General features: G+C 36.5%; 1 protein-coding gene and 3 pseudogenes across 6 annotated transcripts; 3 read left to right on the top strand and 1 right to left on the bottom strand.

Moving 5' to 3' along the window:
- Positions 1 to 11,348: 11,348 nt before the first annotated feature.
- On the bottom strand, positions 11,349 to 218,845 carry UBR3 (ubiquitin protein ligase E3 component n-recognin 3). Of its 6 annotated transcripts, none has more exons than XM_037044489.1 (40): positions 218,250 to 218,845; positions 180,300 to 180,439; positions 176,459 to 176,614; positions 171,805 to 171,948; positions 170,930 to 170,979; positions 160,963 to 161,029; positions 155,649 to 155,779; positions 154,292 to 154,520; positions 147,137 to 147,316; positions 146,430 to 146,563; positions 139,444 to 139,530; positions 137,525 to 137,590; positions 137,354 to 137,443; positions 135,519 to 135,647; positions 134,811 to 134,863; positions 134,579 to 134,712; positions 134,131 to 134,216; positions 132,058 to 132,199; positions 126,198 to 126,294; positions 121,082 to 121,223; positions 117,588 to 117,692; positions 116,350 to 116,523; positions 116,127 to 116,159; positions 113,221 to 113,684; positions 105,008 to 105,096; positions 91,332 to 91,481; positions 87,616 to 87,749; positions 78,750 to 78,860; positions 73,343 to 73,555; positions 71,999 to 72,135; positions 66,419 to 66,504; positions 56,403 to 56,505; positions 52,546 to 52,649; positions 39,453 to 39,577; positions 35,947 to 36,054; positions 35,688 to 35,813; positions 19,846 to 20,025; positions 14,729 to 14,938; positions 14,006 to 14,145; positions 11,349 to 13,727 (listed from the first exon to the last, which is right to left on the bottom strand). In XM_037044489.1, the coding sequence occupies exons 1-40, from the start codon at positions 218,792 to 218,794 to the stop codon at positions 13,610 to 13,612; spliced, it is 5,712 nt and encodes a 1,903-aa protein (XP_036900384.1). In that variant the 5' UTR covers positions 218,795 to 218,845; the 3' UTR covers positions 11,349 to 13,609. The 6 variants fall into 6 exon arrangements, with proteins under 6 accessions (XP_036900384.1, XP_036900383.1, XP_036900385.1 ...); XM_037044488.1 differs by having other exon boundaries at positions 176,459 to 176,617; XM_037044490.1 differs by having other exon boundaries at positions 73,355 to 73,555; positions 176,459 to 176,617; positions 218,250 to 218,844.
- LOC118985834 (10 kDa heat shock protein, mitochondrial-like) lies at positions 85,355 to 85,655 on the top strand (annotated as a pseudogene).
- Positions 107,166 to 112,629, top strand: LOC118985835 (carbonic anhydrase 5B, mitochondrial-like; annotated as a pseudogene).
- A 3,499-nt stretch (positions 218,846 to 222,344) lies between the features above and the next one.
- Positions 222,345 to 222,701, top strand: LOC118985161 (60S ribosomal protein L34-like; annotated as a pseudogene).
- The last annotated feature ends 13,883 nt before the right edge of the window (positions 222,702 to 236,584 follow it).

Genomic DNA, 236,584 nt, shown 5'->3' on the forward strand with positions numbered 1-236,584 from the left:
AGCACCCTAAGACCTATAGGTCATTAAAGGTCAACTCCTAGTCGGAGAAAGAAAGCCTCATTTGTCAATGACCAGGACTCTCAAACTGTGTTTTGCGCACAGACTGCTTTGTGAACTCGTTAAAATTCATATATGGGGGCCCTTCTTCCACATTCAGTAGGTCTGGGGTAGAACTCAGGAAACCGCATGTTTTCCTAAGTGACCCTGATTCAGGTAGAAAGAAGACACGTCGAAAGCCTGTTTTGGGGCTACAGCAACATAGCGCCAGTTTGAAAGAACCAGTACCGACTCCTAACAGCAGCAAAGGCTCATTTCCCTCCAGTTTTCCAGACGGAAATGGAGTCATTGCCAGGATCAGGGCCCTCAAGGGTTCCCCTGGTTCAGCCCTCGGCAATGAGACGGCTCCCTGTGGGTCTGTTTCCCGCAACAGCTTCTGACTCTTTTAGAAGATCACGAGGGAGCAAGATTCTACAGCCTCTCGAGCAGAGCCATTCCAGTGTTCATTCACCCTTCAGTTAAGTCCCCCCTCACATTTAATCAATTCTCTCATTGCAAGACTCATCAACTCTTGCTCTACTCTCTGTAGAGATGGAAAAACAACCAGTTAGTGTGCAGTTTCTAATCCTGCATTGAATCGCAGAGCGTTGGAACCAGGGATCGCAGATATTATCAGGTACTACCCCTGCACTCTGCCTATGGCGATGTTTGTCCAAAGACACTATATATCCGGTGGGTTTCCGTTTACAGGGCCTGTAAAACGTCTGAAGAAAGCTGTCTGCACCCAAGTACTGTACATTTTCAATAACACGGTGTTGCTTTGATTTGGGGGTGGGGCGGGGAGCAACCCCTCAGCCTTCTGTTTCAGAATACACACATGACCTCCTCCATCATTCCTCCAAAAGACGTGTTTTCCATTACTGCAATCATTTTAACTGCTTGTCTTCAGATTTTCCTTTGCTCCAAATAGGGTTGCCAGATATGGCAAATAGAAATTCAAGACTCCAAGTTAAACAGCTGATAAGTTTAGTAAATATTTCCCATGTAATATTTGGTACATGCTACCACTTTTTAAAAAATTGTTGTTCATCTGAAATTCAAATTTAACTGGGAATTCTGCATTTAATCTGGCAACTCTCATCCCAAACATTCTAGAAGTATATCAGTTAAAACTAGACAAAGAGTCTTCACATCTTGGGCAACTCTTCGTACTCACTGAGGATGCTCCCACCTCATGGTCTTTACACTTGAAACGCCCTCTGCTAGAATGTTCTTCCCCAGAATATGCGTGGCTTGGTCCTTCCTCATTTCAGGTCACTATTCAAATTTCTACTTGTCAAAGCAACATTCCCTGGCCGTCATATAAAAACTCCACCATCACTTTTTGGCTTTCTTACTCTGATTTATTTTTCTCTCAGCACATATCACCAGCTGACAAAGTATTTATTTAGCTATTTATATAGTTTATACCCACTCCCTAAAGTAGAATATAAACTCAGTAGGCACTTGGCTTTAGTCATCACTGTCTTTCTAACATGTAGTATAATGCCTAGCACACAACAGGCCTCTCTACTAGTTACTTAATCCTGCATTAAAGACACCCCAAAATTTAGTGGATAAAATAATCATTTATCATCTCATTGTTTCTGTGGTCATGAACTCAGGGGCTGCTTGGCTGGGCGGTTCTGGCCAAGGGCCTCTCATGAGTTTGCAATCAGAGGTCAGCAAGAGCCAGAGGCACCTGAGGCTTCTTTGGGGCTGGACGAGCCGCTTGCCAGGTGGCTCCCTCGTATGACTAAGAAGACGGTGCTGGCTGTTGGGAGAAGGGTCTAGTTCCTTTCCATGCTGCCTCTTCACAGGGTTGGTGTGATGCCTGAGTGAGGTTATCCTCAAAGTCACACTCTGTCACTCCATTTGTACTCTCGGGTCACATAGGCCAACACCGATTCATTGTGAGAAGAGACCTGTATTAATTTTCTATTGCTGCATAACAAATTGCCATGAAATTAGCAGCTTAAATCATATGAATTTGTCATCTCACAGTTCTGAAAGTAGGAAACTAGGCAGGGTTCTAGAGGCTTCCTGCTCAGGACCTCACAAGGCTAAAAACAAATACTGAAATTCTAGACCAAACTTTTAATATATAAATAAACATACGAAAAGATGCTCAACATCACTAGCCATCAGAGAGATGCAAATTAAACCCAGTGAAATACCATCTCACACTAGCCAAAATGGTTGTCATTAATAAATCCACAAACAACAAGTGCTGGCGAGGATGTGGAGAAAAGGGAACCCTCGTGCACTGTTGGTGGGAATGAAGACTGGTGCAGCCACTGTGGAAAACAATATGGAATTTCTTCAAAAAATTAAAAATGGAACTGCCTTATGACTCAGTGGTTCCACTGCTGGGAATATACCCTAAGAATCCCAAAACAGCAATTCAAAAAAATCATGCACCCCTGTGTTCACAGCAGTGCTATTTATAATAGTCAAGATTTGCAAACAGCGTAAGTGCCCATTACCAAATGAGTGGATCAACTCTGTGGTACATTCACACGATGGAATACTACACAACAGAAAAAATGAATTCCTGCCTTTTGCAACATCATGGATGGAACTGGATACTATTATGCTGAGTGAAATAAGCCAGTCAGTGAAAAACAAATATCAGATGATCTCACTTATGAGAGGAATCTAATGAACAAAATAAACCAGTGAGCAAAATAGACCCAGAGGCATGAAAACATGGAACAGACTGATAGCTATAAGGGGTGAAAGGCAAAGTCAGGACCGACTGAAAGGAGGTGAGGGGATTAGTCAAAAAAGTACATGAAGGACCCATGGACATGTACAACGTTGTGAGGATTAACTATGGAAGTGGGGGGCGAGCTGGGTGGAGGAGGGCAAAAGGGGAAAAATGGGGCATCGTAACAGCATAAATAAAATAAAGCAATTAAAAATGAATAAATATTAAACAGTATTAGCACAATTGNTTGCAACATCATGGATGGAACTGGATACTATTATGCTGAGTGAAATAAGCCAGTCAGTGAAAAACAAATATCAGATGATCTCACTTATGAGAGGAATCTAATGAACAAAATAAACCAGTGAGCAAAATAGACCCAGAGGCATGAAAACATGGAACAGACTGATAGCTGTAAGGGGTGAAAGGCAAAGTCAGGACTGACTGAAAGGAGGTGAGGGGATTAGTCAAAGAAAGCACATGAAGGACCCATGGACATGTACAACGTTGTGAGGATTAACTATGGAAGTGGGGGGCGAGCTGGGTGGAGGAGGGCAAAAGGGGAAAAATGGGGCATTGTAACAGCATAAATAAAAAAAGCAATTAAAAATGAATAAATATTAAACAGTATTAGCACAATTGTTTCAGATGTGTCTCATGCAAACAGAAGGCAGAAGAAAAATAAGCCCTGGTGTACTGTTGAATTTTAGTAAGAAATGAAAAAAATTATGGTAAATAGTAAGTATAGCTAAAGAGCCATTCACTTCATGAAATGACTATGCTAATGAGTTACATGTATTTTAAGCGTTTGACAACAATAGGACAAAACCTCTGTTGGTTTTCTGTTTAATCTATGCTGACGACCCTTCTCTTAACTAGGAGTTCAGGCCATTTGCATTTAATGCAATTACTGGAAGTGTGAATTTAAATTACCACCTTTTTTTGTAATTTTATTTCTCTCCACTGGCTACATTTTATTCCTTCCTCATTCTACTTTTTAGTATTCCGTTCTCCACTACCACATTTGTTTGGAAGTTTTACCCTCTTTCTATTCTATTTGAAAGATTACCCTATAAATTTACATTCCTGGATATAACAGTAATCTTTTTTTATTTACCAAATATGTATTGAGCATCTCCATATATCAGCTGAAGTGAAAAAGGGGATGAGTAGCACAGTCTCTCTGAGGAGAGACTGGTCAATTACTTGATTGACCGACTGATTGATGGATTTAAGTGTTATTATTTTATAATCTTACTGTAGAGATGGTCAGCAGTCTATCACATCAGTATGTTTCACATACTGATTTTTGGGAGGGGGGGCTTTGGTTCATTTCACAGGATCCAGCTGCTCTGGATCTTCACAAACACCTTTCCACACCGTGTGTCTTAAAGTGAAGTTTTATCTCCAGTTACAGAGATGAGAAACCTGACTTCCGTGAGACTGAGTGATTTTTCCAGGATTACATGGCTACTGAACCCAGATACGCCTGTCTCTCTAATGCTTGTATTTTTTCTGCCATATTACCTGGCTTGAGAAATGTAGGCCAGAGAAATTGTAGTGTGTATTAATACTTTAAGAGTACATGATTTGCACTTGATTTTTTTGAAATGCAATTCATATCCATAAAATTCACTTTTTTAAAGTGTACAATTCATCAGTTTTAATTCAAGAATATTCCCATCTCCCCTTTCCCCCTCAAAAGCCCTTATTTCTATCAGGAATTCTCAATTCCCTCTCTCCCAAGCCCTTGCCAACTACTTATCTATGTTCTGTTTCTATGGATTTGCCTATCGTGGATATCCTGGTCTTTTGTGTAGCTTTTGCATCTGGTGTCTTCCACTTAGCATAATGCCCTGGGGGTTCATCTGTACTGTAACATGTATCAGTGCTTCTCTCCTTTATGGCTGAGTAATAGTGCATTACATAGGATATACCACATTTTGCTTATCCACTCATTGGCTGACGGACATTTTTGGTTACTAGAGATAATGCTGCTGTAAATATTTGTGTGTAAGTTTTTGTATGAACACATATTTTTCATACTGTAAGGTATATACTTAGGAGTGTAGTTGCTGAGTAATGTGGTAATTCTATGTTTAACTTTCAAGGAACTTTTTGAGGAACAAACACCACGACAGCATCGTTTTACATTCCCACCAGCAAAGTATGAGGGTTCTAGTCTTTCCACGTTCTCAACACGTATTATTGTTCTTTCTTTTTATTACAGCCATCCTGGTGGGCATAAAGTAGTATCACACTGTTGTTTGTATTTGCATTTCTCTAGTGACCAGTGGTGTTGAGCATCTTTTTATGTTTATTTGCTATTTGTATATCTTCTTTGGAGAAAGGTTATGCAAGTCCTTCATCCATTTTGCAATGAGTTGTTCTTATTGTTGAATTCTGGGAGTCCTTTACATAGTCTGCATAGGAAGCCCCACCATACGTATACTTCACAAATATTTTCTCCCATTCTGAGATGTCTTTTCACTCTCGTGATAGTGATAGTGTCCTTTGAAGGGCATGTTTTTAATTCTGATGAAGTGCAGTTATCTTTTCTGAGGGGTGAAACGTTGCTTGGGCTTTAGATGTCATAGCAAAGAAATGATTGCCTAATCCAAAGTCCCAAATATTTACAACTATGTTTTCTTCCAAGTGAATACTACCTTTACCCTCTTGTGAAACAATGCAGGAACTTGGGAATATTTTATTTATCCCTGTAGCTTATATTCTATTGTTGTCAAACACTTAAAATACATGTAACTCATTAGCATAGTCATTTCATGAAGTGAATGGCTCTTTAGCTATACTTACTATTTACCATACTTTTTTTCATTTCTTACTAAAATTCAACAGTACACCAGGGCTTATTTTTCTTCTGCCTGTAGAAATGTTTTGGATTTTCCTTCCTCAGGGAGGACCTGCTGCTGCTGTTAAAGTCTCCCAATTTTTTAAATCTTTGTTTTGCTCTTATTCTTAAAGAATATTTCTGTTGCATAGAGGGATCCTTGGTTGAGAGGTATTTTCTTTCAACACTTTGAAGATATTTTTTTCTATTGTCTTGTTTCTGAGAAACAAGAAGTCTTTTGAGGATAATTCATTCTTTTTCCCTGAGCTTTTAAGATTTTCCTCTGTCTTTTTTTAATGTTCAGTTTCACCGTGATGCGTCTAGATATGGATTCCTTTCTATTTATCCTATTTGGGATCTATTGTGTTTAAATATATGGCTCAGTGTCTTTCACCTCTTATGGAAAATTCTCAGCTATTATCTCTTTTAATATTGCCTCTGCCACATTCTCTCTCCCCTGTCTTTCTCGACTCTAATTACAAGTGTCTGACATTCTCACAACGTCCTCTAGGCCTTTTATCTCTTGTACTCATTTTCCATCTGTTAAGTCTGTTTTAGTTTGTGATCCAGTTTCCTAAGTCTTTCTTTAGCCATAGCTCATCTGGCATTAAACAGCTCATTGAGTTCTTAATTTTGCTTTTTTTTCAGTACTAAGATTTCTAATTGTTTTTTTCAAATTAAAAATAATCCACAATTTTCATATCTGGCATCCCTGTGGACTATTTCTATTATTTTTCTATTGATTGTTATTTAATTGTGTATTGCTTCTTTATGTTCCTTTACTTTATTTTTAAAATTTTCAAAATTAATTTGAGAATTTGGATGATCATCCCCCAGAGAGGTATTTCTTTTTTTCTTCCAGGCACTGGAAAGCATTAGGAGTCCATAGCCAAGACCTGAGTGTTTCCCCAGAGCTGGAGCACAATTACCAGACTACCTCCATCCCACCGGTCTTTTTGCTGGTTTCCCCAGTCAACTTGTGGTTGGATGCAGTCACACTTTCAGTAGATTTTCTCAAGAAGAGCTCACATTTGCATGCTTAAAACTGTTTTTCTATGGTCCAAAACAAAATCATTGGGTTATCTTTTTCTTGAGGTTCCTCAAAGTTCTGCTTTGCACACTGCCTTGCTTTGCGAAGGGTCTAACACAATCTAATTCCCATCCCCTTTTTGGTTATTTGATCTTTTTTTTCCTGTTTACTCTGAGAACTTTTACCTTTATGGTCTAATATTGTTTCTAGCGTATGTCTTGGAGGTGATTATTGAGAGTTTGTTTTTCTGCTAAGTCTTCTTTTATTTAAGAAAAGTTTTCTTAGATTATGTCTTCTTTGAAACTTTTCATTTTGAACAAGTTTTAGAGATACAGGAGACTTGCATGAATAGTTCAAAGTTCCTATTTATTTTTCACTGTACTTCCTATTGACAACTTATAAAGACATAGTAAAATTATCAAAATTAAAAATTAACATTAATTTACTACTATCAAAACTCCACATCTTACTTGAATTTCACCAGTTTTCTCACTGCTGTTCATGTTTAGTGTCAAGAACTTGTCCAAGATTTCAAGTTGCATTATTTTTCTCTGGGCTCTTCCAGTCTGGCAATTCTTCAGTTATTCCTAATTTTTTACTTCGACACTTTTAGAGAGTGTTGATATTTTGTAGAATACCCTTCAGTTGGCCTTGTCTGAGATTTTCCTGTGATTGAAATAAAGTAATATACTTTTTGCAGTCTTATTATAGAAGTAATGTACATTTCTCAGTAAATTATATTAAGGGGTTCATGGAGTCAGTATGTTTTATTGTTGGTGATATTTTTATCAATTGGTTAAAGTAGTATCTTCCAGTTTTCTCTATTGTAAAGTTACTATCTTTCCTTTTGTAGTCAATAAATACCTTAGGGCACATATTTTGAGACTATGCAAATATTCTTATTCCTCAACTTTTGGCCACTATTTTAAGTTTTCTTCAGTAAGATGGGCCCCAAATGATCGCCACCTCCTGGTACACTCATGCAAACCCCTCCCACATTGAGTAAGGGTTGGTACATGTGGCGGGTGTGACTATTCTGGCGAAATCAGTTGCTGTGTCGCTAGCAGCCCTGTGGAGAGGCCCGTATGGCAAGAAACTAAAGTTTCCAGCCAATAGGCACACGAGTGAATCTGAGAGCAGATCCTACAGTCCCAGTCAAGCCTCAGATGAGTGCGGCCCTGGCTGAGACTTTCATTGCAGCCTGTATGACTCTGAGGCAGAATCACTCAGGAAAGTTACTCCTGGAGTCCTGGTCCACAGACTGTACTGTAATGAATGTTGCTTTATTGCATTAATTTTGGGATAATTTATTACACAGGAGTAGATAATTAATACATCTGAATCTCTTAACTTGCCAATACCATTAGCCATATATGTCTGTGGCTACTTTTGCGCTGCAATGGCAGAGTTAAATAGTTGTGACAAAAACCATCAGGCCCTTTATAGGAAATGTTTGCTGACCCTTGCTCTGAACTGAGGCAATAATGGTCATTTTAATATTGCAATCTGATCATTCACTGCCCTACTTATAATGACGCCCTATTATAATGACGTCCTTCTCTCTTATGACGTCCTATTGCCTTTAGGATAAAGATCAAAATCCATAGCATGGCTCAAGAGACCACATGTGACCTGATTCATGCCTGTCTTTCCGGCACCATACCTGGCCACACACCCCACTCCTGTCTGCTTTCAATGCAGTACTTCTGCTTTCAACTGTGCAGTACTTCTTTCCGTTTCTTCTCAAATTGTTTACTGGGGCAACACTGGTTAACATTACATGATTTTCAGGTGTGCAGCAGTCTAATTTGACATCTGTGTACTCTACCACATGCTCCCCACATGAAGTCATTTCCTTCTCTTACCACATATTTGACCCCCTTCACCCACTTCACCTTCCTACCGCTTCCCCCGTGTTAACTACCAACCTGTTGTCTGTAAGTTTGTTCTTGTTGGCTCCTTTTTTTTTACATTACACACAAGTGAAATCATGTTTGTCCTTTTCCATCTGACTTACTTCACTTAGCATGATATTCTCGAGATCCATTCAGTTTCTGGAGTGTACCCTGCTTATTTCAGGACCTGTATGCTATATGCACTGCTTAGAATGCCCTCCCTCTAGTCCCAAATTCAGTCTCAGTTTTAACATCACTTCCTCCATGTAGCGTTCTGTGAACTCCCCAAACTAAATCAATCTGCTGGTACCCAGGGACCTCTGCCTAACTTGCTAATACCATTCATCTACTTGTCATCACAGTGTTTTCTTCCCCACTAGATTGTAGAAAGACACTAGTCCTGTCTTGTTCCGTGTGGTATCCTCAGCATTTAGCTTAGTATCTGGCACACAGAGGGCATTTAATAAATATTCCTTGCTCTTCCTTACCCTACTGAACTCTGTCAACTCTCTTCTGATAGTGTTCACTTCTGTCTTCACAACTCCCCTACGTGAGTCAAGTATTATGACGTGTCTGGATCCTTTCAACAGACACATGGGGACGTCTTCCTACTCTGGATTCTTCTCAGTGCAACTGGACTGACTTTTCTAAGATGCAAATCTGATGGCTTCCCACTGCTCTCTAAACAAAGTCTAAAGCCCTGAGAAGGTTGACAAAACCCTCTGTAATTTAGATTTTATCTATTTCTCCAAAGCACATGTTAAAGTCAAAATGATTCCCTTTCAGGTCTGTAACTACGAGTTCTCTCCCAACTCTGAATCTCTGCAAATTACTCTCTTCACTGCCTGAAACAGCATCCCCCCGCCTCCTGTCACCCAGGTATATCCTACACAGTATTTGGGGATCCTCTTAGATATCTCTACCCCTTGGAAGCTTTCTCACTCCCCAAGTCCGGCTTAGAGGCCCCTCCTGTAGTACCCTATAGCCCACTTCCCACAACACCCTCACCCCCCTCCACATACACACACACCATTTGTAGCATTAATCACACAAAAAGCTCTGAGAAAGAAGGGACTGTCTGGCTTCTTTTCCATTGTATTTCCAGTATTTACAGTGCTTGGGGCACAGAATGAGCCCCCCAAATATTTACTAAATAAGTTTATTTTAATGCTTTGACACTAAAGCAATTTCTCACAATTTTACAAGAAAACTTTAAAAGCTCACATTAAATCTTGTGACTTCTGATACTATACCCTTCAATTTATCCAACATGGACCCCATACTCATTTCAACCAGCACCTCTAAATCTCCTACTTCCCAACATTATACCCATCTTTCAAGTCCCCAGAACATGAATTAATTTAGCAGCCCATGCTTCAAGCCCATGCTTCTAGACTACTGGGCTCAGGGGCTTCATAAAGTCACAGAACCTTTCTACTTGGCTCCATCAAAATGTTAGGGCTTCTAACCCAACTGGGCCCTCACTGTGACTTCTGCTGTGCTTCTCCTTATTTCTGGCCTACTCTCTTCTAGCATACGTCTAAATGCTCACCACTTACCTCCAGCCCCAGACGATCCTACACCGCCTCACTCTCAGCAGGGGATCCTGCTCCTCTGTCACCGAGATAAGAGGGAAACAGACTTTCCTCGATTTAAACCTTCTTCCCTTTCTCTTGTCCCTATCCCTTTCCCTCACACAGAAGCATTTACCTGTACTCTTGAACCCCCTTCTGCTGGCCTGCTCCTGGGCTCTGCCACCTCAATTCTGGCATTGTCACATTTCATAACGAGACTCTCTTAAGGTCTCATTGAGCTTTTTCACTGTGTGGCACCAGCCGGAGTCCTTCACTCCACTGCTGGTAGATCACTGTACACTAAGACGGTATAGCTCTTCAGTGCTTGATGCTTCATGGCCAAGGGAGCCGGAAGTCCGTAAATAGAGAAGGGGTGACGTTGCCATCCTTCTGCCCACTCCCACTCATCCTGGATGAACTAAGCAGTGCTGGATGTCATCAGCCAGATCATATGTGCTGTGAACAGACTGAGTGTAACAAGTCTTCTGCTCTCCCACTAACTATCAAGCGTCAGGCATAACCATCAGTGAATAAATGTATGTTGTCTTGGTGATTTGATTCTAGTAGATAAAACCACGTTGCATTGTTTTGGGTTTTGTTGCTATTCAACATGACCTCAAATACAATCCAACAATAGGAACCTGAGAATTAGCCATTATAATCCTGGAGATGATAGAGATTCTTGGGCCACATCGGTTCTCACACCGTTGTTACCTCCAAGCTTTCAGTGCTTTTTCTCAGCATCTTTTCCGAGTCACAGACATCAATAAATATCAAAATGCATGAAGCAGAGAGAAAGGTTTGTGAACACAAATGGATTCCTAACTGGCTGGTGAGCTACAGGATGGAAGAGGGGAGTGAAAACTGCCCATTCAAACACCACCACAAACCACTCAAGAAGACCGTATCATAAAGCATGTTGGCTTTCTGAAGGGTAGCTGGGGATTTCCAGAAAGCCAGGACCACGGAGTGCCCCTCAGATCCGCACTCCCATTTTTTCTCCCCTCTCCCTTCCCCAAACACAGACACTTAGCAAAGGCTTTGCATTAACTTTGAGACAAGGATAGAATAAAAAGGAACTAACTCTCAAGATAAAGAGGGAAAGGAAAAGCAAACCCTTTATACTTAACTTCCCCTTAAAGCAGCTAGGAGTTACGCTAAGCTTTCATCTCGTCAGCTGTGCTCACGTACGTTATTGTCAGTATCTTTGGAAAAAACACGTAAGCATTAAACATTTTAAGGACCTTTCACAAACCAAATGACAGTAGGTTTTTATTAACATATCTTACAATGTTGATTATTCCTAGTTTTATAATTTTTGCTTAATTATAAAGATCAATTTAGCTTCCACAGTAATGTACTGTATTTTAATGATCATTCATACAAGGTATCACGCCAGTACATTTTTTGAATAATATACACACACCACTCTAACTTGGACCTGTTATTTTTAAAAGTGGATTTATAAATGGGACTTAAAAAAGTTATGGGGGAAAAATTAAAGTTCTAGTTTAGCAGCATGCATGTATGTATTCAAGTACAATTTTCAACCAAGTGCTTTTTAAAAATTTACTGGTGACTAATTCACCAATATCAAAATAAACACTAAGAAACCCAAATTTTAATGTTAAGGCTAATATTTTCACTTCACATCCATATGCACAACCATAAAACATTCCATTTTAAATATGTAGTAATCAAAGTCTGAATACATTATACCATGTATATATAGCATCAGAGTTTCAAACTGTAGAATTATTCAAGTTCATGAATCCTGAAACGGTTTTTACTAGAGATGTAAATTAGCATTTTGCTCTTCAACCACACTTACAAATGGTCTGGTATTCATAACGACTGAAGCAAAAAATATGACAGGCTGAAGTTATGATACATTATTTTATAAAGTAGCAATGAGTTGGAAAGGACGGCTATTTAGTTAAACAGAATCATTCTAGTCTTTCAGAAAGTTATCTTAATATTTTGGAAATATATATAAAAATAGCAAGCTATTACCATGTAATTCATTGTAGAGCTATAGGTAATTTTCTGACTTTTTTAACACATTTGAGTATGTATTGTTCTGCTCTTTCTATTTTAATTCATGACCATCATTTAATGTCCACTTGAATATTCTGTAATGGCATGTCATTCATGATTTTTATAAGCTAGATCTGACTTTATTTTTATATTTTATCATTAGATATTGTTAGTTTATTTTTCCATGTAAAAATGTAATTTCATATTACAAGCCATGTGAGTCCAAAATACCAGGAACTGCTTGACAGCACTATGTATGAAATAATCATCAACTTAATTATTTGAAAGAAAAATTCTGGCAGCAATATAGAACATGCTTTTCTGTATCTTCCTTCTCCACTAACAGAGTGGGCATTAGCTCAGCCACTCCCATTCTGACTGACCAGAAACCCTGCACACACACTGCTTTTCACAGCAGCATCAAAGAATGCAGACGCATGGCTCATTCACGAGGGTCACCAGCACTGAGCTTCCCCCAACCCTTTAGGAAACCACGCAGTAACAGCAGTGATTACAATGAACAAGTACCTTATAGATGAACCTCTTCAGCTAAAAGGAAAAGTTCCAAAACTCTGCTTCCTTTGTCGGGAAGTCTGAGCATTTCCAATCTGGTCATTTAAACAAAACTGTGATTGGTAATAAAAGGTGGGCACGCACAGACTCAAAATCTGCCCTGTGTATGCTCCTACCACTGTTGATTTTATAGTCAAATGTACTGGTTACTACCTCCAGTAATTCATCCAATTGAAATGGAAAATTTTGATTTTTAAGGGCTCCTTTCCCCACCCACACGTGTATCTCCCAAAATGTACTGTATTATATTAACAGCATCTATCTACTTATTTTACAACTATTTCAATTATTTACCTGGGGAGAATATTTATGAAATTCCTGAGAATGAATTAAGTTTTCAGCAAAGCCTTAAACTTTTAACAGATTCCTCACAATAAGAAAAAAATTTTAAAGTTCTACTGTTAGACCAACTTTTACTATACAATATTTCACATAAATCATGTTTTACATTTTTCCTAATTACATACAGCAAAAATCTCAAATCAACACAAGAATGGCAGAGGGGAAAGATGCATTAAAATATGCAGATGCAAATTAAAACACACAGATATAAGAAGCAGTAAAACTTTAAATAAATCCCACCCTAAATATCAATGAGTAGCTGATGTGCATTGCTGGGAGAATTAGCTTTAAATAATTTTGTCAAGTTGTGCTTCTTATTAATTGTAGATTTTCTGAAAATGACCACTAAAGAATGATTTCACTTGTAACTTATGTTCTCCAGATATTTAAAAAAATTATTATACCATTAATGTGATTACCAAGCACCTAATTTTGGAAAGGCTTTATGACATATGTGTTCTTTTTATCCCTCAGCAAAAGCATTAATCTCCCAAAGTAAGTTAAAGCTTATTGTTGATAAATCCTCGATGAACATGATGACAGAATGCAGTGCCAGGTGGTGAGTCACAGTCCGTTGTAATGTGGACCCCATCTCTTATTGATGTGATCGAAAGTGTGGGAAATCCACTGTTGTTCAAGAACTTTGTATCTTTCCTTACAAATGTAGAGAGGCTTGCCTCGCCTAGAATAAAAAGAGGGCAAAAGGTATTAAAAGTAATAAAATACAATGAGGATTTTACACACATTTTTTAAAATAGATTTTTGTGACAAAAATTTCACGCAATAATTTATTTCGTTTCCTTAGCATGTTGATGAGGAAAATATCTCAAAAAGTAGACATGGCTCTACATTAACGGCAGTCAAAATTTAATATAAAAACTATTAGCATTACGAAGCCAGAAAGGGCACAGCGCGCTCCCGACCCGCCTGCGGCGCAGCACCGCGGCTCGCACGTCTGACCTCAGGTCGCGGTCCTCCTCGCCGTGGGCGTCCAGGTACACCGAGCCCCACAGGCAGAAGCGGTGGCCGCGGATGATGATGATCACCGAGGCGTTGATCAGAAGGAAAATCCCCGTCCCTGCCCCACAGTTCTGCGAGTGCTAGAAAATTCAAAGGGTATCCGTCAGCTTCCTAATCGAGTGGATTTTTCTAAGAAAACCAAGACTCTCCTAGGTAAATTTCTTCTAAATAAAACAAGTTTTTAAAATTTGAGTAAGATTTCACTTATGTTACATTTATAATCTCATGCGTAACACTTTATTAACAATGCATTGGGAGGAATTCTTGTAAGGATCATCTAGAAAAGTACTTAAAACCCAGGCTGAGCCCGACGCAGAGGCCAGCGTCTGCGACAGCACGCATGGCTCCCGTCCTGCTGTGTGCCACTCACAGGCCCCGGGCAAGGGCGGCCGGGGCAGGAGAAGGAAGAGAAGTGTACTTAAGAAAGGGTTTACTCAAAACCTCAGGTGTTTTGTTTTGGTTTCTTTCTTTTTCACTCCTCTACTGGATTGAAAAGAACAGAAACAAAAGAACAAAAACGAAGAACAAAATCTTTATACACATTGCTCATTTTTTTCAAGGAGGAGTTGAACTTTCCGAGCTGTCCTGACCGTCTGTGCCACACTTTGGTGTGATGGGAGCTTCTGAGTTTCCATGAGTTTTACATTATTTACTAATGCTCACCAGTACGCATTCACAGTAACTCTGTTGCTTGCAGCAAAGTCCTTTCAGGCATACAAAAGTGCCACAAACCAGACAAACGGCAGGGTCTTTAGGAACCTTGGTGCACACGCTGCAGGTTTTCCTGTGGTAGTACTGGAAAATGGTATTGTAATTCTCAGGCAACTGGAGGAGGTGTGGCAATTTCCATCGTGATTCTTGGATAAGCAAGGCCTAAAACATTATCCAAAAATATTCATTAGTCCTATGTATTTAAATTCCTAACACAAAATATTTATTTTTTAAAAGGACTTTTTTTTTAAGAATGGAAACTCGGTCTCCAAAAACTAGACTCATTTTCTTTATTGACACTCTTCTTTCTCATTTCCATTATACACATGACTAAAATAGTACTTCAAAAATTACCACTCTATTTTAATGTTTCTACTTAAAATATTATACAAGATTTAGATTAAGCACCTGCAACTCTTAAATAATTTATCACCTCAAAAGAAAAATATTAAATATAACTAAGCATGCATGGCAAATGTGTCTGGATATACTTGTTTTTTAAATGTGCTTTTAAACAGTTATACTTTTTTTTTAAAGCCAAGTTTTGATCTTTCTCAGTTAAACAAATAATTCATTGGCTTTTCTTTAGGGAAGGTCATACTTCTAACTCATTATTTCTATTTCAGCACTGATGTAAAACCTTCCTCCACCTCAAGCTAACATCTTTTGTATCCATAAGCACTGGGGCTATAACTCTTCATAAATTTGCTGCTTAAGTATTTTTAAAAATGCCAAGTTAATTCCATTTCCATACAGGGTGTACTTTATTGATTATTTGCAGGTGTATAAAAATATCAGCAGGTAATAGCACTAATTTCTTCCCAGATGCTGCTCCCTCAACACTTAAGTAAAATGTAGTATCAACCCCTCATCCCAAGAAACTAGAGATGGCAGGCACCTCGTGATGACCATCTCATGTCCTGCAGCCACGATCCAGCCCAATCAGTGACGTAACTACGGAGCTGGCTTGGTGCTGATCAGTGATTTCATGGATAAAGCAGCCAGGACACAAGGACATGGACCATACATGGGCATCCAGTGTGCTATTTGCCAGTACTCAGTACACAGACAGTTTGCCAGCAACTCAATGCTCAGTTTCGGAACCCTCCAAACTGCATATTCTGTAAAGGGCTTATCATATTGGAATCCTTCCCTCAGTGAAAGGAATAGCAGTTTGTTCTCACTGAACTTGATGCTTTTCTAGATTAGGTTGTAAACTGTCCAGAAGCCCATACCACATGGTTTCTAATCGAAGAATTTTCTTCATAAAGGGAGATGTAAGGCAGTAAGTGGGTATCTATGGAATTAACTGATCTTAACATATACTCAATCACCTGAAAAAATTACTGATCTTTTAAATAATAAACTCCTATGCTGATCAATTTTTTGGTGGCACCAGTGGGAAGAAGACACCTAGAGACTGAGGTATTCACTCCTACAGAACGCAGTGTGTGGTCTTAACAAGCAGCGCACACCCATTCTCTCACAGCTGGAACTGCACAGGTTCGGAAACCACGGGGAGAAGAACGGTTGTGCTCTCTCTCACGATTTCACTGAAGAATTCAGTCTTTAACTTCTGTTTCCCTGCTATTTTGGATTCTGCTGGGTTTTAGTACCATCCTAAGGAAGGTGTGTACCACCCTCCATCCGGTTCCACTGAGTTAGAAACTACATGTCATCTAACCATTCTAGGTTCCCCCACACCACTAGGAGAAGAAAAGGAATCGCTTACCACACTGTTTGGAGGGTGAACCCTGGCTACTAAGAGTAATAGAAATACTGCTATACAATTGGTAATGGTATGTTTGGAACTTAGAGACCCCTTACTTTCACAGCACCCCCACCATGTCCCAAGCTTGAAAGATAAACATTTAACACAAAACTATTATGTATTACATAAGCAAGAGAGGACCCATCCCCTGGGGCCCGGACCTCTCAGAACCAAGTGTGAGCTACATCCTTGGTCAAACCAATCCAACCAGTTGAGGTGCTGGTCAGAGGAGGCGAAAGAGAAAGTCATATATTTGACTATATATCATTACAGATTTATGACTGGTTGTAAATGTTCTTGCTATCTGTGGCATATATTTTTCATTCCTTTTGCGTTTTTCTTACTATTGAATTCAGAGCAGGTGCTAATTAGAATTCTCTAGACCACTGGGGGTGTGAGAACCACACATCACAAAGGGAATGGACATCTCCCAGAGCCTCTAGACTCAGGAAGGCCGGATGACAGAGCTGTTGCATGTGACTTCAGGCTGCATGTTTGGAAAACGGTAGCTGCATCTGTGGTTGTACCGGTGATGTGATGGTTACTTCACTTTGAACAGAGGAAGAAGTAAAACTCTGTAAATGGATGTCTACATGCCGGGCGGGTAAGACATGGAGGTGGTCGGCTACCAGTGTTTCTTCTTTTGCATTTGTCTGACTTCCTTATCTGCATTCTTATATCAATAGGATTGCAAGGTCTTTTGGAACGAACAAAAATAACCTCTTCTCCTGCTCCATACAAGACCCTACCCCACCACAGGGATGAACATATGATTCAAATCCATCAGATTCTCTCTCCCAGGAATCTGAATCTCCAGCACACACACGCAGGGAAGAACAGTGGTGGAGGCCGAGTCACCCAGTAGTAGGGCTTCAGGGAAACAGACCACAGGCCCACACCAAACCGTCCGTCTGTGGCCAAAGGCTCTCAGCCGATGCACCACACTGGCAACACTAATTAATACTATCTTCAACTCATTCACCGCTCATCTTGCGAAGTCCCTCTACTCAAAGGTAAAATTCCTGGTAAAGAGAATCTGGTGTCTCGGGTCCCAGTCAGTGTCAGACACAGGACAGAGAAAGACACAGATGGCGGTGCATCCAAATAACTGGTAAAAATCCTGCACACACAGGCACACATCAGTAAATGTCTGCTATTCTGACTCTAAAACAATTATCTCTCAATTTTACAAAAAGATAAAATATTTTAAATGATAAATCCTTAATCTCCATCAATATCCACACCAATAGTCATTCATATAAAATGCACACCTGCGCTTATGTTATCCAATAAGTTCATTTTTATCTATTGCTTACCCATGGCTCATATGAAGACAAAAAATTCTAAGTATGCTCATCACTTTTTCTCCTGTCCTGGCTCTACAATTATACCCATCTCTTACTCCAAGTCATTCCTCATAGATATTCAAACATCAAAATACAACTTCAGATCATAGCTACAATCTGTGAATAAAGAAATTACTAGACAGGAAAAAGATTTTTACATATAACATACAAGGTTCAATTAGCTTCTTGAATTTCCCTTTTCCTTTAAAAGGGGGTGTAAAATGAAAAATTATCTCTTTAAGGATTTCAACAAAAACCAGAAATGAACAAAAGAGACATTCATTATTTATGCTTACCTTGCCTCTATCATTCACTTCAATATTTTGAAAATGGAGTCTAGTCTAGTCTAGTCTAGTCTGACACCTCCATCTGAGATACTACTTTTATTTTTTCCCTTTGGTGTTGAAATTAAAATTCTCATTTCCCCTGAAACTTGGCTCCCCTTTCATCAATTCTATTTCTGACCATGATGTCCTCCCACCACTAATTGTTCCACAAATATGTATTAGGTCACTAGTCTATATCGGGCACTTTATAGGAACTAGGGATTAAAAATAAATAACTTCTGTTTTGTGGAGCCACACTTCAGATGAAATAAACACAGTGATAAATATGGCAACTGTCAGAGGCAGTAGTGGCAAAGTACTGCTTTTAGCAGTACAGAGGGAGGGGATTAGGACTTCAAAGGAAGATGGATTATAAGATAAGGTCTTTGAGAAGGGTAACATTTATCTTTGCAAAACCTTGAAAGGTGATTAACTCAACTGGAGAAGGTTAGGAAGGCTGCTTTAGATAAAAGAGCAGTGAGCTGTTTTGAGCAAGGTTGTGGGCAGGTAGTGGCAGAGAACGAGGTCTGAAAGGCAAGCAAGAACCTGAATGCTAGGCAAGGAGCACAGATCTTCATCCAATGTCAATGGGGCATCACCAGTGGTGTTTAAGCAGGAGCAGGTTCCTATCAGAGCTATGTATGTTACCATTCTTCTAGCAATTTGGGTTCAAGATCTTAAAGTCTTGTATGTCTGTTCAGCAAGACCTATATATTTTTCTCAAATGTCTCTTGTGTTGGTTACATTCTAATTCTTACTAACAGAACAACAGTACAGATTTTCTTCACCACCTCAATAATAATCTCTGGTTTCCCTCTCTGCTTACTTCAATTTACTTGCTAAAAAGCCACCAGATTACTTCCATAAAAGACTACTTTCATTCTGGCTGCTGTGGCTCAGTGGATTGAGCACAAGCCTATGAACCAATGATCACTGGTTCAATTCCCAGTCTGGGCACATGCCTGGGTTGCAGGCCAGGTCCCCAGTAGAGGGTGCACGAGAAGCAACCACACATTGATGTCTCTCTCCCTTTCTCCTTCCCTTCCCCTCCCTCTAAAAATAAATAAATAAAACATTTTTTAAAGACTACTTTCATCATATTATGCCATTTCTCAAGAACTGCAGGTCCAGCTATAGAAAAAACCTGAGCACCAAACCACAGCATTAGACTGCCCACTGCTGCCCTCACTCTCCAACACAACACCTGTCACCCACTTAGCAGGCGGCCCTGGTCCAGCACATTTAAAAGTTAAAGATGTGACCTTTTAGATCTCCTCGTCCCAGTCTTTGATTTTTATATGACAGTTCTCTTCCCAATAAGCTTACAAGTTCCTTATCTATCCCAGGATTCCTTTGTTCCAAGACTAATGTTGTGATTATTTAAGGATTTAATAAAAACCTGCAACCTAAACCTAAAAGTGACATAGTGACACCTTAGCTTTGTTGACTGAAATGTTTCTGCTTTTACACTCATAAGCAGATATTATGCGAGTAAATCATTTTCAATATAATTAGTTTCATAAATGCTTCTAAGAACAGATGACCCGAAGTTTTAAATTCTTCATTATCCTCTTACCTATCAGCACACCTGCACTATGGCAAGTGAGTACTGTTCCTTTTACATACCTTCCCTTGTTCTGCGTGTCTTTCAGTAAACGCGTTTATCTCAGAGCACCACTGAGATATGATATCGAGTGCTGGAACTGGCCACTCCAGGCAGGACGCAGTGATGAAGGGATGGTCGGTTTGGTAAAATGTTGGCAGAAGTCCCAGGCAGCTGGAAAGAACGGAAAATTCTTCTTCTTCCTTTAAGACATGAAATAGAAAATTCTCAAGACATTTTCATCAAGAAAATTTCCCCTTTTTGACATTTTAAGCGTCATTCTCATCAATTCTTTTTGGATAGTAAGAAAGCTTTCTTAACTGAGTCAACTAAGGAACACTAAAGGGAGCAGGAGGAGCAGCGAAGAGAGACACATGTTCCCAGCTGTTACATCCAAATATCCCCATATTTCTTTGAAACTTAACTTCTAAGTGCCATGGCATCTGCTTCTTTTCTACATTTATTTTTTAAATAGTGTTGCCACATATCTGATGGGTACAGTCAACAGAACCCAGTTACTCTTTGCAAGTAAATGTTAATTTGGGGCCAGGGAAAAAGAGACTTTGGGTTTAAAAGTTACAGCTATTGGGGTGGATGAAGAGCAAGAGTCAAGTCATGGAATTCACTAAAGGCAGTGCTAAATAATTTGCCTAGATCCCGAATAAGTGTGAAACAAAGTCAGTTTTCACAGGTGGAGGAAGTTTTTTAAAATCTTAGAGATCTAAGTGCCAGGCAATCTGAAGCGCTACTCAGTAATAACAGAACCAAAGTAATCAGCCATCCAACGACTCCCATTTTGAAAGGTCATTTTTAAGGAGTTTTTAGTCTTATAAACACCAAAATACTCCCCCCAATTACTTATTTAATTGAAAACCCATTCCTGAAAGTATGTGTACTGTCCCCTGTCCCCGGGATCAGTTCCTACCATTCTTCAAATTCCAGCTCCCCAGGGAAGACTCCCCTGGCCCGCTTAAGAAACATTAGATGACCATTCAGATAAAATCAACCCTTCCACACCTCATAAACGACATTTCTGTTCTTGGATGTTTTCTATTAGTTACTTTAAAAATACACAGGCTTTCCTTTGAGGCTGTGGGAGTGGAAACTGGGAATAGGAGCTCTGTCCTCCCAGGGCTTGGCATACGGGAGCTATCCACCCAACCTCTCTTGGCAAAACTGAACTAATTGTGTAGATTACATACAAAGTTCTGAAGTGTTACAAAGATGAAATAAAGATGAAAAAGCAAATTAATATGACAGCAAAAAAGATGTTAATTTTTAAAATCTCTACAAATGAGGCCACGGATCCCCCATTCATATAGCTACATAAAGGCATTTTAAAAAACAAATTTATTAAGGTACAATTTACCTAACCATAAAATGTAGTACCAACCTTAAGTGTAGTCTGATAAATTTTGGTAAAAGTATAGTCATATGACCACTGCTACAGTAAAATTTTAGAACAATTCCTCTCCCCCAAAATAATTCCTTTGGGCCCCTATGCAATCAATTCCAGTCCCTTCCGGCTCAAGCAACAACTGATATACTTTCTGTCCTTATAATTTTGGATCTTTAAAAAATTTCCTACAAGTGAAACCATATAGTATGCAGTCTTATGTGCCTGGCTTCTTTCACTTAGCATAATATTTTAAATCATGGTTCATGCAACTTGTGTTGTATGTAACCTTTTATTTTTTATTATTATTTTTATTATTTTATTTATTTATTTATTTAGATTTTATTTATCTTTAGAAGGGAAGGGAAAGAGAGAGGGAAAGAAATATCAATGTATGGTTGCTTCTTGTGCAGCCCCTGCTGGGAACTGGCCTGCAACCCAGGCATGTGTCCTGACTTGCAATCGAACCACGATTCTTTGTTTTGCAGGCCCGTGCTCAATCCACTGAGCTACACCAGCCAGGTTCACTTAGCATAATATTTTGAGATTTGTTCATTTTACAATGTGTATCAGTAGCCCATTCCTTTTTATTACGGAGTAGTAGTCTACTATATGCAGAGACCACATTTTGTTCATGCATTTACTTGTTGAAAGACTTCTGTGCTGTTCCCAGTTTGTTTGTTTTTTTAAAGATTTTATTTATTTATTTAAGACAGAGGGCAAGGGATGGAGAAAGAGAGAGAAAGAAACATCAATGTATGGTTGCCTGTTGTGTGCCCTCCTACTGGGACCTGGCTTGCAACCGAGGCATGTACTCTCACCGGGAATCGAACCAGTGACCCTTGGATCACAGACCAGTGCTCAATCCACTGAGCCACGCCACCCAGGGCTGTTTCTAATTTCTGACTACTACAGATTAGGCTGCTATGACCATTTAAAAGTATTTATGTGAACATAAGCTTTCATGTCTTTTGGTATAGAATTATTGTGTTGCACAGTGAGTGTATACTTAATTTTTTTAAGATACTGCTAAAGTTTTTCCAAATCTGACTATACTTTTTGTATCCCCACCAGCAAAGAATGAGAGTTCTAGGTAACTCAAACTCCTCAGGAACACTTGTGATGTTAATTTGTATTCCTCTAATCAACAGTGATATTGAACACTTTTTCATGTATTTATTGGTCACTGATATATTCTTATAAGAAGTGCTTGTTCAAATATTTTTGGTCCACTTTGTGTTAAATTTTTTGTTTTTTTTATTGAGTTATAAGAGTTCTGATATATATTCCGGATATAAGTCCTTTCTCAATATATTTTTTAAAAACTGAGATATACTTCATATACCATAACAATCACCCTTTTAAAGTATACAGTTTAGTGGAGTTTGGTATATTTACAAAATTGTGTGACTGCTACCACTATCTAACATCAGAATATTTTCAACAACCTACTGTAAATAACATTATTTTCTTGACTGCATTCCCGCATTGCTCACTAGGAAGCACATCCCGTCATTTTACACATTTGTCACGCACTCTGCAGCCTTGCCGAATGGGTTTACTAAAGATTCCTTATGACTTTTCACATACAAAATCATCTAATTTGTAAACAAAGATTATTTTACCTTTCCCTTTCCAATCTTGATGCCTTTTATTTCTCTTTTTTGCCTGCTTTATATTAAACCTCCAATCCAATGCTGAAAATAAATTATGAGGACAGACATCTTTGCCTTGTTCCTGATCTACCGGGTCAAGGTTTGTATCTTTCACTATAATGACGTTAATATGGGGTTTTCGTGGATGCCCTTTACCAGGTTAAGGAAATTCCCTTCTACTCTTTGCTTTTTAATGTTTTTATTGTGAAAAGGTGTTAGATTTTGTCAAATGTATTTTGACTGAGATGATCATATGCTTTAAAAAATTTACTCAATATGTAGAATTAATTGATTATTTTTGTTGTTGAACCAACTGTGCATTCCTAGGACAAACCCATTTAGTGGTGGAGTATTTCCTTTCTATTGCTAATATTTTATAGAGGCTTATGCTGCCATGTTCATGACAGTGTTTGTAGTTTTACCCTGGTTTGGGTATCAGGGTAAAATTGGACACATAAAATGGTTTTGCACCCTGGTGGTGTAGCTCAGTGGATTGAGCGTGGGCCTGCAAGCCAAAGAATTGCGGTTCGATCCCCAGTCAGGGCACATGCCTGGGTTGCAGGCCAGTTCCTGGCAGGGGACCCACGAGAGGCAACCATACATTGATATTTCTCTCCCTCTCTCCTTCCCTTTCCCTCTAAAGATAAACAAATAAAATCTTTAAAAAAAAAGATTTAAAAGATGGGTTTGCAGTGTTCCTTATTCCTGTTTTCTGAAAGAATCTGGATAGTACTAACACAACTTCTTCCTTAAATATTTCATAGAATCCACTACAACCTTATCTTCATTGTTATGAAGTTGACTTCTCTGTCTTTGGCAAAAACAACTACAGAATTTTAATAACTAAAATCAATTTTCTCACTTGATATAGACCTACTAAAAATTTCTATTTATTTTCTGAGTCAGTTTTAGTAATTTGTATCTTTCAAGGAATTTCTCCATTTCATCTACATTTTCAAATCTGTTAGCAAATGTTATAATATTCTATTATGCTTCTATAGGGATGTTTCCTCCTTCACTGGTACTGGTAATCTGTACCTTCTCTCTTTGTTGTCTAATTAATCCAGTAAAAAGTCCAACTCCTGGTGTGATTTTTCAAGCCTAACTTAGGCAGTTACGAAGGTGTTACTCTACAGGCCTTATGAGTAAAAGCTGCCCTCCCTACACCACACCTAGTGCACAGCCAATGATGGTCTTGCAGTCAAGGTCTCAGACGCCCCTGGCCAGTCAAGCTCTCACCTGTTTACAGTCCTAGCCCTGGTGCCTTTATTCCTAGGCCTCTTTATCTGAGGACTTGGGCAGGAGTCTTTCTGGTGCCTCTGTTGAAGCCACCTTTTAGAAAGAAGAGGAAACCTTAAAGGCACTTTTCCATATTTTGACTCAGTACCCAGTACTTTCCCGCTCCTATCTCTCCCATCTCACCCCCTCTCCACCGTGGAGTCCACAAACTGCCAGAGCTTTTTGTTTGGGGCCCTCTCAATAGATCCCCACATCTTGGCAGATCCATATGATCTCCAACTGGTGTGCCACTTCCATGAATGGAATGGGGGCGGAGGGAGACTGGTGTTTTCTCTGGGTTTAGTCACTTGCTTATAGCATCACAGTAGGTGGTTAAAGGTTTAACTCTTTTATTTTGGCTTGTTGCTTTAATCAGCTGCTCCAACACTTAGCAGCTCAGTTCTCTCTCCCAGTTCAGCTGAGTTCTTGACGTTTAGGTTTATTTATTTTATTGATCTCTTACAAACCAGATTTTAGACTCAATGATTTTTTTTGTTTCTCCTACTTTTTGACTTCTATTCTGATTTTTGTAATTTCCTTTCTTATATTTGTTCTGAGTGTAATTTGCTTTATTTCTAGCCTTGTAAAGTAGAAATTTAGATAATTTTAGACCTTTCTTATTTTTAAATGTAACCATTCAAAGATATCTCACTCCAAGAACTACTTTAGCTACATCCCATAATTTTGCTATGTTGTTTTCATTTTTGCTCACTTAAGTATTTTCTAATTCCCTTGTAATTTCTTCTCTGACATGCAAGTTATTTAGAAGTGTGTTGCTTAATTCCCATACATTTAGAGATTTCCATATTTCTGTTACTGACTTCTAATTTAATTCCATATTATTGTCAGAATATATCATATAATTTCCATTCTTTAAGTTTATGGATATTTGTTTTATGGTTTGGCATATGGCATATCCTAGTGAATGTTCCATGTGCCCTTGTGAAAAATATGCATCCTGCTATTACTTGGTGAAGTATTCTATAGATGTCAATTATATCAAGTTGATTGCCAGTATTTTTCAGGTCCCATTTTTCCTAGTTGATTTTCTGTCTACTTGTTATTGACTACTAAGAAAGAACATTGAAATCCTCAGCTATAATCATGGATTTATCTATTTTTCAATTTTGTCACTTTCTGCCTTATGTAATTTGGGGTTTTGTTGTTTAGTGCATGTACATTTACAACTACTATATTGTCTTGTTCTGTTTAGAGAGGGTATGTACTTTCTAACGTAGGGCATAAAAACAACAAGACAACAGAAACCAGCAATGGTAGAAAAACAGCAATATTTTTTCATCTTCTTAATGATGGAAAATCCAACAATGGATAAAAATTAACAAAGATCTACATAAATGCATTTTCCCTGGGATTCACAGGCTACTTCAAGATTGTTTGGCCTCTCTTATGAAGCACACGTTGAGTCCAAATGTGGGTCACTAAAATGACAGAAACCCAACTGAGAAAAAACTTATGAAAGAAAAAAAATTTCCCATTCCTCTACCACTTGACTTGGACACAACAGATGAGAGTGGCAGGTTATTCTAAGCAAAGGAAAACTCATGAGACACTTATTTAAGATTAGATAAATTGTTTTCCTGATTGTCTTCATTTTCTAATTTTTTTAAAAGCATTATGAAACAAGTAGGTCACAGTAAAGAAAATATAATGACTCCTAAATAGAGAAAATGCTCAGCCTTAAAAGAAATGCAAAGTAAAACTACACTGAGCCCGGGCTGGGTAGCTCAATTTGTTGGGGTGTCATCCTGTGCACCAAAAGGCAGCGGTTCAAGCCCCAGTCAGGGCACATACAGGAGGCAACTGGGAGGCAGCACGTCAATGTTTTTTCACGTCAATGTTTCTCTCTCTCCCTCCCTCTCTCTGAAAAATCAATAAACACATTCTCAGGTGAGAATTTTAAAAAAACTACACTGAGACATAGTTTACCTAGTAAAAACATCTAAAAGTGAAGATACATAAAGTAGTTTGATGACACTCTAAGGAGACACAAGTATAGGGAATCTCACACATTACTGGCGTTAAACCTAACTGGTACAACTTCAGTGGAGGGCAGTTTGGTGACAGCCATCAAAACCACAAATGTGTATGAGTGCTGACACAGCAAATCGCTTCTACAAATCTATCCTACAAATACAATCAAATCGTGCAAAGTAATTCACATGTACTATTATTCACTGTGGTATCATTTATGAATAAGCAAAGAACTAAAATAACCCAAACGTTTATTAACAGAGAACTGATTAAATACATCCTGGTACATCAGAAACTGAAATATTCTGAACCTGTAAACTGAAATAGAAAGACCTACATGTATTGAATATGAAATGAAATCTCCAAGATACACTCTAAAGTGGAAAAAATGCAAGCTGTTAAAAAATGTGGTGGAGAGGGGCTAAAGCAATACATGGCTACACACTTCTTTCTTCTAGGTTAACACAGAGAAAACTGATAGCACTTCACAGCTTTTGAGTGGCTAAGAAAAGGGATAAAACAGATTTTTTTCATAAAATATTCTTTGAATTTTGAAAAATGTGAATACATTAACTATTTTAAAAACAAATACATTTTCTCTTCTGTGAAATCATTACAGTAATATATTTATACTATTTAAAAACCAGAAAGTACAAAAAATATTGTTTCAAAAGAAGTCTCTCAACCATCCTATTCCCCTTCTATACAGATCTCAAACTTACTACTTACTCCAACTCCTAGGTAAGAACTGACCAAAACTGTTAATGTATTTTTTCAAAGTATTTTATTTATCAACAAGTAAATATGAATGCCATTATTCCTCCCCATCATCATTTAATATAAGCACAGCTTGCCTGTGTTGCTTAATATATTTTCAGATGTTCCACATTAGCAGATAAAAAACTTTCTACGCTTTCTTTTTTGCAGAAAATTCTATTGTATGAACAAACAAACCCCAGTTTATTCATACCAGTTTCCCATTGATGGCTGCTTGATGTTTTCAATTTTTTGCTCTTCTAGTATGTTTAGTAAGCTATCAATAAATCAGTCACTTATTACAGTATAAGGAATATCTATAGGTGGATTATTCATAGTTACATTGAGATTGAAGAGTACGATATGCAATATTACAGTGGTTTCACAGACTCAGTACTAGAAGAACATTACTGGCACTCCTCAAAACCTGTGTGCAGCCAGCACGGCTCAGATGTTAATAGTGCACATTTGCATCCTGACTAAATGTGTTTAAATCTTGGTTGCTTTCCTTAATAGCTGTGAACCTTGAGCAAGTTAATTCATCTCTCTGTATCTGTTTCCTTGTCTGTAAACCGAGGCTTATAACAGCTACCTCACAGTTGTTGTGAAGCTTAAATGAATTTAAATGAAAAACACTCACAACAGTGCTTACCATATAGTCAGCATACAAGAAATGCTAACTATCATTGCTATTTGTAGGGCAACTATTTTTGACAGATGACAGAAAAAGAAGTAAAGGAGATATACTAGAGCAGCGGTTTTCTACTTTGGAGGGGGAAAGGTGGATGACATGTTCCCATGTAAGAATCTTACAACTATTTTCTTCCAAGAAAAATACAATACACAGATATTTTATAAACAATGCTATGGAATTTAAAAGTTACCTGTTAGTCCCTCTGTTAAGAATTCCAGAGTTAGAGGATACATAAGACAGAAGGTATTTAAGTAGGAGAAAACTAAGAGAACCATACAGGTTACTATAATTAGCCCTAATATAATAGTAGAATAGCAGAAATACCATTAGACTAAAACATTTAACTAAATTGCAGGCTTTCTGTTGTCAGAACACATACTAGGTACCATCTTCAATGATTTCCCAGGCTTAACAAAATGTTTAATTAAAAAATGTATTGTTATAAAGGAAAGAATAACAAATGGGATCTCATCAAAATTAAAAGCTTTTGCATGGCTAAAGAAAACAGTATTAAAATGAAAAGAGAACCAACTGTATGGGAAAACATATTTGCCAATGATACCTCATACAGGGTTTAATCTCCAAAATACACAAAGAACTTATACAACTCCACTCCAAGAAGACAAGCAACCCAATTAAAAAGTAGGCAAAGGACTTGAACAGACATTTCTCCAAGGAGGACATACAGAAGGTCCAGAGACACATGAAAAGATGCTCAATATCACTAGCCATCACAGAGATGCAAATTAAAACCACAATGAGATACCACTTTACACCGGACAGAATGGCCATCATAAACAAAGCAACAAACAAGTGTTGGAGAGGTTGTGAAGAAGAGGGGACCCTAATTCATTGTTGGTGGGATTGCAGACTGGTACAACCACTGTGGAAAACAGTACAGAATTTTCTCAGAAAACTAAAAATGGACCTGCCTTTTGACCCAGCAATTCCACTGCTGGGATTGTATCCTAAGAACCCTAAAACACCAATCCAAAAGAACCTATGCACCCCAATGTTGGTAGCAGCACAATTTACAAAAGCCAAAAGCTGGAAGCAACCTAGGTGCCCATCAGTAAATGAATGGATCAAAAAATTATGGTACAGCCCTGGCTGGTGTAGCTTAGTGGATTGAGTGCAGGCCTGCGAACCAGACAATCGCAGTTTAATTCCCAGTCAGGGCACATGCCTGGGTTGCGGGCCGGTTCCCAGCAGGGGACCCGCGAGATGCAACCATACATTGATATTTCTCTCCCTCTCTCCTTCCCTTCGCCTCTAAAGATAAATAAATAAAATCTTTAAAAATATATATTTAAAAAAATTATGGTACATATACACAATGGAATTCCATGCAGCAGAAAGAAAGGAGCTCCTACCCTTTGCAACAGCATGGATGGAGCTGGAAAGCATTATGCTGAGTGAAATAAGCCAGGAGTTGAAAGACAAATACCATATGATCTCACCTTTAACAGGAAGCTAAACAACAAAGCAAACAAGCAAGCAAAATAAAAACAAAGACACTGAAATAGAGAACAGGGGGACAGTGACCAGAAGGGAGAGGGGAGGGAATTTCAGGGGGAAAAGGGAAAGGATTTACAAGAACTAGTATAAAGGACACATGGACAACAACTGGGGGGTGGGTGGACATGGGAGGGAGGTGGGGAGCCCTGGAGGGGTGGGCTGGGATGGGAGTAAAAGACAGAAAACTATACTTGAACAATAATTAATTTTTTATAAGGATTTTAAAAAATATTTTAGTTATTTATCTTTATAGAGAGGAAGGGAAGGAGAGAAGGAGAGAAATATCACTGTATGGTTGCCTCTCATGAGCCCCCTGCTGGGAACTGGCCTGCAACCCAGGCATGTGCCCTGACTGGGAATCGAACCACGATCTTGTGGTTCGTAGGCCCGCGCTCAATCCACTGAGCTACACCATCCAGGGCCTAATTTTTTAAAATGCATTGTTAAACTCTAGAGTCTCCTAGCTATTAGAAATAATCACTGAATTTATTAGCAAGCTTGCTAAATATAGAAGAATAGTGTTTAAAAATTCCAATTCAATTTCTATATTTGGCAACATAGTAGAAAATATTTTTAAATGATTCCATTCACAATAAAAACAAATAAAAAACATGCACAGAAAAGCATTCTCTTTGGGGTAGGCACCACAAAAGGATGCTAACACTCCCACTGCTCAAAATAACACTGGACATGCACTAAGACAACAACAGAGTAATAAAGATTTTGGGAGCATTGGGGGTGTGAGCTAGGATGGGAGTAAAACACAGAAAACTGTACTTGAACAACAATTAAAATAAATACACTTAAAAATGAGATAAATAAAATAAAATAAAAAGATTTTAAGAGAAGGAACAATTTGTCATTTTCAAATGATATAATCATAATTCACAGGCAACTTAAGAATCGATAGGCAAATTATTACAATGAGAGAGTTAAGCAAGTGGCCAGTCATGAGCATACACAAAAAGCAACAGTATTATTCTACACCAGCACAAAGCAAACAGAGGATGTTATAGAAAATAAGATATCATTTAAAGAGAAACTAGAACTATAAAGCCTCTAGAATTACCTTTATACAGGATGCTCCAGACTTTAAGATGACAATTTAAAAATTCTATGAAAAGCATTAAAAGAAGACCTAAATAAATGGGCATATAAACTATGCTCAATGTCTTAAACCTATAAATCCAAAGCAAGTACAATCTATTATCTTGTAGAATTTGGGAAGAAAATTTACAAATTGATTATAAAATGTATATATAAGAATACCACATATAGCTAACAAAAAATAATAATAATTTAGCAAAAATAATAAGTTAGAAGGAAAAAAAGGAGAAAAAAAGAAGGGGTACCTACCCTACCAGATATGTCTACAATAAAACCACAGTAATTAAAATAGCCTGTTACCAGTATTGAAGCAAAGGCTTCATAGTATACAATAAAGAATCCAGAAACATAAAAACCTGTTAGTATCAAAAATCAGCGAGAAAAAGTTAGATTACTTTATAAATACATTATTTTGTAAATAGTGAAAATGATACTGTCTCTTCTCAAATGGGAGAAAAAATTAAACCACTTCATACCTTACTGTAAATTTCAGATTGAAAAAAATCTACAAATAAAACTATAAAAATAATAGAAGAAAATACAAAAAAACTCTATAATCTCAGATGGGAGAAGACTTTTTTTAGGTAAGACTCCAAAGGCCTAAATCATACAGAGAAAAGTGGTAAGTCTGGCAACATTAAAATGAAATACGTTGTCCGACAAAGCGCAGTATAACCAAGCAAATGTCTATGAAAAGATACCTGCAATGAGTAAAACTAACAGAACAGCAGCAAGATAATGACAGCAAACCCAATTTTTAAAAATGATCAAAGAATAGGAATGGGAAATATACAAAGGAAATTTTAAATGGCTATAAGCCATATAAACAGATAAGCAATTGCATTTATAATTAGATAAATGCATATTTAATTAACCATAGCACCCATACACTTTGCACCCATGTGACTGGCAATTATTAGTGCACTGGATAATAAGAGTTGCTGTAAAGCACAGGACGGAAAACAAGAATTGTCATACACTGCAAACAAAAATGTGAACCTTGCACAACCACTTTAGAAAGCGAACAGGCAGGATGCGTCATGTGGAACCAGCAATCCCATAACTAAGCACAGAAAGAACCTAGAGAAAGATTCAAGTACACGAGACTTTAGGTTCATTATGGCAGTTTACTTTTTCTGTGAAGCAAAGATCTAGATGTTCGCCCACGAGGAGTAAGTAAAATGTGCAATGTACGTACACCGGAATACCACTCTGCAGCAATAAGAAAATCATCTAGAGCTACATCGTTAGATCTAAATGGTATAATATTTAGTGGAAAAAAGTAAGAGAGATGCAAGATTTATCGCATGACAGTTATGCAAATTAAAAAACACAAAACAACACATATGCAGTTTATACTGACACACACATTACTTCTGAGAAGTAATGGATAAGGTACCACGCAGGGAACAGAGGCGTGATAATAATTCCAGAGGCACTATGCATGGTATGCTGTGAGCTGAGGAGTATGATCAACTAAACTCCATGAAGATACACCTCCATCCCCCACCCTTCCTCTCAAAAATGAAAAGATAATTTCAGGCAAAGAAATGAACAATGGGGACAATATAAATAATCTCAGATGAATGAGGTAAATTCTACCTTTAACTGATTAGCTTAGATATACCTTTGTCCTTCAATCTCCTCACTGTAAAATGAGAACCTATTTTATGTCTGGTTAATAAACAGCTGGTCATTATTAACTGCTTTTTAAGTATGTTTGAGCAAATACAAACTTTGGGAACCTTGGTTCTCAAACTTAACTCATACCAGAAAATTATTCAAGAAGTGATTTGTCTGTGGGGTGGGCTGAGATGGGAGTAAAAGACAGAAACTATACTTGAAAAATAATTAACTTTTTTAAAAAAGAAGTGATTTGTTCAAAAACACAATCCCCTTTGTTTTTTTCCTGAGAGACGCATGACTGATCATACAGGAATAAGCATGAAAGGGTCACTGGGTAGAAATTGAGACCCAAAATTTTGTTAGACAACTGAGACTTTTTTTCCCATGAACAACTCGGTTAAGAACTGAACTGTTTGAGAACCAAGGTTTGACTGTAAATGTTTAGTCCTTTCTCCCCCAAATGAAACAAAGGTGGATAAATGAATGATTCTTGAGTTCACTTTAAGAAATACAAAAAAACACTTAAGACAGGTGGGGCCATATCAGCCTCGTGGTTGCCTTCAAAGGGCCTGATGTAATTTTAGGACTGTGTAAATGCAACTGCTCCTTAACAGTTAAGTGAGAGCAGGGCGCTGCCACCGGGTAGAAACAAGGTGCCAGCCGGACAAAATAAGGTGGAGGGCCGGATTCGGCCTGCGGGCCTTGTGTTTGCCACCCGTGACTTAATGGAAAACTGATGCATAAAGTTGCAAGTAGGATCAAAGAGGGAAATGGAATAAATTTTAATAAAACATTTTTTGGATAAAAGTATGAGATGAACAGGTGAAATGAAATACTCTAAATGAAAAAGTGACAAAAAGAAAAAAATCAAATCCACAAAAGTTATAGTATGTTTAACAGTCACTTATATATATCATACTGTGATTAACAGAAACAAAAAGCCAAAGTAAGTACAGTGTAAGAGCAAGCAAATATCTGTATATATTTATATAGTACATATATTTATATATTTTAATGACACACACATATATATACATAGTATATATGTATTTAAAAGCAAAAAAGATCACCCAGATGAAAGAAATATAAACAAAAAGGGAGCAAACTTCTTTCTAAAGTTGTAATCTTACTTTTCTCACTTCAGTTGAATGTATCCATTTAAATGGTCTAACCAATCCCTCACCTTGAATATATGCAAAATACTTTCACTCAATAACCCCACAAACCTGTTCCCTATCCCCTCCTTCTATTAACTGTACCACAAAGGTTCAAGTCTCCCAGGCAAAAAACCCAAGTACAGTACAACTCTTCTACCTTGACCCTCGAATGTTCAACTAGCTGTCAAATCCTATTCCATCTCAGAAATCTCTAATCATTCCTTATCCTCTTCTATTTCTAGTACAGTCAAACATCAGTTCTCAAATGTCTCCCATCTCAAACAATTTGGTTCTGAACAGCCCCTTCTGTTCCCAGTCCTTCCAATTCCTCACACCCCACAATCTATTTTATATCAGAATGAAGTTGTATCTGAAATAAAATTTGAATTATGTCACATTCTTGTCCAAAATCTTTCAATGCTCCAATTCTCTTATGTGAAGTTCAAAACCCACTACCACTTCACTGTAATCTGTCTTTCTGACACTGCCTTGCACTACTTCCTTTCACGCGCCCTTGTTGACACATTTCTTCCTTGGTCTAAGCCCGCCTAGGGTTCTACCACGGGTAACACTGTGCACCCAAACCCCAGGCCAAATTTCAGTGCTCCGTCCAAGAGCTTCTGCCTCCACGTGTTTTGTAACCTTTGGTAGAAGAATACCTTCCAATAAAAACACATGAAAAAATAAACCATAAGGCAAAAAGCGCACAAGAAACAACAATCTATGACTTAAAACGTGAGGAAAGAAAAAGTGATGAAGTAGTGATGACTTTGATCTCCATGCTTGAGGACGTTCCTATGCCTCTTCATATGAAAAGAAATACACTTTTCTTTTAAGTTAAAATTTAAAACTACATAATTATAAAAGAAAATAACTAATAGGTTATTTTTTTATAAGGAGGTAGAGGTAAGAGGGATAAAAAATATTTAATGAAATAATGGCCAAATTTTTCCCAGGTTGATAAAAACTACAAACCCACAGATCAACCAGCTCAGTTACTGTAAATCAGAGGAAACAGACCCATCACTGGAATTCTCAATAATGTTAACGTGCTAACATTATAATATTACAGCATCAGTTCTTCAGTTACGATGTCAGTTTTAAATTAATATTTATAGTTGATGCAGTTCCCCCCCAAAAGAGAAAGAAACATCCCAATGGGTTTTGTTTTTTGGTAGAAATTTCCAAGCTGATTTAAAAAATTATGGAAATGCAATGAATAGCCAAAACTACTTAGAAGACAAATTTTGAGGACTTACATTGTATGATTTCAAGTCTTACTACAGAGGTCTGGTAATTACTTGAGTTCTGGGCAAGATCTCATTTGAAAGAAAGGTTCTGCTGCTAAAGCATGTTTGAAAGCTCCAGAGGCAGTACCCTGGGCCCCAGGGGACGGGAGAGATTAAAGGAAGGAGTGATGAGGCACACCCAACTGTGCTGCAACCAGAAGGTGGTATTGGTGGGAAAATAACACAGATTTTGTGGGGTTCAGGAGTGAGTGGAAAGTAAATGTAGGCAGCTGGTAGAGACAAGTAGAAATAGAAAGAAAGGGCATAGAGAAATGGCCTGGCTGGGCAGCCCCTTTCTCTCGCCCACGCTCACTATCACTAATCCTAGGGACGACTTCTTAAGTTAAAGGTACTTTGATTAAAGCTGCAGTCTCCCAGCGAGTTACTTGATTTGACACCACCTAGACCCCACAGGTCTCTCACCTGTGTCCATCCTTCTAGTGACTACAGAACAGCTTACAGACAACCCTTGATGTATAGCTGGTTAAGTCACTGTTATCTATTTTAGAATATTTATATTTTTTGAATCACTTTGGCATTCCAGTACCTGAATTACTGTTAAAAAAGAAAACCCACACTGCCTAATTTAATCCCTACTTTCTTTTTAAGGAGCTATTTCCAGGATATTGGTGCAATACAGTGACATGAAGAACTTTTGAATATTTAATTTGTTCAATATTTTATAAATCTAAATATAAAATTTTGGGGACAAGTGTGCAGAATTTATCTCAAGTCACTTCATAAAAACCAAAGAATCCAAACTATTTGATGTGATGGGAGGGAAAAAAACAATCGACTTCTTAACTGTGATATACTTCAGGCTTCAAAGACCGTGACTGTGATAAACATCTTAACTGCCACGTCAAACTCACTGGAAATGAACCGCAGATAACACCAGAAATATAATCCAATAAGCAGTGTTTGCTTTACTCACCTGCTGCTTTCCTCCCTGTCACTTTCTTGCCAACTCACACTGACCAACAGTTTTAAGAAATAAATTAAACCAGTGATAATTCACTCACCCAAGCTTTAATATAACCAGCCACAAATTAAAATTTTACTGTTCTCAAATTATAGAAATGCCATCATATCTTCAAATAGCCAGCTTTCAAACCAATGTAACTTTTAAAAGGATATTAAAAGCAGATAATTAGTAATAAATATATCAATAGAGATACTGAAAAATGATACCAATATGAACACAATAATCCTGTGAAAGGATCGGGCATTTATTATCACTGACCTAATCCAAAACTGCTCAAATATCAAATGTAATATACAGTATAAAAATGAGTGGATACTAACAAATATAAAATATAATAATAGAAAATATTCTAAATATTTATTCCTTTGAGTTAGACTAAACAAGGCTCGCTAATCTCTACCCCAAATTCTACCTGGCAGCTGGGTAAATCTTCCCCAAAAAGGTGATGCTGAAGAAGGCTGGCGACTCGGAGGAAGGGTAAGCAGAAGTCCTGTAAGTATTTTTCCATGGATTCAGGAGACCAAGAAATAGGGCCAACCTAAAGTTACAAAAAGAAAAGTTGAACAATTCATTCTATAAGAGACATGGACTCAAAAATTGTATTCATAATGGCAACAAAGTCTAAGTTTTTAACTAAATAACCGCCACATCTGATCTTAGAAAGAGCATACCATTGTACACTCCTGAGTTCCTTCTTCATGGTACAACTTTCCTTTACATAGCTCACTTATCACAAAGCTCAGTAATACTTTATAAGACTTTTCAGCATCACACGTATTCTAGGAAAAAATAAAAATATTAGTTTTTTGGTCACTGAATTTACAAAAAATCAACACTGAAAAGAGTACTTTTTAATGAGTATAGTATATTTACAATTACATTTTTCAAGTAATTTCTCAAAACCTGTATACAACAATATATCTGTGAATTCACAATAGAATTGGGTAATTAAATTCTTCTTTAAAAGAGAGCATATGAATTATGTAATGTATGAATAAATAAACATGTAAATCATAGATTTTTGTCCAATAATTCTCACTCCTGGAAATTCCTCCTAAAAAATAATCAAAAATTTAAAAATACCTATATGACTTAAACAGTCAGTACACCACTAACAAGAATTGAGTACATGCTGTGGAATATAACTTGACCCTGAATTTTTAAGGCACTGGTAGCCTAGACGACAGAGTTAGTTACTTGATGATATTCAGTCTTTCCTATAGTCCCTCATGTTATTGTGCTCTTCAACTAGAGCATGAATTCCAAATTGTTGGGGACTGTGCTTTGTATTTTGCATGTACCCCTTTCCATAATAAAAACCTGAGCAATAAATACCTAATTGATGAAATTTATTTTCAGTCTTAGAATTTCCCTTGATGTATCTCTTTTGATAATCAATTCTGTGCATTATCTTGAAATCACTCCTCTATCCTTTCTGCTGTGTCCACTCAGCCATACAATGTTTTTGTGCCCTGATTTTTAACTGTAAAAACATCTACAGTATTGTATGTCAATTGTGCTTTAATTAAAAATCAAGTCCCTTGGCTAAACTCTTCTCAAATTAGAAACAAAGAATGTTAGGTAAGACAATTTTGCATATAAGAAAGCCTTAGTAAAGCATATTTTATATACATAATATTTGAATAAGCCTAAGGGTAGGCTCATAAAGCTTAAGAAGAAGATTCCCGAGACCATGGATGAAAGGCCTGGAATCTGGATGGGAAGAACTCTGTGAGAGGTGAAAAAGGCATGTGGGCTAAACAAAGGCCAGAATCAAGGGTTGAAAGATGCAACAAACGCTGCGTTGGGCAGATGCTTGGTCTGAATTGTAGTGCTTCTTTATTTAGCATTTTGTGGTAACAGACCCCTCGAGAACATGCTATGGTCCTACTCCCCAGCCAAACAGAACAAAGGAATAGGACCCCAGATTAAGAAATTCTGATATAAAGTCTCTTTTAACAGCTACTCCCAATAACTAAAAAACCCACAATTAATACTAACTGTAATGATTTTTCCAACACAGCTCAACCTCATTATCAAATTAACTCTGCTATCCTTTTGGAAAATACATATTTCTATTGCCCTAGGGTAGATTAGGCCTGGTAAAAACATGTTTTCACTGAAATTATCATACCTGAGAATAGAATCATAGGGATAGAATAAAGGAGACTCAAGGAAAAAAGAAAAGAAGAAAAGGGATGAGAAGAAGCAAAGGAAATGAGTCAAAGGAGAAATGAATGCTATAGAAATCTAAACAGTTACAGAAGTCACAATGATATACTTCATTACTCATAAATAGAGTTGTAGGTAATATTTACAATATGCTACATATCTAAATGTTTAGATCGACTGCAGAAAAGCTAATAACATAGCAAAACAACCTACAGAATATTATAATTTTTGTTTTATCCACTAAAATTTATGTGGCTATAAACTTCTAATTTAAGTTCTGATAAGAATTTTATTCATATTAAATATTTTATTATTTTTTAAATAGCTAACATTTATCTAATCAAGAAAGAAAATTAATAGAAGTTACCTAAATAAGTTCAAGTTCCTTCCATCACAGATTTACAATTGCCCTTTTTTCTCTCTTAAGGTCTCATTTTTGCAGTTTGATGAATAGTTTAGAACCAAATTATATCAGTAAATGTTTTACATGTGAAATTTTTCACTGAGACAGTTTACTAAGAATACATAAACACTGACACAGCATAGAAACCTAATATGTTTGATTTGAATACTAACAATACAAATATCAGATTTAAGTGTGTTCAGAGAATTGAAAGGATGTTTAGAAAAAAAGAAAGATAACTGCAGAATAAAAAATTATCTAAGAATCGACTAGGAACATAGAAAATCATTGCAGGAAGAGACAAAATTCCACTTTGAGAACTTAAAATAACAGAATTTTAGAAAGAGGGGCACTCATATAAATCATATATTCCAAATTCTCATTTACCTTTGAGAAAGCTGAAGTTCAGAAAGTTTTTATGTCTTGACTAAAAAAGTAATATCTCCATTTAGTGGTAGGAGCTTGGCCTAGTACTCAGGTTCAATGGCCAACCACCCATGTCCCTAATTAAGACATAATGAACTTTATGATGATATCACATAATCATGATTTGAGAGTACACTGGTGATTAAAGTGAAGGATATGTTGAATACATTTCATGTATTTATAATTAGTTTTCTATCCATTAATATAAGTAGATATGATTTTAACAAACTTTTCAATGAGGTATAAAACCTCTTTAACACTTCATAAGCCAATCAAAAAGTTTATTTTATACTACACCTGTAATTTTTCCTAACTTCCCCAAATAAGTATTAAAGTAATTTTCTTATTTTAAATTATCTCTAAGCCAAACCACTCAGTCAGTTAGTTCTTTGATTCTATAGTATCCCATTTGTTCTCAAGCCACTGAAAATATTCAACATTTAACTAGACCTATATAATTTTTCTAAATTGTTTACATAATTTTAACTGAACAGAACTCCTTTAAATTTGCTAAGAACTTACATCTATTCTAACGTGGGGAAAAAAGCAGAAAAAGGCACAATTAAGAAAAGGTTAAAGTTTTTGTTTTTAGGTTTAGTATATTTTATTTTTAAGCCTATAAAATACCTGACAGGCAAACTTGCAATCCCAATAGTAAACAAAATCTAATACATTAAACTTATAAGTACAGTAATCAAGTTATCTCAAACATATCAGTAGTATTTACACACAATAAATTTCCGATGCGTCTTTCACCTTGGGATCTTTAAATTTAACACTGATGAGTGAAAAGCCATCGTAGGACTGTGACTGGGAATATGGACAAGAAGACAAAAAGACGACAGATAAGTAAAATAGGAAAGTCTGCAGGCATTTTTACTTCCTCATATGTGAGTACAATATTTGTAACTTCTCTGAGTTTAAGTCTTATAGCAAAAACAAAACAAAGCTTTCCAAATATAACAGGATAATGGCCAAGGTTTAGATATGGATGCAGAAGACATCATTCTAGAAGAGAAACATTTTTAACTTTTTTAACCTGAAGGTGTTCCATTTCTAATTAAAATACTATTAATAACTCATTTTGTCTTTCAAACACCTAATGTCATTCACTTACACATAAATTTAAACGAGTTTGCCCGAGTACTAACTGGCAAACTCGGACGAGACACTGACCTTTTTGAGAGCCCCTGTGTGTTTCCAGGCCGACCTGTCTTCCTCACTGCACTTCACTGAAAGGGCCGCGAGGGCTTGTGTGTACAGCAGAGTAAAGAGCACCTTTACAATGCAGGTGAAGTGGTCTACAACAAAAGAGAGGATTATTATTTTTTGGAACCTAGACATTTTATACTCAAGATAATTTCACAAAATACCTGCCTTTCCTTGCATGTGTGATTGATTTTTGTTGAATTAGTCAATAGAATCAGGTTGTAATATGATGATGTATTTTCTACTCAATAGATCTGAAATTATGAAAGCAAAGTTCCTTTACTCATCCACGGAACACGTAAATGAGAGGCATTTAGCACAGTGGAAGCTGTGCTGCGTTTTGGAAGACCAGAGGGCTAAAGCCAGTCGACCTCGGGATAGCTGTGCAACCTTGGCAAATCCCCTTTCAGGACATCACGTGCTCACCGTCTGGGAGTCTGAGTGCTTAAAACCAATTCTTCATCTACTTCTAACAGGATGTACATCCTATAAATAATATGGTAACATAATGTAATACAACATAGTACAATACCATACAGCACTTCTAAAATAAAATTTAAAAAAAGAAATCCCAGTATTTTAGGTACTCTGAGTTTTAAAACTCAATGAAAACTGCATCAGTGCAAAAACAGTAATAACAAAAATGTAAAATGTAAAATGTAATGCCTAATATATTAGGCATTAATAAGTAGTGGCTTAATCATAATTAATATTTATAAATGCCTAATAACAGAAAATTTCCTCAAATATCTCATTCAATCCTCACAACAGTATCAATTGGAAAACTAAGTTTCAAAAGGATGTGCCAGTAGTAACAAAGCAAGTAAGTACCCAGGTATTGGAATCCATACACATCACTCAGATTCAGAATGCCTTCTATTTCTGCTGTTCCCCTGTAAATGGGTATACCATTTAATTAGAAACCATTAAGTTCAGAAACTTGTAGATATTCTTGATACTTTCCTGTTTCTTTCTCCCCACATTAAAACAACCTCCAAATCCTGCCAATTCTACTTTAAAAATATTTCACAAGTCAGTGCCAACACGGTGGACCAAGCTTCAACCCTTCCCTGCCTGGACCTCAAATCTCAGCCTAAGTAGTTGTGTTGGGGTCCCCAAGGCCACTTCCAGGTTTGACGATTCACTAGGACTCAAACGACTCAGTATATAGTCCTATGATTTATTACAGCAAAAGGGTACAAAGTAAAACCCTCAAAGGGAAACTTTCAGAGTCCTCTCCCAGTAGGCCACACAGGATACGCGTAATTCCCCAGCCAGTAGTTGTGACAGCCTGTGTGAAGCATCTCCCATGAAAGCTCATAAAGAGACTTCGCGTCCAACACTTTCATTGGGAGCCGGTCACAGAGGCAACCTCTGCCTAGTACCCGCCAAATTTCTCCACTCCCCAAAGGAAAGCAGGAATGCTCAGCATAAATGTCTGTCTGTACAGTTTAGTGGCACAGTGGGCCGCTCTTTTCAGTTCTAGGGAGGTGGAAATCCTCCCCAAATCAAAGTTCCCCGATGCTAGTCGAGCACCAACCTCACACACAGGCCTCCTATGGTAAATCGTTTCTGCACAGTGGTTTACCCTCATCACCTCCCAGACCCCTGCCATCTACTTTTTAAATTAAACAGACTGATCTTTTTAAAAGAAATATTTGGCACTTTCCACTGGGTCTCAGTATAGGCTAAAGCTCTTTCCACCCTCATAGCCCTGGCTAACTCTCAAATTAGTCAGGTGACATCTTAAAAGTCACTACCTAAGGAAAGATTTCTTTGATTTTAAATTGTGTGTGTTTGTGTGTACTCACTGCCTCTCACCCATGTTGATGTGGTAGGGTAGAAACTTGACACAAACTGAGCCAATCAGAACACCTGAGATTTTTCTAACTGAAGGCAAAGGGAAGGTATACAAGTAAAAATGAGTCTGGAGGTACCAGAGGTCATGTTCCTGGTCTATAGCAGAGATGTCTAAAGCAAGATTGAATGAAGCAGGTCCAAGAGCCCCAAGAGGGCAAGAACCCTACCAGCCCCTGAAGCTCTAGTTCTGGTCATCCCTAAGACTACCCCCAATTCCTACAGTTTGGTTACCTGAGCCTATCAGTGCTCTTCCTTTGTCCTTATAAGCTACCTCTAGGTAGATTCTAAAGAGCCTAAATAGTAGATTCCACCAGGACACAGACAATGCAGACTTACAGTCTGAATAGAGAAAGACAGACAGACGGCTGCAAGCATGTTCATGGGGTAATGGGAGCAAATGAGAGGAAGAACTAACACAGGCAAAAGGCAGGGCACAGAAAAAAGATAAAAGCTCCTGCCCCAAGAGTTAGTCTTGAATGATGAAGAGAAATAAGCCATAATAAGAAAGGGGAGAGAAAGAGAAGGGGCAGAGGGAGCCAGTTGTAAAAGGATCACAAAAAAAGCCTAAGACTTACAAGAACAGAAAACTGTCCAGGGCAACTAGACTAAAGGGGTGATTTGTGAGAGATGAAGCTAGAAAAGCACCATTGACACTGACCACCAAAGGTTGCAAACCAGAAGCTACTTGTCTGAATACAGCATGCAGAAATGTTTGGTTTGCCTTTAGCCTGCCTGGTTTGGTTACTTTTAGAAGAAGTATCCCATTGTGTTACTTTTACAAGAAAGAGGCTATTTCTCACTAAAGTCCAGAATCTCACGCACTCTTGAAAAACAGGAAGATCTGGCACAGGCATATCAAGAACAGGCTGACAGCTGTAGGGGGTAGGGAGTTGGGTGGGGGTTGGGGGGCACTGAGAGATTGAACAGGAAAGAAAAAAACTCAGGGGCACAGACAAGAGTGTGGTGATTGCTGGGGAAAGCGTTGTGAAGGAAGGTGCAAGAGGGTACAGGTGGGATAAATGGTGATGGATGGAGACTTGACTGGGGTGGTGAACACCCAATACAGTGTACAGGTGATGTGTTGTTAAAAAAAAAAAAGAAAGAAAGAAAGATTGACAATACTGGGCCCATGTTATTTTATGTCAGCAATCACCTGGAGCGGAGTAGTAACTGTCTCTTTGGCCAAACATACATTCTCTAACTTGTCACAGCTCCCCACTACCCCGCTCCCATCACATTGGATCAAAGACTATTTCAAATAGTGTATCATTCATTTCAGACTGGATCTTCTTTTTGCTGTTGAGGTCCTCACTAAGCTCCTTGAACATCCCTAATAACCAGTGTTTTGAACTCTGCACCTGATAGATTGCTTATCTCCATTTTGTTTAGTTCTTTTTCTAGAGTTTTGATCTGTTCATTTGGACCATGTTTCTTTGCCTCCTCATTTTGGCAGCCCTCCTGTGTTTGTTTCTATGTTGTAAGTAGAGTCGCTTTGACTCCATGTCTTGGTAGCGTGGCCTAATGTAGTAGGTGTTGTAGGGTCCAGTGGCACAGACTGGACCCAAGGTGAGTACTTAAGGTGTGCCCTTCATGTGGGCTGAGTACACCCTCCTCTTGTAATTGAGCGTTGACTGCGGATGGGAGGCATTTACCCAGGCCAGTCAGCTGCAAGGACTGGCTGTGACCACTCACACCCCAACCTGTACCCTCTGTGGAGGATCAGCTGTGCAGGTACAGGGTGGCAGTACTCCAACATGGTCTGTAGCTGTCCACAGGGTGGTACAGGGTGGTACAGGCTGTCCACAAGGTCAGCCCCCACCTATGCACTGCCTGAGGCCCCCCTGCATGAGCTATAAAGCAATCTGCAGTTAGCTACTACTTGTGCTGGGTTTGGAGATTCCCAGGCAAAGCAAAGCTGTGAACCTAGGCTGGCTGCTAGTACCAGGCCTAGGGCCACTTAGCAGGAGGTCTGGGGGCTAGGGGCTCACTGAGGCTGTCTGTTGCTTGTTTGAAAGGATTAAGGAAGTTGTGCAGCATGAGCCAAGACCAGCTATTCATAGAGAAAAGCAGCTTGGGTGGGCCTGTAAGTTGGGTAGGATGGAGTCTCTGGGGATCTCCAAGGCAGGGCAAACAGTGTTAGCCAGGTTGATGGAGTCTCAGATATGGCACCCACCTGCTTGTGCTGTGGCTCTGTGGGAGGAGGGTTCAGACAGGGACAATGGCCTCCACCTGCTTTGTTTGTCTGGGAGAAAGCTGTCCCCCAGCTCTCACCTTGATGCCAGACACTTTAGTTCCTCTATACACCACTGGTGCCTTTCAGGCTGCTACCCTGGTGCTGGAGCTCAGAAGGAATGAGTCTGCATGAGACCATTCTTTATAGCCTGAAGTTATAGGAACTTATCTTCTTGGGCTGTGGTTCTGATGTGGGGCTGGGGCTCCTCACCCCTGAGATATCCCAAATTTCTATTATCCTCGTGTGGATGTGAGACCAACCTGTCCCCTGTTTCTACCCCTCCTACCAGTCTGGATGATGTGGTTTCTTTAATAGCATTCCATTCAACTTGATTTCTGACAGTTCTAAATGACGGCTGTTCTATAGCTTGGTTGTAATTTTGACGTGGCCGTGCGAGGAGGTGACCCATGTTTACCTCTACCTCCATCTGGACTGGAAGCCTCCAAATTATTTTTTAATTCAAAAGAAACAAGGCATTTAAAGAAACGACAGCTACTATAAGCATAATTTTACCTTTTTTTGGTTGTAGGTAACTAATTTCTGTTTTTAATCATATTGTCTGCCTTGATTATCATCATTTTTAACATATTTAAACTGGCAGTTTGAAGTTACAGCTTAAGCTTAAGTTCTTGCTTTCACTCATTCATTTAGCAAACATTTATATATTGAATGTTATTGAACATATATGTATACCATGTATAAAATCATGTATAAAATCAATGTCTTTTAGGGACTTAGAAAAAAATAAGAAATCACTTAGATGAGATGTTAACAGGTTGCCATCTTCCAAGGTTGCCACAGAGAGCAAAGACCTTCAAATACAATTATTAAAATTTAAAAAGGAGAAAAACAATTGTACATCTATGTATTAAAAAAATTCTGCTATCAAAACACCTGAGGGTGAACAAAGGAAGATCAATGCTTGTTTGAAATGCCTTAGAAGCAAAAAGACTTTAAACAATAACACAGACTTTAAGTTTTATAGTGCTACTGCGTGATAGGAAAAACAAAAGGGGTGGGGCAGGGAAACACGATATTTAAAATTGAAAATTTCTGTGAGAATTAAACTAATACAGAGGTGCCACATCCTCCTCCATTACACTATTTCAGATAAAGTCATCATTTTTATTCACAATTCACTATTTTTATGGACTTGAAATATTATAACTCATGAAATTAAAATAACTTTTTAAACAGTTATCATTTGTAAATCTTTGTCTATATATCTGATTTTTCTTCACAGAATAACATTTTTAAAAAGGAATAGTTCAAAAGATATTGACATGAACTGAGACAACAGCCTGACTCTGGAATGATACCAACAACATCTACGTAAACCATATATTCTTCTGTGGCTAAACATAAAAACACAATGAGAAATTTTCAAGAATCAGACAAACATTTAGTGAATATAATCTATGCAATGGTATTTGTACTAGACTTTGTTTTTTTTTTAATTTTTTTATTTAATTATTTTTCAAGTACAGTTTTCTGTCTATTACTCCCATGTACTAGATTTTGCAAGAGTGATCCAAGGATTGATAAACAAGAAGGCAAATAAGATTCAGTTGTTCGCATACATTCCTTTCCCATAAACTGTTTTAGTTAATACAAAATGCTTCAAGTTTATTTTAGGAAAGGTAGAGTGTATATAAAATATATAAATCCCTAAAGGGAAAAATCATACAAATAAATAGGACATAAATTGAAGACAGTATCCGACATTTTATTCTCCCAAAATTACCATAAAAATTTTTTATTATAGGTGGAAACACTGCACCTTCTCCCACAACCAAGTTTGAACACAACAAAGGTTTGGAGAACTAGGACACACCCAAAGACCAGAAAACGGAATTATACGGAAGTCTGACAACTACGCACGGTTCAACGGGGACAGTAAGAGAGGCGGAGCCTGCAGCGGAGCTGGGTCGGGCAGGGCAGATCCCCCGACCTAGGCGCGCAGGCAGCCCGGAACCAGTCGGGGTGTGGGGCAGACTGACCGTGGTCCCACATTCGCGTACAGTGAGACGGACCACACAGGCCCCAGGGGGCGAACCGAATGGTGCAGGGATGACGGCGGTGTGGCGGTGGCACACTCTCGTGCAGTGGAACGAAACGTGTGGGCCTGGTGACAGTGGTGGCTGCGGCGCCGGGGCCACGGCGGCAGGCGGCAGACGGGAAGCCATTGTCCCTCTTTGATCCCGCCCCCACATACAACGTCACAACCCAGCGACTTAGTTGCCCTGCTCTAGTGAACACTTTAGGGCTCTGATCCTGCTACAGAACAGGCACGAACAGCCCAAAAGATGGCACAAGAAGAACTCAAAGTCCCAGAGCCAATAACTCTAAGCGACCAAGAAATTGCCAGCCTCTCAGAAGCACAATTCAAGACACTATTTATCAGGATGCTCACAGAACTGGTAGATTATAGTCACAAATTAGAGGAACATAGTCACAAATTAGAGGAACATATGAAGGCTAAACTAATTGAAATGAAGGGAGATGTCCAGGAAACCAATAGTGATGGAAAGGAAACTGGGACTCAAATCAATGGAATGGACCAGAAGGAAGAACAAAACATCCCACCAGAAAGGAATGAAGAAATGAGAATTCAAAAAAATGAGGAGAGGCTTAGGAACCTCCAGGACATCTTTAAACGTTCCAACATCCGGATTATAGGGGTACCAGAAGGGGGAAAGAAACAGCCACGAGTGGAAAACTTATTTGAACAAATAATAAAGGAGAACTTCCCCAGTCTGGCAAAGGAAATAGACTTCCAGGAAATCCAGGAAGCTCAGAGAGTGCCAAAGAAGTTGGACCCAAGAAGGAACACACCAAGGCACATCATAATTACATTAGCCAAGACCAAAATGAAGGAGAGAATCCTAGAAGCAGCAAGGGATAAGGGGACAGTCACCTACAAAGGAGTACCCATCAGACTGTCAGCGGATTTCTCAAAAGAGACCTTACAGGCAAGAAGGGGCTGGAAAGAAGTATTCCAAGTCATGAAATCCAAAGACCTACAGCCAAGATTGCTTTATCCAGCAAAACTTTCATTTAGAATGGAAGGACAGATAAAGTGCTTCTCAGATAAGGTCAAGTTCAAGGAGTTCATCATCACCAAGCCCTTATTATATGAAATGCTAAAGGGACTTATATAAGAAAAAGAAGATGAAAAATATGAACAGTGAAAGGACAGCAAACACACAGTTATTAACAACCACACCTAAAACAAAAGCAAACCAAGAGGACAGCTAGATCAGGAGTGGAACCATAGAAATGAAGAACACATGGAGGGTTAGAAATAGGGGGATGGGAGGGGGAGAAGGCAAAGAAAATAGCATAGATGGTAGGTAGAAAATAGATAGGGGGAGGGGGAGAATAGTGGGGGAAATATAGAATCTAAAGAACTTGAGACACATGGTTATAAACTAAGGGGGGGAGAATGGTGGGGGAGGGAGTGTGTGGGTGGAGGGGAATGAAGGGAGGGAATAGAACAACTGTAATGGTATAATCAATAAAATACATTAAAAAAATTTTTTTTATTAAAACATGCCATTCCAGCCGTGGCCAGGTGGCTCAGCTGGTTGGAATGTCATCCCATACACCAAAAGGTTGTGGGTTCAATTCCGAGTCAGGGCACATACCTATTAGGATCGTGGGTTTGATTCTCAGTTGGGGCACGTGTGGGAGGCAACCTACCAATGGTTCTTTCCCACATCAATCTTCCTTCCTTTCCTCCTTTCCTTCCTTCCTTCCCTCCTTCCTTCCTTCCTTCCTTCCTTCCTTCCTTCCTTCCTTCCTTCCTTCCTTCCTTCCTTCCTTCCTCCCTCCCTCCCTCCCTCCCTCCCTCCCTCCCTCCCTCCCTCCCTCCCTCCCTCCCTCTCTCCTTCCCTCCCTCTCCCTCCCTTTCCCTCCCTCTCTCTCTCTTTCCCACTTTCTGTCTCGAGTCAATAAACATATCCTCAGGTGAGGATTAAAAAAAATACTATCCCATTGCTTTCACCAAGTACTGTGCACATATCCATGTAAACTCTTCTAAATCTTCCCCTTTATGATCTGAGTTATTAACTACATGTCCTCCTCAAAAAGCTCGGTCTACAACAAAAGTCAATTTGTGATATGCTTTTTGTGTGTAAGTTTGGGTCTATTTTTTTCTTTGGTAAGTGAAGATCTCAGTTTAGTAAGACTTTCTTTGCCTTAATCAACATAGAACTGAGAAAAGATTCCAAGTCCATGTAACAACTAAGGTAATCAATGCTGCCCCCTTGAGTATAAATCAGGGCACTTGAGGTTTGGGCCTAATAAAGTGCCAACAATCTCAATGAATATTATTGAAGTGATTATAATGTAAAATATAAATATTCAAGTAAAGTAAAAACTTTAATTTCAAAATAGAAAACAAGCAATTTACCAGAAAATAAGTCAATGTGACAGTTAACACATCCAATCCACAAACATTTACTGAGCCTATTATGTACCAGGTAGGCATTACAGATACGCATAAGATGGTACTTGTCCTAAAGGAACAGATAGATAGTCTAAACAAAGAGATATTTTTAAAAAATCTACTATATGACAATTAGTGCCAAAATAGAACTATGGATGACATACTATTGGAAAGGGAGAGGGGACATCCAAGGGAAAGGCTTCATAGAGGGTGACACATAAAAGCCACACCTAAAGTTATTAAGTGAATAGTGGATAAAGAGCAAACACTTAAACATGTTCAAAGCTCTATCTTAAAATATTTTTTAAAATATTTTATTTATTTATCTTTAGAGGGGAAGGGAAGGAGAGAAGGAGAGAAATATCAATGTATGGTTGCTTCTTGTGAGTCCCCTCCTGGGAACTGGCCTGCAACCCAGGCATGTGCCCTGACTGGGAATTGAACCGCGATCGTGTGGTTCGCAGGCCTGTGCTCAATCCACTGAGCTACACCAGCCAGGGCTCAAAACTCTATCTTAAAAAACAAACAAAAAATAACCTCTTGAATTATATCCCCATAAAGCTTCTGTTCCCTTCCCACATTCATTCTTACTAATTCTGTTTACTATTTCTGCTCTCTCATCCCCTTCTCATTTCCCATCCCACTATAATCTGCTTCTGGCTCTATGATGACTCAAAAGCAATGTCCTTATCGTTATGCCTTATTGTATATTTATTTGTCCATCAATTGAAAAACAAATAAACAAAATGTGGTACGTTCATAAAAATGGAATATTATTCAGCCATAAATAGGAATGATATGCACCGCCCCTGGAACCATGGACTAGTACAGGTCTGTGGCCTGTTAGAAACCACAAGGGGAGGGAAGATCCCCTGAGCTCCACCTCCTGTCAACCCCTCTTCCACAGACCACAGCAGGAGGTGAGTAGTGGGGCGCAAGTGAGATGCCTGAGACCCACATCCTGACCCACCCACGCCTAATCTCCACCTCCTGTTCCCTTGTCCTCACCCAACCCTGCCAGTCCATGGTCCCTACTGCCAAAAAGGTTGGGGACCACTGATACACATACAACTTGTACTACAATGGATGAACCTTGAAAACATTATGCTAAGTGAAAGAAGACAGATACAAAAAAGCCATGCATTGTATAATTTCATTAATATTAAATATCCAGTATCAGCAAATCCACAGAGACAGAAAGTAGATTAGTGGCTACTAGGAATTAGGGAAAGAAGGAGATGTGCAATGACTGTTTCATGGGTACAAAATTTCCTTTGGGACTGATGAAAATGTTCTGGAACAAGATAATGGTGATGGTTATACAATATAGTTAGTATATGTACTGAATTGTACACGTTCAAATAATTAAAATGGCAAATATTATAATTAAAATAATCCCAAACTTATAGTGCCAGTATAAATAAAATGTCAAGCTTGTTTATTAATAACATTTAAATCTTTATAGAGTATTGTAATTTGTATGAAACCTGAACTAGCCTATATTTAAAATAAATAACCACTTCATATACTTAGGTAAAAAGTTTTATCAAAAGATCAAATTGAAGACAAAGAATATTTCCTCCAGTAACAAGGCCTTTATATACCCACAGATCCTCTTTCCTTTTTTTAACAAAATTTACTGGGGTGACATAGGTTAATAAAACCACATAGGTTTCAAGCGTACAACAAAACAAAACAGCACCTGCATACTGCACTGTACCCACACCAAAGTCAAGTCTCTTTCCCTTCCCATCTATCCCACTTTTGCCCACTTTCAAGGCTCCACATCCCCATTTCCTTCTGGCTGTTACCATACCATACTGTTCTCGTTCATGTCTATGTTACATATATATATCAAGGTCTGTCTGGAAAAGGTCCAGCCATTGTCAATATAACAAGAACCGTTTACACCACATTGATGTAACCTGGCACCAAGGAGAGTGGACTGAGATGAGCATGTGTCAATAATGGTGACTTCACTGTATTAGTCAGTGGGTATGGTAAACATGTGCACTGTGTGGCTGTCACATTCAACATGACTGAGCAAGTAGAGCAACAAATCTGCATCAAATTTTGTGTTAAGCTTGAATATTCCTTTGTGGAAACTATTTGTATGATTCAGAAGGCCAAAGCTATGGGCAACTGGTGATTGGCAGCTTCATCATAACAACATGTTCGCTCATGTATCATTGCTCATGCAGAGTATTTGGGCAAAACCTCAAATCACCCCAGTGACTGAGACCCTCTAAAGCTCAGACTTAGTGTCCTGTGACTTATGGCTTTTCCCCAAATTGAAATCACCATTAAAAGGGAAGAGATTTCAGACTGTCAATGAGATTCAGGAAAATATGACAGAGCAGCTGGTGGCAACAAGAAAAACTGTGTGAGGTCCCAAGGTGCCTACTTTGAAGGGGACTGAGGCATCATTGCCCTATGTATAATGTTTCTTGTATCTTCTTCAATAAACACCTCTATTTTTCATAGGACATGACTGGATACTTTCTGAACAGACCTCAACATGTGTGTGTTTCTTTTTTGTTTAATCCCCTCACCTTTTTCTACCCAACCAACTCCCCTCCCTTCTGACCCCTCAGTCTGTTTTCTGCATCTATGCTTTATGCTTCTATTTCTACTCTGTTTGTTAAATTACTTTGTTAATTATATTCCACATATAAATGAGATCATATGGTATTTGTCTTTCTCTGACTGGCATATTTCACTTAGCATAACAATTTCCAGGTCCATCCATACTGTCACAAAAGGTTAGATTTTTTTTCTTTCCTACAGCCAAGTAGAATTCCATTATCTACAAATCACTGCTTTATCCACTCATCTACAGATGGGAACTTGAGCTGTTCCCAGATCCTGGCTATTGTAAATAATGCTGCAATGAACACAGGGGTGCAAATATTCCTTCCAATTCGTGTTTTGGGTTTCTTCAGATATATTCCAAGAAGTGGGATCACTGGATCAAAAGATAATTCCACTTTTAATTTTTTTAAGAAACTCCAAAAAAAAAAAAAAAAGAAACTCCATACTGTTTTCCACAGTGGCTGCACCCATCTGCATTCCCACCAACCGTGCACAAGGGTTCCCTTTTCTCCACATCCTTGCCAGTACTTGTTTTTGGATTTATTGATGCTAGCCATTCTGACAGGTGATACCTGACTGATGTTTTAATTTGCATTTCTGTGACAAATAGTGATGTTGAGCATTGTTTTCATATGTCTATTAGCCATTTGTACGTCCTCTTTGGTGAAATGCGTATTCAGATCCTTTTCTTATTTTTAAATTGGGTTATTTGTCTCTTGGTATTGATTTATATAAATTATATATTTTGGAAGTTAATCCCTTATCAGGTATATCATTGGCAAATATGTTCTCCCACACAGTGGGTTCCCTTTTCACTTTGCTGAGAGTTTCTTTTCTGTTCACTTCCCTTGCCCAAGAAGATAAATTGGCAAAAATATTACCAAGAAAGATGTCTGAGATTTTACTGCTTATGTTTTCTTTGAGAATTTTGTGGCTTTGTGACTTACATTAAGTCTTTTATCCATTTTGAGTTTTTTCTTATGTATGGTGTAAGTTGGTGGTGTAGTTTCATTTTTTTTGCACATACCTGTCCATTGTTCCCAACACTATTTACAAAGAGACTTTCTTTACTCCAGTGTAAGTTCTTACTTCCTTTGTCAAGTATTAATTGACCATAAAGGTGGGGGTTTATTTCTGGGCTCTGTTCTGTTCCACTGATCTATATGACTGTTCTTATGCCAGTACCAGGCTGTTTGATTACTGTGGACTCGGAGTACAGTTTGGTATCAGGTAGTGTGACCCCTCCCACTTGGTTCTTCTTTCTCAAGATTGCTGAGGCTCTTCAGCACTTTTTGTTGTTCCATATAATTTTTGGAATAGTTGTTCTAGATCCCACAGATGTTCTTTTCAGTGTAACTTAGAACAAAAACAAAAGCAAAATCCTTGTGTCCCACAAAGGAGAATAGTTAAATTATTTGACAGAATATTTTAAATGTGTTCAAATGGAAACTGTAGACTATGGAGTAGCAATTAAAACATTACTAGTATAATATTAATGCTCTTAATATCATAATATTTATGACATTAACACTAACTAAGAAGATAAAACATCATACTGAATAACATCATACTATTATATCAAAATATACATTCATGTAAATAGGATGAAGACAATAAGGCTGACAGTTTGCTCTATTTTTCACATTTTTGTACTATACCTTTATTTTTTTAAACAAGTTCTCAGAGTGATTTCACATGTCTTTACCTCATTATTGACTAAAAACCTAGAAAGAATAGAGCCATAAAAGAAAAAATATTTTATCGTCTTCTTTGTACGTATATGATTACTATAACTAAAATTTTTAAATGTTATTTACCTCTAAACAACTCCATCAGACTAAGTGCTATATTTGTCTCCATAATTTTTATTAGAATATTCATTATATATACTACATAATCTAAGAATCTAAATTATAAAGACATACCTTTGCGTAAGGGTTGTGGCATCATTAAAATCTGAACAAGTAGAAGAGATGTAACATCATGATAAAGAATTGGAACCTCAAGCTGTTGTTCTTCATTTCCCAGCCTAAGAGAAAATGCATAATCACTTTAGACAGTATTATATATCTTTTCTTTCTAATTCATTTTATATTTCACATATATGCCTACAAAACAGAAATCAAACTTTCATAAGCAACTGAGAAATCTCAAAAAAAAAAGCTAGGGGTCATATTTCTTGACAAAAATATAATCTTATAGACATATTATTTCCTTGACTTTGCCTTATATAAAAAAAATTACACAGAAATTTTATTAGGTCTTACTAAAGTAAACAATTAGCATACAATAATTTAAATAAGGCAATGCAATTCCTATCAAGATTCTAATGACATACTTCACAGAGCTAGAAAAAAGAGTTCAAAAATTTATATGGAATCACGAAAGGCCCTGCATAGCAATAGCAATCCTGAGAGAGAAGAACCAATTTGGAGGACTCACACTACCTAATATCAAACTATACTACAAGGCCATAGGAACCAAAACAACATGGCACTGGCATAAAAACAGACACATATATCAACTCGATAAAATAAAGAGCCCATAAATAAACCCACACTTTTATAGCCAATTAATATTGGACAGAGGAAGTAAGTACATGCATGGGCTAACAGTAGTTTATTCAATAAAATGATACTGGGACATTGGACAGATACATGCAGAAAAATGAAACTACAGCACCCACAAGGACAAATTCAAAATGGATCAAAGACTTAAATTTTAGTCCTGAAACCATAAAAACCCTAGAAGAAAATATAGGCAGTAAAATCTCAAATATTGTTTCTAGCAATATTTATCTGATATATCTCTTTCAGGAGAACAAAATAAAAAAATAAACAAATGGGACTACATCAAACTAAAAAGTTTTTGCACAGCAAAGGAAACCATTAACAACAACAAAAAAGACAATTCATGAAATGGAAGAATATATATGTCAACACATCTGATAAGGAATTAACATCCAGAATTTATGAAGAACTTACAAAGTGCAACACCAAAAAACTAAACAACGCAATTAAAAAATGGGCAAAGAACTTGAATAGACACTTCTCCAAAGAAGACATACACATAGCCAATAAACACATGAAAAGATGCTAACCATCATTAATCATCAGAGAAATGCAAATTAAAACCACAATGAGGTATCACCTGTCAGAATGGCTATCATCAATAAATCAACAAACAAGTGCAGTCAAGGATGTGGAGAAAGGGGAATGCTTTTGCACTGTTGATGGGAATGGAGATTGTTATAGCCACTGTGGAAAGCAGTATGTAGATACCTCAAAAAAGTAAAAATGGATTTTCCTTTTGACCCAGAAATCCCACTTCTGGGAATATATCCAAAGAAACCCAAAACACTACTTTGAAAGGACATAAGCACTCCTATGTTCATTGCAGTGTTACTTACAACCACCATGATATGGAAGCAGCCCAAGTGTCCAGCAGTAGATAAGTAGATAAAACAAACATGGGACATTTACAGAATGGATTTCTACTTGACCGTAAAAAAGAGGACAATTTTACCCTTTGCAACAGTATAGACGGATCTGGAGAACATTATAGTAAGTGAAACAAATACCATGATTTCACTCATATGTGGACTCTCATAAATGAACTGAACTAACAAGCAAAATAGAGACAGACTCATAGACAGAGAGCAGGATGGCAGCAAGGGGGGGTGGGGAATTGAAGGGGAGGGATCAAGCAAAAAAAATGGACTCATGGACATGGACAATAATGCAGGTAGTGTGGTGACTGCAGGAGGAAGGTATATAAGGGGGATAAATGGTGATAGAAAAATACAGTAAAAATAAAATAAATTAAAAACAAAGACATCCATATCATTAGTCATAGAATTTTGTGTTGAAAAACTATTTAAAGTGAGAAAATGAGAAAAGATACCTCAATTTTTAAAAATCCAATATATAGATAAGAAATACAGATGACATTATAATCAACTGTAGAGACAAATTAGTGAACTAATAAAGCATTAAAAAAAGAGTAAATACAGTGGAGGGGGACGGGCGGTGGAATCAAACAGCTTTTTCCAAAAATTCCCTAGATCTCTTAGTACTAGGAAAGGAAGCATGGAGTAATAGTTAAGAACTTAGGCTCTGAAATCAGAAAGATTTGAAATCAAATGCCAGCTATATTCCTTAACAGCTGTGTATCCCCAAAGAATATTTTAATTAACTTTTCTAAGCCTCAGGTTTCTGATATGTATGCAATAAAAACTGGGATAACAATGGTATCTACGGTTTAGAGTCATGTGATGATTAAGTGAGATTATATACACAAAGCACAAAAATGCCTGGCATGAAATAAGAACTAGAGAAGTGCTCACAGCATTTACTACTATCCTAATGGATATTAAATCGTGGGGCTTAAAAAGAACAAAACTCAGCAATGAGTATTATGAAAAGCATGGTACCTACATCTCTTTTTTTAAACTCTTAATTCAACAATTCTATACTTAAAAAATCTTTTGTTTACTGAACATCTTTATTCTCAAGAGTTAGGCTTTCTAACACTTTATTTGCACACCATCCTGTCATTGAGTATGCAGGTCTAGTTAGGAAAAAAATTACTAGCTCGTACAAACAAAAGTGATTTTCCTTAGCCACAACATAAAAAATAAATTAGTTTGCTCATTTTGTCTATAAACACCCCAAAACACAAAAATTTTTACTTTATTTTGTTTTTGAGAAGTAGCAGTAACCTCAAAGTATCTCCCACAAGATACTAACTACAAGGGATGAAATAATAACTGTACAGTGAAAAAAACTGGCAGATAACACATTAGCCAAATGATGACAGTTATTATCATCAATAACAAGACAAATCCATAGCACGTGCCTCCTGATAAAACACAGAAAAAAAACCACATTCCTTCCATGGTATTTCTGCCAAAAGTTTATAGCCTGAATCTAACCACAAGGAAATACTAGATGAAAATAGATTGGTGAATTCTACAAAATAATTAGCCTGAGCTCTTTTTTAAAAAAAGAAAGCATCATAAAATACAAAACAAAAGTGAGGAGCAATTTCAGATTAAAGGAAATTAAAGAGACATGACAACTAAACAGATGTATGATCTTAAATTTTCTTTGCATTGCATTTGCATTTCCCAGGGTATTACTGAAAGAACTAGCAAAATCTGAATAAGTTTTGTATGAGGTAGGGGTCAATATTAACTGTTTCTGATATAAATGGACAACTAAACCAACACCATTCACTATAAAGACCACGCTCCCCTCACTGCTCCTTAGTGCCATCTATACTAAAAATCCAGTATCTAGTATGTCAGAAGAATGGTTTGTGTGTATGTGTTTTAGAAAGGTATTTTGTTTTGTTTCGTTTTAATCACCATTGTGCAGCACCTAATGAGATACTAGATTTAGGAAAGAATCATCAAGGATTGTAAAAATCCTTAGAAGAAAGGCTGACGGGGAACTTTACAATGGAGGGATCAGATTTAGACTACCTGAACCCACTGATCAATTCTGATATTAAAAGAGGAACAACCAGCCATTTTGTACCCCCATTAGACTATTTTATCTGCATAAAAACTAATGGGATTCTTTAACATTTTTCTCAGTGAGTAGGAATTTTTATGCAATTTTTACAGAAAATATAATTGTAAGCTTTTCCATTTTTATTATATATTTCTATATTTTATGAGGAAAATTCACATATTCATAAAGAATTCTAGTCTTATTTTTATACTTAACCATTTTAAAAAAACAGTTTTAACTGACTTTAATCTCTCAATAATACTTACTGTGAATTCACCTCTTCTAACTGTGTAAGCTTTCTCCAGGGATTATACTCAGAATCAATGCTATAAAGCCGCATGTGCAAGGCTAATACATGGAACAGTTGATCTAAATAAATTGAAGAAAATGTAATTAGAAAGTTTACAAAATTCTTCCAGAACAAAATTCAGATAAAATTCCTAAATAATTCATAAATGTTTCCTATCCTTATAATTACAGTTCACCAACTTTAAGTACCAACTACTCCAGGCTCTCTTTTAAGCCAAACTGAAATACATCTAAATTTCAATGGGAATGTGGACTGTCCTAATAGTCAGCCTTAACTGGAATGGTTTTGTTTTTTCCTCATCTCTCACAGACTGCTATTCCTTGGCTTTATGCTACAGCCTTACAATATGTATTTCTCATTATTGTGGTCTCCTCCTAACCAAATGTACTGTATCTTCAACACCCTACCCTGAGTAATATAGACAATAACAACTATATAAATCAGTTAGGTGAAGTTTTTTCTTTATCTAGTATTTTCCCCTAAGTCTTCTTTAGGTTGAATTTTGACTTTATCATTTTTTGATTCAACATGAAGAGAAAAATAACTGAAATACAAATATTACTTAGGAAGACCAATCCAGCTATTTTCTTGTCTTTAAGCCATAATAATAATTTATCAGTCTTGCCTTTCAACAAAATTCTACTCATGACATTTATAAGAAAAAGTTTTACTTAAAATTTTGTAATTATCCAGAAAAAATCCTAAAGTTTTCTTTGGTATTACATGTCCCTTTTTTGTATAAATAATAAGGATTGGTTTAAATTATTCTGTCACAAATACAAAGATTTGTGTATCAAATGTCATTTTCTAGAAAGTCAGGTAATACATCTTGCCATATGACCTTAATTAATCCTTAAAACCAGAAAGGAGGAAATTAGCCACTATCTTATTGTCACATTCTCTAAATTAAAATAATCAAAAGTAAACAAGATTTTGTTTCTCTAAGCAACTGACTTGAAAACCAACTACATTTTATTTGTTTTGTTTTTTATTTTTTATTTTTATTTAATTCTTGTTCAAGTACAGTTTTCTGTCTTACATTCCCAGCCCTGCCCATTTTAGACTGAGGTCCACCAATGTGGTTTCTGCGTGGGTCAGAGGTGTAGCAGCAGTCGCGGTCATATTTAGTAGTAGCAGTGACAGTAGCAGTTGTTTTGGGAAGCTATCGTAAAACATAGAACTGTAAGATTAACAAGATAAATGCTCCACTCTGTGGGCAAGGAAGGTAGGTAGGGACTTAACCCTCACACTGTGCACACATTTCTCCATCTGGTCTTTCTATAACAAACAGAAGAATCTAAATACCTTACCCTGCTTCAACCTCTGTCTGTAAGTCAATGTACAGTATAAATACTCTCTTAAAATTTCTTCATGCTATAAATGGCTAACACTAGGTGAGTATTTATTATGTGTCAAGCACTACCTAATAATTTACCTTATATAAATTATCTCAATTTTCACAAAAATTCGGCCAAGTAGGTAATATTGTTATCCCCAATCTTGAAACCAGTAAGTTTCTCAAATTTCCTGTCTTCCCACTACCCTGGTTCCACTGAAAACACTGAGAAGAAGGGACATTTTTAGCAGAGAAGTAACATAATAAAAAATATATTGGTTTTTATTTTAATCCATTACACATAAGAGATTGTTTTTACCAAGTATATACTTGGTAAAATACTTTAAAATTTTTAAAAGTATTTAGAACTAAAAGTATTATAAAACTAAATTGCTCTATCAGAAAAATATAAAGATTAAATCAAGTTGCAGGGTGGGAAGTGTTGCATTCTTTTTACACAGGTGTTAACTGACTCTTACAGCTCTTTTTAACTTATCCTTCCAAGATGAAAGTCAGTTAACTTAAAGTTTATGATTTAATCAAAAGCATAGAAGTGGTAATTTTATTAACCTGTTCTGCATTGAAGGCATAGCCAGCACAGAAATAATGTTGTAATCTATATTTCCAGCCTCTACCACAATTAAAGAAATAAGATGGCAGGGGAAACATTTTCATCTTCTTCTATTCCCTCACTCTGCAGATGAGGAAGAAGGACGTACCTCATCAGATGACACAAATATTTACTGGAAAGACTACTGAGTAGAATTTAAGATTCACTATTTCCTAGTTATTTCCATCACTCTAGTTCTCCTTGAGGTTTTAGTGATTAAAAAATAGTACAAAATTCCTTTTTAAAAAAATCCTCACCAGAGGATATGTTTATTGACTTGAGTGTGAGAGAGAGAGAGAGAGAAACACCGATCAGTCTGCCTTCCGTGCACACCCCGGTCAGGGATCAGACACACCAGCTGCACCACCTGGCCAAGGCCCAAACCCCCTTTTTAACACACACACACACCCCTTTCCATTCCTATGAAAAACTGAGATTGTAACCCCAAGGCATCTTCTAATATTATCAATACAATATATAACAAGAGTCCTTGGTATTGGCTTTTACCAGAACAAAAGAATAATAACGTAACTAATGATGTACTTTTACCTTTCAAAACCAATTCTAGAAACTGCAGGTCACTTCAGTGGGAAACAGAGAACTGGCTAGATAACAATCAGTATTTTTAACTATGTTTGTATGATTCGCTGTGTTTTCAAAATTTAGTCTGAGGCCTGTCAGTAGGAATGAACTCTAACACTCCTTTTGCAGCAAGACTGTCTCATACTAAACAAATACTGACAGCAGTAGATACAGGATAAGGAAAACCTAAATCATAATCAGAAAGTTAAAAACTAAAAAAAGTGAAAAAATGTATTAAACACCAAGTGTGTGCATGATATTTAAAAAATTGAAAAACAATTATATCAAGAAAGCATACTAAGCCCTGGATAGTGTGGCTCAGTAGACTGAGTGCTGGCCTGCAAACCAAAGGGTCACGGTTGGATTCCCAATCAGGGCACACGCCTGGGTTGCAGGTCAGGTCCCCAGTAGGGGGTGTGCAAGAGGCAAACACACACACTGATGTTTCTCTCCCTCTCTCCCTCCCTTCCCCTCTCTAAAAATGCATAAATAAAATGTTTTTAATTAAAAAAAATGAAAGTATATTAAAATTCTGTATAACAGTAGTAAAAAGAATAGATAACTTCTTTTCTGGAAAGACACATTTTAAAGTTCTAAAGTTAGAGCTACATTTATAAAAGAGTTTGGAAATGAGAAACATTAAATTAAGTTACAGGTGTGCTACGTAATTTCAACATATGTATAGCAGATACCACTGTCTACTAGGAGCTTAGGAGTCCTAGATTTGAATCCAAGCTCTGTATCGGCCGTGTGTCCTTGGACAAATTATCTCAGTTTTATTATCTGTAAAAAAGGGGATAATACCACCTTTCTGGGCTTTTATACAGTAATAGAAGTCACAGTAATAGGTGTGTAGATGGGTATTCTTACATATATGTATGGACATATATGGTTCCTAAGAATAAATTCTAAACAATAAATTTAATATTTTTGAACTTGAGATATTATACTTAAAATTGGAGATTATGACTCCAATTAATATTAGAAACATCAGACCTCCATATAAAATTAATACTCTACAAAAATATTAACATATATTTTTAACCCTCTTCTCTCTCCTCCCCTGAACTTTTGGTATCACTCCCCCCTGTTCTCCCCCAGTTCTTTCTCAATTACTTTGTACATGCTCATCTTGCTCTACTGAACCTAACAGGTGTTATTCTTCCTGAGAAAGGAAAAGGGATCCCTTCGTAGCCCTCTTTCCCTCTTTCTACATACACTACTTCACCTAAGCTAGACTTCCACCTCTACCTATAATTTTACCATTGACAAATTTCTCTAGCACTTCAGATGTTCAACAGGTACCATAAAAATAAATATATATCCAAAGCTAAACAGATAATATAGCCCCACCCAGCTCCAATGTTCATTTACTCTTACAATCCCTATCTGAGTAAATGACATCAATGCCCACACAAACATCCAAGGAAAAACTTGAGAGTCATCTCCTATACCCTTGCCCTCCATGGCTAATTAATTATCAGTCCTATTGATTCTGCCTCCTATGATCTGCCCTCTTCTGCTCTACCCCACCACTACATCATTTTCAATTGGATTATTCAAAAGAGTACGCATTCAGCTTTAAATTGGTTGCGTCACCCTCTTCCAATACCTGTAAACAATAAATCTATTCATATTATCTCACCGTTGGCTCACGAACCACTGAAGTAACAGGCATGGAATAAATACCCTTCATGAGCTAATCCCTATCTTCTTTTTCAGGTTTCTTTTTTTAAAAAAGACTTTATTTATTTATAGACAGAGGGGAAAAGAAGAAGAAAGAGATGGACAGAAACATTATTATGTGGTTGCCTCTCATGTGCCCTCCACTGGGGACCTGGCCCAAAACCCAGGCATTTGCCCTGACTGGGAATCGAACCAGTCACCCCTTGGTTCACAGGCCCACACTCAGGCCACTGAGCTACACCAGCCAGGGCCGAAAGGTTTATTTCTTAACCTGTTTTCCTCCCTTTCCCTTCCCAAGTAATTCCACAATGTGCCATGTTATCTCATTTGTTATGTTTTTGCAAACTGTTCTTTCAGCCTAGACTAGTACCTTCTTGTCTTCGAAGAAAATTTAATTCATCTCCAGCTCAAGCACTCTTCTGTAAAGTTTTCTCTAATCTCATACCTGAGACAGATATGACCAGCCCTTGCTTTTATGCATTCTCTATACCTTGAGTTAACTGTCTTAGCACTTTTTATACAGCCCTGTAAGTATCTCTTCCTTACATTCCTCTCCTATTAGATGGTGAGTTCTCCCTGAAAAACACAACTGTGTCTTTCCCTCTTTGTAATTCCTAGGTTAGCACAGTGTTTAACATATAATGAGATTTTTAAAGAATGATGAATATTATATGAATAAGTCATCAATCCTGTAAAAATCATAGTAAGTAAGCATAAAATTTATGAAGAATTTATACTCATCCTTTTCTCTCCTAATAACACACTGGGTCACTAACCAAAAATAGGCCAATTAATGAGCCTTAATTCCACTGCTCCCAAAGAGATGGACCTGCCCACACCACCGGAGCAGTGCTGGACCAGACTGCTCCTGCCTTCCTCCCCACGCTGGCAGCTGTAACAGCGCATGTGGGTCAAAGAACTCTATTTTTCTGAAATACCTTATCAAATGCATTCCTTACAACTGTGAGAAATCTAAGGCATTATCATGTGCTTAATTACAACACAGACATACCATTACTAAAACAGAAAACATCACTAAAAGACTGATCTGTCTTTAAAAAAAAAAACAAACCTAAGATTTCATTAAAAGAAGTCTCAGCTGGAACAAACAAGTAAGGGTTAACAATCCCATCCATCTTTATCAACTTTAAAGTAAGACTATTTTACATAAACACAGGAGAATCTTTAAAGTACATAAAAACAACTCCAACTTTACTGTAAAAGTAATAGATTTACATGTATGACTATGAATACCACACATGCACATGAAACACCATTTTGGCAATTTTTAAAAAGATTTTATTTATCTATTTGTAGAGAAAAGGGAAGGGAAGGAAAAAGAGAGGGAGAGAAACATTAATATGTGGTTGCTTCTCATGTGCCCCCTACTGGGGACCTGGCCTGCAACCCAGGCATGTGCCCTGACTGGGAATAGAACTGGCGACCCTTTGCTTCACAGGCCTGTGCTCAATCCACTGAGCTACATCAGGCAGGGCTGCTTTTTTTTTTTTCATTATGGCAATTTTTATGTCTCCAGGAATATCTACTTAAGGAAACTGAACCCAAAGTTGTTATGTGTGAAAATCTTTTTAAAATGCTTTTGAGCAGATGTTCACTGAGCTTAGAAATTCTGTGTCTCTGTCAGTTGTTTCATGATATGTAAGAAATTGAAAACTGGTATATTATTTCTTCATATGACTCATATTAGTCATTAAGACAGAAATACATATGAAAGAGAGAATTATCCTAAAGACTTTTATAAATTTGTTCTACCTTAAATTTTATCACTGTTAAAATTTCCCTAAAGTAAACTTAACTTGGTCTGCATTTCCACCTTAAGATTTTAATCTTGTAAATGTAATTATCAGTGAGTAAATTACTGTCAAAGAAAAACAATCTCTGAATTAGCACAGGGAGAAAAATCTCAATTCCTCTGGAGGGAAACAGACAAGATAACAGGAAGGTTAATGAGCCTGTAAGGCTCCCAGGGCAACAATGTGTGGTAGGATGTCCTTGACTAAGCCCATGGGTGCAAGCTCTTAAAGGCTCTGCATCCTCTGGGACACTTAAGGCCAAGGGATACGTCATACATAACTGAACTCAGTCAGAAGAGCTGGGTTCAAGTGCAAATTCTGACATTTGCCAGCTGTATGACTTGGTAAAGTAATCACCATGAACTTTAGTTCCTTTCTATGAAAAAGAGATAAATGATTTATGTGAAAGTACTTTACAAACTTTAAAACTAGAGATGTAAGGTATTAATAAAATACCAGAGTATACTGCTATGTGATTTTTGCTCATACTTCACTGTGAAAAACTTCCCAGACACATATTTAAGAGTGAATTCTTATTTTGACTGCATACCTGTCATTTAACTTCAATACTTTAAATTTCAGCTCGAATACACGAGCACTACAATTTTATTTGATTTTCAGTACGCATGTGCCAGCAGCATGTTCTGGTCCCACTGTCAGAGGAAGAACAATCTCCTCCCTGCCCCGACTTCCCACTCCGCCCCCAACTTGCGCCTGCACGGCCATAGCTGCCTACCAGGCATCACTCAAGCTGTTCAGACAAAATTCATTAAATCATTAAATTAAATTAAATTCATTAAATTCATTCATTAACTTCATTCATTCATTAGTTTCTTGACAAAACTAATCTTCAATTTCATCAAAAAGTTGTAAGAAACATTATTTCAAAAGTGAAATTTCCCTTATCATTTGCTTAATTGGTGGAGCATTTTCTCACTCTCTTACCTCAAAATATTATGGAAAAAAGAGACATTTCACATAATGAAATATACAAGTGATGTATCACAGAATTGTACACTGGAAAATCTATATAATTTTATTAACCAATATTTAATTAAATATGAAAAATTAAATTTAAAAATTTTTAATGAGATATTTAGGAAGCAATNATTTAAGAGTGAATTCTTATTTTGACTGCATACCTGTCATTTAACTTCAATACTTTAAATTTCAGCTCGAATACACGAGCACTACAATTTTATTTGATTTTCAGTACGCATGTGCCAGCAGCATGTTCTGGTCCCACTGTCAGAGGAAGAACAATCTCCTCCCTGCCCCGACTTCCCACTCCGCCCCCGACTTGTGCCTGCACGGCCATAGCTGCCTACCAGGCATCACTCAAGCTGTTCAAACAAAATTCATTAAATCCTTCTTGACAAAACTAATCTTCAATTTCATCAAAAAGTTGTAAGAAACATTATTTCAAAAGTGAAATTTCCCTTATCATTTGCTTAATTAGTGGAGCATTTTCTCACTCTCTTACCTCAAAATATTATGGAAAAAAGAGACACTTCACATAATGAAATATACAAGTGATGTATCACAGAATTGTACACTGGAAAATCTATATAATTTTATTAATGAATATTTAATTAAATATGAAAAATTAAATTTAAAAAATTTTAATGAGATATTTAGGAAGCAATGGAGAGCCAAAGAATGGGAAAAGGAAAATACTGACTTATAAGGAGTCTCTAGAAAAAGACAAAATTTTTGTTTAATAGTACCATTAAAGTTCTATTCGAAGATGAAAAAAATGAGATATTTGATCTAAGAGCTTATGAGACACCATCAATTTAAATTATGGTGTTAAACCTAAATCAGGTGTGAGTTACACTTCAACAAAGAACAAATACAGTAAGTTTATACACTTAAAAATGGTGGGATTTCATATGACATACAATATATTCTACATATGTGACTTAATAGAGCTGCTTTTATAAATAGCATAAATAATGCATAAACAATTGAACAATAACAAATCATATGAAAATTGAAATCTAAATATTGTGTTATATATCATAAATATCTATTACTTTTATATCAACCATATAAAACCATATGTGAATCAACCATATAAATCAACCACTATCAACCATATTTCAATAAATCTGAAAGAAAATGAACATAATTGATTAAAAAATAAATAAAACTCAAAACAGTATTAACTTATATTTAGGATGTGCTTTATCATGACCTTTTCTACAATGGCATAATATATTCTCTTATTTGCTAAAGGGGGAATTAAAAGGACCTGAAAGTTTGGAAGCAACTATCAATTTAATAATTTAAATAAAAATTGAGTGTAATAACTGAAATGGTTACTGCTATAATTTTACTACTAATTTTAAGATTCTGAATAAATTCATCATTTATAAACCTCTGAATAAATTTAAATACCTAAGAGGAAAAAAATAGAGTTCTGAACATAAAACTAAAATTCCTTTATTAAACCCTTACTAATATAACAGTTTTTGGAATATTACCAGCCAATGCCAAATAGCAATTATGAATAAGTTAAGAAAAAATAATTTATATTAATAAAATTATAGTTTCTGCTAATTGAAACAGACTAGACACTAAAACTCCTGTGTACCAAAAACTTCCCCATTAAGCATAATACCAAATCACTGTGTATAAGTAGGGTTTAACTGCATACATCAACGGGGACAATAAACACTAAATACTCTTTCAAAAATAACTTTCAAAACACTAAAGTTCTAGGAATCAAGTGATGACCCAAAGTATCAAAATCTAATATAACTAGTAAGAATTTTAAAACTCAGTTGAAATTTCATGTTTGTATATTGATGTTGGAAATTTCAAGTTACTTTTGATTAGTCTTTTGCTTTGAAAGCATTCCAAAACCATATACACGTTTTTATCTTTTTAAAAGGTTTTATTTGTTTATTTTTAGAGAGAGGGTAAGGAAGGGAGAAAGATAGGGAAAGAACCATCAATGTGTGGTTGCCTCTCAAGTAGCCCTACTGGGGACCTGGGCTGCAACCCAGACATGTGCCCTGACTGGGAATTGAACCGGTGACCCTTTGGTTCATAGGCCAGAATTCAGTCCATAGAGCCAAACCAGCCAGGGCATATATCTTTTTAAAATAATGTGCATATATGTTTGAAAACCAGTATATACTGATAATTTTCATAATTACTAATATTTTAGGGCTTAAGGAAAGACTTATTTTTCAAAAGATTGTAGGTATATTAAACAATTTTTATTTCCTGTTCTAATCACATTAAGGAATATGTTAACTCCAGTAATTTGGAACCAATAGTTAGCTACACATGACATTAGACAATATTATTTCCAGAATTCACACTGATTCTCTAAACAATGACTAAATATAGCATCAAAATCATGTTCATAAAAAATCTACCTTACTTTCAAATGACACTTCTCTCACTACACCCTTACAAAGAGTATTAAAAAATCATGCCATTTTACAATATAAAGTATATTTATAAATAAAAGCAAATATATACAACTTTAATGCACTTTAACATGCATACTAAAATACAGTAAAAATGCCTTTTTTTGTTAACAGAAGCTATATACAGGACTCTATGGGCAATACAAATTGTCATTAGAAAAGATTTTCTTAAATCTAGACAATGTGAAAATTCTTCAAAGGAATTCAAGTTCAAAGATAATTTTTTATATCTGGGAATAGTATATTGTTTTAGAACCAATGTGAATCTGATCAATCAGTATGGCATTTATTTACTAAGTAATCACAGTACAGAAAGAGCAGAATATTCATGATTCTCCTAAGTACAAGATTAGCTATTTAAGACAGGTAATTGTTATTAAAACAGATTATATTTAACCTAAAGAGAATCTGAAAATACAACAAAAGATCACTTTGTCTGTTTATGCTTTCAATATGCCATAAATATAATTTTTTAAAATTTTAACCCAGTTTAATACTTACTTAAACAAGACCTTTTGCCAGCTGTGCTCGCACCACCTGAACACAAATTGCCTCCTCGATGAATTAATTCAAGTTCCAAATTGGTTCTGTAAGTAAAGCATTATAGTGTATCTCAGTCATTACAATACTTTTGAAGCAATACTTTTTGATTTGTCTTACTGATATGGCTGAATCAACCTAAATAATAAAGCTCTTCAACTTCTTCAACTTTATTATTTGCATAAGTATAATTTATGCATTATCAGTACAATTTTATTTCTGGTACTTAGAAATAAAAAAAGAGACAGTTTATCTATCCTTACTTAATACGTTCATATTTCCACCTGCAAAACAGCACACACATCATGATGTAACTTCGAAATTCCAAATGCTGGCAAACACTAAAAACTAGGCCATAAGGAAAATAACCACATAAACCTGCAAATGAATCTGAAGAATTTGTACCCTGTTAGCCACATCGGTGGAGTTTAGAGGGCATCTAGAAATCAATACTAAGAAGCAAAATCACTAACATCCAAGTGGCTAGCAACAACACATAATTAACAGTAGTCTTTTTAATGGATTTTTAAAATTACAGTTTTATTAAAATACAATGTCTAACTAATGACACTGCTAAGCATCAATAGTACTGTTCATATAGATCTGAAATTATGAAATATTTAGCAATTAACTTACAGAATAGCAATACTTAGTAAACTGACATTTCAAAAATCAAACAGATACAGAATCTAAAGATTTACTCCAAAACAGTAACAGCAATATAGCCATTTTTGCCAAAATAGTAAAAGTGAAAATTCAGAATGACAAATTGTGTATATTTTAACTTCAACAGTATTAATAAACTTAAATATACCTTTACTTGCCACAACTAAAATTGAACAAACGTGTTTATACCCAAAATATGCATCTGACACTACTAGTCAGCCGTATTCCCCTCTTTTAAAAAATCAGGCAGCCAAGTTTCAAACTTACTCTTTACAAGTGAACTCAAGAATGAATATTATGCTATTTTATTTAAAACAAAACATTTTGAACTGGTTGTGATTGTATTTTGAACAAGAATGTTTCGAATGTTCTTTTCATATATTTACTTATAAACGCAAACTGTTCAAAATACTAAATATTCCTAAATCTGACATCTGCCTCCCACTTCTAAAGGAATGCTTTAATCCTGTCTAGTTGTTGGAGCTGGGGGTGGGCAGTGAGTCAGGAGGGGGAAGAAAAGCAATTTAACACTGATAATGTTTCTGCTCAGAGCTCCATCTGGCTGTTGCTGATAAGGGCATCTGTGTGACAAGGAAATTTTCCACCCTTCAGGCAATTTGCATTGCTCACTGAACTTCTAAAAACCTACCAGCAAGGAAGCAGGGACAAGGATTTCATATTAGTGGACAGAAAGCGAGCGGAGACCAGCATGTGTTCCTTCATCAGGGGAATATAAATGAGATCAATATATTTTGTTTTCACAAATCTTCTGTTGCCTAATCTGTAGGAAAAAATTAATGGCTATATTCTCTTATAAAAACTAAGGTTTCCTGGACAGTACTTTTAAAAGAGCTAACCAGACACATGATTCTTACAATCAAATGTCAGAACTGGAATGTCAACATTTATTTCAGCATAATTTGCAAAAAAATCATTAAAATATAAAAACAAGAACAATTCTGTTTATTCAATCATCAAATAAGATACTTTAAAGGATGACAAACATGTTACTAGGAGTTTTATTTTAAAGAATTCTTGGGAAAAACTACTAAATATAGTTAATTACTTCATATTACGGTAGGACAACCTCCTACACAACATCCTTTCTTAATTAAAAAAAAAAATACTATCTATCCAAAAGGTTAGTATCATTCAATGTTATCTAAAACTTTAAAAATCAATGTCAGAGGCCCTAACCATCAGCCTTTCCCATTTCACTTACAACAAAATTGGCCTTCTAATTTGACACCACTGAAAAAAGAAAACACAAATGTATCTTGTAGACCATGCCTGACCTTCCTTCACTGCTGAAAATCACAACACAATAGTTTTTCCTGTCCTCCTAAACAGATGATGTTAAAATAAAGATGTTCTGGAAGCAGGAGTTTTCTGAGCATTCAAACAATTTCTTCTTTACTGCCCTCAGAAAATCTTCTAAGGCTTCACCATACAAATAAAATTAAAAACAAAGATATACTCATTGTCCTAAAAAAACCAGCTCTGTTTTAGCTCTATTAAAGGAAATAATTTTACAGGCTAGTTACCCACTAGCCATATTTTGTTTCTAAACATCAAAAAATTTGAGCTCACCAAAGAGCAAACAAAATTACTTATTCAGCAGGAAGAAATTCAGCTCCAGGAAACTAGGGTTGCAGTCCTTGAATTACTAAGGTTAAATAAATAAACTTGTACATTCTAATCAACTGCATATTTAAGAATCATGACATTTAATTAAAAAGTTAAGTAATTCCAGTTAAGTTTATTTCTAAATATTTTATTTAAATACCTAAGCACTTCTGATATTAATATTTTAATGCCTACCTTTTAGGCAAAAATATCATATCTATAATCATAAATACTTATGAAATAAGGTTATATGCTAGGCATAAGATAATTATAAAGAATCTATTTTCCTAACTTGAGAAAATTACATCCCATTCAAATAATATACCAAATACTTTTCTTCCTTCAATTTCTGCTTTTGTTTTCTGAGTCAATCTGGTTTTTGTTTTCTTTTAAACGACTAGATAAAACTTAGAGAAGGCACACGATCTCACTGTGAAAACTTTGCAATGCCCTTGATAATTTTAACCAAAGAAAAATGAGGTTTCTAAATATTATACACCTTCTCATTCAGAATCATTATTTTACTGCTTTAGACTTTATCATTAAGGATCTGAGGAGTATGAGAGGAGAGAGTACATGTTCTCTATATATACACCTTTAGTAAATAACATTTGACATTTGTCTCTGCTTTTTTCTATAAAAGAGAAAAACTGAAATATGTTAATTTGAAAAGTCTCTTGCATTATCACAGCAAGCTTTATTATATAAGTTCAAACCAACAAAAAAGAATCTAAAAACTTCCACTAAACTAAATTTAAATCAAATTATTGGATTTATCATTCTACAGCAAAATGCCATATACAGATCATTCCCATTCAACCATGACTTTATTATAAGGTCAATCCTAATAAAATCAAAGGCATAAATATATACTCAACATAAGTGTGCATGTGTGCAGTCATGCATTGCATAGCAACACGTCAGGCAACAATGAACCCCATATACTATAGTAACCCCATAAGATGAGATGGAACTGAAAAACTCCTGTCCCCTAGCGGCGTCATAACTATCCTAACACCACAGCATATACAGTCCTCGAATGTCTATGGTGATCCTGGTGTGAACAAACCTACTGTGCTGCCAGTCATATAAAGTATAGCACATACAACTGTGGATAGTACATAGTACTTGATAATAATAAGCAACCATGTTACTGGTTTATGCATTTACTATACCACACTTTTTGTCATTATTTTAGAGTGCATTATTTTTAGTCATAAAAAAAGGTTTGCTATAAAACAGCACACCATGTTACACTGGCAGCCACCTTATATATTTCATGTTTACTGCATCTGTTTATTTTATTTTTTTTTCCTGTGCTTGATTTAATCTTGTATTTATTTGTATAGTAATATGTTATATAGGCTTGTAGCCTGGGAGCACCAGCCTATATCATACAGCCTAGGTGTGTGGGCTACGCCATCTAAGTTTGTGAAAGTACATTTTATGATGTTCACATGACAACAAAATCCCATATGGACACATTCCTCAGAACAGATCCCACTGTTCAGTAGTAGAGGACTGCCTGTTCTTGCGCACACACACAAATCATAACTGAGTTGACTGACATTCATCCCAATCTTCTACAGCATTATTACAACAACAGAGTACAAAAGTCTTATAGAACCTTGAAACCTTGGGCAATTAACTTATATTCAATTAAGAAATAAGTTATATTCAATTTAGATTATTCATAAACTGTATTTTACTGCAAGTATGCAATTGGTAACTGTCCAGAGACAAAATGTTAATTTAAACAGTTAAATTAACTGTTATATCTTCCCCCAAAGCATTCTGGATAAATAAACAACAACAATAGTCAGGAACATGCAAACTACAAAGTTACTTCCCAATTCATAAGATCCTTTTATATCAATCTATGTCCAGCATCTGCATTCTTAAGTCAAAGATTAGTGTTTCCTTATCTTGAGTCCTAACTTGCTTGCTGCAATTCTCCTGAATCTGGTTCCATAATTTTCCTGGGTTCTAAAGACCACACATAACTTTTTTACCCTTTGTTATCCTCTGTTCCAGGAATGAGCAAAAAGAATGGTCATGATGAAACTGTACTCATTTATGACCTATCAAAGCTAGATAGGAGAGGAAGAAAGAGGCTAAGAACTGAACACTAGAGCTGACTCAGGAGATCTCTAGTCCACCTCTGCCACTAATCTGCTCTGTGACCTCCAGTCACATTATCCCTCTAAATCTTGCCTACAACGACCCTGCTTGGACAAATATGAAGCACGCTTCTAGAGAGATCCAGGGGCCAAGAATATCAGTTCTGGCAGAACATGTTTACAAATTTCTAATTGTGCCTGTTTCTTCCCTATTTACTTCTTTTACGGTTTTCCATTTTCATTCAATTAAGTTTTCTAAAATTCCTATTTGGAACTATTTCTTAGATATTGAACGCCTACTCAGTCAATTAGACTAATCCTACCTAGTCTGAAAGTTGCAAGTTATTTACCGGTGCTTTCTTGAGCCTCCGGCTAACTACTAATAGAGGCTTAGGATATGCCTAATCTTATGCTTCCTCTCCTTTATTTAACCAACTATAGTCTTCAAGCACTGTATTAGATCTTTGATTAGGTTAAAACAAAATAAGTTCTTCTTACTGTTATTTTTTAATAAATAAATAGTGTTTAACATAGTACAATGTTTTAGTTCTCAATATTATCACTTGTTGACAGAACTCAAATAATGATTTCTCTTTTTTAAATAAAGATTTTATTCATCTACATTTAGAGAGAAGGGAAAGGAGGGAAAAAGAGAGGGAGAAAAATATGTATCGATTGTTTCTCTCACACCCCCAACCAGGGACTTGGCCTGCAACCCAGGCATGTGCCCTGCTGGGGAACTGAACTGGCGGCCTCTTTGTCTGCAGGACAACACTCAGCCCACTGAGCCACACCAGTCAGGGCTGAAGAGTGATTTCCTACCACTCTTCATATACAGTATCTACATGCTTTGAGGTAGATATCTGTCTCAAAACATTAATAACATACTTTTCCTACATATTACATAATGCTTAATAACACTTAACTCAGTAGTTCATTAAAATAAACTCTTGAGAAAAATGAAGAAAAACTATACTTTTACAGTCCTTCTAGGAGGTTCTAAAATTAGCCATAATTTCAACTAACATTAATAATATACTTTCTTCAAACAAATATGAATGACAATGAATAAAACAATGAACGTGACTAATACTGAGTAAATATAAGAATATATACTATACACACCTACCTAGCAACAGAGTACATGAAGAGAAAATCATTGTCTGGGGAACCTGGGGTCTTGCTATAGTCTCTGTACTTCTTCTGTGTTGTATTTTTTATATCTTTCATTACAGATTCCATTTCTTTACTTAAGTTGGTTTCAGACTGTTAAAAATATGAACAAAAATAAGAAGTTTAGTTATATTCCGTTTCCTCTAACAGAAGTCTAACACTATACTGTTTATCACATGAACATACTAGAAAACTAAATTTAAAAAGTGCATTAGCTATCTGCTATATATATATTTAGTGCAGAAAGATAAAACAGATCAAAGAATATTTTCTTTTATGTTTGATACTGGTAACACCATATAATCCAACCATGAACTAACCATACAAACTAAACAAATATTCTAAACAAATGAGTGGATGTTTAGAATATTTAAAATATTCTAAATGAATGAGTGGATGTCATTAAAATAATATTTTTGAATAATTCTCATGTTTATAAAAAACCTGCTTTTCATTTTTCAAAGACTGATATCAATGTCCCTTACTTTAAGCATATTTTAAACATGTAAAAATTCAGAATTACCAAAAAACAAAGCACACAGACTCTAAAATTAGTCTTCAACTGAGAAAAGGGACAGTTAGGAGATGATTCTGAGTAGCTTTCAAAATGAATGTTTCAAAAGTCAAACATTCAAAATTTTCATAAATTTATTGCATAAACGAGGCATAGCTGTCACGTCTCTCAAGAAATACATCATAAATATATCATAAAGGTGAAATACTTGAATTTAAATCAAATAAATCCTACTGGATGGGATAAAAGATGGGTTCACTCATATCAAATCACACAGTAAAATAGACAAACTTATGATTAATGATTCAATCAAGTATATACAATATTTATCCAAAACACACACAAATATGTGTGTTTATCTATAGTCATACATACATAAAATGTATGTGTGCATATGTATAAATAAATCATCTTAATCCTAATATACCTAATGGACATATTTTAAATGATTAGGCTATGCTTTATATTGCATGATACATAGATATAGTTTGTTTGGCTTTGTTTTTAAACATTTCAACATCTTTAAAAAGTTTAACCATATCTAAGCTTATGGGATTTCATGATCTGAGAAATATATATTAAAACTATAACAATTTAGATTAAGGAAAAATACAGCCTCTGGTAATGATTTGTTCTATTACTTTTATTTTTAATAACCACAAATAAAGAATAAAACCTCTAAAAGCAATTTCTACTAAATGTATAAAGGCCCAGAGTAATTTAAGAACAGAATGAAAATAAAAGCTAAAAAGCAGAGCTCAGTGAACCAGGTTTTTTCTGCCTTACAATGATGCTTACTGGGAAAGCTCCCGGCTGTCCCTGCAGCTCCTCCACTTCCTTTATGAGATCTTGCATGCTTTTGTTACTAGGACGTTGCCAAAGGTTATTTTCCACATTGCTTCCAGGATAACAAGGAAGAACACTGTTCGCAAACTGCCTACAGAGAGGACACGTGAATTCTCCTTTGTCCACTGAGAACCCCTGAAGAACCTGGTCATTCTAAAAGATGAAAGAAACATAAAAGACGTATGATGCACACCTTAACATAGAATAAAACTTATACCACTACATTTATAGTAAATAAATGAACCATACAAAAAAAGACATCTCTAATAGATGTCATAATAACATAAATGAAATCTCTCATTTAACTGTTGAAGCTTATAAAATCACTTCTTACATCATGGCAATCAAGCAATAGTTGCCATCACCAATGAACAGCTTAAGCACCCTACTCTTTTCTCAGTACTGAAACATTCAAGTAATGATGCAATCAATCTGAAGTGTGGATTTAAAATAAAGAGTAACTAAAAAGTAGGCCACATTAAAGTGGATCACCTTTCTCTCACCCCCTGCCCCTGTTTTCATAGTCTATCAGTGATTACTAGGGAGATTCTCCGAGTGCCCATGTAGGGAGGATAGACAGCTTTTGAGCATAAATTAGGCCAAATAAAATGTGATGTGTACTTCTGAATGTACTTCTAAGACACCTTAGAAGTAAGGTGTCTTAACTGCTGAACAGAACTGACTAGACTTTACGTAGTACATCTGTCTGGGTCTAACAGATAGAGGGAAGATTCAGAGTACTCAGAACATAAGTGTAATAGAAGGGGAATGAACACCTTCCTTCACATATTTCTAATAGAAAGAGGAGGGAAAAGAATTTTTCAAAAAGAAACACATAATACACATGAGCTCTTGCTCATGAGAGACTGTAATGCGTGCTAACTAAGCAGAGGACCTCAGACAAGCCTCCAGGCTGATACACCTGGTACGTCCTTTTGCCTGGCGCCATCCCCACACCTGTTGCGCCCCTTTGGGCCGTTGCTGTGTGCAGCCCTGTCACACCTCTTTCCCAGCAGTCTCTCTTATTCCGTTACTAACCTAACGCTTTGTCGCAAAATGTGTTTTTAATCCATTATGTATATGTGTGAATACGACCATATGACCATTATTACTAACAAGACAAAAATAATGAGAAAGTAAGATACAAAGAAATTAAATTTATTTGCCTATGGTTTAAAAAGGTAGTTAATGACAATGTCAGAGTGAACTTAGGTTTTCCAACTCTTAATTTAGTGCTCATTTCACTGTATCTTGGATCTCAAATACTTTGACCAATAGAACTGAGTTATACTTTTTTCACTTGTGACACTTAGTCTTTCAAGTTCTTAAAAATGTTACACCTTGTCTTCTTAAATCCAATTCCTTACACACTAATTAAACTATCACGGGTCAAGTGATGGCATAAAGAGTTATGATGTATCTGACTTGAGGCATCAACAATTGAAAAGCAGACAGAAACAACTACATTATAACAATAATAATGTAATAAATGCAACAAAGAAGGCTTCCCTGGGGAGGAGATCTGTGAGCTAAGTTTTAAAGACCCAAAGGAAGACTGTATTAGAAGGCAGGGGCAGTGGTCCTGGTCCCTGAAGGACGTTCTGTGAGAAGCTTCCCTACGGCCTTCATTTGACAGAATACTGTGTCCTCCTCCTCACCTTGTTTGAAACTCAGTTCTTTCCTGAGGCCTCCCCAGAAACCCTCTCAACCAACATCACTCGTTCCCCTTCATCCTCACATCTCAGCAGGCTTCTCATCTCCGATGATGGCTCAAGATCATTAATCTTGCATTCTCCTCTCTGTGCGGCTTGTGTCATCTGACAATACCACCCTTTTCCTTCCATTTTACTGGTCTTCATTGCCTTCAATCACATGAAGACTTTAGTACCAGATCAGTTCTCCTCATCATTCCAAGTCCTACCACCCTCCTATGAAACTTCAGTGTATGTCAACAACGCATCTTGCATCTGAATCCTTAACTCCTTGACCTAATCAGCTCCTATGAGCACCTGTTCTCCCAGGACCACACTCTTGTCTTGTGGTGACCCAAAATTATCCATGTCTGAAAATACTAATTTCACACATCTTACATTCTGACTGCCAACTCCCGTCTCCTTTAGTCCCTTACTTTTTGTCCCAGTTTATCAGGTCATTCCTGTTGTGCCTATACATCATGATCTACCTCTTCAAAAACTCTCAGGTCAATACTTCTCATTCCCCTCCACGTGTCCTTCCATCATACATACCTAACAAAACTTTCATACAAAATTAATCCAATGTATGACTTCTCCAATTCTACAAATCAAATGCTGTTAGGAAAAACAGAAATAACTTCTTCCACAAACTATTTCCAACCTCAGAAGCCCTGAATACTGCATGGTAATCTTGCTCTAACACCCTATGAAGCACTCTCTCACCCAAGTCCAAAGTGGTTTTTCAAAACCACCTCCTCACTTGTGAGCCCCTTGGCCTGCCCCAGCCTTTCCCTCTTTACTCGAGGAGAAAAAAAACTATAACTCCTGCCTTAGAAAGAAGAGGGTCAAGTCAGCTGCCTCGGCTTCCCGACTTCTCCCACCCCAAACATCCAGTTAATAAATCCTCAGTCCTCCCACGCACTTTCTTCCTCTGCCCCTCTGCTGATGTCTCCTAACCAGTCTCCCAACCACAGCGCTGCCAGTATGACTTACCTAATGAGAGGTAAATCTTATTACAAGTCAAAATCTTTCAGTGATCACCATCACCTTTCACCTTGATTCCTTCCTGTCTCTTATGCTGCACATACAATCTCTCACAAGACTCTTTATACATATATATGTATATATTCATATTCTATATATATTTCAAATATCCAGCCTCTTCTCCATCTCCACTGCCATGACCAAGCCCAGTCACCATCATCTCTTGCCTTCTCAATGATATCACCACATTCTTTCTTACTCTCCTGCAATCTCACAACAATCCCCCGCAATCTACACAACTACCACAATAAACTTCCGGAGCATGTCATATCTCTGCTTAAGAGTATTTAATGGCTTTAACGTATCTCTGGAAGGAATCTGTCTAAAGTCCAAATTCCTTACATGGAACACAAAGCCCTTTACAATATGACTCCTAATTACTTATCCAGTCTTATCTCCCATTACTCAAGCACCTCACTTCATGAAATGTTCTAGCACTTGGCAGATGTTCCGATAAGACCCTGTATACCAGGGGTGTCAAACTCATTTTCACCAGGGGCCACATGAGCCTTGCAGTTGCCTTCAAAGGGCTGACATATACTGCAACTGTTCATTTCTGTCTCCCTCAGTGCATAACAAACTCCTTAAGAGAAACTGTGTCCTGTTCACTACTGCATCCCAAAAATCTATCACAGCATCTAGAACACTATAGGAACTGCATAAATATTTGTTGAATAAATAACTGAATAAAGAGGTATGAAAAAGGAATGATGTGCTTATGGAGCTATTAGTTAACTCAATGCTGAAATGATGGAAGATAAAGCTAAAGCAACAGGCAAGCCCAGACCATGGAGGGCCCTGAATGCCATTCAAAGAAGAATAAACTTTATTCCACCAGGACTAAGTCAGTAAAGAATCTTTAAGACACAAGTCATCAGATTTACATTTTACAAAGATCAATGTAGTGATTAAACTAGACTTGGAATAAGGAAACTGATAAGAAAGCAAATGCAACAGTGAAGAGATAAAGGTATACACAAATATTCCCAGCAGAAGTGGGAATAATAAAGGCATAACATAGTCTAGTGAGAGTTAAGAGACAGAATCAGTAGAATTTGGTAAGTGACTGAATGTGAGAGGTAAAGAACAGAAAAAAAAGAGAGAAATCCACTGCTTCTGAGTTAGGAATATGAAAATAGAGTAGACCATGCTTTTAAGAAGTTGAGCTGAGAGAAAGATAAAGTCTGCAGTTAGAGGAGAATCCAAGGTCAAGCGAAGGAATTTTAAATGGCAGACGTTGGTGTCTTTATGAACTGAAAAGGGACAGACCAGACAGAAAAACTGAAGATGCAGAGAAAACAAATTTACTTACAGATAAATAAAAGCCCCTGTGGTAGTGGGGAGAATGGAATACTATGGTATAAACAGAAAGATGATTCCTCTGAAGAAGGAATACTATCTCAAAGACTAGAAAAGAAAGGATTGGTTGGGTGCAATCATTTACCAAGGAATTGAAAAGTAAAGTAGGAAGCCAAAGCAGTATGCGAAAGAGAACCACTGTTTTCTTGGTGATGGAGGAAGAGACAGCATCTGATAAGAGGGAAGGGATCTTGGGATGTAGCCGAAGAGTGGGATATGGGAGGCAAAGGTTTGGAATAGCTGCTAAGGAAACTAGAAGAGAAACCTGATCAAAGACAGGTATATGAATTGATAAGTAGTGTCTACAGTCTGTGATTCTAGTCTAGCAATTTCCAACCTTCTTCATATCATGGCACACAAATTCTACTTACTTAAATTTTGCAATATGCTAAAAATATATATATTGGGTTCAACAGAACCAACTCCTGCTTGAGTGTGATTGGTAGGGAATTCTATGACTATAATAATTTATGGTTTTAATTTGAACATTGTACCTAAACGTCATATGGTATGCTTCAGTGTGATATTGTTTGTTATGTTACAGAATTACATGCTTATGATTTTGTAATAAAAAGGGGGCATTATTTGTGCTGGCCCCTGTATTTTGCCAATCTGACAAAAGCAAAATGAAAATATTGATTTTTTTTATCAATTTTGATCAAAATTTTGATTCATCACACTGACTAAATAGTAAGGTGTTGCATGTTTTAGAAATTCTTCCAGCACACCGATGTGCTGTGGCACACTGGTTGAAAATTGCTGCTCTCATCTGAAACATTATTATAGAAAACCAGGAGTTTATGGAGGTGCTAGTCTACTTAGTTTTATGATTTTTTCTAGCAGGGCTAGCTGCCCAGGTCCATGACCAAAGGAGGTGGATTAAATGACTGGTATTACCAGTAGGATGGACAATGGGCAGGTGAGTGAGGCCAGGCAAGAGCTAATGCACTAGGGGAACAGGATCAAAGGACTAGAGATCTTGATGCCAGAAGCAAAACATATTTATAAGAGTGAAAATAAAAGAACTTATAAAAAATCGAATAATACAGTAGCAGAGTGAAGCTTAATATTTCAGAACTAGAATAGCAAAGAGTGAAATTACAGCCACGGAAGTCAGTTGCCAAAGTAGAGTGAAAACATGAAAGCTCTGAAGTCGAAGAGGTGAAGGAACTATAGTCTGGATAGTTCAAATGATACACATAATATCAAGAAAGATATATACACCTTTAAAAATGATTCAGTTAACTTACCCGTAAGGATTCCATGTAAGATTTATGACAATCTATATGTAATGTGTGGCCACAGGTTTGTACGTAAACACCTCCTTCCCAGCCAATCGATACTGCCAAGAGACAAGAACTCTTGAAAAAAAAAAGACAAAATCAATTAATTTTAAAGAAGTATAAACATGTTCAAATACACCCACATAAACCTCTGAATGATTTCGTATCATTACACTAATGTGAACTTTGTACTTTTGTGATATAAACTAATATCTGACTTGACAGCCTTAAGGCAACAGCTTTGAACTAGAATACCATAAAATTTTAGCTTCTAAAACTCTATGCTCATCATGAAAAATAATTATGAATTAGCTTTTCTCCACCTCATAAAATATAAGCTTTATATTTATATAAATATAAGCTCTCAATATTATACTTTAGTTCAGTGTAAACTATGCTGCTCTTGACCTTACCTGTCCTCTATGATACTTCATAACTCTGTCATTGACATTAACAATGTCCTTCTTGAAACGTCCACTTCCCTTTGGCTTCCATAATGAGACTCTCTTTTGGTTTTCCTCCCATCTCTTTAACCATTCGATTTAGGCCTCCTTTTAAGACTTTTCTGTCTTCCCCTTCCCTTTCAATGTTTATATTCCTCAAGGATTCTATTCTTAGTGTTACTCTTTCCTCATTAAAACTATTCTCCCTAAGTGATTTAATCAGTAAATTCAACTCCCTCCGAGCTGGGTGTCTTGCATGACTGACAGATACAAATATTTAGCTGCCAACCAGAAATCTCCAGTTTGACATACATCAGATAACATAAAATTAATGTGTCAAAAACTTGTCATTTTTTCCATTAATCTTTCCTTTCCTCCTGGTTTAAAAACTGTATAATCTATTTGGTCACCATATCAGAAAGCTAAGAGTCATTCTACATAATACCCTTTCCTTTGCACCACAGTCTTAGTTCCCAATCTGTACGTAATCTATTGAATAATACATGATGTTAGCCTGTCCTTTTCTCTACAGCATTCGAGTCTGTATCATTTGTTGTATGGGAGTGGGGGAGGAGGGGACTCATATCAAATTTATTTTCTTTCTTTTTAAAAAAATTTATTTAATTATTGTTCAAGTAGTTTTCTGTCTTTTACTCCCATCCCAGCCCACCTCCTGCTCCCCTAAAATTTCTTAACTGGTCCTCTTGGCTCTGATTTTATTTCTCCATGATGCATCGTCCTCCACATGGCTAATAACCCCCCAAAAGTGCCTTAACATTTACAAGGGTTTAATATAATACACAATTATATTAAAGGGAAGGGAAGGGAAACATTATATAAGCTAACTACATACTCATTTGAAATTGGTTTTGAAAGTTAATTGCTTCTATCTCCTCTTTCTCTTATATCTTCAAGTTCTTCTCTAATTCCTTCCCTTCAACCTATAAACAGGATTAAACATTCGCTTCCAAAATAACTTTGAGTTTTCATTTGGCGTCTATCAAATAGCACTTGGTCCTGAACTTGAGTTACCCTCTAGAGTCTGCAGTAAATGATGGCCAAGCAAGAGCAATATGAGGCATAAGGTCTAATATGAGTGACAGCTATGATGAAATATTTGAGAGCCACAAAAATTGAGTAAAACTTTACATTTTATTTCTATATTAGAAAGAAATTTATACATTATAAAAATGACCAGATCATCTTTAAACAATAGTAAACAAAGTTCCAATATTAAATCAAGACTCTTCATGAGCATCTGAAAGTTTAAAATAGTCCAGTGCAAAATGCTTCCCTGGCAGATTTAAATATGTGTGCAGCAACATAAATCAAACACTCACAGCAGGTGAACTAGCTCCTGCTGTTACAAATCAGAAAAACAACAGGAGACCTGCTCATCTCTGTTTTAGGACTTGGAGCTAGTTGAAGTAGAAGCAGATTGTGGCATTAGATCATTTTAGAATGGTTGGTAGTCTGTTAATAAACAAGCTGCTCTCTTTGACAATATATTATGAAGATGTAATTAATCTTCCTTTTAAAAGAGTATTTATTTAGACAAAGGGGAAGGGAGGAAGAGACATCAATGTGAGAGAGAAACATCAATCAGTTGCCTCTTGCACACACCTCAACCAGGGAGGAACCTACAACCTAGGCATGTGCTCTGATCAGGAATCAAACCAGTGACCTTTCACTATGTGGGATGATACCCAACTAACTGAGCCACACCAGCTATGGCTAATCTTTCTTTTTAATAAAAGCATTTAAGTTAAAATGGTAAGTCACTTGGTAATATAACTCTTAGATGTCTTATTTTAATCTGTTAAACTCAAAAAAAAGCATTTACTAATATGAGACTAATATTTCAGGAACACTTCGATGATGTGCCCAGCACTGTGCTTAAGTACTTACCATTGAATCTTCACAAACTCAATATTTATTAAAACATTACACAGTAAGGGGTATTATCTGTTTTACAAAAAAGGAATAAAGGCTTGCCAATTTCACTCAGTTATAAATAGTAGAGCACAAGTTCGAACCCAAGTCTATCTGACTCCAATGCTATGGTTCTTCCCCTACTGTGTTATAGCTCTCATATATAACTCCTCCGGGTTCAATAGTAACTGTACTGTCTGACATGACTAAAATTCTGCATGCATTTGACCAGAAGAGAGCAGAATCTACACAGTTTAATTCTATAATCAAAATCAGTGTCCACTGATAGTGAATCTTCTCTATACAGTCTATCATCTGACTACCAAACTTTGGTACTCTTTGCTAGAATAATTAAGAAATCCTATAAGCATCCACAACACACATAGCATATGCTAGCCCCTCAGGAACTATATAATTAAAGAAAAGGCTCTAGACCTTCAGAGGCACAGTTTAGGGATCATACCATATACAAGGCCCATCAGGAAAAAGTCCAGCCATTGTTAATATAATGAGAACAGTTTGTGTGACATCTATGTAACCTAGCAGCTAAATCCAGTAGACTGGAATGTGCATGTGTGAACAATGACAACTTCACTGTAGTAGTCACTGAAGGTGGCAGATGCTGTTGAGTGAGCATGTGTACTGTGTGGCTGTCGCATTCTGACTGAGTGAGTAGAGCAAAGAATCTGCATCAACTTTTGTGTTAACCTGGCTGGCGTAGCTCAGTGGATTGAGCGTGGGCTGCAAACCAAAGGGTCTGTGGTTTAATTCCCAGTCAGGGCACATGCCCTGGTTGCAGGCCAGGTCTTCAGTGGGGGCCACTTGAGAGTCAGCCACACATTGATGTTTCTTTACCTCTCTTTGTCCCTCCCCTCCCCTCTCTCTAAAAATCAATAAATAAAATCTTTTTAAAAATTTTGTGTTAAACTTGTACATTCCTCTGCAAAAACTATTCAGACAATTCAGAAGGTCACCCTATGGCCAACTAGTGATGGGCAGCTTCATTACAACAACACACCCACTCACGCATCATGTCTCATGCAGATTTTTCTGGCAAAACATCAAATCACCTGGGTTACTCCGCTCCCCTATAGCCCAGATTTGGTGCCCTGCAACTTCTGGTTTTCCCAAAACTAAAATCGCCTTTGAAAGGGAAGAGATTTCAGACCACTGATGAAATTCAGGTAAATATGATAGGGCAGCTAATGGCAAATGGAAAACTATATGCAGTCTGAAGGTGCCTACATTGAATGGCACCAAGGTATCATTGTCCTGTGTGCAATGCTTCTTGTATCTTACATCTTCTTCAATAAATGTTTCTTATTTTTTTATTACATAGCTAGATACCTTATGGACAGACCTTGTATACATAAAGCAACCATTATATTAAATGCACAAAAGTATAAATATAAAGTCTTACGATCACTAACAGATACATAATAAATATTCAGATTTCAGAATCTATTTTTAAAAAAGATCTTTTTCTAGAAATAATTAAGGATTCTGGCTCCAAGAAAGAGACACTCTACTTTTTCTCTCCTTTATTAGCTCTCCCCTTCCCTGAAAATTACTTCGCTCTGAGGTCTGGATTATATTTTGATTAAACCAAGTCATTTTTCTATTTGGCTTCAGGATTTACCTTCAACCATTTACTCTAAAGTTATTCGGACTTCTAGTCAGGATGGTGGCATAGGTAAACACACTTTGCCTCCTTGCACAACTACAGAAAAAAATTACAACCAGATCTCAAAACCAAACACCTAGAACCGTAAGAAAATAAACATGTATGGAAGTCTAAGAACCAAGGATTTAAAGAAGCCATATTTCTCCAGATGGGTAGGAGGGGCAGAGACGTGGAGATGGACAGAGGTGCAATGACCTGGTGTGGCAAGGGAGGTGGTAGAATGGGTGGTCCCGCGTTCATATGTGGTGGACAAAAACTGAAGGGATACCTCAGGAGCAAAGGATGACTGCCACAGGCCAGACCACACAGCCCAGGGTTAAAGCACCAGGAAGATAAATCTCCGTAACTACTGGCTGCAAAAACCAGTGCAGCTTGGGGCAGTAGAAGAAACTGCTGGATTTTCAGGAGACTCCACTTAATGGCCTGCGCAGACTTAGAATTTATGTAGGTTTACCCTCCTCTCGGATGCAGCACCACAGCAACAGCTGAAAGGGCACCAGGTGCACATAGAGAGTATGTGTGTGACCACAAACAGGACCAGTGCCAGGAAAACCTCCCGAGGCCAGGCAGAGGCATTTTCCCCTTCCCAAACCTACACAGAGTCACAAAATGGTGAAATGGGGTGCCCCTGCCCTGGAGATTACCTAAGGCTCTGTCCCACACAACTTACATGGCCTTTTCTACAATAGGCCATGCTACTAAAACCAGGAGTCAAAGAAACTCTTCCTAATGCACAGAAACAAACACAGGGAAGCTGCCAAATTGAGGAGACAAAGAAATACAACACAAACGAAAGAAAAGAGCAAAAACCCAGAAAAAGAATTAAATGAAATGAAGATAAGCAATTTATCAGATACAGAGTTCAGAGCACTAGTTATCAGGATGCTCAAAGAACTCAATGAATACAGCAAAAACATAAGGGAAGAAATGAAGGTTACACCAAGTAAAATAAAAAGAAAACTTACAGGGAACCCACAGTGGAGAGGATGAAGCCAAGCTTCAAATCAACAATTTGGCACATAAGGAAGAAATAAGCATTCAACCAGAACAGCAAGAAGATACAAGAATTTTTTTAAAAATGAGGATAGTATAAGGAGCCTCTGGGACATCTCCAAACATACCAACATCCAAATCATAGAGATGTCAGAAGGAGAAGAGGAGGAGCAAGAAACTGAAAACTTATTTGAAAAAATAATGAAAAAAAACTTTCCCAATTTGGTGAAGGAAATATACAAGCCCAGAAAGCACAGAGAGTCCCAAACAAGTTGTACCCAAATAGGACCACACCAAGACACACCATAATCAAAATGCCAAAGGTAAGATAAAGAGAGAATTTTAAAAGCAGCAAGAGAAAGGCAGATAGTCACCTACAAAGGAGTTCCCATAACACTGTCAGCTGATTTCTCAAAAGAAACTTTGCAGGCTACAAGGGACTGACAGGAAGTATTCAAAGTGACAAAAAAAACTAGGACCTACAACCTGGATTACTCTATCCAGCAACGCTATCATTTACAATGGGAGGGCAGATAAAGTACTTTCCAGACAAGGAAGAGCTAAAGGAGTTCATCATCACCAAGCCATTATTACATGAAATCTTAAAGGGACTTATTTAAGAGAAAGAAGATCAAAACTATGAACATAAAATGGCAACAAATTCACAACTATCAACAACTGAATCTAAAAAACAAACTAAGCAGACAACCAGAGCAGAACAAAATCAGAGATGGGAAGGTCATTTGGAGGGTTATCAGTTGGGAGGGAGAAGAGAAGAAAGAGTTGGGGGAAAGGCTTAGGGATTAAGAAGCATAATTGGTAGGTACAGAATAGACAGGGGTATGTTGAGAATAGTATAGAACAGAGGTATCAAATTCGTTTTCACCAGGGGCCACATCAGCCTCACTGTTGACTTCAAAGGGCCAAATGTAATGTTAGGACTGTATAAATGTAACTCCTCCTTAACTAGGGGCAAGGAGCTTGGTGCTGCCAGGCCGGTAACAAGGTGCCAGGCCGGATGAAACAAGGTGGAGGGCCAGATTCAGCCTGAGGGCCTAGTGCCTGCCACCTGTGGTACAGAAAATGGAGAAGCCAAAGAACTTACATGCATGAACTATGGACATGAACTAATAGGGAAACTGCTGGAAGCAATGGGGTAGTGGGCAGGGGAAGGCAAAGTGGGGAAATTTGGCACAACTGTAATAGCATAATTAAGAAAATATATTTTTAAAAATAAAAAAATGTAAGTGATTCAAAATAATAAAATTAAAATCAAGATTATTTGAGGAAACTAATCTAAATAAAGGTGTTAAACAATTTATATAAGCAAAACTCAGCACAGTTTCATTATTTTCTTCAAAACAAAGATATTTATCCATCTCTGACTAATAAAGTAATATATATGAGGACTCAAAAACCCTGGAATTTGGGGCCTTTTCCCAAGTTCACGTGTCCCACAGGCCCAATTGCTGGTGTCTCCATGGCACAAGAGCGGAGTACAAACTGTGGCGGCTGGAGCCATGGCAGGACAGGCATTTAGAACGTTTCTTCCCCTCCCTGAGTGTGGTTGAAAGGTTTGCTGCAGAAACTGTAACCAAAGGAGGCATTATGCTTCCAGAAAAATCTCAAGGAAAAGTATTGCAACAACCATAGTAGCTGTTGGATCAGGCTCCAAAGGAAACGGTGGAGAGATTCAACCAGTTAGCGTGAAACCTGGAGATAACGTTCTTCCAGAATACGGGGGCACCAAACTAGTTCTAGATGGCAGGTGTTAATTTCTTATTTAGAGATGGTGACATTCGTGGAAAGTGCCCAGCCTGAAATAAATCACTACTGAAATGGCATCACATGATGCAGTCCATTCCACAGAAGTACTGAAATCTTTCATCATGTAAATAATTTCTATGTCTCTTCCATAATAAACTCTGTTTTTTTTTTAAAAACAGAGTTCATATAAAACATTGTGTATGTACTCTTTCACATTTAATCTTCAGTCACCTTCAAAGTACTCTCCATCTGATGTAATACACCTATCGAGATTTCTCTCCACTGCGCAAAACAGTTTTTGAACTCATCAATTTTGATACCCTTTAGTGCTTCTTTTTTTGTTTCTCCTCTTCTACATCAGCAAACATTTCCCTTTGAGGATTTTTTTCATCCAGGGAAAACAAAAAAACTTGCCTGGGGCAAGATCCAGTGAACAGGGAGGGTGCAGTGTGGGGGTCATGCTGTTTTAGGTCTAAAAGCTGAACATTCAGTGTAGTGTGGGCAGATGTGCTTATAAGTCCACCCGTCATGAATTGGGCAAATGCAACAGCATAACCAATAGAATATATTTAAAAAGAAAGGGGCAAATGCATTGAAAGTGTCTTCAAAAAAAATTCCATGAAACTAAATGAAACCTCTCACAACAACGCCACCTGGGGCACTGATAGAGATGGGTTCCCAGAAGACTCACCTAGCAGGGAAAGCCTGTCCTACAAGGGGCCCACCCTCCAGAAGATAATTCTGTTTGGGGGGGTCCCTCCCTCATATACACTGTAAGACATTCAAAGAATAAACAAAAAAGTATGAAAGTTTGTGTGTATAAATTTAAAAAAAAAAAGAAAGTTTGTGTGTTTATATCTTTTTCCAAATAATAATAATTTCATTTTAAAGCCTCAAAATATATGGAAGCAGGATGCCCCTGAACTACCTAATAAAGCCTAATACCCGAGCCTTCCTAAATTGCTGCATGAAAGATCATTACAAGCCTTATCAAACTGATGAAGAAATTGAGTGTTTGTTTGTCTGAGTTCACATTATTAAGAAATGGCAGAATCAAGACCAAACTAGTGTTTCTGATCTGGACTCTTTCTACACTACAGGACGCCTCCACAATTAGAACCCTCCTCTCCTCCAAATTTCCCCATAAACCTCCTCAGTCCAAACCGCTGAACCACACTCCATCTCCTACCATCACCAGGTCAGTTACTGTTTATTCTCATTAAGCATTCTGTCTTTTACCTATCCTTTTAGTTTCTTCCATACATTCCAGTGTATTATGAGCAAAAATTATATATATATATATATATATATATATATATATATATATTTGGAAATCTATCAAGATTATGATCTCAAACAGTTAAATAAAAATAATGCTTCACTTTACAATTTAAGCAATTTATTGTAATCTGTTTACTTAAGATACAAAATCCAAAAAACTACAGGTGAAAAAACCCCATTTGATAATCCAGTCAGGAAACATTAAAAATGTACAGAAAGTTTATAAAGAAATTAAAGCTGCTGCAACTAAATAAATAAAATTGGTCTTCCAAGACATATGACAACTGAGCACTAAATTCACTAGGTACAAAAGCTGGACAAAAATCCACCAAGTTCACAAGAAATCATAGAAGCCATGTATTAAATCTGACCCTACATTATATTTAAACAGCATGAGATTTTACTGTCTATCTTATATGAAAGTAAAATAAGGAGGTAAAAATCTTCATAAAATATCCATTCCATATCTAAAAGTTTTTATAGAGTTAATACTTATTATTCCATTATACTGAATTTGTACACCTCCCATTAAACAAACTTAAAACACAGGTATAACATTTATAACCTGAAATGTTTACTTATTCACAGATTTGCATTTTACTATTCACAAATTAATTTTTTCTAATAAACTTTCAGATTCCGAATTAGAGTGACATTTATTAGAAGAAAAAATACAAAACTCTTGCCATGCATTTTGCAAACAAAAATACTCACTGATAAAAATGGTACTCACGTCCTTAAAATAACGCTGTAATAATGAGAGCCTCACGTCGTGAACTGCTGCACACGTGTCCCAAGGGTAAATCTGCTCCTCTTCAGTGATGGGCAGCATTTTGGGCTCAATGTTGTCACGGCACTGCCCCAAAACTACATTAACGTCAGAGATAAGAGCTCATTAAATGACCAGCATACAGACCTGGTTCACCATAAAAGCTGCTATTTACCCCCAGCTACACTAATTTTTGCACTATTTGAATATTTATAAAGATCCCAAAAAGGTGGTATTCTAGCTCTAACTTCAAATATGCCAATATTTAATCTTTTAAATAACATGAAATGTGAATATGAACTTTAGATGAATGGATGATGGAGGATAGTTTCCCAAGTCTGTCCACTGAAAAGGTCTAGAAGTTATGACACTCCAGTATCAATACACTTCATTTATAAATACACTATTTCTCATGAAAAGGAAAGAGATTCTTAAAGGAAAACCTGAATCCAGGGTTGGGGATGAGTTCAAGATGAATCTGGAATTTTGGGTAATAAAGATCAAGGGTAATTGTAACCCTGAGGGAGCAGGTCATGAGGACATAAAGGAGTTCTGACTGGTCAAATCTGAGAAATTTTCAGTACTGAAAAGAATAATAATGGTAACAGATAATATATTCATTGATTCAGATGAGGAACATTAATTAAAAGGATAAAGGATAAATTGTTAGCATCTCAATGTATCATCATCCTATAGATCACCTACCACCTTAGGCAAGTGACCAAACCTCGCTGGCCTCATCAACAACAGGACAAGCTGTCACTGTGAACCTCATGCTACAAAGAACTGACTTAGACTCTTCAAACATTTTTAAAGGGCTGGAGAAACTGTCTTAGAGTAAAGGAGACTAATGAGAAAGGGTAACTAAACACAATGCATAATCTTTCCTTGGCTCTTGGATCAAGAAACAAAGGCTTTGCTATAAAAAATATTGGGATGATTGAGAGAAGATGAACATGCAGTATTAGATGTTATTAATATCAAATGTCTCAGGTATAATAATGATACTTGGTTATATAAAAATATCATTGTCTTAAGAGATACAGTCTAAAGTATTTAGAAATAGAATGTCATGATGTCTGCCATCATTTACTGAAGAGGAAAGGAAAAGAAAAATAAATATGACAATATATTAACTATTGGTGATTATAAGTAAAAAGTATTCAACTTCTCTGTAGATAAAAAACTTCCCAAATGAAAAACTAGAAAAAGAGGCGTATGGCAAAAGGAGAAAAACACATACTACGATTTTATTGTAAAACATCAAAGCACAAAAAAGGGAGTGGAGATAAGGAGAGAAAAGAAAAATAAATATGACAATATATTAACCATTGGTAATTGTAAGTAAAAGGTACTCAACTTCTCTGTAGATAAAAAAACTTCCCAAATGAAAAACTGAGAAAAGAGGTGTATGGCAAAAGGAGAAAAACACATACTACGATTTTATTGTAAAACATCAAAACACAAAAAAAGGGAGTGGGGATACAAACATAGGGTGGTATACATTATTATAAGACTCATCAGCATGGGACGAGCCATTATTAGGAAAGGGAATATCAGGTGTACCCTTGTGGGCCAGGCCCCAAGTTTTGAAGAGATTTACAGTAGCAGCAGAAAGAAGAGAAGCAAATAAATCCTAGCAACTACAAAACAATTAATTATCCATGATGTATAATTCTAATACACTTCTGAATTGGTTTGTTAGTATTTCACCATATCTTTATGTGGATTTTGTACCAGGGTAATGCTGGGCTCATAGGATAAGTTAGGAAGTGTTTCTTCCTTTTTTTTTTTGACAAGCCCGAGAAGAACTGTTGTTCATTATTTAAATGATTGTTAGAAAACCAGGGAAGTTATCTGGTCTTCGGCTTTATTTATTCAGATGTTTTTAATTATTGACTCAGTTTCTTTACTTATTTAAGATCTGTTCAAATTCGCTATTTCTTCTTGAATCAGTTTTGGTAGTTTGTTTTCAAAACTTATCCATTTCATCTAGTACACCAAATTTGTTGACATAAAATTATTCATAATATTCTCTTAAAGTCCTTTTTATTTCTGTAAGATCTGCAGTAATGTCCTCATTTTTGCTTCTAATTTTTTAAAAGATTGTATTTATTTATCTTTAGAGGGGAAGGGAAGGAGAGAAATATCAATGTATGGTCACCTCTCATTGAGTCCCCTGCTGGGAACTGGCCTGAAACCCAGGCATGTGCCCTGACTGGGAATCAAACCACAAGCCCAAGCTCAATTCACTGAGCTATATCAGCCAGGGCTGCTTCTGATTTTTTTAAAACTATTTGTGTGTTCTCTCTTTTTTCCTTGGTCACTCTAGCTAAAAATTTTGTCAATTTTGATATTGATTTTCTGACTCTCTCTAGTGTTTTCCTATTCTCTATTTCATTTATCTTCCTTATAGTCTTTATTTCTTTCCATCTGCTAGCTTTGGGGTTAGCTTGTTCTTATTTTTCTAGTTCCTAAAAGTATAAAATTAGGCTATTGATTTGAGATCTTTTGCAATTTAAGCATTTACAGCTACAAATTTCCCTCTGTGCAATGTTTTCACCCCACCACCAAGTTTTGGTATGTTGTATTTCAATTTCCATTTGTTTCAAAGTACCTTCTAATTTCATTTGCAATTTCTTCTTTGACCTACTGGTTGTTTAAGAATGTGTTATGTAATTTCCACATATTTGTAATTTTCCAATTTTCCTGCTGTTACCGATTTCTAGTTTCATTCTTTGTGGTCAGAGCAGATCCTCTGGCTGGTTTCAGTCTTTTTAAATGTACTGAGACTTGTTCCACGGCCTAACACACGGTCTACTGTGGAGAACATTCCATGCCCCATCGAGGAAACTATATTCTATGATTGTTAGATTGTAGGTTCTGCACAAGTTTTTTAGATTTAATTCTTTCATAGTGTTGCTAAAGTGGTTTACTTCTTGTTTTTAGTCTTCTGTCCAGCTGTTCTATCCAATATTGAAAGTGGGACATTAAAGTCTCCAACTATCGCTGTAAAACTGTTTCTCCCTCCAATTCTATTTTTGCTTCATATTTTGGGCCTCTGCTGTTTGGTGTGTACATGTTGATGATTCTTATATCTTCTAACACTAACCCTACCGCAAAATACTTCAGTGTGGGTGGGAAAAAATGAAGAGTATTCAGAAAAAATCCTCCACATTAAAAAAAAAAATTTTGTCAACTATGGATGGGCAAACTTATCAATTTGCTGTTATACTATTTCAAGAATGACGGCTTCTACAACAGCAGCTCAAGATATAAGGGCAAAGCTATCTGAATATGCCTTATGCAATTAAAATGTTTAAACCGACAAAATTTCTGGGATTAAAACACTTCCAGATTTTAGAAAAATTAAATTGCTGAACGCTGACCTCAGTTATTGGCCACCTAGCCTTGGTAATACACCACATCATTTGAAGGAAAGACTGCAACATATAAAGAAATCTCTTTGTTAAAAAGTTCTTCCAACACTCATGTCTAGGAAGGTGAGATAAAACCAGATTAAGAATCTTTATTATACAAATATAAATCGATCCTTGCTATGTAGATCTATAGTTATATCTAGACAAAGATACAAGTTCCATTCAATGCATGCATATATTCATCTGTTACATACACTTTGTCCCTAAAATGTTTCCACTGGAAAATTACTTAAATTTTACCTGAGGATGCTTGTAACAGGACCACCAGTCCTGTAGGTCTGTCTTCAGAGGAGGGGCCACTCTGTCCACAAATAACACAATCATACACTGCCTCAGAGACCTGTGGTTCTGCTGTGGTGATCTCCATAGGAATATCGTTCTCAGGAGAATCTGAGAAGAGAAATCTCTCTTTAATTAAAATGTGAAAAATTAAGTTCAAATAATTTCGTGCTTCCATACCCATAAAGTTAAAAAATAATAAAATTCTGGAAATAATACCTTGTTAAAATAAAATATTTACTCAGAAAAAGACAATAAAATGCAAAGAGTTGATATAATGAAAGACCTTAAATAATATATGATTAAACACTGCTAACATTATATCATTCACATACAAAATTGAAATGAAAAACAAAGAGGCAAAGACATTTTTATCCAAAAAAATCTTTAAAATATTGTAATTTAAGGAAATTGTTTTAATTTTCTTTCAGGCACCTCAGAAGCAAACTTTATAACATCGCAGCTCTTGTGGGGAGAGAGGAGAATGGCGATATGTACTTGGAGGTAAAAAAGGAATAAACTATTTCTCCTTCACTTTCAATTCTAGTGACTGTATCTTAGCAATAATAATTATCAATATATTTATTTATACAGAGAAATCATTTAAATATGACCATATATATTAATAAAGCAGAACTGCTATAGAAAGTAAAGCAATCCTCTGGTGATATGATATTGATAACAGCAAGAAATAAAATATTTAGTCAATAATGATCTTCAGATAAAGACTCTTAAATTCACAAAGATAAGAGCCATATTCCACAGTTACAAAGAAATGAGTAGAAGGGGTTGGGAAGACCAGAAGAGCAGAAGTGATTTATGACTTGTTTAAAGATGAAGACATATCTAAATAAATATGCAAAAATACATGACAGAAATAGAGAAAGAAAGACATCAAGTTCAGATATGTTTAATAAGAATTCATGCAGATAAAGATATATACACTGAAAGTAACTGAGAGGAAAAATGAAAGAAACCTAAAATAAAACTTTGGATAATATCCTGTATTAATGGAAATAGAAAATAAGCCAATAAAGAAATCAGAGAAAAATCAATAATATATAAATAGAATCAGAACAAGAAATCTCAATGTCTATGAAAATAAGATTAATGAATCAAAATGAAAAGATTTCAAAAGAAAGTACCAAAGGCCATGAAGCCTCGATATGTGGTTACTGTTTTTTTAGAAAAAAAATTTTAGTACAGAAAAGAAAGGATGTGTCTGGCTGCTGTCAGGTTCAAAGGAGAATAAACACCTGACTTAAAGTGGCATGAAATAATTCAGGCTAACAGTAAGTGCCAAAGAAATCAAATTTTATTAACTCTGTCTCACTCACAAAGATAATGTTCCTTTTTTTTAATATTGTAGTATAATCAACTTGAAAATTTCAAGGAAATCCTAATACTAAAGTGCAGTACTAAAGAAGCTGCTAAGTCTCATTTTCTAAAGTTTTAAAATGTAAAGCCTGACAGTGCAAAAGAGATAAACATAAAACAGAGGACCTCTTTTGATGACCAGTAATATTTCATTTGAATCCTGACTTTAATAATTAGATAGTAATGTCCATCTTTAATTTTCTTGAAAAAAATAAAAAGATCATGGTTTATTTCTTCTTAAAAAAGGAAAACCACTGCTTCTATATATTACATAATATGTTAAAATATGTTATTGGTAACTTATGATTGATTCTATCATTCTAGTACATTTAAAATAGAGTTAGATTCTCTTCTCACATTCTGTGTTCCATCCTGGGACCTCCAACCTCCTAAATGACTTTTAAAATTTGCATACATTAAGATTCACTCTGTTGTGAAGTTCTGTGGGTTTTGACAAATATATTGGGTTATGTATCCAACTTTATAGCATCATTCAGAATAATTTCACTGCTCTAAAAAAAAATCCTCTGTGCTTTACCTATTTAGCTTCTCACCACTTTCAACCCTGGCAACCAATGATTTGCTTACTGTCTCTATAGTTTTGCATGTTCCAAAGTGTCACACAACTGGAAACATAAAGTATGTGGCCTTTTCAAACTGCCTACTTTCACCAAGCAATATGTATTGAAGATTCATCCACATCTTGCATGATTTGATAGTTCATTCCTTTTTATTGCTGAACAGTATTCCATTGCATGAATGTACCACAGTTTGTTTATTCAGCTACTGAAGGGTAGGTATCTTGGCTACTTCCAGTTTTGAGCAATTATGAATAAAGCTTCTATAATCAATTGTGTAGATTTTTGTGTGAACATACATTTTTTTAAAGAGTGAATATTTTTAATTTATTTTTTAAGATTTTATTTGTTTATTTTTAGAGAAAGGGAGGAAGAAAGAGAGGGAGAGAAACATCAATATGTGGAACATCACATATGGAACCCCTAACTGGGAACCTGGCCCGCAACCCAGGGATGTGCCCTGACTAGGAATCAAGTCGGTGGGTGACCCTTTAGTTCACAGGCCAGAACTCAGTCCACTGAGCCACACCAGCCAGGGTCTGGACACAAATTTTTACATTAGTAGGATAAACACAAAAAAGCATAATGACTGGATCATATCATTTAACTTGACTATTTAGCTTTGTAGGAAAATGTCAAATTCTTAAACCAGAAAATTTTATGAAGGACTCTTTGTACTTTTAACTGGCAACACATGGGAAAAAAATCTGAGTTAATATTAGAGTTATATCCCTGTAAATTGATCTTTTAAATATATTAATAGGCATTTAAACTATAGAAATACTTATCTTCATCAAGTAACTATGAAAGAGTAGGTATACAGAGTGGGGCAAAAGTAGGTTTACAGTGGTTCGTATGGAAAATAATGCAATAATAAATAATAATACAAGAATAAGTTTCCACATACTCACAACTGTAAACCTACTTTTGCGCCATCGTGTATGTAGTGATACACCAATTTCAGAAACTTAGATTGGCTGTTTACTTAAGTACTGCTAGTTATAGCAGAATAAAAAGCAATGAACAGCCTGAAAATAAAGCAAATATCCAATAATAGAGACATGGCTGAGCAAATTACTTCCTTTTGGACTATTAGGAACTTTCCCCCACTTTCCGCAAATAAAGAAACACTGAATTACCGCAGTGGTTCTCAACTTTGGCCACACAGTAGAATCAGCTGGGAGCTTCCAAAAGATTCTTTTGCCTGAGCCGTATTCCCAGATATTCTTCTTTCACTAGTCTACAGTGGAGCCTGGGCACAGATAATACTCTAAGGGGACGACGACGATTGAGTGCTGCCAAAGCTGATAATCACTCAATCAGAACTACTGGAGAAGACTTGGAGATATGACTAAGGTAGAGAGCACGGAAGGGTCACCTCATTTGGTAAAGCAAACAATGACCAGAAAGAAGGAAGGCAGGAAGGCAGGAAGGCAGGAAGGAAGGAAGGAAGGAAGGAAAGGGAAGGAGGGAGAACTTCATAAAAACAAAAAATTGTAGTACATTTGTATATGAGTGTATGAATATAGAGAAAAGCACAAGAGTACACAAAATTGTAGTCATGAGTCACAGAAGAAAATAACACAAACCAAAAGCATTTGTTAATCCCATGTATGTAACACTGCATGCATGTGCATGTACATATGTGCATAACAAAATATGGAGGAAAAAAATCTGTGTACACTATTTGCAGGGACATTAACAATATGTAAAAAGGAAAAGCAAACTGCTCATTATGTAAAACATAATTTTATTTATAAAAAAACAAACATGACTTCTGGCCAAGATGGACCTGTAGGTGGAAACACTGTGCCTCCTCACACAACCAAGTTTAAAGACAACAAAGTTTTAGTAACAAAAACACAACCAAAAGAGAAAATTGAACTGTACCGAAGTCCGACAACAAACCATTCAGCCAGACCAGTAAGAGGGGCAGAGTCAGCGGGTGGCAGAGCAGGGTCACACAGAAAAAAGTGGCCAGACTGACCCAGGCACACAGATGGTGGTTGGCAGATCACAGGTGTGGGGTGGCAATGGGCAGACCTAGTGAGGGCACAAGGCGGCTGGCTGACCATGGTCACACGTTCACGTGCAGATAAACGAGGCAAAAAAATGAGCAGTGAGACAGACCACACAAACCACGGCCCCAGCACCAGGAATTAAAGCCTAAAACCACCGTTTGGAAAAACTTTTGGGGGTCTAGGTGCTGGGAGAGGCTTCCAGGCTCACAGAGAGTTCATTGGAGAGATGCACAGGGTCCTGAAGGGTGCACAAGCCCACACATCTGGGAACCAGCACCACAAGGGCCCAATTTGCTTCTGGGAAGCAGCAAAGGGGACCAACATCTGAGAGTGTGGAACAAGCGCCATTGCCCCTCTCTGACTCCAACCCCACATACAGCGTCACAACCCAGCAACTGGGTCGCCCCGCCCTGGTGAACACCTAAAGCTCTGCCCTTCATACATAACAGGTAGGAACAAACCAAAACATTATGGCTCAAGAAGAAGAACAGCTCAAAGACCCAGAGCCAATACTTCTAAGCAACCAAGAGATAGCCAGCCTATCAGATGCACAGTTCGAAATACTGGTGATGGGGATGCTCACAGAACTGCTTGATTTTAGTCACAAATTAGAGGAACAAATGAAGGCTAAACTAATTGAAAGAAAGGGAAATGCACAGGAAACCAATAGTGATGGAAAGGAAACTGGGACTCAAATCAAGGGAGTGGACCAAAAGGAAGAAAAAAATGACCAAACAGAAAAGAAGAAACAAGAATTCAAAAAAATGAGGAGAGGCTTAGGAACCTCCAGGACATCTTTAAATGTTCCAACATCCAAATTATAGGGCTACCAGAAAAGGAAGAGGAAGAGCAATAAGTGGAAAACTTTTTGGACAAATAATAAAGGAGACCTTTCCCAATCTGGCAAAGGCAACAGACTTCCAGGAAGTCCAGGAAGCTCAGAGAGTCCCAAAGAAGGTGGACCCAAGGAGGAACACACCAAGGCACATCATAATTACATTAGCCAAAATTAAAATGAAGGAGAGAATCCTAGAAGCAGCAAGAGATAAGGGGACAGTCACCTACAAAGGAGTTCCCATCAGACTGTCAGCGGATTTCTCAAAAGTGACCTTACAGGCAAGAAGGGGCTGGAAAGAAGTATTCCAAGTCATGAAATCCAAAGACCTACAGCCAAGATTGCTCTATCCGGCAAAGCTTTCATTTAGAATGGAAGGGCAGATAAAGTGCTTCTCAGATAAGGTCAAATTCAAGGAGTTCATCATCACCAACCCCTTATTATATGAAATGTTAAAGGAACTTATCTAAGAAAAAGAAGATAAAAAATATGAACAGTGAAAGGGCAGCAAACAGTTATTAACAACCACACCTAAAACAATAGCCAAAATATACCTTTTACTTATGGGCTGTATTTTTTAAATGCACATCACAGTCACTGACTTAAAATGACAGACATAGACTACCCCTCAAAATTGAACAAATTCATATTCAGAGCAATCAATGTAAAAAGTATTCTATCCATGAGATCTGCATTCTAATTTCGGTGAAAAGCAATACATGTAGTTTCTATTTAGCTGAGAGAATAAGAACTTCACAAGTTTACACAGCAATCAAAACTATAATAATTTAAACTACATCTTTTACAACATAGAACCAATAGCCATAGCTACATGGGACTACTTATGTACCATGTGCATCCCAAGGCCACAGATAGATTGGTGATGCCTGAATGATGGCAAGGTCCACAACTTTGCCTGATTCCAAGAAAATTTAAAAACATAAAAAGGAGGCTAAATACCCAGAACTTTCCTAAAGCAGCAAAAAATGTGTCATGAAACAAGAAGTAGTTCAAGATGTAAAAATCATCTTTTTTTATAATAATAGCAATGCTAAGTAAAAGTAGACCATGATACCATTTCTTTCACTTATTAGATTAGCAAAAACATTAAAGTTTGACAACATATTCTAATGACAAAGATGTAATTAATACTGTGACATACTATTGATAGGAATACAAAACATTACAACCTCTACAAAAACATTTGGCAATATCCAGCAAAATTACATGTGCATTTACCTTTGACCTAGCAATTTCACTTCTAAAAATCTATCTTATAGCTATATTATCAAAATACAAAGAAATACATGCACAAGGATTTTCCTAGTACATGCATTAGTATGATCTGCATAGCAAAAGAGTGAAAAGAAACTAACTGTCCAATAATAAGAATCCACTTCAATAAACTATGGAAAAAAAAATCTACAAAATGGAATACTATACAGCTAAAAAAAGGAATAAAGAATATCTATACACCACATGGTAGACTTGCCAGGCTAAAATGTTAAGTGAAAAAAAACAAGGTAGAAAAGGTGTCCATAGTATATTATTATTTACCTAAGAAGAGGTAAACCTTTTATATCCCTATATTTTTATATATTTAAACATTCTATTTATTTATTTTTAAAAAGAGGGGAAGGGAAAGAGAAAAAGAGGGAGAGAAACATCCATGTGTGAGAGATACATTGGCTGATTGCCTCTTGCAGACCCCCAACTGGGAATGTGGCCTGCAACCCAGGCATGTGCCCTGACTGGGAACCGAACCAACAACCTTGTAGTTTGCAGGATGGCACTCAATCCACTGAGCCACACCAGCCAGGGCTATATTTTTACAAACGTAAACATATATTTTTGTATTTATATGCCCACTGCCCTTCTTACATAAATGGTAGCAGATACATAGTATATTGTACACTGTTAAAAAATAAAAGGATAAACCTCAAATAACAAAATAAGCAGCTCTCTCCAAAACTAACAATAATGATTTCCTGATCAATGTCAGCTGTTGCTTGGACTATGCCACTTTTCGAATGAAATCTTAAAGGATGGGTACTGTGGGCAGATGCTATTTCTATCGACCTACTATCTATTGCCCCTTCTGCTAACAGCTGGCCTCAATTTTTCTTTAGGAGAATCACCCCCTAACCACTCACTTTCAATTCACATGATTTGGGCGGAGCTGATCCAGTAATCAGTGTAAACTAATAGTATAACATCAAGGATCTTTTAAACTATATTTTATTGACTATGCTATTACACTTGTCCCATTTTTTTTCCTCCCCTGTGCCCTCTTCCGCCTGAATCAATCAATCAATCAATCAATCATCCGGTCTCTTAATTCTCACTGTGCAACTATTCTCATATCTGTTCCTTTCTATCCCCAGGCTACCAACTTGGCCTGAAGGGAAGCTCAACTCTGCTTAGTATTTTTTTTTTTAAGATTTTATTTGTCTTTAGAGGGGAAGGGAAGGAGAGAGGGATAGAAATATCAATGTATGGTTGCCTCTTGTGCGTCCCCTGCTGGGAACTGGCCTGCAACCCAGGCATGTGCCCTGACTGGGAATCGAACCGCAATCGTGTGGTTTGCAGGTCCGCGCTCAATCCACTGAGCTACACCAGCCAGGGCTGCTCAGTATTTTTCAAATATGAATAAAGTACAAAGAGCAGGTAAAGTGTACTGATCAATAGCCCAGACTCCACTATTTACTACTGTGTAACCTCTGACCCATTACTGAATATAAGTTTAGGCATCTGTATCTGAAATAATGTCATCTATTTCATGGGTGTATCAAGAAAAATAAATTGATAGAATGTCCTTAGCATAGTGCTGGATAGACAGCTAAGATACAAAAATATCTATCATCATTATCCTCCCAAAATAATGCCTCTCTCCTTCTCTATCTCCCTCCCTTATTTTAGATAATAAACCTATTTATTATCTCTCTAAATAATAAATCTGTAAAAAAGTAAATTACAGAATAAAAATAATAGTAATAGCCATAAACTTATTATGTGCCAAGCACTCTGTTCTGCTTTAAATGTACTAGTACAGTCAGTCTTCACAACAACCCTATGAGGTAGGCAGTACAGTAGGTCCTCATTTATTTACCTTTTAATTTAATTTCATTTTAATTGTTGTTCAAGTACAGTTTTCTGTCTTTTACTCCTACCCCAGCCTACCCCCTCCAGTCCTCCCCCCTCCCTCCCATTTCCACCCCTCCCCTAGTTTTTGTCCCTGTGTCCTTTATACTTGTTCCTGCAAATCCTTCCCCTTTTCCCCTGAAATTCCCTCCCCTCTCCCCTCTGGTCACTATCAGCCTGTTCTCTATTACAGTGTCTTTGGTTATATTTTGCTTGTTTGTTTTGTAAGGTAGGTCCTCATTTATTGTCCTTAATAGAATATGTGACTTTAAATGAAATGACACATAAGGATTTTACCATAGGCCAATTGATATAAACAAGAGTTAAGTTCCTATATAATGACCTTGAATGAAAGGATGTTCTCTGAGGACCTGCTGGACAATAATCCTTTTTAACTGTGCAGAAACCAATGCAAAGAGAAGTTAAGTGAATCACTGCAGACAATGGAGTAGCTGAGATATGAACCTAGGCCACAAGCTCCGGAGTCCATCCATGCTCATAACCATTACCCCATGCTATCTCTAATGAGGTACAGCTTTTAAAAATTACAGTTGCTAGGAGTTTTAATAATAATACCATGGGGTATTTTTATGCTACGATATTGAATAAAGAGGCATGATACAAAATTGTTACTATACAGTATCATCAGTAATACAGTACATTTTTTGATGGTAAGATTAGGGATAAAGTTTGTCCCTTCCTTATCTTTTCTGTACTGTATTTTTCTAAAATTAAAACAAAGTACCAAATTTTTCAGACTGTAAGACGCACCGGACCATAAGATGCACCTAGGATTTAGAGGCAGAAAATAGAAAAAAAATTTTTTAAGCAAAAAATGTGGTAAAATATTTAATAACATAAATAACATAGGCCACCGCCTCTTCCCCACAGTGAGCCAGGTAAGCTACATTCGGACTATAAGACGCACCTCCATTTCCCCCAAATTGGGGGGGGTGCGTCTTATAGTCCAAAAGATACAGTATGTCTAATATCAGAAAATAATTTCCAAAATAAATTCTTTAAATTAAGGATTTTAACTCTCACTTGACACTCAATTCTACTGCATTTCAGTCATCTTTATCTGATTAACTTTAATGGATCAAGGTTATAATTTAACATCTTGACTCCTACACCTTGATAGCTAGTCAAAATAAATAACAGGGATTAGTGGTCCAGAGAAAAAATATGAAGGAAATACAGAGGCGAGTCTCCCTGTATGGAAAACTTTGTAACCTCAGAAAGGCAGCGAACAACAAACTGGTTAAGAATGCTGTCACACAGCAGAAATCTGTTGCATTCAGAGAGAAAAGCTTTTGTTCTTACATTTTTAACTAATAAAATTATTTAACTAGAGGATTTGAAAAGTACTGTGTGTTATAAATTTGAAATACTCTGCATGTTGTGTTATTAGACTAATAGGAGAACATCCCTCAAACAAAGATAAAGGCAAAATCAGAAAGCAGCAACCACAGAATGTTTACATTCCTGCAGCACTGATAGGAAATAAGGCGAGAAGATAAGAAATCTGACAAATGAAGCAGAGGATGGAACTGAGATTAAACTGTATCTGTACTACTGCCTGGCAGTACTTCAGGTATAGGCCCAGCTTCATGTGTTAACAACATTAAAATACACACTATCCAGTGCAAGTGAAGCAAATAGTCACTGGAGGTGAGAGAGATGTGACTGCAATTTTCATCTTGGGCCATGGATGAAAACAGAGCCTCAGAAGGGGTTTCGGGTCAAACAGATCTCCATGAAAAGGAATTGAGTTATAAAGAAAAGGAACAGATAAATCTGAATGGTCCAGCATCCCACTGGCATGGCCATGAATAACCTAAATAAACCAAGTACTGGTGAACCTTTGTTACCTCACCTGTCGCCACTGCAGCATGCAAGAACCGGGGCTGGGGCCATTATCCTGATGGCTTCTGTGAATTGCCTTTGTTTGCTAGCAAGCATGTCTGCCTGATCCCTCAATTGTTCTTCCTGTGCCCTGGCTACTGCCAAAAAAAGGCCATACCTTTCAAAAAGTAGTAAGATTTAGAAGAGGGAGTCAATAACTTGCAAGCTAATAACAATTCAAATTTATGATCTTGAATATAGCTGGTCCCTAAGCATTGTCTATCAATCTTTACACTTAGCCTTGGTGAGCAGTATTTCCCACTCTCCTCAGCGACTATTCCAAAACTCCAGTTGCATTCTTTTCACTCAGCAGAATTCACAATTTACTTAACCCTGAAAACTAAAGCAACCAAGTGATCACCTAAGCTTCCCACTTCCCTTAACCCCAGTGAAACTTACCTCTATCTCCATCCACTCTCTCTTCCTTCCCTCCAATCTGCTCAGGAAATGAGGTGGCTACTCTTCTATTCCAGAGAACACTACCTAACCTCCTCTAGGTGCTTTTCTTAATCAATTCCTCAGAAAACTATTTCATTTTATCTCACTTGGGACTGGGAAGCAGCAGATAACAACAATTTCTAAAATTATTATTAATATTCCTTAGTTCCTAAAGTTGCAAACAAATAAACCAAACTGCACGTAAAACTGATTACATTACCTCCCAAAAACAGGACCGCTCTCCAGTGACTTCAGAACACAGAACTTTGACTCTCTATACCCTTAGCAGGATGTAGTGAAGGACAAAATGATATATAAATAAATCTTATTGTTTTAACTTAATTCAAATAATTTCATTGTTTAACATAATATCATGGTTAATAGTTTGAAGTTATTTTCTTTATAGAAAAAAAGTAATTTTCTTACATATAATATATTACGGTTGAGTAGGAGAACATTCTCAATCCTAGGACATGCATGCTGTAACTTTTAGGAATAAAGTAATATGATGTCTGTAACTTACTTCTAGAGAGAGAAAACAAGGAAGTGCAAGAATAAAGAAAAATGCTACTAAAAATGCTACACTGGCATATGGGAATTTATAAAACTATTCTTCTAGCTTTTCTGTACCCACTGCTACTGCTGCTCTTGCTCCTCCCACTGTCCCCGTTATCACAGGGGTCACATACACCGACCCCAGTGCACATGGAAGCAGAGTGCCCAGGGCATAAACACCAGGAGGCATGGGTCATCGAGGGTCACCCTGGAGGATGACTATATTAGTTATCAAGGAAATCTCAGAAAAGTTTTTCTCAGAGCTTCAAAGATATAAATCTTCAGTCTGAAAGGCCCATTAAGTACTAAGGAGAATGAAATAAGAACTACCCAGATACAAATCACAAAATTTCAGATCTCTAAGAATCAGACAATTGTGAAAGTGTCACAGAAAAGAAGAAAAATGCTCACCTACAAAAAATAAAAATCAAACTACCACTAGACTTCTCATCAAGTGAATGGTCAAAGACAAGTGAGTATTGCCTTAACAGCTGTAAGAGAAAATATGTATCAACACAGAATTCTAACTGTATCCAAATGAATGAATCAGCATGAGAGCAAACTAAGGCCCCATCCAGAAATATAAAGAATCAGAAGATTAGCCTCCACATAAACATTATTAGTAATAAACTTGAAGCTGCACTCCAATAAAACAAGACAAAAAAAGAGATGGTATAAGATGAAGGAAACACCAGATCAACCCCATAAGAGGAAAACTCCACAGCAAACCACTGTGCCGATAAATCAAATGGACCAGACTGGAACAGAGTAACATGCAAAAGACGGTAACATTGAGTGAGCAGAATAATAGATATATCATAAAAAATACATTAGTTAAGAAAAAAGGGCAGTTGGAAACTTCAGGAAAAACAAAAGACAATGTAACAAAGCAATGGCCCAAACAGAAATGAGTAAAGGGTGGTATGATTTTGCCAGTTGGGACAGACTGTAAGAAAAGAGGCTATATACTAAATACAATCCCCTTATAGTGGTCCAGCCACATTGGACTCAAAAGAAGTAAATACATCCTAGCACACTACTTAGTTAGCCCTGTACTGAACAACACTCAAAAAGTCACACTAATTGTTTTCAACATTCAGAGTCAACCTTTGGATGAAAGACTTTATTGCAAGTACAAAACAAAATGTTAGCAACCTTAACAATTTAAAAGCAAACAAGTAACTGATAAAATGTGGAAGATGGACGAAGAAAGCAAAAATAAAAGAAGAATGCTTATTAGTTCATTTCATATAAAGGGATATGAAGAAACTCATTATAGATATAATGATATTTAGTATGTAAAAAATATATAATTATAAATACTTGGAAAGGAGAAGTAAAAGCAGAAGAGGTGGAGAAAGGGAAAGTAGTGTCAATGAACTGAATTCTCATCTTTCATATAAGACATCAACTGATGCTAAGTTAATCCAAAAAAGAGAATTTAAGTATTCTTAACAACAAAGTTATGTCTTAAACACATACTCTCCACTGTTGATGTTTAGAAGACACTATGCGAAGTCTGGACTGACCCTTTCTCCACACCTCTTCTGGACATTGGTTATGTGTGCTTATGTGCAAAAAAGTGCATGAGAATGTATCTGCATGTTTGAGTGAACATAATACATGTATATATTTCAACTAAATGCCTAACTTTATTTTCTTCCAGAATTTTTGTCTAAAAACATCACTGGCATGCAAGAAGTACCTTATTTTGCCATATGTAATGCATACCCACATTTTTGGCCCAAACTTTTAGGGAAAAAATCTTTCGTTTTAATTTTTCATTCAATTATTTATTTATTTATATTTGGATACTTGTTTTTGTATTATAAAGGAGTTTTAGCATTTATTTTTGACTATATTATGGTACAAGAAATTTTATGTAACAAATAATTACAAAACACAAGAATAGATACAAGGTATTTCAGATACTACCCACGGATTATGTGCATCCTTATTTTTCCCTCAAAAATTTGGGCAGAGGCCCTGGCTGGTATAACTCAATGGACTGAGCATGGGCTGTGAACCAAAGAGTTGTTGGTTTGATTCCCAGTCAGGGCACATGCCTGGGTGATGGGCCAGGTACCCAGTGGGAAGCACATGAGAAGCAACCACACATTGATGTTTCTCCCCCTCTCTTTCTCCTTCCCCTCTCTCTAAAAATAAATACATAAAATCTTTTCTAAAAAATTTGGGCAAAAGGGTGTGCATTAAACACGGCAAAATATAGCAGTCAGAAAGGAAGACTAAGATTAACTGATATTTAATCTATTTCTCCAATGTTTGTAAAAGATTACTCAAATCAACCTACTATCATGGGGAAAATGGCACTGCTTCTCATCGTACACATGCTAATGCTAATCCAAACGAAGTGAGAAGTGTGTCCGATTTTAAGTAATACTGAAGGGTGGCAGAAGGAGGAGGCACCACATGTGTTTGAAAGCTGTTTTAAGGATCTTAGGACAACTCCATGTGTGCGTGTGCACACACACAACAGAATAAGTAAATGCACATTGTTGGACCTCACAAATCTACAGGAGAACTGAACAGACAAAAACAGTGAGCAGACACTCATTGCTACCATCAGGAAGCACTTTCTAACTGCAGCTACTCAACAACAGAAATGGATGACCTATAATAAAGATCTGATCTCCCAGGACTTCATTATATAAATACAAACCAGAAATCATCTGTCTGTAATGTTTAAAACTGGTGGAAGATTAAACTAAATAATCCCTGATAATAACTACAGTTATGAGAGTTCTAAATTAATAAATTTTTACTTACCAACATCCATTGCTGTTTCCATGAAGCTTTTCTGTCGTGAAGCAAATTCTGCAAGCAATTTTTGCTGCCTCTCTCTAGCCTTTTGTCGCCTAGATTAAACAGAAATAAAGTGATAAGTACCAACCATGCTAAAGACTTATCTGTTATCTCTCAGGAGTACATAACGTATGAAATGGCCTTGGAACACAGTTGAGAACAATATGAACTATATATTAAATTTCATGAAGCTTGTCCTTAGGAGGGTTGCACTGCTTTTTTTAATCCTCTCCTGAGGATATGTTTACTGATTTGAGAGAGAGGAAGAAAGAGGGAGAGAAAGATGGGGAGAGATGGGTGGAGGAGAGAGAGACAGAGAGAGACAGAGAGAGGGAGGGAGAGAAACATCACTGTGAGGAACATCAATTGGTTGCCTCCCATTTGTGCCCCAACCAGAGATATAACCCACAGCCTAGGTATGTGCCCTAACCAGGGACAGACCCAAAAACAGTTGGTGTATGGGACAGCACTCCAACCAACTGACCCACCTGGCCAGGGCAGGATTCCACTGCATTAAAATGGTTCAATGGCCAGTTGGGGTGCAGTTGGAGTATGTATGGGAGGCAACCAATCAATGTTTCTCACATTGACGTTTCTCTCTTTGTCTCTCTCTCTTTCTCTCTCTATCTCTCAAATCAGTAGAAACATGCCCTTGAGTGAGGATATTTTTAAAAATAGTTTGAAAATCACTGACTTAAAGTTAAAAATAAAATCCAAAATTTAGTTTAAAATGTGAAAGAGTAAATCAAGTAGAAAATTTGGATTACCAACACCACAACTTCCTACGCATATATCAATTGGTAGCATGAACTAGAAAGGTCTTTTTAGCAAGGAACTGAAATTTTAACCCCAGGAACAAATAAGAGCAAACTGATTACTAGAAGAAGCTATGATGCTTAGATATAGTAGAATCTAAAAGATAAGAGTAGTCAGATTTACTCTCAACTTCACAACAGATCTCTCCTAATAGAGAATGAACAGAAGCCAGGAAGTTTCCCAGTTTCTACTAGGAAATGCTCCAAGTTCAGTTTATTTTGTTTGAAGTAAAAGAATATGAAATAGTCTCAAATATAATATAAAGAATTAAACTATATTCCAAATCTTAGCATGAATATTCCTTTGGATTAATGCTGGTGGGAGGGGGGCTGCAGGACAGAGGGGAATAAAGGGGAGATAAATATGGGACAACTGTAATAGCATATTCAATAAAATATATTTTAAAATAATAAGTCACTATATTCTATTTATTACTAATCCCTATGTACTTCCAAAGAATATTTTAACTTGAGGCTGGTAAAAAAAAGTACAACAGGACTATACATAAGAATTAAAAAATAAAAGTAAACTAATAAAATAAGGAGATGGGCTTCCCTAGATTTGGGAAGACTAACAATATTAATGACCATAAAAATTTACCCACAGCACGAAAAGGTTCAAAGAGTAATTTAAAACAAGAGGAAAGGGAGAGGGAGAAGAAAAAGAAAAAGGATTAAAAGATGAGTTAAATATTAACTCATTGCAAGAGACAAACTTTTTACTTAAACAAAACTCAAATGGGATTTATCATAGCCCATGACACAAAAGACACTAAAAACATAATGAATAGAGTATACTATTACAGGTTTTTTAAATGACTATTTATTATATATACATTACAAAAGTCAAAGCATTTCATTAAACTGAGATTCTATGAAGTCACTTCTATGGTAAACCTAAAAGAATTCTTCTATTCAGCGGAAATGATTTGAGTACATAGAACGGAGAGTTTAGAAAAAATGAATGCTAATGGTAATTTTTAGAGTATTCATACATCTGCTCTCATCTAATTCACGGAGATAATCACAAATACCCATAAAGCCAAGCACTGTGGTCCACCTTACTGTGAGGAGTTACATATTTATGCCAATAATATTCAAAAGATTTTTAACACTCCTTTTTCTAACATTTACTCTAAGTTACAACACATTTAAGAAAATTCACTTGATTATTTTATAACTACAACCCATGTTTTACATTGTTTTTGAGCTAAAATATATTATCCAGGCCAATCATTCACCTTACTAATCAAACGTACTATTCCAAAAAAGTTAAATCCATTCCTGCCCTTCCTTCCCTCCTGAACATGGACAGCGGCACAGTGGCCTGGCACAGGTGTCAAAGCCCAACGCCTGGCAACAGGAGGGCATCCTTGTATGGTAAGATTACAAGAAACCGGTTACATAAAGGGAAATTCATCAAAACAGTAATATATATTGAGGATTATAGGTACCAAGTATCTCACTGTGGGAAAGTAACAAATATAGAGAGAATACAAAAATTACTCTCACAGTATTGAATTAAAATTGGAATTACTAGGGTGAACTCGAGGTTTTCAATACCTCCCTCCACACTCTCTTCATCTACACCCTCCCCACCTCCTCTCTGTCTCCACACACACAACACATGCAACCCTCCCTACTTCCGTCCACTAAGAGAATCTGAGAATGGCTATACCCCATCAGAATCAGGCATGAATTGTGTTTTCTAATACCATTCTCTACTACAATAACCAGGAATGGGTGGAGAAATGGGTGATTCTTATGCCTGAAAATAAGAAAATGTTCAAAGAATGATGTAGAAATCCAAACCAGCTTAAAGGGACTGCCACTGGTCAAATCTAGACCAATTTGAGTAATCAATTTGAGTAATCAAAATGAGTAACGAGCATGAGACTGAACCCCATAAAACAAAATGGGAATCCATAAATCCAGACTGATATAAATAAATGAATGAATAAATTCAAAGTTGATGAGGAACACATTATTGCAGCATCTCAAAGTATCTCACCACAAATTATGTATTAATGACAAAGTGGGAAAAATTGGTAACTTGACAGTGAAACAAACTAAAATCACATGACACCTGATGAGATACACTTAACAGAAAACAACACTTCCTTGATATTCCTGCTAGGGATGCATAACCTTAATCAAAACATAAGAGGACAGTAGATACGCCCAAATTGAGGACCATTCGACAGTGTTACCTCCCTGTAATCTTTAAAAGTGCCAAGGTCAAGAAAATAAAGATTGAGGAAAATATTCCATATTTAAGGAGATCAGAGAGATAACAACCAAATGCAATGAGTAATTCTGGAGTGGATCTTTTTAAATGCTATAATAATCATTATTGGAACAACTGTCAAAACTTGGGATTTAAGAATTTTATCATACTCAAATAAAATGTTAATTTCCTTATTTGGAAAGCTGTATTGTGATTATATAAGAAAGTGCCCTTATTTCTAGGAAATACACTATAAAGTATTTCAGTGTAAAGCAATTTACTCTGAAATGGTCCAAAAAGTTATTTGTACTATCCTTGAAATATTTCTATAAGTTCAAATTTTCTTTAAAGTGAAAAGGTCTTAAAAATCAAATCCATCCTCAGAAGAGAAAAATTTGTCCCCACAGAAGAAATGGAGAAAAACAGCAATACTCTGTGGATGCTCAAAGCGTCCCATGAGACCTCCAAAAACGCAGAGAGCAATGACACACTTGACAGGACATGTGTTTGGTCTCCTGTTTCTTTGCCTTGTAAATTTGTGAGTTTGAGCATGTTTCTTTGATTAAAGCACTCAGTTATGACACTTCACAGCTCACCTTTAAACATGTACATGTACATTTATATTCAGAATATATCCACAAGGGAATATTTCAAACAACAAACCCATATATCAAACATAAGAAAACCTCAAATGTAACTGTTTGACACTAGTACTAAAATGCACTTCCACATGAGCCTGGAAGACGGTAAGCTCAGCAACAGTGGCCGCCACCTCGTGAGACTGAGCAGAGAGAGAACCCAGTCACACTATGTCTAAACTTGAACATACATAAATAGTAAATAAATAAATGAGTGTTGCTTTAAGCTGCTAAAAAAATGCACATCTATATTAGCTTTCTATAGTTTCCAGAAAAGAAGTGTCATTGTTATTTTTCCATCATGATTTTGTTCTTAATCCAGGTTATTCCTTTCTAAAATTGGGCATAGATATGAATAAAGCCATAAAAAAGTTCTGGCAGATTCAGTACAACTCAAGAATTTTCCATTATCCCAGAGGTTGCATAATGTTACAACCATCTAAGGTTTCCTATTTGTATCTTGTTTTCTATTGAGTTTATCTATTAGAAAAGTGATGCCAAGTTTGTCTATAGGCGAGGTACTTGGGAACGGATCATCATTAAGGTTTATGAACTATTCTGCCTTTATTATGAAACTTAATCCCAAATTCAACATAAATTAAGAAAAGACAATGTGGGAAATAAAGTGAGATTCAAATAGATTCATCTTAATCCTTAGCTGTCTGCTGCAGAATTAGTTTCAAGACTTTGTCAATGCCATCACTACTCAAAGGAAACAAAGCCTATTACAAAGAAAGCTTTAAAATTTTTTAGAACATTATTTATTATAATAGCATTAGAGCTTTTGTAAAAATAGCATCTGAACTATGTCTTCCAGTATCATATCTGCTATGAGTAATAATTACAAAATGCCTTTAACCAAATAAAATAAATTTAACTCACTGAATGTTTGTTCCTTTAAAAAAATTATTCTATAACCAAAAGATCACCAATTTAAAAAAGGTTAACAAAAGTTAAAATTTAATTATTTTTACCTTTTGATTTTATCAGATCTATTAAATTCTAGAAAGTTACTATATCAAAATTAAGGAACTGTCAACTAAATTATGTTATTTATAACAATTCCTATTATAAAGTACTATAAGAAATAAGAACTCTCCTAAATTCTTAATATACTAGAGCCTTTTGTGTATACTTGTAACACAAATTATCTGTAACAAAATCACATTAGCAATAAAACACAACTACATTTGTGACTAAAACTGCTCCTGATACAGATCCCAAAGACAGCCTCCTGACTATGAGATTAAACAGGACAGCCAATCTAATCTGATCTGAACTTTTGCAGCATTTAAGAATCTTGGTAAGTTTCTTCCTTTCTGAACTCCCTCATGCCTACTCTAATGCCACTCTGAAATTTTCCTCCTACTCCACTCTTTTCGGTCACTTTTATAGGTACTCCTTCTTCAGTCATTCCCTTTAATGATTTTTCCTTGAGTCCTATATCAAGTGTTCTCATCTCCTTACTATACACACTCTTGTATATACGGGGCTTTAATTACTACCTATGTGCCAAATGTGCAGCTATAATTCAGAATTCTCCCCTAAGTTTCAAATGTATTTAACTAGACATCTTCACCTGGATATCCCGCTTAAACTCAGTAATGTACAAAACTGAGCATATCAGTTTTACCACTAAGCTGGAGCCTATCTTCCCTTATCTTGATAAAAAGGAATATCATCCAAGAAAGATTGTTTTAAATTTATAAATACCATGATTTAACAACAAATTAAAAGTAATCTAAAGTTCCAAAAGCAGGAACCCCAACAGCAAGGAACATAAAGGGACGAATAAACAAATGGGCATCATCAAAATAAAAAAAGCTTTTGCATGGCTAAAGAAACAGCAGGAAAATGAAAAGGATACCAACCATATGGGAAAATATATTTGCAAATGATACCTCGGACAAGGGTTTGTTCTCCAAAATATATAAAGAATTCACATGACTCCACTCCAGGAAGACAAACACCTCAATTTAAAATTGGGCAAAGGACCTAACCAGACACTTCTCCAAGGCGGACATAAAGAGGGCCTGGAGACATAGCTAAGGATGCTCAGTATCACTAACCATCAGAGAGATGCAAATTGAAACCACAATGAGATACCGCTTCTCACCAGTTAGAATGGCCATCATAAATCAATAAACACCAAGTGCTGGTGAGGTTGTGGAGAAAAGGGAACCCTAGTGCACTGCTGGTGGGAATGCAGACTGGTACAGTGCCACTGTGGTATTTTCCATGCCACTGTGGAAAATAATATGGAATTTCCTCAAAAAACTGAAAATGGAATTGCCTTTTCACCCAGCAATTCCACTGCTGGGATTATGCCCTACAAATCCTGAACCACCAATTCAAAAGAACCTATGCACCCCAATGTTCACAGCAGCAAAATTGACAATAGCCAAGTGCTGGAAGCAACCTAAGTGCCCATCAGTAAACAAGTGAATCAAAAATCTATGGTACATTTACACAATGGTATATATACCCAGCAGAAAGAAAGAAAGAACTCCTACCCTTTGTGACAGCATGGATGGATCTGGAGGGCATTATGCTAAGTGAAATAAGCCAGGGCGTAAAAGACAAATACTGTATGATCTCACCTATCAGTGGAACCTAATCAACAAAACAAACAAGGAAGCAAAATATAACCCAAGACATTGAAATAAAGAACAAACTGACAGGAACCAGAGGGGCCAGGGGAGGGGGGAAATAGGAGGACTGTCAAAGACCATGTATAAAGGACACATGGACAAAGCCAAAGGGGGTAGTTGGAGGGTGGGAGGTGGGGATGGGTGCAGTAGTGGGGAGCATCCTGGGAGGAAAATGGAGATAACTATATTTGAATAACAATAAAAAATTATAAGAAAAAATAAAAAGTAAAATTAGTGATCATACATTGGAAAGATTGGGAAGGACCAAAAGAACTAAAACAATTAGATTTTTATTTTGAGATATATTTAAAATATTTTTTTAAGTTTTCTGTTCTCATTTAAAGTTGAATTGGAAGATTGGTGCTTTTGGGAAAACGCTCAGTTCCTGCAAGTTTTTTGCAATCTGACCAAGATCTCAAGCCAAAGACAGTGGTGATAAGTAGCCTGAGAGTCATTCTTCAAGCCTCTCCATGCAAATCACTGTGGAGAAAACTCCAGATTCCGGGGTCCACACCAGTGAGGCCTTGCAGCCTCTACACCTGCATCCACAAAACCTGGAACTGAGCCTTGCACCCACTCTGGGAGAGCATGGACTGGAACCTGGTCCTGGGAGGCGAGTGCCAGTCACCCATCAACATCTGGTGGAGGGACAGTGTCTATGATCTTGCTTAACACCACTCACCAACTCTTATGACCCAACCACCTGTCTACACATCTGGAATAATGGATATTCTTTTCTCGTGGAACTTGAAGATTCTACAGATAAATCAGAGATCAAGGGAGGACCCCTGGAACACAACTACCAATTGAAGAATTCCATTTTCACTGGGGAGCCATCGATACCTGGGGCGCCAACCATACCATGGACAGCAAATGTTACCTGGCAGAGTTGCACCTGGTGCATTGGAATGCTGTCAAATTTGAAAACTTTGAGGATGTAGCACTGGAAGAAAATGTTTTGGCTATGATAAATGTATTTTTAAAGTTAGCAAAACATCATAAAGAGCTACAGAAATTGGTGGATACATTGCCATCAATTAAGCATAAGGACGCCCTGGTGGAATTTGGGTCATTCTGACCTGCCTACCTGATGTCCCCCTGCCCAGATTACTGGACCTACTGGGGATGCCTGACGACCCCACCACCCCCTGAGTCCGACACCTGGATCATTAAGAAGCAGCCTGTAGAGATTGATCACCATCAGCCTGAGTAATTTCTGACCCTCCTTTTCACTTCCAAGGGGAGAAACAGAAAAGAATGGAGGACAACCTCCATTCCCTTCAGCCTCTCGTGAACAGCACTGTCTGCTTATCCTTCCATCATGATTATGTGTTCAATACACAAGTGAGACCCAAGCCGACAACCAGCCAAGCGAGCCCCTAAATGCCCATTTCTATATGGTGTTTTCCATTAATACATACTAGCTTTTAAAAAATTGTTAACTAAGAATATTCTAAACACCTGTATTTAATACTAATTCTAAATATGCATTTCTTGGTAAGAAAAAATTAAGTTGAATTGATAAAAGTTTTTTAAAACAGTAGGTGAATTATTAGATCCCCACAGTACTAACGGAAGTACCAATTTTCCCACAGGGGCCTACAAGTTTAAGGCAGTAATTTAATGTTGTGTTCAGAAACTTAGATCTTCTCACCTCCAACTAAAGCATACTACACACACAAGCACCAACTGCACTTGGTTCCATTGACAATATCTTACAAACCAATCAGCTGTGATTATAGCTGCTAAACATCCAAGATATTAGTCCTGGATGGCCAATAAAGGAAGTTATATCAAATGTTGAACTGTACCACTTATGCTTAAACCATTAAAAATGAAAAATTACCTTTCTTCTTTGTCCAGTGTTTTTTTCTCTGCTGCGGTGATTTTTTTGGGTGGTACAGGAGGGGTCACTTTTCTACAAATCTCTTCAATGATGCGTTTGTTCATTCTGCTTTGCAATGCAGCTTTTAGTAGAATTCTTTCTACTGCAGTTATACCATCTCCATGACTGTATTTAGGAACTTCTGGTTGGATTAAAATTTCTATGTCATCAAACCAAGGAGGATAGTAGGAGTTTTGTTTTCCTGAGAGTTTGTGGTGAAGTTTAATGAGCAAAGACAATATGCTTTCTTTGATTTCCAAAATGGCTGTAGTTAACTGTGGAGCTGAACCAGGAGCAGACCATTTACTTGAAGTTTTGGGACGAACCACTTGATTTGCTGCTTCACTGCTACTGCGATTGATGATCTCCTGGAACTTCTTCCTACGCTCTGCTACCAAGCTAAAAACTTGAGCTGTACCAGAATTCTACCATTAAGAAAAGAGAAAGAAAGAAAGAAAGAAATCAAGAGAAGTTATTTCTTGTCAAGTTTAAAAACATATTAGTACTACTCTTCCCAAAGGGAATGTTCAATAGATTTTCTCCTTAAGAATATCTGACTCTTCACCTCTTTCTCAAATATACTTAATCCCACTCAATCTGAAAACAATAAAGAGAAAGAAGATTATTAAAAATAACACCTCTTTTACAACCTTCTGGGCCTACCCACCAGAGAAAATAGACAAAGCTTAAGTAGCAATGGATAGCAGAGGTGGCAAACACAAAGCCTGCAGGCTGAGTTGGGCCCTCTCCACTGTTTCATCCGGCCGGCACCTTGTTTCTACCTGGCAGCAGCACAAACCTCTCACTTAACTGTTCAGCATAAATGTAACTGTGTAGTTATATTTATACAGTTCCAAAATTACATTCTGCCTTTTAAAGGCAACTGCAAGGCTGATGTGGCCCCCAGTGAAAATAAGTTTGGCACCCCTGATCTAATAGTCATATTAAAGAGGAATCATAAACTAAGTTCCTCATCTGTTTAAAGGAAGAAAAGATGTTCTACCAACATTCATCATGAATACTATACTAACTTTTAGAAGATTACTATATTTTCCAGTTAAAGGGCAAGTTAAGGAACATGAATAGAGGACTCATGGGCATGGACAATGGGATGGGGATTGACTGTGGAAGCAGGGTAGTGTGAGGTGGGGAGAGCAATGGGGAAAAAGTTGGGGCAACTGTAACTGAATAATAAAAAATAATTTAAAAAACAAGCCTTAGCTGGTGTGGCTCAGCAGACTGAGTGTCAGTCAGCCTGAGAATGAAAGGGTCGCTTGTTTAATTCCCAGTTAGGGCACATGCCTGGGTTACAGGAAAGGTCCCCAGTAGGGGGGGTCTCGAGAGGCAACCACACATTGATGTTTCTCTTCCTCCCCTTCACCCTCCTGCCTCCTCTTTCTAAAAAATAAATAAAAACAAAATCTTAAAAAAATAAAAAGAAAAAGTACCAAAATATTTTTAAAATTATAAATTAATTTTTTCTAAGTTAATCTGAAGTGTTAATTTCATTTTTTAAGAAACTTCAAAAGTTTGAAAATTCTACCATATATAACTTGAAATAACTATATTTCAAGTTACTAACATGAAATATAAAGATGAAAAATCAAATTGATCTGTTTCATATTTGAATGTCCCTATAATTTGTTATTTAAACAGATTTTTTTAAACTATTTTTCTTGATTCATTTTCTATATAGCCTTTTTGCTAAAGCAGTCAAAATGCATTAGTTGTCTTAGAAATAGTCTTTTAATTAAGATACAAATCAGTTTATCCCTGGCTGGTGTAGCTCAGTGGATTGAGCGCAGGCCTGCAAACCACACAATCACGGTTCAATTCCTAGTCAGGGCACATGCCTGGGTTGCAGGCCAGTTCCCTGCAGGCGACTCACAAGAAGCAACCATACATTGATAGTTCTCTCCTTCTCTCCTTCCCTTCCTCTCTAAAGATAAATAAATAAAATTTTTAAAAAAAGATACAAATCAGTCTAATGGATTTCATTAATTTTTAAAACAAGAATAGAAAGAATGCTCCAATATTAGTTGAGCTTTTATGAGGTAAATTATAATATACACTATTTTTCAACAACCAAGCTGTTTTTCTAAGTACTCTCAACCAGCATAAGAGGCAAAAGCTCTCTCTTATAAAGATTCCAGTACTTTCATCAAAATTCTTTATGACGTTCACAGGAAGAACATATTGTCAAAGGCAAAGAAAGCTCCTACAAATAGACTGTACTATGAGAAAGATCTGATTAAATGTTCTCCACTCACAAAAAATATATACTGTAGGAATCAGAGGTGTTTAAGTTTAGTTCTTTGGCATGTCACTTCAAGATATTTCATTTCTGCTTTTTAAAAATTAATTAAGCTACATGCAATAAGAAAGCTAATTTCAAAATAAGTCCAAAATATACAATATATGGAGTTTAAGGTTTGGGGGTTTATTTTACCAAAGTTAATTAATTGCCACTGAAGCAAAAAAAAAAATTATAAATGGTCATGCTGCCAGCAAATAAAGCTTAAATTTATTTTGACTTAGGAAACATTTATTTTTAACATGTTAGTAACAATGCTAAATATAAACAGACCCAAATATACTGCTTATAATTGGTCTAAAATACTTCTAACACTATCAAGAAAAATTCACTACTAAATAAATACACGGTATTATTTTTTAAGTTCAATAATATAAATTTTCTTTACAATTATGCCTAAATCACTATATAAAACACACACACATCAAAGAAACATTTTTTAATTTAAGCATATTAATTAAACATACATATAGGCATACAAATGCTTCAATGTTTTTCCACATTTCCAGTTAAAGCCATATTGCTAGTTAATGCAAATATCATATACATCTACCTCTCTTTGAAGAACTTTAGGCCGTCGTGAACTCTGGCAGATTAAAGGAAAAAGACAGGTGAGGAAGAAGTTGCTTAAATTTATCAGAGGAAATAAAAGACAATTCATAGTTATCTATACTCACATTTATTTTTGTTTTGGATATCGCAGGATGATCAAAACAATATCTATCCCAACATAACATAAAGCCTATCCTTTTTGTCTTTCTCTCTTTTACACTTACTTGTAAAGAACCCAAGCCATCAGAGCTGGTACTTGCAGGTGACTCTCTCTTCACTTCAGGAGCAGTCTCTGGAACTCTCACTCTAACATAGTTTATGAAGTGTCGCATGTTGGACACTAAATTGCTGCCAGGAAACCAACTGTCATGACAACGTTCTGGTCCACACAGTGATGCCTAAAACACAGACATAATGAATATCAAATCTTGTCAAGTTAGGTCGAAACTACAATTGAAATACAACAAGCCCAAATAATCATCCACTGTCTGTCATTTTCCTATACCTCTAGCTGCATCCACAAATTACAAAGTGCTAATAAAACCAAATTAAAACACAACATACAAGAATAAATTTCTCAATATTAATGTAGGTAAGTTCAATGAAAGTCAGCTACATTTCTCCTGAAAAAGTACACTTTTCAATCTAAAAATACTAACAGTACAGAATATTTTTCCTTGCCCATTAGTAATAACTCATCATATAGCCAAATAATGGTAATTTGGACTAATTGTGGAAGATATAAAAAAATAAGCTCAAAGTCCGACCTAGTCTTACTAGGGGAGAAAAGTCAAGATTCCTAGTCTTAGAGGAATCTTAATGATCCTTTAATAGCTATTGAAGAATATATGTTGATTCAACTTAGACTACAGAGTACTGTGTAGTCTTTTTACTTGTTTGTTTTTTGCTGTTGTGTTGTATTTTGTCTTTTCTGGAGGGAGAGAATGAGAATATCCTATATTTTAAGATGAATTTGTAGAAACAATTGCTTTTATGTAATAATACTTCTAAAGTCCCAAAAGACCTTAACTTGCATACTTAAGTACTTTAACCTTTCCCCCATAAAACAATATTCACTCCATTAACTTAAAATCTTAAAAAAAAAAACATTTGCTACTCAAAAATGATCCCTAATCAAATTATTAGATTTTCTAGACTGAAGTGATTATTACCAGTAATCAATGTTATTAGCATAACACAAAAAATTCATTAACTACTTTTCTCAAATGTATATATCATGAATTTACATATTTCAAATTCAATAATTCCACAAGTAAAGTTTAATATATCAGCAAAACCTCTAAAAAAACATGAATTTAAAGGTCAAAAAGGGCTTTTACCAGTAGTTCTCAAGAAGATCATATATAAGTATGATGGTTTCATAAATATATTTCTAAGATAATATATTACCTTTATTAAGGCATGGTATAATGTCAATATTTAAATATAAGGAACTATTTACCTCTTCATCTGATTCCTCGTCAGCTGCATTTTCGAGTCCGAGTTCAATCAGGTACAAAACCATGCAGAGTACATGTTCTGACAGATTTTGATGATCCATCAAAATCTTTAAAGGGGGAAAAAATGCCTCATAATTACTTTTTCCCACAAAATATATTTCTTTAAATATCCCCAAACACTTTAATGTTATGGATAAAAATAACAAACATATAAAAATATGTAAGATGATCAAACATGTAAGTAAAGCTACATTTTTGTGAAAAGACAAACTAAAACAAAAAACAGTTTCTCTTGCAAGATTACGTATATTTTAAACAATATCTAGAAATAAGAGTTCACTGATATCCTAAAGTTTAACACAGGAAACCATCCACTAAAGCCATTATCATAAATACACTAATATCTAAACAATAATTTAACAAGAAAATTTTACATCCTAATTTGTTGATACTCTTCTGATGACACGGATATAAGATAAATAAGTTTGTTAAATAGGATAGATAATTCATGCAAACGTGTTTAGCACAGCACCTGGCATATATCTGGGAACACAATAAATGTCTATGGAACATTAATGTTCTTAAAATCTATCTCCAAAATTAAAATTCTGAGCCTGAGTATTTTGTGTAAGTGTATATGTTAGTGTGTGGTTCATATGGGTGAGAAAGGAAAAAGAAAGGCAAATGTTTAGGAAGAGGCTTCTCTCAGGAAGCATCAATAAACCTGACCTTATACATGGATTACACAACACAAGGCTTACACATCTTACACAGGATTGCGGGGCTAAACTATACCAAGCACTCATTCGATATGATGCAACAAACTACTAACGAGAATGGACTGGTAGCTATTACATTGTCCTCACTGTAAAAAAGCCATCTAGCCAAATGATGGAAGGGGCAGGAGGAAAACGTTCTGCAGGGAGTGGCACTGTCGGCTGGAGGTGAGACTGCAGAGGGAAGAAAGCGAAGGGCGCAGGCTGAACCTAATGGAAATCGCCCAACTGGCTGAGAGGGCTCGAGAGGACTTAGTCACTTAGGAAATAATCTACTGTGACTAAAAGAATAAAGATTTTAAATACATTTACTTTCTAGTGATTATTTTGACTACTGAGAAGGCTTTTTCATTCATCTTTTTGTGGTAGAGTGGTGAGGAGCACAGACTATCAAAACCTTTTGAAAACATGATGTTTTTTATATAAATTCTGTTTATATCTAACAATTTGACCTTGAGTAACAGACACTGGCCTTAATTCTCTCATCTTTAAAACTGGAATAATAGTCCAGAATTGTTGTAAAAATTACATGACTAAATATGTGTGATTTGCTTAATACAAGTATCTAGCAATCGGTGTTCGCCAAATAGCAGCTGGTGGAGGTGGTGGGAGGAGCAAGAGCAGCAGTGGGGGGGGGGGCGGCTGGAAGGCAACAGACGTCATCGTTTCAAATCCACTACTTTCTAGAGGGGAAACCAAGGCTCAGCCACACACCCAGCTAGTGTAAACACTACCAGAACACAGGCTTCAGGCTCCAGTGATTACCTATCATTATTACCCTGCCTCCTCTTGAAAAATAAAACATTATAAACTAAATTCTAATAAATTTTGGTCTGAAATCGTGTGACTTTCCATTTTACAGCTCGAAATAAGTAACTTAATAGCTAAAAAAAATCGTTAGATACTGCAAAAATTTTTTAATGATTCTTGGGGAAATTTTATTAGTATGTTTTATACTAATGTTCTTTACTGAATTTATTGGGGGCGACATTATAAAATTATACAGTTTTCTATATTAATGGTTTTTAAACATGGCAGGAGAAAAAATGGCTTAGTGACACTGATTTTTAGGAAGCTGACCTGCCAATGCAATGTCAGTTAGAAAAGTCTTTATTATTATTATTACTATTATTATTAGAAAAGTTATTACAAAGTTCAGACTTTTAAAAATTTGTTCAAAATAATCTTGTAACAACTAAATCACTACCACTCTATTTTTAATAAAATACTGTCTTTACATTAAGCAAATAAAAAGGTTGAAAAGTATAACTTGAAAAAATACAAATCATTTGAAGGCTTTTAAATTTTTTAATCATTAATTATTGACCTACTACTTATTAATTATAACAGTACTCAACTTCACCATCGGAACTAGTTATTTAATCTCTAAAAGTCAATTATCCTGTCTGAAAAATGAAAATAAAACTTTTGCTCATAAATTTTTGCAAGAATTAAACAAAGTGATGTATATGAGTATATATAAAGCATTTGAAGCAAAATCTGGTACTAGGTAAACATTCAAAAATATCTGTTATTTGTAAAATAAATACAAATATCTTTTAGTAAGAAAAATATTTTACTTTTTTAATAAAGAAAATTTTAAATCATTTTACTAAACAATCTTCTTGAAAATTAATGAAAAGAAATCATTCAGAAAAAAAAAAAAGAAATCATTCAGGGTATTTGTTGAAGCACATGTCTAAAACTTAACAGGAGTAACTTTTACAAGTAAAATGAAAAACGAGTGGGGTCACAGGTAGAGCTGAAAAGAATGGGGAGATGCAAAAATCTAGAAACATAACTTCATTACATAATGAACATTAAGAAAAAAGTGTCTACTTAATTTAATATATATTTTCTTAAGTAAAAAATGTGTATGCAATAACTGGAAATATGTATAACAAACATGCTTACTATTCTTTTTATGTCTTTTAATTTTTCATATGTTAATAAGGAAGAATAATAGTTTTTATATTGAATTATGTTTATTATTTCTGTAATTACTTTATAAATGTCTATAGTAATTTTCTCTATATAACATAAGTATAGTTCTTTTGTCTTTAATCTCTTACCAAGATTAAATCATAAATATGCCGATTTTATATAAGTATACACAGACTCCACAAAATTATGCATGTAACTTGAGTACACAATTAATGCTAGCCAAATAAATAAATCAGTTCTATGTGAGAAGATCCAACAACAAAACAAAATCAAGGTTACAAGAAAGTCAAAGTGCCATCTTTTGAGTTTCTAGAGAATGTAACAAAAGCAAAATCTTAATGATGTCACACAGGACCCCTCCATGTCGCGTTCCTGATCAGAGTTGCAAAACCCAGGGAACAACCTGAAACACAGGGTCACTGGTCCCCACGGCTATCATCTTAGTTGTGTCACTGGTGGTTGTCCGGTCCCTGGTGTTCACTTCATTCCTGCTGTAATCTCACCATATTTCACTGCTGGTCCCACAGAAACCATAAATAAATATTCCTATCTAAAACTGGGTAGCGTGAACAGTTTCCCAAAGAATGGTATAGCTATTCCATTATTTCTAACTTAGAATTCACACAAATGTGTTCATAACATACCCTCACACATCTCAAATAGATTAATACACTTTGCTTTATAAATGGTACTTTTATGTAAATATTATCCTTTAGCACTTTTGTTTGAAAATTATGGAAATAAATTCTGCCACTCTATTCAAATTACTACTGTACCTTGTAAAGCAGAGTGAATAGCACAATGTGTAAAGTTTTACAGTGCAAAAGTCTCATGAGACCTTTATAGCTGGGATGGAGTGGCGTCCTTTTCTTATAGGGAGGCCAGGGATTTCCGGGGAATTTTCCACTCTGTTTTAAACTGTAAAAATAAAACAAAACTAACTTTAGATGGTAGGTGCAAGATTAAGCTGTAGTTTAAACAGTGATTTATAGGCACTAATCTTTGTCACATTTTTATATGCAGTACTATTTTTTAATCCTCACCCAAGGACATACTCATTGATTTTGAAGAGAAGGGATAGACGTGGGGAGAGAGAAACATCGATGTGAGAGAGAAACATCAATTGGCTGCCTCTTGTATGAGCTCAGACTGGGGGTCCAAACCCACAACCTAGGCATATGCCCTGACCGGGATTCAAACCCTCAAACTTTAGGTTTATAGCAGGGGTATCAAATTCATTTTCACCAGGGGCCACATCAGCCTTGCAGTTGCCTTCAAAGGGCCAAATGTAATTTTTGCCCTTGGACTGTATAAATGTAATCACTCCTTAACTGGGGCAAGGAGCTCAGTGCTGCCACCAGATAGAAACAAGGTGCTGGGCCTGATAAAACAAGGTGGAGGGCCAGATTCGTCACACGACCTTGTGTTTGCCACCTATGGGTTATGGGATAGATGCTCCAACCAACTGAGCCACACCAGCCAGAGCTATGCAGCACTATTTTTAATCAAATTGCTTAAAAATGCCAAATGGACATCTATTCTCCCCACAATGAACATTATTATTGCCTTTCATAATGGATAAAAATGAGTAGAGAGAGTTGAAAACTAAATAAAAATACAAATAGGAAAATGTTAACAAAGGAAAACAGAAAGAATACAACATAAAGAGCTAAACAAAAACAATTCTCTAATTGCAACAACTGAACAAAATAGATTACCTAAAAATTTTCCGACTACAGCAGGAAAAGCTGGATAAAATATAAAACATAACCTTTTGAAGGCATATCTGAAGTCACAAAAAAGAAAGTAGAGTTCCCCAGGGACCAGGACAAAAATTCACAAGCACTAACACCGTGTTTATCGGTGGTTTTTAAGTCTTCGAGCCAGCAGATGTCAAGGTGTTCAACCTGCACGACAAGGCTCAGAGGTGGAACTGAGCCCCCACATAAAGCTAAGATCTTTGAAAAGCTTTACCCTCAATGAAACTCCCAAAGAGAAATAAGAGTTTGTCTGTCTCTTCTGTGTTAGAAAAATAAGAATTCTTATTTTTCTCTTCCTTAAAATAAGAAGATAATAATTATTAACTTGTATGCAACAACAGCAGACTCAAAATACAAAAGGTAAAAGTTGAAAGAATCACACAGAGAAATTGACAAATCTACAACCATAATAAAGGATATTAACATAATTCTAACAGAGAGCCCAAGAAAAGTAAACTGGTAAGAACTTTACAGATTTTTAACAACACAGTTAACAAGCTTGAACCAAAGACAAATGAGAGAATACATATAATTTTAGGTGCACTTAGAAGATTTACAAAAACTGACAAAATAATTAGGTGCATAGCAAATCTCAACAAACACAAAAAGAATTAATATACAGACCACAACCACTCATCACAAAGCAAATAAAACTAGAAATTAACTAAAATATAACCCAACCCCCCCAGTAGACATTTTAAAACACCATGTCCAAATCACCCCAAAATTAAAGCTCAAAATGTACAAGTTCCACCAAGGCACTTGAGAAAGCTCTTCATAACAAGCAGCCAGAATTAACAGATAACTGAAGAATGCCTCTAACATGGAAGCTAGGCACTAAACAACACAAAACTCCACTTAAACAAGTATTTTGTAGGTAGAAGGAGAGCCTCAAAAACTTTTTAAAAAATTAACTACCAAAGCAAATGAGTTGCATATATGACTCAAAAAGACCCCATGAAATTGTTCTCATTTAAAAAAAGGTTTCTGCTCTGCCTGGCCGGTGCGGCTCAGTGGATTGAGTACCAGCCTGTGAACCAAAAAGTTACAGGATCCATTCCCAGTCAGGGCACATGCCTGGGTTATGGGCCAGGTTCCCTAGTTGGGGGTTTGTGAGAGGCAACTGATCAATGAACCTCTCACACACTGATATTTCTTTCTCCCTCTCTTTCTCCCTCCCCCTCCCTCTGAAAAGTAAATAAATAAAGTCTTTTTTAAAACAATAATAGTTTCTATATAATAATTTAGTAGCTACATATAAGTGTAATTGTCAAAATAATCCCAATAGTTTATGGTAAAATATTTCAACTATTTTATTTTGTTTAGCACAGAGAAGCAATTTTTAGTTTTTGTTTCTTGTTTGCTTTAAGCACTAGCCCCTAAATATGCAGCACCCACGTTAATAAAGTGTTTCAACATAAAGGTTATATATCTGTATAAAGCAGCAGGTAATACATCAATTTGATTGCTCTTTTCAAAAGCATTAATGGAATAATGCAAATGAAAAGCTACATGACAGCAAAAAACAATTTAAGTGACTCAAACCAACACCTAATTATTGATTAGTTTGAGACAAAAATGATATATATAAACTCATACATTATACTTTCATACATGGGCCAGCAGCCATTAACCTTCAAGATGGGAGATGGGAAGCAACAAAAATATCAGAAATTATAGTTTAGAAAATTTCCTTTCTGGATGGATTTAAAACAGCCACTGTATAAAAATCATGTTTGTCTTTTGGAAATGGCCTAGACAATGGTTCTAACAGAGCAACTGACAAATATATTTCACTGAACTTCTCAAGGCCACAACACCTTCAAAGGTAAAATAAAACAGTGAATTGAATGAATGGTTTTCCAAGAGTTGGTTTGTTTTGTTTTCCCTTTAGAAGCTGACCTGCCCTTTAAGGGGAATTACTAGTTGGGATGAGTAGGGTGGGCAGGATGAGTCACACCACCAGGCTCTTAGGTCTTCTCTGACTATTGCAGAACCCATTTTCCAATGATGGCCCCGAAATACTTTATAGAACCTGGATAAAAGATCCCAAAGGCCTTTTTCAGCAATACAATCCTAAGATTCTAAACATTTAAACACTACATAAAGCAAATGGTTTATTTTCACTTAAATTCTCAGCACAAAAATTTAAAGAAATTTACCTTTCATTCATTTAGCAATTACTGATTACCTACAAATTGCCTAGTACTAAGCTAGATTCTGAGGACATAATAGTTCTAATTTATCCAGTCATGTTTCACTATTATTCTTCAAAACATCTTTCTACTACCTTCTCGCATATAAAAAGATCACACTCAGAAAAAATCAGTTTAACTACTCTTTGTCCTTTAAACCCCCCCAAAAATGACCAATAGCCAAGAAATTTAAATCTCATAATTTAGGGTTATTTTCCTAGTTGTGCTCTAATAAGAACCTAAACAACCCATGATACAGTCAAATGATACAGCAAATAAAAGATATAAAGAAAACAGATGTTAATTTCACATAAAAATAAATTTCAAAAAAATTTAACTTTTACATTGAAACACATTTACTTTACACAAAATGTTATTAGATAAATATAATAGATTGCACATAAATTTTAAATTGCACAGGTCCAAACAAGCTCAACCAAAAGTCTGCTATGTGAAAAATAAAAGATGCAATTGTTTGCTTTACAGAGGCCTAGCATATAAGTAAGCATTCAATAAATGTACATTGTTAAATTAAATTTCCCCTTTTAAACTGATTACGGGAAGTGTTTAGTGACTTTCAAGGCTTTGAAAGTTTCAGCCCAATCCCAGTCCAAATTTCTATTTATTACAAAGTAAAAGAGAATAATAAAATGTACTATTCTTTCAGTTCTTATGGATGCTCAAATGACCAGCCTCTACCACTGCCTTCTGATAGGCAGTGCCACCTAAGACAACAGTACTTATAAAGGCCATATTAGGTTTTCGCATGCAAGTGCTTACTCCCACCTATCTTTTCACTTTTCAATGTGAATCACTCAAATTATTTATTCAACAAATATATTCTGAATGCCTACTATGTGCCAGCACTAAGAGAATTAATGAAGATATAAAAGAGATACACAGATAAAATTATCTTCCCTCAAGGAACAGAGTCTAGTAAAAGCCTACAAGCAAACACACAGTTACAAAACCACATGATCAGCACAGAAAGACATCGCTGAGAAAGCAGGGAGAGGAGAGAACCTCAGACAGAACATGAAAAGATAGGGAGAGACACTGATGGGTAAACGAGGGCTTCTTTTTTGTTTTGTTTTGGGGGTTGTATGCTAAAATTTGGCACTACAAACTTTCTTCAGATGTATCTGTGATGAATCTTAAATTCAACATACCTCTATCATTGCAAAGAAAGTCTTGGCAAAAGAGAAGTTTCAGTTATACCTAATACATTTATACTCTGATAGTTATCTAGACAAATATTTTCTCAAAATTAAAGACATCTGTATCATTTTAAACTTGTTCTTTAAATGTTTAACTTTAGGAAAACACAAATAAAAGATGATAACCTGTGATGTTCAGAAATATAATAGTGATTACTGAAGTTTAAAAATAGATGGAATTAATATATCAAAAGTAGTCTATAAAAATTGAATTCATTCAAAAGATATCCTTCAAAACTTTATTTTCTGCAATCATCAACATTTTAAACTACTTTGTTAAATATTTACAAGTAATACTCATTTTACTTTAGCCAGTTCCCCAGTTAGTAGCAGTATCATCACAGTTTTGTAGCTACCCATTATCTCTGATGTCTGACAATTTTATTCTCTTAACTTGTGCCTCCTCTAGTGGTTTAAAATAGAACAACACAAAACCAAACTGAATTCCACTGGTCAAATAGTAACTAAGTTTTCTGTTTTGATTTATGTTAATATATGGTATTTTATAAACTTTATTTTTATTACATTAAAATCAGATTTTGTATCAAAAATCTTGAGAATACAAATCTCAGCCAGATTATTTTTAATCTTAAAATATTTTCTCCTCTAAAGATTGAGAGCATACTTTAATGAGAACATAATCAACATCTGTTATAGTTGAAATTTTTCTATATAAATATGAAATATCAGTTATCATACTAATCAACAGAACAAACTTACAAGGCTGTGTATCTGTCCATTGCAGACTGCACGTCTCTCCGGTAAACCGTTCGAAGAATGACCATGACGGGGTCAAACTCCTGATCCCAGACTTCAGCTATTATTCAAATGAAAGTAGAAACAGAACAGTGACTTCACAGAAGTAAAGTCAATCTCTAATGACTAATTACATTTAAGTATATTTTAATTTAAAAGGTGGGATAGTTTAATGTGGCATATTTGCCCAATAAGCTTGATGTCATTAATATTTCCTAAATCAAAAAATTCATAATTTCATCATTATGAATATTATTTTTCTTCAGTTCAGCAACAACTACTGAACAAAAAGTTGTATAACATGACAATGCCTCACCATAAAAGTTTAGTTCATTAGAAGATTTTTTGTAAATTGTCAACTAGAAAGAAACGATGCATTGAACTTTGGAAAGTTGTTGTAGTACTGACATACTGAAGTTGGTAACTGACCTCTCACCTTCCCCATAACTAGAAACCACTACCCCATGTGCGCTGTGTTTGCAACTGGTGGTGTACGAGAGGATTTTACATATTAATTGTGCAAAGCTTTTTATTTTAGCAATTACATAATTATATTAACATGTATTACAAAATTGTGTTATAAATAAAACCCATGATCTTACTAATAATGATGCATATAAGGCAAAGTTTAAAAAGTAAACATATTTAAGAAAATTCAGCATGCTAAGTATATAATAATGGAAATGGTATTTAGATGTGGCAAAAATCTACGATATGGCCTGAGAATAATAATTTTAGAAATTATTAATGCTACCCCTTTCCTAGATTAACTTTGTTGGCCTCTCACTCTCTCCAGCAGAATTCTCAACATTTGAAAACATAGTAAGAAGCTTAAGCTTCTCCCTACAAATAATTTCAACTTTCTGGCATAAAAAAATCTTTTAACAATTGTCCCTATTTTCAAGTAACATGCTATTCATCATAAATTATCATAAGTATGGTTTAAAATCTTTAAGATAGCCCTTCACAAAGACAAAGACTTTTGTTATTATTTTCTATTACCACTTATTGTCCTTCACTTTAACTCCATTAATTTATAAAATGAAAATGCCAAGGCTTTCATCAGAATTATAAAACCATAGCAATGAAAGAAAACCTGAGCACTTAACTAGTTCAGCAGGCTTCAAGCAGTGTCCCACTGGAGCTGAACTGCCAGAGGTTTTAATAGGGGCCACTTTGGGGGAAAGGAAATGGCAAAACAGCCAAGAAGCTATGTCCACTGCCCACACACACTTTAACCAAAGTAGGGCTGCGTTTTGTGCAACACATACACTTAAGGGTTAGTTCCCCCAAATTAAAAAAGGTTTATTTAATCACTTCTGAAAAGTTTAAAAACCATTCATTTCACAAATAAACCAAATCCAAAGGTAAAATGATTTTCTCAACATCACACTACTTAACATAATTCAGTAATACATTTAAATGTAACACTCAAATTATTTTATTTTTATTTTTAAATAATTTTATTGTATTTTTTCCATTACTATTTTTTTCTTTTTTTTATTACTGTTCAAGTACAGTTGTCTCCATTTTCCTCCCACCAATCCCCCCACCCCAGCTATCCCCACCTCACACACCCTTGATCCTATGCCTCTTTGGCTATGTCCATGTCTTTTACATATTCCGTGACAACTCTTCCTTCTTATCCCCCCGATATCTCCTCCCACCTCCAGTTTATTCTGTATTTCAATGTCTCTGGTTATATTTTGCTTGCTTGTTTGTTTTGTTGATTAAGTTCCACTCATAGGTGAGATCTTATGGTACTTGTCTTCACTGCCTGGATTATTTCACTTAGCATAATGCTTTCCAGATCCATCCATGCTGTCGCAAAGGGTAGGAGCTCCTCCTTTCTTTCTGCTGCATAGTATTCCATTGTGTAAAGTTTCCATAGTATTCCACAGTTTTTTCATTCACTCATTTACTGATGGGCACACAGGTTACTTCCAGCACTTGGCTATTGTAAATTGTGTTGCTATGAACATTGGGGTTCACAAGTCATTTTGGATTGGTGTTTCAGGGTTCTTAGGGTATAATCCCAGCAGTGGAATTGCCAAGTCAAAAAGCAGCTCCATTTTCAGTTTTCTGAGGAAATTCCATACTGTTTTCCATAGTGGCTGGACCAGTCTGCATTCCCACCAATGTGTACTAGGGTTCCCTTTTCTCCACATCCTCGCCAGCACTTGTTGCTTGTTGATTTGGTTATGATGGCCATTCTGACTGGTGAGAAGTGGTATCTCACTGTGGTTTTAATTTGCATCTCTGATGGCTAGTGATGCTGAGCATCCTTTCATATGTCTCTGCGCCTTCTGTATGTCCTCCTTGGAGAAGTGTGTGTTCAGGTTCTTTGCCCATTTTTTAATTGGGCTGTTTGTCTTCCTAGAGAGGAGTCATGTGAATTTTTTATATATTTTGGAGATCAAACATTTGTCCGAGGTATCGCTTGCAAATATATTCTCACATACAGTTGGTACTCTTTTCATTTTGCTGATGTTTTCTCTAGCCATGCAGAAGCTTTTAAGTTTGATGAAGTCCCATTTGTTTATTCTTTCCTTTATGTCCCTTGCTCTAGGGGACATGTCAGTGAAAATATTGCTGTGTGGAATATCTGAGATTTTCCTCCCTAGGGCCTCCTCTAGGACTTTTACAGTGTCATCCAAATTCTTGACTCTCATCTTCAAATGCCCAGAGCTCCATCTGAGTGTCTAAAACTTTATTGTGTGTGACATTCATATTATAGAGGTTGTTCAAAAAAATATATTCCCAGAATCCATTCCCAGAGATCCTAATGAGAGCAGATCTGGGCTAAGGCACAGGAAACTATGTTTTCAAAAAGGACCACAAATGAGTCTGACAGACTATTCCTCACCCCACTTTAATAAGCACTGCAAGAACACCATTCCACTCAAACATTTACCTGAATTTTAGATACAAAATGCTCTCTACAACAAAGAAAAACTGCTTCTCTCCTTTAATGGAATATATTCCAAGCAGACTCTGGAATGTTCTTTATACTTTTGAGAACTCCTGAAAAATTCCCACAATAAGATTTATTTTGCTGTGTTTTGCCAAACACAGTACATGCTCTTTACAACTTCAAAGTGGGCATCAGTTTTTTGTTCAGACAAGTGTTGAGGAGATCAAGAAGCATACAACTGCTATTCCCTCAAAATGTTAACTTACATTAGTGAAAATGTCAAAGTAAAAAAAAAAAAAGACTATGAATCAAGACTTCATCTACTTCTGGCTCTCGTCAAACATGTCATCTATGAATCTAAAGGGAAAATCTTAGAAAACCAACCAGTCAAGGAAAAAAGATTCTACCTACTTATATAGGATCAAAATGTAAGAAAATGTTTCAGCATTCTACACAAGTTTTAATTTCAACTGTTTCAAATTAAAACTTGGGTAGTGAAAACCATGTCCAAATCAAATTAGAAGGCAAATACACTCAAAAGGTTCTTAATGCATTTTATTGATTATGCTATTACACTTGTCCCAATTTCTCCCCTTTGCCCCCGTCCTCCTGGTGCCCCTAACTCCCTTCAGCAATCCCTATCCTTAGTTCACGTCCATGGGTCGTGCATATAAATTCTTTTACTTCTCCTAAATTGTTCTTAACTTCCCCCTGTCTGTTTTGTACCTACCAATTTGTACTGCTTAATCCCTGCATCTTTTCCCCCATTCTCATCCTTCCCCCTTCCAACTTTTAACTCTGCAAATGATCTCCATACCTATGATTCTGTTCCTGTTCTGGTTCTTTGTTTAGTTTGGTTTTTAGATGCAGTTGTAAATTTGTTGTCATTTTAATGTTCATAGTTTTGATAAAAAAGACAAAACATTTAACATTTAACATTTCATATAATAGCTCAGTGATGATGAACTCCTATAATTTAATCTTAACTGGGAAATATTTTTCTGCCCTTCCATTCTAAATGATAGCTTTGCTGGGGACAGTAATCTAGATTGTAGCTCCTTGCTTTTCACCTCTTTGAATACTTCTATCCTACAAGTTTCTTTGAGAAATCAGCTGACAGTCTTATGGGCACTCCTTTGTAGGTAACCATCTGCTTTTCTCTTGGTGCTTTTAAGACTCTCTCTTTATCTTTAAACTTTGGCATTTTAGTTATGATGTATCTTGGTGTGGCCCTCTTTGGGTCCAACTTGTTTGGGACTCTCTGTGCTTCCTAGACTTGCATGTCTATTTCCTTCATCAAATTGGGGAAGTTTTCCTTCCTTATTTTTCAAATAAGTTTTCAATTTCTTGCCCTTCCTCTTCTCTAATACTCCTATAACCTGGATATTGGTTCATTTGGAGATGTCCCAGAGGTTCCTTAGTCTATCCTCATTTTTTTAAATTCTTTTTTCTTCTTGCTGTTATGACTGAATGCTTTTTTTCTTATGTTTCAAATCATTGATCTGATTCTTGGCTTCATCCCCTCCACTGTTGGTTCCCTGTAGCTTTTTCTTTATTTCATTTAATGCAACCTTCATTTCTTATCTGAGTCTTTTTTCCACTGTTGCAGTACCCAATGAGTTCTTTGAGCATCCTCATAACCAATATTTTGAACTCTGCATCTGATTGATTGGCTATCTCCATTTTGCTTAGTTCTTTTTCTGGAGTTTTGCTCCACAGTTTCATTTGGACCATATTTTTTTTTGTCTCCTCAATTTGGCAGCTTCCCTGTGTCTGTTTCTATGTATTAAGTAGAGATGTTTTGACTCCCTGTCTTAGTAGCTTGGCCTATTGTAGAAAAGGCATCTGTAAATTGTGTGGGACAGAGCCTTAGGTAATTTCCAGGCCAGGACAACCTGTGTCGCCACTCTGTGGCTATGTAGGTGAGGGCTCAGAGAGGGGACAATGCCACTGCCTGGCCTCTAGTGTTTTGCCCAGTAGGAGGCTGTCTCCCAGCACTTGCCCTGTTGTCAGACTCTTCACTTTCTCCCTGCCACTGGTGCTCTTCCAGCTGTTGCCCTGGTGCTGAATCCCGGAGTGGGTGGGTATGCATAAGTCCTAAGACAATCGTAGACCAGGAGACAAGTCTCACTTATTTCAAGTGGAGTCTCCTGCGAATATAGTGGTTTCTTCTGCTGCCCCAACCCCCACTGGTTTTTCCAGCCATAAGTTATAGGGACTTACCTTTCTGGTGTTGGAACCCTGGGCCGTGTGATCTGGTCTGGGGCCGGGATCCCTTCCTCCTAAGGTAACCCTGCTGACTTTTATCTACCGCATGTGAATGTGGAAACCCTCTCTGTGCCACCCCACATCTCTGTGCCTCCCTGCACCTCTTCACCTCTCCCGGTCTCCGACCCTCCTACCCATTGGATGAATGTGGCTTCTTTAAATCCTTGGTTATCAGACTTCTACACACCTTGATTATCTGACGATTCTGGGTAATATTTGCTTTGTAGTCTAGTTGTAATTTTTGCTGTAGTTGTGCAAAGAGTTGAAGCATGTTTACCTATACCTCCATCTTAACTGTAAGTCTCAAAATGTTTTTAACTATATATTTTGTTTTATAATTTGTGGTTTACTTACAGTTCGTTCACTAACAAAAATGAACTAGATATAGTTCATATATAGAGTTCCTTTTATAACTCAGAGTCATTCAAGAATCCTTCTTGTAATATAAAGCCAGAGCTTTATACATAGAAGCAATACACTGTATACCATAAAAGACAAGCATACATTTATATAAGAAAGTTGAAGAAAAACCCAAAGCTTAAAAATATAAGGCAAAATATTGCCTGAAATGTTTTATTTCAGTATGCACAACTCACCTTCAGAAAAACTGATACTGAAGACTGTTTATGTATATAAACGTACCTTTAGGAGTATACATTCCTTGTTGCATAGAACCTCCAGGTTCAAAAACAGGAGCCTTAAAATCAGCTACAGCTGATAAAACTGATTCAAAGCTGTAACTGCCTGGAATAATGCCACTTTTGGGATTTGGATTTTCTGGAATATGATGTATGTGTCAAGAAAAAAAATCATACTGTTTGTCACACACACTGCCATTCTTTGTGTTAACGTTTTCACAAAGTATTCATCACTTACTTTTTACTTCATAGTTTTTCCTTGTAGATGTGTGACTTATAAATAAAATATAACTAAAAAGAAGAAAAAGAAAAAAATTGTAACTAAAAGCCAGCTTTATAAACTTACCAAGGTACCCTGGTATCTGTTTTTGTTTTTAAAAAAAGGCAGAGTAATTGTCTGTAATATACAAAGTTGGCCTCAAGAGAATTACATAAACAATTTGATTACTTCTTATTGTGAATTTTTAAAATATTTTAAATCTAGAAGCCTACTAATAAGCTATATGATGAACTGTTCCCAATTATATTACCACCCCCACTGCAAATTAATCAAATTTCAGAAAAGTAAAAATAAAATGTAAAAAATTAATTTCCATATATCATTTTGCAAATGTACTTTTCCTTAGAAATTGAGAGTAGACTAAAAATTAACCAAGTTTTTTCTGAGTAAAGGTTGTGTTTCCAAAAACACAAAATATCATCCTCAAAATAAAAAGATACTAAGAAAAAATTTTAAATATAGAAACAAAAAAACTACAGATTTTTTCCCACTATTTTCACATTCAAGTATACAATTCTTTTAAATTCAAAGTTACAGAGAATGCTTTTGCTCTTCTGCTCAGCACTGATACACCGTATATCATTGTTAAAAGAAATTATCACCCCTGACTGATGTGGCTCAGTTGGTTGGGTACTGTCCCACAAAGCAAAAGGTCACTGGTTCAATTCCTGGCCAGGGCACATGCCTTGGTGGGTTTGGTCCCAAACAGGGCACAAATGAGAGGCAACCCATTAATGTTTCTCTCTCACATCAATGTTTCTTTCCATCTCTTTCTTCCTCCCTTCCCCTTCTCTAAAAATAAATAAATAAATAAAATATTTTCTTAAGAAAGGAAGCATCAGCCCTGGCTGGTGTGGCTCAGTGGATTGAGCACCAGTCTGTGAAACAGAGGGTCTCTGGTTCGGTTCTCAGTCGGGGCACATTGCCTGGGTTGCAGGCCAGGTCCCCAGTGGCAGGCACATGAGAGACAACTGTGCATTAATGTTTCTCTCCCTCTCTTTCTCCCTGACTTCCTCTCTAAAAATAAATAAGTAAAATCTTTTTCAAAAAAGCATCAAACAATATCAAATTGATGCTTCTTATGAAAAGCTTCAGTTATCAAACAGGCATTCGATTAGGAGTTATTTTACAAAATTGTAGCACATTATTCCAAACATATTCACAATATATAAAATGTAGTAAAAAATTTACAAAAAAATTTTTTCACAAGATAATGTGCTCTTCACCTAAAATACTATTAACAATAACAAAAAATAATGTGTATATTGCATTCTCAGTCCTGTACAAGGAACCATATGTTTTCAGAGTTTGTGAACATTAATCTTTGCCCTTAAAAATCTCTTGATTTAAAGCTGAATGCTAAGAAAAACTCCTTAGAATTTTTAAAACCCTGGTAATAATAATTATAATATTATTATAATTCTCTAAATTTTGACCATGAATTCCAGCCAGGTTATAAGATAAAGTAGACCTAAGCTGCCTTTTCCATAGTGTCCAGCTTTCTGTCACTAACGCTGTCTCAGAAGGTTACACGTGCCCCTGGGAGCCCAGAGCCATCAGTCCTGAGGTCTAAGGCAAGTCTGACAAGAGAGATCCCTGGGAAGCAACAATTAGAAGCAAAACATCTGCCACTAGCCCTGAACGTCCAGTTGAACAAACAACTGGAGTTCTTTTTTCCATACTGTTTTACAACTTCAAAAAAATTTTAATCAAAAAAGTGACATGTCTTTAATCCATAAAACTTACTTATTATTTAGCTCCTACAACTATCAGAAAATTAAACTTTTAAAAGGATATGAGGTCCAGCAGTGAACTATGTGTCCTGTCATTCATACACAGCTGGGCTACCATCTCTGCCCTGAGAATCTCATCATCAGACATTCCTAAAATAATTAAAAACAGAATTAATAAATCTGAATATATATAAACGATAAAGAAACTTATCACACATTTTATTAAGCTGTTTTACCAAAAACCAGATGAGTCCAAAATTAAAGAGCAAAGAATGCAATTCCTTAAATATAACTGCATTTCAACTACCCTACAATTTATAGTATCCTTAAATTAAGGCTTTTTAAAGGATATTCTAAAAGGAGTATTAATTGTATAATATATCAAGTTTGACACACTGATTAACTATGTCTACATTGCTTTCTTTTATCCATAAGCCAGTTACTAACACTGGGAGGGAGAGGAAAGGGAAGAGCATAGTCAATACCCAAGTACCAGTATTAGTGTTTTTTACCTAAATGTAAACGAAGACTCAAAAGAATCACAAGAAATGTAAGAGCGCCTTCTAACATTGATCTCTCGTGCTCCGCGTCAAGGACTGTGTTTTGATGTTGTGATGCCATTGTCAACAAATCCACCACCTTAAATCTGTAAGAAATATTTGAGACAGAGTTTTTGAATGTTAAAACAAAATAACTTAAATCTCAAATACTTCCTAATATCTATCTTAATAAAATTAGGCTTACCTTTCAAAAACAGATGAAATAAAATAATCTGGGTCAAGTCTAGAAGCACAAACCTTTAAAAGGCAAAAAAAAACAAAACCATAAAACCCACACACATTATTTCTCAATATTCAGTTTTACTTCTTATATCAATCGTGTTTTTTTTTAATTTTCTGTATCTTACGATGTTCTGAAATCTTGAGGAGACCTTACAAACTCAGGGAGAGACTACCCCGCTCAGAGAGAGCTAATTCCTAAATATAGTAAACAACTTACTTAGGAGCCAGCCTCTTATATGCAAGTCAATCACCCCTTTTACCTAACTCTCACACACCACGCCAATATTCCCCCTACCCTAAATCAATACTGGACCAGGTACCAGATAGCTGGGGACAGCTCCTATGCCCCAAAACCCACCAAAATTATTCAAACTAGACAATCCTAAAGTGTTTCTCCTGACTTGCCTTTCCTGTGGAAACATCACAAAACCAAGTCACTGTCCCAGCATTTCCCTTCACTCCTGCCTCTGTCTCCTGAATAAATCTAATGCTTCCCCTCTGGTCCTGAACCATGTGGCATGCCCCCTTCTACTAGGAAATGAAGCGATAAATTCCTTTAAAAGCAATGACCTCTCCGTGTTGCCATTTAGCCACCTCCATAAATTAGAATCCTGTGGGTACAAATGAGACACTTCTAAAGTACAACATCTGCATTATCAAGTCAGCTTACCTGTAATAGGTAAATGTCAGGATCAATCATGGAATTACAGAAATGAGACTGAACATAGGTCATGGCTTGTCCTTTGATTTGTAGACCATTTCTTACCCACATATTGCTGTGGATTTCAGCAAGACTTGCCTAGTAAAATAAAAATTACATAAATTGGACAAAGAAGTCACCTAAATTCAATCTTCATAAAATCATGTTATATTGAACAATCTTTTCAAAATATTGTATAACCTAATCTGACAGTATTAACCTGACATCCTGTCCAGTGTTAGTTTAAGATACTCAATTCAAACATATACTCTAAAGTTTTTAAATCCTTTATACAGTTTCCTCTTTTGGAAATTTATATGTGAGTTAGCTTTCCAGAATGGCTCCTGAACATACTTATAGCAATATTCACTGAAATCATTCATAAGGAATCAGTGACACTTACACTTAACTCTTCCCTCCTCAAATAAGAAAGCCATATATAATGCTTAAAGAACACAGGAATAAGCATAAACAAAACTAAGTGTTCAAACTCAAAGAATATAACCTACGTCTTTAATCACTCGAACTCAACCTTCAATTCAAACTCGTCACTTTCCAAATAACTAGCAGATATGACAGGGTCATATCAGACTAAATTCTCTTATGTTAATATTTAATCCTTCATGTTTTTTATGCCCTACATCAATTAAAACTCAACCTAGTCATAACTTCATCTCTTATTTGTTCCTAAACCTCAGAGTTAAAGTTCAATGATGATTAACAAGTATAAAATAGCCAGAAAAACAAATATAAGTGCAAGCCACAGAAATGTACATAAATAATTTTGTGAGGTTGGCTCACAAAATTAAGGTGTCAGAACTGAAAAAAACACAGAGTTTATTACACAGGCTAATTTTTCTCTCTTTTATCTCCTCTCACTTATAGACAGGGAAACTAAGAATCAAGTAGGTGAACTGCCACAAACCACATGGATAATTAAATACAGGGAGCACAAAGGCTACATTCCATTAGGTCTACAGGCTCCCAAAAGTCTATAAAAGTCCTTTGTAAGTAAAGAGAAGGGGGAACCCAAAAAATCAAAATTTATTTATAAAAAATTGTGTATTTATTTTACATGTTTAAACTTCAGTCACCTTCAAGTACTCTCCATTTGATGCAATACACCTATCAAGACATTTTTTCCACTGCTCAAAACAGTTTTTGAACTCCTCAATTTTTATGCCTTTTAGTGTTTCTGCCATTTTTAGTTTCACCTCTTCTATATCAGCAAAATGTTTCCCTTTGAGGACTTTTTCATCCAGGGAAACAGGAAAAGTCACTTAGAGCTAAACTGGGTACACAAGGAGGGTGGGACATGGGGTCCTGTCATTTTTGGTCAAAAACTATTGAACACTCAGTGCCAAGTGGGCAGGTGCACTCATAAATCACCCATCATGAAATGGGCAAATGCATTGAAAGAACCTTGAAAAACATTTCACTGAAGCCAAATGCAGCTTCTCACAACAATGCCAGCTGGTACACTGAAAGGAATGGGTTCCTAGGACATTGACTTAGTGGAGGAAGCCTGTACTACAAGAGGCCCTTCAGAAGACAATTCCATTTTTTGGGGGGGGAGGGGGAGTTTCACCTTGTATAGTGAAAAGAATTCCTAAGAAAACTATAACTAAATATAAATCACATAAAAGCAAAAACGCCTAAATATAATCTGGCAAAAATACCAAAACTGAGTTTAAAATTTTTTCAAACATTTGGCTATAAAAACAATGATAATGGGATAAAAATAAAGAAAGACTCATTTAACCAAAGAATTCCATTCAAAATGCTTTAAAAACCTGAATACGTACTTGAATTTGAAGTGGGTGAATCATTAGTTTCATTAACATTTCCTGATCAGGTAAAACAGAATCCAAATCTAGTTCTTGACATTTCACAGCCTATAAATTATAATTAGAAAGTTACTAATTTAATATTTATTTTTAATGTTAGAAAAAAAGACTGTTTAATGACAGTCTTACCTTACTCAAAAACATAGCGTAGTAACGATGCAGTGGCAGATGAAAAGTCACTTGGTTTGGTGCTGGCTGGAATAAACAAACAAAATCCGTAAGTCAAAGTACGGTTTACAAAAGTTCAAAGAAAGTTTTAAAATGCTAACTCCACATTTTCACCTTGATTTATTCCTGTGTTTTTAAATCAAAACTTCAAATTTTAGAAGATATAGCTTTAAAAACCACTGTAGATAAAATAATTCCATTTCAAACACCTACATAATGCACGTTTCTTAAAGGCAGAAATTGTACACTACTCGACTCTGAATCCTCCGAAGTGCCCAGCGCACACCGAGAGCAGTGCCTTTGCAGCAAGCCCCTTGGGAATCTTCAAAGGCATGCATACCAAGCACACGGTAGTAATAAGAACAACAATGGCAGCTAACAGTCAGCGAGCACTTACCATGTGGCCAGTCCCTCACTTTATTCATATTTCCCCATTTAAGCCTCCCCCAAACCCTATGGAGTAAAAACTATGAATTTCTCTGTTTAGAAAACTTAAGTAACTTCCTAACAAGCAGAAGGAGCCAGTCTGGACTCCACTGTTACATTCAGAGTGTTCAGAGGCTCTGACTAGAGTCCTAAATTGAGCGAAGTGCTTGCTGAGGTTCCTTCATGACCTGGAGGAGATGTTCCCCATAACAATGCCAAACACACGGCACCCACAAGAAAGCTTAGTACTGCATAAATTAAAGATCTTGGCATCCTTGTGAATATTGTGAAATTTGTATTTAAATCTGTGAGTCCCACGGGTCACGCCATCACTATAGGGCAAAAGTACACAACAGCTGTATTTCTTAAATTAACAAAAGTTAAAAATTAAAGTTAAACAGGTATTATTTGTTTTTAATACATTTATAAACTTTAATAAAGTTTTTTTGTGTAAAAAAATCTTATCCAGAACATTCGGATAATTGTCTTAATGCGGTATCCATAGAGTTATAGAGAGCTGCAGTATGTCACCATCTCTGAAAGAGTTTTTTCCAAAACCAGTATGAGAATAACATCCTCCTCAATATGTGAATAAAAGTCTATAGTAAGTTATTCTAATAAATGTTTGCCTTGCATAAAAAGGAATAAATTCTGACACATGCTACAATATAGATGAACCTTGAGGACATCATGCCAAGTGAAATAAGCCAGTCACAGACAAATACTATATGATTCCACTTAATGAGGTACTTAATCAAAATCACTGAAACAGAAAGTAGGGGAACTTAATGGATATAGTCCGGGTTTTGAAAAAAAAAAGATAGCAGAGGTTTCATCTGCCTAGGGTTGAGCCATCAGAGGGGGTGTTAAGTGGTGTGAAATACGTGTGGCATATTGTGACGCCACCTTATGAAAGGAGTCAAAGGAGCTCTGACAGCAAGCGTGGCTGACTGTCAGAAGCAAGCTTAGAAGCAAGCCCTTTTTTAATTCATTCAGAGCATGTTCTATGCCAACTCATCTGAATTCATTATTAATAACAATCACCTTTGTTTCCAAGCCCATACAAGAACTCTGACCAATTAATAAAGTTGTAACTTACCCTTCCCGTCAATCTCCCCGATCCTATTCATATTTGCACTGTTACTTTTAACTCTTCAGATAAAATTAATTCATGCCTGACAAATACTGAGACATACACATTTAAGCACAGAAAAAAATATATATATATATACCCTTCTCTAGGAATAAGCAAACACATAAATGCATGGTGGAAAATGTCAAAGAACTGGTCTCCCACTTCTCTTTGAAAAAGCTTAATGATATTACTCAATCTGACTTCTTTCCCTTGTCCTATGAAGGGAAAGACATTATTCATTATTCATTATTTCCAATGTTAAATGAGATCTGTCAGTTCTTTTCTTAAATGCTTTTAGGTATATCACAAATATACATACCTCATCTACAAAGTTGATAGCATCAAACCAGTCTTGAAGAGCTTCAAGGCAATATCTAACAACATTTCGAGTATATTCTTGAGTTTCCTAAAATAATAAGTTAAATATTTTCAGTATATATATATATATATACATATATATATATATATTCACCTTCAAATTATATGTAATATATAAAATAAGTTATATGTACTACATTAATATATATAATGATAAAAAAGTTGTTTCAAAATAACCGCATTTGCCATTTTAAGAAATCATCCCTTTGCAAACTAATAGTATCCATCAGTGACAATTCTGAAAGTTAAAGAACACAATCTGCTACCTATTATATGATGAATTCCTTAAAATGAATCAAAGCTGAAATAAGTTTGTATAATATAACCAGGTTCGATTTCAAGATATTTCCTACATATTATGTTTCCTAATGTAACTGTTGAATGGGCACAAAGCTTCTTTGGGATGACAAAATGTCCTGGAAATGGACAGTGGTCATGCTTGCACAACACTGTGAATGCACTTAATGTCACTGAATTGGGCATCTAAAAATGGTTACAGAAATAAATAAAAAGGGCAGAATATATTAGCACTGTAAGTAGCCTGTGAATATCCTTGTTTGCACCAGATTTTAGAAGAAAAGAGGATAAGTATGTGCTACTAATGTTTTAAGGAGAAATGGATCCAGTGACACAGGCAAGTAAGTATTAAGTTAAATGGGAAAATAAATCACGATTGCCTTTGTGAAAATAAAAGAGGCAAAGAATTTGAATAGACATTTCTCCAAAGATCTACAGAATGGTAGATAAGCACATGAAAGGATGTAAACACTGTCAGCCATTGGAAAACTACAAATCAAAACCACAATAAGATCCCATCCACATATACTACAATAGCTATGATATTTTAAATGTAAAATAAAAAATGTTGGCAAGGATATGGAGAAAATGAAACTCTCTTACATCGCTAGTGGGAATGTAAAATGGTACAGCCACTTCCAAGTTAAACATAGAATTACCAAGCAATTCTACACTCACATACCGAAGAGAATTAAAGCATATATATTCACCCCCAAATCTGTATATTCTTGGTGGGTGGCTCAGTTGGTTGGAGCATTTGGTGCCACTCACCAAAAGCTTCTGGGTTCAATCCCCAGCCATGGCACATACCTAAGTGGTTGGTTCAATCCCTGGTCGGGGCATGTGTGGGAGGCAACCAATCAATGTTTCTCTCTCACATAGATATTTCTTTCTCTCTCCCTCTCCCTACCCTCTCTCCACCCACCCCTTCATCTCTCTCTGAAATCAATAAACATATTCTCAAGTGAGAATTTAAAACAACTTGTATACAAATGTTCACAGAAGCATTATTCATAACAGCCAAAAAATGAAATCAACCTATAAATGGACAAGTAAAATTAGTATATCTATGTGATGGAATACTATTCAGTCATAAAAAGAAATGAAGTACTGACTGATACTTGCTGCAACACAGTTGTACTATAAAAACATTACGCTAAGTGAGCCCTGGCTGGTGTAGCTCAGTGGATTGAGCACAGGCCTGCAAACCAGAAGATCACAGTTCGATTCCCAGTCAGGGCACATGCCTGGGTTGCAGGCCAGTTCCCAGCAGGGGCCAGTTCCAAGCAGGGATGCACCAAAAGCAACTATATATTGATATTTCTCTCCTCCTCTCCTTCCCTTCCCTTCTAAAATAAATTAGATTTTTTAAAAAAAACATTACGCTAAGTGAAAGAAGCCAGACACAAAAGGCCACACGTATTGTATGATTACATTTATATGAAATCTCCAGATTAGGTAAATTCATACAGACAGAAAGGAGATCGGTGGTTTCCAGGTCATGAGAAGAAGTTGGAACTGGGAAGTATAAGGATTCAAGATTATGTTCTGAAATTTGTGGTAATGGTTGTACAACTTTGTGAATATAAACTACTAAATTGTATACTTTAAAATGGTTAAAATGTCCCTGGATGGTATGTCTCACTGGATTGAGTGCTGACCTGTGAACTGAAAGGTCACAGGTTCAATGCCCAGTCAAAGCACAGGCTGGAGTTTCAGGCCAGGTCCCCAGTTGGGAGGCATGCAAGAGGCAATTTATAGGTGTTTCTTGCCTTCACTTTCTCCCTCCCATCCCATCTCTCTAAAAAATAAAATAAATTAAATATTTCTTCAAAATAGGTCAAAATGATGGCTTTTATGTTACATGAATTTTAAATACATTATATATGTAAATGTATTTTTACATATGTAAATTACTCTGGGCCTTCAAAGAAAGCTAGGTCTCACATTTAGGGATGGCATCTCTTTCATCCTGTTCAGTCTCCATGTTTTGCTAATTCTTCCTTGATATTATCATGTAAGTTCACTCCTACTTCCACCTTATTTCTGCTATTACCAGACCAAATATCACATATCCAGTATCCCTGCCAATATTCACCTTGTTTTAATCTATCCCATGAGATTTGTCTTTATAAAAATATTATTTTACACATTCTGTTCCCTATCTCTTATAAGAAAAATTTAATGGCACACATAAGTTACCATAAATAATCTGTGATAACCAAACTAAATTAGCAGATAATGCATAAAGAAATTCTTAAAACCAAATATTCTCCCATTTTATCAAGTGTTTGGGCAAAAGAGTATCATTACACATACCTCCTCAACACTAGTGTAAACTGACTCCATTCTTCTGGAGAACAATTTAAAAACTTGGTATCAATACTCTTTTAAAAGGTGGCCTCTCGCCCTGGCTGGTGTAGCTCAGTGGATTGAGCACGGGCCTGCGAACCAGAGGATCGTGGTTCGATTCCCAGTCAGGGCACATGCCTGGGTTGCAGGCCAGTTCCCGGCAGGGGACACACGATACATTGTGTGTCCTCGGCAGAGGCAACCATACATTGATATTTCTCTCCCTCTCTCCTTCCCTTCCCCTCTAAAGATAAATAAATAAAATAAAATAAATAAAAAAAAAAAGGTGGCCTCTTAATTCCATTCCTAAACACAGTACATTTAATAATCTGTTCAGATCATCTCTCTCCCCTCTCCCCACCACTAAAACAGCCACCCCCCAAAATTCAGTATGCATGCTACCTACTTGCTAGTTTTATCATCTTTGGCAAACTACTTACATTTTATGAGTCACCATTTCTCCATGTGTAAAAATGGGGATTGATACTACCACCACCTAGTACTGTCATGAAGAAGCAAATGAAATAATGTATGTCAAATGCTCTGTGTCACAGTCTAGCATTATGTCTGGCAAATAGTTAAGTGTCCCACGGCCAGACTCAACTTCTGTCCCATCTGCACTAACCCAAAGGCGCCACTAGATGGAGATTTTATAGCATGTTTGTTCTGTTCAAAAGCAAAAATTAACATTGTTCTAAAAATGAGCCATCTATTACCCACTCTATTTGTTATAATCAATCTAGTATTACTTGTTTAACTAGCCCTGACCATTTTCAAAAACCAAACAGCACTCAGGACAATCATACAAAGTAAGCTACAGGTGAATTTCCCTTTTCATTGCTAATCTTTTAGTTGTTTTTTTAAATCTTTTAGTTGTCTTTTTTAATCTTTTAGTTTTGTTTTATAATTAGATAATACAAACACAAAGAAATAGCTTTTTAACTTTAAATAATAGTCATTATTCTAGTGTACATTTCTAAAACCTAACAACACGGCGCGAAAGACATTCTTGCTTAAGAGACAACTGTAACTTGGGGGGTGGGCTGGGATAGGAGTAAAAGACAGAAAGCTGTACTTGAACAACAATTAAATATTTTTTTTAAAATAGACAATTATAACAAAGTGATAAAGAGCACTGGTTCTGAAATCAAATGGGTTTGTTTTCCAACTCAGTTTTCACTAGTAGCTGTGTGAACTTGGACAAGTTACTTAACCTATGAAAGAAAGATTATTTACTTCATAAGATGCTATTAGGATTAAATAAGAATATGACAAAGAATATAGTATAAAGAGCTACGCCTGGCATACTGTAATTGCTCAAGAGAACATTTTATCTAGAAACTAAAAACTGCCTTAATGGAGAAAATACTCTCAGATAGTACGAGGACAATATGAGCTTGTTTTCTCTCTGTTCTCTCACGTCATAGCTTTAAGGAACCATAACACACTCTAATCTTGGCCTTCGGAGACTAAAAAATAAATTACCACCTGGAAAAAAATGATTTCTCATTTTTATATACCCCAGCTTCATAATCCAAATTCATCCTCAAAATAGTTGTCCAATAATCCTCCCAAAATACTGTCTTTTCGTATCAACATATCAATCTTCCCTGTTAAGTCACTGTCTTCTGTTGGCTTCAATAATACTGAATTCTTCTGCGTTTTCTCCTTTCCCTCCACATCTAAATGTCAGTTCTTTCTTCAGGGCCCGCTGCTCTTCTCTTCCTACTTTACCTCATCCCATTGCTGATGATAAATACTGTCTACATTCCCAAGGCTCTAAAATTTACAACCTTAGTCCGGACTTCTCTTCTGAGCACAACATGCATGTAGCCATATAGTACAACTCATCCCATCTCATCTGTTCCAACTGCCTATTCGCTATTTGCACTTGGATATTTCATAGGCATCTCAAACTTAGCATATCCAAAACTAATTCTAATCTCTCTAAACCTGCTTTCTCTATCAATCTTTTCTATCTTGATACATAGTTACCCAAAAGTCTTTCTCTCTCATTCATCAACAACATCCACCTAAGTCTATTGACTGTACCTCCGAAACACATCTTCAATATCTAAAACATATCCTGAATACATCTTGAATTTCAAATCTGGATTTCCTATCTAGATTATCACAGCATCTTAAGTGGTCTATCTGCTTCTAGTCTTGATGCTTCCCACACTCCCCTCAATCAATCCTCCCAACAACTACAATGACCTTTTAAACCTGAACATTCCTCTGTGGAAACTGCTGGGATGATTCAGAAGGCCACGGCTATGGACAACTGGCGATTGGCAGCTCTATCACAGTAACATGTCTGCTCATGCATCGTGTCTTGTGCAGAGTTTTGTGTGTGTGTGTGTGAAACACTGAATTATGCAAGTGACTTAGCACCCTACAGACCAAATTTGGCACCCTGTGACTTCTGGCTTTTTCCAAAACTAAAATCACCTTTGAAAGGGAAGAGATTTCAGACGGGCGATGAGATTCAGGAAAATACAATGGGGCAGCTGATGGCAGTTGGGAGAATTGTGTGAGGTCTCAAGGTGCCACTTTAAAGGGGACTGAGGCACCACTGTCCTATGTACAATGTTTCTTATATCTTGTATGTGCTTCAATAAATGTCTCTATTTTTCATTTGGCATGGCTGGATACTTTCTGAGCAGACCTCGTATTTTGAGAATTAGTAAAGAGAAATGACTACATTAAAATGAAAAAGAAAAGAAAGAACCCTGTATCCTGAGGAATGGTAATCCAATAAAGGTCTGGAGGCACAGGGCACAATGTAGGAAGGTGAATTATGAGAAACAGGTTGAGGGCAAATTATGGAGAATCTTAAATGCCTCCACAGAAAACTCAGATATTATCCTGGAGATAGATTAGAAGCTGAGTAATTTTTTAGCAAAGAAGAGATGTCCACAGAACTTAGATAAATAAGTATTGGGACAGATTACAGTAGGAAGAATCTTGTGGCAGGTAAACGAGTTAAGAAATTGCCTTAACAACCCAGATTTTTAAAATATACAGAAATAAATTAAGACAAAGAAAAGAAGTGGGAGGGAGACACTTCTGGAATGGAAGAGAGAATTCATGGCACCTGATACAGTTTGAACAAAGCTGGTATAGAGAGGGGAAAAGGTTTCTATATTAGACACTTATATCATTGTAAGGTACCATTAAATACAGTAAAACACAGTATGAAGAGATGATCTTAAAATGTTAGTTAGGGACCTCAGAAAACATGTCCCATAAGGACAGCTACATGAGTAACCAGAGCTGTTGGAAATCTGAACCTGGCCAGACTGCACCAATGCTGTGAGTCATCTGCATCTAGAGGACAGCTGAAGTCATGAGAGAAAATATAAATCTGCATAACGAAGCACATGCACTCGAAGAGTGTATGAAAGAGTGCCTCATGATTACCCTGTGAAGAATGACAGGCTTTGCTAGCCTTCATTTTGCTCTTTTAAAAATAAGGAAAAAGACTGAGATTGAGAAGCTCAAATACTTTAAAATGAGATGACCGAGTCATGCTAAGTAGAAAGAGGCAGAGCCCAGTCCGAATCCAGGGTTTCAAAATAGTTCTATAAAATCTTGTCCAGCATGCTTATTGGTACAGGCCAGCAAGCTGGACTTCATGGTATCCCTGTCGCAAAATCTTAGTTAAGTCCTTAGTTTAAAGATTAAGAGATTCCATTGTTCTGGACTGTCCAAGGATTCTGGAGATCCATCAAACCAATACTTCAAAATAAAAAAGTAAAATATATATTTGTATAGGAAGACATAAACACATGAAATTACAAATAAGCATTTTCTTATTCAACTATAAGAATGTATGTTACTGCTCTTTTACCCTTAAGATTGTTTTATAAACAACTGGAATTTGTATGAAATGTTCACTGATTTTGTGCCTGGAATCTTAAAAGTGCCTGGAATCTTAAATGTACACTGATTTTGTGCCTGGAACCTTATTGAGAACTATCCTCATCCTTTGAAAGACAAGACAAATTAGGCAACTAACTGGTAATGGGTAAAATGAAACAAAGATGAGTGTAGGAGTTCATACTCACATGGGAAGGCTGGAAAGATCTGATAATATAAATTAATTCCAACCTGCCTAAGAATAATAGTTACTGTCTCAAGTCAGCCTTCATAGAGCTGAGTTCAGAATTAAACACTGCAATATTATTATATACAAGTAAACAAATCAATATTTTCACTATTTTCTTAATTAATTATTTTAAAGGTAAATATAGAAATTAACAGAAATTAACATACCCTAACTTTACAATGTGATAAAAGCCCCCACATTGGCTGTGCGCAGGCCTCAAGTTCAGCAGCAAAGGCAGCATAGTAGGTCTGAGACTCAAATTCCACATGTTCATTTAGTTCTCGCTTGTTTAAATTCATACCTTGCAAAAATTAAAAGATATAAGCCTTGCTAAATGAAAACAAGGTTTTCATATTAAAAATCAAGTAAGATACTTCCTAATACTAAACAGTATATATTCTGATATACATCCAAGTGGCAATATGTATAGAAATAAGTAAGTTATTAAATACAACAATCTAGGCCTTTTGGAATTACTTACAAACTAGGTTTCTTAGAAACACTTTGTAAATTGTTTTCTTACATAATTAAATATATTAAATTAAAAAGTCAAAACTATTTTTAATTGATGCTAGTTGAAATTTTTATGAAAGCATTATGAAACTTCTTAGAGAATAAAAAACTTCCAGATTAATGGTTTAAAATGCTAAAAAATTATTCTTATTCTCCTGTTTCCTTTTTAATATTTTGACATTTTAATAACTCTCTGATATACCTTCATGAATTCTTTATTAAAGTACTTACAAATATCAATTAATTCAAATGAGACATTTTACACATAATCTAAATGATGTATCATTACCTTTTAATTAGTGTTTGATAGTTCCACATTAGGCATTTTGTAAACTAAACTTAAAAAAAGTAAAATCCATACCTTGAAAGAAAGATACAAAGTTCATCCATGTAACTAACAAACCATGGTCCTCCAAAAATCTCTTAGCCACACTTTGATGAGAAAGGATATTAATAAAGTCACTGACAAGAGGCCAGTAAGTGTTATTCTTCAGTAGTGCTTCTCCACAGTTCACTACCACATGTAAACTATTTTCTTCATCTAAAACAGACACACACAGCCCAAAATAAGTCTTTTTAAAAAGTTTACAATGACACAGATTATACACTTTAGAATTGAGACACCTAGGTTCAAACCCCAGCCTGCCATTTAATACCCACATGGTTTTAAGCATGTTACTTAGACTCTGAATCAATTTCTACATCTGTAAATGGGGAAAAAACAGTATCTTAAGGGAATTAAATGGTATGTTAACATAATACTGTACTTAAAAATTATAAAATCTTTTACCCTATGTTTAACATACTATGTTTATAAAATATTTTCTTGATTCTAATGACATAAAACAATATTTCAATCCCAATCAATAAAATATTTTCATTCCTAGATTAATCTCATTCCATCTAAGCAATCAAATCTGTATGATTTAGGCAATATACATGCAATTGCTTTCTTCTATTCAAAGAATATGTAAATATAACTTCTTAGCAAATACAGTATTTCAAAAACGAAAGAAAACACACATAAACCTCTTAAGCCTTAAAAAATCTCTCAGAATTTAAATACATTGTTGGGGGAGGTGGGTGGTTATGCATACAAAACCTTTATTATTAGAAGTTTTCCCACATGTACATCAGCTCTCTTAACCCATTCCAACTGAACTGGATGAACAAGCCCCAACTCCCACTGTAAAATGCACTAACAGCCACAATACACAGAAGGCTCAAAGCTGGCAGCCTATTCCCCAGGATACAACTCAGGTATATATATGCTGATCCCGAGTCAATTTTGTTTCTGTTCATGCAAGTTGTTCTTTTTATTATAATTAGAAAATTTAAATTAACAGTACACAATCTGATGAAATATGAAAACATAAAGAGAAACATTACAAACCCTGGATCATAAACTTTTAAGAGACAATAAAAGTGCCTGAGAAAATGCTAAAAAAAAATCTTTGAGTGGAAAAACATTTTACACTCAGATTGCTTTACTAAGATCTAATGTTCCTATTCTACTTTAATGAAACTGAAACTAAAAATCACAAACGATGTTTTCTGGATATGATATGTATAGGAAAGATGAAGAACTTCAGTCCAAGGAAACCATGCCTTAAAAATGCTTTGCCCAAAATTAAAAGATTGGAGAATGAACATGCATTTCCATGCTCTAAGGCAAAATGTACTGTTTAAGATAATGTATATATCATTTTTTAATGATTCCTCACTTTAGCCAACTTATTCAACTAACCATCTACTTGTCAAATTCATCAGTGAGGAGGCTGCTACTAAACTTCTTAATTTCCATACATTAAATTTGAGTTCAGTCCATGAAATTATTTTATCCAACTCTTAATTTTTAATATGAATGCTTGCCTTCTCTTAGCAAGAAATTATATCAGTTTTAATTTTTACAAGGTATGAATTTAAACCAGTGAGAACTAAATGGAATTTCAGTCTCAGTTCTGCTATGCTATCTTTACTGCTGAACTTCAGGCCAATGTAGAGGCTCTTATCACACTGACATTTAACTAATATAAGAACAAGGCCCACAAAGTTAAGTGAGCTTCTCAGTAAGATTAGAGAGGGTACAGTTGCATGAAGGAGAGGAGGTAAGGGTCTTTCTATAAATTACCCACACCTGAAATCCAGAAATGCCCTCTGGCTGACAACTACTGTCACTGTGATACTGATGGGACAGTGCTTAGGGATGCTGGATTTAAATATTTTTTAAACATTGATCACTGCGCTATTGAATTATAATCAGAGGATAAAAAAGCAGAATATTGAATATAGTTACTCAAAAGCATTATTTTCTTTTTTTTTAAGATTTTATTTCTTTATTTGTACAGAAAGAGGAAGGGAGGGAGAAAGAGAGGGAGATCTACATTGATGTGAGAGAGACACATTCATCAGTTGCCTGTTGTAGGCACCGGGACTTGGGACCAAACCCACAACCCAGGCATGTGCCCTGACCAGGAATTGAACCAGTGACCCTTAAATCTGCAGGACAATACCCAACCGAGCCACATTTGTTAAGGCTAAATATCACTATTTTCTTGACACTGCTTTAAATATTACTGTTCTTGTGAAAAACACCTTTGGATCCTTAACGAAATAAAATGATTACAACTTCTATTTTTACCCAAGTACTTTTGACACTATAAATACAGACAGCAATGATTCAGTGCTAACGAGAATCACACACCAACAATTATTTATTGAGCAGCTACTGAGGACCAGGTAGTCTATTAAGCTCTAAAAATAAACCCAGGATCATATAGTTTCCTTTTCCACTGAGATTAAAATCCAAGAAGAAAATGTATGTTAGGGGCTATAACAAAAAAAGTACAGGAAGTCACAAGAACAAAGAAAATTAGTCTACAATTCAGGAAAAGTCTCTCCTGAGAAAGTGATATTTAAACTGAGATTCACACAATAAAGGAGGAATTAGGACTAGCCAAATAAACTACAGACAAGGGAGGAAATGGTGTTCCAAGTAGGCAAAGCTGTATTAAAAAAAAAAAAAGATGACGTCACTGAGACAAAGAATGCAAAGAATCAGTCAGTGGCCCGAATGAGGCTAGAGAGCTTTATAAACTAGCTTCAGGAGGCTAGAGTTCATGTAAGGAGAAGGGTGAGCCACTGCAGGGTGCTGGGGCGGTCAGAAGGAGTCCTGATCAGGTGCAGTATGGACGGTGACTAAGGCAGAGCGCTGATGACTAGGGACAGAGGCCCACAGATAATGGCTTGAACTATGGTGGTGGCATGAAGATGCAGAGATAAAGAGAAGCAGCTATTTTAAGATGTTTAGAAATGGTAAAAGACAGACTTAGTGATGTTCATTATATCTACAAGGAGCAACAAGAAGTCAAAAATAACTCCTAGGATTTTGAGCTGAGCAGCTGTGTAGACAAAGGCACCAACACACAGACTCGTGTACCCATAAACACCCCCACACATGCACACACAGCATGACAGAACAGCAGCAGCCTTGGTAGAGAGATAACAGGTTTTTGGTGTGGACACTGTGTTTGAGGTGCTTGTGGACATACAAAAAATATAATGTAATAAACAGTTTGATATGCAGGACAGCTTAATCTGGCGTTTCCAAGAACTACAGACATTCTTATTGCTACGCAACACATAGTTTTAAGTCCCATTTTACAGATCATTTGATAAGGCAAACTGTAAAATTTCAGGAATATGGAAAGTTCTGAGTTATGTCTGGAATCACAGAGTGGTATGGTGTAGATGAACACAACAAAGTAAAAATGTAATGTAGGAATCACACACTACCAGAGGCTTTTTCCTTTTAATCTTCGTCAATCATTGCTGAATGGTGGCCACTGAATTCTCACTGTGTCAGCTCCTGTATTCACTAAAAGTGTAGACAAAACCTTCAGATATTGTCTAGAGACAATTTATGTAAAAACTAGGTAGAGATTATTTTTAAAAATAAAAAAGAAACAACAGAGATCCTGTTGTAATATCTGCAGCTAGTTATATTTAATATATCTAAAGTTCATTCCAACACTACTCATGTAAAAATGGGAGAAACTTATGGAACTTATAGAAAATCAGTAAATATGTATCATGAATTTTAAAAGAGGAAAAAACACCACAGAAGCTAAAGATAATTTTAGACCTTAGCTTAGAAATAACATAGTTTATTGCTAGAAAAAAATACACTTGTATTTAAAGATCTTAGAAAAGCTACGTATACCTACTTAGGTTCTGGAAAATTCAACTGTGCAAGAATTTCCAGGATGGACCTATTTCCAGCATTAGAAGGGAGGTATATATAGAAAGCAAATAAGACCATGCAATATGATTTCACAAAATAGGGGAAAGGTGAGAAGAGCAGAAACACCAGGACCAAGTGCCAACAAACACCAACATCAACATGACAAGTAGAAAAGAGTATTGGTCCACAAAAAGAGCAGAAAATCAACTGCGTAAAATCCTATCAAAAATCAAACAAAATAAGATCCAAGGAGTGGCCACTGGCTTCCTCATCATTTAGGTCCTATAAAGGGTGGCCATATAACTTATTATATGAACTGAGACTCTTTTGGAAGTAGAAGAAATTGTATTAACAACTATGTCAGAACAACAGGCATCACTTGGAACTGTTCTAGGAACCCAAAACATGTGCCACTAGAGTCATGGACAATTCTGGAAAGAACAACAGAATGATGGAAGCAGGCACAAGAGTAAGATGGGTTAATGACTGATTAGAGGTGTGAAAACTCTCTCTGGAAGCTGGTTATATGGAAAAAAAAAGGAGGAAGACTCATATACATCTTCTTCCAAAATATTCTTCCTTGATGACCAGAGACAAACCACATATAATACACACAGCTAAATCATTTAGTCAAGAAAATAGACTCCCAGGCCCTGGCTGGTGTAGCTCAGTGGATTGAGCACGGGCCTGTGAACCAGAGGATCGCGGTTCAATTCCCAGTCAGGGCAAATGCCTGGGTTGCAGGCCAGTTCCAGGCAGGGGACACACAATACATTGTGTGTCCTCGGCAGAGGCAACCATACATTAATATTTCTCTTCCTCTCTCCTTCCCTTCCCCTCTAAAGATAAATAAATAAAATATTTTTTTAAAAAAAGAAAATAGACTCCCACCCTGACTAGTGTGGCTCAACAGGTTGGGTGTCACTCCCTGGATCAAAAGGTCGCCAGTTCAATTCCTGACAGAGCACATGCCTGGGTTGTGCGCCAGGTCCCCAACAGAGGGTGTGTGAGAGGCAACTGCTTGATGTTTATCTCACATATGAATGTTTTTCTCCCTATCTTTCTCCCTTCCTGTACCTCTAAAAATATAATAAAATAAATTAAAATTTAAAAAAAGAAAAAGAAAAGAGCCCTGGCTGGTGTGGCTCAGTGGATTGAGCACCAGCCTGCAAAGCAAAAGGTTGATGGTTCAATTCCCAGTCAGGGAAGATGCCAGGGCTGTGGGCCAGGTCCCCAGTAGGGGGCGTGCAACAGGCAACAACACATTGATGTCTCTCTCCCCCTCTTTCCCCCTCGCTTCCCCTCTCTCTAAAAATAAATAAACAAAATCTTTTAAAAGGAAAGAAAATAGATCCTTACAGCTAAACCACTTAGTCAAGAAAACATACTCCAGATTCTTTTCAAGAAAGCATATACTTCTAAATTTAAAATTTTTTCTAACTTATAAATCTAAAATACTATTTTGTAAAAATAAAAAAGAAGAGAAAGAAAGAACAATATATGCAGCCAAATCTCTAAGAAATAAAAAAATCGTCTCATATGAAAATAGAAAAACTATAATACAAAGCAGCTTTTAACTTCTCCTTTAAAAAAGTAAAGAGGTATATTGCTTACTGTAAATAATGTATTATACTCCCACTATACCTACAATGTAAAGACAGAGTCGCATAGTGGGCAAAAGTGTAAGTTTTGAAGTCAGACACTGGAGCCTTACCACTGTACAGCTGTAAACAATAAATCATTGACTTCAACTCCCTAAGCCATAATTGCCTCACCTATAAAATGGAGAAAAGAGTATGGCATATAGTAAGTGCTCAGAAGATGGTAGCTGTCATAATTATTAGCTAGCTATTATTAACATAAGGCATTGTGCCCTGCACTGACCATATATCAATTTTCAGGTTATGGAATCACATCTAAATACAGACAATCAGTATAAAGAGAAAACCGGAGCTGATTCGCAGAAGGAGGTAACAGTGGAACAAAGCAACTCTCAACTATAGAAAATAAAAAGGTCCTCAGGTTTAATTTGAAGTACTGCTTATTGTTTTTAAAGTTTAACTCCAGGTGCCAAAAAGAGAAGACACAGTGCTATCAATGTTGGCCTGGCTGTGTCATGATGAAGAACACAGATTCTGACATCAGGAGACATAAAGTCCTTCTTGGCTTTGTCATTTAGTAGCTATATGGCAAATGATTTAACTTCCCTAACCTTCAATTTACTCATCTTTAAAGTGGGGGTAGTAATAATGTCAGTCCAGGGGGCTGTCCAGAAACTTAATTAAAACACCATATAAATAGTATTAACACAGTGCATAGATTATAGCAAATACTCAAATAATATAAATTATTACAGGGAGGGAAAGTTAAGGTGAAAGACCACAGAGAAATGAGAATGTGATAAGGTTCTACAAATATATGGCATTTTTTTTTTTGTTTTTGTTTTTTTTTTTTTTTTATGCATGAGTAACAGCTTATTATTGAAGAAGCACATTTTCATGTGTCAAAAGTCACTCACAGATGGTATATACACCGACATCTAACTTACACAACTTATAAATACCAACATTTATATTGGCAGAGTGAGGAAACTAGTGTTTTCCTAAGAGGCATTTTCATCTCACTTTCACCTTGACTAAGGTTATCTTAAGTGGTAGCCCAGCTGCCCAGCCTCATGTGGGTAGTGGGGGAAAGGGAAGAGCTGGCTTCCAGTGGCAAGTGGTTGACTCTACACCAAATATATGGCATTTTGAGGAGCATTAACCATATTATAGTGGGCACAAAGAAGGAAATCAAAGATCTCACTATGGGAGCACAGAAAAGGCAAGATTTATTCCAACTTTTAAGTTATAAAAATATAGGTATATAAAAATGTCTCAGGCTGATAGTAACAAATTCATGATTAAAAAAATAGAAACATCTAATAAACAAATGTTTAAATAAATTATAGTAAAGCTATAGAATATTAATACTTGCAATCATTAAAACACATATTCTTGACATGTACACTATGGCAACACATTTTTAAGTATGTGTGTCCATATACAAAATTTACTATCACATGAAATGACAGAAATATCCCCAAATATTATTTGTGAATAACAAAACTACAGATGATTTTAAACTTTTTCTTTAAATTTTACTGAAATTTTCCAAAAAGTTATTTAATAAATTGTATTGTACTATAATATTTTTAAACATATAAGGAATTTTTAAGACTAGGTATACACAGTATACGAATAACGAAACCAGTGAAAATAATTCTGAGTTTACCTTGTAGCTCACTTTTAATAAGGCAACTTTCCATCATGTATAATAGCACAGTGACCATAATATCCAGCAGCTGACATTCTTCTGTTACCTGTCTGGCCAGCTCCTCATTGCTGAACAACTGAACACTGATGTGCACGATTCTGTTAGACATTGTGTCTGATTCGTGACTTTTCTTCAGTGTTTTCATAATGAAAGCGTAATGCTGAACAAAAGTTTTTGTAAAAGCAACCTGTAAATTTTTTAAATAGAAAAAATACATATTCGTTTAATTTTTATAACATTTCCCAACATATTCTATTAGCATTTTAAGCCATTATTAGTTTGGGATGATGTCCAAGTTAACTGAAAAAATAATTTCAATGGTGATGGTAGTCTTAATTCATATTTCCCCATGTTTTTGGAACATTAGCAAAATACTCTGATGGTTAAAAAATGTTAAATAAGCATTTTAATTTATTAAAATTTTAAAGCAATTATATATACCATGATTTAAAATACAAATTTTCACTATGCTCATAAATTAATCAATTTACTGTCAAAGTATATATCTTTGTTTTGTACTACCTACTTTAAAAAAATCTATAAAGTCTCAGCTAAAAACTATCACAGATTTCATATACTTAAGTAAGTCGATGTGATTACTCCAAAAGAAATACATTCTCCTATTTCACCTGAAAGTTGATCATTAATCTGACTAAATACTCTTTCTGTGTAACATGTACATTTCCTCTGTTGTTTCCTAAAGCATGTATAAGTACACAAAACAATGGCATTATTGAAGTGTCATGCCTAAAGAGGCCTTACCTAATCCATAAAAAAGACTACAGCATGATTCGTTTTTTTCGTGCACTATGCTATAAACCTTTGCCATACCACATGGTGGTCACGGGTGGCTCCACACACTCTGGGAACTGGAGACTTCACCTACCTGCATGTGTACATGAGTCATCTGTATTTAAGTTCATGGCCAGCAGCTACTAATCCCATGTTTTCCCATGCCAAACCCCACAGTCTAAATTCAGTCGCCCCCATTACACATTCTCATAGGCCTGGTACCTCTCCTTCAAAGAACCTACTACAATTTGTAACAAACTATCTGTGAAATGGTGTTTATGTTTGTGCCCCCCGGCACTCCCTCTGGATCAAGTTCCACGCAGAAAGGCACCCCTAGGAATTGTGCTTCATTGCAGTGCTTTCCGCAGATCCCTAATGCAGTGCTTTGTCTGCAGACCCTGTGGTCTTTCCTATGTTTATCAGTCCTCGGAACTACAACACAGTAAGCCACAGCTTGGAAATATACTAAAAAGATTTAGTAAAGAAAAGGCAAAGAAAGGAAGAGGGAAAAAAATGTAAATACCTTATACTCTTGATCAGGTAGCATATTGAGTAAGAAAGTTACCATCTTCTGGGGGAATTCATATTTTATAGTCCAAAACAGTAGTTCTTCTAGGAAACTTTTATGTTTTAAAACATCCATTATGGATTGATCTGCATAAGAAAAAAATTATTATCTAATGATTTAAGTTCCTCATCTTATTTAAGCCTTACTATAATTAATAAACCATCAAACTCAAACACCTAAATGTATTTAAATATTAAGGGTATCTTTTCAATAATACAGAGACAATACTAACAATATCAAGCTAGTTTTCTATAGTCTCCACAGTACCTAAACAAGATACTTAATCCTTATATTTTAAAATAAAGCAGTTACTTAAAAAAATAAGTAATTATTTTTCCTTAAACATGACTATTTATCTAAAATTTCTAAGATGAAAATAACTGTTTTACAAGAACAATATTCATGATACTTAATTTAAAATAGTAATAATTATTTTAAGCTAAAAATATACTATTAAGGACATAACGTCCAAAGTTATCTAATTTTTTTTATGTTTTTATTTTTTTAATTTTAATTTTTATTTAATTCTTGTTCAAGTACAGTTTTCTGTCTTAAAATCTTTTTAAAATATTAAAATTTTTTAATTTTTAATATTTTGAAAAGATTTTACTTATTTATTTTTAGAGAAAAGGGAAGGGAAGGAGAAAGAGAGGTAGAGAAACATCAGTGTGTGGTTGCTTCTCACATGCCCCTTACTGGGGACCTGTCCGCAACCCAGGCATGTGCCCTGACTGGGAATCAAACCAGTGACCCTTTGCTTCATAGGCCGGTGCTCAATCCATTGAGCTACACCAGCCAGGGCCTATTTTTAATATTTTTAAAAGGGAGAATCTTTATAAATAATGTATCTATTTCTTCAAAATTATCCTTCATAATAAAATACTAACTTCATTGGAGAAAATAATTATTAATGCATTGCTTACTGTAGTATACAGAAGTATTTACTGTTTTCTAGTAGAAATATACCAGTAATACTGGATTCAAGATGCCCTCTTCATGCATACAGTGCCCATGTTTAATATAAGTTTTTAGAGAGAAAATTATTTACTGGAAAGCCTATATCTAAGGCCAAGTGCTGCTCCTTGAAGGCTCGGCTATCTCTTGCTAATGTCTAAATCCTTGCCATATTCAGTCTACAGAAAAGTCTCAACATTTATAAGATGAACCAAATTTTTTAATATTTTAGCTTCTCTTTCTCTCACTTTCGCTAGTTTTTCCCTAAAAATGAAGTAGAAAATTCTCCTTTTTTTAGATTTTATTTATTTATTTTTAGACAGAGCAAAAGGGAGAGAGGGAGAGAAATATCAATGTGTGGTTGCCTCTCACGCGCCCCCTACTGGGGACCTGGCTCACAACCCAGACATGTGACTTGACCAGGAATCAAACTGGAGACCCTTTGGTTCACAAGCCGGCAGTCAATCCACTGAGCCACACCAGCCAGGACTGAACTAAAAAATTCTGATTATTAATCTCTGTTAAGAGTTAATGATCTTGGGCTACTGCTCTGAATCATTAGCTCTCTGTAAGGACATCAGAGGGATACAGCAAGTGTCAACTGTGAATGAAATGGTTCTGTGATGGTGCTTAAGCAGGAACTAGAGTCAGATGAGAGATTTGAAAAAACAGTATCACGTGCACTAAAATACACAGGCCCAACCACAACTGCGTTACAATTCAAGCTGTCTTGCAGGATAACTTTGTAGAGTTTTTTCAATTAAGCCTACCCAATTTCACAGTTCTTCTATTATTGAGTAATGTGTTCGTACCACATCTCCCTCAGGTATGAGTCTAAAAGAATAACAATAAACTCAGTATGTCACCGCTCTCTGATTCTTCTATAAAACATTCTGAGTTTAATAAGACTTGATTTAGTTATTATTAAACATAACTTGAACCCAACTTTTCCATCAGCAATTAATAACCCATTATTTTCAGAATAATAAATGTATTAACCTCAGAACACTATGGTTTTAACCAAAGCGAGGCAAAAGTATCTACCGACCCCTGCCCAGCTCCCCTTCCATGGTGCCTTCAGTTTAAGCAGCATGGAGTAAGGGTAAAAATATAAATTCAGTTACACTGTGCATCCCTTTATTAGAAACTAAATAATTATTTTCCAAATCTCAGAATATTTTACTTGTAAAACAGAAATCTATTCCTCCTGAAATACATTATTCCCAGGATATAGCAATGATTTAAAAACAAAAAGACCAGTCGTGCAAGAAATAAGGTAAAATATATTCAAAGACACACATTAACAGATTCTAAACCAAAAAGTAATAAAACTAGGACCCAAGTGAATCATGTGGCAGAAATGTAAAGATTATAATTAAAAATTAGGCCCTGGCTGGTGTAGCTCAGTGGACTGAATGCCAACCTGCGAACCAAAGTGTTCCTGGTTTGATTCCCAGTCAGGGCACATGCCTGGGTTGCACGCCAGGCCCCCAGTGGGGCATGTACAAGAGGCAACCACACATGGATGTTTCTCTTCCTCTCTTTCTCCTTCCCTTCCCCTCTCTCTAAAAAGAAATAAATAAAATCTTTTTAAAAACAAAAGATTTTTAAAATAAATAATAAAAATTAGCACATGATCCACAGCACATTGCTGAAGCCAATTTAATTCTCACAATTCACTTGGCACTAACATGAATGAAAATTTAACAGACTAATAGATAGACAGATAGATAAATAAATAAAATCCTCACAGATGCTTCTTAACACATGACAAAGCTGAACAAAACTAGTAGCATTAATCTCAGAATTTATAGTTACGATTCTGCATTGAAGATCACATTGAACAGAAATGAAGCCAAATGAAAAGCTACCATAATATTCTACTACTTCCAAGCATCTAGAAGGAAAGACACATCAACCTTGTTTTAAATAAATATAACAACCCAAATGCACCAGAAAAGCGGTGGCTTCTACTAAAATGCAAATAGCTACAGTTATGTATAATTCAACCTCTTTCATCTTCACACCTCCCCAAAAAGCCTCCCACGATAGTCTTCATCATTGTTCTTAAAATAGGTGACATCAAATTTCCCAAGATATTTAAAGCACAAGTTATGTGCTGTTTTTGTGTTATGTTATGGAAATGTGGTTAGAAATGCTTCAATTAGTTATGTATGACTATTTACCTTTAAAATCTTGATTAAATTGTCATGACTTGTAATGACTAAACTTAAGCCAAATTTTAGAGAAAAATCATTGAAGAATCGGTACGTGCTGTAAATGCATGAGTAAGGTGGGGGTTTTATTAGGACAGCAGAGCCCTGACTCTGCAACTCACTGTCCCAACAATGCTGGCCACGTTAGCAAGAGCCCTATAGGCCTCAAGTTCTTTATCCTTTCTTAACATTTTATTTATTTTATTTTTGGAGAGAGTGGAAGGGAGGGGAAGGAAGGGAGAAAGGGAAAGAAACATCAATGGGTGCTTGCCTCTCACATGGCCTCCACTGGGGACCTGGTCTGCAACTCAGGCACAAGCCCTGACTGGGAACTGAACTGGCAACCCTTTGGTTTGCAGCCCACACCCAATCCACTGAGCTACAACAGCCAAGCTGAAATTTACGTTTTGAGAATAGGCAGTAATGCATTTAGCACAGTGCCTCACCTCTTGCTTATCATTATAATCTTCTTTTCAGCTCACTTTCAATCTGCTGATACAAATTCTTGTACAAACTAAACCACTCCTTTCAGATATATTCAAAATCAATAATCATTTTTTAAAACACCAGGGGTTCAACTAACGCAAAAACCATTTCTTCCATGTTCATACATAAACCAAAAATAGTAACTGATCATCTACTTCCTACCACAGAGAAAGAGGAGACAATCCACTCCCAAATGTGAACAAATTCCAGGATAAAAGAAAAACTTCAAGTTTAAGTCTGCACGAAAAGTACCTTCAGCCAGAGTTTCTTCAGGCTAAAGGAAAACAATGTCTTCCTATACCGTAAAAGGTATTTTCTGGGCATCCCAAAGCTTAAACTCAAGTATGTACCTAATAATCTGCTCTAACCCAGAAGTGGCTTAAGGACTCTGGTAAAAACATGAACAACTCAAGCAAGTCAAAGGGCCAGGTAGCCACATGGGTTTCGAATTTTCTTCAGGCATCACAGACTCTCTGCCAAGCCAGAAAACAGGTGAGCAGGTGTGTGTGTGTGCATCCTGGCCTGCATACCAAATGTCATGCCCTTGGCTAGCAGACCACAAGTTAAATGCAGCAGCCTAAGTAACTAAGGACAGACTTACAAAACGAACCTCAACAGTAACTGCCTGCTTGCTCCACCTTTCCAAGCAGTCCTAAATATTCCACAAGATATACTTAATCAGCACTAAAAATAAGGATCTTCTTTTCACCAAAATATTATTTTAAACTCTGGAGACTCTAACAGACCATACCAACCCAGACAATAGAATAGACCTTGTTAAACTTCTGACCATGGCAAAAAGTACAGGCTGGCAACTAAAATCAGGTACTCTAGAAAAGCTTTCAGTGAGAGCCAAAAAACATGCTGGGTAAGAGCTTAGGTCCTGGGAGTGAATTAAGGATCTACCTTCCATTGGCTGTGATCTCCAACATGTCTCCACTTTCTAGTTCATAAAATATTAGTAATAAAACTTGCTTCATATGGTTTCTTTGAGAATTAAATGAAGCAATGCATGTGAAGTGCTTAACACTACATCTAGCATATACCAAGATTCAATAAATATTATTCATTATTATTATAATTAATCTATCTCCTCCCTATAGATATATCTACTTCCTCCTTTGAGTAAAGATGCATTAAGTCCTCACTGAATCCTTAATGTGTGTTAAGTGCTATTCTTCCCATTCATTCTCATTCATTCATTCACAAGCTTTTTATCATCTCTCACCATCTCTCCCTTATTTGTCCTTTTTCTCTCTAGAAAATGCATACCCCAGATTATAAAAAGATATAAACCAAACTAAAACTTTATACCTGAAACACTGGATCCAAATTGAAGAATCCATGAAGACTTACATTTTTCTGGCTCAAATATGATAATGAACATCTTATTTTAAATAAATAATAACAAAATCCCAATCATAAGGCTTTTAATCACTTTTGAGATCCCCACAATCACCCCCTCAACAACGGTTTCTTCCTTATTTGACAAATATAATAACATAACTCTCTTTTTAAACACCTCTGATGTCAATGTGGCTACCAATTGAATGTTCTTAGTGATGAGGCATTTTAGGAGCATTTTGTACAAGGTAAAAATAAAACATAAATACCTTTGGTGCTACTGCTTAGCTTGACCCTCTTTCTCTTACCCAGGCCTTGACTCCCATCCTGATCCTCCTGGATGAAAACAAAACTAGCATCACAATGCTACTCATGAATTTACATATTTTACATAAATATAAATATGCTTATGAATGATTAACATATAATATATTCAGGCTTACATATTATTAATCAACACATTTTACTTTTACCTATTTTATGTAGTATCTTTTTAATGCTGCTAATTTTTATTAAAATATATAATGAAAATCTTTAGTATTAAAATACTAGAGCTCTTAATATATTCTTCTAATGCAAATGCCAAAATAAAAATTTTCCTAACCTTATAAACATAACATCAAATTAACAAAGAAGCTAAAGGAAAGGAGAAGTAGATTAGCATAGGAAGGACAGAGAAAAAAGGAAGAGGAGCTAAAACAATGAAGAAAGGCTTTGGAGAGTCCAAGACAAACAAAAGCCATAACCTGTTCCTGGAGAGATCATTTGGATGCCCAGACAAACATCCTGGAGGGGTTTGAGGCAGTCTCCAGGGACCGCACACCACACCACAACAACAGGGTGGGAAGCTAGGGAGCTGAGACAACACAAAGGGAGGAAGAACGGGGAAGCAGTCTGCTGCTAGTAAAACCAAGGTGAGGCTAGGGGCGTGCCTCTCAGGGGAGCCCTGGGTACAGGTGCACATTCCTAATTTTCTTTGGAGTGTTGCTAAAGAGGCTCTTGCTGTTTGTAGTTGATTTCCAGCTTTTCCCCGCTCCAGCTCAAGATTACCATTCTACTCCATTTTCCCAGCTCTCCTAAACTAGGAAAGATTGCATATGAATCCAATTTCTTTCTATTTTCAAACATATATGACCCGACTGGTATTATAAAGACATATGTGGCAGTATTTTGGCATACAATCTGCTGTGTTAACAATGGCGTTGGTAGCATGTTAGAACTGTAATACAAATTCTCAGACTTCTCAAGCAGAGCCCATCAAATCTTCAAAGCAGAAAAGTAGCCTCAATTTCGTGTTGCTGTTCTATCTACTGGTAACAGGTTCCTTGGCCTGTGCACAGCAGTCTACAGGTTTCTGTCAAGTCCAGCATCAGTCCTCAGGGCCAGTCTGGGGCTTTCCAGAGCTACCACTTACCTCAGTCTTTCAATTTACTGAGCACTTCAACACGCCTTCCCTGTTAATGCCCAACTCTGCCAAGGCCTCCTGGGCAATCTGCCCAGCAGTAGACCGAGAGTCAAACTACACTATCCTCCACCTCGGCCACCCTCACCCTTGCCACTGAAGAAACTCAACCAGAATAAAATTTGGAGCCTTAGAAGATAGAAAACAGACACAAGAATGTAAAATCATTCCACAAGGCCTAGGTGATTCCTAAGTTGGAGATTTTAGCAAATAATCATTTAGGAAACTCAGCCTTGAGAGAAAAGACAAATCTGGAAAAACTACGTTATATCCCAGGTTAGGATTACTGCATTATTTCAAATGTAAACTTCCTATGAAAAGAATAGCCTTGATCAAGCAATCATCACGGAAATACAAACTTCTATAAATTTCCCAGCTGTATACAGTCTAAATGGATAAGTAAAACTAACCAGGCCAAGAAGGGGAAAGTCATTCTAAAAGAAGACAGCGTAAGCAAAGGCACAGCAGAAGTCTGTAAACAAAGACCAGTAAGATGGTCTGGACACCAAAGTATATAGCAACCACAGCTAGGAAAGGAGATCACGTCCACCTGAACTGGCAGGACAATGGGTAGGTACTGTTGTACACTGCTGGTGAGAGTACATAGCAGTACAATTTTCTTGAATGGCAATTTGTCAATATACATAAGTCTTTAAATTATATTTATCACTGCAACAGAAATTACAATTCCAGGATTTTATCCTAGACAAATAATCAAATAAGTGAGTAGGAAGTATATGCATAAGTATTCATCACATGTTATTTATAATAGCAAAAAAAAAACCCTTTGGCTTCCAACAACAGGGGACCAGGTAAATTATAGCACACCTGTACCCTATGAAGAAAACAACACTAGAGCTATTGTGATCAGAGAGATGTTAAAAAAACTATTATAAATGACAAAGGGATCTCATATGTGGAATAAAATATAGAGTATAAAACCATTTAAGTATTCTTAATATACACAAATAATATCTGTAAAAATATACTCCTTGTTATAGATGTCCAACACTACCATTAGTGAAAAAAGCAGGGTATAGAAAAGCATGTGCAGCATGAAACCACTAAAATATACTATATACTGGGTTGGCAAAAGTAGGTTTACAGTTGTTTGCATGAAAAATAATACAACAATGAATAAANGTAATGGTATAATCAATAAAATATATTTTTAAAAAAAGAAGAAAAAAAAAACAAAAACAAAAAAAAACATGTTGGAATACAGATGTTTACAGAAAGTTGTCTCTAAGTGATAATAATAGGTAATTTTATTATCTTTTGTTAGTATCTATTTTCTCTTTATTCAATAATGAATATGGATTGTAGCTCTAAGTTAATATTGTTAAATACTAGTTCTGATTTCCAATCCTAATTGCAATAATCTTCTCAAGATAATGGACTACTGTGTAATCTATTACAAGTTCCATATTTTGAGAAAGAACAATATTTCTAATGAACAGGAATATGTCTCAGCTGTGCAGATTTTAGGCATCAAGAAAGACAAAAACAATGCAGTTATCATGACCACAATATCCGACCCTACCCCACATCCATCAAAGGAAGTTACAGTTCTTCCCATTTATCCATAAGGAAGCAATACAGAACCCTAGGAGAAGATGGTGCCCCAAGAGGCACGACCGTAAATAAATCAAGGACAATCTCAACCCATACAGCAACTGCACAGCTCTTAAGAACACTTTCAGACCTTAACTAGTCCAGGGACAGAAAAGTAGAAAACAATGTCACTTGTGTCTCAGGAACAAAATATGTACATCAATCCAAAACAAGATTTAAAAAAAAAGATTCAAACTCTAAGCCTGAAAAATCAACAAATGGCTTCTCAATGAAAATCATCTTTCTTTCTTTGATAGATTTACTAAACAGACGTAAAAAATATGAGCTACACAAAAAGAAGACAGATTAAAACAATACTGAAAGAAGGTTACTACAGAATGCACAAGGGTAAAAGGAATATTTAATATATCAGGTTATATATACAAAATCCAATTAAGATCTTGAGAGATCAGAGCAATAGGATAAAATTGTAACCTGAGATTGTTTGCTTTACGTCAACTCTACAAGAACAGAGAGAGCTCTAACTTGTCAGTTGTAAGTTTGAGGGGGGGTAAAAAATCCTAGACATTTCATTTGACCATTGGAGCTCATGCCAACAATCTGGCACAGCTGCTAAAAGGCCAACAAAAACTCTTGGGCCTTAACAAAGGCACAGCGTGCTCACCCAACAATGTGCCATCGCAGTATGCTGAGTCAGATCACAGACCACCAAAAGGAGTACACAAGTGAAAGGCATATGTAGAGCAAAAAATATTAAGTAATTACGGCCAACTATTTAAAGGGGTGGCATATGGAAGTCAAAATAAAAATTATTCTAGGGGAGGAACAAGAAATGTGAAAATAATGATATTTAACACAGTATTGAGAACTTCCAATGAGAGCTATCAAACAAAGGAACAAATTGACTCTTAAAGCAGGCAAGCTTCCTATCACTGGAAGTTTTATAGAGAGGCTGCCAATTGTCAGGAATGCTGTAAAATTAATTCCTACGCTGAAAAAGAAATGTATTAGATATTTCTAAGGTCCCTCCCTAAACATTTCAACGATTCTCTACCCCACCCTTAACCATTAATGTAATTTATGGTAACTAATAAATTAAAGTTAAAACATCCCTGGCCAGGTAGCTCAGTTGGTTAGAAGTCTGTCCCTGATATGCCAAGGTTGCAGGTTCAAGCCCCCATCAGGACACACACAAGAATCAACCAATGAATGCGTCAATAGGTGGGACAACAAATCGATGTTTCTCTCTCTCTGGCTCGCTTGCTCTCTTTCTCCCTCCTGCCCCACTTTACCTCTCTCTAAAAATCAATAAATGACTTTTAAAAAAATTAAAACTTCTATCTCCAAAGTCAGTTACTTTCATCTATTCATTTATGAAAAGCATCTCTGACTTTCAATTTTAATAATCCTCCTTTAGGTACAAGTTTTGACAAATTAGTTTTAACTGTTCATTTGGAGTCTGTCTTGAACAAAGGCAAAAATATTGAGAGCATATCTAACAACAACTTAGTTTTTTTCTAAGAAATAACATAATTATTTCTCAAATATGTAAAAGAATTCAGAAAAAGACCAGAAATAAACACGCAATAAAAATTTTTTTAAGGGTTGCCTTTGATTGTATGGCCAAAGGTAACTGTTTTCTTTTTCATACTCATTTCTATTTTTCAATTTTTTCTACAGTGGACATTCATATTCATATTTTTCTAGTTTCAAAGGAGCAGGTCGTATTTTAAATGACACTGCTTATGACGATGGCCACAGTGAACATAATCTTTCCTTGAAAAGTCATCTTAATCTAAAAGATCTTATTTTCTCTGAGAAACTCTCTAATTAGATCCATGTACATACAACTCTGGAGATGATTTTCTTTTGAAATAATTGATGTTTATAAACAAATCTAAATAAAAATAAACATATATTTAAATTTAAAAATACCTCAAAGTTAAAATGTGTTATTTTCTTTTCTTTTTTACTTCTATCCAACACAAACGTGTTCTACTGTTATTTCATATGAGCTACACAAAAAAAGAATAAGTAGTGTGAAGAATGTCACGGGTATAAATAGCACTGCTGAGTACATAATGTCCCTGTTATTCCAGGGACAGTGGGGACAAATATCTGACACAACTTGTATGAATAACATTAAGTAGACTGTAATATGTATGCTCATTCAGATAAAACTCTTTGCAATTGAAAGAAATATGGTTGCAGTTACAGTTTCAAATCTGCTTCATCATTTTTTAAGGAAATGGTAAATTAGATTACCTCTAGGGTCTCTTCCTATCCTAAGTTCTAAGTTACAGCATATTTTTAATTGTTAGAATTTCCTCTGTAATAATTAAGATGTTACTACCCTCTTCTCATCCTTTCTTCCTTTTTATACAATTTGTTAAGTTATAAGAATGAAACCATGAAAAGGCTTTGCTCAGTAACTCCAGGGGCTGGTAGGATACGGTTATAGAAATTCCAATCTTCAAGCCTGATTCAGCTCTTCACTAAATTTCAAATATAAATACTAAAAGCAACACACCATTGTGTCTACGGTTGCAAAAACATGCAATATGACTATAAAAGCCTTACTGAAATTTGTAAATGGTATAAAATAAGTATTTGTTCAGGAACATCTGTAACTGGATACCTTTCCATTACACTCTTCCCATCTATCTTATCTCTAAATCTACTTTCTCCTTTATCTACTCATTCTTTATTAAATTACAGCTTGCATTTTGATCATTTTAAGTAATATATGTAAAAACTTCTTTGAAAAGAATAAAGGTACAATATAGTTAAAATATTAATGACATTAGTTTTTGAGTGGGTAGAAATTCTTATATTTTCTCTCTAAATAAATCACTCCAAAACTCAATTAACATTCTCCTATTTATGATACTTAGCCTCAAACAGAATTTTTTATATGTAGGTCACTCCATAGAATCCTAATAATGTTTTCTATTAATAAAAGCAGAATAGGAGTAAAGACTCCCAAGAAGAGAAGAAACAAAGCGTTACAATAATTTCATTATTTCATTATTACACTCAAAAGTATATTTTGTTCCTTAAGATGCAATAAGTGCTCATAAAATTTTAGTGTATTCCCTTCTGATTTACAAAGGCAAAGATCCAACTTTAAAAATAAATTATCTTATAATCTTATAAGGTTTTATTCTTTCGATGTAAAAGAGTAACTATTATACTTACAAAAAACTTTTTTTAAAGATTTTATTTATTTATCTTTAGAGGGGAAGGAGAGAAACGTCAATGTATGGTTGCCTTTCATGCATCCCCTGCTGGGAACTGGCCTTCAGAGAACCTGACCTGCAACCCAGGCATGTGCCCTGACTGGAAATTGAACCGCAATCCTCTGGTTCTCAGGCCTGTGCTCAATCCACTGAGCCACACCAGCCAGGGCTCAAAAAACTTTAATTTTAATTAAAACTCTATAGAAGCCATTTCCGGCTACACTGGTATTTCATTATCATGTTGTACTTTTTCCCAACATACAAGCACCATTGAAATAGAGGGAAATTTCTATAATCAATTGTGTTATTTAGCTATAATCACTAGTCATTACAGGGTAATAAAATAATCCAAGGAAATGAGTGGCAAATGTCACAACCAGTTTTTGAACTTTTAAAACATGTTTACAAATTATTTGACAATCATCCCATTGAGAGGCGGGATCTATGTCCCCTCCCACTGAATCTGGGCTCACTGTGGCTACTCACTCAAACCAATGGGGCACAGTGGAAGTGGCACTATGTCACTTTCAAGGCTACACTCTACAGCTTCCGCTCTTGGGCTGCGCACCCTAGGAGAAGCCAGTTACTAGGTAAGAAATCCAAGAACTTGAAATCACCGGGCTGGAGAAGCCACATGCAGGCAGTCTGGTCAACAGCCAGCTGAGCTCTCTGGCAGCATCGACTGCCAGCCCTTTGCCATCTAAATCTCTGTCTCGGCTAAGCCTGCAGAAGACTGCAGTTGTGCCAACAACTAACTGGAATCACATGAGATAACCCAAGCAAAAAGTGCCCAGCTGCCCTTCCCAAATTCCTAAGCCATAAAATTGTGAGCAAAACAAAATGGCAGTTTTAAGCTAGAGCTTAGGACAAATTTGCTGTATAGTAATAGTAATAAGAACAGTGGTTTATTCACTTTACAGAAAAAGCTCTAGACCAACAGATAGGAGACCTAATCTCAATGTCCAACTCTACAACTAACTAGAAGAACTTCACTAGCCTGAATGAATCAGTTAATTCTATGGAATTCAGCCTCTTCCTCTACAAAAAAGTAAGTCAGGCAAGATGGACTTTAAGGTCACTTTTAGCTATAGCATTTTTAATTTTTATGAGCTTTAAATTGTCTCCTCCCCATTCTCATTTTTGCTTTGTTATATTACATGATTTTTCTATTCCTAACTCAAGATCTGAAATGTGTTCAGAACCAAAAAACACTTTGTAGTACATAAATCAATAAAACAAATGACTATGTTTTTGTATAAAAACTATGATCACAATCTTAAAACAGAAAATTGCCTAACTTCATCACTAAAACTCTTCTATGATTGCCCATGTGTAATATACCCTTGACACTTTTCCATATTTATCACTTTAAATATTTGTGTATGACTTTCATAATCACAAAGAAATACAATCTATGAAAATTCAAAATATGCATACCCTACAATCTAACAATTCCACAACTTAGAGAATTATATGCATATCTGCACAAAAAAGAAATGCAAGCATTGTCTTCAATTAAAAAACTGAAAATTAAGAAAATGACTGGACAAACTGCAGCTGATCCACATTTCACAGTAAATGGACTACTATATATACTATGCAATAAATGGAAAGAAGAGTACTGACAGAGACGGATTTGCGCAAACATTATAGAGGGAATAACAGGACACAAAATAATGTAACCTTTTTTTATTTACACAAACACACATTCACACACACTACACTTTTCTATAGGCACACAGTTCTTTAACTACATAGAAATGGTCTGTCCAGGACACCAAACTATTCATTGTAGTTCCCTAGAGGAGGGGAGCTGCTGGTGGGGGGGAGGAGGGGAGGGGGGATTTTCATTTTATCTGAATTGTCTGGCAAAACAACTATCATGTATTCATTTGTGCATTATTTACTTAAATTTTAATTACATTTTTAAAGATAAACTTCATCACTTTTAAACCATGCTTTAGTAAACTAATTCCTCTAGAAAGGTGAGGAGAAATATCTGTAATATAAGCTACAGAGTTCAAAAATTCAAATACTTGGACCCCTTCTACATATAAATCACCAGGGTGAAAATATTTACCAAGAGCCTGATTTGGGTCCGGTGCATGATTGGTACTTTACATAGTTATCACATTTAATCCTGACATAAGAATCATCATCATTTTGTCATGAGGAAATTGATGTTCAAAAGTTAAATAACATGACAAAAACCATCGTGACATTATATGACAAGATTAAACTCAGGTCTCCCTAACTCTAAAGTTCAAGTATCTCTTAAAGAAAAACTAAAGCAGATATCCCTCAGTCTACTTCCAACTAACAATGCTACCTCAAATTCTTAAGATTTCAAATGCCCAAATGACCCCATTTTCTTCCCAACTAGAAAGCATAATAAATTATAAAGTACCCTGAATTAGGCTAAAATTCTAATTCATAATTCTAGAATTATTCTAAAAATATAATCCTGATTATAAAATATGATTTAAAGATCACAGAATGTAAACTACTTTTAAATATTTAAGTTACATACACATTACATGCTCTAAAAGTAAATCTTCTCAGCTACTATCACAAAAATAGTGTATTATGAGGATAGGTGCTGACATGAAATATTCTAAAGCTAACACCATCAAAAAAGTTTTACTATGATATTCGCAGTAAGCCATTATCATAATTAAGGAACAAATGATTATACATATAACACAGAAGTTGCTGAAACAAAGAATCTAAGAGGAATGAAGAGAAGAAAGGATCTAAGAAGGACAGATTAGAAGGAAAGATAATGAACAAAAAACATATTTCAAATCTTCTGATATTCACCTAGGAATTTGTAGAAGAGATTTAAAAGCTCCTCGACCCGTGCACACAAAAGACCTCCTTCTAGCACCTATCGTAAAATATGGTGGTGTTACAATGCAATTATGTACAAAGAAAGTCTCCCCTGGCAATTTCAAAGCTAATCCAGAGAGCTTAGGCCAAAACAAAATGAATGTTATTTCTCTCCTAGACACGGGAGAAGACACCTGTGTTGAAGATCAGCTTTCCACTTGCCCAGAGACCAAATCTAATTCATGAAATTAAAGTAGAATTTAAAAATAATAATAATAATAAATAAAGTAGAATTGTTAGCAAAGCTGTTACATGCATATTGTTAGGTGTGCTAAAGTGATATGAATTTTTAATCAACCATATAAATATAAACATAAAATTATAGATTTTTTCTACATCATGTCAAGATATTTTAGATTATTTAGTAATGGTTTAATAACAGCACCAAACCATTTCATTATGTAATAGTTTTCTGAAGTTTCTACTGGTAATAGACACAAGTAGACACTCCTTTCATATCTGCCGGCTTTACCCAAGGAAGTGCACAAGCACCATTCATAGTCAGCTAAGTATTCTCATATCCTGGCTTTTGAGAAACCAATCTACCTCACCACAAACAGTAACGTTATAAGGACTTATTAGAAATATTAACTATATTAATAAACACTATAAAATTGAAATTTCAAATTGACAGTCTATTTCCCAGTACTTTTTAAAATAATCCTTGACATATTACATATAATTTTATTATGATATTAGAAAAGCAGTTACATTTCATATTCTTTTAATAAATTATTCTAGACTTCACTACATTTCTTAAGACAATTTCATTGTACGTATAAAGAGCAATTTGGATAAATCTGGGGGTATCTTCCAAGGAGAAATTTCTGTCTTTCTACCTCCCATTTCTAAGCTGTCAGAAGAGCAGTCAGTTACAAACAAGTGAAACTCCAGCTGGAGTGGTCCTTGTTCCGTCACTCGGTAACTGTGTGATAGCGCTAAGTTATTCCACTCTGAGCACCAGTGTCCTTGTCTACAAAATGAAGAATTTAAGCTGGATAATAACCATAAACCTGTAGTTATAAAACTTTTTAAATTCTAGTTTTTAAAAATTTGAATTTTAAATCTCACCTCATCTGAAGAATCTAGTTGTCCCAATGTCGCTGTTGCACCTGCAAAACCTTTGGAAAGGAAAACAAAGTTACCCTTCATAGTTGTTACATAATGCTCTACTTAAAATTTTTTTCCTAGGTAATAATATCAAAAGCTAAGTTTTGTTACATTAAGACACCTCATTCTAACAGTTATCTTGGCAGAGCTCAACATTTATCTTTTTTTTAAATCCTTACCAAAGAATATATTCATTGATTTTAGAGAGAGGAAGAGAAACAGTGATATGAGTGAAAAACATCAATCAGCTGCCTCCCATATGTGCCCTGACCAGGGATCGAACCTGCAACCTTTTGGTGAACAGGGTGATACTCCAACCAACTGAGCCACTTGGCCAAAGCTCAACATTTACCTTTAATAAATTTGAAGCTAATACTTTATACTTTGATAGGAAATCTCCAGGAAAACCCAAATTTAATCATTGCAAATGGTGTTTCAGAAATATCTTTCCTTTTAGTTTTTTTTATTGTATTTTTTCCCATTACCAATTAGTCCCTTTACACTTTCCTCCCCACCACCACAATCACCACACTGTAGTCCATGTCCATGAGTCCTTTTTCCTTTTTGCTCATGGTTTACTACTCTTAAATATACCAACTGCTATATTGTTTACTAATTAGAACTAGAACTTTAATAAACTAACCAAATTGCATTTAAGAAAAATACTTTATCTTCTTTAGTTAATCTATTTTTCTTGCTTCTAAATTTTTACAACTTTTATTACTTTCCTTACAAAAAATGACACATTTAAATTTCTGCAACAATGTGTAACATTTACTGGGGTTTTATTTAACACAGAAAAGTTACCATTGTCCAAACTGAGTACTCAGACAAACCTTGAACCGCCAGAGTGCTGGTGCCAGCAGACGGCTCCTGTATACCATAGACAAGTTTATCCTCAGGGTAGGTAAGTCCAGAGCTCTTCAAAGCTATAAGGTACTTTTCGTGGCTTTTCTTTGCACAAGCATTTTCTCCAAGACCTAAAATTTAAAACAAATTTAAAATAAGATTAAAATATTCCATTTTAAATGTAAGTACAGCCAGCTCAGTCACCAATAGATACATATATAAAATAGGTGAATGTGCTAATGAAAGGAGAACCTTAGAATGAATGATATAAAATAGCTTCATACATTTTTGTGCTCATGTTTGGCATTAAAAATCCTAGAATGTATGGCATGTTTACAACAAATAATTAAACCTACTAGGTAACTGAACATCTAAAATATGCCAGAAATTATATGCAAGACACAGAGAGTGCAAAGATTAATAAGGCATGATTTCTGCCCTCAAGGAAGTTGAAAATTGGTGGCAGAGAAAGGCACAGCAGAGTCTCAAGGATCTATTAGAATCAGATGATCGAACATCAAGACATGTGGGTAGGATAATATGGCAGAGATAACATAGTAAAAGAAAATTATGTAGCAGACTTCACTATCTGGTTTGACAATCTGCTCTCATGATACTGTGCAGCCAACTTACCCAAAGCAGAGTACTTAGAAGATAATGTCCGAGTGAAATTTTCAAATATTACAACTGAAATTACTGTTCATTCCTGTTTTATTAGGCTTTTTATGATCCCATTTAAGAAATTAAAAGCATCCTGCCTGGTGTGGCTCAGTGGATTGAGCACCGGCCTGTAATCCAAAGAGTCACGGGTTCAGTTCCCAATCAGGACACATGCCTGGGTTGTGGGCCATGTCCCCAGTAGGGGGCATGGAAAAGGCAACCACAAATTAATGTTTCTCACCCTCCCTTTCTCTCTCCCTTCTTCTCTCTAAAATAAATAAATAAAATTGTTTTTAAAAAAAGAAATTAAAAGCACAATTTCTACAGAAGTATCAGTTAAAACTAATTCCAAAAAAATACTGAAAATTTTAGGCCTGAGAATTAAATAATCCTAGATCTTTTAGTTTAGCATTTCAGTTTATTAATTTTTGCCAATTCTTTCCTATTGTTTTGCTTTTAAATATACTATGGAGGATGGAAAATAGTACATGAAAACTATATGATATTTGAAAGTATCTTTAAAGAAAAAATTATTCTGTCTGCAAGCCAAATTACCATGGCATTTGCCACCTCTTAGGCACACTGTATATCTTAATAGATTAAGGTCTGAATCTCTCTGATTATAAAAATATATAAATGAGTTTCTTTAGTATTTGCTGAGCTTTTCTTTATTGTCTTTGCTACCCTCAGTAATTGCAAGAGAACAGTTTTGTACACTCTCTCTGAGCTCATTTAAAAAAAAAAACCTCCAACACAGATTAAACAAATAGAAATACATTCATCCTTCAAGTCACAGTCCATATTAAAAACAACCATAATTAGTTTACAAAAAATACAAAACTCATAGGGTCCTATATAATAAATGACTAAGTGTCCCCTGAATAATGAAAGTCAAATATTTATGTCAATAAGATAGGTGAAATTTTAATAACTTTTAGTTAACAAAATGTATTTCATTAATCCCTCACAACAAGCCTGGGAAAAATGATGTATAAAATCTTACATGGCCGGTGAGCACCTACTTAATCTGGAGCCAGCCTAATATAGTAGTAGCCTTTTTCGTGCCACTGTCCCCCTACATTCATTGCATTTCAGCCATTTTTACTCCCTCTTTTAAAAAATAAGCTTTCTCACCCATCCATACTCCCACATGCTGGTCCCACTGTATGGTACCTAGGAAGTGCTTGATGTGATAGTCTTTATAGTTATCCTGTTGGGGTTCATGAAGCATCCTGAATCAATAAATCTATGTTTTTTCACCTAACTTGGGGAATTTTAGTCATGATTTCCCCAAATGTTCTTTATTGCCCCAATCCCCACCCATGTGTACTGATGTTTGATGTAATAGATCCTTGATGCTCTGCTGTGTTTTCTCTTTGTTCGCTGTATCAAATAATCTATTGATCTGTCTTCAAATTCACTGTCTTTTGTAAAAATAATTTTGTATTTTATACTGATTTTAGAAAGAGAAAAAGGGAGACAGAGAAACACTGATTTGTTTTTCCCTACTTAGTTGTGTATTCACTGGTTGCGTCTTGTATGTGCCCCGACCAAAAATCAAAGTCACAGCCTTGGTATATCGGGATGACACTCTAACCAACCGAGCTACTCCACCAGGGCCAAATTCACTGAATCTTTCTACTTTCTCCAGTCTGCTGCTAAACCCATCCAGTAAGTTTTCTCACTTAAATTATTGCACTCTACAGTAATTTTCAGTTCTAGACTTTTATTGTGTATATTTCTTTGCTAAGATTCTTATCTCTTGAATCATAATTATTTGAATAGATTTTTCTTTAATTTCTTAAATGTATTTATAATAATTGCTTTAATATCTCTATCTGCTAAATCCAGTATCTATGCTATTTCAAGGTCATTTTCTATTGACTATTCTTTTTCTTGGTTATGGTGCACAATTTCTTATTTTCTTGAATGTCCAGCAGTTTCTGTTATATAGTGGACATTCTAATGACACATTATAGAATAGTCCAGATTCAGTTCTCTTCCTATGAAGAATATTCATCTTAGTTCTAGAAAACAGTTCAATTAACAAATTGATTGCCTAGAACTTGTGAAGGTTTGGTTTCACACTTTGATAAAAAGCAGATCTGTGGAAAGCTAAGGTTCCCCTAAAGACCCTCTAAAGTGACAGGAATAGCCCTGGCTGGTGTGGCTCAGTGGATTGAGCGCGGGCCTGCGAACCATATGATTGAGGTTCGATTCCCAGTCAGGGCACATGCCTGGGTTGCAGGCCAGTTCCTGGCAGGGGTCTCACAAGGGGCAACCATACATTGATATTTCTCTCCTTCTCTCCTTCCCTTCCTCTCTAAAGATAAATAAATAAAATCTTTAAAAAAAATAAAGTGACAGGAATAATCTCTAAATCTCTAAGCTCTATCTTCCTTGCAGATTCTGGCAGGGTTTAGACTTCATTAAGGTTGACCTAGACTAGCACTTACTCCAAGGTTTGGCTGTCTCAGCTAGATGCCTGAGGCATTAATAAGGAATCTGTGGTCTGATTGGACTGAAACTCTAATGTCTCCTGAATACTGCTTAACCTCTACTATTTCTATTCTGCTTTCAACCCCATAGCAGTCACTCTCTAGTAAGCCTAAGGTAGTCTCATTCTGTTCATATGTATCTCATTCCTCATCCAAGCACATTCAGGGATCCCTCATCGACCTGCCCCACTTCTATTTGGTATTCTGCCCCCAAGACTCCAATTTCCAGCTGCTTCAACTGTCCTAAAATGTGATCTCTGCCTCCCTAGCACAGCTGGACCACCATGCTCTGTTTCCATCCAGCCTGCGTCAGTACAGGCGGGAAGTTATGACCAACATAGATTCAAAGCAATTGTGGGGCTTATCTCACACATTCCATTTCATTCAAAGCTTTACAGTCTTGTATAGCCTGTTGTCCAATGCCTGAAAAAAGGTGCTTTCATTTCTTTCCAATTTTATGTTGTTTACGGCATAAGGGCAGTCCAACTGTTAGAAGCAGAAAATGTCCTCTACCGGGAACCTAACCATCCCATTATCACCCAACTCCCCTCACCTCTGTGAAGCCTCCTCACGTCCCCCCATCAGTGAAATCAGATCAATCTTTAATGACACTTGTCCTACCCTTTCATAGCATTTACTACAGCTTATAATTATACAATTTCTTGGTCTTATGGTCATCTCACTCACTAGACTCTAAGTTTTATAAGGGTAGGAACAGTATTACCAGGTTTATTAATTATCTTCTCTACCCCAAGCTCTAATATCTAGCCCAAAGCCAAACACACAGTGGATACTTATTTGTTGAAGAAACAGATATAACAGACTATCTTTAAATAACAGGTGATTAACAATAAACATGAAAATGTTTATTAACAAAAAACAAGATAAACTTCACTTTTAAAAACATGCTATTTATGAGCCAACACAAAGAATACTACTTAAAACATAACAAGATTTTAAAATAACTGATATATTTATTATACAATAAATTTGAGATAAACTAAAGGTATAAAAACTAAAGTATTTTACCTAACAATACAGTATATCATAAAACATACTCAACAATTCTAAGTTTTATAACTTAAATTCTACATTATTATAAAATCCTACTCCATACAACCCAAAAGTTTAGAAGGCCAAAGATGAAAACATAAAAACAGGTGTTGTTATTGTTTGAGGAAAAGAATGAAGAATATAATTATAATTACGTCAAAAATTAGGAGACCATGCCAAAAGTTAGGAGACCTGGGTTCGGGTTCTAGTCCCAACTTCAGAATAAGTTAGTTGTAAGGTCTTGAATTAGTCATTTAATTTTTCTGGAGTTTGGTTTCTTCATCCATAAAATAAAAGGTATTCTTAATAACTTCCAGCCTTATAGGGAAAAAATCTACATTTTACTTTTAAGTTGTAAAATACCCAATTTCTAACAATTATAGTAATATAAGTAAATTTTAACATTCTTCTACTCTAACACTTTACTCACCAGAAGTCAGATCTTTGTAGTTCTGTTGGTTTGTCAAAACCTGAGTAAGAACAGACCTCATTGCCCCTCCCATTTTAGTGAGATCTTCTAAAAAGGAAATTTGAGGTTCCAAAAGCTGGAGGACTTTGTTAAGGTCTTTTTCTGATGGTACATCAGCTGCTAACGAAACAAAAACATATAATTAATTTTTTTAAATATTTTTATAAGAATAACAGCATTTTAACTTGAAAAAAATTATTTTCATTCCCCTCTGCCCTGCACCCCCACTCCTACCAGCATTCTCCCACCTTAGTTCATGTCCATGAGTTGTACATATATGTTCTTTGGCTTCTCTATTTCCTATACTATTCATAACCTCCCCCTGTCTCTTTTGCACCTACCATTTTTGCTTCTTATTCCCTGTACCTTTCCCCCATTCTCCCTCCTCCCCCTTCCATCTTCCTCCATATGATCTCCATTTCTGTGATTCTGTTCCTGTTCTAGTTGTTTGCTTAATTCACTTTTGCTTTTGTTTTTGTTTTTTTAGGTTCAGTTGTTGAGAGTGGTGATGTTGTTGTCATTTTACTGTTCGTAGTTTTGATCTTCTTCTTCTTAGGTAAGTTCCTATCCTTTTAAAATTATACTGACTTAGATGACAGTATTTTATAAGTCAAAAAAGTTAATATAAGAACTCTATTTGGAAATTAGGTATCCACCCAGCACCCAGCCAAGGGCAGACTCGCTTAGAAATTCAGTCCTGTAAGAAAAGGTTGATGAGAAAAGGGATCACACCATGAGGTCTTTATTTAATTTGTATAAGAAGCATTCAATTTGAGGTTACTACACTTCCAGATATATAAATGTAATCATATGATCATTTCAAAATTAGACAGTATTTAATAAAAAGTTAAGATAATTTCCTAAAATAAAACAGACCAAAATCAAATACATTGAGAGTAATGTAAGAATATTAGACAAAATCATGTCTGCTCTAAATGTAAACCTGTGTAGCAAATAACCCATTTTCTATCATATTTCAAAAATACAGACTTGTGTTAGCTCAAGGTCAAAGCAACTAAAATGAAAAATAGCTGCTTTCATAAACATAAGTGATCTTACTAAAACAATTTTAAAATACCAAGCAATATATACCTAGTAGGATAGGAGAAAGGAGAAACTTCACAGTAACTGAAAATAGAATATTTAAGAGGCAAAGATGCTTTAAAGAAACTGAGGTCTAAAAGAAAGAAGTGGATACAGAGATTTAGAGCTTAGCCATAAATGGATAAAAGAAGACACATATGAAGGAGCTAACAGGACCCTGTGTGCCCAGGAAAGGGGACATCAAGTTCATTAATTAATTCAGCATCTACTTCATGACAGGCACTGAAAAGCAAAACTAAATCAGACATAGTTCCTACCCCCAAGGAACTCACACCTAGTTCAAAGACAATCTTTGAATATGATTCTAGGTAACTCTGAGTCCTGGGGCCCAAACCAAAAACCTTACTTTCTCAGTAGAAAATGGATATTGTATATTATTCATCTTTACTGCCTACCCCAATGACTTAGGCCATAGCACAGGAGGCATTTAATTAACATTTGCTTTTCTTTGGTTTCTAAGGGCTCTATCACAAGTTCTGATATTGGTCTGAGGTCTGTAGGGTGAAATGAAAAATGGAATTCAAGGCAACTGTAAAACCATAAGATCTCTGAACTTCCAAGCTTAGATAATTTCAAGTCCTTTCTTTAATTTTAAAGAAATTTCAAGTCCTTTCTTTAATTTTAAAGTCTTTTTTTTTTCACACAGACACACGAAATTTATGCTGAGCACAAATGGTTATATACAGAGGAAAGTATCATGAATCTAAGTTCATGAAGCTCATCTTATGACAAAAAAGTGCTTCCATTCATTCCTCTATGTTTTCAGATAATTGTAACATAATTATAAAAGCTATATTTCTATGTTATCTGCCTTTATAACTGCTAAACGTCACCATAAGAAAAAATAAATGTAATACGCTTTTGTTTGAATTATTCTGTGATTATGAAAAATCATACAGAAGGCAAGTTCAATAACACAGCCAGTCCCTGGTTCCTTCATTTCAAAGACAGGGTAAATGAGAACTAAATCAAAATAATATTTCTTTCTGTATTTTACAACATGTACTGTGAGAAGAGCAGAAGTACTTAAAGGATTGTATAATTTGCTAAAAATGTAGAAATAAGAAAGTGTTCACCCACAATGAAGATAATATGATAGTTTCAGGAACAATGAAGATGCTATGTAATATTTCCCCACACTTTAAAAATGGGGGATAAACCTAAGATAAAAATGTGTAGCATAGTTTTAAATTAAACTTAAGATTATTTATAGCATTAAATAATTTAAAAACTCTAAAAGTAATGCAAAAATGCAGCCCTTTTATGACAGAAATGCAAGTATTATTAGAAAAATAAAAGACAATTAATTAATAAATTTCTTTCATACCACTAACTGATGTCTATAATCCACAATGTCAGAATGAAAACTTTTAATAGATAATGCCTAATCCAAATATTTTACTGAAGTATATTAAGATTGTGAATTAAGCCCTGGCTGGTGCAGCTCAGTAGATTAAGCATGGGCCTATGAAGCAAAGGGTCACTGGTTCGATTCCCAGTCAGGGCACATGCCTGGGTTGCAGGCCAAGGTCCCCAGTAGGAGATACATGAGAGGTAACCACACGTTGATGTTTCTCTCCCGCTCTTTCTCCTTCCCTTCCCCAATCTCTCAAAATAAATAAATAAAATATTTTTAAAAGATTGTGAATAAATCTTAAAAGGTATGAAGAACATCTATAATTTGCATGCATCTTTTCTCTTTTCAACACTATCATGATGCTTACGCCCATGCATTCTACCAGTAATATGAGAGTGAGCCACTGGACTCTCTCATTAGTTGTTACATATGGAGGGGAACAAGACTGCTACAAAGAAGCGGGGAAGAGTGGAGAGAGACATAGATAGCTAGAGATGAGTATTGGTGAAAGAGTAGTTTAATCTTCTAAAAATATAAGTTAAATTCAAACATTTCCAGGACTTCTTAATTCTACTCAATAGAATGTAATTGCAAAGAAAGTCACTTTAACCCTATAAAATGATTATTTCCTCACATGCAAAAGGCAAAGTAAGTTTTATCAAAATGATCTTTGATCTTCAGCGTGTTTTTATTTACTATTTCATAGTCGCCTCATTAAAAATGTTAAGCAAAAGCCCTGGCTGGTGTAGCTCAGCGTATTGAGAGCAGGCCTTTGAACCAGAGGATCTCGATTTGATTCCCAGCCAGGGCACAGGCCAGTTCCCAGCAGGGGACACACGAGAGGCGACCAGACACTGATATTTCTCTCCCTCTCTCCTTCCCTTCCTCTCTAAAGATAAATAAATAAAATCTTTTAAAAATGTTAAGCAAAAGATGCTATCTGAAAAAATTCACCTCATTATTAATGCTAAACTTTGTTATCTAGAACTTAGAAAGGGTACTAACAAAAAACAGATTAAACACACCTGGTTTACCCTGGCCAATGTGACTCAGTTGGAGTGTCAACCCGTAAACAGAAAATTGTGGGTTCGATTCCCAGTCAGGGCACAAACCTAGAGTGTGGGCACAGACCCTGGTCTAAGCACAGACATATGCAAGCCCCAGTCTGGGGCCCATGATCCCCTGTCTAGATGCCCAGGATGTAAGAAATCGATGCTTCTCTCTCGCATCAATGTTTTTCTTTCTCCCTTCCTCTCATTCTCTCTCCCTTTCTCTCTCTCTAAAAGCAATGAAAAAAATGTCCTCAGGTGATGATTTAGAAAAAAGATTAATTAAACATACCTGGTTCATTATAGCCTTCTCTTAAGTACTGAATGAGACAAAAAATAAATCTTGGAAGCACAAATTCAGACATCATCAATAAGTCTTTGGGAACACAAGGAATATTTGAACTTGATTTAATTTGATGCCTTCTGCAAAACCTGTAATACAAAAGAGAAAATAACAATTAATAATGATATCTAATCTGCCAAGAATATAATACTTCTATTTTCAATATCCATAAACAGAATGCAAGCCAGTGTCAAAGCCAACACATTCTTCCTTTTTAATTTTAAAGGCACCAAGTTAAGACAATATATAGTTTTAATAGATCTTTAAATCAAAAATGATATTGAGGGATATTTCTTCCTAATAAAAGATCATACTAGTTAATTCCAACTGGAATGCAAAAAGAAAATCTCATTACAAGATTTATACTTTTAACAGCAATTTATTACTTTCAAGGACTTCATTATTTCATCCTTTATAAACCACTAAATATAAATTTATCATTTTTCAAGAATATGAATTCCTTAATTCAAGTATTTCTAACTCACTGCATTAATGGATAAGTGGCATATTTATTTTAAAAGTTTATATACTTAAATATATACATTTTAATTTCATTTATAGCTATTTTAAAGAATGATTGGTATAGTTGAGCAAAAATGAAGTAAACTATTCTATATTCACAATCCAATAATCACAATTAAAATGTTTTGTGACCAAATATAAAATAACCACACTAAACATATAAAATGCCTAGAAATAATCTTATTAAGAAGGGTGTGAAACTATTTTAGTTGAAAAACATAGAAGAGCTGAATGGAGAAAAATACATACCCAAATGGAAAATCTAATTTTGTTTTTTAAATGTCAATTTCACCTCACTTAGTGCCATTCAATTCATTTCTAATTATATTTTATTGATTATGGTATTACAGTTATCCTGATTTTTCCCACTTTGCCCCTGCCACCTAGCACCCCACACTCCTTCAGGCAATACCCCCATGACTGTTCATGTCCTTGGGTCATGTATATAATTTCTTCGGCTACTCCATTTCCTGTACTGTACTCACATCCCCATGGCTATTCTGTAACTCTTAATCCCCACACCTCTTCACCCATTTCTCCCCATTCACCTACCATCTGGCAAGCATTAAAACACTCTCCATATCCATGACTGTCTCTATTCTTCTTGTTTGCTCAGTTTGTGTTTTAGATTCAATTGTTGATAGATATGTATTTATTGTCATTTTATTTTTCACAGTTTTTGATACTCTTCTGTTCCTCAAATGAGTCCCTTTAACATCTTGTATAATAATGGTTTGGTGATGGTAAACTTCTTTAGTTTTTTCTTACCTGGGAAGCTCTTTATCTGCCCTTTGATTCTAAATGATAGCTTTACTGGGTAGAGCAATCTTGGATGTAGGTCTCTGCTTTCCATGACTTGGAATACGTCTTGCCAATCCCTTCTAATCTGCAAAGTTTCTTTTGAGAAATCAGCTGACAGTGTTATAGAACTTCTCTTAGGTAACTAAATTCTTTCCTCTTGCTGCTTTTAAGATTCTCATTTATCTTTCACCTTTGGCATTTTAATTATAACATGTCTTGGAATGGTCCTCTTTGCATCCAACTTGTTTAGGACTCTCTGTGCTTCCTGAACTTGCATGTCTATTTCTTTCACCAAATTAGGGAAGTTTTCTTTCATTGATAGATTTATAATTTCTTGTTCTTTCTCTTCTCCTTTTGACACTCCTATGATGTAAATGTTGGACCTCTTGAAGTTGTCCCAGAGGTTATTTATACTATCCTTGTTTTTTTCGGGGGGGGGGGTGTTCTTTTATCTTCTTGTTCTACAGAGTTGTTTTTTGCTTCCCTATGTTCCAATTCACTAATTGGATTCTCAGCTTCAGCCACTCTATTGCTGTTTCCTTGTAAATTGTTCATTATTTCAGCTAGTGTATCCTTCAGTTTGACTGGGTCCTTTTTATTCTGCTAAGGTCCTCACTAAGTTCCTTGAGCATCCTTATAACCAGTGTTTTGAACTCCACATCTGATAGATTGCTTATCTCCATTTTGTTTAGCTCTTTTTCTAGACTTTTGATCTGTTCTTTCATTTGGACCTTGTTTCTTAGTTTTCTCATTTTAGCAGCCTCTCTGTGTTTGTTTCTATGTATTAGGCAAAGCTGCTTTGTCTCCGTGTCTTCTTGGTAGTGTTGCCTAATGTAGTAGGTATCCAGTAGGGTCCAGTGGTACAGCCTCCCTATCACCCAAGCTGGGTACTCAAGATATGTCCTTTGTGTGGGCTGAGTACACCCTCCTTTTATAGTTGAGCCGTGGTTGTTGTTGGCAGGTAAATGAGGATTTACCAGGGCCAGTCAGCTGCAAGGACTGGCTGTGACCACTGACCACTATCTGCCCTCTGTGGAGGATCAGCTGTGTAGGAGCAGGGTGGTGGTGCTCCAACATGGCCTTTACTTGTCCACTGGGTGCGCTGGGCCTGGGGTTTCCCAGGTGGTGCATGTCCAGGTCAGCCCAAACCTGTGTTTTGCTCATAGCACCCAACCTGAGGTATAAAGCAATCTGAGATAGCTGCTACTTGTGCTGGACCTGGGGCTCACTGAAGCCAGATGTTGCTTGTTTGAGAGCATTCAGGAAGTTTTGCAGCTGGAGCCAAGACCAGCCATTCATATGGAAAAGCAGCTTGGGTGGGCCCATAAGTTGGGTGGAGCAAAGTCTCTGGAGATCTCCAAGGCAAGTCAAACAGTGTTAGCCAGGTTGATGGAGTCTCAGATATGCCACCAGCTTGCCAGCTCTGTGGCTCTGTTGAGGAAGGGTTTAGAAAAGGGACAATGGCCTTTGCTCACCTTGATGCCAGACACTTCAGTTTCCCCCAGTATTCCAGGGATACCTTTCTGCACTGGCATATGTAGGTTCAATGTTATGTTGTCTTTACCTCAGTGTATGTTTGAAAATTCAGACAACACAAAATGTTTTTTCATCTTACAGATTAGGAAAGATTCATTGTGAGACAGCATGGACAAAAATTTCTGTTATCATACACATGAAAGGATAAATAGATGTAGTTTTTGGTGACATTTTGACAATGCCTATTAAAACTTTAAGTGTTTATAACCCTAGAATAGCATTTTAATTTCTATAAATTTATTAAACAAAAATATCCCTAAATTGACAGGAATACGGAGTGGGGCAAAAGTAGGTTTACGGTTGTGATTATGCAAAACACTTTATTCTTGTATTATTATTAATTATTGTATTATTTTCAATGCAAACAACTATAAACCTACTTTTGCCCCATCTTGTATATCCACAAAGATGTTGACTATACCAAAGTTTGCAAAACAAAAGTGAAACAATTCATGTGTTTAGTAATAGTATAAAGATTAACTACATTATGGTGGGCCTGTGGTATGCAATTAGACAGACATGGGCAGAGCAAACACGATGGGCCAAGTACAGAAAGTCACCAGGGAGGAAAGCCCTGTGTGCCTACCAAACTGCAAAACTGAGAAAACAAGGTCCTCACCCCCAGAGTAACCTTTCCTTCCCTAGCATACCACTGGTCATGCAGGTTAGAGCCACTGACCTTTCATAACACTGGTCTAGCAGTTCCAACCCTACCCTGACCTTTCTTACCCTAGCATGTTTCTAGTCATGTGGATCAGACCCCCTTTGCAGGAATGATCAAAGGGCTAGAGAATAGCCTGTAGGGATTGAGCTTAGGACAATAAGATTCTGACCTACACCAAATACCTCTAAGCCTCAGTTGTGTCTCAGCTCCAGGCCCAGAATAGCACCAAAACCAGACAAGTGACACCACTGCTGACATCAGGACTTGTTGCACATACTAATGATTCCTTTCTCTAGTGTCAACCAATCAGTAGAGACCATGACCCTGAAAGAACACACCTGGAAAGCTGGTGAATATTCTACTGGGCTCTTCCCCTGATACCTCCAGATAAGTACCCTCAGGCCCAACTGGGCTCTCTCTATGGAGCACACCACACCTTCCCCAGGCACATTTTCCTTGCCTCTCCTTCTCCTAAGTTCCAGGGACCCTTCTTTTGTCTCTGTGACTTATTTCCTGAGCCCATTTATTCTACCTCTGTGACTTTTTAAATAAACTTTTTGTTATAGTTCGAGTCTTGACTCTGAATTCTTTCTTAGCCAGAATTCAATTACCAAGATTATTGAACCAAGGTCTCATTTGACTCCACTAGTTTAAAACCTGGCACTGTTTTGCTGCCAACAGATTTATAAAATAGTTTGCGTTTGTTTAAAAGAATGAGATAGATCAACAAGTATTATAAACTGAACCATACCTAAGATAAAATGAGAAAAGAACTGCATAGTAGGAAATGGGCAAAAGAACTGAATAAACACTTCTCCAAAGAGGACACACAGAGGGCCCATAGAGTTATGAAAAAATGTTGAACATCACTAATCACCATAGAAATGCAAATTAAAGCCTCAATGAGATATCGCCTTACACCTGTCAAAAAGACCACCATCAATAAATCAATGAACAGCAAGTGTTGGCAAAGATGTGGAAAAAAGGGGACCTTAGCACACTGTTGGTGCACATAGTGGCTCATGCAGCCACTATGGAAAAAATATGAAGTATCCTTAAAAAATTAAAAATGGAACTGCCTTTTGACCCAGCAATTCCAATTTTGGTAATATACCCTAAGGACTCCAAAATGCCAATAAATAAAATATATATGTGCCCTTACGTTTATAACAGAGTTATTCACAATAGCCAAGATTTGGAAAAAGCCTAAATGCCCATCAGTAATTGAGTAGGTAATAAAGCTGTGCTACATTTGCACAAAATAATATTACGAAGCAGTAAAAAAGAATAAACTCCTAAATTTTGCAGCAGCATGAATGGACCTAGAGAAAATTATGCTAAGTGAGTTAAGCCAGTGAGAAAAAGTAAAATACAACATGATCTCATTTATTTGTAGAATCTAATGAACGTACTAAACTAATGAACAAAGCTTAGATACACAAAACAGACTGCCAGCCACTGGAAAAGAGCTAGGGGTCCAGGGGAGGCAAGGAGATAAAAGATGGGGAAGAGATTAACTGAAGAACATTTATGCAAAATCCATGGACACAAACAACAATATGGGGATTGGCTTAGAGAGCAAAGAATATGGGGCTGGGTGGAGGTGAGAAAGCAGAGAAAAAGCAGGAGTTATAACAACATGAACAACAAAAATGGAATTTAAAAACCAGAAAGAGTTCCTTAGAATTATAAACATATTATAATCCTTCTCACAAATAAAATTTTGGAGAAAGAATGGCAAGAAAATGTTAATATATGTAAGAAAAAATATTTAGAAAAATGTACACCAAATTTGGTGTAAATTAACTGGGAGTGGTATGGCATACTATTACTTTCTACATTAAGTCTACCTGTAATGTTTGAATTTTGTAAAACAAATATATCTATAACTTTGTAATAAAGAAACTGTCCAAAAACAAACCATAATAAGTATGCCAATCTATTGATTTTAGTTCCAAAATTTAAAGCAATAATTCTTTTTTTCAATTGGTAAGAGAAATTTTATTTTTTATTTTATTTTTCATTTTTGTTATTTTATTAGTTTCATTACCATTTAGTTCCCTTACACTCCCCTGCCCCACCCCAGAATGACCACACTGTCGACCATGTCCATGAGTCCTTTTTCCTTTTTCCTCAATCCCTCCACCCACTACCAACTCCTCCACCCTTGGCTATCATCCTGCTTTCTATCACTAATTCTTCACCTCTTTTGCTTCATGGACCCCTTTGAGAATCTAGTGAAAGTTACAACTCTTTCTTTAAAATATACACATATACAAATTTTAAAAAACATTCAGAGGTTTCACACCTGCTGAAGTCTTTCTACCCTTAAGGGAAAGCTTCCAATTGTTAGGTCCAGTAGATTACAGAGAAGAGATACAGATCTTCAGTCCTCGAGGCAGATAGAAGGGCAGGGTCTGAGTAGCCTTTTCAGTTGCCTCAGTATGCCATCAAAATATCACTTCCACAACTACCATATTATGAAAAAGCTTAGTAACTATTACCCCCTACGGTCCAAACATTTATTTAAAAGGAAAAATGAATTTAAGAACCTCTTTTGTGTAACCTGGGCACACAAAATTTAACTAAAATCAAGAAAACTTTTAAAAATATACTTTATTGATTATGCTATTACAGTTGTTCCATTTTCCCCCTTCACTCCCCTTCACCCTGCACACCCCCTCCCAACCACATTCCTCCACTTTAGTTCATGTCCATGTGTCATACTTATAAGTTCTTTACCTTCTACATTTCCTATAGTTTTCTTATCCTCCCCTATTTCCTACCTGCCAACTATGCTACTTATTCTCTGTACCTTTTCCCTGTCTCTCCTCCTCCCATTCCCCTCCATGTGATCTCCATTTCTCTGGTTCTGTTCCTGTTCTAGTTGTTGCTTAGTTTGTTTTGGTTTTAGGTGTGTTTGTTAATAATTGTGAGTTTGCTCTCATTTTACTATACATGTTTTTTCTCTTCTTTTTCTTAGGTAAGTCCCTTTAGCATTTCATATAATAAGGGCTTGGTGATGATGAACTCCTTGAATTTGACCTTATCTGAGAAGCACTTTAACTGCCCTTCCATTCTAAATGAAAGCTTTGCTGGATAGAGCAATCTTTGATAGAGCAATGTAGGTCCTTGCCTTTCATGACTTGGAATACTTCTTTCCAGCCCCTTCTTGCCTGGAAGGTCTCTTTTAAGAAATCACCTGACAGTCTGATGGGAACTCCTTCGTAGGTAACTGTCTCCTTTTCTCTTGTTGCTTCTAGGATTCTCTCCTTCATTTTAATCTTGGCTAATATAATTATGATGTGCCTTGGTGTCTTCCTTCTTGGGTTCCACTTCTTTGGGACTCTCTGAGCTTCCTGGACTTCCTGGAAGTCTATTTCCTTTGCCAGAATGGGGAAGGTCTCCTTTATTATTTGTTCAAGTAAGTTTTCCACTCGTGGCTGTTCCTCTTCTCCTTCTGGTACCCCTATAATTCGGATGTTGGAACATTTCAAGATGTCCTGGAGGTTCCTAAGGCTCTCCTCAATTTTTTGAATTCTTGTTTCTCCATTCTTTTCTGATTGGATGTTTCTTTCTTCCTTCTGGTCCACTCCATTGATTTGAGTCCCAGTTTTCTTCCATCACTATTGGTTCCCTGTACATTTTCCTTTATTTCACTTAGCATAACCTTAATTTTTTCATCTAATTTGTGACCAAATTCAACCAATTCTGTGAACAACCTGATTACCAGTGTTTTGAATTGTTCATCTGCTAGGTAGGCTATCTCCTTGTCACTTAGTTGTATTTTTTCTGGAGCTTTGATCTCTTCTTTCATATGGGCTTTTTTTTTGCCTTGATGAGCCAGTTATGTAGTGAGGGAAGGAGCCTTAGGTGTTCACAAGGGTGGAGCAACCAAATTTGCTGGGTTATAAAGCTGTATGTGGGGGAGGGGTCCATGAGGCAACAATGATGCTTGCTCCCTTCTCTGCTGAATTTCAGTCCCTTCTGCCACTCCCCCCACCCCCAAGCAAACTGGGCCCCTCTGGTGCCGATTCCCATGTGGGTATGTTTGTGTATATTCTAGGACCCTGTATTTCTCTCCAACAAACTCTCCTGTGAGGCTGGGGGTCTCTCCTGGCACCTCAACCCCCACAAGTGTTTTCAATTTTTGTTTTGAGGCTTTATTTCCCTCTGCTGGGGCCCTGGGTTGTGGGGTCTGTCTTGTTCCTCAGTCTTGCCTAGTTTATCTGCACTCGAATGTGGGACCGCCCACCACATTTCACAATCCACTGGCTCACTGGGTCCACCCGCTGCTGCCTTGCATGCCTGAGGTCCACCAGCCACCGCTTTGCCACGAGCACTCTCAACCTGGCCACCTGACCCCATTCCTCCTACCAGTCTAGATGAATGTTTCTTCTTTAACTCCTTGGTTGTCGGACTTCCATACAGCTCAATTTTCTGTCAGTACTGGTTGTTTTTTTGTTTCTACATTTTTGTTGTCCTTATTTTGGTTGTGCAAGGAGGCACAGTATGTCTACCTATGTCTTTATCTTGGTTGGAAGAAAATCAGCAAAACTTTTAAAATGCTACCATTTCTATGGTAGGAATGTTCAGTGTTCATGGAATGGAAGAATTAAATCATCAAAATGTCCATACTACCCAAAGCAATTTATAGATTTAACCCAATCCCTATTAAAATACCAATGACATATTTTCCAGATATAGAAGAAGCATTTCCAAAACTTATATGGAACCATAAATGCCGTAAATAGCCACGATTTTGAGAAAGAAGAACAAAGTAGGAAGGATCACAATACCTGATATCAAACAGTATTACAAGGCCACTGTAATTAAACAGCCAGATACTGGAATAAGGATACATAGATCAATGGAACAGAACAGAGAAACCAGAAATAATCCCAAGTCTCTATGATCAATTTTTGCTGGACAAAGGGAACAAAAGCATACAATGGAGTAAAAATAGCCTCTTCAACAAATGGTGCTGAAAAGCTGGACAGCTATATGCAAAAAATTGAAACTTGATCACCAATTTACACCATACACAAAAGTAAATTCAAGATGGATAAAACTTATATATAAGTCACGACACCATAAAAGTTGTAGAGGAGAACATGAGGAGGAAAATCTCAAGACATTACACGCATGCAATATTTTCACCGACATATCTCCTAGAGTAAGGGGCATAGAAAAAAGAATAAACAAATGGGATCTCATCAAAGTAAAAAGCTTCTGCACAGCTAAAGAAAACACCAGCAAAATGAAAAGGGAACCAACCATATGGGAAAAAAAATTTTCAATGTGTGGTTGCATTCCCATGCCCCCTACTGGGGACCTGGCCTATAACCCAGGTATGTGCCTTGATTGGGAATCAAACTGGAGACCCTTTGGTTTTCAGGCCAGTGCTCAATTCACTGAGCCACACCAACCAGGGCTGGAAAATATATTTTCAAATAATACCTTAGATGAGGGTTTCACATCCAAAATATATAAAGAACTCACACAACTCCACTCCAGGAAGACAAATAATCCAATTAAAAAATGGGCAAAGAACCTGAACAGACACTTCTCCAAGGAGGACATACAGAAGAGCCAGAGACATATGAAAAGATGCTCAGCATCACCAGCCATCAGAGAGATGCAAATTAAAAACACAATGAGATACCACTTCACACCAGTCAGAATGGCCATCATAACAAACTCAATAAACAACAAGTGCTGGCGAAATTGTGGAGAAAAGGGAACCCTAGTGCACTGTTGGTGGGAATGCAGACTGGTGCAACCACTGTGGAAAACAGTATGGAATTTCCTCAGAAAACTAAAAATGGACTTACATTTTTACCCAGCAATTCCACTGCTGGGACTATACCCTAAGAATCCTGAAACACCAATCCAAAAGAACCTATGCACACCAATGTTCATAGCAGCACAATTTACAATAGCTAAGAGTTGGAAGCAACCTAAGTGCCCATCAGTAAATGAATAGATCAAAAAACTATGGTACATTTACACAATGGAATGCTATGCAGCAAAAAGAAAGAAGGCGCTCCTACCCTTTTCAACAGCATGGACGGACCTGAAGAGCATTATGCTAAGTGAAGTAAGCCAGGCAGTGAAAAACAAATACCCTATGATCTCACCTATAAGTGGAACCTAATCAACAAAACAAACAAGCAAGCAAAATATAACCAGACACATTGATCTTAAAAACAAACTGACAGTAACCAGAAGGGAGATGGGAGAAAATAACCCCCCCACGGGGGGGGCGAGGGGGTGGAAGGGGAGGGAAGGGAAACGGTTGTCAGGAACATGTATAAAAGACACATGGTCAAAGTCAAAGAGGGGTAAGATTAAGGGTGGGAAGTTGGAATGGCTGGCATGGGGAGGGGAGAGTGGTGGGGTGAAAATGGAGACAACTGTACTTGAACAACAATAAAAAACGTGAAAAAAATTAAAAAATAAAATGCTACCATTTCTATAATATTTTAAGAGACATTAGAGATAAAAAAGAACTTGACCTCTGTGATAATTTAGAGAAACAGTAGTGATCTAAGATAATTTAATTAAAGCACCTACAAACATAAGTGAAAAGGAGAGAAAACAGATGAAAGGAAACCCAGAATAGGAGAATGAGAAAACATACTGGGCACAAAGTAAAGGATGCAATGAAAGGCTCAACAGTTGAAAAGCAGGAAGAGAGAAAGGATTAGATAAAGGAGGGCACAGAAAGCTCCCTGAGACACTCAGCGCAGGAAATAAAGCAGTTCAAAAGAGCTACTGGGCAGAGAGTGAAAAACAATATGAACAAAGCATCAAGTGGCTTCAAGGAGTAGAGTTTCAACCTGGAACTAAGTCCAAGGGGCAACAAGAATGGTCTAAGCAACCTGGGGACTGGGGTTACAGGAGTGTATCAGATGGCTATGGACTGAACAAATTAACAGCCAAAAGACTAAAGAACCCAGCTCTGGGAGCTAGTTTAAATAAGGTAGGACTGCCCACTATAGGTGTAACATACTATGACATCAACATAAAAAACTGATTTTAGTATTTCAGGCTTAGCATAGTAACGGGAACTAAAGCATCTTAAATAGTAGTATTTCAAAAAGGCTTGATGAAACAAAGACTTAATCTGACAGAACACCCAAAATGATTTCATGGGTGTCCAATTAAAGAATAACCACTTTTTCAAATGGGCTGTGAAGAACCACTATATCCCTGGCCTTTAGACCATAGGAATACAGGGGCCTTGTTCTCACAGAGCTAACTTTCTGTTGGGTGAGGAAGGGGAAGAGAGGAGAGAGAAACAAAAACAATAAATATGAATAATAAGCTCTATAAAAACAATTTGATGGCATGATTTATAGAGAGCCTCCACTAGCCTCCTTTAAATCAGGTTTGTTGGGAAGGCCTTTCTTTTTCTTTCCCTGATTCATGCTTCTTTTTTTTCAATTGTTGTTCATTTACACTTCTTCCCATTTTCCCCCCATTACTCTCCTTTGTCCTACCCACCCCCCACCTCCCACATTCAGCACTCCCCACCTCCTACATTGTCTTTGTCCTTGGGTCCTTTATATGTGTTCCTTGACTTGACCCTTCCCCTTCTTTCCCTTGTTATGCCCCTCTGTCCCCCTCTGGTTTGTCAGTTTGTTCTAGGGAAGGCCTTTCTGAAGAGATGATACTTAGGCTACAGGCTAGTCATGCAAAGATCTATAGGTAGAGCATACTGTCAAGAGACCTGACCATTGTAAGTGTATATAATCAGGTACTAAACACTTCCCCCTACATGAACAGGAAGAAAGCTTTCTAGACAAGTAGAATGGCTCCAAAGAAAAAATGAGGCAGGAAGTAAAGTGTTCATATTAGCAGTTCATAAGTCACAAGTACTTTCTTCAAGGAACCCAATGGATTTAATGATTAAGAATGTGAAGCCCTGGATGGTGTGGCTCAGTGGATTGAGTGCTGGCCTGAGAACTCAAAGGTTGCAGGTTTGATTCCCAGTAAAGGCACATTCCTAGGGTGCAGGCCAGGTTCCCAGTTGGGGGTGTGAAAAGGTAACTGACATCCATGTTTTTCTCTCTCTTTTTCTCCCTTCATTCTCCTCTCTCTAAAAATAAATAAATAAAATATTTCAAAGAAAAAAGCCCTGGCTAGTGTGGCTCAGTAGACTCAGCGCTGACTTGTGAACCAAAGGGTCACCGGTTTGATTCCCAGTCAGGGCACATGCCTGGGTTGCGGGCCATGTCCAGTGGGGGCCACATGAGAGGCAACCACACATTAATGTTTCTCTCTCTCTCTTTCTCCCTCCCTTTCCCTCTCTCTAAAAATAAATAAATAAAATCTTTTTTAAGGTTAAATATTCCTTAGTGGAGCAGTATGTCACAGCAATAATCGAATGGCCCAATAGAACTAATAACATATAAAGAGTCAATAAAATGACCTCATCAAATTTCATTTTACCTCAAGTTTTTAAAACTTTTATTAAAGTACAGTGGATAGAAAATTGATTGAATTATAAGTATGCAGCTCAGTAAAATATCACAAACCAAACTGAAATGACTAACAGCAGAATACTTGGACTCTAAAAGGGGAGGGAAGGGAATGGATAAAAGAAGAAAGAAAAAGAAAAGGGACAGGGGATTCTGGAGGTTGGTTTGCAAATTATGAAGACTTAGAAGGGAGTAGGGAGACAAAGAGAGGCCAAATCAAATAACTCAACCACATGCTTCAAAAAGTACAAACACATCTGATAAGCTCCCCTAAAAATTAGCCTTTGATGTGCACATCCCATTTCCAACTTAGCACAAATTACACACATATACAGTACTTTGCACATAATTTAAGGTAATTACAGATCCCTGAAGAATAACCAGACCCCAGACTAAAAGACACCAGAATAATCTATTCTCTTTGTTTTACAGAAGGGGCAATCTCAGAAACACTAAATGAGAAACCTGAGTGATAAAATTGTTTTCAAAAGTCTTGAGGGTCACAAAAGGCATAACATAAAGGTATACATTTCTACTTAATTTTTATGTACCCATATTTAATATGAACCTCAGTATAAATGCCCATAAGAAATAAACAAGCTGGTTCTAAAGTTCCTATGGAAAAGTAAGAATAGCTAAGAAATTTCAGAAAAATCAAGATGAAGATGAAAAATCAATGAAGATGAAGTAGCTTTATAAGATATTAAAACTTGCTTTTTAAAATTTAAATAATCAAAACAGTGTAGCCAGCCTTTAGGGAGCTTACATTCTAAAGGTTAAAGATAAGACATTAATGATAAATACATCAATTAAATACACAATAGAGTAAAAAAAGGAGTCGTATCAGAAATTCAGTTCCAAATTCACCAATATGTATTCTTGTGCTATTTCTCTAGATAGACAACTCTACATCTCTAATATGTATGGCTTGATTAAGGTATAGAGTCATCTCAAGTCTAAAATTGTTAGATCTATGAGTTAAGAAATAAAAGGAAACATTTTAAATCCCCTCTACACAGGTTTAATATTATTTGTTGGGCCTAAACTACTAACAAAGGACCAAAGCAAAATATATATGAAAACCAAAAGTGCTAAATTACTAACTGCATATAAGATCAAAAGATTTGAAAGTAAAATTAGAGATGTAAATAAATTAGTAAATAAATTATAAATCGTTTGCTTGAAAGAAGAAAGAAAACAATGGCAAAGGCACATGAAAAGACTTACCAAATAAAATCAAGTATATGTGAAATTTAAATTATGATAAGGTCAGATGTCTATGAAGAAAACATAGCTTGATCAGAGAAATGGTATTCAGACAACTGAGTCACCAGCCAAGATCTGGGGGAGGAGGACTCTCTTGACACCTTACACTATGATAATAGATAAAGAAAACCCACATCAAACTTCTACAGATGAGAAATACACTACTGAATACAATATCTATCAGAAATAAAAATATACCAATAGGATTAACAGATCAAACACAAGAAAGAAAACATCAGTAAATTTACTGACATAACAATAAGAAACTATCCAAAATAAAGCACAAAGACATAAAAAATAAACAGAGCCTTGATGAAGTAGGAATAACAAGCAAGTCATGTCCAGAATAGGTGAATTTTTTTTCCAAATTTGTTGCAAATCATAAAATCAAAGATCTAAAAACTCATAAAACCCCAAGCAGAATAAACATTTTTAAAGCCATACTAAGATACATCATAATCAATTTGTTGAAAATCAGTGATAAAAAGAAAAATCTTCAAATCAGCCAGAAGAAAATGATCCATTATGTACAGAGCAACAAAGACACAAATGACAGTGGACTTATGATCAGAAACTGTGCAAGGCAAAAGGCAATGGAGAGCCACACTTAAAAGTGACTGAAGGAAAAGAAACCTGTGAATCTAAAATTCCTCGCACAGAAAAAATATCTTTCAAAACTGAGGATTAAACTCTTCATACAATATCTGAAAGAATTCATTGCCATCATACCTGCACTATAAGAAAAAAAATAAAAAGTAAAGAAAGCCAAGAGGCCTTATGGACACCATTCAAAGAAATAATATAAGGTTATGGAAATTACAAAGGAATAAGAGAGAAGGGAAGCAAAAATCAATTTAAAAAGTAATGGCTGAGCCCTGGCTGGTGCAGCTCACTGGACTGAGCACCGACCTGCAAACCAAAGGGTTGCTGGTTCGATTCCCAGTCAGGGCACATCCCTGGGTTGCAGGCAAGGTCCCAAGTTGGGGGCACGCAAGAGGCAACAGATCTTTGTTTCTCTTGCACATGTTTCTGTCCCTCTCTTTCTCTCTCCTTTCCCCTCTCTATAAATAAACAAACAAATAAATAGATAAAATCTTTAAAAAAAAGTAATGGCTGAGAACTCCCAAATTTGGGGAAAGAAATAAACATCCAGTTCATGAGGCCCTAAAGTCCCTAAACAGGTTGAATCCAAAGAGGGCTGCATTGAGACACATTATAATAAAGTTGCCAAAGTCACAAAAAGAAAAATCTGACACATTATAATTAAGACATCACAGACAAAGAGAAAAATCTGAAAACAGGAAAAGAAAAGCAAACAATTAAACAAGAGAGCCCCCAAAATCTATAATGGTTTTCTCAGCAGAAAGATGGAAAACCAGGAGAGAGTGGAATGATATATGCAAGATATTAACAGGAAAAAACTGCTAACCAAGAATACCATGAACAGCTCAGCTGCTTCGGAAATGAAGGATACATAAAGACTTTCCCAAACAAAAAGGCTAAGGAAATCCATTACTACTAGACATGGCATAAGAAATGCTACAGTGAATTTTAAAGCTGAAATAAAAGAAAGCTAATTAACACTGTAAAAACAGGAGTATACAAAACTCACCAGTAAAGGTAAAGATATAATCAGTCAAAGTTAGATTTTCTAATATTGCAGGAGTGGTATGTAAATCACTTGTAACTCTTGTATAAAAGTTTGAAAAACAAACATATGAAAAATAATTACAACTACAATAATTTGTTAATGGATGTATAATATAAAAAGATATAAAAATATAACATCAATAACCTAAAAGGTGAATAGGGAGAAGTAAAATTACAGAGGTTTAGGTTATTATCACCTTTTAAAAGGTTAGTACAACTTTAATAACCTATTATTATAAGTTACTTTATGTAAGACTCATGGTAACCACAATAGTAAAACCTGTAGCAGAAATACAAAAGAAAAATAAATAAATAAACAAATCAAAGTATGCCACCACAAAAAGTCACCAAATGGTCCTAGTCCAGAGATCAGTTGGCTAGAGCATCATTCTCATATGCCAAGATTGTGGTTCAATCCCCAGTCAGGGCACATTTAAGAATCAAGCAATGAAAGGAAGAAGGAGCTCCTACCCTTTGCAACATCATGAATGGAACTGGAAAGCTTTATGCTGAGGGAAATAAGCCAGGCGGTGAAAGACAAATACCATATGATATCACCATTAACAGGAATCTAAACAACAAAACAAACAATCAAGCAAAATATGACCAAAGACATTCAAATACGGAACAGGCTGACAGGGACCAGAGGGGAGAGGGGAGAGAATCACAGGGAAAAAGGGGAAGGACTCACATGAACAAGTATAAAGGACACATGGACAATAACTAAGGTGGGGGGTGGAAATGGGAGGGAGGTGGGGAGCACTGGGGGGGGTGGGGGCAGGGCTGGGAATATAAGACAGAAAACTGTACTTGAACAAGAATTAAATTTAAAAAAAGAATCAAGCAATGAATGCATAAATTAGTGAAATAACACAAAAAATGAGTGAAACAACAAATTTATCTCTCTCTGTCCCCCTCCCCTCTAGCTTCCTCTATTGGAGACGGTTCTGCATGGCGTGGGAAATGTAGCCCAGCCTCCACTCAGAAAGGCCAATGGAAAGTGAAGTCTGGCACACAGGACCCACGCCTACGAATAGGTTCTCCTGTGGAGAATCAGGACTGCATCGTACCTAGGCTGCTTTGAGGCTTGCTTTTTGCTAAAACTCCCTCACCCTGAATTGAGGCAATAAATGTTTAGTGCATATCTTGAAAGTAACTTCCTAAAATTTATGCTAAACCTCCCAAGGACAAGTGTAACCAGTTCAACCACTTTTCCCTTTACATTTGCAAATATCCGTCTTTTTTTATGTAATTAGCAGGATCCTCTCCTTTATTTTCTGTAAAAGGTAACCACCTAAAGTGAACCTATGCATAGTAAATGAGGACCATCCTCAATGTAATGTGCCCAGAAAAGCAATAAAAGACTATCCAGGCTAGGGACAAAGCTGGCCCTCTCACTCACTTTGAGAGCAGCCTTGTTATTGCTTTTTCTCCACAGACTTTTGTAGTCTGTGTGAATTTGTCTCATCTCATCCATAATGCCACAGACACTGTGGGCCAGTGTCTGCATCCCTCCTCTCTCTCTCAAAAATCAATTTTTTAAAACATCACCAAATAACAAAGGAAGACAGTGAAAGAAGAATTAAAAAAGGAACTAATAAACAACCAGAAAATAACAAAATGGCAAGAGTAAGTCCTTAGCTATCGATAAATATTACAAATGTAAATGGATTACATTTTCCAATGTAAAGATACAGAAAGACTGAATGAATAAAAAATAATAAGATCCAATAATATACTGCCCACAAGAGATTCACTTTAGCTTTTTGGACACAGGTAGGCTAAAGTGAAGGGATGGAGAAAATATTTCAAGCAAATGGTAACCAAAGAGGACAGGAGTGGCTCTACTTACATCAGACATGTTAGACTTTAAGTCAAAAATGGTGACAAGAGACAAGGAAGAATATTACATTATGAAAAAGGGATCAATTTATCAAGAAGATATAACAATGTTAAATATTTATGCACCCAACATCAGAGTACCTAAGTATATAAAAAAAAATACTAACACAACCGGAAGGAAAAATAAACATTAATACAAAACCACAGGAGACTGCATATTCCACTCTCAACAATGATATCCAGAGAGGATATTAATAAGAAACAGCAGACTGGAACAAACTACAGATCAAATGAACCTAACAGGCATATACAAGACAGTCCATCCCACAGCAGCAGAATACAAACTCTTCTCAAGAATGAAACAGGACATTCTTGAAGAAAGATCGTATGAAAAGTCATAAAACAAGTCTTTAAAAGTCAAGAATGAAATTATATCAGGTATCTTTTCTGAAACCAAAGGTATTAAACTAGAAATCAGTAAAAGAAGAAAAGCTGGGATACACTCACAAATAGGTGGAAATTATCACTCCTAAACCAATAGGTCAAAGAAGAAATCAGAAGGAAAATTTTAAAATACCACAAAACAATACAAACCAAAACCTATGGGATGAAGAAAAAGACACTCTAAAAATAATCGTATCATTCATAAAGGTTGACATTAAAAAATGAGAAAGATCTCAAATGAACAACCTAACCTGACACAGTAAGGAACTAGAAAAACAAGAAAAAATAAGTGCAAGTTAACAGTAAGATGGAAATAAAGAGTAGAGCAGGAATAAATAAAATAGAGACTAGAAAACAGAAAAGATAAATAAAACTAGCATTTGCTTTTTTGAAAAAGACAAATCTTTAACTAGACTAAATATGAGAAAAAGCAAGATGATTCAAATTAACAAAATTATAAATTAAAGAGAAGAATTACAACTGATAGCACAGAAATACAAAATATCATAAGACACTACTATGAACTATTACTATACACCAACAAATTGGAAATCCTGGAAGAAATTAGTAAATTTCTCAAAATAAACAATCTGATCAAACTGAATGAATGGGGGGAAAAAAACAGAACAGACCAATAATAAGGAAATGGAATCAGTAATCAGAAATAACTCACTCAAGAAAAGCCTAGGACAAGATGACTTCACTGTAGAATATCATCAAATATTTAAATAGGAATTAATGCCAATCTTCAAACTCTTCCAAAATATTAAAGAGGAAAAACTACTGCATTACCTTGATATGAAAGCCATACAAAAGCACTACAAGAAAAGAATACTACAGGCCAATATCCAAGATGAATATTGATGCGAAAATTCTTTAAAAATGCTACTAAAACAAATTCAACAGCACATTAAAAGATCATACACCACAAACAATCCAATTAAAAAATGGGCAAAGGGCTTGAACAGACACTTCTCCAAGGAGGACCTACAGAGGGCACACAGACATATGAAAGAATGTTCAACATCACTAGCCTTCAGAGAGATGCAAATTAAAACCACAGTGAGCCCTGGCTGGTGTGGCTCAGTGGATTGAGTGCTAGCATGTGAACCAAAGGGTTGCCAATTCGAATCCTGTCAGGGCACATGCCTGGGTTATGGGCCAGGTGCCCAGTGAGGGGCACATGAGAGGCAACTGTACATTGATGTTTCTTCCTCTCTTTCCCTCTCCACTCTACCTCTCTAAAAATAAATAAAATATTTTTAAAATGAAAGAATAAAAAATAAAACTACAATGAGATACCACTTCACCCGGGTCACAATGACCATCATTAGCAAATCAACAAGCAAGTGCAGGCAAGGATGTGGAGAAAAGGGAACCCTAGTACACAGTTGGTGGGAATGCAGACTGGTGCAGCCCCTGTGGAAAACAGTATGGAATTTCCTCAGAAAACTAAAAATGGAACTGCTTTTTTACCCAACAATTCCACTACTTAAATTATACCCTAAGAGCCCTGAAACACCAATCCAAAAGAACCTATGCACCCCAATGTTCACAGAAGCACAATTTACAATAGCTAAGTGCTGGAAGCAACCTAAGTGCCCATCAGCAAAAGAGTGGATCCAAAAACTATGGTACAATTTACACAATGGAATTCTACATAGCAGAGAGAAAGGAGCTTCTACCCTTTCCAACAGCACAGATGGAACTGGAGAGCATTATGCTAAGTGAAATAAGCCAGGCGGTGAGGGACAAATACCATATGATATCACCTTTAACTGGAACATAATCAGCAAAAGAAAAAAGCAAACGAAATATAACCAGAGACATTGAAATTAAGAACAATCTAACAACAGCCAGAGGGGAGGGGACAGTGGGGAGAAGGGTTTTCAGGAACTACTATAAAGGATGCATGAACAAAACCAAGGGGGAGGGTGGAAGCATGGGAGGAAGATGGGTTTTGCTGGGGTGGGGCAGAGTGGTGGGGAGAAAATTCAGACAACTGTAATTGAACAATAATAAAGTAATTTATTAAATAAAATAAAATTAATAAAAATTAAATTGAAAAAGAATTTGCAATTTGTGACATTTGTGACAACATGGATGAACCTGGACAGCTTTATGTTATGTGAAATAAGTCAGACAGAAAAAGACAAATATTACATAATTTCATTATATATGTGGAAATCTGAAAAAGTCAACTTCACAGAAACAGAGAATAGAATGGTGGTTGCCAGGGACTGCAGGGTAAGGGAAATGAGGAGTTATTCGTCAGAGTATAAACTCTGTAAGCTTATTTTACAAACTTAGTTATAAAATAATTTGCAGTAATCTAATATACAGGATGGCAACTATAGTTAACAACACTGTGTTGTATACTTGAAATTTAGTGAGATAAAAAGGTAACCATGTGACATGGTAGATGTGTTAACTAACCTTATTTATTATACTAGTCATTTTGCAATATATGCATTTATCAAATCATCATATTATACACTTTAACTTACATAATTTAATTTGTCAATTATATCTCAATAAAGCTACTGTGGAATTCCAGTCTGAATGGTCTTTCTAATTAAATTAAATAGCAACAATTAATTACCAGAAGAGACTTCAGAAGGTTGCTTGATCAATATAAAAACTCAATAGCATTTGGCCCTGGCTGATGTGGCTCAGTGGATTGAGTCCCGCCCTGCAAACCAAAGGGTCACTGGTTCAGTTCACACTCAGGGAACATACCTGGGTTGTGGGCCAGGTCTCTGGGGCGGGGGGGCGGGGGGGCGGGGGGGTGCGTGACAGACAAGCACACATGAATGTTTCTCTCCCTTTCTTTCTTGCTCCCATCCCCTCACTTTAAAAATAAATAAATTGATTTTTTTTTTAAATCAATATCATCTGTAAATTTTTATAATATAAAATATTTTTTAAAGTCAATAAACAGCCCTGGCTGGTATAGCTCAGTGGATTGAGCACAAGCCTGTGAACCAGGGGATCGTGGTTCAATTCCCAGTCAGGGCACATGCCTGGGTTGCAGACCGGTTCCCTGCAGGCCATTTCCCAGCAGGGGATGCACAAAAGGCAACCATACACTGATGTTTCTCTCCCTCTCTCCTTCCCCTCTAAAGATAAATAAATAAATAGAATTTTTTAAAAAATCAATAAACGAGTTAGACAAAATCTATCATGATACCATTTATCGTATAAACAAAAATGGCAAAGTTATCTAGGTACAAATCAAACAAAAGATATGCAATTTTTGGAGATTACTTTGCTGAAAGAAAAAAGAATTTACTCCCATGAACAGGTAGACTTAATACTATAAAAACGGCGGTATATGTATTCTACCGTAAAGTATTCCACTGCATGATTAAACCACAGTTTACTAATCTCATTGTTTCCACCTTTCCCCAATTCCAAACAGTATTACAATGACTATCTTTGTACGTCTCCTTAAGCAAAGGGCTCAAATTTAATGTGATTCCAGTCAATATCTAACAAGAATTTTTCATAGAACTTGTCAAGCTGACCCTGAAATTCAAACGAAAGAGTTTAGGACAAAAACCAGCCAAGATTCTTTTGGAGAATAATGAGGGAAATCCTGCCATATCAAGACTTTATTCTAATCTTATAATAATTAACGTAGTATGACACTGCAAGAGACATAATACAACAGCTTATGACACAGAGGAAGTTGGTATGTGACGGGGGGAACTACAGATCAATAGAGAAAAAGGTGTTCATTATATGAATACAATTGGATCCTCATATTGAAAAAGATAAAATTAGATCTCAAGTTCACATTACACATAAAAATAAATTCCAGTTGGACTAAAGACCTAAATATGAAGTGTAAAACCTTAAATCTTTTAGAAGAAAACATACAAGTATTTTTAAACCAAGATAGAGAGAATTGCTTTGCTTTTTTTAAAGATTTTATTTATTTTATTTTTAGACAGAGAGGAAGGGAGGGAGAAAGACAGGGAGAAAAACATCAATGTGTGGTTGCCTCTCACATACCCCCCACCAGGGAACCCACCTGCAACCCAGGCACATACCCTCACTGGGTATTGGAGAGCGACATTTTGGTTTGCAGGCCAGCACTCAATCAACTGAGCCACACAAGCCAGAGCAGAATTGCTTTTAAAAGGCACAAAAATAAAAACTATAGAAGAAATGCTGTATTTTTATATTAAAACTTTTTACAACACTATTACGTATTACAAGGTGAAATGACAAGCCACGGACTGAAAGACAAACTTAGAAATCCACATAACCAAGGATCAGTACCTAGAATACAGGTCCTATTCTTAAAATTCAGTAAGCTCAAACAAAAACCCAGTAGAAAACAGGCAAAGAATAAGAACCAGCAGTTAACAAAGTAAGAAACCAAATGTCCTAAAAACATACGAAAAGGTGTTCAACTTTAACTGTAGTCAGGCAAATGCAAATTTTACGTATACAACATTTATATCCAACAGATTGGCAAGAATTTATATATATAGATCTCAATATATATTTCACAAGTTTTAACAAGTGAAAAAACACAGAACTCAAATTCCTGAGGGAAGTATAATTGGGAATAAATAGGACAAAAGATTGAAAGGCAATTCTTAAGTATCCATAATGCTGAAGACCAGTACACTCTGTGACCCAGCTATTCTTCTCCTGCTGATCCACAGTTAAGAAATTCTAGTAGACATACACACACCATATGCAAAGATATTCACTGCAGACTTTTTGGAAACAAGGAAAAATGTAAAGCATCTAACTGTCCCTCGGGAAAAAAAAATAGATAGGCAGCCTATGATTGAACTATATTACAAAATACTTAATAGTACTTAGAAGCAAATGAACTAGCCTATATTAGCAAAATGATAAATGAAAGGGCAAACTCCAAAGTAATCCATATAATATAAAATAGTTCATGTAAAATTTTAACACTAAAACAAATATTGTATAGTCTAAATGTAGTAAAAGTACAAAAACATGCTCAGATATGATACAGGAATTTCAGGATAATGGTAACCTCTGTGGAGGGAAAGAGAAAGGAAAAGAGAAAATGACCTTTAGTTTTCTAACCAAAAAAGACTCTAACACAATATGGCAAAAGGTTAATATTTATTAATCTGTGTTAAGTACAAAATATCTGTTATGCTATTTTTGTACTTTTCTATACACTGAAAATGTTTTATAGTTGAAAATAGTTTTAAAGAGTATTATATAACATAAAAGTGATTAGAAAAATAATCACAACCCTGGCTTAGTAGCTCAAGTCGGTTGGAGCCTCCTCCCCATATGCAGGGGGTGGGGAGGGTTTGGAGGGTCCATCCCCCGTTGGGACACATGCAGGAATCAAACAATGGGCAAATAAACAGGTAGAACAACAATGGTGATGTTTCTTTCTCTCTCTTGCTCTCTCTCCCCCATTCCTCTTTCTAAAATCAATTTAAAATTTAAAAATAAATTACAACCTAAGAAGGCTTCCAAATTACTTCATTGTAAAAAAAATCTCAAAGATGACTAAAAAGTACACTTCTAGCTGAAGTAGAATCTTCTACACTGAGTAGAATCTGTCTACATTATTTCTAATAAATTCACAATGAGGAAATAAAGTAACACAGAAAAGAAAACAAAAAATTTCAACTTGTCTTTTTCTTCCGAGCCCTTGAATCATAAGGAGTGTTGTGTTCCTTCATTTGACTTTGTGGCTTGAGAGTTAGATATTGCTGTAAAGAAAACTTCAGATTCATAGGGAAGAAAAGTTCATGAATAACTCATGTAAATACACACACTGTGAGAATAGAGCTGACTCCATCTTGAAAAGATTGCTTCATTTTAAAACTAACTGGGCCAGGACCCTTGAGCCCTTCCCCTTCCCCCCTTCTGAGGCTCTAGGTTAATCAAGAATGACCATGAATCCTTCCTCCACCACTTCACAGGGGCAAGGCACCTTCAATGTTATCAATTTTTAAATCGCCCTGGTGCAGGGCACCTGGTACCTGGTCCCTCTGCTCCCCTCCAGCACCCCTGCATTCCTTTTGAAGTACTTTGGTCCATTGCTTAGGGAAATGTGAAACAGGTGGTCTGGGAGGTGATGGTGCGGGGATCCATTTTGTCTTAATGCAGCGTAGAACTGCATTGCTGTAAGTTCCCTATAAAACTCTAAAAACCAACAAGCTAGATTTGTCTCCAGTACCCCATTCTTTCACCTCTTGGCTTCATTTGGCAGGGGGAGCCCACTTCGCATACACAGCCTTCTCAAAAGACATACGTATGTAGTTGAAGAGATGTACTTTAACACTCTCCCAACCAATTCAACAAACACAAAATATAACACAATTAACGAATTCACTAAAAATCTGAATATGTGTGAAGAGGATATAAATAAATGAGGCAGACATGGAGCAGGTCTTCATCAGCAAATCTTTACTGAAAGTTCATCTGTAGGGATATAAACCAGAGATTTTAAAAACTGTTTAAATTCAGAAAATCAAATCCTTCACTATCAATCCATACTGTACTTAGGCTACAGGAGTGCTGCCCCTACAGATGTGCTTAACAGTGAAAGTAAAACTTATCACTGTTCTTTGTAGAAAAAGGTACAACCAGAATTTTAGGACAGGAATATATACAGTAAGCTAAAAAAAAAAAAAAAAAAGGACAGGATCTCACTGCAATGGTGGTGACAGGTTGGCAATGTAGGTAACCACCATGCTGTGGAAAATTTTAACACCAGGTAAGGGATCTAGACTTCAGCCTATAAACAATGGGAAGCTATTTTAGCAAGGGAGTGATATATGTAAAGCAGAACTTTTGGGCCTATGTTAGACTGGACTATGACTTACTATGGGCAGGAAAACAGTAATTTATCATGGAATAGGTTATAATGTGACCTAAGCCTTTATCACATTCTAACCTATTCCATGATAGGATATCTCCATCTCGTTCGTATTAGAGAATGAAAAGGACTAATCTCAGGCAAAATAAAAGAACAGGTCTTGGTACCAAACATGTAAGCAGCAGAAAAGGAAAGGTGTCAATCAAGAATGACAATAGCAAACACTGCTAGACATCTAACAAAAATCCATTCCTTTGTTTTTCCCTAGACATGAGACAATGAAGACCAAAAGTACACAAATTAAGAGATGAACAAAAGTTAATAAAATGCCTGGGTGCCCAATGACATTAATTAGCTGCTGAACTAGTCCTGAGCTGCAGTAAATGTGTTCAAGGTTTAAGCCACTATTACCTGGGATTTCTGATAGCAGAAAAAAATGATAATAATTTTTTAAAAAAGAAAGGAAAGGAAAAATCTACATACACTATTTTGGGAAAACACATAATTAATTCAATTTGACATACTGATTTTAAGGTAATGGCAGAATATTCAGTGGACAAAATATTCTAAATTGTTATAACTCAAAAATAATATTTCCCTCAATTTAACCATTGAACCTTTGGTTATTCAAACTTACCAATTTCTTTACTATGGATTTTCTTAAGATGCTATGCATTGCAGATAGCCAAAAAGATACAGCATATTGCATTTCCTAAATGTTTGAGAACAGCACAGCCCTTCAGTACAAGATCTTTGCAAAACATGTCTAGTGATACAGATGTGAATATAAACGATCCTTGAAACTTTGAGTAGAAGATGCTGGAAAAACTCTCAGTAAAATATAAAAGGCAAATTCAATTAAAATGTCACCATTTTGGAACCACTAATAAAATAATGGATCTGGACAATGAACGTCAATAGCTGCTAAAATCTTTTAAATACAGAACTTTATAACAAATGAATCAGACTGATGAACCTGAAGCCACTGATCAATCATAACTAAAGAAAAGGTAAGAAGACAGTCTGCGGCTCCTCCTATGATGCAACAATAAGTATAAAACACTTTTATAAAGTTTTCCTGCCAAAAATAAAAACACACAAAAGAACCTAAAATTTGATAAAGACCCTAGATCCACTACTAGTCTACAGGAAATAATAAACAGAGGAACGGAGATGTAATTGGCAAAACCCAGAATGTGGTTACTTCAACTAGTTGCAAAGAAGGGGAAAAAGGAGGCTAGGCAGGGTAGGTGGGAAGGCTATAAATTGAAAGAGATCTTATGAAGACCTTATTTGAATCCTAATTCTAAATCGACCCTGAGAAATCAGTTATAAGAAAAATGGGAAAATCTGAACCCTCACTGAATGATTGAAGACATTAAGAAACAAATGCATATTTTGTCTGCATTTTCTTTGTCTAAAAAATGTAAGTAAATATTGAAAAGTTTGCTGTAACTTTCAAGGATATGTTTGCTTCCTCCAGGTCATTTGCTGGTTATTGAGATTCTTCATCACCAAGTTGGCAGGTGAAAGGTGGTATCTGGATTATAAAATTAGGCTCCCATGATTTTCACACAAGAAGAATTAAAGAAATTCCCAGCTACACCCCTTTCTACTGTAAGATTAAGGCTAGGGGTAGTACTTTCACTTTCTCAGGCCATCATGATCCCATGAAATGCCCCATGATTACACTGACACTTCAGCCTAGACCAAGGACCGGCTTACTGATAAGAGTGAAATTACCACTCTCGAATAATAAGCTAGGCTGTAAGAACCTGAAAGAACAGACTCTCCTCATATCAAGGTCTTTGTTATCTGAAAAAAACATCTCTTCTTTTAATATATTTTACATATTATGCTATTACAGTTGAACTCAATTTTCTCCCTTTGCTCCCCTCCACGGGTACCCCCATTCTCTTTGGCAATCACCCCCTTAGTCCATGTCCATGGGGCATGCATATAAATTCTTTGGCTACTCAATTTCGTATAATGTTTTTAACATCCTCCTCTCTACTTTGTACCTACTAATTTGTACTTCTTAATCCCTTCCCTTCTTCCCCCATTCTTCCCCTTCCCCTTCCAAATGATAACCCTCCAAATAATCTCTGTATCTGTGATTCTGTTTCTGTTCCGCTTGTTTGTTAGACTCAACTGTTTATAGTTGTGAATTTATTGCCATTTTAATATTCAGTTTTGATCTTTTTACTCTTAAATAAGTCCCTTTAAAATTTCATATAATACTGGCGTGGCGATGATGAATTCCTTTAGCTTTACCTTTTCTGAGAAGCACTTTATCTGCCCTTCCATTCTAAATGATAGCTTTGCTGGATAGAGTAAAATAGATTGTAGGTCCTTGCTTTTCATCACTTTAAATACTTCTTGCCAGTTCCTTCTAGCTTGCAAAGTTTCTTTTGAGAAATCAGCTGAGAGTCTTATGGGAACTCCTTGTAGGTAACTCTCTGCTTTCCTCTTGCTGCTTTTACCAGTCTCTTTATCTTTAACCTTTGGCATTTCAAGCATGACGTGTCTTGGTGCAGTGCTCTTTGCATCCATGTTGTTTGGGACTATCTGTGCTTCCTGGACTTGTATATCTATTTCCTTCACCAAATTAGGGAAGTTTTTTTCAAATAAGTTTTCAATTTCTTCCTCTTCATCTTCTCCTTCTGGTACCCCTATGATTCAAATATTGGTACATCTGAAGTTGTCCCATAAGATCCGTAGCCTCGTTGTTTTTTTTATTCTTTTTTCTTCTTGACGGTATGATTAAATGTTTTTTTCTTATTTATGTTCCAATTTGTAGATTTGATTCTCAGCTTCATCCACTTTACTGTTGATGAGCCATAAATTTTTCTTTATTTTACTTAGTGTAACCTTCATTTTTGCCTGGGTCTTTTTTATGCTGTTGAAGTACCCAATGAGTTCCTTGAGCATCCTAACAATCAGATTTTTAAACTATTTATCTGATAGCTTATCTCAATCTTTAGTTCCTTCTCTGGAATTTTGATCTGTTCTTTCATTTGGGGAAAGTTTATTTGTCTCTTCATTTTGGAACCTTCCCTGTGTTTGTTTCTATATATTAGGTAGAGCTGCTTTGACTCCCTGTCTTAGTAGCATGGCCTATGTAGAAAAGTGCACTAAGTTGTATGAGGCAGAGCCTTAGGTAATTGCCAGGGTGGGCATCCTGTGTGAACCACGTTGGTGGAGACTCAGATATGGTGTTGCACTCAGTGGCTCTGTGTGGGGGAGGGCTCTGAAGGGGTACAATGGCCCTGCCTCTGGAGTTTTGTCTGGGGTGAAGCTATCCACCTGGCACTCACCCTGATGCCAGATACTTCCGTTTCTCCCTAGGTGCCACTGGTGCCCCTCCAGCTACTGCCCTGGCACTAGAGCCCAGAGGGAGTGAGTCTGCATAAGTCCGAAGTCCACTGTAAGCCCTTTAAGAGTAGATGCCTGAGAATACCAGTTTCCTCTGCCACCCTAACGCCTACTAGTTTTATACCTAGAAGTTATGGGGCCTTATCTTCCTGGTGCTGGAAACCTGGGTTGTGTTGTCTGGAGTGGGGCTGGGCTCTCTCACTTGTGAGGTATCTCTCCCAATTTTTATCTACCATACATGAGTGTGGGACCACCTACTCCACGCCTCAACATCTCCATGTCCCTGGGTCTCTGCCCTTCTACTCCTCCTATCCATGTGGATGAATGTAACTTCTTTAATTACTTGGATGTCCAACTTCCATACAGTTCAACTTTCTGATGATTCTGGGTAACAGCTGTTTTGCATTTTAGTTGTAATTTTTGCTGTGGTTGTGTGGGGAAGCAGCTGTGTTTACCTACACCTCCACTTTGACCAAAAGTCTGAAAAAAACATCTTCATTCAACTGGATATAAAGGGGATAAACAAAAATAGTCAGCATATACTCTCTGGTATGCAGAAAACCTAGGTTTCTCTAACAAGATATTTAACTGGAACAATTTACCAAATTATACATCCAAGAACAACTGAGCTGAAACCTTTTAATAACATGATTTTCAATTTTTTTTCTCATCCTCGCCTGAGGACTTTTTTTACTGCATTTAGAGTAAGAGAAGCACCAAATGGTTACCTCCCATTTTCACCCAGACCAGGATCATATGCGCCTAGAGCAAGATTTGAACCATTACCCAGATATGTGCCCTGCCTGGGAATGCAACCTGCAACCTTCTGGTTACAGGACAACAATTCAACCAACTGACGGCTGGGTTCAATAACATAATTTTAATCAATACTGTCAAGCAAATAATACTAAAAGAGCACCATCTACCATAAGAAAAAAATGTTATGCTCTTACAAAAAATAATTTACCCAACTTAAAAAAACAATATAGCCTATTCAGACTATTTCATTTTCCACTAATATTTTAAAATGTCATAAAATACAATAGGTTTGCCTTATATGTTCTGATTCCTCCGCTTATCAGAATTGAACCTGTGAATCAAAATGACCAAAGGCCAAGATTAAAATTTCACTCAAGAACTTCCGGCCAAGACCAACCCAGGCATGCAGGTGGCAGTTGGCAGATCCCAAGCATGGAGCGGCAATGGGCAGACCCAGTGAGGGCATAAGGCAGCTGGTTGACCGTGGTCACACATTCACACTCAGATAAACCCAGCAAAGAAGTGAGCAGTGAGACAGACCGGGCAGGCTAGGGCCCCAGCAACAGGAATTAAAGCCTAAAAGCACCAATTGGAAAAACTTTTGGGGGTCAAGGTGCCAGGAGAGGCTCCCAGTCACATAGAGAGTTTGTTGGAGAGACCCACAGGTCCTGGAGGGTGCACAAGCCCACACACCCAGGAACCAGCACCAGAAGGGCCCAATTTGCTAGCAGGAAGCACCAGAAGGGCCCAATTTGCTAGCAGGAAGCAGCAGAGGGGACCGAAATTCAAGAGAGAACAGAACAAATGCCATTGCCCCTCTCTAACTCTGTCCCCACATACAGCATCACAATCCAGTGACTGGATCTCCCCACCCTGGTGAACACCTAAGATTCTGCCCCTCATACTTAACAGGTGCAAACAGACCAAAACATTATGGCTCAAGAAAAGCTCAAAGCCCCAGAGTCAATACTTCTAAGCAACCAAGAGATCGCCAACCTATCAGATGCCTAGTTCAAAACACTGCTGACCAGGATGTTCATAGAACTGGTTGATTTTAGTCACAAAGTAGAGGAACAAATGAAGGCTAAACTAAGTGATACGAAGGGAAATGCACAGGGAACCAATAGTGGTGGGAAGGAAACCAGAACTCATATCAATGGAGTGGAGCAGAAGGAAGAAAAAAATGACCAAACAGAAAAGAATGAAGAAACAAGAATTCAAAAAATTGAGGAGAGGCTTAGGAACCTCCAGGACATCTTTAAATGTTCCAACATCCAAATTATAGGGGTACCAGATGGGGAAGAGGAAGGGAAACAAGTGGAAAACTTATTTGAATGAATAATAAAGGAGAACTTCCCCAATCTGGCAAAGGAAATAGACTTCCAGGAAGTCCAGGAAGTTCAGAGAGTTCCAAAGAAGTTGGACCCAAGAAGGAACACACCAAGGCACATCATAATTACATTAGCCAAGATTAAAATTGGCAGAATTCTAGAAGCAGCAAGAGATAAGGGGACAGTCACCTACAAAGAGTTCCCATCAGACTCTCAGCTGATTTCTCAAGAGAGACTTTACAGGCAAGCAGGGGCTGGAAAGAAGTATTTCAAGTATTCATGAAATCCAAAGATCTACATCCAAGATTGCTCCATCCAGCAAAGCTTTCATTTAGAATGGAAGAACAGATAAAGTGCTTCTCAGATAAGGTCAAGTCCAAGGAGTTTATCATCACCAAGCCCTTATTATATGAAATGTTAAAGGGGCTTATCTAAGAAGACAAAAAAACATGTATAGTAAAATGAGAGCAAACTCACAATTATTAACAACCACACCTAAAACAAAAACAAACTAAGCAAACAACTAGAACGGGAGCAGAACCACAGAAATGGAGATCACATGGAGGGGAGTGGGAGGAGGAGAGATGAGGAAAAGGTACAGAGAATAAGTAGCATAGATGGTAGGTAGAAAATAGACAGAGGGAGGGTAAGTATAGTAAGGGAAATGTAGAAGCCAAAGAACCTCTAAGTATGACACACGGACATGAACTAAAGAGGGGAAATGTGGCTAGGAGGGGGCGTGCAAGGTGGACAGGAGTGAAGGAGGGAAAATGGGATAACTGTACTAGCATAATCGATAAAATATATTTTTAAAAAACTTCACTCAAGTACACAGGTAAAATGTTGTTATATCAAGAGCTAAATTCAGCTCTAAAAAGAAGATGGGCCAGTAGACCTGAAGCTATTAAACCATGGATGAACTTGAGCCCAAAAATGCAGGCCACTGACTGGCAAATAAGATGAGTTGAAAGGTAGATGCAAATAAGATTCTTAATTTTGCTTAAAGTAACTCATGAGCATAATTGATAAATGTTATTGTTGACAAAGATTTCCAAAATAGAACTTCTCTGGAATTAGAAATGACAGTTATAAATATTCCAGTGGCAAATATTATTCATCAATTTCACAGAAACATCTTAAAAGTGTTACAAGCTGAGATCATGAATAAAAAATAAAGTATCTTCATTTGGATAAAACCTAACTTCAAGATATATCTGAGATCTGTTTGAGGGTTTATGTTTGTTTTTTGTAAAGGGAATGTGGATGGACTCACATGTGGAAAGGGGATGGACTCACATGAATAAGTATAAAGGACACATGGACAATAATTAAGGTGGGGAAGGAAAGGGGAGGGAGGTGGGGAGCACTGGGGTGGGGGCAGGGCTGGGAATATAAGATAGAAAACTGTACTTGAATAAGAATTAAATAAAAAATTTAAATTTAAATTTTTAAAAAAAGGGAATGTGGACTCAACTTAAGGCTAGAGTTGAATCTGTATGTTGTATACTGATACAACAGTTGGTCTGTGGCCAAACCAGCAAACTCTACGGTTCCCCCACTACCCTCCTGAATCAGGCATCTCCTGAAAATCAGTTTTTTGTTTTGTTTGCTTTTATGTTTTTTGCTTTTGTTTTGTTTTTATTTTTCACTTGGCATTCACTGTTATACTGGTTTCAGGTGTACCATATAGTGGTTAAACATTTACATAATTCACAAAGTGACACCCCCCCCCATAAGTCTAGCACCCACCTGGCATCACACATAGCTATTACAATGTTACTGACTAAATTCCCTATGCTGTACTCTACATCCCTGTAACTATTTTGTAACTGACAATTTGTACTTCTCCATCAATTCACCTTGTTCACTTAGCCCCTAAAGCCCCCTCCCATTTGGCAACCATCACTTTGTTCTCTGTATCTATGAGTCTGTTTTTGTTTTATTTTTGATTTTTAGATTGCACATATAAGTGAAATTACATGGTATTTGCCTTTCTCTAACTTATTTCACTTAGCATAACACCCTCTAGATCCATCCGTGTTGTCGTAAATGGCAAGGTTTCATTATTTTTTTTATGGGAGAGTAATATTTCATTGAATATTTGCACCTCTTCTTGTCTATCCATTCTACTGACAATGGACACAGGCTGCTTCCATATCTGGGCTATTGTAACTAACATTGTAATGAACATAAATAAGGGTGCATATGTCTTTTCAAATTAGAGTTTTAGATTTCTTCAGATAAACATCCAGAAGTGGAATTGGTGAGTCACATGGTAGTTCTATTTTTGTTTTTTGTAGAACCTATATGCCATTTTCCATAATGGCTATACCAATCAGCATTCCCACCAACAGTGCACAAGGGTTCCCTTTTCTCTACATCCTCACAAATATTTGCAGTTTTATTGATAATAGCCATTCTGATAGTTGTGAGGTGATATCTCATTCTATGGTTTAAATATGCACTTCCTTGATGATTAGGGATGTTGAGCATCTTTTCACATGGCTATTGGCCATCTCTGTGTCCTCTTTGAACAAATGTCTATTCATGTCTCCTGTCTATTTTTTAATTAGATTGTTTGGGGGTTGGTATTAAGTGTTATGAGATCCTTATATATTTGGGATGTTAATCCCTAATCAGACATATTACTGATGAATATCTTATCCCACTCATTAGGTTGTCTTTTTCTTTTTGTTGATAGCTTCCTTCACTGTGCAACTATATCTTTCATTTGATGTAGTCCCACACATTTTTCTTTTGTTTCTCTTGACTGAGGAGACATATCCAAAAAAAATATTACTAAGAATGATGTCGAAGAGCTAGCTTTTTATGTTTTCTTCTAGGAGTTTTGTACTTTCAGTTCTTATATTTAACTCTTTAATTCTTTTTTAGATTATTCTTGTATGTGGTATAAAACAGTAGTCTAGCTTCATTTTTTTTGCATGTATACCTCCAATTTTCCCAACACCATTTATTGAAAAGACTGTCTTTACCCCACTGCATATTCTTCCCTTGTTGTCATAGATTAATTGACCACGTAGGTGTTGACTTAATTCTGAGTTCTCTATTACTTTCCATTGATCTTTGTGTCTATTTTTATGCCCATACCATACTGTTTTGATTACTATAGACTTGTATAGAGTTTAACAAAAGGTATCATGGTATTTCCACTCTGTTCTTCCCTCTCTGTACTGCTTTTGCTATTTGAGGTCTTTTGTGGTTCCATATAAATTTTAGTGTTCCTTTTTCTAGTTCTGTGAAAAATGACACTGGTATTTTTATAGAAATTGCATTGAATCTGTAGTTTGCTTTGAGTAGTATGGACAATTCAATGATGTTAATTCTCTCTCTCTAGAGAGAGAGAGGGAGGGAGAGAGTGAGAGGGAGAGAGAGAGATGTAAAAGAGAAACATCAATTGGTTGCCTCCCACACACTCCCCAATCAGGGACTGAATCCATAACCTAAGTATGTGCCCTGACCAGGAATCAAACCAACAACCTTTTGGTGTATGGGATGGCACTCCAACCACTGGGCAACCCACCCAGGATGGTCTAGTACTTCTGTTTGTTGGGAGTTTTTTCATTTCATTAGTAGCTCCTGGTAAGTCTGTTCAGGTTTTCTGTTTCTTCTTGACTGACTTTTAGAAGATTGTAGGTTTCTGACAATTTACCAATTTCTTACCCAGGTTATCCAATTTATTGACATGTAATTGTACATAGTATTTTCTGTGGTATCAAATGTCACCTCTTTCATTTTTTATTTTATTTATTTGGATCCTCTCTCTTTTTCTTGATGAGCCTAGTGAAAAATTTATCAATTTTGTTTAGCTTTTCAACAAACTAGTTATTGGTTTCATTTATTTTTGCCTTTCACATGCCCCTACTGGGGACCTGGCCCACAACCCACTGCAGCCCACTGCTGCAGACCAAATAACCTAAAAATTTCCCACGACAAAACATCTACAAATGTTGAGTAAACTATAACTAACATCTCTTAATGTCCAGCAAAGTTCAAAACAAAGTAAGGGAGATCTCTCACTGAGGAGTACAGTAGAAGAAATAGGAACTTTTACTTTCTAGGTTATCCATTTATTTTTATGTTATGACCAATATGCATTACTTTTGAAATTAAGAAATTATCCCTGAAGTAGTCTGAAAAAAGACGGGGATGCCATGGATTTAAAAATCAATGCCTGAAGCCCCATAATCTTAGGGCACATTTTTAGGTGTTAACAGCCACTATTTTATGCAGTTAATCCCTACATTTACTAAGCACCTACTAAGTGCAAAAGACTGTGCCAAACTCTGATTTCCAGGTGATAGCCAGATGAGGTTCCTACTTTGTAAGGAGCTTAGAATCTGTAAGGGAGAACCAGCAAGGAGGCAAGGCAAAAATATGTATCACACGGGATAGAACAAGAAAATGGTCATCCCCTGCACTGAATTTGAGAACTAAATGTTTGAAATTCCAATTTCTAGTTACCATCAGAACACTAAACTAGTCAGACATTATTCTACATTTTCCATTACTTTTTTTAGCTGATCCATCTATAAACATTTGTGACAATGACTGCACTTACTTATTAGTAGCAAAACTATGATGTTATACACACAGTTATTAATATATAGTTTGCATTGCCTTTGTGATCTCATCTGACAAATGAATTCACAGTTGTTTTCTTCCTTTGCTTTGTATACTTGTTAATACCACCACATGTATTATATAAATACTACCGAACCCTTCCCTCATATTGGTATAATTACATATTTGAAAATTAAATAGTAATACAGTTGGTGAGAGCTCTAAGATTCTTCCCCATCTCCAATCCTACCCATGACAGTCAAGACTACTTGGGAAAAGGGTTAAAACTAGCAGGATTTCTTCTCTTTTACTAAGAACACAGATACAAAGAAAAGTGAAATCCTTCCTTAAAATCTACTGAACAATAGGGTTTACAAACTTCTAGGACAGTTTGAATAACAACCCCAAATCAACACATCTCCAATCTTTAGCAACCTAAAAGGATTTTAAGAAACATCAAAAGTTGAGAAAAGTTAAATATATTCTGTCCATGCCAGAGTAATCCAGCTTCGCCTACCAGGAACACTGACATAATTTGTTTGTGGTTTCCAATTCTAAAAAGGTTCAAGTAACAGCCTTTTAACTTGCAGTGCGGGCTAACCCACCTGTGTCTCTCAGAGCAGTAGATTAGGTGTGTAGCCCAGAAGAATTATTCTGCCCAACCCAGTGAGTTGTAAAAATTTCACAATAATTAGATAGCCATAACACCATTTATAATCGACTAGTGTCCTTTATGAATTTGAACATGGAAACTGCTGGCACATATAGGCAATAGTTCTACATTTCAGATAGACCATAATACATCTTCAAATACTATATATCAACTCCTAAAGGGCTGTCAGACTGGTTAAATTAACTATCCAAGAGACGTCAGTAAAGGTAAATGCTGGAAGATTGGTATGTGGACCGTCTAGAACCTGGATGCCCTCAACCCGTATGAGTTCCTTCAAAGAAACTCAGTAACACAGTTCGACTCCTGCACTGCAGCATTATAATTAGACATCAGATTTGCTTCTCATCTAGATCAACATGGTAACTACCCTGGAAAGAATCCAGGAAAGAATCAATATTATTTCCTAGTTCTTTGAGAAGCTCCTAAACACTGAACTAGTCTAAGAAGTAAAAATGACCAAATAGCAGTAAAGAATTGTTTCAACTCCTTCCTCTATGTTTTTTTTAAAAAATGCCTATAATATTTTTTAAAATATAAGTTTTAAAAGAATTTAAAAGGCCCAAACAAGAATGGTATATTTTTAAAAACACTCACATAGTATTAAATGGATGTGCAGACAAGAATGTTATTTGTAGAGGCAGCAGAGAGAAGTGGTCAGTGGTCAGGCTCCGGCACCAGCATGCCTAAATCACTACCTGTGTAATCCTGAGCACCTTCTTAGAAACTGTGCCCCACCTTCTTCTGTACAATGGGGATAACAAGAGCAATAATCTCAGAGTTGTAGAAGATTAAATGAGTTAAATCATAGAAAGCAGTTAATATCTGACCACTGTTTACCAAATAGATGGGAAAAAACCCAAAGGTTTAACAACACTGTTGATAAGGCTGTTGGAAAACAGGTAGTCTCATTCTCTGCTTAGTACTAAGCCTTATGGAGGTCAATTTGGAAATCCCACTTTTGAGAATTTATCCTATTGATATTCTTGCACAAGTGTAAAAAGACATTATACCAGGGGTTTTTTAATCACATACTGGACCCAAATGTCCATCAAAAGTAATGATCAAATAAAATATGACAGATGCATGACATCAAACACCAAGCTGCAGTTTTGGTTTTTTAAATAGAGTACACCAAGGTACTGACATGGAAAGACCTATTAGATAAATGAAAAATGCAAATGTATAGAACAGTGCATTGGTATGTTATGTTTTGCATACAAGAGACTGAAAAATCAAAATACATATTCATCCTTCTTGGTTTTTGCACTAAGAGAAACTGAGCAGATGGGAAACAAGATAGGAGGGACATTCAAACCATGTTTTTATCTTTTATTTTTTGACTTTTTAGCTATATTCTTTTTTCTATTCAAGTACTAATTTTTGAAAATGTTTTTATCCTCACCTGAGGGCATTTTTTCATTGCTTTTACAGAAAGAGGAAGCGGGGAGAAAGAGAGAGAGAAACATCAGCACCCCAACCTGGGATTAGAGCCCGAAACACAGGTTTGTGCCCTGGCTGGGAACTGAACCTAAAACCTTTAGGTGTACAGAACAATGCTCCACTGAACTGAGCCACACCAGCAGGCCTCAAAGGTATTTTTTTTAAAGATATATCTTTAGAAGGGAAGGGAAGGAGAGAAGGAGAGAAATATCAAGGTATGGTTGCCTCTCGCGAGTCCCCTGCTGGGAACTGGCCTGCAACCCAGGCATGTGCCTTGACTGGGAATCGAACCGCGAACCGAAAACCGAAAACCACGATCGTGTGGTTCGCAGGCCCGTGCTCAATCCACTGAGCTACGCCAGCCAGAGCTCAAAGGCATTTTTTTAAGTGTCAGTCTGACACTTCATGCTCTTGAATGTTAGCTGCAACTGTTACTGTTGCTAATAGTAACATTAGTAGTAGTGGTAACAATCTTTAAACACCTTTCTGAAGCTTTTTTCTTATTCCCTCTGCAGAGAAGCCTCCTCTAACTCCTGAACTATTTAAGGAGTACATCAATGTCTTATTCATGCTTAATATCCTAGGAACGTTGCTTTTACCTAGTTACAAACATTCTAGAGTAACAGTAACCTACAAGTACTCCAAAAAGAAAATAGTGTCCATTTCTAAACGGATTATACTCTATAAGACCTAAAATTCGAAAAACTTGAATAACTGGATTTGCTACAGTTCTTTCAACTACTGCCCAGCTAAAATCTCTCAGTCACTAAGTTTTTTCTTTTCCCAGGGCTTCCCTAGACATGCACTAACTCTTTAACTCACTGCAACCTCTGAAATGTCTTTTGTCCTAAGTCCTAACACCCTGGTGTACCTTGCTCCTATTGAAAAAGCATTTTGTTAAGTGTCTCTTTGTAGAAAGATGGCACGTAGTAGACAGTGAATAAGGTACCCTTTTAAATGGAGAAGAGCTAACATTTGACTCCTAATTCTCCCAGTTTTCTGTTTGTTCTTCTGGTATGGAGGGTATTTCTATAACTGACTGCTCAGTAGCCCAATTCTAGATGTCATTCCAGCACACCAAATACTCAACTGACAGCTCAACAGTCACTTTTCATGCAGGCCCCTCCCACTCCCTCCTCCCTCAACCCCCATAAGCTCAAGAGCTCCTTCGCTCATAAAGAGACACACGACAGTTCAGAAGTCCTTTCCCCAAGCTGTCCGCCCCTGCAGTTGCAAGGCCACTTCCTCGCCTCTCATCATCCTGCGACCAAATTCAGTCCACATACCCCTCCCAGCCAAGCCAAACCACATCATTATTTCTTCCCAGAACCAAGCAGCTTTATACTGCCTTTCCCAACAAGTACACAATTGACAGCTCGATCAGATTCCCCAAATATCCTTTCCTCCTCCTACCCCAAGCACTGGCTCTTTTCTTGCTCTCATTCACTCGCCCTGTCTTCCCCCGAAAATTCACAGCCGGGTTCCTTAAACATGCTCTCCGTTCTCCCCTCCTCCCTACCCCTTTCCACCGCTGACAGCTCAGACACCTCCATCCCCATGTGGCTGCACCCTCCCCCACGCCTTCCCCTTGACAGCTCAGTATCGGCTCCCGGATCCCCATTCCCGGCCTCCCCAAACCCCAGCCTGGACCTCCCGCTGCTCCCCCCGCCCCGGGGGAGGGCTCCACTCACCCACTCTCCCGCATCACGTTGCTGTCCCCGCAGTCACAGGCGCCCCCGGCCTGGCTGCGGAACATGTTGAAGTCGTGCCCGGTGTGATCGCCCTGGTGGAAGCACTCCGCGCACAGCGACATGCAAGGGGAGATGCCGCACGTCCGGCAGCGATAGGCCACGAAGTTGGCTGTCCAGACCAGGCCGCAGAGCGCCGCAGGGTCGTAGGCCCGCACAGCCGCGCAGAACTCCTCGTAACCGCCACCTCCCGCCAGAAGGCACTTGCACCACTCCAGGGCCTCCTCCTCGGCCGCCCCTGGACCGCCTCCGCCGCCGGCCGCCGCCGCCTCCTCGCCGTCCGCAGCTGCGGCCAGCGGCCGCTCCGCGCTCAGCACCCGCTCCAGCAGCGCCTGCAGCTCCTCAGCACCTGCCCGGTTGTCCGGCCGGCTGAGGGCCGCTTTCAGGTGCGCGGCGGTGGCCGCCTTGTCCAGGGCTAGCCCGGGAGCAGGCAGCTCGGGTTGGGGTGCCTGCGGCCCCCCGACGGCCGCCGCGGCCGCCGCCGCCATGATGAGAGCTCAGAATTTGGAGATCTCAGGGCTGGAGGCTCCTCCCGGGAGGGGGGCGGAATTGACTGCTGCGAGTGCTCGGCCTGCCCAACTCTCGCGATAGCCGGCGCCGCTGCGCACCTTCGCCCGAGTCCGGCCCCTGCACACGCCCCCTACGGCTGCGGTGTTTGCTCCGTCTGCGCACACGTCGCCTAGGACGCTGCTCTATTTACTCTTAGCTCTCAAAGTTAAGAGCTGCTGTATCATTTACTATGAAAATTCTTTAATGTGGATAATGTGATTTACCTGTACTATAGAAATTATACACATTTTTCACATGTATTTTTAAAGTATCTGCATTTCGTTTTGATATAAATTCCCACTGTTATCAAATCTATAATTACTGTTGAATTACAGTAATTCAACAGTATTATTCTATTATTCAAGGAACCTCCTAATTTCACACTGGAATCAATTCTTACTTTTACACCATTACCAGATTAATCATTATCCCGTGCAAAATCTTTAGTTGAAACAAAAGCCAAACTGTTTAAATCTCTCAAAATTCAACCTATCTATCCTTATCTTCTGATACTGCTCCAAGTTTGGCACGCGAAAGAGACCGCTGGAACTGTTCACTGTTTTATGAAGATGCTTTATCATTTCCTGCCTCTGGGTCCTTATCTTTCCTACTTCCCATATTACTCCGCCCCCACAAGTTCACTCCACACCCTATTCTAGCAGTGTCTGCTTCTGATTTTCTGTCTTCAAAAAAATGGCTCTGAATTTATTTGATAATGACTTACTGCCTTCCTGTAAAAAATTCATCTCTACCCCACTGGTTATTGGTACCTTTCTTGAAGGCAAAGAATGAGTCTTCTTCATTGTTGCTCTTAAGTGCTCAAACTTACCAGGTTATTGTTGTTAAATGGAACATAATTACGATAGATAACGGCTGTTACAAATTTGTATGGGCCCTGCTCTTTATATATGTTATTTCTTTTAATCTTCTCAAAATCCTATAAAGTGTTATTAATAGAGGAAATAAAATTTAAAGAGGTGACTTACGTGCCCCAAAACACAGTATTTTTACCACATCGCAGCTTTGCAAACTTGCCTGATTCTAAGAATCACCTTATTTTCACCTCACAAAAATGGATCCCAGGCCCCATCTCAGAACTACGGAATCAAAATCTCCAGAGGTTATAATGCCCTATATAGCAAAATCTGAATCTTGAAAGAGATAATGAATACAATCCCTGAAGAAGTAAAAATCTATAATTTATTAATTTCCCATAGCTCACCTCCAGAGAGCTGGATATATTTATACAAATAGTAACCCATAACAGAGGACAACCAAGAATGAAAAAAAGTAGGAGAAGCAATCCAAGGGAAGTAGAATAAGAGTATTTCCAATCCATAACCCAGTGTTATAAGTGAATTGTACATAACTAAAACTTTCTATTTCACCTGTCCTGACCCCCTATGTTAATAAAGCATTTCACAGTTATTATTTAACAGTGACAAGTAATTCAAAAGTTGCTCAATAATTCTCTTCAAATATCATCAAGTTATAAACCAAATAAAATCCAGGAACATTTCAAACTAAGGTAAAACTATTACATATTCACTAATCAGTGTGTCTGTGGGTTAAGGCAGTGTACTGGTATGGGTTAAGGAAGTTCACTGGTATCTCTCCAGGATTGCTTTCCTGTTTAGAATAACAAGGGTGTCTGCTCTGCTTGACCACGATGATGCAGCTTTTCCAGCACCCTACAATGGTTTCCACACAATCTTAAATCCTACAAAAGTCCACCACTGACACCAGTGCCTCTTTTGTTCTATGCAACAATAAAAAAATTTAAATACTTCCCCCCTGTTTTAGTTCCATAGACATTGTAGTACATATAAAGAAACCTGGACATTTGCCAGATCTCCCACCTATTCTGATCATGATGATATTAGACATTTTCACAATCTGAAAACCATTAAAAATAACCAGTAATACAAGAACACAAATGACCCAATCAAAGATGGGCAAAAAAAAAATGTGAATGGGCATTTAACCAAAGAAGTTATATAAATGCCAATAGACAAAAAAAAGGTGCTCAGCATCATTAGACATTAAGGAAATACAAATTAAACTATAAACTACCACTATGCATCCCCACTAGTATGGCAGTAATCAACAAGACAGACAATGGCAAATGTTGGCAAGGATGTGGAGAAACAGGAATTCTCTTACTTTACTGATGGGAATGTAAAATAGTACAGCGTCTTGGGAAGCAGTTTGGCAGTTAATTAAAAAGTTCAACATAATTTTACCATAGAGCCCTGCAATTCCACTCCTGGAATCTACCTAAGAGAACTTACAACACAAATCTACACAAAGACTTACAGGTAAATTTAAAAGAAAACTGAAAACAATCCAAAGGTCTGTCAATTCATAAATGGATAAACAAAATATGGCATATTCACATAACAGTACACTGTTTCATAATAAAAAGGAATGAAGTACTGATGTCCTATAGCATGGATGAACTTCAGAAGCTTTATGTCAATAAAGAAGTCGGACACCAAAAAAATAATGTGTATTGAATGATTCTATTTACATGGACTATCCAGAAAAGGCAAATCTATAGAGAAAGAATCTGTAACCTACCAAGGGGTAAGAACAGAAAGTTCTTAGACACAAAGGATCTTTTCAGAATGACAGAAATGTTCTACATTTGGATTGTGGTGATGGTTGTACAACTATGTAAAGTCATTGAATTCTACTCGAAAAACAGGTGGATTTTATGTTATGAAATTATACCTCAATAAAAACAGTTGATGATAATAATCAGTAGTAGGATTTGAGATGAATAAGATAATCAAGTGTCTGTCCAGGTAGGAATTATTTTATTGCCTTAGCTTTCAGAATCAATATGACAGGCTCCCAAATCTCTGGTTCTCCTACAGTGTCTGGGACTTCTACCACTTGGATCCAGGAAGTAGGACATTTTTCTCTTTCCATGCGTTAGTGCAATATTAAAACTTCTCTAAATCACCTCTCAAATCATTGTGTTGTGTTATGCGAATTCCTACAATGATCATATTTTCATGAGGGAATGCCAGATTGAAAGTCAGCTAAACACTCTGTACTCACTTAAATGTTATACCTCATAAAATTACATTTAAGCATGCTACAGTTACTCTATTGAAGACATTGAATAAATAATGCAATATACTGCAGTTACAGAAAGCTAAAAATGGTATCTAAAAACTGTGCTTTAATGTATTCCATCTTAATTAATGCAAAGAAAAATCTGGTGATATTTCTAAATTGGCTTTTCAAATTAAACCACACAAATGAGTTAAAAGCTATAAATGACAGGTGACATCATTGCTTCCAAAATCAAAGTAGGTACCTTCAACAGAGAATTTAAAAACTAATACAAATACTTCAAAATTGTTTTTGTATTTATCAATACTTTCTTAGTTGCAAGAGATAAAAACCCAACTTGAACTAGCTTAAGCCAAGAAGAGGACCATATTAGCTCTCTGGGGCTGGCGTCTTCAGGCACTCGCAATGGTCCAGTGTTTGACACACTATCAAAGGCTGTTCTCCAATACAGCCTCCAACAAAGCTAGGCTGTCCAGACCCCCTGCGAACAGAACTGTTTATCTTCATTCCAAGAAGGTGGAGAAACCACCCAAATCTGCATGTGGCATGTGCCCGGGCTGACTTGGCCGAGTTAGTGCTGTGAGGCCTAAAGTCCTAAGGAGGTTGTCTGAAACCAAAAAGCCCACCAGTGGGGCCTGTGCTGGATCCACGTGTGCTCAGTGTGCCCGTGTCAGGACCAAGTGTGCTCTCCTCACTGGGGAGTGGGACATCGTTGTGAAAGTGTTGAAGGTACAAGCACAGGGTCAGAAAGCTAAATTTTAACAAATAAAGCTTATTTGAGTAATAAAAACAATTAAAAGGCTAAAAACAAACAAAAAAGAGAACCATATAAGATCATATTAGATCAATGGAGGGAAGGGGGAAATGAACCTGGACGTATACCCATCTTTGCTCTCAGTGAGCCTCAGCTCTGCTGTCTTCTACTTACGGGCCTCCCCCAATCCCAGCTCTAGACCACAGCACCACAACTTCACAACAGAGGAAAAGCGTCTCTTCTCTGCCAGGTCCACTAAATCTCTGCCAGAAAAATAAATCTGACCCAACTTGTGGCCAATGCTACCCTTATCATCAGAAGGTAGAAAAGGCCCTATCTGCTGGGAACACAAACATACACAATGCTTATAACATTAACTTATCCATTTCTACCTCGCCTCCACATATACAGCAGACCTTCTCTTGAAATTCACACAACAGAAAACATTGTGCCTACTATGTACAAGAAATTTCTTCCAAGTGATCACATTTAAGATTCACAGCAACCCTCAGAGGGACCTCTCATTATCTTCATTTTACAAGTAGCAGTGATACCCTTCATTTCACAGGCCTCAAAACATAAGAACCCTGGAAGAAAAGTCATTAATTGTTCTTCAGTGTACCTGTCTTTCTCCCCTCTTGCCTTCCTTCCTTCTCTCCTATCTTAATAACTACCCTGCAACTACACTTTGCTTCTCTTTGAGGCAACGACAACGTTAGTAATTTCCTCAACTTGTGCGTGAGAGTGCCTTGAAAGTGTTTGACCTATTTTAGCTCCTCCACAACCCTCTGGGGTCTTTTTTATTATCATTTAATAGCATTAAAGTTGTCCTGATTTTCTTTTCCTCCATTCTTTTTTCATTTAACCCAGGAAAGTTTCCTTTTCTACATCCCTATTCAAACAAGATGTTCACCCACTGCCTTCTTTGTACAGCCAATTAACTCAACAAATGTTTGTTGAGCTCCTACTAGTTGCTGTGAACAAAACAGATGGTCCACAGCATTGCCTGGAGTGACACACAAGTCCAGGGGCCACCATTTGCATACACTGCTCCTGACTCAGAGCTTACAGACTGACCTGATGGAAGCATATTATAAATTGTAACCTTTACTACAAATACATTACCATTGTTGCTACAATTTTTACCAATCCTGATCTGGGGGTGAGAATACAAAGTTCCAACCACAAAAGAAAAGACTGGCAAAGTGGTTAATTTAAAATTTAAAATTTCTATTTATTAAAAGAAACCATTACAAGTTACAGAATTTTGCGGGGGAGAGCAACAGGTGGCAGAGGTGGGAGGCACAGTAATTGGGACAACTGCAACAAAATAACAATTTTTAAAAATTTTTATTTATTTATCTTTAGAGGGGAAGGGAAGGAGAGAGGGAGAGAAACATCAATGTATGGTTGCCTTTTGTGCGTCCCCTGCTGGGAGTTGGCCTGCAGGGAACTGGCCTGCAACCCAGGCATGTGCTCTGACTGGGAATCGAACCGCAATCGTCTGGTTCGCAGGTCCGCGCTCAATCCACTGAGCTACACCAGCCAGGGCTAAAATAACAGTTTTTAAAAGTTACAGAATTTCTTTGGGGTGATGAAAAGGTTTTATTTTTTTCAAGTTCCAAATGCTTTTAACAGCATTTTTTCTAGTCTCTCATTCTTTTTATGTTTTACAGTATATTTTCTTTGTTATGGTATTAAAGTTGTCCCAATTTTTCCTCTCCTTTATCCCACTCCACCCAACACCCCCACCCTCCAGCATCTTCCCCCACTTTAGTTCACATCCATGGGTCGTACATATAAGTTCTTTGGCCTCTATATTTCCTATACTATTCTTAATCTCCCCCTGTCTATTTTATGCCTATCAATTATGCTTCTTACTCCCTGAACCATTTTCCCCCATTCTCCTTTTCCCCCTCCCCACTCATAACCCTCCGTGTGATCTCCATTTCTGTGATTCTGTTCCTGTTATACTGGTCTGCTTAGTTATTGTTTTTGATTTTTAGGTTCAGTCATTGATAGTTGTGAATTTGTTGTCATTTTACTGTTCATAGTTTTTGATCTTCTATTTCTTAGATAAGTTCCAGTAACATTTCAAATAATAAGGGTTTGTTGACAATGAACTCCTTTAACTTTACCTTAACTGGGAAGCACTTTATCTGCCCTTCCATCCTAAATGAAAGCTTTACTGGACAGAGTAATCTTGGATGTAAGTCCTTGCCTTTTGACTTGAATACTTCTTTCTAGCCCCTTCTTGCCTGCAATGTTTCTTTTGAGAAATCAGCTGATAGTCTTATGGGAACTCATTTATAAATAACTTCTTTCCTCTTGCTGCTTTTAAGATTCTCTCCTTATCTTTCATCTTGGGTAATATAATTATGATGTGCCTTGGTGTGCTCCTCCTTGGGTCCACCTTCTTTGAAACTCTCTAGGCTTCCTGGACTTCCTGGAAGTGCATTTCCTTTGCCAAATTGAGGAAGTTTTCCTTCATTATTTGTTCAAATAAGTTTTCAATTTCTTGCTCTTCCTCTTCTCCTCTGGCACCCCTCTGATTCGGATGTTGAAACATTTAAAGTTGTCCCAGAGGTTCCTTAGCCTTTCTTCAGTTTTTTGAGTTCTGTTCTGGTTGGATGTTTATTTCTTAATTTTGCCGCAAATGATTAATTTAAGTCCCGGTTTCCTTACTGTTGGTTCCCTGTGTGTTTTCCTTTATTTCACTTTGTGTAGTATTCATTTCTTCCTTCCTTTTGCAACCAAATCAATCACCTGTGAACACCTTGATTACCAATATTTTGAACTCTGCATCTGATAAGTTGTCTATCTCCTTGTAACTTAGTTCTTTTTCTGGAGCATTGATCTGGTCTTTCATTTGGGCCACGTTTCTTTGTCTTGGCATGCCTGTTACATTGTTAGGGGCAGAGTCCCTTCACTGCATCGGGATATTCATCACAGTGGGGGAGTGGGTATTTATGGGGGGGCAACCCACTTTGCTGCACTGTGGCACTGCATGTGGGGGAAGGGTCAGAGAGGGAAAAGTGCCACTTGTTCATTTGCTCAGCTCTCACCCCACTCTCCATCACTTCCCCTGCTTCCCACAAGCAGATTATGCCCTCTCAGGTGCTGATTCCTGGTCGGGTGTGTGTGTGGACATTCTAGGACCCTGTGTGTCTCTCCAACAGAGTGTCCTATGAGACTGGGAGTTTCTCCCGCTGCTGCAACCCCCATAGGTTTTTATAGCCAGAGGTTTTGAGGCTTTATTTCCCCACACTGGAACCCTGGGTTGTGCACTTTCTCTCATTCCCTAGTTGTTCCTCCCAGCTCATCCACATGCAAATGTAGGAAGTCCCATCAACCAGCCACTGTTTGCCCCACCAGGTCCGCCCGCCTTGCCACGCATCCTCTCTGCCCCTGCTTCCAACCCCACTCAGCCCCTGTCCCTGCATTTGATCTCCGCCCCCTGTTACCAGTCTGGATGAATGTTTCTTCTTTAACTCCTTGTTTGTTGGACTTCCATGCAGTTTGATTTTCTGGCAGTTCTCATTGTTTTTGAACTGGTTCTTTTGGTTGTGCAAGGAAGTGAAGTGTTTCTACCTGCACCTCCATCTTGCCTGGAACTGGGGTGATGAAAATGTTTTAAAAATAGATAGTGGTGATGGTTTACCAACATTATAAATATAATTATTGCCCCTGAATTGTACCCTTAAAACGGTAAAAATGGGAAATTTTGATATATATAATGTATTCACATAATGAAGTAGTATACCACAATGAAAGTGAGCAAATCTGGATGAATCTTACAAACATAATATAGAGCAAAAGAAATATGACAGATTGAGAATGACTCTATTTATATTAAGGGGAAATATCAACAAAATTAACCTGTGATGTTAAAAGTGAGGACAGAGCTTACTCTTGGAGAATGGGGCCAGAGAGTGACTGGAGAGGAGCATAGGGGACGCTTAGAGTTTCCCTGTGTTTGTCCAGACTCAGTGCCAAATGATCATCGGACATGGTCATTTATGTGAAAGCTTGGCAGTAAACACATTCCATGTTGAAACATTCAGAGTATTGAATAGATTTCTTTTTCACATTTTTATTTACTGATTTGAGTGAGTGAGTGAGTGCAACATGGATCTGTTGTTCCCTCCATTAATGCACTCCTTGGCTAATCCTCGTATGTGCACTAACCAGGATGGGGCCCCAACCTGGGCTTATCGGGATGACACTCTAATCAACTGAGCTACCCGACAAGGGCCAAACAACTTTCTTGAGCCTCATGATTTATCCTGGAACAACTGCATTGACATTTTCACTGAGCTTACAAAAACAAGGACAGATAAAACTGCTTATAACTTAATATGAATCAGGCAGTAGGACTAAACAATCTAGTTGACACTGTATTTCTCTGTTAACTACTTTCAGAAAAACAAGCCAGTTTCCCTTAAAATGGCCTTAATAAACAGCAAAAAATTAATTTTATTATATTTTGATACACAACGATATACCTTAAAATTCTTGTTACTTAGTAAATTACACATAAAACACTTTTATTGCATACTGAATTCTCCTGGAAATCTCTTGGAAAAAGCACATCTGCGATGCTGTAAGCTAAAATAGCAACTTTCTCTTTAATTATGGCAAAATATATGTAACATTTACTATTTTAATCATTTTAAGTACACAGTTCAGTACATCTAGTACCTTCAGTACTAAAGGTATTCAGTACATTCATATTATTGTGCAATTATCACTACCATCCATCTCCAGAACTTTTTCATTATCCATACCTATTAAACAATAACTCTTTATTTCCCCTTCCCCTCAACTCCCCGTACCTCTATTCTACTTTCTGTCTCCATAAATTTGCATATTCTAGGTATTTCACAGACACAAAGTCATACAATAGCTGTACTTTTGTGTCTGAGTTTTTTCATTTAGCCTAACATTTTCAAGGTTTATCCATGTTGTAGCATGTATCCAAATTTCATTCCTTTTAGTGGCTGAGTAGTATTGCATTGTATGTATATACCACATTTTGTTTATCCATTCATCTACTGACACACACCTGGGTTGTTTCCACCTTTTGGTTATTTTCAATAAGGCTAAAATAAGCATTGGTATACAAGGATCTGTTTGAGTGCCTGCTTTTAGTTCTTTGGGGTACACAAGGTGGGGCAAAAGTGGGTTTATAGTTGTTCGTGATACAATAATTAATAAATACTAATACAAGTCTAAACTTTGTCCTTTGCATACTCATGACTGTGAACCTATTTTTACCCCACCTTGTATATCTAGAAGTGGAGTTTCTGGAGCATACGATACCAAAAACCCCCACATAGTTTCCCACAGAGGCCACACCATTGTACATTCCCACCAGCAATGCACAAGGGGTCCAATTTCTCCATATCCTTGCCAAAATTTGCTACTTTCCATTTTATTGATAATAGCCATCCTAATGGTGTGAGCTTTTTCATGGTTTTGATTTCCATTTTCCTGATTGCCATTAGTCACATGAGAGTCTCATCCTTTCATAATTAATGTATCACCTTATGAGTAATGTCTACTCAAGTCCTTTTCCATTTTGAATTGGCCTTTTTGTTTTTGAGTTCTGGTAGTTCTTTACATATGTTGGGTATTAATCACACAATTTTACTTGAAACTATGACTGACAGAAAATCTATAGTTATTCAGACTTGGTATTTGGCAGCCATTTTCTGATACATGGATGAAAAAAGCCTGTCATTTGATGGAAAACACCTTGCAGTGTTTTTTATCAATATAAATATTAAGATTTCAAGCAAAAAGTTAATATTTTGGAAAATTTATACCCACCACTGTGAGCTTGACAGTCTTTCCAGTAACTAGAGACCTTTTCTGGGGATATCAGAGGTGATATTAATAAATGTGATTTTCTGATTTATATAATAAAGTATGTCAGAAGACTTGGGTAACTCAGTGGAGCAACATTTCCCAAATAATTGATGCATAACATTACAAAATCTGGTGCGGGTAAAAAATTTTAATCATAGGTCAAGATACATCCATGGATTGTAATTTAACCATATAAAAAGTTCATGGAGCCCTCACCGGTGTGGCTCAGTTGGTTGGAGCACTATTCCAATAAATCCAAAGGTCATAGGTTCAATTCCCTGTCAGAGCACATGCCTAGGGTGCAGGTTTGGTCCCGGTTGGGGTGCGCATGAGAAGCAACCAATCAATGTTTCTCTCTCACATCAGTGTTTCTCTCCCTCTCTCTCTCCCTCCATCGCCCTTTCTCTAAAGTGGGTGAATATTTAAAAAAAGTTCATTGATATGGCTTAAGATTCTACGTTGCAACTAAACTTCAAGAAATTCCCATTTTAGACTTCCAGCCAAGATGGAGGTGTAGGTGGACACACTTCACCTCCTCACACAACCATAAGAAGGATCACAACTAATCTCAAAACAAAATATAACCAAGATTGCCAGAAAATCAAACCATATGGAAGTCTGACAACCAATGACTTAAAGAAGAAATATTCATTGGGTTAGTAGGAGGGGCAGAAATGGGGAGCTGGGGCAGAGAGGACACATGTGGCAGCAGCAGTGAGGCCGGCAGAACGGGTGGTCCCACATTCACCTGTGGTGGATAAAAACCAGGGGGACACCTGGGAAGTGAGACATTCCAGCCCCAGGCCAGACGGCAGTGCAGCCCATGGTTCCAGCACCAGGAAAATAAAGCCTCATAACTTCTGGCTCTAAAAACCAGTGGTGGTTGGGTAGCAGAAGAAACTGCAGGTCTCTCAGGAGTCCATTTAAAGGAACTGCACTGCCCTAGAATTTACACAAACCCACCCACTCTGGCACCCACCAGGTGCCCAGGGCAGCAGTGAGGAGGGTGGCAGTTACATACAGGAAGTTGAGGCAGTGACTAGAAACTGGATGTGAGCCAAGTAAGCAGCCTTGTTCCTTCTCAGTCCCCTCCCCCACATATAGCACCACAAAGCAGCAAAGTGGATGGCCCCACCCTGGTGAATACCTAGGGCTCCACCCCACAAAATGTAACTGGTACCCTAAGACAGGGAGTCAAAGCAGCTCTAACCAATACAAAGAAGCAAACACAGGAAGGCTGCCAAATTGAGGAGACAACGAAATATGGCCCAAATGGAAGAATAGATCAAAACTCCAGAAAAAGAACTAAGTGAAAGGAAGATAGCCAACCTATGAGATGCAGGATTCAAAACTCTGGTAATAAGGATGCTTAGTGATCTCATTGATTACAGCAACAGATAAGAGAAGAAATGAAGGCTACACTAAGTGAAATAAAGAAAAATCCACAGGGAACGAAAAGTGAAGAGGATGGAAGCTGGGGTTGAAATCAATGATTAGGGACATAAAGAAGAAATAAAGTCAACCGGTACAAAATGAAGAAAAATAATTTTTAAAAATGAGGGGAGAATAAGAAGACTCTGGGACATCTCAAATGTGCCAACATCCCAATCATAGGGATGCTAGAAGGAGAAGATGAAGAGCAAGAAATTAAAAACTTAATTGAACAAATAATAAAAGAAAACTTCCTTGACTTGGTGAAGAAAATAGATATTCAAGTCCAGGAAGAACAGAGAGTCCCAAACAAGTTGGACCCAAAGAGGACCACACGAAAACACATCATAACTAAAACACCAAATGCTAAAGAGAGAATCTTTTTTTAAGATTTTATTTATTTGTTTTTAGAGAGAGGGGAAGAGAGGGAGAGAGAGGGAGTGAAACATCAATGATCTGGTTCACAACCCAGGCATGTGCCCCAACTGGGAATCAAACAAGGGACCCTTTGGCTAGCAGGCTGGCACTCAACCCACTGAGCTGCACCAGCCAGGGTTAAAGAGAGAATCTTAAAGCAGCAAGAAAAAGCAGAGACTTACCTATAATGGAGTTCCCATAAGACTATCAGCTGATTTCTCCAAAGAAACTTTGCAGGTATGAAGGGACTGGCAAGTAGTATTCAAAGTGATACAAAGCAAGGATCTACAACCTGGATTACTCTATCCAGCAAAGCTATCATTTAGAATGGAAGGGCAGATAAAGTGCTCGCCATACAAGTGCTCCCTAAAAGAGTTCATCATCACCAAGACATTATTATATGAAATGTTACAGAGACTTATTTAAGAAAAAGATCAAAACTATGAGCAGTAAAATGACAACAAACTCAAAACTATAAACAATGAAACCTAAAAAAAAACAAAAACAAAAACAAAAGCAAAAATAAACTAAACAAACAACTAGAACAGGAACAGAATCATAGAAATGGAGATCATATGGAGGGTTATCAGCAGAGAAGGGGAAAAGGGATAAGGGGGGAAAATGGTACAGGGATTAAGAAGCATAAACAGACAGGAGGATGTTAAGAATAGTACAGAAAATGGAGAAGCCAAAGACCTTAATATACACAACCCATGGACATGAACTCAGGAGAGGCGTGTTGGAAGAAATGGGGGTATGAAGGAGAGGGGACCAAGGGGGGAAAATTGGGACAACTGTAATAGCATAATTGATAAAATATAATTTAAAAACACTAACTTTTTCAACTGTACTGTCATTACAAAAAATATCCACAATCATTTGAATAGGCAGTGAGAATACTGCTTGCTTCTAAAACTAAGTATCTGTGTCAGGTTGGATTTTCTTAAAATACTTCAACTAAAACAAGATATCACAATGAATGCAAAAGCAGATACAAAAATCTAATTTTATTCTCTTAAGCTGGACTTTAAAATTATTTACATAAATGTAATGCAATGCTACTCTTTCCACTAACTTTTTAAATGAAAAACAGGTATTTTTCATATAAAATTTTACTTATATTAACATATAATGGAATTATTGCCTTCAGTCAATTAATAGATGCATTTTTTAATTTTTCTTACTGTTAATTTCCAGTAATATAAGTATATTAGTGATATAACCCACATAAACAAAAAAATTTTTGAGGTCCTTATTGATAAAATTCCTGACACAAAAAATTTTTTTGTGAGATTAATGTATAAATGACTGGCTTGTCATTGTTATTAAACTTTTTTGTAAAATCAAATCTATTACATGCAGTAAATCAAAATTTACATGCAGTAAAATCTACCCTTTTTAGGTACATTCTATGAATTTTGGCAAATGCATATAATCACCCCCAGTCCATCATGCCAAAAAGTTTCTTCATAGCCCTTGTCAATCCTTCCCCCAGTCCCTGGCAGCCACTGATCTCTATTTGCTTCTGAGAGTTCTGCCTTTACACAGTGTCATATAAATAAGATTATACTATATGTAGCTTTTCTAGTTTGGTTTCTTTTACTTAACATAATGCTTTTTTTAGATTTATCTATCTTTAGAGGGGAAGGGAAGGAGAGAGGGAGAGAAATATCAATGTATGGTTGCCTCTCATGCATCCCCTGCTGGGAACCGGGAACTGGCCTGCAACCCAGGCATGTGCCCTTGACTGGGAATCGAACCATGATCGGGTGGTTTGCAGGCCTGCGCTCAATCCACTGAGCTATACCAGCCAGGGCTAATATAATGCTTTTTTAAAACGTGTTTTATTTATTTATTTTTAGAGAGGGTGGAGAGGGAGAGAAACATCAATGTGTGGTTGCATCTCACACCCCAACTACCAGGGACCTGGCCCACAACCCAAGCATACGCTCTGACTGGGAATCGAACCAGTGTCCCTTCAGTTTGCAGGCTGGTGTTCAATCCACTGAGCCACTCCAGCCAGGGTATAATGCTTTTGATATTTATCCATGTTGTTACACTTATCAATAGTACATTGTTAAAAAATTGCTGAGTAGTATTCTATGGTGTGAGTGATGTACCACAATTTATCTATTCACTTGTTGGTTGTTTACAGTTTTGCTGATTTTGAATCAAACTATTATAAATATATACTTATAGGTTTCTGTGTAGACATATGTCTTCATATATCATGAGTAAATATGAGATTGCTGAGTCACATGATAAATGTAAGTTTAACTTTATAAGAAACTGCCCAACTATTTTCCAAGAACACTGAGTCATTTTGTATTTCCATAAGCAACGAGTCAGAAATCAACACACTCCACAGCCTCTCCAGCACTTGGTATTTTGTCTTCCTTTTGTTCCCCTTATTTTATGTTAGCCATGCCAATAGATGCTAGTGATTTTTACTAAAGTTTTGAAATGCTTGTCTTTGGTTTCTTCACATAAATTGTTAACTGTCTACTAGAAGGGATTACTGTGATAGCTCCCATTTATCATGAAGACAGTGTCTATTCCATGGAACTAACAGCAAATTTTACTAACCCATCTACTGAAGTTTAAACAAAAAGGTCTCCTAGTGATGTGGGGTAAGTGCTAGCCTATAAGTCTTGTGGAATCCAATGAAATCACTCTTTAACCCTCTTTATCAATGTTCTGTACAATTCAATCTTGCCTCTACATTTTTAAAGAGGTGGCAATAGACAACTCTCCTCTACACCTTGAGCTCTCACCACCATTATGGAGAATTCAGGGTTCGCATGGATGGTCCCCCAGGCACTGACTTTCTCCCCACTCTGCTCCACTGCAGCCCACCCTTCTCACCACCTCTCCCTCATCCTTGTTGGCTCTCACAACAGACCCTTACTCTAATATATTTTAACCCACTTTTACACCATTTTATGACTTTTTTAAACCATACAAAGGATTTTAAGTAATTTAATAAGATGTGCAAGCATCACCAAAATCCAGTTTTAGACATTTCTATTACCTTTAAAAAGATCCCTTGTGCTGGTTGAGTCAATCACTGCTCCTACCTCCAGCCCCATGTACTTTATACGATTCTTAAACCTCAGTAGTCCATTATTTGAACTGAACTCAACCTCTAATGTCTAGACCTCTCACCCCCGTTCTTCCAGTAAACCTATTAAATAATATTAAGTCCTCATCCCTCTATCTTGTTCCCCTCACTCTCATTCCTCTCATTTTCACTTTTCCCCCTCTAGCCACAGACTTCTTGTCAATCACTACAACCATTCTCTTATCAATAATACCTACTCATCTCTCATGTTCATATATCTCTGTCAAAACTACTATGTGAATCTACTCAACTGTCAGGCCTTCCTTGCTCCTGCCTCAATATTTCAGGAGAAAAAAAACAACTTTGAAGAACGGTGCATTAGAACTATTGTTTTTGAAGAAACTTCCTCCACCTAATAAAAGGGCACCTATAACAACCCACAGCTAACACCATACTTAACAGTGAAAGACTGGAAGCTTCCCCTCTAAAATCAGGAATAAGGAAAGGATGACTATTTTCACTACTGTTACTCAATATTTTGTTAGAGGTTCTATCCAGAGCAATTAGGCAAGAGGGAAAAGACATCTAGACTGAAAAGAAAAAAGCAAACTATTTCCATTTTCAGATGACATGACGTTGTGTAGAAAAATACTAAGAAATACATAGACACAACCAGAGCTAATAAGTTTAGAAAAGCTAAAGGATACAAGATCAATAACAAAAATCAATTGTATTTCTTTATATTAGCAATGAAGAATATAAAAATAAAGTTGAGAAAACAATTCAATTTAAAATAGCATAAAAAAATAAAGTAGTTTATATTTAAAGTAGTTTAAATTTATTTTTCTTTAAAAAATAAATTTAAAGAAATGTAAAACTTGTACACTAAGAACTATCAAATGTTGTTGCAAGAACATAAAGAAAATCTAAATACGTTAAAAGGTATCTGTGTTCATTGATTAGAAAACTTAATGTTATTAAGATAGCAATACTCCCAAATTGACCTACAGATTCATTGCAACCTCTGTGAAAATTCCAACTGCTTATTTTGCAGAAATTTTCCAGCTGATCCTAAAATTCATATGAAAATGCAAGTGACCCTAGAGTTAAAACAACCTTGAAAAAAAAAGAACAAAGTTGAGAAACTCACACTTCCCATTGCGAAACTCACTACAAAGCTATAACAATCAAAATAGTGTAGTACTGGCATAAGGAGAGACATACACATCATGAAATAANGTAGTTTATATTTAAAGTAGTTTAAATTTATTTTTCTTTAAAAAATAAATTTAAAGAAATGTAAAACTTGTACACTAAGAACTATCAAATGTTGTTGCAAGAACATAAAGAAAATCTAAATACGTTAAAAGGTATCTGTGTTCATTGATTAGAAAACTTAATGTTATTAAGATAGCAATACTCCCAAATTGACCTACAGATTCATTGCAACCTCTGTGAAAATTCCAACTGCTTATTTTGCAGAAATTTTCCAGCTGATCTTAAAATTCATATGAAAATGCAAGTGACCCTAGAGTTAAAACAACCTTGAAAAAAAAAGAACAAAGTTGAGAGACTCACACTTCCCATTGCAAAACTCACTACAAAGCTATAACAATCAAAATAGTGTAGTACTGGCATAAGGAGAGACATACACATCATGAAATAAAATTGGGAGTCCCGAAATAAACTCATACATCTATGCTCAATTGATTTCTACATGGATGCCAAGACCATTCAGTGAGAGAAAGCAGTCTATTTAATAGGGTTGAGACAACTGGATATCCACATGCAAAAGAATAAAGTTGTACCTCTACCTCATACCACATACAAAGAAATTACTCAAGATCGATGAAAGACCTAAGTGTACAAGCTGGAACTGTAAAACTTAAAAAAACACATAGGAGTAAATTTTCATGACCTTGAATAGGCAGTATGTTCTTAGATATGACACCTAAAAAATAGGCTCGGACATCATCAAAAACAAAAAATCTTTGTATGCTAAGAGACCAATAAAGTAAAAAAACAACCCACAGAATGAGAGAAAATATTTGCAAACCATGTATCTGATAAGAATCTGGTATCCAGAATATAAAAAGAACTCTTACAACTCAACAATGACAGCCTGAAGGCAATTTTAAAATAAGCAAAGAATTTGCATTGTTATTTATCTTAAGAAGCTACAGAAATGGTCAAGAAGCATTAAAAGATGTTCAACATCACTAGCCATCAGAGAAATGTAGATCAAACCCACAATGAATTGCTACTTTATGCCTGCTAAGATGGCTATAATTTTAAGAAAATGTAAAGTAGCAAGTGTTGGTAAGGATATGCAGACTTTGGAACCCTCATACATCGCTCATAAACTAAAACAGTGCAAAACGAAGGGTCTTTGTGGTGATGGAAATGCTGTCTTGATTATATCTGTACAACAGTTTTGCAAAGTGTTATTATTGGGGAAAACTGATTAAAAGTATACAGGATCTCTATGTGCTATTTTTTACGATTATATATGAATTTACAATGATCTCAAAATAAGAAAATTTAATCAATTTTTAAATCAATTTTCAGCCACAGATTGATCAATATTCCTTCCATACATCTAGCTACTTTCAGTCATTCATTTCATTCGGCTCCTTACTCCAGTCACCGTCTCAACAGATAACCACCCAGCACCAACTAACATTTATTGGGCATTTGTTATGGGACAAAGAACTTTATGCGCAAGAACTTTATATAATCCTCCCAACAGATAACTCTGAATTCTACTTTTCATAGGAAACAGCAATCTCAGACAACACCCCCTTTACTTCATCCTCATCCATCCACTCGTCCTTTTCTTCCTTTAATAACGAACTGAAGGAGTTCATTTAATAATGAACTCCTCCATTTCGCAGTTTAATCTGGCAACCCTTTCACTTAAGCACTGACCCTACTTCTCAGGATCCTAACTCCACCCAATACCTTTCTTGTATTTTGAACCCCTGCCTTTCTATTAGATTTAATCTGTCCGAACTTAGCTAAATTCACATTCATTCCTATCGTTAAAAAGAGAGAGAGAGAAGGAAGAAAGGAGAAAGAAGGAAGAAAAAGAAATAAGAGGCAGCTTCCTTC

This window comes from Sturnira hondurensis, unplaced genomic scaffold, assembly GCF_014824575.4.
Source record: "Sturnira hondurensis isolate 20B ecotype Veracruz unplaced genomic scaffold, ASM1482457v3 Scaffold0004136, whole genome shotgun sequence".
NCBI classification, from domain to species: domain Eukaryota; kingdom Metazoa; phylum Chordata; class Mammalia; order Chiroptera; family Phyllostomidae; genus Sturnira; species Sturnira hondurensis.

Excerpts from the sequence above, each read along its gene's own strand:
- UBR3 (XM_037044488.1), bottom strand. The coding sequence starts at position 218,794 with ATGGCGGCGGCGGCCGCGGCGGCCGTCGGGGGGCCGCAGGCACCCCAA. Across the intron at positions 137,444-137,524 it reads ACGCTATGTTTTTGAGTAAG|GCTGTGAAATGTCAAGAACT; the intron begins GTAAGACTGTCA and ends TATAATTTATAG. Across the intron at positions 36,055-39,452 it reads ACACAGGGGCTCTCAAAAAG|AATACGTGTGATGCTGAAAA; the intron begins GTCAGTGTCTCG and ends ATTTTTTCCTAG.